Source organism: Periophthalmus magnuspinnatus, chromosome 7 (genome assembly GCF_009829125.3).
Source record: "Periophthalmus magnuspinnatus isolate fPerMag1 chromosome 7, fPerMag1.2.pri, whole genome shotgun sequence".
NCBI lineage: Eukaryota > Metazoa > Chordata > Actinopteri > Gobiiformes > Gobiidae > Periophthalmus > Periophthalmus magnuspinnatus.
Genome location: NC_047132.1, coordinates 8,998,958 through 9,287,315, shown reverse-complemented (window position 1 = coordinate 9,287,315; position 288,358 = coordinate 8,998,958). Strand labels below are relative to the sequence as shown.

The 288,358-nt window shown below is 38.4% G+C and overlaps 12 protein-coding genes across 13 annotated transcripts; 5 read left to right on the top strand and 7 right to left on the bottom strand.

Moving 5' to 3' along the window:
* Positions 1-1,188: 1,188 nt before the first annotated feature.
* Positions 1,189-34,534, bottom strand: c1qtnf12 (C1q and TNF related 12). Its single transcript, XM_033969571.2, has 8 exons — positions 33,646-34,534; positions 9,796-9,900; positions 9,183-9,294; positions 7,878-8,059; positions 5,588-5,696; positions 5,419-5,512; positions 2,972-3,050; positions 1,189-1,876 (listed from the first exon to the last, which is right to left on the bottom strand). The coding sequence occupies exons 1-8, from the start codon at positions 33,817-33,819 to the stop codon at positions 1,778-1,780; spliced, it is 954 nt and encodes a 317-aa protein (XP_033825462.1). The 5' UTR covers positions 33,820-34,534; the 3' UTR covers positions 1,189-1,777.
* Positions 34,535-36,806: 2,272 nt separating this feature from the next.
* sdf4 (stromal cell derived factor 4) lies at positions 36,807-45,911 on the top strand. 2 transcript variants are annotated; one of them, XM_033969569.2, is made up of 7 exons: positions 36,807-36,854; positions 38,562-38,878; positions 39,139-39,275; positions 39,744-39,857; positions 41,770-41,928; positions 43,210-43,385; positions 45,120-45,911. In XM_033969569.2, exons 2-7 carry the CDS (start codon positions 38,568-38,570, stop codon positions 45,294-45,296), a joined length of 1,074 nt encoding a protein of 357 aa, XP_033825460.1. In that variant the 5' UTR covers positions 36,807-36,854; positions 38,562-38,567; the 3' UTR covers positions 45,297-45,911. The 2 variants fall into 2 exon arrangements, with proteins under 2 accessions (XP_033825460.1, XP_055079095.1); XM_055223120.1 differs by having other exon boundaries at positions 36,841-37,033.
* A 3,561-nt stretch (positions 45,912-49,472) lies between these two features.
* LOC117373520 (tubulin alpha-1B chain-like) lies at positions 49,473-53,628 on the bottom strand. Its single transcript, XM_055223119.1, has 4 exons — positions 53,513-53,628; positions 51,424-51,646; positions 51,022-51,170; positions 49,473-50,508 (listed from the first exon to the last, which is right to left on the bottom strand). The coding sequence occupies exons 1-4, from the start codon at positions 53,513-53,515 to the stop codon at positions 49,528-49,530; spliced, it is 1,356 nt and encodes a 451-aa protein (XP_055079094.1). The 5' UTR covers positions 53,516-53,628; the 3' UTR covers positions 49,473-49,527.
* Positions 53,629-59,149: 5,521 nt separating this feature from the next.
* Positions 59,150-74,778, bottom strand: hipk1a (homeodomain interacting protein kinase 1a). Its single transcript, XM_055223122.1, has 16 exons — positions 74,486-74,778; positions 71,591-72,318; positions 69,794-70,167; positions 69,402-69,525; positions 67,992-68,111; positions 67,831-67,917; positions 66,872-67,053; positions 65,249-65,396; positions 64,402-64,606; positions 63,146-63,264; positions 62,526-62,677; positions 62,062-62,181; positions 61,562-61,702; positions 60,880-61,139; positions 60,484-60,620; positions 59,150-60,072 (listed from the first exon to the last, which is right to left on the bottom strand). The coding sequence occupies exons 2-16, from the start codon at positions 72,314-72,316 to the stop codon at positions 59,674-59,676; spliced, it is 3,294 nt and encodes a 1,097-aa protein (XP_055079097.1). The 5' UTR covers positions 72,317-72,318; positions 74,486-74,778; the 3' UTR covers positions 59,150-59,673.
* Positions 74,779-77,101: 2,323 nt separating this feature from the next.
* On the bottom strand, positions 77,102-178,845 carry acap3a (ArfGAP with coiled-coil, ankyrin repeat and PH domains 3a). The gene is made up of 24 exons (XM_055223117.1): positions 178,659-178,845; positions 134,652-134,709; positions 128,469-128,588; positions 127,518-127,571; positions 113,123-113,181; positions 112,218-112,401; positions 110,255-110,299; positions 109,208-109,303; positions 108,389-108,463; positions 96,594-96,706; positions 95,371-95,422; positions 93,874-93,974; positions 92,893-93,004; positions 92,235-92,443; positions 89,986-90,055; positions 89,803-89,897; positions 88,461-88,690; positions 87,758-87,847; positions 87,067-87,159; positions 86,461-86,669; positions 85,307-85,416; positions 84,721-84,831; positions 83,854-83,915; positions 77,102-77,514 (listed from the first exon to the last, which is right to left on the bottom strand). Exons 1-24 carry the CDS (start codon positions 178,703-178,705, stop codon positions 77,408-77,410), a joined length of 2,502 nt encoding a protein of 833 aa, XP_055079092.1. The 5' UTR covers positions 178,706-178,845; the 3' UTR covers positions 77,102-77,407.
* A 7,790-nt stretch (positions 178,846-186,635) lies between these two features.
* On the bottom strand, positions 186,636-190,408 carry LOC117373980 (PHD and RING finger domain-containing protein 1-like). Its single transcript, XM_033970113.2, has 7 exons — positions 190,026-190,408; positions 189,438-189,521; positions 188,796-188,920; positions 188,592-188,683; positions 188,224-188,408; positions 187,638-187,722; positions 186,636-187,426 (listed from the first exon to the last, which is right to left on the bottom strand). The coding sequence occupies exons 1-7, from the start codon at positions 190,173-190,175 to the stop codon at positions 187,401-187,403; spliced, it is 747 nt and encodes a 248-aa protein (XP_033826004.1). The 5' UTR covers positions 190,176-190,408; the 3' UTR covers positions 186,636-187,400.
* A 1,242-nt stretch (positions 190,409-191,650) lies between these two features.
* LOC117373795 (lysophosphatidic acid receptor 6) lies at positions 191,651-193,132 on the top strand. Its single transcript, XM_033969901.1, has one exon. It carries the CDS (start codon positions 191,695-191,697, stop codon positions 192,655-192,657), a length of 963 nt encoding a protein of 320 aa, XP_033825792.1. The 5' UTR covers positions 191,651-191,694; the 3' UTR covers positions 192,658-193,132.
* Positions 193,133-193,456: 324 nt separating this feature from the next.
* Positions 193,457-205,321, bottom strand: ints11 (integrator complex subunit 11). Its single transcript, XM_033969483.2, has 17 exons — positions 205,128-205,321; positions 204,786-204,883; positions 204,580-204,653; positions 203,858-204,086; positions 203,110-203,208; positions 202,558-202,592; positions 202,333-202,471; positions 202,021-202,085; positions 201,308-201,497; positions 201,152-201,235; positions 200,832-200,921; positions 200,390-200,552; positions 199,570-199,680; positions 198,717-198,778; positions 198,078-198,220; positions 196,930-197,059; positions 193,457-193,716 (listed from the first exon to the last, which is right to left on the bottom strand). Exons 1-17 carry the CDS (start codon positions 205,153-205,155, stop codon positions 193,654-193,656), a joined length of 1,803 nt encoding a protein of 600 aa, XP_033825374.1. The 5' UTR covers positions 205,156-205,321; the 3' UTR covers positions 193,457-193,653.
* Positions 205,322-205,550: 229 nt separating this feature from the next.
* On the top strand, positions 205,551-207,702 carry cptp (ceramide-1-phosphate transfer protein). The gene is made up of 3 exons (XM_033969484.2): positions 205,551-205,626; positions 205,731-205,879; positions 206,612-207,702. Exons 2-3 carry the CDS (start codon positions 205,746-205,748, stop codon positions 207,132-207,134), a joined length of 657 nt encoding a protein of 218 aa, XP_033825375.1. The 5' UTR covers positions 205,551-205,626; positions 205,731-205,745; the 3' UTR covers positions 207,135-207,702.
* A 263-nt stretch (positions 207,703-207,965) lies between these two features.
* ubxn10 (UBX domain protein 10) lies at positions 207,966-209,135 on the top strand. The gene is made up of 2 exons (XM_033970112.1): positions 207,966-208,352; positions 208,806-209,135. Exons 1-2 carry the CDS (start codon positions 207,966-207,968, stop codon positions 209,133-209,135), a joined length of 717 nt encoding a protein of 238 aa, XP_033826003.1.
* A 933-nt stretch (positions 209,136-210,068) lies between these two features.
* On the bottom strand, positions 210,069-218,290 carry ddx19a (DEAD-box helicase 19a). The gene is made up of 11 exons (XM_033970110.2): positions 217,841-218,290; positions 217,511-217,568; positions 216,579-216,798; positions 215,912-216,004; positions 215,413-215,515; positions 214,856-214,970; positions 214,034-214,211; positions 212,973-213,210; positions 212,462-212,624; positions 211,707-211,898; positions 210,069-210,281 (listed from the first exon to the last, which is right to left on the bottom strand). Exons 1-11 carry the CDS (start codon positions 217,901-217,903, stop codon positions 210,220-210,222), a joined length of 1,485 nt encoding a protein of 494 aa, XP_033826001.1. The 5' UTR covers positions 217,904-218,290; the 3' UTR covers positions 210,069-210,219.
* Positions 218,291-233,454: 15,164 nt separating this feature from the next.
* Positions 233,455-279,923, top strand: vwa5b1 (von Willebrand factor A domain containing 5B1). The gene is made up of 21 exons (XM_055223116.1): positions 233,455-233,593; positions 234,781-234,942; positions 235,635-235,854; positions 236,345-236,499; positions 237,784-237,915; positions 242,987-243,111; positions 246,045-246,221; positions 251,150-251,260; positions 252,854-253,056; positions 256,135-256,249; positions 257,606-257,791; positions 259,276-259,453; positions 260,145-260,344; positions 263,712-263,928; positions 266,166-266,453; positions 268,431-268,568; positions 269,897-270,031; positions 271,935-272,000; positions 274,246-274,315; positions 275,610-275,733; positions 278,317-279,923. Exons 1-21 carry the CDS (start codon positions 233,455-233,457, stop codon positions 278,887-278,889), a joined length of 3,714 nt encoding a protein of 1,237 aa, XP_055079091.1. The 3' UTR covers positions 278,890-279,923.
* The last annotated feature ends 8,435 nt before the right edge of the window (positions 279,924-288,358 follow it).

Sequence of the window (288,358 nt, the reverse complement as noted above, 5' to 3'; positions counted from 1 at the left end):
CTCCCTGTGTGCATTTACAAACTGTAATCTAGCTTTTTTGTGTTTCTTTTGGAGTAATGGCTTTTTCCTGGCAGAGTGGCCTTTCAGCCCATGTCGGTACAGTCCTCGTTTCACTGTGGATAATGAGATGCTCTTACCAGCTTCAGTCACCATCTTCACAAGGTTTTTTGCTTGCGTTCTTGGGCTGATATGCACATTTTGGACCAAAGCACGTTCATCTCTGGGACACAGAACCCGTCTCTGTCCTGAGCAGTTTGATGGCTGGATATTCCCATGGTATTTATACTTGCGTATTATTGTTTGAACAGATGAACGTAGCACCTTCAGGCATCTGGAAATTGCATCCAAGGATGAACCAGACTTGTGCAAGTCCACAATTTTCTCCCTGATATACTGGTGGATTTCTTTTGACTTTCCCATGAAGTTACACAAAGAAGCAGTGTGTTTCAGGCATGTCTTCAAATACATCCACAGGTGTGTCTCTAATTAACTCAAATGCTGTCAAAAAAACAGAAGCTTCCAAAGACATGACATCATCATCTGAGTTTTATCAAATTGTTTAATGCATAGTAATCCTAATGTATGTAAAGTTCTGAAAAAAAAAAAAATCCTTCTCTCATTCTGACATTTAGCAAATAGGAAGGAAAGAAGTGTGCATTAGAATGCTAGCTGTTGTTACCATGCTAGTTGTTTTTAGCTTTGAAGTGATGGCAAAACTCTTTTCTGGTCTCTGAGAGTAGTGAAAAGTGCTTCTAAACACTCAGTGAATAATCAGGATGCTTAGGATGCATATGGTGAGTGAGAAAAGGCTGGACCACTGCAAAACCTTTACTCCATATAGTTTACTGTGAAAGTAGTTACTTGTTAGCTGTTGTTTACAGTTTCTGTATGTAGGCTCGGTCTATTGGTCTAGGTCACACTAAATGTGCACTGTGCCTGAGACTGTGCACTGTGCCTACTTAGCATAATCATTCAACCTAAATGGGCCCACTGGCCAGCTCTAAGGCCCCCATTTCTGTTCAAGGAAGGATTGTCTTTCCTAACAAAAACTGCTTCTTTAACTCCCCTCTCAAACCATTTCTTTTCTCTGGTTAATATCACTACATGTATCTTCAAAGGAGTGGTTAAAGGCTCTGACACTCTGAGCTACTGGTACAAGTTTTTTTTTTTATAAATTAGACCAAATTAATGACTAAATATATTTTTATTTTGTCTGTGGTTTAAACATTCATAGAGTGTAAATCAACAGGAATTATATATTTTACATCTCAACATAAATACTGAATAACACTTACGATGCAGCTTACATACCTCTCTGTATGTCTGGAAATATACATTCAAATGAACATATAATGGACAATAACACATGGTTTTGTAGAATATGTTTAAGTGTGGGACATTCATCTCCTTAAGACATTGATCGGCCTTTTATGAGCATTTTCATGGTCCAGTGTACTGCAACTATAGCTTCAAACATTCAACACCCAACGCTGTGTTTTTTCAGTCTCGATATTTGCAGAAAACTTCAAAATATGGACATGTGCAGAACTCCCAGGCCTAAAACAGCATTATAATAGTACACCAAAACATATGTACCTCATGTAAGTGTCCAAGAAAATGTCCAAAAGTAATGTCTTTTTCACAATTCAAAAAGTCTTCTCAATGTTCAATGTAACTCAAATGTCCTGCCTTGTTTGTTGAGGATATGGGGATGCTCAGAAGAAGTCCGTTGGCAAATTATTTAAAATCCAGATTGTCCCACGGTTTGGAGCATTGGCTATACCCCGAGCAGCATGCCCATGAAGTCGGAGCCGTTCTGTATCGTAATGGAGGCGCCAGCCGCGTTGTCCACAAATATGGAGGTGTACTGTCCAGCCTGAGGAGAAATAATGCTGTGTAAATGTAGGCAAGGTGCAGGGGGAAGTGTCCTGGCTCAAGGACATAACAACAGTAGGCATCACTGGCAATGGGGATTGAACTGCCAACATTCAGGCTAAATCCTTAAACTTTCTTCTTAAAACAATAGATTAGGAGATGTAATTCATTTTTTGACTTGTATATACTCAGAAGTGCCACCAGTCTGGACAGTGAGTCACATGACAAGTTCAAATGTTGGATTAAAGGGCCCATATTACGCAGTTTTTCTGATCTGTTATAATGTTGTTTTCTCATCACAAACAGACCTGGAGTTGTGTTTTGTTTCATTCACACATGTTTAACACACAAATCCTGCATATTTAGGCTGAGTTCTTCTCTCAAACTGAAAACACTCTGTACCATCTTGTGATGTCATATGCTAATACAGGAAGTGCTCCACTGTGTTTTTAAACTCACTACACGTTCACTAGATTAATTTGGATAATTTCAGCCATGGATTTGAATATCTCTACTAAACAAAGGTAAAAAAAAAAAAAAAAGTAGTGTTAGCATGAAAACTACTGCTTCATGACATCACAAGGTGGAACAGAGCATTTTGAGCTTTAGAGATGTATACAGACTAAAAATTAAGGGTTACTCAAACATGTGTAAATTAAACAAAACACAACTCCAGGTCTGTTTTTGAGGAGGTAACAACATTCTAACATCGCTTAAAGATCACAAGAGTATTTTTGCGTAATATAGGTGACTGAAATCAGAAAGTTGAGGCACAGACATGATCAACTACGATGAAGGACTGGTTCTCCAGTGAGCACCTGGTGACAAGAGGCGTGGTCAGTCTGAGCGACCTGCCATGTCCGTCAGGCTGACCATGCCTACAGGAAGTAACAACATCTAATATACGACACGTCACCACTAAGACCGGTCTGAAGATGGCACCCAGCTAGCATCCGAAACATGTCAACAAGGTAAATATATTTCGTAAGTTATTGTCTTCAAGAAGAACCCAAGTTTCACAACTAAACAGTACTACTCCTTGGATAATGGTCACATGTTCTGTAAAGCTAAATGATATCATGAATTTTGCGCTCACCTGTAGCTCCAGCAGCCCTTGGACACTCACGGTGAATATCTTGCTGTTGCTTTCTAATCCCACGATCATTTCAAGAGAGCTGAAAAAACACAAAGCAGTTAAATAAGTGAAGTTATTCTATTTAACAACCATAATAATTGACAACAGTGCCTTGAGCGATGGCGTTTGTAAGCCACACACAGAGACAGCCCTGGCTCGTGTTAAGTGGAAAATGCTGCTTCTTTACGCCAAATCAATCATGTTTCGCTCTCTCCAAATGTCATCCCAACAAGACGAGTTTCACATTCTCGGCGTGTTCCGGTGTGGGAGGCGGCTGCAGGAGCTTAACGCTGCTCTGGGTTAGCTAAGGATTCATTATGATATTATTTATACGTAGCTTTCCCTGAACTTCTTTGTGGTTTGTGGAGGCTTTAGAGAGCGATTTATTTTAATTCTCATGATGTGATTTAAACAGATTTTTGAGTGAAACCAAAGATGTATGACCTGGCCGGGGTTAGAGGCTTTTAGAAGCAGTGGAAGGGTTTTGGAGCGATAAAAACTAGCACCATTTCATAATAACTGATCAATTCAGAGCACAAGTCCTCAAAATGTCGTCTATAAACAGGAAGCTGAAACCTTTGAATAGTACCTGTTTCCACTGGCTTTATTCTATACACTATCGATTCTGTCTCTGTTTCCAGCCTATTTTCCCAGGAGCAGGTTTAGTAGGCATAGCTGTTCTTCTAACCAGGACAAGAAGGTACTAATCAGTTTCCTTCAATATCAATTTGTTGTGGGCTGTGTCCATGGAGAAAGTACCATATTGGTTCAGTGAGAAGCAATGAGGTGTCCCACTACTGACAGGGCCACAAATTTGATATAAAATAATATGTGAATGGATGAACTCACGATCAAAAAGACAAAGGGTGGGAGGGTACTGTTTATCCAGGGCCCAGTGCATGGAGGGTATCCGGTAGATTCCAGTATCTGTACATTTACTTAAGTAACAAAATGGAGTACTTCTTCCACCACTGACTTAACCATATGTAGAACTTTTATTAGACTGGGTTTAGTTTTACTGCTTATAGGCTTTTATTTTGCTACATTTTTGGATTATGAGATCATGTTGTGGTGAGAATTTGTTTTCCTGTTGTTTTCCTTGTTTTGCTGTAAATAATTAGTGACAAGTGAAATCACATGTTTCTTTTCAGAGTAAGAAAATCTGACATTGTTACGTTCCTAATAAAATTCAAGATTTATAGCTTAAAATATTATACAAAATACTCATTAAAACATATTGGTTTCTATCCAGGCACTTTTCTGGCTCTGCTAAGCTAAATCATTAGCTGTTTCCCACCTCCACAGTGGGGAGGGATTTGACGGTAGCGCTGCCACGGTAACAGGCTTCCTCTGGGGTCAAAGTTCACGCAATAAAGATTAGTTTGGCGACAGGGACCACGGCCCTAAATGAGAGGACATATCCTTTTAAGACCCGCACAGACGTTTACGCAGGAAATGCCAAAGTGGTTCCACACAAACTGTAACAGACAACATTTTAAACGCCTCATAAATCTTAGCTAGCGTTAAGGTTAGCATTTAGCGCTAATACGACACCAGGGAGACGGCTCTGCGCTGTATACTTCCTGAGATCATTTTTACGCAATAGGCGTAAGAGGCCAGTATGTTTATAGAGTTTGCAAATGAAAAGCATATGCACAGAAGCTAGTAAACAATGAGAAGGTCAACGGGGAATTGACCCTGCAATTAGCAATTGGCGATATCGTCCAGTGTAGCCAACAGGAGAAGAACTTTGCAATTAAACACCTAATCTTTTAAATTATAGGTATAATTACAGACATTTAAAAGTTAATTAGTTGGAGTAGGGCACGGATATCCAAACTTTTTTCAACAAAGGCATATTGTTTCACATTTTTATATAGGGTTTTTCCACCTGCCCAAGGACACAACGACAGCATTCATCTGAGGGAGCTGGAATCACATCGCCAACCTGTGCGTCACTGGATCTGACCGCTCAACCAATGTTGTTTACATCGAGTTTACGTCAGTGGTCAAATACACGGTGGCCTCAATGGTGGAATGGAGTTCAAAGCAGTGAATCATTCAAATATGTTCAATTATCAGAGGTTTGACCAAGCTACCACACTTTTATACAGTCAGAATCACAATAAAGATCTGTTTCACATCAAATCTAAGGTTATGGTGGTAGAGGTTTTCGAAGATTGCAGTAAAAAAGTATTGTCAATCTGGGCCAAATCACCTGGAAGGCCATAGTTCGGACATATTGGGTTAAAGATGGTTGATGGGGAAGACAACCACAAACAAACAAGGCTGGCAATCAAACCCAGGACATTCTTGTTATATTTTCAGAAAGTCTTCTCACAGTTTAATAAGTTTGACCATTCTAAAACAATATCATAAGAGTTTGTTGTACATCGCAAAATACTTACGTGTATCTGTGGCAGAGGGAGTCGATGCAGATCAGGACTCGAACATTATCCCGGGCCTTCAACTGACTCTTGCTCCTCTTCACTTCATTATGATCTACAAGAAGAATTATAGCAATGCAACATTAATTCTCTAATATCACTTCTTTATATTAATATGAGTTGTATTCACCAATGTGGACGTTTGCAGAAAACTGGTAGATTCCAGTGATGGGGGCTGTGAATCTCCCTGTAGCTTGGTCCATACCAGATCCTCTCAAGAAGGCTCCTTTGGCTGGTGGCTAAAACACACAAAAATTGCAATATATCATGAAATCATTGAAACGTCTGCATCAGTGTTATTTTATTAAAGGAAATTGTTCAAATATTTACACAGGAAAGCAGTTGTATAGAAATTTGGATGCATTTTATCCCAGACCATATTATTGTAATCATATTAGATCTATTTAAGGGTGGATTATGTAACTTTTCTAGAGGATGAGGAGGGTTCCACATTAAGGCATTAGACTCCGTGGTGACAAGAACATGATGACACTAAGTAAAGTTACAGGTCACATTTGTGGAGTTTCTGAGTCTGCTCACACTAAAAATGCATGGTTTTCTAGGTATTTCTGAGCAATAAATACACAACTGAATAAATACATGATGCGTTAATGCGGAACATGACATGGAAAGATGTACGATCTCCATGGAGACAACTAGAATAGTTACATAGTGCCTGCTTTTGTATATGTATTGGCTGCCATTCCCAAACGTGCATCTTTTTGGCCACATTCTTGCAAGTAATAAAATAACTTCTCAAGAACATCTTTGGTTGACAGTAGCAGAACCACTTTGTGCAATATTCCAAGAGCCAGTTGAGAAACATGTTTCTTCTCTCTTCAACATTTTCATCACGTTCACCAAAATAATTTTCTGTTTAAACTTGGTACATTTACAACATTACAGCAGTTATATTATTGGGAGTGAACTGGTCCCAACATGGCCTAGTTGTTCCACTGCAGCGCGTTTTAAACAGTGTCTATTTCTGTCCTCTCCGCACAATATTCCAGCTCAGACAGAGTGGCTTTTGTATGCTGCCCTCAGAGTGCTGTGTAGAAGTGAATATGTGGCTTTTTCTGACCAAAGTGCCAGTCTGAGAGGAGATGGTCCACCACATCTGAGCTAAACTATGACTGTGCAAAACACGGCCGCGATTAATGGTTTGGAAACAAAGAATAACAGTTCAAGAGGATTCTCCAAAGAGTATTTTTAGGTCTCTGCTGTGAAAAGAGCTATTCTAAACATCTGCGGTGCCACCCACTAATACTGGCACGACCGATTGGTGATGGAGGTAGGTTTGTGTTGAAGTTTTGGAGACTTTTTGAACCCCAAGACCCAACTAGTTCTCCAGCAATGATTCATGGACCAAACCAGGACTAATAATGATAATAATATATTGGAGGTATAAAATGCTTTTCCTGACACCCAAAGCGCTTTACAGTGTATTTTTCATATGCTGTATTTAGTGGTGTTAAACTGCCTTGAGACAGACTGATGGAAGTGAAGCTGCTAATCTGAGCCGTCACCACCACCAACTCGAACATACATCACATTCACACTAGACGACGTGGGTGAAGTGTCTTGTCCAAGGATATACCAACAGTTTGGACTATAGCCACTGCTGCCTCACCGCTGGGGAGAAAACACTAGCCACCACCAAAGCTCTACTGTTGTGACATCCATGTCTTGGCTGACCAGTTAACCTACCCTGCAGAGATGGGACAAGATCTCATACCACAAGACTGTGCAAGAGAAAATTGCCACTAGATTGTGTTCGCATGCGGTGAGTAATGTTTTGAGAAACTATAGCTCGAATAACCGCCGTTCCGCAACGACTGCAAAAATAGAAAATGAAAAAAATATCAAATAAAGGAGCCAAAACTGTTAACTGAACCTCGCAATTTATTTATTATGCACCACTAGAGAAAAGTTTGGACACACTTTTTCATTTATGTTTCTTTATTTCCATGATTATCTCATTAAAGGCATCACTGCGAAAGGACACATATGGAATATACAAAACAAAAAATGAACTTAAAATAACTCAAAATTAGTCTTGTTTTGCCACACTTTGCTTTGAGCTCTGGTTTGCAATTTTTTGACCCTGGCAAGGCACAGCTGTGAGAGTTTGCAGCACTGGCAATAAAGTAAAGAGTGCCTACTTTGAGGATTTGAATATGAAATAGGAAAAAAAAAATACTTAGTTGAGTTAACAGTTTTTTCTTTTCTGTACATAATTCCATAGATGCTTTATGTAGCTGATGTAAACTGTAGTAAACATAATGAAAAACTGACTGATAATGCATGTCAAAATGGTATCTTGTCTTGTTCTTGTAGACTCATCCTTGTATTTGGTCCATCCCTACTAATTACCCCAGTTTGTCATCGATGCCAGTATAAGTAGTACATATTCTACTTACTGTCTGAAAGTTCTGAAGCTCCACCAGTGTCTTCTTATCCACCAGCACAGGCCCTTTGAGTTTGCAGTGGAAGGCCTCCTCTATGCGGCGGTATGACGTCATGGCCTCTAGGGGGAGCAGAGGAACAGGCAGCTGACTGGGACCAGCTCTTTCCAGGGTCAAGGCTCTCCTCTCAGACGCCTCTGTAAAAACAACAACACTCAACTGAGGCGGGAGTGTGAAAACAGGTTAATGCTGATTCAGTGGTGGATTCTGCTAAATCGACTCTTTGGAGCTTTCTACCATGTTATAACGTTGTTCCTTCATCAAAAACATGCATGAAGTGGTTTTATATGTCATCCATGCATGTTTCAGAAATCTAGCGATCTCTCCTGGGTCCTATTCGAACGCTCCTTAAGATTAGCTGTAAGATTCTGTCCAATGCTCAACAGGATAATAGACTTAATTATCATATGATGGGTTCAACATGATAAAAAATACCATTGATACAAGAGAAGTGCTTTGTTTGTCAATTGAGGGACAAGAACACTCATTTTTCGACAATAATTATATGCTATTTAGTAATTAAAGGTGCACTGTGTGACTTTTCAAGTGGAGGGTTTGTTGCTTGTCTCATGGAAATAGTATTGTTTTTGTTCGATAGTTTACCTCATAGACTGTGTAAAGAAGTGGACTAAGTGAGTGTGACCTCACCCATAGAGTTCAGCTTCAGTCAAACGAAACTCATTGAGGTTAGCAGTTATAGGGGTCAATTTGGACTGCTAGTATCATAGCAACCAAACAGCCAATCTAGAGCGAGGCTGTTGAAGGCAACGAACGCCCCAGCAGCACTCAATCAAAACAGTTGTTAACCCATCAGAAGGCGTTTGATTTGTCTAATATTAATGTTCATATCTTGATTTATGGACACAACAGTGAAATGAAAATCCTAGGTTGTTGTAGAGCGGGTTAATACGGACATTTTAAGACCAAAATGATGAGCTTGACAGCAGTTACAGAGAGAGGGGCAACATTTTTTCAAAAAAAAGTGAATTAGTCGATGGAGCTGGAAGTGAGCCCATGCTTTTGGAATATGGTGGGAGGTTAGCTATGTCCATTTATATATACAGTCTATAGTTTACCTTTAAAATAAATACAAATATTGAACTTGACTATTTGCATGGCTGATAAGAAGAAATTCATTTTTATGCATTATTTTTCCAAACACACCAAATATCAGCACATTAACAGCTGTCAATAAGAAGATAGTGATATTTTAGGCCTGTCCATCTCCACCAATCAGAGTGGATCTGTGGATGTTTGTACCTTTAATCATCTCTTTAAACTCCTGCAGTAGCACCTCCTGAGTGACCTCTGCACCTGGAACTCCGGGAGGGCCCTGTGGTCCTGGGGGACCGGGTGGACCAGGGGGACCTGGCTGAACAATCGACACAAACAACAAAGTGAGAACACAATACCAGTTTAAAACCCCAAACATGCACAACAGGTATAATCCTCAAACTAAGGTAGTCCTGACCAAGCCTAGCAACAACATCTGGAGCTGGGTCCCCGAACACAGAACTGAACCGGCACTGGTTTGAATTTTTTAAATATTTGTCATGTTTTCTGTTATCCAGTTGGTTTAAGAGAAATGCAACATATTTCATCATTTGCAATTGAATTTTAGGCACTCTTAGGTCCCTCTGGTGACTTTGGGATCCTGAGCCACTGTTTAGTCCACTTATCGGGTGGGGCTAACCCTGGCTGTATACTGTAAGTGGGACATGGATGTAAATAAAGTCAAAATCCAACCTGAATTACACTTTTTAATCATTAGGGTTTGTTTTAGAAACCCTTTTGGACCATACCGCCTCCTGCAGCCAGCTCCATAGACCAGTGGAGCTCCTTCTCTGGAACCAGGTCTTTTACAAGGACTCACCAGAGGCCTTTTCCTTTTGCGGCATTTTCCAGGAAAGTTTCCGACGGGCCTCTTCACAAAGTCCATCCACGACCCCAGAGGGTCCACTCTCTGCTGCTCAGACACCTGCGCAAACAAGTGCGAACATATAAATAAGTGTAACTATATTTCAAGCACCACCATGTAACTTTTAACCAAAAAATGCACTAAAATATTTTTTTTTTCATGTCGGATTAATTAGATTAATTTTTCGTTTTTATTGCACTGAAAAACATTCATCCTTGAATTTGAACATTCGACCGTGAGCGGGGCTGTATCTCCACAAACCTGACTCTTATTCGGCCTGGAGGAGGGCCTCCTCCCACTTGTTTCCATGGAAATGTTGTTCTTGGCTAATTTTTCAGAGTTATGGCAAAAACATATCTATTTACAGTGTGGTTTTAATTTTCCATGTAATCATGCAGGTGATGTAGTGCTCCAGAAAGTTACATACTGTTTTTTAAAGGTGCACTATGTTTGCTTTTTATTTTCTTCATCTGTAATGTTTCACAGCATGACCTTAAACGTATCTTCTCTCCTCATGGAGACAAGCAGGAGATGCCACCAGGCCAAGTTGTACGACAGATCTTTGAAGAGACAACCCCATTCACAGTAAATGGTAAATAGTGACATTTTTATACAGCGCTTTTCCACCTTCAAGTCACTCAACGCACTTTACATCAAGGAACCACTCACACATTCACACACACATTCATACACCAGTGCACACAGACACTGGGAGTCAGGGGGGTTAAGTGTCATGCCCAAAGACACAACAGCAAGAGCAACATAATCACAGGTAATGGAATACATGCAAGACGGATTTAATGCCATGTTTTAAAGCGATACTGTGGGCAAAGCAACGATGATGCTCCACAGTGAACCTTTTAATTCTATACTTTAATTCACTGTTTTAACCCTTTAATTCACTGTTTTAACCCATCCATCATATATGCCTGCCTGTCAGAGCAGCACTTGATCCTCTAGACCTGTGTAATTATATTTGTTCTACTCTATAGGGACTGCCCATATTTACCTGTTTTATACCTGACACGAAACCCAGACCAAAATGAGAGCTGACTCTGTATTTCAGGTGACACGTCAGGTCTCATTCCTCCAATAAGACTTAAAGGAACACAAATAAACCATGTCAAGTGCTTTTTTGGAGCGGCTGAATGTTTCCATGAGTCGCTCGGTGAAAAATGGCTCTGTCTGTCCACATGCAACTCAAAGATTCAATTAGTCTAGAACAACATGTCAAACCACCAACAGCTCCATGCTCACAAATCCAGAGCTTTACAAAGAAATACAAGAGGCTTTGAACAAGATAATGGTTCACATGTAGATTTGTTTTCTTAAAGTGCCAGTACCTGATTGTTACTTCTTAAAAACATGAAAAAAACAGAGTAGTTAAAACTGTTCGCTGTGGTTCAAAGATATTCCTCACTAATCTAATGCATTCCGAGCATCTTAATTATTCACCGCAATGAGTTTATAAGTGCTTTCCGCAACTTTTAGAGGCCAGAGTGGAGTTTTGCCATCATAACAACAACTAGCATGCTAACACGCACTTATCAAACAATGAACTGCTTAATTCAGTTAGATTTCCTTGAATAACTTTTTTAATTACTTGTACTTTTCCAGGAGCATACTTTTACTCCTATATCATTGAAGTAAAAGTAACAGTAGTAAGCAAGTTGATTACTCTTTCCACTGTGAGTAAATTGTCACATATTTATATAGAGCTTTTCCACCTTCACACTGTGGACGAGATGGGATAGGAGTCTTCCCCAAGGACACAACAACAGCATTCATGTGTGGGAGCTGGAATCGCACCGCCAACCTGTGGGTCAGCGGATCTGAGCGCTCTACGAATGATGTTTGAGTCGATTCAAAATGCCAACCTTTGAATCAGGAGACAAACACTCTACTGACTGAGGTACTTTCTTTATAAATTTACAAGTGACAAAGACTTTATGTCGACAATATTAAATGATTTGGATGTTGTGTTTCTTGCTCCACTCCCTCAGATATGATTACATTTTTCTCATTTTGTGGTTTGTTCTTTGAAAATACCACAATTTGAGGATTACTTGTTGTTTACTGTTGTTTTTCCAAATACGTAAAATTTGAAATCAGATTTACGTCCGAGCTCTTACATTTAGGCTATTCCTGGCTGAGTGATTTCTTGGACCACTTTCTACTTTTACTTGAGTATTATTACTCTTACTTATTTGATTGCATTTGGCTACTCTACCCACCTCTGTCTAGAAGTATTCGATCTCATCTGAAATAACTGGTACTGGTTTATGTATCAGATACTGGTACTATCTGTATGGAGCCAAAACATATATAATAGTAGTAATAGACACAACCTTCTATGGTGCTGAATGGAAACAAATGGGTTTAAGTATTGAATAGGTTATGGCACCACATGCATAACAGCTAACTTGCACTAGACATACTAAGTAGCTCTTTGTTATTAATTAAGCATTTATTAATGTTTATTGTTTTTTTTCCCCAATTATGCTTTTAACTAGGTCATTTGGGCAAGTGTTTGTCCACTGATGTGAAGGTCGGCGGTTCGAATCCCACATCAATAGTTGAGTGGTCAGATCCACTGACCCACAGATTGAATGAGAATAATGAAACAAATGAATGTTGTTGTTGTGTCCTTGGGCAAGACACTTAACCCACCTTGCCCACAGTGTCTGTGTACACTGGTGTATGAATGTGTGTGTGAATAGTTGAGTGGTTCCTTGATATAAAATACTTCGAGCGCGTTAAAGGTGGTAAAAAACACTATATAAAAATGTGACCACTCACTGTTTGAATTATGTAAAATGGATGTTGTTGCACATAAATAGCATTTGCAGATATTTTTTTGTGCAATTTTACATTTTACAGTGTATGATCGTGCATTGTGTTCTGTGTCCTGATTGGCTGAGGGACTGTAGACCATTGTCCATCGGTCTCCTCCGTGCCGTGTCTCCTGTCCAGTACAGAATGTGTTCAGACAAATTCACACAAATGTTGGATCGCAGTGTGACTCTGAAGTGCTGTATGTTTGCAAGTTTTCTCCCCGACAAAACCACAATGTCGATGAAACGTCCTGCACCGACAAAGACGCCTACGAAGTTTAGAACTTTGAGAGTGTTTAAACAAGAGAGAAATGTGAGAAAATGTTAAGACCTGTGTGAGAAACCTGTATAAGGTGTGTGGTGAGGGGTTTTACAGCTGCAAAACAGAATAATTGTAAAAAATAAAGCTGACTACAGTACTTCGCGGATTTCGCCTAACCTCTGCGATAAATGAGGGACCACTATACCACATGTTTGCGATGTGTCACCAAGTTTGCTACAGTAACAATGAATAAGAATATTACGTGAAACAGTATTGTCAGTGTAAGAACCCTGCTACCTGCTGATGCTAATACTGCCCATATTTACTCTGTAACAGGACTCACATACAGAAGTACATTTCTCTTATTCATATAATTCATCGTTGACATTTTTAAGGCACACGGCCCAAACAGTAAGTGACTTGAGGCAGCCTTGGCTCGTGGAGGTGAGCTCTCTGAAAAGGAATTTGTTTAGTTTTGGTGCTAAGACACGGATCACTTATCTGCAAAACCAACACGCTCCTTTCTGCGCTTTTACAAACCTGCTGCAACAAAAACAGCCCATGTTTGTTTTAGTAAATCCTGTTATAAAAGAGACATGTTTTATAGCAGGATCAGGCTCCTCTGCTGTCTGTGGACTCTCTCCCATCTCACTGACATCGCAGACATAATAAACACACTGTAGCTATGTTTTTGTTGTCATTTGGAGGCTTGGGATCAGATAAAAGGTTGAGACTGAAGAATGTACTGCTCAATACAGACACAGTACATATAACACTAAATATAGGACTGGATGTTTCTTTCCATGGTCATAATTATCACTCAATTATCATTAGAACGTTTTCATTTTCATATTTGTTGTCAATGAGCTCTGTGCATAATAGCGCCCGGCAACCTCACTGTTAGCGTCACTACTTCCTGTCCAATTTCATCTCTGTGAGGTTTTTGCTGAGTCACATTAAAATGAATAAATATTTAAAGATGACGCAGAGGACAGGGAGCTGTGTGTGGATGTCACTGACAACATGTTAAACATTACACAAATAAAATGAATACTTCACCGGAGGACAATTCTGTGGTTAGAAAGAGAGATATTTGAGTCTAAATGCTAATGCTAATGCTAATTTTGAGGTAAGAATAAATGTTAAAATAACATCACAGACTGAAGTATATTGCATATAAAAATAATTGTGTAGTATTTATTTGAATTAATTTGGATTTTAATCGTTTTAATAAAAGTGACTATTAGCTTTGAGTCATAGTGAGCTAGCAAGTGTGCTACTGTGCACTGAGCCTGGGATGCATTAATATCAGTATCAAGTACATTTCAACATATTAGACTTTAATTGACTTTTAACATGTATTCAGACATTTCTACTGAACCATCAGTCCAAAAAAAATCCTAATGTTTTGAATTGTTGAGGCTGAATCATTACTGCTTTACACCTTCACTTTAAAATGAAAAATAATCACTATTCATAACTTGTTACCAGTAGGCTCAGTGCACAGCAGCATACTAGCTAACTCACTGTCACTTTTATTAAAATCGTAAAACATAAAAAAAGAATATTAAAATCCAAATTAAGCTCCATATTTGGAATTCCAGCCGCGAGTATCATAGCAACCAAAAAGCCAATCCGGAGCGAGGCTGTTGAAGTTAACGCCCCTTCCTGAATCAAGTAGAGCGGGTTAATACGAACATTTAAGACCAAAATGACGAGTCTGACAGAGAGCGATAGAGTTGATGGAGCCAGAAGCGTGCCCACGATCACTTCCTATTTGCTAACAGGTTAGTTATGTCCATTTATATATACAGTCTATGCTAAGAACATAACAGTTTATTGCCGTGCGGCCCCTCTGTAGCAGGTATTCCCAGCCATCTCTCTTCCAATTACAAACCCGCCCTGCTGGCCCTGCTCTGAGAAAGCTGCTAAATGACTTGCAATTTTTCCTGTGAGAATTGTTCCGTGTTTAAGAGTACGGTACATTTCCACTGGGATTAACTGTAAAACAGTGAATCATTACCACACACTGCCGCTAATCTTAAGGCACCACTTAATAACGAAAGGCGGTAACTTCTCAAATCGACTTCTCCTGATTTATACTTTCCATGTCAAGTGAACGGGTGCAGGTTGGCCCACACATTTATAATTACACATCTTAAGCTAACCCAAACGTAATAATACACATCGCAGCATATCACTGCCAGGAAACGCGCCTCGCAGCTAGCTTGTACACGTCGTAGTAATTAAACTATTAAAACGATGCCCCCGAGGGTTGTTTGAGCTGAGGAAACTGAGCAAAGGTAATTATTAGCCACATTTCTGAGTGTAAAAATAATAGGTAGTACTAGATAAACAAACTGGGTGGGGAGAGTGCTTAAAGGGCTTTCGAAAATGTAAATGACACGAGTAGTAGAAGTAATTAGTGAAAATACGAGTTAAGTACTGGCTTACATAACTGATTTATTGCAGGAATAACAGACCAAACATGCAGGAATCTAAAGCTACTATATTATGGATTTCACAAGCATTTTGGGCACTTAAGTGTTCATTGGTGTTCCATGTTTTACTTAGAATAATTTATTTGGAAAAGTTATTCACTTATTCAGATTTCTGTGCATGCAAAACATCACAGTTGCCAGAAGAGGGCGCACAGACTCACCTTCAGTTAAACAGTTTAGATGAAGTTATAATAATTAAGATAATCATTTAATAGGTCAGCCAGAAATGATCAGGAATGGGTCTGGTAAAGGTCTCCTGGCAAATTCAAAATGATATCTCTCACTTTTCCACCTTCAAAGTGATTTATATCAGGTAATCACCCTAGACACTGCGGGCGAGGTGGGTTAAGTGTCTTGCTCAAGGACCCAATAACAGCATTCATTTGTGAAAGCTGGAATCATCAACGTGGTGTGATTCCAACATTTGGGTCATCATTGGATCTGATGGCTCTACCAACAACGTTTATATCGAGAACGGGATTTCAACCACCAACCTTCGGATCAGTGGACAAACTCTACCAACTGAGCTACTGTTTTTCAGTCCCTTGTGATATTTTTGTCCTTTATTTTTTCCTTGTAAGCAGCCATATTTGTTTTGATACGGACGGACCATGCATTTCTCTGATTGGTTAATCCACTTGTCAATCATGCGCATCTGGTTACCGGTGACCAGACTCACATCTTTTTAAAAGTATTGAAGAAGACCTTATCCATAGTTTGTAGACCGCATGATGACCGCATGCTTTAATTTAGGCCTGATAAAGTTCAGGTTTAGATCTGTTTGCACTTGGAAAGCCAAATAACATGGTGGTACTTGGTGTGAAAAGTTTCAGAATGATTGGTGTAGTATATATTTTTGAACTGTTGACTTAAAGGGCTTGTATTGTGCTATTTTCTGATCTATGTTAAATGTCAATGTTTTGTTTCATTCACACATGTTTAACACACACACCCTACATATTTAGAAGTTCTTCAACAGGAAACACTCTGTTCCACCTTGTGATGTCATGTGGTAATACAGGAAGTGCTCCACTGTGTTTTTAAACTTCCTACCCGTTCACTAGAATAATTTTGATTATTCCAGCCCTGGTGTTGCCAATCTCTACTGAACTAAAGGTAAAATGTAGCAGTTAAATTGAAAACTATCACTTCATGACATCACAAGGTGGAACAGAGCATTTTAAGCTTTGGAGATGTAGACAGACTAATAAACTAGGATTACTCAAACATGTATAAATGAAACAAAACACAACTCCGGGTATGTTTTTAAAGCGGTAACAGGATTATAACATGGTTTAAAACTCACAATAGTCAATTGTGTGTAATATAGGACCTTTAAATGCAAATCAATGTAATTATTCCCATGCAGACAATTTTTCTCTCATCACAGCTTTTTCCCCTTTCAACAGTCGGCCCATGGTGTCACAGACTGATCAAAGCTCTCCTCCCTCTCCATCACGCCTGCTCCGTCAGACGTGCTGCAGACAGAGTCAACTGGTGGATCAAGTATACTCAGAGGAGGGGGAGAAACAGACGTGAGGAGGTGGAGAAAGTGGGAAGAGAAGGAGAGAGAGAGGAGGAGAGGGGGTCCTCCAAAATGGCAATCTCTAAATCCCCCTGCAGCTTCCACAGTCAAGACATCTTCAGTATATGAGGGTATTGTTGAGGCATTTTAATGTGTGTGTGTTTGTATTTATTTGTCTGTAAGAGAAAATATATTTGTTTATACATAATGCCTGTAGAGGGCGATATAGCTGCATCTGTTGGTGCATTTTCTTACTTATAGTTTAAATGCAGCAAAAAATAAAAGAAGTTAATAATGTTAAACGGTGCAAAGGAGGTATTTTTAACACCTGATCTGACCAAGTCTGGAGAAGGTGTATATGTACTTAAAACCTTAAAACGATAGTTAAAATAGTAGTAAAATAGTAATAAAATATAGGGATGTGTTGCTTTTTTCATGGCCCATGCTAACGCTAATTGCTGATTGTTTCAAATCCAGAGAAATTGATGGTTGATAGGCAGTGGTGGAAGGTAACGAAGTACAAGTAGTGAAATACTGTACTTAACCAGAATTTTTAGATATCTTTACTTTATTTAAGTAAATTTGACAGTAGATACGTTTTACTTTTACTTTCCTACATTTGAGAGCAGTATCTGTACTTTCTACACCACTACATTTTTTAACAGGAGAAAGTAAAGTACTTTTTATATGATTTGAGGGGTTATTTTTACCATGTTCGTGGACACATCCTGACTAAAGTTTTCGAGTTCAAGCTTTGGCTTTGAGCAAACAAAAATAAACACACAAAATTCACAAGAAAAATTAAGATTTGATATTGTATTGTTTTGATATTGTTACTGTTGATCAAAATATGTGTCTTTTTAATCGCTACATTTAACCCTTTAACAAATTAACAACACTTGTGTGAAATACTTTTTTTTTTTTATGTTTACTTTTACTTGTGTAACATTTTACCTCTGTCTCTGTACTTTTACTTAAGTAACAACATTGGGTACTTTATGCACTACTGCTGATAAGCTCTGTTGACATTTTTGAGCTGATATGTAGGGCAGATTTTGATTATTTTCCCTTAAAATATCAAATTATAATTTACTACATAATCAACCACAACCTGTTTTTGGATAAGAGAGCACAGTGTGGTCACATTTTGAGCCCTTGAGTTCAAATAGTTTATTCATCTTAGGCATCTGGATCAGCAGGGCCAATAGTAAAAGCATAACAGTACAGGGTTGGATTGTTAGAAAGCAGCACTTGTCTTGTTTAACTCATTCTGAAAAACACTCCATTTCAGCCGCCGCAGTCGCCCTGGGGCAGGCTGATGAAATAGCGCCTGTCAAACTGCTACAGCCCTCTGAATCGAACGTGATCGATGTTGAAGTTACACAGAAGCTGAACACATTTTATTACCCAGAAAGCTGCGATTTGGGTCTGGCTGAATATTGGTTTGACTGCCTTAAGTGTGTTTGTCGAGCAGTTTAGGCAAAATTAAGCAGAATTTATTTGAAGCCATAAAGCGGTGAAATATTTCTCCGGGCCGCACGCCACTGAAAACAAACAGCTCCGTTACAACATGTCTGTGGGCTGCTGCCAATCACACAAATACAGTCTAGACTCTTGGATGGCTGCACCGTGTTCTCAATGTATATAAGTACTGTTCTCATTTACTAGTTAAGTATTTAAGCTTTTGTAATTCGTTATGTGTACACAGTTTTTATTATTTATGGCGGGTATTATAGTTTAGCCACACGTTTAGCCCATTGCCAAATTCTTTTCAAGTGGAAAGACCCTCTACCACCAAACTTTGTGCAATGGACACATGATCTGCTCTACTTTTTAAAACTAGAAAAGATGACTTTTCTACAGGAGATTTTTTAGGAAATATACAAACACAGTACTGGAACCTTTTTCTCCCTAACATAAAAGTAAAAAGTCCTGTTGCCCAAGACATGAAACAGTTGTAAACTCCATTGTTTAGGTGAACTAGCCCTGTTATTATTTGTAGTGTGTGTATGTGTGTGTATATATATATATATGTAGGTCTATGTATGTATGTGTATGTATGTATGTGTGTATATGTGTTTACAGATACCTAGATACTTCCTCCTATTTTAATGTATTTTGTTTGTGTGGTTGTATATTGTCTATCCCTTTGTTATTGGCATTTCTTTCTCATTAATGAAAAAGCAGTGATTATTATTTGCCTTAACAGTAGTAGTAGCAGTTGTAGTACTAGTAGTAATAGTAGTGGTAGAAGAGGTAGAAATAGTAATAGTAGAGGTAGTAGTAGTAGTAGTAGTACAGATCATAGTAGTAGTAGTAGTGGTAGTGACAGTAGAGACCATAGTAATAGCAGCAGTAGTAGTAGTAGTAGTAGTAGAGGTAGTCGTAGTAGTAGAAGTAATAGAGGTAGTGGTAGTAGTAGTGGTAGTAGAGGTCACAATAGTATTAGTGGTAGTGATAGTAGAGGTGGTAGTAATAGCGGTAGTAGTAACAATAGCAGTAGTAGTAGTAGTAGTAGTAGTAGTAGCAGTAGCATTATGAATATATGAAGCAATAGTGACAGTGTTGTAGTAGTAGCAGCAGTAGTAATAATAATAGTAGTAGTAGTGCTAGTAGTAAAAGTAGTAGTACTATGAAAGAAGAAACAGAGGCAGATACTAAAAGTAGTAGCCCTCCTTAGAGAATGGCACTGGAACCAACAAATAAGTACTTGACATCCAAGACTGGAGTCAAATGTATTTAGTATTAAAGCAGTGAAATGTGCAAAACAGAAGTAGTTACCAAAGTCATTCCTCACTTACCTTATACTTTCTGAACATCCTAATTATTCACCTTGATGAGCTTATAAGAGCTTTTCACAACTTTCAGAGGCCAGTGTGGAGTTTTGCCGTGGCGGTAAAGACGACAACAACTAGCATGTTAACCGTGCACTTTCTGATCATCGGACAATAAAATGCTTTCTAATAGACGCAGACAGCACACAACTGATTTTGACCTCCAGAGCTGCTTATTGGTGCTTTTCAGATACTAGAATGCTGATTATGTCATACTTGACTGATTACATTGTAGTTGCCATGAAATATCAAATAGGTAATTACACAAATGTTGAACCTTGTTATTTTTATTAGTGACTAGATCCAACAACTTGCAATATTACAACAAAAGATACATGGGGAAATCAGGTACAGCACCTTTAATATAGTTTATCTGGCAAATAGCATCACTTTTACTTGTAAAGCATGCTATGTAAATAAAAACGGACTGAACTTTGAACTCCGTGTTATCTGTTTGTACAACACAAATCACACTGCACATTTTGGCACCGTTTAAAAAAGTTTCAGTTTTTGGAGCTTTAGTTTGGACAGGATGATGGAGTCTTGTTTAATGTCTTGTTGTTACATGCAGAGCGTCTCTCCCTGTGCACTCATCCACGCATGGGTGACAGGACCATCCCGGCTCCGCCCTGCCCCCGAGCAAGGCATCCCCAAGGCGGAGGATAAACACGGGACTATTATTTTATTAAAGAAAATTGTCAGTGTATTATATTTTGCTGTCAAAATGAAAAGTAATCCGTGATGAGCAGAATTGTACAGTAAATTTCCACTGACAAAATTAAACGTGGTAGTCCAATATAATTATTAAAACACGCATTTAAAGGTGCATTATGTGGCTTTTTGTGGTGGAGAATTCGTCTCCTGCTTGTCTCCATGGAGTATATATTTATTTGTCTGGAATGTTTCATAGGGTAGCATTAAACATCTCCATGACGACCACAAGACAGCAGATCCTCCACTCGACAAGTTACACAATGGACCTTTGCAAATTATCGTTTTTGTTCAACTAGTCGTGTATTAAAAGTTTTGCATTGACTAAATTATATTGTGTTGACTGCATGACCAGCTGTATTTACTCTTGTGAACTGGTTTGGTACAAAGTTTTGTCCTATAGTTTAGACATAATTTTCATTCTGTTGTGTTCCTGGTGTAGTCCTGATCCTGGTCCAGTATTGGTTTAGTTGTGCGTTTAGTCCATAAACTGTGTAAAGAAGTGGACTAAGTGAGTGTGACGTTCCTCGTAGGGTTCAAATGAAGCTCACCGAGGTTAGTTATAGGGACGAATTTGGAGCCACGTTCGCAAGTATCATAGCAACCAAAGAGCCAATCCCGAGCACACCACTGGTTTAGCAGGGAGCGGGCAATTAGCAGCGCTGTCAATCAAACCTGTCGCTAATGCTAGGGGGAGCGACCTCGGGTAAAGAGGGCACTTGATTTGTCTGTTATTAATGTTCACATCTTGATTTACAGACAGAAGAGCGAAATAAAAACAGCAGGATCATGTAGAGGGGGGTCAATACACACATTTTAAGACCAAAATGATGAGTCTGACAGCAACAGCTACAGAGAGACGAGGTGAGAGTTCTTCAATAGAAAGTGAATTGGAGCCAGAGTTGATGGGGCCACATGATCCCTACCTATTTGTAATGCGTCGACTAGCAGCTTAGCTATGTCCATTTGTCCATTTATATATACAGTCTATGGTTTAGTCCCAGTTTAGTTCCAGATTGTATTTGTGTGAAGGCAAAATTACTCTAAAACTCCTGAACACCTAAACCCAAAAGTCTCTCAAAGTTCAAGGACGAAAAGCTAAAACTCGATTAAAGTAGCTGTCACACTGCAGTATAGGAGCTCACTGATGACTCTCCTCTTGTTATTCTTCCCCTGGCAGGCTGCACATACACTCCACTGCACTGGTTCAACAAACATAAGGGGAGGCGTAAATGAAATGTTGCTAATGATTTAGAGCTACGAGGAAGGGGAGAGACGGTTTGAAAATGTTATGTTTACTCCTCAGAAACACTCTCCCCGTGAGTTTAACAGTAATCTGACTGAATCGGACCTGATAACAGCACAACATCTGTTTTGTAGACAAATTGCCGGCTGGCAGTGCAGTAGCTTTTCCTCAGTGGGAGGTAAGATTAAGTATGTGTGAGTGCGTCTCTGAAGGTCTATGACGTGAGGGGAGAGTAATTGTATGGTATTTGTATTTTATATGACACCGTTCATTGCATTTCTTTGGGTATATAGACTTACGTTTACTCAAGCATAGTTTATGAAATTGTAAATGACTTGCTTAAAGGCACATAGTTTTTTTCTGGGGGAGGAATTGCCAGAGAATGTTCCACAGTATGGCATTAACAACGCTAGGCCAAGTTATAGGTCAAATGCATAGACTATATACATAAATGGGCATAGTTTCAAATAGGAATTAAGCATTTCTGCACTTCCGGCTCCATAGAGTCTGGGCCCAATTCGCTTTTTATTGAAAAACGGTCGCTCCTCTCTTCATAACTTCTACTGTTAGACTTGTTGTTTTGGTCTTAAAATGTCCGTATTAACTCGCTCTACGTGATCCTGGTGTTTTTATTTCTCTATTTTGTCTGTAAATCAAGATATGAACATTAATAACAGACTAATTAAGAACCTTCTTCCCTAGAGGTCACTCCCGCTAGTGTTAGCAACAGGTTTGATTGACAGCTTTACTAAACGCCCTGCTAAACCAGAGGTACAGGCAGGAAGGGGCGTTACCTCCAACAACCTCCTCCTGATTGGCTCTTTGGTTGTTATGATACTCGCAGATGTAATTCCAAATATGGAACTTATCTCTAAATTCGTCCCCTATAACTGTTAGCCTCGACGAGCTTCATTTGACTGGAGCTGTACACTATGGGTGACATCACACTCACTTAGTCCACTTCTTTATACAGTCTATGGTCCGATGGTGATACGTAGTACACCTTTGAGGGTAGGAACAATTAACGTTAGAACAGCTGTTGAGGGTAGCTTAATTTCAACTTAAAATAAAAACCTAAAACAGTCAAAAAAAAACAAAAAAACAACTGTTTTAAGGCCTGTTTGAAGCAACAAGTATTCATATTACCATGGCAACACCCTCGCTTCCGTTCCTCCAAAGCCTACTATCTATACTATTTAGTGCTACCCTCTGGACGGTGGATGGTGGTAGTGGCAAACCTGCTCAGAACAACAATCCATGTTTTGTGTGTTTCTGATCAATAAAAATACCTGTAATTGAATAAATAAGAGGGAAAAACATGTAAGGTATTATATGGTGCATTCCTGGAAAAAAACAACATAAATACAGCACTTTATTTTCAGCATTTACTCCTCAACTGGACGTTTTCAGGTTCAAGTCCATGTATCTTTTTCCGTTGCTAGCATAGTGCAACAGTGCATAGTTTTCCCATGCAATTATAATTTACAGTGAAAGTGATTCTGACTTGACCAATATTGAGTGAATCATAATCCATACTGTGTGAGTATTAATAATGTGACCACCGCATGAGGAGAATGAGCTCAGATGAAAGGCTCTGCACAAACCTGCTCTGATATGAAACAACTTCACATGTGAAAGTCAACGCAACCTCTGTTTCACCTCAGAGAGAATGTAGTAGTAGTAGAAGTATTTAAGTACTATTAAATGTAGTGGAAAGAACATGTTGAAGAAAATATGGGAAAATCAGTCAGCTGCCCACACATATGGATATAACGGACTGCTGTAGGAGAAACAAAGCCGGCAGTTTGTATGTTTTTCTGTCGTGTGAGGGGTAGGCTGGCTGTGAGTTACATCATGGACCACAGAATTTGGGTGAGAGAAGGGAGAGTTTGTGTAAACAGGGGGAAATGAATTAAACGACTAACTAGATTTTATATTTTTTGGGCAAGTTTTCATGTACAGTACTTAGGTTTATGATCTGTACCACTCCAACATATCCGTGGGTTACAGAATTATGAGAAACTAGGATTGTTGTCATCAGTGGTGGAAGGTAAAGTAAAAGTAGTTGTAGTAAAAGTATTGTACTTCAGTAGAATTTCTAGGTGACTGTAAGTATTTTTCACATCATTTGAGGGGCTATTTTTTACCATGTTCGTAGCTACATCTTGACTGACGTTTTTGAGTTCAAGCTTCAAACAAAATAATAGTTAATAATAATACACAAAATTGGTTTGTATTGGAACTGTTGACCAGAATCTGTATCACTGTATCAAAATCTGCGTGAAATACTTTTTACTCTTAAAGTACATTTTTTGAACAGGTACCTAAATACTTTTACTTAAGTTGATTTTTTCATGTGAAACTTTTACTTGAGCAATTTTTTACCTCTCTTTCAGTACTTTAAGTAACAAAATTGAATACTTCATCCACCACTGGTTGTCATAGTGATCAACAATTTTACACAAAATATTATATCCTCAAAATATTTCATGTAACAGAAAGCTGAAATCCATGAATCGGTAGTGATACAACTAAAAATATGTTTGCACTTTCTATAAAACTACTGGGAAATAACTCATGATTAATTAAGTATTCAACTATTGTAAGTGGTCACATTAATATAGCTCTTTTCTACCTTCAAGTCACTCAAATCACTTACATCAAGGAGCCATCCATTCACACACAGACGCACACACCCGTATACACAAACACTGGAGGCGAGGTGGATTGAGTGTCTTGCCCAAGGACACAACAACACTATTCATCTGTAAATGGGTCTATAGGTCCTGCCCTGCTCCTACCAGCGACACAAAGAGGATAGATCTTAACCTTAAAACGGCATTACACAATTTTCCAACCGCAAAAGGAGAAAGTAGAGCTCTAGGACTAAACTGTAAAAACAAATTTTTACTCATTTAGAAGAATAATGTTGGGTATACTCTACATCTAGACCGTCTTTGGTCTCAAAATTCAATGCTTGAGGATTTCGAAAGGAGAGGTCTACAGCCAATCCTCCGTAAACGCATGTGGTTTGGAGCAGAGTCCAGACGTTAAGGGAAGAAATTTGATCATTTTTTCTGTGTTAAATGGCGTAAGTTAAAACCCTGTGTTTTTTATATTCATGAAATCAATCCTTAAACCTATTTTCATTTATTTTTGAGCAGATCGATCAATATGAAGAAAAAAAAACATGATATTTTTTCCACATATCACACCATATTCAAAACTGTTCAATATTTTTGCCAATGCGAGTTACAATCAAACGCCTTGGTGAGTTTTGCCTGCTCCACATTCTTCTCGTTCTAATGCGACAGGTCCAGTCTGCAGAGCTCACCTTTTGTGATGACTTTCAAATGGAAAATCTCCGGAGGAATGCCGACTTCAGTGCCAGCCGCCCTCACTGGGGATTGGTCCATCATCACACTCTTTCCACTGGGCACAGGGAAAACCCACAACTGTAAATGTTTAAATGTTTGGTTCTTTGTGAACACCGCTGTCAAGCCAGGACAGCTCTAATGGATCTGTTTTCCCCTGGGCAGTGTGCAGAGCTGTGAGAGGATAGACGGACAACAAGTGCCACAAAATCATTACTAAACTCACTTTTGACTTTTTTAACTCGCAATGTTGTTTTCTAGTCTAAAACTTACTTTGATTTGTTTGCTATTCTTTCAGGTGTGTTTCAAGGTGTACTCTGTGACTTTTTGAATGGAAAGTGACAGATGCTTGTCTCCCTGAAGATGTTGTTGCGCCTGGAATGTTCAATGCCCATGTCTATGTCCATAGTAACAACCATGTGACATCACCAGGCCAAGTTACAGGTCAGATCTGTGGAGAGGCACCTCCGCTCACAGTAAAACATGTCTATAATTGAATACATTTAAGATAGACACATTTAATTCCATGCTGTAGAACATTTTAGACAAAGCAGTAACATATCCAAGGGAACAAGGACGTAGTGGACCCCCCTCAGAAAGATTTAGAAGATCCCTTATCCAACAAATATACTGTAGTCATGTGTCTCCTCAAACTTTGTCCTTCCTCAGTGTTTTTAAAGTCCATATACCAGCTCTAGTGCTTCAATTGCAAAAAAATGTATAACTGCTGCTCTTCAGCTCTTTCAACATGCTGCATTTCCCACTAATGCCAGCAGGGGGAGGAAAACACCTTATCCTACCACTCTAGTATTGTGTCAAGGCACGACTTATACGATGTGCTTAGTTTTTAATATGTCAGTAAAACAAACAATTTTGGTTTTATTTTTCTGTGAATGTGAGTTTTGACTGGGAGGATGGAGATTTTGACTCACTATAACCTTGAATTGTCTCTGCAGCTCCGATTCTCATCAGAGGTATGAGTTTGGCCCAGACACTTCAAACCGAACTGTTTGTCTTGAGGTGATTATGTCATCAATGTGTGACGGTGACTGACGGGGTGAAAAGAATGTTATGTTAGCAGTGGTGGCGGGGGAGCAAATCATAATATACACAGAAGAAATGTATATATTTAAAGGTGTGTGTTAACTTGTTTTGCTCTGAATGTTCAACAGTATGGCATTAAAAGAAGATGACGCCACAGACCAAGTTACAGATGGGATTTTGTGAATGATCTTGAGCTGTATCAAAACAAGAATAAGACACATAGACTAGTATACACCCATGGACCACTATGGAAACTACCTGGATGACTGAGGGATTACACAGATATAAAACACTAGTATTGAGAAAAACTATTTTGTGATCTAATAATTTCTATCTAGTTAACACTAATTCTACTTTAAAACTGAATATTGTGAGAACCTATCCTTTTTTGCAGTGTTGTGAGTCGGGACCCTGTGTGGGGCTTTGTCAGGGGCTCTCACGGCTCACACTGCCCCAGATCTGAGCAGCCCGGCCCCAGATCAAATGTCCCAGACTCAGAGGAGACAGACTGCTCCAAGAGTGACACGATCAATGGGAACAGAGCAGAGAGCCCACCTCAGTCTGCAGGCACCAGTTACATCATGGTCCACAGCTTTCAGTGGAGAGAAGGGGGAGTTTTTATAAGCAGGGTAAGTGAATTAGACTATAACTGGATTTCACTTCTTTGGTCAAGTTCACATGCTCCATACGCAGACATTTCTACTCCATGTAACCCAGAGATAAAAACCCACCACAAGCACTGGCTATGGACTACAAATAAGTAATAATTATTGCCATATTCATCAGCAAACTATAATATATGGCATAGATCATAGACCGTATAAAGAAGTGGACTAAGTAAGTGTGACATCACCCATATCACTCAGCTCCACTCAAAAGAAAGTCATTGAGGCTCGCAGTTATACGTAGAGGCCAAGTTTCATGGCAACCAAAAAGCCAATCCGGAGCAAGGCTTTTGAAGGTAATGCCGCACTGCTAGCTTTAGTAGGGAGCGGGCGCTTAGCAACGCTGTCAATCAAACCAGTTGCTAACGCTAGGGAGAGTGACCTCAGGGAAATGTGTCTGTTATTAATGTTTATATCTTGATTTATGGACACAATAGTGAAATGAAAGCACTAGGATCATGTAGAGTGGGTTAATATGGACATTTTAAATCCAACATGACAAGCCTGACAGCAACAGTTGCAGTCGCGTGTTATGAAATGAAGGGCTGAGTAAAAGAGTGTGTCTAAAGGTTTCAAAGTGGAGGCTGAAGTCTGCATGTAGATTATACCTCCATAATCTAGTAGAGAAATAAAAGTTGCTTGAACAATTTCTTTTCTACAATTCAATGCGAGACACTATTTTTTTTCTATAATAAAATTATCATTTTGATTTTAAGCTGTTACATAAATCCGAGATATGTATTTTAAAGGATACATTTTTTTGAAGATATTTATAGATAGTGATTCTTTCAGTCAATGCACCATTTAGTGTACAAAGATTTGCAATTTGAACATCATGTAATTGTTTGCTAGAAAATATATATATATAATTACTTTTATTTGCATTCAATGATAATTTTTGAATTTAATTCAAATCTGGCCTCAGTAACATCACCTGATCAGCAGAGGGAGCACTTGCATACCAAACAGCCTCATCTGCATATAAATGTATGAGGCATTCTCTTAAATCACTAACCAATCAAATTCATTAATATAGCAAAAAGTAGTGGGCCCAAAATTAGGCCTTGGGGCACTTCTTTTGCTTAAAAACCCATCAGCTGGGTTCTGTTTGAAAGATAATTTTGGAACCAATCACATGTAACATTGTCAAATCAAATATGCTTCAGATGCTTCGAGATGATTTTATGATCTACTTATGATCAAAGGCTTTAGTCAAATTAATAAACAGAGCTACACAATCGTGTTTATCATCAAGGGCTGTGAAAATGTTATTTAAAAGTTTTGTGGTTGCCTTGACAGAACTATGCCCTTCTCTGAAACCAGACTGATAAGACTTCAAGTAACTTGATTTGCAACTAACTTTTTGCACTTAACTTTTGCAAGACAAGGTCATTTAGATACTCGAAATTACTTACATTTTTAGTTGTCCCACCTTTCTGGTAGACCTGCCAGTTGATGAAAATATGTAATAGAGGTTGAAATTAAATATGGGGCAGCTAATAATAGAAGTTTTGGATCAAGTGCATTTAATACCTCCATGTAAGTGAAAGGTCTTAACGAGAAATTCTGGCTGCCAGAGGTTCAGATTCAACATAGTCAAGATCAGAAGGATCATGAATAGATTATTAAAGCCCACAGACAGGTAATCTTTAACATAAATGGCAACTACACCTCCTTTAGATTGCCTGTTGCAACCAAAAACTTTGTCATTTTAAGTATTGCGTTGATCGCATATCAAACAGGTCTGACTCTTTAGGGATACTAGGTTTTTTTAGTTTGTCCAGGATCTGACACCTGGGAATTAGGTTTGTTAGTAATATTGATGTCAACTAAGTTACACGAACTCTGATCATTTCTTTCATGTCTACGAGTGTGAAATTGATTTAATGTGGAATCTAAGCCATTGGGCACTGGTTTTGTTAAGAGTCACATGAGTCTCTGTTTATCTCATGCATAAGGGGTCACTCAGTAGGCCTATTAGGTGCAGACTGCAGCGTTAGGTTGATATTGTCACTCAACATCTTATTTAAATGAATGCCATTGGGGTAAATAGATTATTCCTCTTCCAGAATCCACAAAAATGATCCACAAAAGGAATTCCTAGAGCACTGCAATAAACCCTTCAGCCACGCATGAAGCTGGCGGATCCAAGAATGAACAATGATTTTATTTATAATGAGCAAAGAGTTTATTAAGAACAATTCAGGCTTAGCTACTACACCCCAACCCTATCTCCCAACCCTACATAGAATTGACTCTCGGGAGCTTTAAGCCATGTTATAACATAGATCAAAAAATAGTGTACGGTAACATGGGCCCTTTAAGTTATTTTACTTGTTTTAAAACATCGCTGGTTTAAAGGTGTTTTTCTTATTTCAAGGCAAAATTCTATGTCATTTGGATATCTTTTTTATATCTCAAATGCAGGAAATAAAAGTGTTGTATTTAAAAACAACAAAAAACACTGCATCGATAGCATTGGTTAACAATTGTCAGTTCATGCCCCAATGGCAAATATATTATCTTGAATAATAAGAAGAAGCCATGTATTGGAACTGACTCAGAAAAATCAAATTATAACGTCCTGGATTCAAGTCATTTTAATTATACAAATATTTCTATTTTGCAGTACGAGTCTGCGGCTGTGTTCACACTTGCTCACACATCCAAACACAAAATCGAGACTAAACACAGAACTAAACCAGGACTAAACCAGGACTAGACCAGGACCCAACCAAGTTTACATCAGGACTAAACTGGGCTCAAGCCAGGACCAAAACAGAACAAGTGTAAACGCACCCATAGCAACCAAATATAAACCAATCCAAACAATTAAAATCTATGGAGCTATTCTGACTCATTACAGTTTCACTTTAGACATTAGTTTTTACAGTGTTGTACATATACAGGGCAGTGGCAGCTTTGAGAATGCCAGCTCGATGGGTGGGCTGAAGGCAAAACAAACACCACGTTGGAAAGTTTTACAAATATGCAACAGCAGAAATGTACCAATAAATAACACAGACAGAACACAGGCTTTGGTGAAGACGGGACAGGGCTTATTCACAAACACATTCAAATACACAGCAAGGACAGTGGTTCTCAAACTGTGGGACGCGTATTATAACCATATCAGTTCTGGTTTAGGTTTGGATTAGTTATAGTTTAGTCTTGTTTGGACAGTCCTCATGTAGATTTGTTATTCCTGGTTTAGTCCTGATTTAGTTCTGGTTTGGTTCTGGTTTAGTTTTGAATTAGACCTGGTTTAGATCTAGTTAGTCCATGTTTATTCACTCAGACACATTCAAATACACAGCAAGGCCAGTGGTTCTCAAACTGTGGGACACGTCTCATATTTATATCAGTTCTGGTTTAGGTTTGGATTAGACACAGTTTAGTCTTGTTTGGATTGTCCTTGTATAGTGTGGGACGCGTATCTCATTCATATCAGATTATTTTAGGTTTATTTAGTTTCAAAAAAGTTGCACAGTGCACCTTAATAGGCTTGATGAACGCTAGCCCTTTTTTAAATCATAGTTTAGTGCTGGCTTACTCCTGTTCTTTCTCCTTTTTACGATAAGTCCAGGTTTAGTTCTGGTTCAGTTCTGGTTTAGTTTTGGTTTAGACCTGGTTTAGTCCTGGTTAGTCTGGGGTCCTGCTTAGTAGACTGGTTTAGTTGTAGTTTCGGATTAGTGCTGGTTTTCACCTGGTTTATAGTTTAGTTTCACTTTGGGATTAGACCTGGTTCCTTCCTGGTCTAATCCCGTTTTAGTGTTTCTGTTCTGGTTCAGTCCTGGTTTAGACAGATCTTCCTCAATATTTGTTCCACACTTATCAACTCCTGATTTATATGTGGTTTAGGGTTTATTTTAGTCTGGACCTGGTTTAGTCTTGTTTTAGACCACGTTTAGTCCTTGTGGCACCAGACACCCAAATATTTACTTTGCTGTTTGTGTTGTGGAGCTGTTTTCATAACTTTCTTCAGATCAATAAAACAACATGTCTGGAAGTATCTGATTTTTCTCCTTTGACGTAGTTCATTCCCACAGACCTTCAGACCCTCAAACCCTCAGAACCCCAGACCCTCAGACCCTCAGACCCCCAGCCTCCCCAAATCCTCAGACCCCCAGACCCTCAGAACCCCAGAACCTCAGATCTTCAGACTCTCAGACCCCCAGACCCTCAGATCCCCAGATCCTCAGACTCGCAGACTCTCAGATCTTCACATCCTCAGCCTTTCAGACCCACAGACCCCCTGACCCTCAGACCCTGAGGGTCCACATCCCCAGACTCTTAGACCTCCAGACCCTCTCATCCTCAGATCCCCAGACCTTCAGTCCCTCAGACCTCCAGACCTTCAGACCCCCAGATCCTCAGACTCACAGACTCTCAGATCTTCACATCCTCAGCCTTTCAGACCCACAGACCCTCAGACCCTCAGACCCACAGACCCTCAGACCTCCAGACCCTCCCATCATCAGACCTCCAGATCCCCAGACCCTCAGACCATCAAACCCTCAGCTCTTCACATCCTCAGCCTCTCAGACCCCCCAGACCCCCAGATCCCTAGACCCCTAGACCCTTAGACCCTCAGAACCTCAGACCTCCAGACCCTCAGCTCCCCAGACCACCGGACCCTCAAGCCCCCAGCCTCTCAGACTCCCAGACCTTCACCCCCCTGTGGAGAGCATGAGGACCACTAATTGATGTATTGATCCGGCTGCAGATGTCACATTCTCGGGATTCTTCCTGAACTCATCCATTTGGATTTTCACACTTCAGAGTCCGGATCATGTCTCCGGCCTGACCCAAGGGGCACACCTGTCTGCACTGCAAGACTAGTGAACTTACAAACTCATCTGGTGGAGGTTTAATTCTGAATAATTTAGAGTTTAGATTGGATTTTGACTGGTTTCAAGAAAAGATACCAATGGTAGAGTTAAAGGTGTACTATGTAACTTTTTGTGGGTGGCGGGCTCTCACTTCATCTCCATGGAGCTGTTAGTGCTTCATCTGAAATGTTCCACAATATGATATTAAACTCATCTATCTCTATGTAGACAACTAGGCGACACCATCTGGCCAAGTTACGGGTCAGATCTGAGGGGAGGCGACCCAGTTTATGGTAAAAATGGACGTTTTTAAATCCATGTAATCAAATAAATGAAAGATAGATAAGTTAAATGCTACACTGTGGAACATTTCAGGTCATCTCACTGGACAAATGTATGCATAAGAGGTGAACCCCATAAGTTACATACTTCAATTTTAATTTATTATCGTTTATGTGCAACGTTCTTAATCTACTGCCAAATATTTAACTTGGGAATAAAGTGATATCTTGACTCCATATAGTGATGTTTTTGAAGAAATACAAGCAAAGTAGATAGTTAGAAAGATAAAATATAAAGTTACTGATTGATTCTCTGCAGTGTACACAGTTCAGCTTTGACCACAGTTGGATTCGCTTCATGTATTCCCATTGAAAAAACAGATGACACATGAGGCATACCATCAGCCTGAAGTCAACATCTCAGCTATTCCATACATCACACTCACATGTAAATAATGCATATCAAGTCTGCACACGTCACCCAGGCAACATTCTTCTGATTCTCCAAAAGTACACGACACAAAACACATTTGGCTTAAAGGACCTCTATTACGCAAAACTGACTCTTTTGAGCTTTTAGTCATGTTATAATACAGTTATATCCTCAAAACACACCTGGAGTTGTGTTTTATGTCACCCGCACATGTCTGAGAAAGCTTTTATTATTAGTCTGTCTAAATCAAAGCTCAAAATGCTCTGTTCCACCTTGTGATGTCATAAAGTGGTAATTTGTGGTAGTTTTTTCAGTAGAGACTGGCAATTCGAGGGGTGAAATGATTCTTTCCAGTGAAGGTGCATGGAGTTTAAAAACACAGTGGAGCACTTCCTGTATTACCACATGACATCACAAGGTGGAGTTTTTCAGTTTGAGAGAAGAACTCAGCCTAAATATGCAGGGTTTGTGCGTTAAACATGTGTGAATGAAACAAAACACAACTCCAGGTCTGTTTGTGATGAGGAAACAACATTAGAACAGATCAGAAAATATCGTAATATGGTTTCTTTAAATGACTTGACTTGAAATTCAAAGAGTTCAAAGTGTCTAGATCATTTTAGTTTGGTTTGCGTCAAAATACAGCAGATTGATTTTAAGAAAGACTGAGATTTTTGTTCAAATTTAGTCATTTAATTTGAACATTTTAAAAAACAGACAGATTTATATTGAAACTAGTCAAATAGTGCAGCCTCGGGAATGTATACAAGCTAGTAAAATTTAAGTAATTTCAACATTTGCAGCGTAGAATAATCATGTTTACATCAAAAATACACAGGAGTACTCAGGAACCTACTGAACTGTTGAGAGAACGTAGCAACCGAAATGTAGATTAATCATTTAAACGTGCACTATGTAACTTTTCTGAATGTTCACCCCATGTTCTTGTCTCCATGAAGACGTTCTCACTTTGCCTGAAATGCTCCACAGTATGGCGTTAAACTTATCTACAGTGTTTCCATGGAGACAACCAAGCCAAGCTGCAAGTCCGATCTCACTCACATTAAGAATACATGTTTCCAGTAAATGCCAGGTGTAATGCCATACTGAGGAACACTGAAGTCTAAGCAAAAGCATCTTCCCAGAGACCAGCAAGTGGAAGTGACCCCCCCACCAGAAAAGTTCCATACTGCATCTTTAAATAACCAAACTTGTCGCTATCACATCTGTGTAATAAAGCATATAGTTGGTAGGGTTCAGTACCTTGACAGCTCCTCCGACCTCCTCACTGTTGGACACCGTTGCGTTGAAGTTCTCTGTGTGCTGAGGAGCTCCGTCTTTTAACTTCTTTCTCTCCTTTTTGGCCTCAACTCCATTCAAAATCAAAGTCCAAAACAATGCAGCTGTAATCGCCCAAGGCCCTACTCCACACCGCATATTGTCAATGAAACTAGGACTTGGAAACTTGGAAACAATTAGCAGGATTGGAAGGAGAACAGAAGGTCCAAGAACTTGTATGACAACTTTATCTGCTTGTTTTGGTGAGAAAACCCCAGCTAGAGTTGACCACCACTTCACGACTTACTCAACTATGAAATGAGTCCGGGGGAATGCTCCAATGGACTGGCACATCGGTGAAGATCTGACAGAAAATAAACCCATTAGTGAGATTTTTCACGCTCTCTGCTCTGTGGGGGTGTGGGGTGGGAGCGTAGAGGAGGGGGTCGTCCCAAATCAGGATGGCTACGGTGATAGTACAGACGGATTCTCTTTCACTTTATCTCCTGATGCTAAAAGGTGAAAAATCAAAATACCCCCAAAAAGTTACGTAGTCCTTGAACGCAACTTAACCATCCAGTGAAGTTTTGTTTTGGAAAAGTTTCAAATCAAGTCTGTCGGATTGTCCCTGAAAACATGGATGAGAGCCAGATTGGATCTTTGCCGGGGCTTCTTCACAGTGAGTCCTTGAAGTAAAAGTAAAAGTTGATATAAATTCTCAAGTTGTTTTTTTAGGCAAATTCTTTTTAACTGAATTGGCCCAGAAGAGTGGACTTGATGCTGGTCCTGTGTCCTGTCTCTGAGTGGGTTTACAGGAGGGCTCACAGTGCAGTTTTATTATCAGCCCTCTCTCCTCCTCCCTCCCCTCTTTCTCTCTCTCTCTCTCCCCTCTCTCCTCTGTACCCACTCTCATCTCTCGCTCTAACTTTTGTTTCTCTCCCCTCCTCTCTCTCCTTATCTCCCCTCTTTCTCCATTTCTTTCAGTCTCTTCTCACTCCTCTCATTTTGTCCTCCCCCTCGCTCTTCCCTCTCTCCACTTTTACCCTCCACTTTTATTCCTCTCTTTCTTTCTTTCTTTCTCTCTCATCCCTTGTGCCTTTTGTCCTCTCCTCTATCACCCCTATCCCCTAACTCTCTCTTTCTCTCTCCATTCTATCCCCTTCTCTCATTTTATCCACCTCTTCTGCTTTCCTCATCTCTCTCCTCCCTTCCCCCCTTTTCCCCTGTTTCTCTCCTTCCACCCTCTCTCTCCCTCTCCTCTTCTCTATCTCCTCCCTCTTTTTCTCTTTTTCTTCTCTCCTCTTGTCCACCCCCTTCTCTTTTTCTCTCTTCTCTCTCTCCCTCTTCTCTCTCTCTTTATCTCTCCTCCTCTATGTCTCTTTTGCCTTCTCTTCATCTCTCTGTTTCTCTCTTCTTCTCTCTCCTCCCCCCTCTCTTTCTCTCTTCTCTCCTTTTGTCTACCTTCTTCTCTTTTTCTCCCTTCTCTCTCTCTCTCCCTCACCTTTCTCTCTCTTTTTCTCTCCTCTGTCTCTCTTTCTCTCTCTCTTCTCTGCTCTCCTCCCCTCCACTCATCCCTGTCATCACCTCCCACCCTCCTCTCTCCTCTTTTCTTGGCACAGTGTCCGTTTATTCAGTTCTGTTTTATCTCATTTGAAACTCTGGGGTGAAGAAGTTCATTGGCAGTAGTTACACATATTATTTGAGAGAATGACATTAATAAGCATAAGGCAGCGATAACAGCCTAAATAAATATAACAAAACAAGTGACATAGAGACACCCAGAGATAATCACATACACAGACCCTCTGTTATTAGTCTGTCTACATCTAAATGCTCAGTGCCACCTTGTGATGTCATAATGTGGTAGCTTTCAAGTTAACAGCTTTTTCAGTAGAGATTGGCAACTCCAGGGCTGAAATGATCCATTCCAGTGAAGGTGTGTGGAGTTTAAAAACACAGTGGAGCGCTTCCTGTATTACCACATGACATCACAAGGTAGAACTGGGTGCTTTGTGTTTGAAAAACTTAGACTAAATATGCAGGGTTTGTGTGTTAAACATGTGTGAATGAAACTAAACATAACTCCAGGTCTGTTTGTGATGAGGAAACAACATTATAACACAGATCAGCAAATATCCTAATATGGGCCCTTTACTGTTTTGGTACGTTGACGACTTTCTAGCATTTAAGCAAACTTAGCAGATGTATAACACATAGTCATAGTCACTTACTGTACATAACTAACAAATAACTTTGTAGCCTTATAGTTTTTTACTCCTACTGACGCAATTCAAGCTTCGTTTGCTATAAATTCTACTTACATAATGGAGGGATTGCACAGACATCCCCTTTAAACAATTTTTTAATTCTCCATTTCATTTGATTTATAGGTTAGGGTGATCAGACGTCCCCATTATAGGTCTTTCAATAATTTGGTGAGTACTGGCTTGTATTGGCTTATATTTGAATCCTTATTTATGTTAAGCATATGCTTTATACTTTTTTCTGCTGCTGCCATAGCAACATTGAAATTTACCCATAGCGGGACAAGTAAAGGTTCTCTTATTTTGAATGTCCCTCAGGTCATTAGTAACAATACACAAGTATACATTTATAGCCTGTTATTATTGTGTATGATTATTTATTTCATAGGAAATTTATATATATATATATATATATATATATATATATATATATATATATATATATATATATATATATATATATATATATATGTAATGATATATTTTTTAATGGCCAGATTTTTTTATTTTATTTTTTTCAATTTTAGCAAAGCGCCCTAGAAAATCACTGTGTACAGTGTATCACTTTCCCAAGTCCTGGCCCTGACTCCATATAACTTGTAAGACAGCGCCACTTAGAGGCATTAAAAAATTTCACAACACATTTTTAGATGGGTTTTCCTGATACCCGCTATAATTTCAAAATAAAAGATAGCATGTTACCGTTTGGCAATTTTTGCAGTCCATATTGCATATTACGTGTACTTATAACTCATTTAAACATCAAAAAATTTAAAATTACAATACATTCATAAGATACATTCACAATAATAATACAACGAATAACGTACTGTAATCGTATTTTATTTTGTATATTTATACTGAAAATCCTTACCGGAAATCCGCGCCTGAGTTTTATGAACTTTCAACACACGTCACTGGAAGGAACAGGTAAGCTAGCTCCGAACCACTCATTTTACAGTGAAAACGATTAAATGTGATACCAGGCTAGAGTTTTAGCAGTCTAATGTCTCTTTGCTCGTAGTATAATTTGTATTTTTTTATATTTATTCCGGGATTTTTACGAGATAGCCACGTTTACAGGAAATGACAGCTCTGAATCAACGCAGGTCTGTGTCAAGGAAGTTGAGCTAACATTTGTATAGCCAAGTCAACATTTATCCTTTATACAAAGCCCAGATTTTCACCATTTAACAGTTAGTTTAGAGGGATATGTGATTCACTATATCTTGATTTTATTATGGCTGTTGTATATCACTAATGTTACTACTTGATTCCTGTTATATGTTACAGGTTAGCATTTTACCATGTCCATTATCATATGAATAATTGTCTTGATTGCTGGAAATATGACAGTCATTGTGTATATCTGTCTCTCGTTTGGCTTTAGTTTTTACATTGTAGTTTTCTAATGTCCTTTTCCAGTAAGTAGGCCGAGTAAGTAGATTTCCCAGAATTGTTTTTGAAGTACCTTGTAGTCTGCGTCATTTCTCAGCAGTGAAGAGTTTTAGGTGGGCTGGAGAAGTTCAGAGCAAACTTGTCCAGCCCACAGAATCAGCCCTGGTATTATTAATCAGGACTGAACCGGGAAGAACCAGGACAGGGAAAAAAAAAAAAAAAACCTTGAGAAACATGCATTCTTCTGAGCGGGTGTGCCTCTCCACTGATAATACCTGTTACTTACCCTGTTGCCTCCAGCTGCTTGTCTTGTTGAAGAAAATGGTTATGTTTCATGCCATACCATGGAACAGGAGGCAAAGCATTAACATCTCCTTGAAGACAAGAATGTCTCATCTAAAATGTTGCATAGTACATAGTTTCCTAGTACTTGCTCTTATTCATAGGATGAGTGTAGTTAGAAGTGAACATGTAGTTTAGACATTTTGTGTAAGTGAACTAAACAAAAATTCTATATTTTTATGTGCTTTATTTTATATGCTGAGTTTGGCAGCAGATTTTTCTTTATTTTTCAAATGAACAACTTTACCTTCTTTGTTCATAATAGTCCAGGGTGCCAGGATTTTCAGGAGGGCCCTATGGAGCTAAACAGTGACCAGTCACCCTCTGATTCAGGAAGTACATTTCCTGTCAACTTTTAAAACTGAACTGAAACTTTATAAATCACTAAGTTATTAAAACATTTGGCAGAATCTTGGTTTTAATTGTGTTTCTTCTTCTTTTTGGAGCAGCTTATGGATATTAATTACCACATAGCTGTTTACCCACCAAGATGCCTTTGAACTCTTCATATTTATTTATTTTTTAATTCTATGGGAAAAAATGAATGGAAAATTCAATTCTGGAACCTGAGCAGACTTCAAAGTGGACAGGACTCTTGAGCTCCATTGATCTTATTCCGGCTCACCCAGTTTTCTAAATGCTACTAAACCGCACATTTGTTGTGGTGACATCTGGATAAACTGGAATCCCATTTATTTAAATGGAGAGAAAAAATGACAGCGCTAAAATATTATATAAAGTAGGTTGATTTATGTAAAATGTTTAATGTTCATGTCCACCAACAAGCCAACAAATAACCGATCCACTGGGAGGCTGTAAAAGGGCTTTGTACTTTTGTATAGAACTGTTTAAGTGATCAGTTTAGTCTACATTCTTCATAACATGTTTTTATTTTAGTTAACTATGGCTGTTTGGAGAAAGATGTGGTGCAGAAACCTACTGTCCGTGGCCCTGCTCCTTTTTGTTGTCCTTCACTCTATGGATGTGAATGCTCGACCAGCCAATATGTCTGCTGCCAAAGAGAAGACCCAGGACAACAAGGATGAGAACGAGATCCTGCCCCCCGACCATCTGAATGGGGTCAAGATGGAGATGGACGGGCACCTGAACAAAGACTTCCATCAGGAGGTGTTTCTGGGTAAAGAGATGGAAGAGTTTGAGGAGGATTCAGAGCCACGGCGGAACAGGAAGAAGCTGATAGAAATCTTCACAAAGTAAGAAAGTATTGTCCTGTATAGAGAATATTTTCTCTATAAAGTATGGAAATTACTGATTAATATGAGTAATCACCAATAAGTGATGTATGTAGTATTATAATGTTACAAAATATGTCACATAATATCAAACTATATTTCAGGGCTAAGTTTAGAAAAAAAAACTATATTACATCCTTTATTGTTTGGTTATGAGTGTCCAGAATAGAGCTTTACACGATTAGTGAATTATCATTAATGCCTGCTATTATTGTTCTTAGAGTTGACTTCGACAAAGACAGGAGCATCAGCGCTAAGGAAATGCAGCGTTGGATTATGGAGAAGACGGAGGAGCACTTCCAGGAGGCCACGATGGAAAACAAGAACAGCTTCAGAGCGGTTGACCCGGATGGAGATGGTAAGACACATAAGACACAATTAAATAGACAAATGTATAGCCTAAAATAATTTTGTCATAGTTTTGGTTTCATATTTTTGACACCATAGACATTCAACACAGTGGCAGCAGTAGCCTCTCCACAGATCTGACCTGATGGCATCACCTGTTAAATTTATGTCACGTTACAGGCAATAACACCTCCATGGAGACAAGACTGTGGAGAAACATAGTAGTAGAACATGCCACACCTTTAAAAACAAAACAAGGGCTAAAACCTTTTTCAAAATTCAAGCAAAATAAAAAGGTGCCTGAATTACAAATGTTCTGTTATGTTTGTGATTCTTGGATTATACATTATACTAAGAATGTTCATACTGCAACATCTATAATTCCTTTTAAATCTCAAACTCTACCCTCTGAACTCTACTTCAGATTGGATCCAATTTTTACTTTACTCTTTACAATTTTTTTTGTCTGCACTTTCAGGTCATGTGACTTGGGATGAATACAGAATAAAGTTCCTGGCGAGCAAAGGCTTCAACGAGAAAGAGGTTGCAGAGAAAATAAAGAACGGTGAAGACCTCAAACTGGATGAAGACAGTAAGAATGAAAACCTTTATTGATGCTTTGCAGCTGTATCAACATTCCCTCTGGGTGTGGCGTTAATTAAAGGCTCTGCTCTGTCTGAATCTGTTACTCAAGTTAGACTTTAATCTGAGCTTTGTTTTAAACACAATCTGACCATGAAGAATTGACTTCATTGGAACTACAACAGGTGAGCCCATTTGTGTTAAACAAGCCTCATGCATAAAATTAGTCAAGAACTAGCTAGCAATTTTTCAGACTCAACATTTTTTTTTCCCCCAAACTAAAAACTTAAACCATGAACATCTTAAAATATTTTGGCAGTGTTTGCTTATGTGTGAATAGTGTCACCATGGTAACTACTGAACTTCCACCATAGACATACATGCAGAACCCCCCAGTGATGTTTTAAAGGCCCTGTACCCCCCAAAATTTGCCCCAGTATAGATATGTTGTATAAACAGCTCTTGATGTCAAAATAAATCATCTTCCTCCTACCTCCTGCATATAATTAGAAACTGTTTTATAGTTGCTAAGTGTGCAGTTAGCATGCTAGTTTGTTAGCTTTACCTTCACTGCAAAACTCTTCTCTGGCCTCCTGAGAGTTGTTAAAAAGTGCTCAGAATGCATAAGGTAAGTGAGGAATAACTTTGGATCCCTGCCAACATGCTCTGTTTTTCACATTTCTAAAAAAAAAAAACTTTAAAGCTGCACTACCTACTTTTCAAACCACAAAAGGAGGATATGTATTTAAATCTATATAGGTAGATTTCTGCTCTCACAAACATAATGCAACATCACAAGAATTTCAGGTATGTGCACCTGTCTAGTAATAAAAGTGATCAGGTTTAGTATTTGTGCATGTACGTTTTGGAAATTTCATGGCAAAGTACAACGTCATCAGTAGAGTAAACCCCATCTGGGAGTATGACATCATCACATTTTAGAATCTGAAAACCGCTAATAGCAAAGTGAAACCACTGCGGTAGACCACCTAGACTCACTGAATCCTCACGATGCTTATGGCTCTTATTTAGAGTTAGCAATAGATCAAATACTTTATTATTAGATGCAGACGGTGTGCAGTGGTCTGATTTTACAATACACTCTGTGGGGAAAAACACAAAATGTACTGATTTATGAGAATAAAGTCCAATACCCCAGATTTCAATTTGGGTCATAATCAATAATCCAACGTTTGAATGTTTTAACATTTGTATATTTTCTGTTTCTGTGTTAAATGAAAATAGTATAAAGGAATTACTTATAATGTTGAATCTAACCAGACAATGATATTTGGTACAATCTATGCAGCACTTTAAGGACACTTTAAAAGGCCCATATTATGCTCTTTTCTGATGTATGTTAAAATGTTGTTTCCTGATCACAAACATACCTGAAGTTGTGTTTTGTTTCATTCACAAACCACACAAAAACCCTGCATATTTAGTTTTCTTTTTTCTCTCAGGAAACACTCTGTTCCACCTTGTGATGTCATGTAGTAATACTGGAAGTGCTCCACCATACACCTTCATTAGAATCATTTGGATGATTTCTGCCCTGGAATTTCCAATCTCTACTAAGCTAAGGGTAATGGGTAGCTATTAACTTGAAAACTACTGCTTCATGACATCACAAAGTGGAATAGAGCATTTTGAGCTTTGGAGATGTAGACAAACTAATAACCCAGTATTACTCAGACATGTGAATGAAACAAAACACAACTCCAGATATGTTTTTGAGGAGGTAATAACATTCTACATGGCTTAAAGCTCACAAATTTTCATAATATAGGACCTTTACAAACACAATGTATTTCTGTCGAAATTATGAATAAAGTTGCATAGGCATGTAGTCATCAGAAATGATATGATTAAAATCCACTCTGCCATCTCAGACTGACCTCGCTCTGTGTCTGTGCTCTCAGCTCAGGAGGTGCTGGAGAGTTTGAAGGATCGCTGGTATCAGGCTGATAACCCTCCGGCTGATCAGCTCCTGAACGAGGAGGAGTTTCTGTCCTTTCTGCACCCGGAACACAGCCGCGGCATGCTCAAGTACATGGTCAAAGAGATCGTACGAGACCTGGGTAAGCAAATTACGGTACTACTCTTGTTTTTATTTAGTTATTGTGTTTTGAGTTTTCACACACACATATTCACACACACGCACTGTAAATAGTGATAGATATTTCTTTTTACACAAAACATCACTACCATAGTGTGAGGAGGTCGGGCTTGCCTCCTTCATTCAAAATACTTAAACCAAGAAACGCTTTGACTGATTTCAGTGTTTAAATTCCTTTCACTCCAAATCCAAATGTTAATTCTTGTTTACAAATACCCACGCTGATAATGTGTCGTTCAATCCAAGAGTTCTCTTCGATGTTTAAGAGTCAGCGCCACAAAAGGACATGTTTTCTGTACATGTTTATGAATGTAATATAATAATCCAAGCAATGTGCATTTTCTGCCAGAGTCCCAAAAGCTCTGGGATTTGTTATTCTGGGCACTTTCATAAAGTTTTATATTCAGGAGCAAAACCAAGTCATATTAAACGTCAAACAATTTCAGGCCGTGCATTCATTACACGTACACAATGGGACTAACATGTTTTTGACCCTTTTCCAAATTTCGTTTGTCCTGTATTGCACTCAACTCAAAACAACTAAGATTTTGATTAAGTCTTTGATCATTCTTTAGAGGTGATTGTTGACTCTACCAGGTCACAACAGCAGAGTTTTGGTCATTTCAGGGTTCTCTTAAAGGGTTCTGTCATTTCAAAAGGGCCATATTAGTTTTGTTTAGTTACCAGACTTGAGCCGACTGACCTAGTAAAGCTATTTGCCTCCACATATTAAGCCCTACAGAGAACTACTAACTATGTTTTAGAAAAGACAGGTTTTAGATAAAGCTATTATTATGGTTTAAATCACTGCTCCAAAGAATGGCATGGGGCAATTTACAAAATTTACTTTGTCTGACCCTGACTAAAATCAGGTCACAAGGTCATATATTTTTCTCCAAGTATATGGGAAATGGTCACGTTTTTATGTGGCGCTTTTCCACCTTCAAGGCACTCAAAGCACTTTACATCAAGGAACCACTCACCCATTCACACACACGTTCATATACCAGTGTACGCTGACACTGGGGGCAAGGGGGCAAAGTGTCTCGCCCAAGGACACAACAGCGTTCATCTGTGGGAACTAGAATCATACCACCAATCTGTGGGTCAGGCGACAAACGCTCTACCAACTGAGCTGTTGCCCTATAGAGATCAATATAGATCACAATTTGTCTTTCATCATTTCCTTACAGTTTTGCGCTCACATGTGTCGCTTTACAACAGCCCTGTTTTGTTCATTCAGACCAGGACGGTGATAAGAAGCTGACTCTGTCTGAGTTCATCTCTCTGCCTATGGGGACTGTGGAGAACCAGCAGGCCCAGGACATCGACGACGACTGGGTCCGAGAGAGAAAGAAGGAGTTTGAGGATGTCATCGATGGTAACCACGATGGCATCGTTACTATGGAGGAACTGGAGGTAAAAACTGCTGCAAAAACCTTCTGAACAAAAGGGCTACTGCAGACTGTAACACACACCAAAACAAGAGTAAAACAACAGCAGTCTCACTAGAACCAGTCTCCAAAACAGACCAGTATCCGACGAATCAAACCTTGACCTAACTTGTCAGCATAGCAACAAAGTGTCACATACAAAAGGAATTACACTAACACAGTAACAGATACAAGAACAACAAAGTGTGCCAAATCTGAACTAAACACAAAAAGTCACATCATTACCATATATTGCTAAGTAAAATATAGACAATAAATGAGCATATTAAAAGTACATTATGCCACTGACACAACCGTAAAGCAGAATTATCCCAAAAAACGATACTAAAAGTAAAATATAATTAATAAACATGAGCTACAATAAATACATACCAGAATGAAACACTTTGTATCTGTAGTGAGTCATAGAGGTCATTTATGCAATCCTCTGCAGCTCAAATAGTATCTTACTATGGAAGAATAATGAAATTTTCCTCATTATAGAAAGAAAAAGTACCCACCATAAATATTGTCACCCAAAAATTATTGTTCCATTTATCATTTATTTAACAACCAAAGTCAGTACAGCAGAGGTGTCCAAACAATGGCCCAGGGACCAAATGCTGCCCTCAGACCAATTTTTATTGGCTCTCAAGCTTTCAACTGAACTGGCTCAAATGACTACAAGTACTATTTTTTATTGCAAACAAAAAAATTTCATTCCTGTTAACTGAAATAACAACCATTTTGATATGATACAGGCCCTATTCCTTCCAAACCTCATTAAAAGTGCGGTGGCTCAGTGAAATACATTTAGATTCACTTCCTGTGTCCGTGACCCCTTGCTCCGTTTAAATTTCAATATGTGGCCCTTGGTGAAAAAAGTTTGGGCAGCTGGAGTTGTTTTTAATGTGCTATATAAATAAAGTTGTATTAAATTGAAGTGAATTACCGTATTGCAGTGGTGTCCAAAGTGCTTCACATTAAAGTCAATCATTGTGACAGACCTAAATACAACTTAATAATACCGGGATCAAGTTTCTAATGTTTTTTTTTTATGTGAGGTCTAGAGCTGAAATGACGGTGATATATAAGGCTGTAAATTACTTATTCATAAAAATAGGCACACGTGGCTTGAAATAGACTTCAGTTTTTAGTGTTTGTGATGTGACCGACCTCATCATGAACTTATCGTTTTTAGTCCTCATATATCGCATTGCAGCTTTTTCCACAAACCAAACACAAAATTTAACACACTGGTACTAAATGAATACTCACGATACTGATGGTCGTGGTTTTTTAACACAATGATGGTCACATTGGTCATTAGTATTTTGTTATTGAGCTGTAGAGGGTTGAATAAGTAAATAACTTCTATGACTCATCGTTTGGTTTATTTATTGTAGCTCATGTTCATTAACAAAGCTGTACATTTATAGAATAGTTTTGGGGCATAATTCTGCTTTAAAGGGATTGTGTTAGTGGCATAAGGGCTTTCAATATTATTGTTTATCGTCTATATTTTCTTCAGCAATATATGGTATTTAAAAATGTGTTATCGTGACAGGCCTAGTTGTGTTGTGGTTTCATGGTAAATAAGACAAGGGAGCTACACAGAATCAGAATTACTATACAACTAGCATGACAGTTTAAGTGCAGTTATTATGGTAGTAGTAGGCTTCATTGAAAGTGAGTATTAACCTTTGAATCCTGTCTGTAGGAGTATATGGACCCCATGAACGAACACAACGCCCTGAACGAAGCCAAGCAGATGATCGCCGTGGCAGACGAGAATCAGAACCACAATCTGGAGCTGGATGAGATCCTTAAATACAGCGAGTACTTCACCGGCAGCAAACTCATGGACTACGCTCGGAATGTCCACGAGGAATTCTGACTTCTGGGAATGGGAAACGCTCACAATCTCATGGTATTGCTGTGTGCAGTGACTATTCTGGCTTTTAGTTCTCTTATCAATACTTTTAAGAAGAGATTCCCTTGTGGATTAAGAAAAGTCTAAATATGGAACATAAATTGGTCGACTTAAGTTGTGGCCATTGGTTATGACAGAATAGACACATCCAGAAATTGGAGTGACTAGACGCAATTTAAAGTGCACTATGTAACTTTTCTGGTGGAGGATCCGTCACCTTCATTTTTCCATGGAGACGTTATTGCTGTGCCTGGAATGTTCCACAGTATGGCATAAAACACGTCTATCTCCACCGATAATGTTCTATAGTATTGCTTTTACCTTCTATCTCCATGGAGACGAGCAATGATGCCACCAGGTCAACAAGTAGATTTGACTGCAACAGATATGTTTAACACCAGACTGTGGAACATTTACAGCAAAGAAATAACATCTCTATGGAGACCAGTAGGTGGCCATTCTCCGCCAGTAAAGTTACAAGGTGCAGCTTTAATTAAGAGAGTAGCTCATTCTGTGTCTTTGTTCTCACAGCAAAAAATATACACACTTGAGTATATAATTTAGATTTATTTAGCTACTCATTTGCAGATTTTTGTTCTGTAAGTAAATAAAAACACTCAAGGATAGATTAATATACTAATTTTATTTTATTAAACAAATTCAAATTTCCAAACTCATTAAGGGTACCGTTCGAGTAGCATAGAGAGTTGGTTTGGTTTTAAAGAAGTTGTTTTGTGCAATGCTGTTTAATAGAGCCCATTCTCACGGGGCCTTTTCGTCGATGATCCTCATAAAACGGATCCTCTCAGCTGTTCTGCCTTCTCCGCGACGTTCGACTTACTCAAAAATACATCTCTAGGATTTAAATGACTTGAATTCACAATCTTAACTTTTCTGGAACACGGTCCAAGGCCCGTTTATCTTCAGGGAGATATTATTGCTTTGCCTTTAATGTTCCGCAGTCGACCGCTAAACTTAGAGGTGGTTTTATTGCTCAAAAGTATCTCAAAACATGCATTCTTACTGCGAGCAGGTTTGCCTCTCCCCAGATCTGAGCTGTAAATTTGGCTTGCTGGCGTCACTTGTGTATCTTCATAGAGACACGTTTAATGCCATATTGTGGAACTTTCTAGGCAAAGCGGTAACAGCTCTACGGAGACGAAGTTAAACTCCACCAGTGAAGTTATGTAGTGCATTATTAATTAGTTTTGGTAGTTTATTTATTGACATAACGTAGGTAGTTTTATTTAATATTTCTGAATGGTGTCCACTGTTACTAGGTCCAAAATATTGATTCAGTTGAAGTAAAAAGGGTTTCTGCGTCCTACTTGTATAGATAGTGACCAAAAATCAGAAGAAAGGTCAAAAAACAAGTCAAAAGTATCAAATGGATATTAATTGATACTAAAACCAGCATTGAAACTAGAAATTTTTGCGTCATGACACTTTTCAAATCTGAGTCCAGTCCTCCTTCTTTTCCCTTTGGACTGATAAACTGCACCTTAACCTATCGTGTGTATACGTCTCTAAACTACTGTTGTGATTCTGAATTCAAGTCATTTAACTCATCCAGAAGTTGTTTCATAATCTAGTTTAACCTGTCATATCAGAAGATTACGTAATATCTTATTTGTATATGAAGAATTTTAACCTGTAAAGTTTCTGTTCCCAGTGCACTAAAGCAGGGAGTTCTACGAATGTTGTTTTTCTTTGTTTTTCTTTCTCTTTTTTAATTTTATCTGTAAATCTGTAAATAAAATACATCGTCATTTCAAACACCAGTGAGAAGAAAAGGCTGCTGGGAAAAAATATATATTTAGCTGAGATGTAACAGGACTAAGCTCCGCCTCATAACAAAATGGCGAGCGTTTAGGGCGTCCAGAAGTTAACTTTTAGTCACTTTATTCAGCAGCAGCATGTCACTATAGTCCTCACTGAATGAATGACGTGCCTGTCCTGAGAAGTAAATATTACCGGTACTTCATGGGTTTCAGCTTCCTGTTTATAGATGCCAGATTAAGTACTTTTACCATTCAAAAGATATAATATTTAGTTTTGAGTTGTTAATTGTTGCTGAAACCCATGGATACACTATAGGGCTGCACATAACAACAAAAATGTGATAATATGTTAGTATGTATTAGAGCAAAAACACAGGATAATAATAAATTCAGTACTAAAGCTCTAAAATCTCAATTTAAATGCGCTGTACCTGATTTTTACTGTCTTTAAAATGTGAAAAACAAAACTAGTTAATTTTAAGTTATTGTTGTTCAAGTTATTCCTCACTTAACTTATGCATTCTGGACATCCTAATTATTCACTACAGTAATTTTATAAGCAACTTTAAAAACTCTCAGAGTAGTAACACGCACAACTAGCATGCTAACGTGCACTTCTTGATTATCGGACACTAAAATGCTTTAGAATTTGATGCAGACAGTACACAGCAGACTTATTTTGGCCTCAAGAGCTGCTTATATAATATATTTGTCGTGGGGCAAGACAAATTTTGCTCAAAAACATGGTAAATAACTGGACGCAGGCCCTTTAACTTTGACCTAATTTAAAAGAGCAGTGATTTACTTAAACCTAACTGTAATAGTGCAGCCCTTTTGGAATACATTGCACCATAGTGATTGTAGCACTACTGTTGACTCACAGTTAGGTCAGCCTGCGTGAGACCAGTCCAGGTGACTTCAGTGATAAAGAATATTACCGTACTTTTAATATATTGTGTTAGAAAATGTTTTTATATTAACTGAAGCTTATGGAATTAACGACAACACTACTCCATAGAGACTGGGTTTTTCACTGGTTTATGTTTTATAATTTGATGTTAAAATTACTCAAAAACATCCACACATTTTCAACCTTGAACCTTTTGGTCAAGATTCAAGTCTAACTGTTATAAAGCTATTGAAGCTAATGCATTTTTTATTGCTTTGCCATGGGAACGTAAATTGGGCGCAAAGTTCATTGTCTTGTCATAACATTTATTTAGCGTGGCATTCGTTCACACAAGCACTAAACCTATCGCTATCTGCTCAGTTCCATGGAGATGTTATTGCATTACCTGGAATATTCCACAATTATTTATATGGAGATAAGACAAGTGACATCCTCAAGGTATGTTACAGGTCAAATCTATGGAGAGGCGAGTCTGATCAATCTTAAAATGAATGTTCTCAAAGGTATTTCTGAGCACTAAACCACCTATAACTGAATAAATGGAAGATGTATAGGTTTAATGCCTTACTGTGGAATTTCACAGGAAAAGAAATGTCTCTATGGAATTGAGCAGGTAGTGTATCCCCACCCAAAAATGTTATAGTGCAGATTTGGTTTTTGAATTTGAGAAACCAGTCTTTGATAAATTAGGTTCAACATTTGTGTTTTATGATTGTCCATGTTTAATTTAAAAATATTGTATCACCCATGGAGTTAAAATGGCCAGCCCTTCATTTAAAACTGATGTAAAATTATATTATGTGAAGGCATGGATACATCGATTATCTTTATTTTCAATGACCTGTGGCAATTTTGTTTTTCTGTGTTTATATTGTAAAATAAAAATATCTTTACAGAATGTCATGAAGCTTTATAAATGTATTGCAAGTTTGCTGTTAAAATAAAAACCTTTTTCATAATTGTTCTGGCATTTTGTGGGCTGTTGTAATCCCTGGTTTGGGTGGGGCTTTTCTGTTTCTCCCCACAACAGATGCATCATCCACTGAACTGAGAAACCTGTAAATGAGACCATGGGTGTGTTCACTCTTGGTTTGGGCCCAGTTTAGTCTGGTTGGTCTTGGTTCTGGTTGTAGACAAAATGTGTATCTATGAATGCACCCCAAGACTTCATGCAAAAAAATTGGCAGAGCATTTTTATGTTTTATGTCAGTGACTCTAGACTTTACACCTCTAGTGAAAAACAATATTAAAATTCCACTTTCTTCCATTTACCTAACATTCATAAACAATCAGTGGGTGTTGTGATATTCAACTGTGCTAAAAACAAAAAACCCTGTAACTACCAGTCTCAATGACCTTTATTTGACTGGAGAAAAACACTGGGTGATGTCACAATTTGACTGTATGTATAAAGAAGTGGAGTATGAGCACAAGTAACGAGAAAACATAGACAAGTTGGACAAATGTTTTATTCAATATTGTATGAAAAAGATCCAGTGCATGTTTAATATTCCTCCCCTTCATCCTCCTCATCTCCCCCCACACTGTCCGCCCCCACCTCCTCATAATCCTTCTCCAGAGCAGCCATGTCCTCTCTGGCCTCCGAGAACTCTCCCTCCTCCATGCCCTCCCCCACGTACCAGTGCACAAAGGCTCTCTTGGCGTACATCAGGTCAAACTTGTGGTCGAGTCGTGCCCAGGCCTCTGCTATAGCCGTGGTGTTACTCAGCATGCACACGGCCCTCTGCACCTTGGCCAGGTCTCCTCCAGGGACCACAGTAGGTGGCTGGTAGTTGATGCCCACCTTGAACCCAGTGGGGCACCAATCGACAAACTGGATGGAGCGTTTGGTTTTGATAGTGGCAATGGCGGCGTTCACATCTTTGGGCACAACATCGCCGCGATACAGAAGACAGCAGGCCATGTATTTACCGTGACGAGGGTCACATTTCACCATCTGATTGGCCGGTTCGAAGCAGGCGTTTGTGATCTCAGCCACAGAGAGCTGCTCGTGGTAGGCCTTCTCTGCGGAGATGACCGGGGCGTAGGTGGCCAGAGGGAAGTGGATCCGAGGATAAGGCACCAAGTTGGTCTGGAACTCTGTCAGATCCACATTGAGGGCTCCATCAAAGCGCAGAGAGGCTGTGATGGACGACACGATCTGACTGATGAGCCTGTTGAGGTTGGTGTAGGTGGGGCGTTCGATGTCCAGGTTCCTGCGGCAGATGTCGTAGATGGCCTCATTGTCCACCATGAAGGCACAGTCTGAGTGCTCCAGGGTGGTGTGGGTGGTCAGGATGGAGTTGTAGGGCTCCACCACAGCAGTGGAGACCTGGGGGGCGGGGTAGATGGAGAACTCTAGCTTGGACTTCTTGCCATAGTCGACAGAAAGACGCTCCATGAGCAGAGAGGTGAAGCCAGAGCCAGTGCCTCCTCCAAAGCTGTGGAACACCAAGAAGCCCTGCAGCCCTGTGCATTGGTCAGCCTGTGGAGAGCGTAAAAGGTACAGGTCATATTAAGGCTGTGATGGGATCTTCAATTAACAAGCCAATTGGGTGAACAAAATGTTTAAGTGGAACACTAAAACTTTTATTTTTGCTATTGAACTGTCATGGTGTTTCAACAGCATAGTCTAGTGCCCCTAGTGATTTTTTGGGCAATTTTAGTGCAAACTCGTTCAAGTTGCTTTCTGAACAAAATTGCAGCAGCCAGGACACTAAGTGCTTAGTGACATCATGAAAAGCACCTGGTTGAAGGTGCAGAGTTTGAAATTTAAACCTAACACACTGAAGGGAAAGCAGGGGCGAGGTCTGGAGGTGTAGGGAACACTCTTGAGTCCTCCAGGTACTGCCCAGATGATCCGCTTTACTGGGCAGTACCTGGAGGACTCAACCAACCTGAGAAAAAAATAAAATACTTCAGCATAAACTGTTTCCAAGTCAGTACAGTTTGGGTCTTACACATGTTCAGATCATATAGATCTAAAATGTAGACCCACCAGTTTTCTGATCCTGTCCAGCACGAGGTCAATGATCTCCTTGCCGATGGTGTAGTGGCCGCGGGCGTAGTTGTTGGCAGCGTCCTCTTTCCCTGTGATCAGCTGCTCCGGGTGGAACAGCTGTCTGTATGTGCCTGTGCGTACCTCATCTGTGGAGGGACATTTTTAGGTCAGGGCTGTTCAAATCATCTTTAAAATGTTATGTAGGTCACAGGATAATGCAATCACTTTAAAAAGGCAACAGATATGCAATCTTTAATCTACAGGGTCAAGCCAATTCTAGGGCAGTAAAAACATGTAGTCCTTCATATGCTACAAAACACTTTTCCCTCCAAATTGTTCAGCACTAATGTAGGTGATATAAGACTAAAACCTGTGACATTTCAAACTTTAAAAACATACGAATGACTGCTGGTTCCAGGTCCACAAACACTGCTCTGGGGACATGTTTTCCGGCCCCAGTCTCGCTGAAGAAGGTGTTGAAAGAATCGTCTCCTCCTCCCAGAGTCTTGTCACTGGGCATCTGTCCATCAGGCTGGATCCCATGCTCCAGACAGTACAGCTCCCAGCAGGCGTTCCCAATCTGCACTCCGGCCTGGCCCACGTGGACTGAGATGCACTCACGCTGTGGAAAAATGAAGGCAGATTAGAAAACAGAATAGCCACACATATCCATGAGGGCTGAGAGAATTATCAAAATCTCATCAGCCATGACAAGCAAATCTCATGTAGGGTCTTGATCGATTAATCAGTTGATTGGGTCTCGGTAAACCATTTTATTGAGGGCTAGATTTGGTATTTAACTTTACACACCGCTTCTGTACAAATAGCAGTTTTTGCATGAACTCCTGTGCACTCTGGATCAGATGCATAAAGATGTACAATAGTTATGCCACGCCCCCTTTTTAGTCAGCAAGTTGATTGGCAGTTTAGACGCTACAAACTAGACTTTGGTATTGAAATCTGTATTCAGAAAGTACATGTGATTTTTTTCATTACTTACATGCCCAAATGGGTCTAGTTTTGAATCAAATTTTAGTATCTGTAGCAGGGTTGTCAAATCTATACCCAAACTGGCATTCAGCCTTATTCAAAGTTGTATCTAAAAAAAAGGTTTATACACCACCATCCAATGCACCTTATGTAAAATTCATCAATAAAGTTTAAATATTAATCCCATTTAAGGCCCATCGTTGCAAGGATACACACTGAACTGGAAGAATTACTGAACCCTTGGAGGTCCAGTGTTGAACTAAACAAAAAGATGCTTTAAAACCATAGTCATATGAGAAACTTTGCCTATGGTTAACTCACATGTTAAACGCCCCTGTGCCACATCATAGCACCGGCCTTCAATAGAACTTTGTGTAGAGTTCTCCATGTACGATCACAAGACACCAGTATTTACTCTTTATAATAAACCTTTCAAAACACCAGAGGGACATCTGAGAAAGTGAATGAGCCATTGTAATGTCAGTGAGTCAACAGATTCATAATAAGTCAAAGTTAAGATGACGCCTTTTTGTCTTGACTACGGTACATAAAAAGGTACATTTGAAGTGGCCACATCAATAGATAAAACTAAACAAAAAGATGGGTGGTCACATTTGCTGAAGTCCTGGTATCCTGGAGTCTGCCTTGTGTCAAATAGTTATAATAAAAAAATGATATATTGCTGAAGAAAATATAGGTTTTGAACAAAATTGACAACAGTCCTCTCAAAATATATTCTAAAAAAAGCTGAAATTAATAGCTAGCACCTAGTATAGTAGAAAAATAAAATAAAAAGGTCAGGTCTATTACTCTCCCTTAAGTGAATTAGGTCATTTGGAAGATCTGGTCCAGACTCTTGAGCTGCATTGTTCACACGAACAGACTGACCACAAAAGACAAACACATGTGGTCATTCTGTAGACCAGCCACGCCCGGACACAGCGCTAAACCCCAGGAATGTGCCATGCGCAAAATGTGCGCAATGCAACAGGTGCACTGAACTAAACTGGGTCAATGTGCGCCACCCCACCCAATCAGCAACCAGAAAACAACGATTTTTAGAGGTTTGACTGACTTTTTGGGGTGTTAGAAGAGTAAATCTGCTTTTATATCCTACAAATTCTGAATCAAAGTTAACACTGGAAAAACTTATAATGTAGGAACGTCCCATTGTTTACAAACTAGGGATACTTAGAATTATTTCAGGTTTTAAAAAGGTTTCAGTATTTGAATATGTATTAATATAAAAATGTATATACAAAATATTAATAAGAAAAAACGTAGTACATTTTGAGGCTTTTTTTTTTTAAATAAATATCATCACAAATACACTACACTTATATAACCTTTTATTCCTAAAATCAAAGTCTCGCGAGACAAAACGTTAATAGAATAATATGGATCAAAGCAATGAATGAACCGGCACAGATTGGCTACCACGTGCGGCAACTACAAGCAAATTATTGATTAAACCCTGATAAATACAGTAAATACTCACCATGATTGATTAGTAAAGACGACGTGTTAGATACTGAAGGGAGAAAGAAGGAGGAGAAGAGGCGAACTCTTACAGCAGACGTCAATGTATCCCGGGTAAGAAGTTACTGAAGGGAGAGGCAAGGCGGGGTGTTTTATATTAGTGCGCACGAGGGGCACCGCGAGCGCAGGATCTGATTGGCTGTTGGCTCACGTGCTCGTTATCTCATTGGTCAAACGTTACATTGATGACAGCATACAGGAGAATGAGGTAATGTATAGATGAGTAGAGATGGGAGTTACATTTACTCATCTACGTTTATTTGAGTAACTTTTTCATGAAATTGTAAGTTTTCGTTGCTAAATTGATAATATGAAATTATTGAACACTTGCACGCTTTTTTTTTAGATATTTTATTTCTTATTTATTGATTTATTTTCCAATCCAGTTCCATTCACTTTCATTTATAAATCAGCTACTCTTACAATTACTCATACTTGAATATAATTTAAGGCTAACTGACCTTTGTAGATGTAAAAAAGGTTTGTCTTGGGATCTAATCAAAAAGAGGAAGCACAGTGTCTTCCAGTTATTTTATCAATAATTGTCAACAGATTTTTGTCTCCAGATATTGGTGATTTATTAACTTGGCTGGAGCTTTGTGATTGGCTGGTGTTTTCCTTTCTGTTTCTATGGGTTAAATTGAACAGGGAGCGTCAGTCGTGGTCCAGTCGCTCCATTCTTTTCTATATGAGGCACAAGCAACGTAAGACAATAGAATTTAGAAAAGAGATATAGTTCAATATATGTTGTGACAGTGGAAATTATGATTTGAGATAAAAAAAAAAAAACCAACAACTATTAATAATATCACCTTGAGTCAGATTCCAATTTCGATTTGATCACAATTCATGCACACCTTGTATTTTCCTATTGCACTTAAGAAGTAAATAAGGCCATCTACTTCTTCTGAAATTCCACAGTTCGCCCTGATTGGTTATTCCAGCTGTCACTCAGAGCTTAACAGAGGCTGACCAATAGGAGAAGTGAGAGGAGAAATGCGCCATGTGTTTGAGCAGACAGCTGCATTAAACAGAGCTATAGTGAATCATGATATGAACACCACAGCAGGAATCACAGGGATGAGATCAGGTTTTACTCTCCATGATGCCTCGCCTTATTGGGGAATCTTAAAACATAGTCTAAATATTTTCTACCTTTTGTCTTATATACATTTTACATTATGTATTTTGATAAGGTCACACAAACGTTATGACTATATGAACACTGTGCTTCTCATCTGCACACCGCATTCACGCGTTATGTAATTTTTTTTAGATACTGAGTGTACACCACCTGCTCGTCTCCATGGAGATGTTATACTTTACCAAGGATATTCCACAGTCTGCCATTAAATGTATCTATCTCCGCAAGTTTTAATCTGTAGGTGACCCAGTAAAAACACTTGTAATTGAATAAATGTGAGATAAATAACTTTGATGCCATACTGTGGAGTCAAAGTAACATTATATCCATGGAGAAGAGCAGGTGGCGCTCCCTCCTCCAGAAACATTACACAGTGCAGCTTTAAGACAGTTTAAACTTAAAACTTGACTTAATCAGTGGTGGAAGAAGTTCTCAGTTTTGTTACTTAAGTAAAAGTACAGATACTGAGGTAAAAAGTTACTCAAATAAAAGTATTAAAGTACAGTACCTGTTTAAAAATGTACTTTAAGAGTAAAAATAAATGTTATTAAAGGGTTAAATGTAGTGATGCTGATATAAAAATGATCCAGATTTTGGTCGACATTTTAAATGCAAATCTATTTAATTTTTTTTTTCATAAATTTTGTGTATTTATTTTTGTTTGCTCAAAGCCGAAGCTTGAACTGGAAAACTTTAGTCAAGATGTTTCCACGAACATGGTAGAAATAACCCTTCAAACTTTTTACTTTTCAGTCCAAGTCAAAAATGTAGTAGAGTAGAAAGTACAGATACTGCTCTCAGATTTAGTGAAGTCAAAGTAAAAAGTAAAGTAAAGATACCTACAGAATTCTACTTAAGTACAGCACTTTACTCCTTGTACTTCGTTCCCTTCAACCACAGTATTTTACACAACATCACTCATAATGTCACATCCATGACTCGCACTCTTAAAATATCGCAAGACACCAGTTCATTTTTCCAGTTTTATTGTATTATTTTGGGTTAAGGTTTGTGTGGTCTAAATGCAGCACTTCACAACACCCATCAAACCAATGACTCAGACTTAGGCAGTTAATACTACACATTTATATTTTAAATAATTCTATGTTTTAGGTTAAGTGACTTCAAATGCATTACTGTGAACTGTACCATTAGAATCTACTAGGGATGTAACAATATGGACATTTCACAATAGGAAAACAAAGACGCACTATGTAACGTTTGCGGAAGAGTGTATACAGTACACGCTTCCTGCTTGTCGACATGGAGATATCATTGCTTTGCCTAAAATGCTCCACTGTACAGCATTAAACAAACCCATCTCCACTAAGACAAGCAGGAGACAGTTACATGTTAAATCTGTGGAGAGGCGACTCTGCTCACAGTACGAATATCATACTGCAAAATATTACAAGACAACCAGGTGGTGTACCCAGTAAAGTTACATAGTATATCTTTAAATCCTGTAAGCTTGTCTAACTAAAATGCATTGTTTTATTGCAGTGGTGAAAAAGCAGAGGAAACATTGACCATGATCCTTTGCCAGCATGAAATTACTGTCAGTGAACATCTCTTTTAAAGTAAGAATGAAAGCACTTATAAGGCGTTATTGGAGTACAATTTGAACAATACCACAAGCCTTCAAAATCACATGAAATCATATACATAAGGTTAATACGATTATAACTTTGTACTGTACATTTTGGATATCGGTACATCCCTAGAATCTCTATGTCAAAGCTGTTTACAGAAATGTGATACCAAATTCACAAACACCACAAAACAGGAGCTTGGATATTTTCAAGTAATACTGTGTGTGTAGTACAGAATATAACACCATTCACCATCTTTACCCCTCCTCCAAATGCTACTTCATAGTTTGACACATGCAACCTTAACTTGTATAAAAACTTCACAATTTGGCCCAACACTGCAACAAGTATCTGCGTTAGTGAAAATGACTTGAATCGAACATCTTCATCTTGTTTTGAGTCGTTTTTTTTACTAATTAAGACCTAATTAAGTCCTAGATATAGATTATTAGACTTGTTTCAATGTGTTTCGAGCTGGTTTCAAACATTTTCTGGTCTTATTTCAAGGCAAAATTAAAGGCGACTTCGAAAGCATTGTATTCCACCTGCTTGTTTCCACGGATATGTTATTGCTTTGCCTGGAACGTTCCACAGTATTGCATTTACCCTATCTATTGCCATGGAAACAAGCAAGCCAAAATAATTAATGTGGTTTTCAGGGAGCTTCTGAGTAATGAAAATACCTGTAATTGAATAAATGCTATAGCTTTAATGCCATACTGTGGAATATTCCAGGTAAATTAATAACATTTTCATTGGTACCAACAAATGGCAGACCCTGCCACCAGAAAAGTTACATAGTGCACCTTTAATATATTATATGTGATTAATATTACAGCTGGAGTTGTGTTTTGTTTCATTCACACAAGTTTAACACACAAACCCTGCATATATTAGGTTTAGGTGTTAACTACCACTTCATGACGTCACAAGGTGGAACAGTCCATTTTGAGCTTTGGAGATGTACATAGACTAACAGTAAAGTGTTACTCAAACATGTGTGAATGGAACAAAACACAACTCTCTTTTGAGGAGGTAACAGTATTATAACATGGCTTAAAGCTCATAAAAGTCCATTTTGCGTAATATAGGACGTTTAAATAATACATATATTGAAACCACAAGTTCAAACTAATCAAAACAATATATAGTAATATTCTGAATTCAAGTCATTTTAACTTTAACGGAGATATTAATTGACAGTGAAATTGTACTGCATTATCATCCCACAGCCATTAGTTAAACAGAACAGGACAGACACCACAGTGACGTCAATAACAGCAGTACATAGGCAGGTTTATTCTACATTACACAAACACTCACACAATTACATTCATAAAGAAACACACAAATCTAAAATCTATCAGCGCGTGCAGTTTAAATAGAAGGAGGAGAAATCGGGCTATTTGGGATTTCTAAGGCGAACATTAGTGGATTTGTATAGACTAAACATAATGGATGACCAATACAAATCTCATATACGTTTATCTGCAAATAGTGTCAATTCATAACTCAGTCCATAATAAACAAAACAATTTAGGTTTGACTTTGAGATCATTTTAACTGTTGCATTATATTTGTTACTGTTTAAATGCAAAATATATTATATCAGACCAATTTGAACAGATTTTTAAAGCTGCACTATGTAGCTTTCAAGGTCAAAAGTCTGTTATGTTCTCGTCTCCGTTGAGATGTTATCGCTTTGCCTGAAATTGTCCGCAGTATGGCATTAATCCTTTCTATCTCCATGCAGAACACCAGATAACAGGTAACACAATCAAGTATTTCTTATTAATAAAAACTACATAATTGAATAAATGCAATATATGGATGGGTTTAATGCCATACTGTGGAATATTTTAGACAAAGAGACAACATCGTTTAGGCAAACAGGTGGCAGACACTCCATCAAGTTACACAGTGCAGCTTTAATTTAATACGTTGATCTAGAAACGCTTGAGAAAGATTTAAACGTGTTTGCAGAATTCTAAACTACACATTTTAATTTCAATTATTAGTTATTAGTTATTATAAATATACCTTTGATTTTATTTTGAATTTATATCTGACTCAAAAAGTTTAATTTGTAATTCTAACGAGCAGATCAACAGAGAAACAGATGAGTGACCACACACAAAGGCTACAAGTTTTCATTGATAAAAATGCTTAAATTAGATCAAAACCAGCACTGAACCTAAAGTAAAAGCCGATACCTGATTTTGAATGTGCTGGAGAACAATGACACGTGGAAAGCACAAAATGTCTTCAACCCAATGTTTCAATGTAAGGCCCCAAACCCTGGATACGTCGCCCGTTTGTCTTCATTTAGGCCCCTGTAACTGAAGAAATGCATTGTAAATATATGCATTTATTTGTTTATTGGTTGTTTATTTGTGATTTTAGCCATTTAATATTAGCTAAACAGGATATCTTGGTTGTTTTATTGTTCTTTCCATATGTTTTGTATTATCTGTATATTTGGGAATTTTTTTACTTGTTATGTGAAGCACTTTGAGCAGCTGGAGTGTTTTTAAATGTCCTATACAAATAAAATTTAATGGACCGGATTAACATTTACTTTTAAAATGCTTTGTGACCACTTAAAACTATAGTAAGCTGCAGAGATAAACTCAAGATGTCTAAGCTTTTAAATAAAATAACTGATTAACTTCTGATTTTACAGTTTGAGATCCCTTAGCAGCAGTTTTATTATATTATATCACATTTTTCACAGTAGGCTCACTGTTCTTATACACAAATGTGCACTAATCAATACATATGTAACACTGTTTATTCTCTCCATGTAACTTTTCTGTTGGAGATGTTACCACTTTGCCTGAAATGTTCCACAGTATGGCACTGAAGGTATCTATCTCCATGGAGACAAATAGGAAGCCAAGTTACATGTCAGGTCTGTGGAGAGGCGAGCACGCTCACAGTGAGAATACATAGAGAACAAGAAAACAAAAAACAAAACGTAGAGGACTAAATGCAAAACAGACAGGTTTAGTGCCATACTGTGGAACATTCCAAGCAAAACAACTGCATCTCCATGGAGACAAGAAAGTGCAGTGGATGACGGGGTCACCAGAAAAGTTACCTAGTGCATCTTTAAATGTAGTTTGAATCAAGTATCATTTTAGTCATTTTAACTTATGTTGGGATTACCATGACAAATCTGAGTAATCCTGAAGTACTAAGGGTTTGGACAGCTAAAAGAGGCACAGGTGGTCACTATATACTCGTGACACAGCTGCAGGTGACACATCCAGTGGTTTGGAGCTCAGACAAAGAAAGCTGGATAAATTCAAGTCAAACCCGCTCTTATGAACTTGTGCTCCTCTCTAGTCTCTCTCCCTTTTGGTCTCATACACAGCCCAGTCCTCACAGGTAGGGGTACGGGTTGAGTTTTCTCTGGTAGGGGGCACTGGAGCGGTGGAAAGGCTGCCCAGCAAGGTGGTGTGGGTGGTGGGCATGTGCTTGTTGGTGCTGGGCCTGGTGGTGGTTGTGGGTATGGTGGTACTGGGGGTTCTTCTGGAGCAGAGCCAGAGAGGGGTAGGTGCCGCTCTGCCTCCCCTGCATCTGGTCCACGGCCTGGGACACGGAGGCCAGAGCCGCAGAGGCGGGGTAGGCGTACAGGTTGGGGGCGGAGCTAAAGAGGGCGGTGTTTTCGTGGAGACGGTACGAGGCGTGAGGGGAGACGGCAGGAGGGTACGTGGGTTGGCGTTTGAGTGAAGCACTTCCTGTTTGGTCATGAGTGGAGGACAAGACTGACTGCTGCACCTGCAAGAAAAAACAAAAGACACATACAGACTCTGTGTTAAGGTTGTGTTTTTTATGCCTCTCAGTCCTCTCGGGTCAAGATCAAATTCATTTAATTTGTTGAAAAAATGAAAATTACCACAAATTTCCCACCAATTTTGACCAGTAAAATAAGTTCAAAAAGTTAATGTTAACAGTTCCTATGTTAAAGAAACTGTTTTTTGACTTTGTTGGGCTATGGCAACAGTTCTACTAAACCTTTTGCCAGACTTTTACATATATAATTTCAGGGTGGGGTGTCAGATGTCTTTCCATTCTTCCACTATTACGTAAGTCAGACTACAATACAAAGCAAGGAAAGTTTATTTGTATAGCAGAATTTGTACACAAAGTAATTCAAAGTGCTTTACAGTGCAATACACAGCTCCGTACCTGACTGAGGTTGAGCGGTTGGGATCTACTGGAGGCGTTGCGCTGATGTCTCTCAGAGGAGTCTCCGCTCTGACTGGGCTGAGAGGATTTCTTAGATTTTCCACTTTGGGCTGGTTCTGTAGTTTGAATACAACACACTGTAAACATACGCACACATTAGAGCTGCGGCACCCAAAACCAAAAGCAATTCAAACAAAATCTTTCCCAAAATATCCTAGTAAAGCTGTGCAATTAATCCAATTCCAATCAAATTGTTTAAAATCTACGTTCTACAGTAAAAGAACTAGACAGCCTACTTGGGTATTATCTCTGTTGATATGACTATGGCTATATCTGTTAATGGAGAGAAGTTGAGTTACCCAATTGAAATAAACCAGTACATAAATGTTTCAGTACCCTGGTTGGCCGGTGCTCTGTCCTGTGCTCTGTCCTGGGCTCTGTCCTGGGCTCTGTCCTGGGATCTGTCCTGTGCCCTGTGTGCTGCTGCCCCCTCTGGCGCTCCCTGGCTCCTCACGCTGGGCATGATCACAGCAGTAGATTTAGCCGTCTGTGTGGAGCTCTTTGGGCTCAGGGGGCTGCTCAGGGAGGAGTCCGAGTCATGGGAGTCGTGGACGGTCACACAGCTGATCACATTGGTCCTTTGGCTTGTGCCAGAACTGAAAAGCAAAACAAGCTTCTATCAACAATTTACAGCTTTTTAGAAAAAAATATTTTGGTACTGCTCCATCCAGGGAGCAGATGACACTAGATGACACTAAGCAGAAAGAAATGATTTGGCTTTTGCTGAAATTTTATCCAAAATAAAAATTGTTTTGGACATCTGCCATCTGAGTGTGCAAAGCAGTTATTTCATGTATGTTGTTTGTTTTCGCAAATTTTATAATATTATTGCAACTCTTTTTCATGCTTTATCTAAATGGATAAACTTAATCTTGAATTGATGTCAATAGCCCTGTGCCCTGTAATTTACAACATGAAAGTCCAATGCTAATAAGGCCAAAGACTGGAGTTAAGAATATAGGTTATTCTGTGGCTTTCTGTGCCAACATTTCTTAATACTATATTAAAAAGCTCAGACCAGGCAGGCGGCTGCTTCTTGTCCTCTTCGTCCTCTGAGTCACTGTGGATGGTAATGATGCTGACGGCTGGACTGGGTGTGTCAGAGATCACGATGGGCTGAGACTGGTCCCCCGCTGCAGTACTGTGGACCACCACCGCTCTGAGAGAAGGACATAACAGGATTCATACAGAGAATATAAACGAATGCAACAATCATAGTACCATGTTTATGGTGAACTGCCATCAATAGTTTAGTAAACAGCTAACAATATATAGTATAGTATAAATTATAGTGAACCAAATTATGGTTTAAAGTTGTAGTAGTAAAAAAAGTTTACTGTATTTAAAAATCAATTCATAAAATGTCTCTCCTCCTTGTTCCCTTTAATAATGGCTTGTCTTTTCATTTGCTAGAGGCTGTTTAGTCCTGATAACAATATTATCCATTCAGTGTCATTATTGCTAATTAGCTAATATGGTAAATTTGATTAGCGTTTGATTATTGTGAACATGTTGTACCTGGTTCTGTTCTCATGGCGACCCTTCCCTCTCTTCGGCTGGGACCTGGAGTGGGCAGGGCCAGTGTTGTGGCGACTGGACTCCTGATTGGCTCCATCACACTGGCTGCCGTGACGACCCCTGTAAACAAAAGACACGGTTATTACTCTTTTTATTGGTTCATTTTTCTCCTCGTGACCCAAATGTCTTTAGGTATGCATTAGCCAAAACAACTGGTAAAAACACTTATCACTCTGTACTGTTTTGTGTGAATCTCTAAAATCTTCATTGGTTTAAGATTATTCTGCATAACATAATTATTTAATATTATTTAGTATTATAAGCTAAGATAAGATAAAAATAGACTACCTTTTCTCACTTTTCTTAGATGCAAGGCAAACCTAATCCATATTACTACATTTTGAAATAATTTGCTGATCTCCTGGATGACGTTCAGAGACATTTCAGTATAAAAAAGCACGTACCTCCACCCTGCACTGTGCTGTGTGTCGGACAGTGGAGCACCCATGGGTGAGTCTGGGACCACGGCCTGTCCAGGATTATGGAGGGTCATCCCAGGCATCTGCTGCCACGTGGAGGGGATCAGGATCTGCTGAGCCCCTGTGGGCCACCCCTGCTGTGGGCACAAGTCAAGACAGCCTCAGTCTTCATAAAATGTTTATATAAAAGAGTCTTTCAGAGAGATCGGCCCAGAGAGTCTAGTGACTCTCACATGATGACACTGTGTCGCTAGAGGCACATGGCAGAATTGTCATCGCCCGATTTGGAACCTTACCGTTTTTCCTGGAGCAAGCGCTGAAGTTTCTATAGTAAGCATACTCTGGACAAATCTCATTTTTGAGATTAGTTCGATCAAATCTGCTTTTGGAATATAAACTGATTTACTGATAAATAAAGTGCTCAAAATCTGTGAAAATTATGTATTTAAACTGGTAATAATTGTCTAATCTAAAATTCAGCTGATAAAGAGGACCATTATAGACAAACTGTGAAACAAGAGTGGGAGAACAGATTTGAAAATGATCAAAGAAAACAATTCAGCATAAAACAGCTTCATACCTTGTCAAAAATGGACAAAACCTACCTGTGCTAACATGCCAGGCTGAATGTGCAGAGGCTGAGACGACTGATTCTGAGGAACTAGAGGAACAGAGTTGTCCATTCTCACAGGGTATCCAGAGGGTTTACTGGAGGTTTGAAGGCCTGTGTTAGAAGAGAAGATTGTAGTGATTCATATAAATGCATTTGTTTTTTCCTCTGGGTAAACCATTCAGACAAGCAACTAAAGTCACACTAGCAAGATATTGAGAAAATGTATTCCCATATTTTAATTAGTGGGATTCAGCTAAACAGAAACAATGGGAACCTTTACATTAATTTAATTTTAGTTTCGTGTCGTAATAAATGTGTCCCTGTGTATCATCTTGATTGTTCTAATATCTAATATTTATTTTATAATTTTATTTCATTAACTTAACAGAGACAGTACATATGAATGAACATCTGTTATAACAAATATGACAAGGGTGATCATTTCCATCTGTCATCAATACAGGAAAAAAGGAATCTTACACAGAAAGTCCCACATTTTATTTTTATTTTATTTATCTTTATTTATATAGGGAGACAAAATGATGATGATAATAATAGTAATAATAACACTACTACTACTACTACTACTACTACTACTACTACTACTACTACTACTACTACTACTACTACTACTACTACTACTACTAATAATAATAATAATAATAATAATAATAATATTCATTTAAAACATTAAACCAGGAGCAGGTGTGATTATAAATGTTTATCACCATTAAATTATTAATGGTATTGAAAAGCATTTGTGGCACAAAAGTATCAAATTTTGCTTGTCCTTGAAATATATTCCATTTTTGTGAAGGTCTTTTTTTCACATCTCAGTTCTGGTGCAGCTAGACCTTAGATTTATACAATCATGTGATTTTGTATTAAATGGTCCCTTATCAATGTTCAACAAATAAGTGAGATATCAGGCAGTCTATGAAGTCATCCCTTATAAATACATTTAATACAGTGTTCTCTTTGACAGATAGCCTACTTTTCCATAGAGAAAACAGTGATGGGTTTTAAATTAATCGCCTGTTATGAAATGAAGGGCTGAGTGAAAGAGTGAATCAAAAGATTTCAAAGTCAGAGGCTGAAGTCCACATGTGTATTATTGTATATCTCTATAACCAAGTATAGAAAAAGGTCTTGAACAGAAATAACATGGTCCTGGAACTCGGGACCTTCTGCTTATGAGGTAACCCCTGATTCACCAGATACAAAACTGACCCAGAATAAGCACAGTACCTTGAATGGTGGGAGGGCACACGATGAGTGTCTGCTGGAAGGGCTCTGTCTGGGGGCAGAGCTGGCTGGAGCGTGTCTGCAGTGGGACGCTCTGCTGGGTCAGCCCTGGGATGTTAATCGTGGCCTGTTGGTAAAGTCCAGGCTGATAGTTCAGTAACGGCACATTACTGCTCAGGGACAGGGACTGGCCTCCTGTCGCAGCCATCTGGAACAAGAAAAAAATAAATTAATTAAAAAAAAACAAGCTTAAAGTTCCTATAAGGCTGCGTTCGCTTTCTAGATTTGTTGATGCCTTAGTCTCATGTGGAGGGCAGGGGTCTATACAAGGCTATGGGAGATGCACAGTTTTTGAAAGAAATGAATGAACCACAGGTATGAACCACAAATGTTGATTGGCTCCACTATATTATATTCATTTTATGTATTTCAGTCCTTTCAAATGACAGCAACATGTCTTTGGAGTTGAATAATGGACCACATTCTGAAATTATAATGGTACATCTTAAAGTAATGCAATAATTACATGCTTATAAATGTAGTCCATGGGTTTTGATTTTCATGCAGAACACATGGATTTTTTTTTGGCATTTCTCTGTTCATTATGGCTTATTAGTAGCAGAGCATTGGCAACATGACATTAACAACAGAAACGACTGTTTGAGCTCTCAAGATGCTATTCTTAGCATACAAGGTCATATAACCAAATACTCCATCAGATGTATTTTAGGTGAAAGAACTGCATTATTACATGTCTTTTTCCTGTTATAGGAGCTGTAGATCTCTGGTTGTGCCCTGACCTGGTGGTGCTGGTTGAGATACAGATATCTGAGAGCCAGAGTGTCCTGACCTGGTTGTGTTGGTTGAGCTGGCTGCTGAAGGTCACTGTGAGGTTGGTGGCTGCACTTGGAGTGTTGTTACTGAACATGTTCTTCCCATTTTCAAACGCGCTGCAGCGACGTTTACAGATGTCCATGTTCTGAAAGCACGACTTTACACTGAAGAGGAAAAGAGAGTTCACTTTATGTCAGTTCAGTTCCTCCAAGTCTCCAGACAGAGCTATCTATTTGGACGAGCAACAAAAATCATTTACATATTTAACAATGTCATAGCGCATTTTGCTTTGAAGTAATATCCTTAATTTCCATTCACATTATTTACCAAACCTATACAATGTGAAGAGCTTGATTTACATATTTATTTACATATTTATTACTTTTGGAACAGATTAGATGACAATCAGATACAAAAAATTAAATTACATTATTAATAATAATAACAACAACAATAAATGTAGTTAGATTTATGTAAATTAGTTGTTTAAAACTCATCACACTTGACAGGCTCTATTGTGTTATTAACCCTGATGTTGTGTTCTCCATGAATCTAGTTCTAGTTCCCTTCTAGTATTACAAACCTGGTTCTACTTCTGCAAAAGTCCAAGCTAGTAATCAAGCTGTAAAGAAATCGAAATTACATGAGTTGTTCCTCTGTAAGGAACAAAATACTGTATATTTTTATAGAAACCATTTGGTGGTCTATAGTTTAGACCTCTACAGACATGTTCTGAAATGCAAGGATACTTAAACCCTAATGTCTCCAAACTTTACCCAGTTGCTCCAAGCTCCTCAGCAGAACCCTGAGTCAGTTTGACCTTTAAATACAGATACATCTAGTGCTTTTGGGACCATTATCTTCCCTACTGGATGTTTAATAGTGTTCTCAAACATCTAAATTAGTAGCAATGACATTTCCTCCTTGTCATTTAGCCTCCTACTTGTATTAGTTTATCCGTTCATATTTTAGTCTTAACTCAAATGTTAATGTTCTTGGAGCCGATAATACATACTCGAAACAGTATGGCAAATCTAATCACAATATTTGTTGGAAAAATTACATTTTTTCCCCAAAATTGTGCAGCCTTAGCCCAAGCTGTAATCAGGTCTATTAGAAAAGACCGTCCTTTACTGTAAATAATGTGAATCTAAGAAATCATAAAGGGCCCATATTGTGCTATTCTCTGATCTGTTATAATGTTGTTTCCTCATCACAAACAGACCTGGAGTTCACACATGTTTAACACACAAACCCTGCATATTTAGGCTGAATTCTTCTCTCAAATTGAAAACATTCTGTTCCACCTCGTGATGTCATGTGGTTACACAGGCAGAGCTGTGTTTTTAAAAACCAAACACCTTCACTAGAATCATTTGGATAATTTCTGTCCTGGAAATGCAAATCTCTATTGAACTAAAGAAAACTACCACTTTGTTGCATCACAAGGTGAAACAGAGTATTTTGAGTTTTGGATATGTAGACAGACTAATAAAAGATTACCGAAACATGTGTAAATGAAACAAAACACAACTCCAGGTATGTTTTTGAGGAGATAATAATATTATAACATGGGTTAAAGCTCACAAAAGTCATTTTGTGTAGGACCTTTAAACAGTAGAAATGATGTGTCTCTTACTGTGAGCTGTGCGGAAAGTGCAGCAGGTGGGTCATGGTGACAAAGGGGTGGTTGAGGGTTTTCATGGGGGTGATGCGTTTATCTGCGTCCAGAGTCAACATCTTCTTCAAGAGGTCAATGAACTCTCTGCGATCGGCTTTTTCTGCCAAGATGTCTGTGCCCTCCAAGTTAGTCATGTTTACCTGGAGATAAACACAAAAAATACAGGTTTATAGTCTGAAAATAAGGTTGATGTTAGGAAATTTGTCTTTTATGAGTTTGTGATTATGATTAGATTGTAACTTATGATTTAAAAGTAGCATTAGCAAAGTAATATAAAACAAATGTGCCAAAGCAGAGTAAAAAAGTCAAAGTTGACACTACGAAATATAGGCTTTATACTTTGTACATGACCCTGTAAAATAAATAAGTATCAATATTGAGTAGCTAGTTTTGATATTGGTTTTAGTTTAAATTTGTATCTGATTTTTGATCATTTTGACAACCTTATGCCAAACAATATTAGCTAGACTTGTAACAACAAATACTATATTGATTTGGTACATGACAGATTTTGAGGCTCAACATTTATTATGTGTACATTTTCTCTGTAAAACTGGGAAGACTTGGGATATTTTTGTCATAATAAAATTACATTTGAGCAGTAAAAGGTTGAATACGTTGCTTCTCTGGCTAATTACTGGGTCATTTTGCTATTCATTTTGCAACTCAGATCTTTTAATGAGACTGTCTATTTAAACTATTATCCTGCTTTGTGTCAGTGGTATTTCTCTGTATATATCGTGCTTCAAAATGTGTTATTGTGACAGGCCTAATATTAGAACAATATAGCAATAATTATTATACCAAGAGTTTAAAAATGTAAAAACACTGACCTTAAATTTTTTGTGACATTCTTAAATTAATATTAAAAGCCCAATTCCATAAATACATGTACTTTGTAATCAGTAAATCCTCACCTGCATCATATCATCCAGACAGTTAAAGATGTATTTCCTCGCCTCCTTTGATTTAATCCCCATCTCTGCTTCATGCTCTGACGGCGTCTACACAAAAACACAAATATTTAAGCTTCATTTGAGCAGATTCAGGCGTCTATAGTGTAATGTAGTGTAGTTACCTTGAGTCTCCACAGGGGGTAGCTGGAGTCGGGGCCTCTGTTGAAGAAGCGGCTGGTTTTGGTGCCTGCACTCAGGAGGTACTCTGCAGGAAGACCCTGTGTCTGAGAGATGTACCGGATCTGAAAGAGAAACATCATCATCACTTTAAAGCCACTATCAGTGCAGTGTAATCAGTCAAATTGAATTAAGATCGAGAGTCATTGATTTCTAATCACCAATCAATGATAAGCTTGGGTCTTTTTAATTCACAGGTCCACAGTCAATCCACTGTCAGTAAAAGCATGTGGTTTGGAGCAGAGTTTAGACTTAAGAGGAATACATTTGATTATTTTTTGTTTTAAATGGCACTGATTAAAAGTCTGTATTGTTTATGTTCTGATAATTAAGGTGAGACACTGCAGGTGAATAGGAAAAAAAAATACATTTAGAGATACCAATTTGAAACTTCTCCTATAGTTAAATGTAGTTAAATAAATGTAAGGAAAAAATGTGTTACAAGTTTGAAATCATAATGTTTTCATTATAAAATTAAGGCATTTTATGTGTAAAAAAAAGGTTTACATTTCTTGCTTCTAGATACAAAAAATACACAGAGTGGATTTTGGGTACATTATTTAGTATTTGAGTAAACTATATCTGATAGAAAATCTGCCTAAAAATCTTGAATAAATCAGACTTGGAAATAGAATCCTTCTGTATGTTTTGTCCAAATCTTATTAAGTACAAGACTGGAAAGTCTGGTGTATATATGTGCAACTTTAAGGGGTGAGCCTTCTGTCCCTATGAGGCTAAAATACATTTTTAGAAAGCGCCCTTTGAAGTTACAATGTTCTGTATAATTCTTTAGCTCCAAGTTGAATTAAATATTAAAACATCTTTCAGTGTAGAGTGGATAGTTTTGTTGTTTCCACATGAAAGCTCATATGCTAAGAGACCAAACTGACCAAAATGAAAAAAGGGTTCCCTGCAGTGTCTCCCCTTTATATTAAAAGTCATCACAATAAGAAAAATATATCTATTTTTGTCATATTGGTCAGCCCTAGCTACTGTATCTTAACTAAAGGTCACTTTAGTTAAGATACATGATTTGTTCAACTTATTTAATCAGTTAATTAGTTGCTTTATCGAGTGATAATCAATGAACTTGTCTTAATACTATGAATAATAAAATACAAAATAACACTGGCATATAAAAACAACTGGCCTAGTTACAACTGAACCATAATCCGATTTAGAAGCCAAACATAAATTTAAATTCAACATGTCAATCATAGTCAGGCTAAGACTAAACACAAAGAAAAGTTCATATAGCACTCTATTATTAACTAAACCTGGACTAGACCAGTACTAAATCAGGACTATAACAGGACTAACCAGGTTTAGCCTTAGTGACAGTGTTATCGTCTGACCTGGTCATACTCGGAGGCTCCAGGATACAGAGGCCAGCCCAGAAACAGCTCGGCAATGACACAGCCCAAAGACCACATGTCGATGGCCTCACAGAAGGGAAGGCCCAGGATGATCTCTGGAGCTCTGGAGGAACAAAAACAAATCACAAAACTAACTGACCATGTTCTGAAAGGACTCAGAAAAATGCACATTGTAATTCTTCATCTCTAACACATTATAACAAATTGTGAGGATATTTATAGATAAATTTCAGCTAAATGTGACTTTTTGTGCTAATTATCTAGATGTAAGACCAAATAGTTACATTTTGAAGTGTAACACTGCAAAACCTACATCACAATATTGTAGCACAATATTCCCCTTTAAATTATAATGATTCACCACTGCTGACCTGTAGTACCGCGACTGCAGGTAGGTGGAGCACACAGCCTTGGACACGTGGCTGGCCGATCCAAAGTCGATGACCTTTACCCTGTAGGGCTGCCTCAGAGGGTCCACCAACATGATGTTCTCTGGCTTCAGGTCAGCATGAATCAACCCAAGGCTCTTCAGCTTCATCAGTGCTGTCGCCACCTGCTGGAGGATGGGTCTAATGCACTTGAGCATGAGAGGGCTGAACTTGCTGTGCTTGAGAAAGTCATAGAGATTCTGTTCAAGCATCTCAAACACCAGACACGTGTGGTTCTTGTGCTGGAAACACTCGTAGGAGCGCACAAAGTTGAACTCATCTGCGTTCTCTGTGCTCAGGCGGCTCAGGATGCTCACCTGTAAACAAATGATTACAACATGTTATGATATTACAAGGTATGATAGAACTTCATGCATGTAACACTGGGAAAACTGTGGCAGATCTTATTAAGTAAATTGAACTTGAAACAAAGTAATCTGCAAGTAAACGCTTTACTCAAGACCGTCTCTATAATATCCTTATTGATTGCAGTGGTGGAAGTAAAAGTAGTAAAGTGCTATACTGTATTAATTTGAGGTATCTGTACTTTACTTAAGTGCATTTTACAGTGGGTACTTCTTACTTTTACTTCACTACATTTTTGAACAGGACTGAAAACTAAAAGTATTTTTTTTATTATTGTCTGAGGCCTGCTGAAAAGGCTGAGGGGAGTTATTATTTATCACATTTGTAGTTTGAGCAGACAAAAATATACAAATAAAAACAGCTAGAAAAAAATTGATTAAATTGTTTCTGTTGAACAAAATTCAACACAAATCTTTATCATCATAAATCATTACATTTGAAGCTTTATTAAATCTCAGAATCTGGGCAAAATACATTTACTTTTCACTCTTTAAGTACATTTTTAAATAAGTACTTTAATACTTTTACATATGTACATTTCTTCATGTGATACTTTTACTTTAACAAAATGGAGTACGTCTTTCACCACTGAGTGACTGTATGTGGGAGTATATGTAATTCTGTGTGTTGTGTGTTGTGCCTTTGTGCTGCTGCTGCCTCTAGGCTGGACCACAGATTTTTTTGACCTGATTAAATAAAGATAAAAAAAATAAGAACTAAAGAGACACAATTATGTGGCCAAAAAGATTTCATCAAACAAAAACAAAATTAAAAATATGGGGTCTAGAAATAATGATGTAGTTAATCTAACACAAAAATTGTTTAATAGAATCTATTATCCATGAATGTAATAATTTCAAAATACTCAAAATCAATGTTTTACTTTTGATTAAATTAGAAACATCACAGATTTTATTTTGGCAATTAAAATTTTCAGGATTTTGCCCCAAGACTGTAGAAACATCTTGAAAACTAACTGCGAGATGGACAATCTATATTCACCACTTATCTTTCACCACAACCCGAGGAACTCAGACTCACTGCAGCACTTCAAATCACTACTAAAAACTTACCTGTTCAATGTGGCATTCCCAACATGATTTCCACTGACATCTTCTTCTACTGTTTTCTTATTATTTGTAAAGGTTTTTTGAGTGTTCAAATCAGTGCTATACAAGTCTGATGTATTATTATTATTATTATTATTGTTATTATTATTATTATTATTATTATTATTATTATTATTATTATTATTATTATTATTATTATCATCCTTACTATCGATTCAAGTTGTTGTATAATGTATTTTCTATTGTGTTTTGACTGGCTTAGGACCTTTTATAAACTAACAGAACCTGAACACAATACACTCACCTCTATTTGCCCTTGGCGCGCGTACGACGGATGGTTCTTCAGGATTTTAATGGCCACTATTTCATTGGTCCCTCGTTTCCAGCATTTCGCCACCTGCCCAAATGTCCCCCTGCCCAGAAACTCCAATACCTCATAACTATTGGACATGGAGCACAGGATCTCATGTTGGACCAGCTGATAGTCCCCTTCACTGTGAGATGTGCTACTTTTAGTGGTAGACGTTGAATGTGCTATGGACTGTGCTGTGGTGGTCCCCCCTCCTCCTGCGGTCCGGTTAGAAACGACAGGTGCTGAAAGTTCCTCTAATATTTGTACACTATCACTGCTATCCACCTCCTCGCTCTTTCGTTTAAGACTGTACTGCTTGTGGTAGAGTTGCGAGGTTGATTCCGCATCTTTAACCCGTCGACTCGAAGTTGAGGAAGAGGAGGAGCAAGATGGAGGCCCACGCAAGCTCCCGGTGCTGTCCGCGGCCCGAACAACAGTCTGCTCTGGTTGTCTAGTTGGAGCATTGGAGTTGTAGATGTGGTTAGCATTGAAGGAGGAGCCCGAGGTTGAAGGTGCGATTCCCTGCGCTGGGCTTTGCTGTTGGTAGTAGTTGTTGTTGTCTAGTTGGTTGTTAGACACTGCGTCCCAAGAGGGGTTTTCAACTTTTAGCCTTTTAGAGCGGGAGTAGGCGCTGGAAGAGACAGATGGAGAGGAGAAGACCTGTACTTGGGAGGCCATATCTGTGGAAAAAATGAAAACAATTAGGTTTTAGTGACTATTTTATGAACCGCAAGTAACATTTTGATTTTAAATTAGATAAACGTGACCTAACCGTGTCCAGAGACAGAAGGTAGACATGTTCAAATGTCATGGGCCTGCATTATCTGTCCTCCTGTGCTCTCTCCCCCTCCCCTACCTGTCTGCTTGGAGCTGGGTGGAGTTCCTGACCCCTCGCACCTCCACCTGCTGCCGAGTATATGAGCGCTCGGCAGAAGACACTCGGGGCCAGACCGTCTGTGTCAACGTGAATGCTCCAGCTTAGTTTTGTATTTTTGTTACCTGTCTGCCTGTTACTCATTGGAATTTTGCCACCTTCCAGATTCCTGCTCTCGCTCGTTCCTGCTCCTGCCTCTGTGCTCCAGCTCCGGTACAGTCCACCCCTCTGCCTTGCCTCCTGTCCTGTCTTGGTCTCCGGCTTGCTTCCCGTCTCCTGCCCTGTCTCCCGCTCTCTGGATTACTCCTGCTGGGTCTTCCCTGGCCCTGTCCCTGGTCCCGTCGTGCTCCAGCCCTGGCTGTCTACGTGCCCGCTCTGGACATCCCTGCTTGGCTTTTCCTGGTCTCGTCCTGATCCTGTCCTCGTTCCGGGCCTTGTTTTCCCGTCCCTGCTCTGCACTACTCCCGTCTGGCCTGCCTCCCGCTCCCTGCTCCCCGTGTGTGTTAAACTATTAAAAACTGAATTTCATCATTTTGTAAATAAACACTGTAAATCTGCCCCGAGTCTGCACTCCTTGGTCCGCACCTGCACTAGCCGTTACAACATCAAAACAAATATAGCTTTTACTGATGAATTGAATAATGATTTGAGTCTTCACAATCTAAACCCCAGCAGCTGCAGCCAATCATGAATCAGTGCTAATGCAGCCTCTGCAGCTCAGTTAGTGAATTCTGGAGGTTCTGAGGTTTCACATGAGGCATGTCCATATACTGAGAATGAGAAAAAACGTTTATATGTCCTATATCTGCAGGTTTATGCGTTGGTCACCCAGGTTCAGTGTGACTGTAGAACCCTCTTTAAAACTACACATACAGTTTCTTTAAATGGCCACAATAAGCACATTGCAAAAACTGTGCATGTATAAAACCTCTGGAATAAACTACTATCTTTCTGTGTGTCAATTCAGGAGGAGTCTTGTTATGTAAGTAATGTTTGCTAAGCGTGTTATTTAAAATTCTATAGTTTAGACATTTCCAAACACACTGGAGAGCTGGTTGTCTTTTCACTGTTTGTTTTTCAAGTGTTGCTCATGGATATATTTCAAATGTGCACTGTGAACTAAAAAAAAAAAAAAAAATCTTCATTGCAATTCATAATTTCATATTTGCTTCTCCAAATTATCATTCAGGTTTACAACATACCCATTATGAAATGCTGGTAAATGTATTTGGTTTCAGACGAGGATATATTATACTGAAATTCACAAGCTTTTTAAAATAGCAACTATTATTCACTCTTCACTGGCTGTCATTATTCGTCTTGCCCGAGGACACAACAACATATGCAAAACCAGTGCAGCAGACTTCTCCACCCTTCAGGTTCGTGGGCTGGGCATCTTATTTCCATTCAACCAGGCCTAGAACCGAGACAAACCTGTATAGAGTCTATTCTAATCTCCTCAATACAAATGAAACTATTGTATAAAGGCCAAAGGCAAATAAGTCCAAGAATGCAAAACCACCACTTAAATGCCTGACATAAAACTGGATATACACCTAAGCTATGTAATACCAGTGTAGTAGTGCTGTGTAATAACCATGCAAAACACAATACAGCCTATTTACATAATTACACATTTAATAGGGTAGTAACTAAGCAATAAGAGCAAATTAAAAAACATACAAAACGCTATTTCGCATGTATAGTAGGCTAGATGATTTACACTTTATGCTATGGGACTATAACATGTAGCCTATTAGTGATCCTATGTGAACGAATGACCTTAAAAGGACAAACTACTATGACAAAACCCTATAGTACGAGTGATCAGCTCCTTCCAGCAGCAGGTACGGCTGACAAGACGTAAGCGGGTCGCCGTGTTCTTTGTCCTAGTCCTCGTGCAGGTATAATGCACCACCTGATTTCATGCAAACTATCAAAAATCTTATATTTTTGCAGAATCTGTAGCATACCTGCAGCGGATGTCGTCTTTTCAATTTCAGGGCCTGCTTCTCATCCTGTGTCCGGGCTCCGTGCTTCTCCTACGGGCTGAACAGCTGTGCTCCTCCCCGGTCAAGGCTACACTGTTCGGCCTCTGCTAACAGCTAATACCCGCTACTGCAACAACATCGGCATTTTTCAGCAGCTCTGACGCACTCTCACGCTTCATGCCGCAAATAGCGCAAAGAAAATGCGCACCTTTTTTCCAGAAGCGTCCTTCCGCTGCATAATAGGCTCTGTCATCCAGGCATCATCCCCGCTGATCGGCCAACTTCACACACGGAGCTGAACGTGATGAGGTAATGCGCACGGCAGGACGTAACATGTGCGTAAACGACGTCAGCTGTTGGAATGACAAGTTCAGCTCGTGCGGTTTGTAGCTATTGACTCTTCTATAAAAAGGACAAGAGTTATGCTTTTTTTTTTTTTAAAGAACGTAGGCCATTTTACAATAGTTTAAAGGTCAATTAAGATCGTTTAGGATAATAGTAGTATTATTTTAAACTCCAAATAGGGGACTAACATGTTTTGGCTATTATTACACTGCAATTCACACACAGTTCAATAAATGATTCAGATTTACTAGTATTAATTACCACCTTGGCATTAATTCATATGTGTAAGGTATTTATCACCTCAAAATGTATTCAGAGTGGAATTAGAAGGAGGCAGGCCAAGGTTTTATGAATTATACATGTTTTAAGTGTTTGTGTATATCATTAAAGGTCCTATATTACACAAAATTGACTTGTGAGGTTTTAAGTAATGTGATAATACTGGTATCTTATCAAAAACATACCTGAAGTTGTGTTTTGTTTCATTTACACATGTTTGAGTAACACTTTATTATTAGTCTGTCTACATGTCCAAAGTTCAAAATGCTGTTCCACCTTGTGATGTCATGAGGCGGTAGTTTTCAAGTTAACAGCTACATTTTACCTTTAGTTTAGTGGAGATTCCAGGGCTGTAATCATCCAAATGATTCTAGTGAAGGTGTATGGAGTTTAAAAACACAGTGGAGCACATCCTGTATTACCACATGATGACATCACAAGGTAGAACAGAGTGTTTGAAAGAAGAACTGAGCCTAAATGTGCAGGGTTTGTGCGTTAAACGTGTGAATGAAACAAAACACAACTCCAGGTCTGTTTGGGATGAGGAAACAATATTTTAACATAGATGAGAAAATAGAGGAATACGGGTCCTTTAAATATAAGTATGGTCCTAAATGTATTAAGTATGTATTTGCTCTAAAAAGGTTAATATACATTGTAAAACAGTAGTAATGGTGGATGTGAAATCCCAGAAATGTTCAGCCATCAGCTACAATATACCCTGTTACCACCAGATGGCGCTGACGTACCGCAAAATTTCAATAAGAGAAAAAGTAAGCAAACGTTTATTTCATTGGAACTTTATCAGCATCTCTCTCCACTTACATATATTACATTTGTGCTCCTACAGCATGTAAACAATAAGCACAACATTACATAGTGGTACAGCCAACGACAATAAAACACAATGAGAAAGACTATGCCAGCAAAGTCCATGCAGATGCAAGTCATAGATAGAGATAACACTGTTTTGTTAAGGATATTATACTGGAAATGAGGCATGCATTTTAGTTTTAATGTAACAGAAATTCCTTCCACAGATAAGACATGGTCAAAACCAAGAAACATTCAAGTGCTTTGAGAAATCCTAACAATACAAAAATACAATGTTTTACTATGGCTAAAGGAGGAAGAGACCAGCTGTTCCCCCAAATGAAAGAGCGGAATGAACAGACAGCAACGCGTGTTCAAATGATGTGGTATCATCAATAGGCTCTGTGCACAGCAGCTCACTCACTGTGTCTCAAAGCTAAGACTACACTAAGTTGCTTTTTATATGTAGAATACTTCAGTTTGAGGTGTTGTTTTAATATTTATTAAATGTCTGGTGGCTTCTGGTGAAGTATTCATTTTATTTGTGTAGTGTTTAACATGTTGTCAGTGACATCCACACACAGCTCCCTGTCCACTGTCTGATCATAAAATATTTATTCATTTTAGCGAGACTCGGCAAAAAACTAGACTGGACAGGACGTAGTGATGCTAACAGTGAGGTCGCCGTGTGCTGTTGTGCGCAGAGACAACTGGATTTGCACTTGTCAATGTGTTGAGTTGAGTTTAAGTCACAGACACATTTTTATAGTCAAGTCTATTATTGCATGAGTTTGTCTTTTCTTTCTTGGTACAAGTTTATAAGAAGAACCGTTACAATAACAGTCCAGAAGTTCATCGTTAAAGGTGCGCTATGTAACTTTTCTGTTGGAGTTAGGTCCACCACCACCAGTTTGTCTCCATGGAGATGTTAATGCTCGGCCTGGAATCTCCAACAGTATGACATAAAATCTCATCTATTTTGTTTTTTATTCCTTAAATACTTACTGTCAGCGGGGTCGCCTCTTTACACATATGACCTGCAACTTGGCCTGTTGTCCCCAAGGAGATAGATGAATTTAATGCTGTACTGCAGAGCATTCCAAGCAAAGCAATAACATTTCATTTATTTATTTATTAACATATTTAAACAGGGACAATACACATAATAAATATTTTTTGTAAATGTTCCAGTATCTAGTTTCCAACTGTAGTCCCTGGGCAAGGTGTAGCACGGCAGAAATAATCTCCATGGAGCCAACCAAATGTCGGGCATCCTACCGCAAAAGTTACACTGTGCACCTTTAAATCAAATCATGGAATTATTATATTACTGTACTGGTGACATTGGTGTTATTTGCTAATGTTCCCAGTTGAATGTGATGACAAGTGCAAAACATAACCTCAGAATCCTCCATATTAACCCCAGAGTGTTTCAGCCTACTCCTCTTTGGTCCGGACACTCCTGGACTACCTGAAGGAATGTCGGAAGTGCACACTCCTCCGCTTGAGCTTCTCCGGGTTGTGCGACGCCATGTGGGAAAATTCTTTGAAGATATCGACGTACGTGGCATCTCCTGTGATCAAAACAACAACATGGAAATTAAAAACAACCCTGTATCCAATTTTGTTCCATGTATTTGAGCAAAATCCGTCTTTCCCCAGTACAGATATATTGTAAATCTTATGGTTAAATCTTAAATTATCTTATGGTTTTAAGTCCTTTCAGTCCTGTCTCTGGTGTTGAATAATGTCACCACGTCCTGAAACAGTTTGGCTAAATAATTTCACTTTTGTTTAGATAACAGAAGACGTTGAAGTTTTTGTGCCAGTTTTTGTTTCATGTGGCGAGATATTAACCATAAACCAGGTCAACAGATTTGCAGTTTGACAGTTAAACAGCAATTCCTGCCACAGACTTCTGTAGGATGTATGGGTTCCTGAGTGTTTTGATGTCTGCCGGTCAACACATCTTTTATATAAGTGCAAATAAGCGTCTGATTTTATGAATGGAGCAGGCACAACAACACAGGGTCGCCATGGAGATCTACGTTTTTAAACTTGAAGTCTTTCCTCTCATCGTGTCCATGGCGACGCTTGAATTTAGCCACACTACAAAAGCATTTGAACTCTTTGTGTCCCGTGAGAGTGCTCAGGATAAGGCTAATTAAAAAGCCACGCAGTATTCCAGGATTGTGAGCTAAAAAAAATAAAAAGTATTTATTAACTTGAGTTTAGGATATCGAAGGCGCTGGACCTGATTTTTACTGCTTTAAAAACATGAAAAACAGAACTAGTTCATTTTAAATGGTTTACAGAGGTCCAAACCTATCCCACACTTTCCAAAAGTATTCCTAGCATTGAAATTATTCACCACGATGAGTTTAGACTGCTGTTTTGCCATCACACCTTTGCTAACGACTAGCATGCTAAGAGTGTACCAGTCTTGAAGTAGTTTTAAATGTGCTATATAAATAAACTTTAATTTAATTTCTTATATCAAAATATTTCTGATTTGGCCCCTGGTGCTAAAATTCAGTTTATTAGGACCTTTAATCCAATATAAACTGAAATCACTCACGTCAAGATTCATACTATAAACTATAAAGTTGTGGAGGAAGGACTCAATTTTGTTACTTAAGTAAAAGTACAAATACAGAGGTAAAAGAAAGTAGTAAAAGTATCACATAAAAAAATCTTAAGTAAAAGTATTTAAGTAACCATTTAAAAATGTACTTTAAGAGTAAAATTAAAAGTATTTCACACAAGTGTTAATTTGTGTAAGAGTTAAATGTAGTGATATTGATTAAAAATATGATACATATTTTGGTCAACAGCTGCAATACAAATCAATTTCGTAACTTTTCTCATGAATTTTGTGTGTTTATTTTTGTTTACTCAAAGCCAAAGCTTGAGCTCAAAAATTTTAGTCAGGATGTTACAGCGAACATGGTAAAAATAACCCCTCCAATCATATGAAAAATGCTTTTTACTTTTCAGGCCTGTTCAAAAATGGAGTAGAAAGTACAGACACCTGCTCTTAAGCATAGTGAAGTAAAAGTAAAAAGTATCCACTATAAAATTTACTTAAATAAAATACAGACATCTAAAAATTCTACTACAGTACTTTACTACTTGTACTTCATTACCTTCCTCCACTGACTCTGAGGTACTTTTAATATAGGCTAGATGATATTTTCTGCAGTGTGTCTCTGTCTGATCCTCTTGACTCGCCCAGTCTCTCCAAAACACATTCATATTCAAACACATCATTTATTGTTAAGAGCCTACAATGAATTTATTATCGCGCGCTGCAAAAAACATGTCCTTGTTTTATAGTTAATGCAGGAAGCGGAGACACAGCGACAGATTTTGGAATGATAGAGAAAATAAGACATGAAAAAACAGCACAAGAGAAGTTAGTTTAAAGATACATTGAGTTTATTTTGAGAAAGACACAGAGGAGATATTGAAACACAGCATAGTAAAGGTTAGACAGTTTTACATGAAACTGTACAGATAACAGTCAGACAGGTGGAAATAGGAGAATGCAGGTTAGGAGCGAGCAGATAGATAGTTTAATAGCTTATTTATGTACACAAGTCCATGTTGTCATCCCCTGATCTAACAGCATTGTACATTTGGTCCATGACATCTGTTATAAAGCGTATCTAAAAACACAATATAAGAACACAATGGGTATAAGGAACTACAATGTGCAAATGATCCTTCTTCTTGGCTAAAATATTTTCCAGAACTTACTCACTAGACACTGCGGCTCATGTTTATCAAACTGTTTGTTCACGGTCAATTCAAACTATAACTGAACACTTAAAATGTATATGTTTAAACTATGGTGTTTATTTTTCCATGTTAGTATTCATGTTACTCTTCTTAATCCTATTTTCCTTTGCTCTGATCGATTACATTACTTTTTTTACTTATACAAAACGTAACCTTATCAATAACATATAATCGTTCAAATATATGTGCACACTTCATGGTCAGAGCTGGGTTTATTTTGACAAAAAGAGTGGATTTAATTTGAATCTTTTGACAAAATTTCCAGTTTGAATAGAGCAGTTTAGAACGTTAGTTAATTAAGTAATCTTTGAATGTACGTTGAAGTTCTTCGCAAAATATTTCTGTTAGTTTTAGTAAAAAGCAAGTGAATTAGTAAATAATACAGTCTATAATGAATCCCAGTTTGCTCCTTTTGACCGGTGCTGCTCTGTGTGTATAAATAAAGTTTAGGCTGTACTGTATTGTGAAATCTGCTTTTGATCTTTGGCTTGGACTTATTTCCAACTATCGAGGTTTTCTTTGGACAATGTTTGCTGTTCTTATAATATAGATGTTTTTAAGAGTGCCAAATATTCAGTGGGACTCATCGTTTTCAAACAGTCTTTTATAATTATTCACAGGGTCCAAAGTGACACTAGAGTCTCCATGTTATATATCTACCCGTCATAAAGCTCTTGTCATACAGATGCAGTATTTATACAGCGTTATATTGTGTGTATAATTCATGATGTTCTTTGAGGCAGAGGATGAGCTGCCGTCGACATTGTCATCTCGCTCTCTCCTGATCTATCCTCTGGAAGACTTTACACACTACAGAAATATGGCATCTAAGGAGTTTAAATGACCTGAATTCAGAATAAAAGTAGCAGTAGTACCAATGGTAGCAGTAGCAGCAGTAGTAGTAGTAGTAGCAGTAGCAGTAGCAGTAGTAATGATTTTTTTGTAGAAACTACTTTTATGACTTATATTATTTAACTTCTGGACTAAGTCGTAGTCGTAGTAGTAGTAGTAGTAAATGCAGTACAAGTAGTACTAAGTAAGTAGCAGCAGTGGCAACATTAGTATTTTATTTATTTATTTATTTTGCCTTGTTTTTTTTCTCTTTTTTCTATGAACTATAATATTTAACTTTAAGACTTTTTGACCACTGATGTCTTTTGAACCAATTCATCTTAAATAAATCTGCCAGTGAGGTAGTACTACTAAAAGTAGCAGTAGTAGTAGTTGTGGTGGTGGCAGAAGTAGTAGTAGCAGTAGTAGTCATAGTAGTAGTACTAGCAGCAGCAGTATTAGTAGTATTAGTAGTAGCAGCAGCAGTAGCAGTAGTAGTTGTAGGTGATAGTACTAGCAGTATTAGTAGTAGCAGCAGTAGTAGAAGCAGTAGTAGTTTTAGTAGTAGTACTAGCAGTATTAATAGTAGCAGCAGTAGTACTTGTAACTAGTCGAAATAACATTCTGAATTCAAGTCATTTGAACTTGCATAGATGTCATGTTTTGGCAGTGCAGTTGCTCTAGTTGCATCAGGACACAGTGTAACATGGGCATTACATTATTTATCATCACTAACAGTCAAATATTCACATGGAGGATTCAAAACAAAAGACCCATGCACTTTATACGACAATATAACCCACCTATGCAAGATACATCAGACACCAAAACATGTACCGTTACTATATTTACAATAGTGTGTGTCACAAATAGTGTACTTTATCAAAAAGTCATTTTCTGAATTTTGTGTTTTTCTCTATAAACAAAGTGTGGTTTATTCTCTTATCAAGACTGCTGTTTTTGGATGTAACTGTTGGGTAAAATAAATCCTAACAAAATAGCCTTAAAAAAATACCATCTGCATCCAACATAATACAAAAAAATACAGATCCTCTCCCTGTATTTAAATAATCATTGCACTATTGCTCCGTTTTTTCGGCATTTTTTTCATAAATAAAACAACAAAAACATGTGTAGTTACTGTACAATAAAAGCCAAAATAGGGTTTGAACTACTGCTAGTAAAAGTGCATTCATAGCGTTTCCTGTTAGCATCACTAGCCTCAAGTCCTCCACAGTGGAATTAAAAAACTCCAAACACAGCTTAATTGTAACTTGCATTTGAGTTCAACAGTGGGTGAATTATGGAAGTTTTTCTCCCCCACAGACTTAAACGGCCCATATAAAGCTATTTTCTGATGTTCTTTCCTCACAAACAGACCTGGAGTTGTGTTTTGTTTCATTCACACATGTTTAACACACAAACTCTGCAGATTTAGGCTGAGTTCTCTCACAGAAAACACTCTGTTCCACCTTGTGATGTCATGTGGTAATACAGGAAGTGCTCCGTTGCATTTTTAAACTCTATACACCTTCACTGGAATCATTTGGATGATTTCAGCCTTGGAATTGCCAATCTCTACTCATCAAACGATAAACGGGAGCTGTTAACTTGAAAACTACCACTTCATGACATCACAAGATGGAACGGAGCGTTTTGAGCTTTGGTGATGTTACAGAATAATAATAGTGTTACTCAAACATGTGTGAATGAATCAACTCCAGGTATGTTTTTGATGAGACAACAGTATTATAACATGGCTTAAACCTCAGTCAATTTTGTGTAATATAGGACCTTTAAATGTTCCACTGTATGGCATTAATCTAAATTACCCGGGTCGGAATTGCTCCTAAAATACCTTGTAAAAATATGGTTTCTTTCGGTGACACCTCTCAACAAATCTGACCTATGACCTGTCACGTGGCCTGGTGGGGTCACCTGCTTGTCTCCATGGAGATAGGAAAGTTAATGCCATGCTGTGAAGCAATCTGGGTAGAGCAGACACATCTCCATGGGGACAAGCAGGTGGCAGACACTTTAACAGAAAAGTTCAACTATGATTTGTAACTAATAATAAATCAGAATTAGAATTATTATCATTAAAAACTATATTTGATTTGAACATGTCGACCTCACATCTGGGGACACAGGTCATGTTTATGTCATTTAAAAAATCGTACACATACAGTTCCTTTAATGGGGATTTTACTTCCAGAACAAGTCTCCGCCCACTGTTTAGCTCAATAAATAGATAATGAGATCAGTTCTGGGTGCTGAAAGACTTGAAGAACTGACTGAACTAATCTACTGCGAAATATTCAATGACACATGAATTATGATGAATTAAGCCTCAACTGCAACATTTCTTGGCAGTAATGTTCGAATAGCTTATCAGCATCTTTAGTACCTGTTTCTATTATATATTTTTGCATTGATTCTTGTGACATCAGTCGTTTCGATTGTCCTGAGAGGTTCGCTGACTGTGGACTGGACCTATCCAGACCTATCGCCGGGTTTCAAATGACATCACAACATTGTAAAATATTGAAGAGTTTGATTAAATCGGGGACAAGATGAATGGATATTGTTAATATGATCATTTTGTGATAGGATTGGTTCAGTATTGCAGGATAATGGATCTTTACCACTAAAATAAATGAGCGGTTTGAGTAGATTAGTACATTTTCTTAGATATTGCTCATAAACATACAGGAATACCGAGATTTTTTAAATTAATTGCACTTCCCTAGTTCAACCTAATCATTTCAAGGCCATTGGACAGATTATATTACAACCAAAATTTGCATACTAACCTTTTACTTGCCTAAAATGTTGTGATGTTATTCGAAACACAGCTTTATGCAAGGTCTGAAAAGAATTTACACTGCCAGTCAAAGTTTGGACACATTTTTTTCATCTATATTTTTTCTTTATTTCACGACTTTCATACTTTGAGAATTCAAATAAAAAAAAAAAAACATTTAGTTTGTTTCTTTGCTACATAATTCCATACATCTTGCTTATATTGTATTTGATGTTTTCCATATGTCTCTAAACTGCTGAAAGTAGTAAACATAAAGAAAAAAAAAACAATATTGAATGAGAGGGTGTGTCCAAACTTTTGACTGATACTCTAGGTGTATGAGGCAGTAGTATGTACAGAGCGCCCCCTGCTGTGTGTTGGTGGTAGTGGAGCTAGCACTGGGCTATGTGGATGCAGATAAACTCCTGAATGCACTTCCTGTACTGCTGCTCTGTGGGGCTGGTGACGGGGTATTGACCTGGCTGACCGAGCGGTCCCTCCGCCTCACGCATCTCGTCGTTCATCCTCGACAGACGCAGCCTAGAGGGAGAAGAAAATATGTGTATTTATAAAACAATGGATTAGATATACAGACAGTCTTAAGGATTTAAGGCGGGTGGCTGACTTTATTCTTGTAAATCAGTTGAGATTCAGTTGTGTTCGCTCTGTAAAAGCAGCATTTTGTGTCAAACAGAGGGAATGCAAATAATCAAAATCAGACTTAACTTATTTAAACACCCTGTAATGTTATCTAAATGTCATTATCAGACAGAAATAGACTTCTAAAATAAAATGAATAATACAAAACTATCTACAGTGAATGACTAGGCCTGGTATGATATTGAAATTTGGTGTCACAATTATCATGGACAAAATAACTGCGATTAACGATTATATCACCTAATCACAGTAATTATTAAAGTTGGTGACAGTTTGAAAATGTAATGTATTTGAAAATTGATAATTTTAATATTACAAATAGGTTCCATATTTAAACATTTATAGTCTTGTACTTTGTTATAAGTGAAAACAACAGTGATCTAGAGGAGATCATCAGGGAGAAGTAGTTTTTTTCTGCACATTCTGATGACATAATGGAGATGATCTTTGTTGGCGATTATAACGATTATATAAAATGTCCCACCAACCATTATTGTTGACCCTTTATACCACAATTAACGATATTATTGTTTATTGTCCCATCCATATGAATGTAAAAACTGATTTCACTTATTTTTGTTTTTGATGTCACAGTTGTACATTTTGTTCTGGTCAAAAACACAAAACTAAAACTGGACATCATGACTTTACTAAACCGTGACATTTGCCATAATCAGGTCCTTACAGTGTGACTATATCAGCATTGGCCTGTTGCACGGCGATACTCAGAGGATCCTGTCCGTCATCGTCCTCGTCGTTCTGTGTCGCTCCTCTTTTCAGGAACAAACAGACCTGCCTAAAAACATACAGAAAACAAAATAATGCATTTTAAAAACATATGTGGACTGCATTGTCCTTGTTCTACAGACACTCAAAACAAAGCTTCTGAACAGGTGTTTTTGGTTTAGTGAACAACTGAAGTGGAGCCAAGATGAAAGTGGAAGAATTTGAGGATTTTTGCCTAGATCAGCACCTCCAGCCAAGACGTACGCCTCATTAGATACACAGCTCTTGTGTTGTGCAGTGTGAAAATAACTTTTGTTGCAGTTAACCTTATGAACTAAGTTGATAAAATTGTAAAAGCAAAAAGTCATATCTAGAAAAGTTAAAATTACTTAAATTAAGAATAGTTTATTTGAGCAGAGCTGACCTGACAAGTAAAACAGACGAAATAGAAACAATTCTTCTTAATTCAAGTCATTTTAACTAGGACTTTGAGCCTTTTACATTTAGTATTTGAGCAGCACATCGTCATAAGGATCATAACTCACCCTGTGTGACCCAGATATGTGGCGTGGTGCAGAGGCCCTTTCCCTCTCGAGTCTTTTTGGTTCACGTCAGCAGCGTTTTGTAACAAGAATTCACAGGCGATCAACGAGCCCTGGAACAAAGCAACAGCAAGCAACAGTTAGTCAGGGTTTGGAAGGATTCAGACAACTATGAGTAAACTCCAAAACATGGGACTTTTATTATAGGGTTAAAATGAGAGTGGATTTGAGCATTTTTGACATGTCCAGATGTACTCGTTTATGCTATTTGGCAGGTTTTATGGCATTTCTGACAGAAGAATGAGATCTCCAATCTTCAAAATTAATCTTCAGATTGCTTGAATAAAGAGGACTTATATTGAATCAGTACCTTTTGATAAATTAAGTAAAAATTGGCCACCTGCTCGTCTCCATAGAGCTCATCTCATTCACAGATCTGACATACAACTTGATTGCAGTAGTTTAAAGCTTAGGCCTCTTACAATAACAAATACCATAATAGTAACTTGTTGAAGTAAATATAGACAATAAATGATAATATTGAAACTAATTAATGCCATTGACACAAAAACCCTAAAAAATATTATATCCAAAAATATTCAAAATTTATAATACAGTTAAAAAAAACACAAACTGCAGCAGAATAAAATACTTTAGCAGTTTGTTTCTATAATGAGTCTCTACAACGCAAATATAATAGAACAGAAAAGTAACTCAAAGTTGGCAACTCGTATAAAGAAAAAGTTCCCACAATAAATATCGACCCCCACAAATTATTGTTCAGTCCATCATGCATTGAATGATATCTTGATATAATAATCATCGTGACAGTCCTATTAAAGCCATACTGTGGAACATTTCAAACAAAACAATATCAACTCCATGGAGTCAGGCAGGTGGCAAACCCTTCACCAGAAAAGTAACATAGCACTATCAAGGAGAAGAAAAATGCCAATGGGACAAATCATATTACAGTTAAAATAAGTTGCAAAATAAATGTATATATTTTGAAATAAAACTGCAGTTTAAAGTATTGTTGTTAATTATCTTTCTAGAATAAGTCGAGTCTAATTAGAGAAATATTATGAATTCAAGTCATTTAAACTCATCTAGACATTTCTTCTGTTGTGTATATTGTCTCTCGCTGTGTCCCTCACCCCGATCACAGCTTGTATGAGGGGCGTCTTTCCCTCCTCCTCCTCTAGGGACATGTTCACATCGGCTCCGTGGGCCAGTGCTTCGGCCATGACGGGCAGGTTTCGGGCTCGGGAGGCTTTGTAAAGGAGGGTCCCGGGATGCAGAGACGTCAGCTCCTCTGCGTCTGAGCTCTCTGCCTCCCCACTGGACTCCTCAGACGCCTCACACTCTGAAAACACAGAGACATTATCAACACATCAAGTACAAATTGAGGATGAAGAGTAAGAGGAGACATTCAGTATGTTGCCAGATCCAGGAATTACACTGTAAGCTAATGTGCCACCTCACTATATTTATGGGTTTCAGGTTCCAGTTTATAGGCGCCATTTTGAGCACTTTTCGCCATTTAAAAGTTATATTTTGTTGTTAATTGCCAAACCATTGGTGCTATTTTTTTTATCATTCTGAAATCTATTGATATAGCAAAACATTTCACATTGGATTTTGACTTTTTATTTATTTATTAGTGTAAAGGTATGTCAAACTGACTGTAAGTTTCACAAAATGATGAAAAACAACAAAAATCTGTAATAGAATAAATGCTAAATAAAAACACTGATTCTTACCTTCCTCTGTGACGCTGTCGACCACAGCCCCAAACACCAGGATGTCAGAGCTGCCGTCGGTGCTGCCCCCGAGTCCACTGTCACTGCTGAGACCTGTGGGACCAGGTGGGGCCACAGGGACACGTCACATAACAGTGGACTTAATGATACACACATGATATGTACTGGAGCATTTCAGTGGTGGAACGTGACGAAGTACAAGTATTAGTAGTAAATACTAGTAAAGTATTGTACTTATGTCAATTTTAACGCAAGCACTTTTTACTTTTATTTCACAACATTTGAGAGCAGGTATCTGTACTTTCTACTCCATTACACTTTGAACAGGACTGAAAAGTAAATACATTTTTTATTATTGTTTGAGACCTGCTGAAAAGTCTGAGAGTTAAATTTTAGCATGTTCATAGTTTGAGGAAACAAAAATACATAAGTAAAAACAGGTAGAAAAAAATAATCTGCACAAATCTGAAGTATTTTGCGCATGTTAAGACCTCATAACATGCACAAAATACTTTTAATTTTCCTTACAGTACATTGTTAAATGGGTACTTTAATACCTTTATTTGAGTAGTTTTATTCCTCTGATTCTTCTACTTTTAGCTCCAGTATCTACACTTTTACTTAATTAACAAACTGAGTATTTCTTCCACCACTGGTGCATTTACGTGTATTAAAGTCATATGTTACTTACTTCGAGGCCCTGATCCTGTGTCGAAGTAGGAGAAGAGTGAGTCCAGCTCATCAGGACAAAACAGAGATTCTCTCCTGAACTTTGCTGCTGCTGTGAAAGAAAAACAAAACAATAAATACATTTTAAATTTAGAAAGAATTCCCACAAACCACAGGCAGAGAACAAAACAAACAGAGCACGGACTCAATTTGTGCCATTTATAAAGAGCAACAGTTCTGCTGAATTTGCTGTATTTTAATAGGACTGTGCCATTGCAAAGGCAGCTTTATTAATGTGGTTGTTTGTCATATTTTTTTGTTTTATTTTGTTCATAAAAATGTAATTCTTAAAAAAAAAAACAACATACATCCATCCATCCATTTTCTTCCGCTTATCCGGGGCCGGGTCGCGGGGGCAGCAGCAAAAAAAAAACTTTACTGACAAAAAAAAAAATATATATATAATCTATTTTACTTTAGTTTATATAGTAACCATTTGACAGTAATCCAAAAAAGGCTTTTCATGATCTAACCACCTGTCCCCAAACTTATATTGTCAATTTAATCAACTGTTGTGATTCTAGCCCTTGAACTTTGACCCAGGCTGCATTCATTAGCTTTAGCCCAAGACGCTCCAGCCAAATTTAGCTTGCTCTTTGTAAAATCCATACATCCACACATACATACGACAGATACAGTTGTTCCGCCTCTGTGTACCGTCCTACCTGCAGACAGTATGGACGGGGACGTGCTGCCGGGCTCCTGCAGGTACCTCCTTCGGCCTTTGGGGACAGTGGTGGCGCTGTGGTGTCGTCTGCATTTCTTAACGCTCCACCTCCTCTCTGACGGCTCCGCTCTCCTGTCCCCGTTCATCAGGACCAGGTCTGAGGAGCCCAACCGCTTCAGGAACCTCTTCTCCACGTACTTCGCCTTGATCCAAACCTCCTTCTCCTGCCTGGGCACAAAACATTCTCTTTAATACACTGCACAAAACAAACTTGATAGAATCTGGAGTAGTTTTCAATACATGTTCTCAAAGGGGAGCTAGTTAGTTTAAATGTCATTGCATAATTTTAAATTTCGAGTAACTTTAATCAACTTTAGTAATTAGCAATTTTGAACTTTTAATGCAAGATCTCATGATTGTCTAAGTCTAAGAACATGCTAAAAACTTTTGGTTATTTTGCCCAGAAATGAAATATATTTTAAGGACATGCAAAACAGGGTACTTTGGTGCCACAAACAAACATTTCTAAACACATCTGCTCCTGTTTTTAATGATTTAAACTGACTTAAACTTATTTGTTTTGTTCATTTTTGTGTTTGTATTTTTCTGTATTTTAAACTGTGTGTCCATCTGAGTTGTCTCATTGGGTTCTCCCTGTATAAATAAATATGAATGAAAAATAAATGAACTAATTAAAAGCAATTACTAAGAATGTATTTTAAAATCCAAGGTAGAAGTTACAGCTGTTTTGAGGAATTTTCTGGTTCTACTTAGAGGTGGGGACAATATTGACAAAAATATTATATTGTAATTATGTGATATTTTGTGTTTAGTTCAGAATTGAAACCTTTTGTTGTTCTTGTATCTGTTTATGTGTTGTTAATGTAACTGCTTTTTTATGTAACACTTGGTTGCTATGCCGATAAGTTGATGTGAAGGTTCGATTGGTCGGATACTGGTCTTGTTTTTGGAGACTGGCTCTAGTGAGTTGAGACTGCTGTTGTTTTGCTCTTGTTTTGGCGTGGGTTATGGCCTACTGTAGCCCTTCTGTTAAAAAAATAAACAACCAGACACAATCCGGCATGTTTTCTTACACCAGAATGTTACGATATAATAATAATTTAATCTTGATATACTTTCAGAGTATCCAGATAATGAAATTCAGGCAGTGTTATGTGAAACCAACAGAAAAGCTCATATTCTCATATTAACAGTGTGGAAAATACCATCTCACTGATTTATATTGCCCTATTTTGACTTTATCAGGTTTCAGACAGTGAACACAACCTATTCACTTCAGTACACACAGTATATTTACAATGATTTATTTATAGGTTTACCTTGAGCTGGTGGGCGTTGGTTTCTTGAGCCCCTTCTCTTGGTACGAGCCTTCATAAATGTGGTTGATGACGCTGTTCCCGAGTTCACACATGAGCTGAGAAACGTAACATGAGATTAGTGGACCTTACACAGACAGAGCGTAGAGATAAAACACGTGAAATACAGTTAAGAAGTCAGTGTACCTTTAATAATTCTGGTTCCCAGGAGTCTAACGTGAGAGAGCGCACCTTAGAACAGTGGACTCCTAAACTCCTGCAAGACACAGAGGTATTTAAAGATGATTATTTGAGCATTTATATTATTTAAATTTGTGAACTGGTTTATATAGAGAAGAAGAACGCACAATCTGAATTGCCTTTAAAGTGCATATGACATTAGACAACACCCTAAACATTAACCTGCTTATATTTAAGATTTTACTAATAATCTAACCTAATTTTCTCCATTTTGACAGTTTATAATTCACATCCTAGTTTTATGACACATTTTTCATTTCATGTTTTCTTAAATGCATGTACAGAAATATGTGTTTCTTGTATTTAAATTGGAAGGATTCATTATTAGAACTCAGCACTATTTACTTTTTCAACTAATTTTCAACTTTTTGTTCCACTATTTGTCCAAAAACTGCCACTTCACTGGAGTAAAACTACGATAAAAATGAACAAAGGTACCAGCGCGGTATAACTTCATATTTTAGTGATGGAGGCTTTTCTTTTCTAAACACCAAACTGGAGGAGTGGCTACAGCAGATCCCAGTAAAACATGAGACATCTCAGTCCAGAAAAGTGCAGTACTAGGAACAATAAAGATACTGTGCATAATCCTTAAGCTCTCAGGCCTCTGGTAAACAGAAATAACCTTGTTCTACCTGTAGTCACTGGATTCTTGTATTACTTTATCAGTTCATATTTCTGTTCTCCGTCAGATCATGTAGTTGTAGTGAACATAATCCTACTTTTTAAACATATATCGCAAATCTAATCGTAGTTGCAATCCATTTTTTTTTTTTTTTCAGAATAGTGCAGCCCTTATATCATCTCAATATGAAGTTTATGTAAGCAGGAGGGTGCAGAGGATGTCAAAAGATGAGAGGGATCCTATGAAAGAAATGGGGAAAAAAGGGATAAGAAGAGGAGGAAGAGGAGGAGGGAGATGCCAAGCCTAAAGTCATGCAAATCACTACATTCCACATTTGTACGGTCTTGTATCCAACAGCAACCGTGTCTAATTAGCCCAAAACTGATACTGTGTGCGTCTCACTCCTCCAGCCTTTATTTTAACCGATGTCTAAAGATTCTACACGACAGCAAACCATGAATATTCAGGACCTAAACTCTTCGGTGTTACATAAGCAGCGATAATTACAACTTGTAAACAAAAACGCACCTCATGAGAACTTTTCCCACCGCGAGCCAGAAACTAACCTCAATGATGTAATCGGCGTGATGTAATCAGAGGACAGGCGAAAGACGCTTCTAATCCGAATAATAACCTGGATTTTAGTAGTAGGGATGGTCCAATGTGGAATTTTTTCAGCCGATACTGATATACGATTTTAGAATCCATAACAAGGCCCACAAATGTATTCTAAAAGGACAAACTGGCTGACAACTGGCTCATCTTAAAAGAAAATATCAGTACCAATTATAAGTGACATTTTCAGTGCCAATATCTGCGTAAACCTGTTTGTTGTAGATATTTTTGCAGTGCTGTTGTTCCTGCCCTGTCCAACCTGCATTGAAAAGCATTACATCACACATTTCATTGGCGTTCTGCAGTGGCCGCTCTGATATTGCGCGTCCCCATTTTCTCTCTCTCTTTTCAAATGAACTCTCAATCAAACAGTCTGATCCAGTGAGGAGCTCTTTGACTTTAATCCCTTTAACGCAGCATGTGGCTAAACTCCACCATTCAAGCCAAGAACCAACAGCTGTCAACCACTTCCTGCGAGAGGCCAACGGACACTTCACATATGTCACTCTATTAATACGGCACAGACATGGGTTTAAAGGTTAGATATAAGAGGCAAATACTGGAGCTAACTTAACTTAATGAACTATATTAGATAAGTATTAATAGTATTTGTATTTAGTTGTAAGGATAACGACGGTTAATAGGCACTGAACTCAACTCAGCAAGATGCCAATGGAGAACAAATTTAAGGCTATTTAATTTAATAATAAAAATACGCATTAGTCTTATATAGCGCTGTTCCGGACACCATCTGCCCCTCTGACCACCAGCAACACTCACGGACACTTCACATTCATACTAGACAAGGTGGTGGGAGAAGTTGTGTGGCACCTGGTATTCCTAGTGGTCTCCCATCCAAGTACTAACCAGGCCCTGCTTTGCTTGACGAGATCAGGCTTTGACAAGGACGTTCGGTCACACTGAGTTTATGTGTAGATGAGACAGCAGTACAGACCTGTGTATCCCAGAGCACTCGATGCAGAGCAGGATGCCCAGGTTGATGGAGGCCCAGCGCGGCTCGGCCTGTCCACAGTCACAGCACAACTCGTTCCCCGGGAGTCCCAGGATCCTCTGGAGGATCGACTCCCCCCGAATACTGCGCTCTCTGGGCTCAGACGCAGAGTCGATGCTGCTGGTGGAGGGCGAGGCCGTTCTGTCTAAATGCTGAGGAAAAACAACAAAAGGAGTTACTGGAGTCAAGTATAGTGGAAATGATGGGATGTGAAGTCAAACTGCAAAGTAGGGCTGTCAAAAGTATTGAAAATCAGATACTAATCAATACTAAAAACTAGAAAATAGACAGGGTGGAATTGGAGCTTTCCTGAATAGTTTTAAAATTATCTTAATCTTTATCAGAACTAGTATGAGGCCACGTGGTAACATTGAGAAAGTAAGACGGACAACAGTGAGACTAGTTGACAGAAATGGACAATGTTAATGGTGACATTTTGTGGGGACTTTATACCATTTATTAAGTTAATATTTTGTTTTAAATTGTTGGCATCTAAATAATTAAACTATGGTATCAAAATAAGACTTCCATTTTGTTACGGTCAATAATATATTAAACATAACAGTAATAGCTTAATTGTGTACATTTCCAAATGTCTTACCTCTATGTAATACGTGTCAGGACTCTCTCTATAGGCTGAGGCGATGCTGGCTTGGACGGCCTGGATCCAAGCCTGTCTGTGCTTCTCTGATTCAGCCTGAAGCATACAGCTCCTGTGAGAAAAAAATAGACAAACTTTTACCAAAATTGTATCTATATAATCTAATATACATGGTTTTAGTTGCAGCAGCATGGAAAAATACTACATAGACCATGATCCTTTGCTTTTTATCAGTGTAGCCAATGTGAACAATGTGAAAAATGTGAAAAATGTATACTGTCTTCTTAACTTCTATAAACATGACATTGAGCTGAAAATACATACTTTTTTACTGTGCAGAAACTTTGCCAAAATATAAATACATATATAATACAAAATCCTTACAATTATGTAGTGTCACAGTGTCATATATGTGAACATATACAAAAAAAATGCCATATAAAACAAAATGCATTCAATAATAACATTTTGCAACAGCAGCATGGTACAAACAACTACATAGACCATGATCCTTTGCTCTATTTCAGTGTGGCCAACTTGAATACTATGTTATATGGAAGTCTGCGTAATCCCTCAGCTGTCCAGATATGACCCATAGTAAAAGAAGAAATCATCTCCATCTCAAAGCCACAAACTCCTTTGAAGATAGAGAGGTGCATGTCTTGGCTAAAGAAAAGAAGCAGTTTGAGAGGGGAGTTAAAGAGGCAAATCCATCTTTGAACAGGAATGGGGGGCTTAGACATCATTTACCTCCATCCTCCTAAATGTTCTTCACTCCTAAAAGTAAAGATAACTGTGCATATAGCTCACATTGATCTACATGTATGTTTTTTCTTTTGTTCCATTGTAAATTGCTTCTATAGATTGTGTATCATTTTACAATACAATACAAATGTTACAATGCAAATACTGGTTATACTGTACTTACTAAATACATGTTATTATAGAATCTAGAGCCTAATTTTAAAAAGTGAGTCTTACTTGAAAGGAGAGACGACCTCGAAGCAGAACCTCCTCTCGATGTCCTCACAGGGTTTGACTGAACAGAGCCGCAGGTCCTCCACCACCACGGTCAGGGAGTCCTAAAAACATCACAATATGACATGAAGTTAAATTCGGAACAGCAGACAAAAAGACAATCAGATAAGATTTTACAGATGGCAAGACTGCAGTGGGATATGGCAACGAAGAGACAGTACACCACAAGCGACAGTAGCTCAGTTTTGACATAAACATCATTGGTCAAGCAGTCAAATCCACTGATTTACAGGTTGGCGGTGTGATTCCAGATCTCAAGACACTTAACTCACTTCACCCCCAGTGTCTGCGTACATTGCATATGAATGTGTGTGTGAATGAGTGACTGGTTCCTTGATGTAAAATTCTTTAAGTGCCTTGAAGGTGAAAAAGCACTGTATAAAATGTGACCATTTCACCATTTATCAAGCTAAAATTTGAATCAGCTGTTACCTGCCTAGAATAAAATGACTTGCTTGGGGACTATAGTATTCAAAAGATCAGAGTACTGAGCTTCTAGTTTCAATGCAAGTCTAAAACATGTTATTATTTATGAAATGTGGTGCAGTAGTTCAGATGAATGCTTTTAATGCACAGCAGGCTGGCAATAAATGACTATCGCTAATTGCTAATTTCCAGCAGCTTCACCCTGATCCTCGGTGCAAACAGACACACATGAGGAACTACTCTCACCTTTTTACTTTTAAAGAACACCTCAATCTGCCTCATAGCGCTGTTTTGTGGACTGGGTGTTATTACTTGCTGAGGACACATTCTAATGAATAATATAGATGAGAAAGCTGCAGTTTAACAACTTTAAGAGAGGTGAGCAATGAAGTCGTCTTTCAGTTATTTTGGCTGTTTCCTGAGTTTGTATCTTGCGCCTCTGTGTCTGTCACTCCGTCTGCCCCTGATGTTCATTTTATTGGCTGTTGCTGTGGCGATGTTTTGTGGTTACAAATTTACGATACAACGGAGCAGGTCAGAGTTGCTCAGACAAAACATTTTATTCGATTTTCATCTGTAATATTCCACAGTATAACATTTACCTAATTGTTCAGTTAAAGGTGTTTTTATTGCTCAAAAACCACATGATATCATAAAGTGGAACAGAGTGTTTTCTATTTGAGACAACATCTCGTGACAACTTGTGTGTTAAACGTGTGAATGAAACAAAACACGACTCCAGGTCTGTTTGTGATGAGGAAACAATATAACATAGACCAGAACATAGAGTAATATGGGCCTTTAAAAGAAAAACACTGCAAAACAACCTCTCTTCTCTTTACATTGCCCCTGGTGACATACCCTTATACTGTCCATTAGTCAGATTGTGTCCTCAGGTACTTCTGTGTCTAAAACCACCCAGCATAGCCATCTACCTTTGCACTTAACCTTTTTAAACCCACTCTGCCTCCGGAAATGCTGATATGTCAAAGATATATACATTTGTTCACTTACCTTGAGCTTCTTCTGATAGACCAGCTGGCTGTTTTGAATGGAGAACCAACGCCTAAAAGGGACAAAGGTGGCGGAATTAATAAAACATGATTCAAATGGATAAACTTCACTACAGATCTGGGGTCACTGAGCAAAGGTGAAGGCAGTGGAGTGGACACAACAGGTACATTTATTTCAGTTCCTGTGTTATGGAAAAAGAAGCTAGCAGGCATCTTTGGTTTACTTAAGAGTGTGTTTAAGTGCTGCTAAGATGTTTTTTTTTTATATCTCAGACATTTTGTATTTTGTAAATGTGATGTTTTTAATATGAGAATGTTAATGTAGGTGGCACTTTTGAAGAACAAATGCTGGACAGGTCAAATTATTGAAAATTACACACTTGATTTGAGTGATTTTATTTATTTATTTTAATTTCTGGTTAAGTACAGATGCATAACAAGCCAGATTTCCACCGGATGTACCAAATTAAGTATCCAAAACACCAGTATACAGGCATTGGTGGATGAAGTGTCTTGCTCAAGGACATTACAACTGCATGCATTGATCAGAGCTGGAATCAAACCACCAGCCTTCACCCTAATGGACAAACAGCTTTTCAATGAGCCACTTCTACATATTTACTTAATTAAATTAGACCTAGATTATTTGACCTGTTTCAATAAACAATTTTCATACATAACAGCAGTATAGAGGTGGAGCGTCACTTTTGTGATTCCACGGAAACAGAAAGTTTAAACCAGACTCTGAAACATTGTACATGGAGATAGATAAGTTTTACTCCATACTGTATACTATCACAAAAGGAAAATTTCCCTCCTTCAGGTCAAATAAGAGTCAGCTTTGTGCAGATGCCTGCCGCTCACAATAAGGACGCATGTTTTTCAGTGCAATAAACAGACCCAAAAAGAAAAAGAAAAAAAAACACTCTTTTATTTTAGTGTATTTCTTGACAAAAACGTTACATACTGGGGCTTTATGGCACAATTGTCTGCCTCTTGGGTGAGAAAATTGCTCTGGCCACTGGTAAATAATTTAGCATAGTTTTTCATTCATTTTGCTACTAATAAAAAGATCCTTCTGAGTGATATCTTCAAAATGGAAAGTTATGCAATGCAGTTTATGTAACACCACATGTTCCCAAATCAACAGTATAAATAAATATATTTTAAAACAAGAATATATTTTGGTCAATCCAAATGCCAGCATGTCTTCATAGATCGTACCTGTTCCATGTTTTGAAGGCGTTGCTGGCTCTTTTGAACAGATATCCCTCCATCACCACTCCATTGGGTGCGTCCACGTTAAACTCCACTTTTGAGTCTTCATATGAAAAATCCTATAGAACAAAATGTACAGATCTTCAGTCATATTCAATCACCAAAAACATGTACGGAAAACCAATACATTTCCATTTCAGCTCCGGCTGCTGCTCCCACGCTAAGCCCATAAAACAAATGCCACCGGAGAGAGTATTGTACACACAGAGCATAAAGCATCAAATCAAATCAACTGTGCGATCATGTAGAAATATCACGTGTACAAGCCTGTATGTTAGCTGTATGTTAGCTGTATGTTACTTATATGCCACTATCTACACTGCAAAAAATAAATATCTATAGTTAAAGGTACAGTATGTAATGTTTTGCAGATGGCATGTCACCTGCTGAGTCCATGGAAAAAGAACGTGAAAGATAGATAATATATAGGTCAGTTTTATGCCATACTGTGAAACATTACAGCCAAAGGAGTCAGGTTTGTGGAGATACATGCAAGTTTTTTTTAGTGGAATAAACACAACAACAAAAAATGAAATTATAATGACTAAAAAAAGTTACATACTATGGCTTTGAACTGACTTGAATTCAGAATCTGATGGAAGCGAGGCTGCCAACCTGCACCATCATCCATCTCACCATCAATCACTTATTCACACACCACAGTCATATATTTTAGCATAAATGTATTAAATTCAACTGGGATTGATCCAAGCATGTATGATTTTTCACTTTTTTTATGCAAAGATTGTGTTGCTTATGTAACATTAGCTCCAAAACACGTAAATAGCCATCCTTAGATTATCTACTTTTTCCCTCGAAATGCATCCAAATACAAAAACTCACATAGTTTGTAGTGTGTTTCATTTAAATTTTGTGTGTGTGTGTGGGCAAAGACCATGGCAGTCACCCTCCACAGTATATCCACACACCTGTCTCCCCATTTGACCCAATTATTTGACCTATATTTCCCTTTAGACCCACTCTCTTCCCCTATAAACAAAAGTATGTCAAATTACTGAAATAACTTAATACTTTAGACTGTAAATAATACTCCCTACTAAAATTAGAAATCATATTTTTATAATTGTTTTTAAAAATAAGTAAAATATGAAATTACTGTAAATAAAATGACAGTTTAAATGAGTTAAATAGATAAGATAATGTTATTTCTCCATTGTAGGACTAATACATAAGTTCTTATCTTTAGTATCCGTATAAGTAAAGTGAATCTCAAAAACAGCTCAAAGTCAGACTCATTTTATTTTCATTTTTACTTTATTTTCTCCTACTCTTTTGCAGTGTACTGTGACCAGACACATGACGAAGATGATTACGTAAACAGAGCGTTTCAGATGAAATTAGCCTGCCAGCGCTTCATGACTTAAACAGCAGTGTACATCTGATTTACCACAGGACCATGCTAACATAGGGCCAACAGCAGATCACAAGTTTAAAAACAACCTGTTTTTGGTCCATCCCGAGACCTACAGCGCACTGGCTTTTGTGCATAATGTAATATTTAGTGGGGACACAAAATGAAGTTACATCAAATTGAGTTTCGGAGACGCATGAAACCAGCCGTGAGAGAGTACAGGCTGCATGTTAAGGCTGTGTTTATTTATAATATTTTGAATTGCATCTTCCTCCTCCCTTTTAATGTAAATAAAATATGTGTTGGCAGATGAAAAAATGAAAAGTAGAGCATCTTAGGCCTGTCATAAAGTTTGTCTAGTCTAAAGTTTGATTGTTTTGATCCAAATTAATATATCAACAAGACACCCACAAACTCAAAAATGCAACCTAATATTACAAACTACAGTAACCTTTAGAGATTACCATAGTACTACTAGAGCGCATGAACTTGAATAACAGTGAGTGTTTGTCCACTGATCTGAAGGTTGGCAGTTTAAATCCCAGTCTCTACATAAAAACATCATTGGGATTAAAATGTTCTGTTCTGCTGTTGTTGTGTCCTCAAGCAAGACACTTAACCCAACTCGCCCCCATTGTCTGTGTACACTGGTGTATGAATATGTGAGTAGTTCCTTTATGTAAAGCACTTTGAAGATACCATTTACCAAAACCCAAAACAAACAGCATCAATATCAAACATATAACAAATATAAACTGTAATAGCCACATTTTAGTAAGAACAGCATTAGTTCATCAGGGTTGTCAAAAAATAGTCAATACCCAATTTCGAGTCAGTACTAAAAAAATGAAAGAAGAATAGAAGATAACAAATTTAAATAAGTATTACTGAAATACATTTTTAGTATCGTAACAACAAAAGCAGCGTGTATTTCTGTGGTAAAAGCAGTAGTGAGGAAACTTCTCACTATTGAATACATTCTCTCACCTAAGAAACAACTCTGATAAGCACCTTTAAAGAGTCAAACAGTTGAATACTTTAGACCCTGTCACATGTAAGAACAGTCAATACAAACAGTTACATTCTGCTGGAACATTATTTGCAATTTTTGATTTGATTTTGCTAACTTTTTTCAAGCCATTTTAAACAGGTATGTTTAGAGCTCATTATATTCACTTATTCTACATGCAACTACTATTAGATCCATATACAGATTTGAGAATCAGTTTGCAAATTCCACCACTTTATAAAGTAAAATGAGCGACAAACTACATATTATATACACAGGAACCCACATATGAGTAAACGTCAGAACTGAATGTATTATCCCACCCAAGAAACAACTTTTAAAATATATTTTGCAAACTTTTTTCAAGCAATACTGTTTTATATCTTCACACACATTTGACAAACAGCAAATTCTACTAGACCCAAAACAAAATAAACTACATATAAATCCACATATGAGTAAATTTTACAAGTGAATGCATGATTTCACCAAAGAAACAACTGTGTCAAGCACTTTTAAAGCGTAAACAATACAAAGTAATAATTAGCTTTTTTAAAATGTATTTTGCAAACTTTTTTTTCAAGCAATACTATTTTTTAAACTAATATTTTTTCCACTGATTATATATGCAACCACTATGCAAAACAACTCGTATTATATCCACATAAAGATTTGACAAACACTACAAAGTTCTAGCAGACAGCAAAACTACACAAACTACATATTATCTACACATAAACTCACAAAAGAGTGATCCCAGTGGCAACAGATCTTCATTTTCAAACGCTTGGTCCGCTCCAACAACATTCCCGTGCCAGAAAAGTTATCCAAAAACTCCGAAAACCACTACTAAATCCTGGCATATAGTTCCTCTCACATCCAAGGGCAGAGCATTGTACCACGTAATTCCAATACAGCAGTGTGTGTCCTGCTATGCCACCTGTCTGAATGCGCTGGATTAAAACTAATTAGCATACAGCTGCCAAAGTATCCGCGGGACAGAGGAGTGGAAGAATGGAGAGGCTAAAATGAACTGTAAGGGGTTTTGACACTTCAGTAACTATACCGCAAGTGTTGAACCAAGTGGGATAGACATAGACACGCCCCCTTCTGCAGAGGAGGGCCGTCCACTGCAGCGTGAGAAAACAGGCACACAGCCAACTGCCAGGTTTAAATAAATACAACCGCATTCATCACTGGGATTTCAGTATTGTATTTTTAACTAAAGCTGTAATAAAACTGTTGAGAGGATGTTGTTGTGAAGGTCTAAAAAATGACAGTAGGTTCTACACAAGCACACGAGACGAAAATCTTTATTTAACCAGCCTATTTTACATGTTTTTAGACAAGAGAAGAGCATGAAAACTCCAAACAGAACGGCCCCACACATTTCAGACTCGACCTTGATCACGATAATTAGTATATATATATTTTGGAGACTCAATATTTACATTTTCTTTGCAAAACTGGGGAGATATGGGGCCTTTTTTGTTGCAATATGACACAATTTGAGCTGTGTGAGCTGTGGAGGGGTGAATTTGTCTCTTTTATGTCGCGGCTTTTGTCTTTTAATGAAACTGTCTGTTCAAAAATGGTTTAGTGAGATTATGTTGCATTATCTAAATCTTAATTAGTGGCATAAAGTAGATGCAATATCATCGTTTTTCGCAATATTTCTCTCTAGCAATAGGTCATGCTTCAGAATTTGATATTGCGCTATTTCAAACATAGCTTTTTTTCTATATGGATGCCATTTTGAGGACTTAAAAACTTTCAACCACCGTGTATGGGTCATAAAACCTAATAATTCCTATGTCAAATACAGTCAACTACAAAACACATTGGTCGTTTATTAGAAAAGGATGATGTCATACTCTCAGATGGGGGTAAAAGCTACATTTCCCATTTGATTACATTGTACTTTGCTACGAAATATCCAAATGTTTGATCTTTTAGTGGCTACGCCCAACGATACTGAAAATAAACTCAGCATTTTAACAGTATGACTTTAACTGCCCCCATGTGTATTGCGTATTATTGGACAATAGACTGTTGTGATGTCGTCTGAACCCCAGGAATAGCAGTGATAGTAGTAAGTCAATGGGATGACTCCACTTGGCTCAGCTTGAATGAAGACATCAGCTCATTATTGGCTCACGCTCCTGCACACACCTGCTGCTCTTAAGTCCTGTGTCCTACAGCCGCAGCAGTGACAGTGGGACATGTACTGGGGCAGATTACACAGTACAACAGTGACGCACACATCTTTGGCAGTCAACAACCTGTCATATGTTTTCTTCTTTACGCCTTATGGACACACAGCAGGTCACTGGAGTATAACGGGCTCAATCTGATACTCTGACAAAAGATTAGTCTAAATTTGAATCGCTGTTGCATTATCACTTTAACTGGTTCAAGTTCAAGTTTATTGCTGTAAATTTTTTATCGTTTTCATTAAGATACACTCATGTTTTGAACTGGTTGTCCGTTCAGAAAGCAGAACGAGCTCCTCACTTTAGGTTGCCAGATTCTGCAATAAACACCTTTTTGCTCTCACTTGGCCTCCATTTTGCCTCAAATGTTTAAAAAAAAATGGCAAGAAACTGATTTATCTCTATGGAGAATGTGTTAACTCCATACAGGTACATAAGTAAAGTAATTGCCCCCATTTACTATTTTTTTAGTATATGTATTTGTATATATTTTGTGCATTGTTACTGTGTGTCTGTATCAATAATTGAACTTGTATAATAACAGAAAAATAAGTTATGTAATGTGTAGTTTGACATTATCTGGATTACCAGTTTAGGAATCATTAAAAACCCAGTACCATGCCATATAAAATGTAGCTGAAATAACAGTGTGAACAGATTATGCAAAAGTTTTATTTGTTTTTTGTTGTTGTTGTTGTTTTTTTTAAAGAATGCAAAAGTTGAGGTAGAGGAACAATAAATAAAGTTTTCCTCCTCATACATTCTGGCCCTTCTGATTCTGGTCTTCGGTCCTGGTGACTATCTGCAGCTTTGTATCCTGAACTTGTGGAGGCTGGTTAAGTCCATAGACAGTCTTGTTTTTAATGAGGGAAAAAACATAACATGGTAAAAAGCTCCAAAAGTCAGTTGTACATAATGCCCCCTCTTTAAGTCATGATCATTATTCTGGTATGATCCCTCAAGTCTCCATAAATACAGTCTACAAACGCAGCACCTTGTATAATTGATCAAAGATCCATGACAGAGGAGAAATGCGCTGATGCCGTGCGTTAAAACTGACTCAATGTTCTTCCATAGACAAGCATGTAAAGCCATATTTCATAACCACCTCTATCAGCTGCAGGCAAAACACATAACAAAACGCATGAGAAAGTGTTGGGAAAAAAAAATAACAGTACGAAATTTAATACTGATTTGAAAGAACTTGAATTAAATGAATATTAGTGGAAATTAAAGTACAGTTGATTGTCCCCAGTGAAAAATTTGTCCTCTGCGTTTGACCCATCTTTCAGTGTAGCTGGAGCAACCTGTGGTAAATCTCCAAAAGGTAAAAGGTCATATTTTTATACAGCGCTTTTCCACCTTCGAGATGGGTTAGGCTCTTACCAAAGGACACAACAACATCTGTGGGAGTTGGAATCGCACTTTCAACCTGTGGGTCAGTGGATCTAACTGCTCTACCAATAATGTTTATGTCGAGAGCGGGATTCGAACTGCCAACCTTCAGATTAGTGGACAAACGCTCTGCTAACTGAGCTACTGCTGCGAATCAAACAGGACTACCATGGATGGTGGACTGTTGTGCGTGTATTTTGGGATAGTTTTGTTTTCTGACAAGGTTAGAATGTAAATTATGAATCGTTTGGATATAGATAATGTGACTTACTTCTAGATAGTTTTGTTACGGGTTAAGCCTTAGAGTGTAGTCCTGGTTTAGACTCAAATTAGTCCAATAGATGTGTCCAGAGTTCATACCGGTCACTGCTGTTCTTGACAAAATGTATTTTATTGTAAAAGGTGGTACTTAAAAGAATCATCACTTGAAATAAAAAGTCAGTTGATTCGCAGTTTTGAAAATTTGTCACTTTTTTCTTGTTAACACCATCTACACATTTTAATACCAGTATAGTTGAAGGAAAGAACTGAATAATATTGCAAGAAAATTGATTTTTGAAAACAACTGCTACATAAATTAAACTGTAAGCCTTCGACATCATTACTGTTTCTTGCAAATTAAATCAGTTTGAGGCCATGTAGATCCCATTTTGCATAGCTGAGGTGGTGAGTTCCAGTCGTCTCATTGGCCAAACTCTCCATTACATTTGCCGTAAAAACAAATGGTCGTGGCATTTACAGACGCTGCTATGGCGACGGGGGAGCACTCCTGGAGCATTCAGACTCCCCTTCTGTCCCTGTACAACCATTGTCCTGTGTAAGTTTACTCAAGGGTCATTATTCTGGTGTAGGACAAGGAAAAGAACAAGAAAATCTCATTTCTACTGGAGAAAGTTTAAAGAAATAAAATGATAACGCTGAGGTAACTTGCTACATTTGACTGTGCCTGTTTGAACTACAATACACACATTACTCTAGTCTTGTAATATTGAATTGAGATGGAGGAGCATTATAAGTAGTTCAAAACCCGCTCTCAACATAAATATCATTGGTAGAGTGGTCAGATGGTGGTGTGATTCCAGCTCCTACAGATGAATATTTGGACATTTCAAACTTTTCACTCCAAGTACCACCAAAAAAAAAAAAAAAAAAGTTGCCTTTCTGTGTACAAAAAGATCTAAATCAAGTACATAACGGGGATTTCCAGGTCTGATTTAGGTCTAAACCAGGTCTAAAAGTGGATTACATCATTCCACTGTAGTTCTAAACAACAAAAAAGGTAAAAAAGTGGATCAAATGAACTCTAAATTAGGCAAACCCACAAACTAAAGAGCTCCATGTACCACCTGAAGGAGCTCACGTAGCACAGTTTGAATAACACTGCTGTAGTGTATATTGAAATCGCAAATATTTCTGAAAACGACTGCTCTAAATCAAATTAACATGGAACTTTCCAAGCCAACAAGTGGTAAAATAGAAAGACATAAGCAAACAAATTATAACAAAAGCAAAAAATCTAGTACCAAATACAGTTCTGATAAACCCATAATTCACTTAAACATCCACCTTGATCCTATTTACCTTCCAGGAAACTTAGCTCACTCCACAATATCATAATACCTTTTCCCATGTAAAAATATAGGTCAGTGTACTTTCTCACTCACCATGATACACCCACCTCTGTCTATATCACCCATTTAAATCCTGTATACATTATTCAGAGAGCACCCCAGTTTGGCCCAAGGCTTTACAAGTCAGAAAATATACTACTTCAAAGGAGACTGCTTTGGGTATGTGTTGTATGTGTTTTCTGGTTGTACTGTCGTAAATAGGCACAAAAATTCAAATGTACGTACCTGTAAGAGAGTCTGTGAGGCAGGAGCGGCAACAGAAAAAAGAAAACAGAAAAAAGTTTTAGTGATCAAACTTTATAAAATTCATAAAACATGTTGAGTTGCATTAAAGTAGGACATTATTCATTCACTTCATACTTAATGGTGTTAAACTGTGTTAGCTAAGTTTACATTTTGCAGACTTTCTCCCATTCAAAAGTAATAATATTTGGTTTTAAAAGGTTAATCATTCATTTCTCGTCATTCAAACCCTGGATGGCCATAGCTGCCTAGAGACTAACTAATGGAAACATGGCTGCCAATCAAACCACCAACAATTACTTACTCACATCACATTGACACAAACAAGTGGAGAGGAGGTGGAGATGGCATTGTTTTGTCTAGAATATTCCACCGTGGGGCATTAAAAGTATCTATCTCTATGGAGACAAGCAAAGCATCACCATAGAGATAGACACAAAGTTGCAGGTTAGATCTATGGGGATGCAAGCCTGCTCCTAATATGATGCGGAACATTTAAAAGAAAATAATATAATATCCAAAATTAGCCAACATTTTACAAAACAGGTAAAATTACATAACAGCAATTTTTAAGAATCAACTTTAAGAATCAATATTTTTGCTTAAAGGTCTGGTGTGAGCTTTTAGCCACGTTAAAATGCTGTTACGTCCTCAAAAACACAGAGGGAGCTGTGTTTAGTTTAATTCACACATGTTTGAGTAATCCTGTATTAGGCTGTCTGCATCCTCAACACTCAAAACGCTCCTTGTGATCTCATTTAGTGGTAGTTTTTAAGTGAACAACTATTTATAACTTAAATTTAACTTTCCAATACTCTAGAATAACCTTAATTTGTTGCTTTTATACTTGAATATTTACCTTTTGAACAGTTGAGATTGAGAAAGTCTCTAATATCTGCTGGTGCACCGAGGAGTAAAGCAGTTTCAGTGAGGCTAAAACAACAGCTGTAACGTCAAAGTTTGGCAAACTCAGGGCTGTAGTGACCAAAATTATTCTAGTGAAGGTGTATGGAGATTAAAAATACAGTGGAGCACTTCCTGTATTATTATTTGATGATGTCACAAGGTGGAACAGAGTGTTTTCTGTTTGAGAGAAGAACTAAGTCTAAATATGCAGGGTTTGTGTGTTAAACTCAATTTATGTTTGTGATGAAGAAACAACATTATAACAGACATAAAATAGTCCAATACAGGCCCTTTAAGCATCAGTCATTGTTGATACCTCAGTCAGTCATGATATATTGGTATTTGGCATCAATCCGCATCACTACTTTTAAGTGGCCCATAGGGAGCTTGTTAGCTGTCTCCGTGTGGTTAGACGTAGACTCTCAAAGATCCAGGGAAACAGATCAATATTGTCCTTTCTGTGTTTATGAGCAGTGAAGAGGCTAAGTGTTTCTGTCTGACAGCTGCAGGTCACTAGACACAAAAGAACCCAGACGATGAACACTGAATTATTAAAGAGGAGGTGCCAGACATGTGAGGCTCGTTTTGAACTGAGTGTAACCGCATTAATATTGACCATGTGTGGAAAAAGGCCGCATTATATGAAAAGTATATCAATTCTGAAAACTACACTACCAGTCAAACGTTCGGACACATCATCTCATTCAGTGTCTTTATTTTTATTACTTTCTACATTTTATACACATGCAAAATACATAAAATATATGACTTAAGATATATGGAATCATGTAGCAAAAAGGTAAATAACTTACTATTCACTTACTTATATTCAAATCCTCAAAGTAGCCAGCCTTTGCTTTGTCAAAAATATTTAATAGAGCTTTAACTTTTTTTCTTCTACTGCATAATTCAATATATCTTGCTTCATATATTTGATGTCTAAAATAAAAAAAAATTAAAAAAAAACATTGAAGGGGAATGTGTGCAAACTTTTGACTAGTATTGTATGTTGATTACTGAAAAAAATCCCCTCTCTCTGCAGAAATCAGCAAAAGTGGATGCACAATTAAATCACGATTTCACAATATTTCAAATGTCATACTGTTCCCAAAGTAAATGACCACAATATGACCCCAGCCCAGCCCTATACTTTATACAGGACACCTCTAGATGTTAGCAGAGCAAATTCAGAGCATTTTAGACGGGATTAAGGCAACTGAAATACACAGCACTGTTTTAATGCTTCACAAAGTACAATATAAACAAGTGCTACTACATTTATGGACGAGATTAGCTTCTGTTTTCAAACATTACATTCATTTTAATTAAAACACGAGCGTATGCCTGTTTATTTTCAAAAAGGAAATCAGTAAAAAAGTCTATTCAAATATGTTTACCTTGCAAAAAATGTACAACTGCGCCAATATATTTAGTCTATAATCATATTAACAGTGATTTACCTGGTGTCCTGATATCCATAATTGTGTGTGCATCACTTGGTTCAGAAGAAACATATGTCCAGTTGTTGCTCCTTATTGTACCAGATTTGGACAAGTCAAACAATGGTAAGACTTAGTTATATATAGTTGATGTCAGCATTAATAGAAGCCCCTCTGCAGGATCTGTTAAACCTGGAAAATCCACTGCAGCAGACAACAACAGGCTTAGGATCAGTTGAGACACCTCTTTAAGCCTGGTTTACTGTTTTAATCACTGAACGGGCCTCTCCATAGAGATTAATTAAACACTTCCACACAGAGAGACGGTCTAATCTGCACGCACCGCCACAACACAAAGGGGTGACTGAGGTCTTAGTGCAGTGGAAGAAAAAAGAAAAAATGAAAAACAAAAAAAAAACTAATATCGTTGAGGCCAGAGTAAAATAAATAACAAAATAGTGTAAAATGACAAACAAAATGTAGTGTAGTAATAGAAGAAGTACAAATATTAGCACTACTATTATTGAAAGATTGTGGATTTTTATAGTAAATGAAATAGGTTTAGAAAGATGTGTCATTTTTCAAACCTAGCCACCCTATAATATTGTGAACACTTAAGCTAAATTCTAAATGGTTATGAATCTGGGCTTAAAACATTATTGTTAGCTTCAGCATTTACATGAAATTATAAGAGGTTGTATTTTTTTATTTTTTTTATTTATACATTTTTTATATTTATTTTATTTTATTTATTTTTTTATTGTATTGTATTATTTTTTTATACATTTTTATATTTATTGATTTATTATGTATTTTTTATATTTATTTAGTATTTAATTTTTGTATTATTTATTTTTTCTCTTGTCCTCATTGTTCATGTATGTATGTGTTCTTTGTGAAGCGCTTTGGGTTACGGACTGGACTACGCTTTATAAATACATTTGCCTTGCCTGGTGTGACATGCATTGATGTTAACTGACTAATCTTCAGCAACTAAATAACCACAAAAAGTACTGTACTAAGTTACTTTTCTACTGCAGATCCACCACCTGCTGGACTGCATGGAGATGTTATTGCTTTGCCTGTAATCTTCCACAGCATGACATTAAACGTATCCATCTCCATAGAGACAAGCAGATGGCGCCACTAAGCCAATTTACAAGCCAGATCTGTGGAAAGGGGTCTGCTCATAGTATTTGTTTTAATGTTGTTTTAGCCAAACTTCTATAACTGAATTAATGAAAGATATTGTCGTTGTAACCAGAGCCATCTTTTGTTATCATTTTCTACGAATTAATGCAAGATAAGCAGGTTTAAAGTCATAGCGTGGAACATTTCAGGTACAGCAATGGCAACCCCATACAGGTAGCAGACGTTCCACCAAAAAGTTGCATGTGTTGCTTTAACTGTATCGGATTAACGCAAATAACTTGTTCTCATATGATGCTGCCTTAGAAAACACCTTATAATTTCCAAGTTTTAAAACATTCCCAATAGTTTTGCAGTCACTGAAAAACTACTGGAGTCACTCACCCTCTGCTGAATAGTGGCGTGTTTATGCTCCATTTCCCTCTTCTCCATGGCCGAATCAATCACCAGCTGATCCAACTAAAAGTCAGACCACAAATCCAGAAGAAACACTCTGAATACAACTGAATACATGCTCAGACATATTTCACGTCAGCCTTTCGCTCTCGCAAAGCCAACACATGTAGCTCAACGGCGGGTCGGGGTTAGGTAATGCTGCATTGATTCTTCCCTCTCTGTGTAGCCAAGCGTGCAGGGTTCAAAACATTTACATAACTGCAGCTATTGGGCTTTTAATCACACGGAAAGTGGCAAAGTGCTGACTGGGGTTGCTAAAATCAGATACTAATCGTTATTAAAACTTGTATCGAAACTTTTGTGCAGGTATCGATACTAAAAAAGTCACATTCACAGGGCAGAAATGAAGGGATGAGGGATTAGATAATATTGGTGTGGTAATATAAAAAAGTACAATCATTTAATGTAGAAAATCACACTCGATGGTCTATATGAAGCGTGTTTTTTTTATTATCGTTATTTTCTAGGGATGCACCAATACCGATACTGATATATATGGATGGGCCTTATATCTGATGTAATAAAACTGTGAGACATCCTAAGCCTACTTCAGCCCATAAATAATTAGCTGTTCTAGTAGTTGCATACTTACACTGGTATCGGTTAATATATTGAGTATCGACAGTGACTTAAAGCTTAACTATCGATATCAGTATCAGAGCAGAAAAAGCTGGATCGGTGCACCTTGTCTATTCCTTAGTATCAAAATCGAGTTAATATTTTTAGTATGGTGACATTAGTACTGACCTCTGCAGCCAGTTTCTTCATGTACGGGTCGATCTCGTCCAGCAGGTTGTAGCCTTGTTGGAAGAGTGAGTATTGTGCGTTCATAAATGACAACATCTGTAAAGAAAAAATGTAAGAATTAATTAGTTTAGTTTTATTTTTTATGCTTTTATATATATTTACCCTATTACGCTCAAACTGATCAATGGAAATTTGTGAATATCAAAACAGATCAAGGAGTTATACATATACATTTAAAGGGCTATGGGAATAAATGTCTGTATTAGGCTGTTAATGTCAACCCATCATAGTTGTAGTCACTTATTGATGATCAGTGGTGGAACGTGACAAAGAAAAAGCTGTAAAGTACTGCACTTTATGTATCTGTATTATCTTTAAAATCTACTTAAGTAAACCACAGATACATAAAGTGAGTACTTTTTACTTCACTACATTTGAGAGAAGTATCTGTACTTTCTACTCCACTACATTTTTTAACAGAACTGAGAAGTAAAAGCATTTTGATTATTGTTTGAGACCTGCAGAAAAGGCTGAGGGGTTTATTTTTAACATATTTGTAGTCTGAGCAAACATGAATATACAAATAAAAACAGATAGAAAAAAAAAGATACTATGATGATTCAATTGTTTCTGTTGAACAAAATTCAGCACAAATCTTTATAAAAAAAATCACTACAATCGAAGCTTTATTAAATCTGCGCAAAATACTTTTACTTTTTACTCTTTAAGTACATTTTTAAACAGGTATTTACTTTTACATAAGTACATTTTTTCATGATCCTTTCACTGTTACTTCTATCTGTACTTTTACTTAAGTAACATAATTGAGTACTTCTTCAGCACACTTGATGATGGAGAATCAACTACTAAACTCTGCCTGTCACTGCCTCTCATTTTACATGTAAAATACTTTAACATAGGCTTTACTGTGAGATTAAAAGCAAAAAGACAATAATCACATTCTTATAATACAGCCTCAATGGTATTTTTGGTAAACATTTTTCTTATAACTGATGAAATATATAAAGTTAAGTCATTAGTACTCACTGCATCTAGGATTTCAAATTTCTTCTTTGCCTGGAGCACGTTTATCTGTAAAGAAAAAAAAGGTACAGTCGTTACACACAATATACAGTAATGCAGTGGCGGCTCCCTCTAGTGGAGCTGAGAAGAACAGTGCATTTTGACGTAAACAGTGTCAGACAAATATAAACCATATAGTATTTCCTCGTACATGTAGTGCAGAGTTTCTTAAGAGATTGCATAAGTGACACTGAATGACCTTTTGATAATACTAGACAGGAAATATACATATGAATGAGAGTAGTCCGTCCCGTTTTATTTTCCCATTACAGAACAGACATGATCTCTGTGGGGTTTCATAGTTAAGAGCTTTGAATTGTAAATATGAACTGATGTTAACTTAAATGACATTTTGTGGTGCGTTTAAGAGGTCGCTGCAGCATCAGGAAGTTGAACCAGACAAGATTTGACCTACTGCGGCGCAAGGCAATTTAAATTAAGATTTTAAATGTCCCAGAGGAGAAAGCGGAGGAGAAAAACAGGGAATGAGAGAAAAAGAGGGAGAAAGAGGTGCAAAAAGGGAGGCGGAGAGAAGTAGAGTGAGGAAGGATGAAGGAGAGGAGAAAGCAGAGAGCAAAAAAAAAGGAGAAGAGATAAATAAGAAGAGAGACAGGGAGAAGAGGAGGCTAGGAGAGAGAAAGGAGAGTGAAAGAAGGAGAGAAATAGAAGAAGAGAGGGGGGGCATGAAGGAGAGGTATAAATGATAGAAGACAGAGTTGACAGAGCGAGAAAGCGGTGAGAGGGAAGAGGAGACAGAGAAAGATGGAGAGGGAAGAAGAAGAAGGAGAAGAGAGGGAGGGAGAAAGGGGAGAATGAGAGATATGATAAGAGGAGATAAGAAAAGAGATGGAAAGAGATGCAAAAGGGGAGTGAAAGGGAGAGGGGGTGAAGGGGTGGTGAAGGAGAGAGCAGAAAGGGGAAGAGAGAGAGTAGAGAGAGAGAAGAGGAGACTGGGAGACAGAAAAAGGAGAGGGGGAGAAAGAGAAAAGAGAGGGAAAAGTAGAAATGATAAAAGAGAGACTTGACAGAAAGAGGGGAAGAGGAGATAGAGAGAGAGAAAAAAAGGAGAGAGGTAGGGAGATACATATGGAGTAGAGGGAGAGAGAGAGAGAGAGAGAGAGAGAGAGAGAGAGAGAGAGAGAGAGAGAGCGAAGGAGACACAGAAGGGTAGAGAGGCTACAGAGTCACGCAAGGGACACTTTTCACTCCTGTCCAAATATTTAAATCTTTGTCATGTAAAAAAATGTCAGCTTTAAACATTGAAGAAGAGGTGAACTTTGAGAGAGGTCAAAAGGAAGTAGAGTGCGACACTACTACTGCCCTGCAACTTTTTTATTCTTTTTTTTTACAGAGGGTTATTTTAATTCAAGGGCTGCAGTGATTAAACTGAACATTGAGATTAACTGATTATTTAAATATATGCTGATTCTTCTAATAATTGTTATCTGGATTATACATACTTATAAAAACAAAGCCAAAAGACCCTGTATCACAAACACAGTGGGATTATTACATTCAAATGTCAAAAAAGAATAAACAATTTCTGATTTTCAACAATAATTCACAAACATTTAGTAGAACATATGACCTCATCTGGTTAAAGGTGCCCTATGTAACTTTTCTAGTGAGAGTCCACCACCTTCTTGCCTTCATGGAGACTTTGTTGCTTTGCTTGAATAACCCTCAGTGTTACATTGCATCCGTCTTGCATTCACTTAATTACTGGAATTTTATGGTTCAAAAATACCTTGAAAAAGTTGAATTTTAACAGTTTTTGCCTCTCCAAAGATATGACCTATACATCTCCATAGAGACAAGCAGATGACGTACCTCATACCAAAAAGTGAAATTTAAAAATCTGACTGTACAGTAGACATTTTAAACAGAATTTCAGTGCATTATGTTCTCTGCAGTGTTAGTCTCTGACCTGCAGCACGTAGTCCAGAGCGAGGTGTCTGTAGTACTTGCGACTGAGGCAGAGGGCGCTGGTGGCCTCCTCCACCTCGTGAGGTTTGGTCCTGGGAGCCTGGGCGTTCTTCACCTGAGCGATCTCCATGTCCTCTCTCACTCTGTCAAAATGTTTCTTTGTCTCCTTGAATTTACGCACATCACTGCAAAACACAACAAAACAGCAAAGGATCAGTTCTATTGTGTGTAATTGTAGGCTACTTTGGTGCCATGGCTGCCCGGGGCTGACTGACAGAGAAGTGGCTGCCGCTCACATACACACGTTCACTCAAGCAAGACAGAAGTGGTGTTTTGCCCAAAGACATCCAAAAGATCAACCCATCAACCTGCTGGTTAAAGGGTAAGAGGTCATTTCAGTTCTGTTACCCAGCAACTATAATGTAAAAAAGGGCCAAAACGGGAATAAATTATACAAAAGTTATGACTATACAAATAAAAATAAATTACATTATTTTGTTAAATCGGTGTTTAAACTGACAGAAAACTTGACTTGTTCTTGGAATCTTCTGTGTTGATGATGTATGTAGATGAAGAATACAGCTCTACTTCCTGCATTTTTGTATTTTTTTCCCACAAACTGCCACTTAACTGATGTAAAACTATGATAAATATTTAGCAAAAGTACTACCCCACGCACTTCATGTAAGCCTCTATTACACTACCATAGATTCTTATTGTACCAGGTGTCAACTGAGGTTAGCCACAGCCATTTAGATCTGTGCCAGGAGGATTGCACCGTCCTGAATATTTCAGAGCCCCAAACACGTCTGTGGAGGTAGAGTCTGTTTCATGCTTCCTTCCACCTGCTGTAAATATTTAACATGTTTCGAGTTTTAGTGGGAAACCTCCTTCTCAAATACTCACTCTTTTATGAAGTTGTGTAGCTGCTGTTTGATGGAGCGCTGGGCCTGGTCAAACAGAATCTGAAAACACACAAAGAGAAAAGACGACGTTAAAACCAACTGGATATGATACAGGTATGAATGTCCTCGCTCAATATCAGTGTACTGTTATTCAAAGTGTTTCACAGATGGAGAGAGTTGGAGTCAGAGGATGAGTAATATGGAGATAAACATGAAATTATTCTCTTGACCCTGTCACGATCTGCTGTTTTGGTGAACTTTCATTATTCATGATTCAGTTCTTCTCTAATGCAGCTCTGTGCTCAAACTAGATACACATATTTGTACTTTTAGGTGTATCAGCTATTGGCTTTTTGATCTCTTGCACAAGCTGATATTTAGTTTTGACCGACCAGCTGCCTGAAGAATACACACAAGGGTTTATATTAAAACTTTAATAAAACAGAAATATTTGCACAAAACATGGCTACACGGCTCCCTTCAAGGTTTGTGGTGAGCGTGTAGTAAATTTAAGTTATATTATTAGGGGAAAATAATCAATATCGGCCCAGAAAATATCGGCAGAGTTTATCGGCGTTTGGTTTCTTAAGAATCTAAACCAGGGGTGCCCAAACTCTTTTCACCGAGGGCCAGTGGACAATACAGTCAATAATTTAGATGGTGCATTTAGTTTTGACTTCATACTTTAAATAAGGCTTGAAATATTAATATTAGGTCTGTATGACAATGCAATGTGATGTTATTTTGTTATATTTAAGTTATATTGCCATAAAAGTACTGATTATGATCAACTGGGCCAGTAAAAATTGGTCTGAGGGCTACATGTACGCAAACATAATCAAATCAAGATCTGTCTCAAAACGTAGATTATAGTCAAAGTTCTCCAGCTAAGACGTCCGGACCAAGACCAGCTCAAGATCTGGAGATGGGTCCTGACAGGGTGTCCCAGCAGCACTTGGTTGAAGAATGGGTCAAACGCAGAGAATTAATAAATTTAAGTGTCCCTTATCCTTAACTAAAATGTTTTTGTTTTTGTTTTTTTTAAATAACGCCCACCCTTGCATCTTTTTTTTCCATTAATAAAATATAAAAAGCCATCAGTTAAACATACAAGAAATGAATGAAAAAGACCAGAAAGTAATAATCTTGCGTTATCCGCCCCTTTTCCAGACAATACTTTTCATTTCATTTACACCACAAACATTAATCCACTGCAAACAGATCGTGGTCCTTAGAATACAGGGTTTATATGGTACTGACTGGAAGAATATTCAAACGTTTGTGCATCTTTGTGTGAACGCTTTTGACCAACAGATGGCACTGAAACATCGTATTTTGACTTTAAATTCTAGACTGACATAAATGCTTTTTTTGTACTGGTTTTATTTAAATGGAAACGACAAAGATTTGGGCCCAACTGCTGTTTCTACCACTGTGGTTTCATATGGATATTACACTGAGCGCTCTTTAGCTTTCACAGCACATCTCCTCACTGCTGCTCATAAATAGGTCACTGGAGCGAGGGAGGAGGAGGAGGAGAGAGCAAGAGGGAGAGGGAGAGCAGGAGAGAAGAGGGGGACAGAGACGAGGGGGAGGGGAAAGAGGAGAGGAGAAGGAGAGAGAGGAAGAGAGAGGGGGAGAGGGAGAAGAGGAGGCAAACAGAGGCAAAGATGAGGAGGAGATGACACGGGAGAGAGGAAGGAGAGAAAGAAAGAGGAGAGATGATGAGGAAAGGAGGAAAAGGAGGAGAGAAATAGAAACAGAAAAGGGGAGAGAAAGGGGAGAGGGGAGAGGTAGAGAGGAGAGGGGGACTGAGAGGACAGGGCAAGAGGAGACAGAGAGGAGAAAGAAAGAAAGGAAGAGAGAGAATAGGAGGGTAAAACGAATAGGAAGAGAGAGGGGGAGTCAGGAGAAGGAGAGGAAGAGAGAAGGAAGAGAGAGAAGAGGAGGAGGAGGTGGCACAGAAGAGGAGGAGAGGAAGAAGAGAAAGTAAGAGAGGAAAATGAGGAGATAAGAAAGGGAGGAGGAGGAGAGAAAGATAGAAAGCGAGAAAGAGAGAGAATGGAGAGAGGATGGAGGAAAGGGAGATAGAGGAAGGAGAGAAAGAAAGAGGAGAGACGATGAGAAAAGGAGGAGAAGGAGGAGAGAAATAGAAACAGAAAAAGGGAGAGAAAGGGGAGAGGAAGAGAGGAGAGGGGGACCGAGAGGACAGGGCAAGAGGAGACAGGGAGGAGAAAGAAAGAAAGGAAGAGAGAGAATAGGAGGGGAAAACAAATAGGAAGAGAGAGGGGGAGTCAGGAGGAGAGGAAGAGAGAAGGAAGAGAGAGAAGAGGAGGAGGAGGTGGCACAGAAGAGGAGGAGAGGAAGAAGAGAAAGTAAGAGAGGAAAATGAGGAGATAAGAAAGGGAGGAGGAGAGAAAGATAGAAAGCGGGAAAGAGAGAGAGGATGGAGAGAGGATGGAGGAAAGGGAGATAGAGGAGGGAGAGAAAGAAGAGAGAAGAGCAAAGACGGGCGGGAAGAGGGGGAAGGAGAGAGAGCGGGGAGAGGAGGAGAAGAGGATGGGAACACAGAAGGGAATGGAGATGGGGAGAAGGAGGGAGAAGAGGGGTGAGAAAGGGAGGAGAGGCAGCAGAGAGAATCAGGAGAAGAGAAGACAGACTAGACAGCCAGATAGCGTGGGAATGGGAAAGAGAGAGAAAGGGAGAGAGAAATAGGAAGGAAGAAAGGAAGAGAGATAAAAGGGGGATGGAGAGGAGTGAGAAGGGATGAGAAGAGAGATAAGTGAGAGAGAGAGAGAAAGTAGTGATAAAAAATAGGAACGAGGAAGAGAAGGAGGAGGGGAGAAAAAGAGGTGTGGAGAATTTTGGGTTTCCTACAAAATGACACCACAGAGTCTCTAAACGTAATGGTAGCCCAAGCGTAAATGTCAAAGCTAAAAGTGGAGTTAGATACGTCACAGGTCTCTGAAAATCAAGACACAAAAATAAATGACTTTATTTAAACATCTGTTTGTTTGAGAATAGTGTGAAGAATTTGTCAAATACTCACAATTTGAATAATATGTAATAATATGTCAAATGTTATGAAGTCCATGGGGTTCTTGTATTGGTTGAACATTCAGTATTTCAGTTTTGTGCCAAATGTTGATGCTCTCAGATGAGTTTAAAATCAAAATCATAATTTGTTGGAAGAAGTGTTGGAATAAGAACTACTTTTTGTTACTTAAGTAAAAGTACAGATACCGGACCTACAAAATACTCAAGTAAAATTAAAAGTATCACATGAAAAATATCTGCTTAAGTCAAAATATTAAACTACCTGTTTGAAAATGTACTTAAAGAGTAAAGTACAAGTATTTCGTGCAGAGTTTAAGATTTAATAAAGCTTCAAATGTATTGATTTTGATACAGATTTGTGCTGAATTTTGTTCAACAGAGACAACTGAATCAAACTTTTTATTCTCTCCTTTTTATTTATATATTTTTGTTTCCTCAAACTCTGACTTGAATAAAAAATAAACCCTCCTGTTCAAAATGTAGTGGAGTAGAAAGTACAGATACCTGCTTCAAAATCTACACAAGTAAAGTACAGATACCCATTGTTTTGTTTTGGGTTTTTTTACTTGAGTACAGTATTTTACTACTTTTACGCTGTTACATTCCACTACTGCAGGTTATATTAATGCTCCTGCACTTAGTAAATGAACTGACTCTTACTATTTAAACATAAACCACAAATCTAATCCCAGATGCAAAACTTTTGAAATCAACATAAGACTGTTGCATTCAGTCAGTTGAAATCTCTGTAAGAAATAAGATTAATATGACAAGTTTGTGAAGATAATTCCAAACCAATAATGGTGAGGTTCAACATAACTGTGGGAGATTCGCTGTTTTTACTGAAATATGCAAAGAAAATGTGTTGTTTAAATACCTTTATGTTTTTTTTCTTGAGTTTTCAGATTTAAAACGTTTTTGGTAGTATTTGAGAGGAGAAGGAGGAGATGAGAAACGGAGGAGGAGGAGAGAAACATAGAAAGATTGAGAAAAAAGAGGAGGAGAGGAGAAAAGGAAGAGAGAAGGGGAGAGAGGGGAAGAGAGAGGGAAAAGATGAGGAGGAAATGACAGGAGAGGAGGAGAGGAAGCAGAGAAAGAAAGAGAGGGTGAAGATGAGATAGGGAGGAGAAGGAGGAGAGAAATAGAAATCGAGAAAGAGGAGAGTGGAGAGGAAGAGAGGAAGAGAGGAGAGGGGGACAGAGAGGACAGGGCAAGAGGAGGAGGAGAGAGAGGAGAATTGGAAGAGAGAAGGAGAGAAGACGAGAGAGAAGAGGAGGGGAAGACGAATAAGGAAGAGAGAGAAGGAAGAGCGAGAAGAGGAGAGGAAGAGAGGTAAAGAGGAGGAGGAGGTGACACAGGACAGGAGGAGAGAAAGGAGAAGGAGGAGATGAGAAAGGGAAGAAGCGAGAAAGACAGAGAGAGGATGGAGGAAAGGGAGATAGGGGAGAAAGAGAAAGACAAGAGAAGAGCAAAGGGCACAGTGTACTCTTTCTTTAGTCAATAGAATGTGATTTTCAACATTAAATGGTAGTACTTTCTTTTCTATTCTCATGTGTCTTATATCTGTGTAATCCCTCAGTGTCCAGTAGGTTCATAGTGGTCCATGGGTGTAAACTAGTCTGTGTGTCTTATACTTGTGAAAGATACAGCTCAAGATCATTCAGGAGAGCTTAATTTTTGTCCCGTAAATGTGACTTTTTCGCTTTCAATACCTGCTCAAATGAGTATCTAGTTTCAATACTAGTTTTAGTATCAATTAAGATCCAATTTTTGATACTTTTGACAACCCTAGTTCAGGATTTCGCCCGTTTCCTGGTCGCTTGTGCTGAATTACCTATTTGTTTTCTATGGGGCGTTGAACCTGCATTTTACGGCCCTATAAACTTAATGGGACTTAAACATGTGCTTAGTGTGAAAGTGGAGCCACACAGAGCGCTCTTGTGTTTACCGCATCGGGTCTGTACCATCCACCAACAACGACAAGCCAGTGCATTCAAACGCTTCACAGCCAATTAAAGGAAATCTATGAGGGACGTCTTGTACTGACTGAATGCAGCTCCAGGCTCTGCTGATAGAGAGACGCCATTATGAGACAAACAGAAACAAAATGAGCTTGTTTCCAACGCGCAGTGTATCTGAATCAATGGATAGACTTAGAGACTATAGACCCTTCCACAAGTGTTTAAAACTGTTGCGCACACAGCCTGGTACCAATATAAATGTTCTATACGTTTTTCAAGGTCTTAAAATGTGACAGAGCTAGTAAACAGTTTGCAGTGGTCCAAAGTTATTCCTCACTTCGCTTATATATTCTGAGCTAAGCGTGTCACAGTAACAAATCTTGAACTTTGATATATCGCTGAAGTAATTATAGAAGATACTGCAACTAATGTCACTGACGCAAAAACCCAAGAGCAGATTTAAACCACAAAAACTGTTCTAAATCTACCATATGTTTCAAAAAATCATGAGCTGCAATGCATAAACAGATGAATGAAACACTTTAGTACATATGTGTCAAACTCAAGGCCCAGGGGCCAAATGCGGCCCGCCACGTCGTTTTATGTGGCCCGCGACAAGGTAAATTAAAACGTATGGCTGTCTTAAAATGTCAGTTTATCAGGAAATACGCAGTTACAGAGTCATATTTTTTACAACCATTTTGCTGATGTTGCCCCTTGGTGAAATTGAGTTTGACACCCCTGCTTTAGTACTTAGTTTGCATCTGTAATGAGTCATGGAAGTTATAAATTCAACCTTTTACAGCTTAAATCTTATCATATAGCCAAAACATAACCAGAAATCTTTCAGTAGTGCAAAGAAAATGTGGACACGATAAATACTGACCCCCCAAAAATACTGTTCCATCTAACATATATTGAACGATAAGTCGATATGGCAATTAAGCATGCTAACCAAGTACCAAGATTCTCAGAAAATAAAACTCTTTCTAATTAGATGCAGGCAGACAGCACACCGCGGACGTATTTTGACCTCAAGAGCTGCTCATGCAATATAGCTGTAATCGGGCAAGACAAAATTTGCTCAAATACATGGGGGAAAAAATCGGGTGCAGGAACTTTAATGAAGCGGCAAAATATAAACATGATTTTTGACGTTTACAGGCAGAACACACATGTTTATCACATTTAGTAACAAGTAATATGAGTCATCTTCCAGTTCAAGTTAAAATAGGATTTGCGGTGCTTGATGAAATAAAACTAAATATGGTGAAACTCTTGTGGCTCAATAAATTGTTGGTGTAATTTGTCCAGTATGAAGTTAAACTCGAGAAATGTGTCACGGTCTGTAACTGGAGCTCAGAGCTGTTCAGTAAGTGAGTAATTTATAAATATGAAACTTTGAGCGAGTGCGGAACATTCTAGGCAAAGTAATAACATCTCTATGGACACAAGGAAGTGGCGTGTCCTAAACTAGAAAAGTTACACAGTTCTCTTTAATGGTATGAACTGGTCTCATAACATTTTTTATATAGATCCATTTTGTATACCATTTTAAATTTAGAAAAGGTCCAGTATATAGGACAACTATATACTTTTTTCAGTATCAGTACTTCACAGTCAGTTGGTCGACCCTTAATGAGACCACACTTATATTATGATTGATCTAAAATGCTTTTAAAATTATGTTTAAAAAGTAATAACTGGTATTTTTTGTAGTATTTTACATGCATACTTTTAACTTTTACTTATTTTGGTACTTATAACTGAGTACATTCTAGTCATATAACTGTACTTTTACTTGAGTACAAATTTCTGTACTTTTTCCAGCTCTGCCTATTTAGTCCAGTTGTTCAAATGTTTCAATACAAGTTTCAATCAATATGTGAGTATCTTATTCTGATTTGCCCATCGTATAGTGTGTGTGGGCCGTCACATGTCCGGTCTGAACACTCCCAGCAGGAGAGCCGTAAACATGGGGCGTAACCTACGGCTGCGGCTCAGACCACCGCACGCCTCCGCCGTGTTGTTTTTCTGTTTGGGAGAGAGAGCTGTGTAAAAATGAAAATCCTGCTGACACGTTTCCTTAGTGTGGGATGATGGGAGCAGAGCGGAGCATTCTTTAGCTGCTTTGTGGCACCCTGGCACTAGGCTTTGGTCAGAGGTGGTAGGCAAGCTGAAAATATACTCAAGTAAGAGTAACGGTACTTCAAAATAATACTACTCAAGTTGAAGTACAAAGAAAAAAACAAATCATATCCAAAGGAGCGTTGCAAAAAACACAAATGTTATAATATTGTCAACATAAAGCTTCTGTCACTTTTAGACTTACTCACAGTGGGAAGAGTAAAGTCAAAAAATGTACATAAGAGTATGAGTAACATCGCTTCAAAATAAAACTGGCTTTAAATAGTATTTGGGGAAACTACTAATCAACTAAGACTAATTGTAGAGTACGTACCATCTGATATATAATTTGAAGTTGATTTAAGTGTAAAGACATAACATTAAAAATTGCCTAGAATTCAGGATACACACTTCTCCAAACCTTACAAAAAGATGTGAGTCAATGGTGAATCTCCCCGAGTTCAGATGGGCATAATTGACAGGTGGATTAGCCAATCAGGGACACACATGGTCCACCCTTATCAAACAAATACAGCTGCTTACATGGAAAAAAGAAAGTAAAAATATATATAGAAAAGCACACTAAACTCTGTTAATCTGAGGCATGACAAATTTCTTTTTGTTCAAAATGCTGGGTGACCAATGAGCTCCTTCATTTCAAATGTGTCACTGGAATAAACAAATGATTGGACGGTTCTGTCTAAATTTGGCTCAAAGTTCAATGGAAGGTGTGAGGACCGGACTGATGTCTCTGTCGCTATCGCTTTGTATTTTTACACAAACTATTTTCTGAAGATTAGTTTATTAAGATAAATGTCAAAGTGGCCATTATAATCACACTGATTAGAGCTGCGACTGACCACCTCAACTAATTGAAAAATCCCATACACTTCCGAACATGTTTGTAGAACTCTAAACTACATGGTGACTCTATGGACACAGGGACATTTTCAACATCCAAAACATTCACTACTGCCTTGGGCAGAAACATGAGTAAAACAGGGCCACACTTCTATAGAGTCCATGTTTTAATTCAAGCGTAAAACGCCATATGAACACGACATGTATTATTGACGATATGTTTGACTCTCGGAGCATCTATTAGAAATGAGGGGAGAGGGACAAAGAGCTGAACGCTGCATTAAAAAGTCTGCTCAGATAAAGGATCATATGGGGAGACTCTGGGGTTTTGAATGTATTAAATGTGTACAGTGTACCAAAACCCAGAAACTGTACTTATTGTGAGTCTCTAGATAAGATAGATAGATTTTTGCTGTCCAGAAATGGGCTAAAACATGTCTATAAACACTATGGTTGCGGAATGTTCATCAACCCATTTTGAGAATCGTCCACACTTAACACTCTAACTTTGCATACCTTAAACACAACAACTTTGATATTACCTTGGTATATCTCTTTTTTCTCACTTGCCCACCCTAATTGTAAAATAACTTCACAATTTGAGAGAAGAACTTGGCCTAAATACACAGGGTTTGTGTGTTAAACATGTGTGAATGAAACAAAACACAACTCCAGTTCTGTTTGTGATGAGGAAACAACATTAGAACAAAGATCAGAAAATAGTGCAAGATTATTCCTTTATGCAATATTTATGGTGAAAGGTCCACTATCTGCTTGGCTGTTGGATATTACTGTTTGGTATGGAATGTCCCACAGTATGGCATTAAACATATTTATCTCCATGGACCTGTAAAAAGACGTGTAATTTAGTAAATGCAAGATAGATGTAGGTTTAATGCCATACTGTGGGTATTCTAAGCGAAGCAATAATGCCTCCATGGAAACGAGTAGGAAGTGGATCCTCCAGCAGAAGTTCCTTATTAACAGAGGTGTTAAATGTTGCATTTTAAGCTGATATTATGTTGCCCTGTACATTACACCATTAGTTGCATATATTTGAATGTTTCTCTCCCGTAATAATGCATGCACAGCGGGGGGCAGTCTAGTGCGCTCCTGTTTGGGTGCCAGTGCAGAGTCTGTGGTTAAATATGGAAAGTGCAAAACAAAACAGCACACAGCGGGAGGCTCGTGGGTCTGTCTGAAGCTCCTCTCGTTCACTCCACACAGACGCCATTGTCCCAGAGTAAAAATACATCGCTGATCTTCAAAGGGAGATGGTAGAAAGTGATACTATATATATATTATGGAACAAAAGAAGAGTCTGGCGGCCATTTTGACTGGTTTAAAACAATCGTGTTTTGTGTAGTTGAAAGTGCGCTATGTAACTTTTCTGATAGGAGGTCAGCCACATTGCTCCATTGTCCATTGCTTTGCCTGGAATATTCCACAGTGTGCCTTTAAACGTACCATATGAATGAATCTAATCTATTATTCTGGTGTTTTTATTGCTGAAAAAACTCTTCAAAGGCATGCATTTTTACTGTGAGTGGGGTGGCCTCTCCAAAGACCAGATCAAAGCAAGAACATCTCCTTGGACACAGCAAGTTACATATTAAACCTTTAATGGAGAATGAGAAAATTCTGAACACAGGTCCTATATTAGCTATACAAGCACTTCCTGTATCACCACATGACATCACAAGGTGGAACAGACAATTTTCTGTTTGAGAGATGGACTCCACCTGAATATGCAGGGTTTGTGTTAAACGTGTGAATGAAACAAAACACAACTCCAGCTCCGTTTGTGACGAGGAAACAACATTATAACATAGATCACATATCTACAGGTGAGCAGCTCATCTATGTGTTTGGGGTCGTCCACTATAAATCTGTCATTATCTTAACTATCCCACATGAGCCAGAGTTTATCCGCATTTGCAGACACAGCGGTGCTTTTGTGCTGCAGCCTGTCCCTCATTCCTCTAGCCTGATATCAAGATGTGGACGATTATAGTGACAGATACGACTTAGCCACTTCCCTCATTTTAACAAGGTGGCTTTGTGTGGCTGCATTCCTTTCCCATTCTATAGCCATGGGACGGGACAGTACGGGGAGAGGTAGTTCTATTTTCAATCACAACACGTCATACAAGTAGCTGGAAGGTAACTAACTGATGCTATCTGTCAATTGTTTATCGCAGAAGCCCTGGCAACATCACTGTATACTGTATGAATCATAGGGATGGATCTGAGAGTGAATATTTTACTATAGCAAAGGCCAACTCATTGCCAGGTCTAAAGAGCATTATTATCCTGTTACTGTCCTTTGCTCTGTATTTGTGCAGTCAATTTTCGTGCCGTAAAAAAAAAATTGACTTGCCCCAGTACAGCTACATTGAAAAAAAGCAGCTCATAGGGTCAAAATGTGTGTGTGGTGTCTGGGTCTATTTATAAAGCGTTTGGATTGGCCACGAACCAGGAAATAATAATAGTGTGCTGTTAGCTAGGTTAGTTGGTGTTAGCGAACTCTGCTGCGGTGAAAAGTGCTTATAAACTCATTGCTGTGAATAATAACTTTGGACCGTTTGAAATGAACTGGTCCGGGTTTTCATAGTTTAAATGTCTTGAAGTCGCAATCTTGCAAAATAATGCACCAGAGGCTTGTTAGGCTTTTTTTTTTTCTTTTTGTCTTTCAACTGGTTGCATTTTCAACTACTACTTTTGCATTTTCATATGTTATGTATCTAGTAACGATGCACCAATCCAGCTTTTTCAGTTCCAATACCAATTCTGATACTACAGCTTTTATATATCTGCCAATACTCAATATCAACAGAGACTGAAAACAGTATTTATTTCCTTTAAACAAAAATAAAATACGACAAAACCAATCCAAATGTGTTATGAAGCTCATATTTACCTCTGAAGCAATGAAAAGATAGCTTTGTAATAAAAAAAAAAAAAAGAGTAACATTAGAGTAACAAGAGACTTTCTGTTGCCAACTATGCCCCACACAAAGTTAGTCATAGTTACATCATAGTCAAGTATAGTCATATCACATCATTGTAAAAGCCCAACCACGATATCAGACGAACGAATATTTGGAAGTCGATATCTGATCCAGCAAATTTTTGAGTATAGATGCCAGAGATCAACCAATGTGTTTTTTTCATGACCGAAGCCGATACGATTGTTTAGAATGTAGAGCAACCGATGGCCGATAAGCTCTGTCGGTATTTTTGGACCAATATGTAGGGCCGATTTTGATTCTTTTCCTTAAATTATGTCATTTAAATTTACTACAAACTCCCCTGAAGCCATTTCTTGCCACAGACCTTTAAGAGAGCTGTGTATTCCATTTACTGCAGTTGTCTCTTCACATTTAAGTGTTAATAAAAGGCTGTGTGTGTTTGTTTTAGGCAGAAAATCAACCAAAAAAAAAATCTAAAATCTTTCCATCTCTAACTGACGCTGACATTCGACATCGGTATCAGATCGGTACATCCCTAATATCTAGTGATAACCGTGCTGTCACAGTCCAGTTCAGATCAAAACTGGGATTTTGAAGGTTCAGTGTTGTGCTGAGTTTTGAAAAAGGTGATGATCCCTCCCTCATTGTCAGTCTTATTCTCTACGCTTCGTTCTAACAGCGGTGTTTTGGATATTTACAAATTCGACCTGGATAATATATATAAGATATACAAATAGCAAAGCCAAGGTGTTAAACTTTAAACTGCCTGAATAATGCATACACAACCTTTAAGTACGATGAGATAAACCTTGCTCTATACGTCCACTATGCAACTGCTCAATATTAATCAGACCAGAGAGTTGAGCCTATTTTTATATATGACACGTGGTTTCCTGGATGTGATGGAGCAGTGGGTCAGGGCATCTGGCTTAGAGTGGTCCCATTTATACAGTGTTACATTTAGTATTCTACCCACAGGCTTTGAGGCAGCTGCAGTTACGCATAGTGACACTGGGGGCAGCAGCAAATAGAAATGTCAACATCTCTTATTCATGCCAACAGCAGGAGGCGTTTTAATGCGACAGAAAAAGAGTCGTCAGTGGATAATGACGCTTTAGACTTTGTAATATTAACCGATATGTTTCTTTTTCCATTATACAAGAAATATTCCATTATATGTGTGGTCAGTTCTTGATCTCATTTTGCCCGGGATCCAGAATACACACTTCTTCAATAGTTTATGAAGAAGTGAGTCTGGTCACCCCGAGTTCAGATGGGTGTGATTGACAGGTGGATTAGCCAATCAGGGATATGCATGGCCCGTCTGTATATTCACATGTGGGACAATTCAATGTAAATTAATATGAACTGTCCCATATTTCATAGCATAAACATCTCGGAAGCTAAACAGGGCTGGACCTGGTAAATACTTAGATGGGAGAACGTTGGGAATACCACGGTGGATGTAATGCATACTGCCATTGTGTCCTTAGGCAAGACACTTCACCCACATCGCCTAGTATGAATGTGGTAAGTGATTGGTGGGTCTCAGAAGGGACAATAGTGCAGATAGACAGGGCAGCTGTGGCAAGAGGAGCTGGTACATGGGACAATTATAGATAGAATGGTACTGTTTTTACTGTATTGAAATGTTGGTTTGCCGGAGTAAAGAATGAGGTAAATGTAAAGGAATTTCTATTTTTTCTCTGTAGTGCATAAAATATTTTACAGGCGTTGGCTTGTAAACAGTTGTACCCTGAGTGACCCGTACACCTCCACATTCATTTCACTCTAATGCATTTCATCGACAGCAGCAGTGGGCCATAATTATTGATGGTCACGCACATACTGCACATAAGCAACCCGCGGTAACCCTGCAGTCATTCAGCTTTGACACATCAAGGTTACCGCAGCTGCTAACGTACAGGCGCTAACGCTAATCCGTGTTAAACAACCTGCTTCATTAAACCTATAGACAGGGACTGGTAATGATGATGTGTTTTGTTTTAGGCTGGAATGTAAAGCCACGCACATGGACAAGAGTGGATTTACAGCAGGCACGCACAGGGTTCATCTGACGGACTTCAAAGGGCAAAGGCGGGATGAGGAGGGGGTGAGAAAGGGATCAAAGGTCAGGGGACTATAGACTAGGAGGGAGGAGTAATGACTACAGCACATACAGACAGAGATGAGTAAAATGGAAAATGGCCACTGGTTTAGGCCAGTCACGGTAATCACTATATCTTATTGTTCGGTATAAGAAAGTTGGAACAATATATTTTTGGGGTCAGTATTTATCATGTGTACATTTTCTTTGCAGTACTGGGAAATTTTTGGTTGTGTTTTGGTTAGATGATAAGATTTAAGCCATAAAAGGTTGAATTAATAACTTTTCTGACTCATTACAGATGCAAAATAACGACTGAAGTGTTTCATTGTGCCGTTTATGTATTGCAACTCATGTTTTTTTTTAATAATATTGCACATTTAGAATAGTTTTTGTGGTTTAACCTTATAACCTCAAAGCAGAGACATGGGGCTCTTTAAATATTTTACTGTCATTACGGTAATGTGCCTTCGTTGTCCCTCGAAGGTGATCAATCAGAGTGCGGGTGCCGCAGAGATTTTCCCAGTCACTTATTCAATGCGTCAAAGAAAAATACGGATGGATATGTAAAATAGAGGTAGTTGTGTGAAAAAATGCAGTACATTCTGATACTTCCTTTAACATGATTTTTATGGCTAAAAAAATAATAAAAGTCTAGGCGAGCTATAGTGGTCTATAGTGTACTCAGTCCTTAAATGGTTAAATCTCCTCTTGGTCATAAATAAAGTATCAGAAGTTTGAAATTTTAGTATTGTGACACTAGTCATAATCACGACTATACCGACTTATCATTCCATATATGAAAGTAGGCACAAAATTTTTGGGGGGTCAGTATTTATCGTGTGTGCATATTCTTTGCACAACTGGGACATTTTTGGTTATTTTTTGGCTTGTTGATAAGATTTAGATAAGATTTTTCTATGACTCATTACAGACCCTAACTATGTACTAAAGTGTTTCATTCTGCCGTTTTTTTATTGCAAATCATGAGCGGTATATCAAACTTCAGAATTTGTGATTGTGTCAGGCCTACACTAGTGGCTCTATACATTCACTTGGGGGCAGTCTAACCTTTACAGAACCCTTATAAATAAGTACACCATAAAAACCAAAGTACAAAAACCTTATGACACATGAATAACCCATCGACACTATGCACATCGGACACATTGAAGCCTGACCCTGTGCTACTCTACTAAGGGGAAATAAAACGGACACAAATGAGATCTCCACGCTTGTAAACGTCAGAGTTATATGAAGGGATGATATCATTATGGCTTATATGGAGCAAATGAGGACACTTCTTCTTACCATGTGGTAGTTGATGATTTCTTGGAGGCTCTCCCCGCACTTTTCCAGACACTCCTGCAAAAACAAACCACAATAGTTGGAGCTCTGAGACTTGCTTCACGGGATAACGGCCTTATGTTTGTTTTCTTTCAACTTAAAACAATAACGCATGCACAGATCTGACTTGGGAATTCTCAAAGGCGATATTGTTGCAGTGTGTGAGAGAAATGGGAGGATAATTGGGGGAATTGGAAAACGGCTTCTCTGTTTTAAACAATGGAAACACATGCGCAGCTAAAATGCCCTGAATTAGTCACAGAATGAAGCCAAAACTATCTTTTTATAGAAAGTAATGAAACTATTCCAGACGCTGCAGTCGCCAGACCGATTTTCCAGGCCTGGCCAATGCACTGACTAATCCAGCACTGATCACATTTAGCTGCTGTGTAAAGCAATTTTTATGCGCAGAGGGGAACAGGTAGAGTAACTTAAAATCTGACTCAAGTACAACTATTTTCTTGGAGCTAAAACAAATTTGTATTTAATCCCAATGTAAACTTTGTAAATGTAAGATAGGCCCTTTAAAGACATGGTATGTTATTATTATATGTTATTTCCTCATTCCAAAACAGACCTGGAGTTGTGTTTTGTTTCATTCACACATGTTCAACACACAAACCCTGCAAATCTAAGTTCTTCTCTCAGACAGAAAAGATTCTATTCCACCTTCTGATGTCGTGTGGTAATACAGGAAGTCTCGGTATTACTCATGTGTGAATTAAACAAAAACACAACTTCATGTTAATATGCTGTTACTTCATTAAAAATATACCCGATCTAAAGCTCACACGAGAAAATTTTGTGTAATATGGGACCTTTAAAGTATGTCCTTTAATCATGTGGTTAGGCCAAACAAATTCTGTGCAAATATTGGCCTGATCATATCTCTAATGCAGAGTGTGTATTCCTGACCGAGATCATGGGCTCCTTGTGGCACTGCTGGGACAGGTCTCTGATGCCGGACACGAAGAGTTTGTTGGCGCTGACGTAGGCCTTCCCCGCCTCGATCATCCCACTGCACAGTTTCACCAGCTGCACAAACACACAAAAAGGAGGGTTTTAAGTACAGCAAGATGGAATATATGAGTGTCTGGGATATCAATAGGGTTTTTCTATAACGTACAAGTGCAAAACGTTTTCATGTTATTCACTGTTTATCTTTTGGTTCATTCTTTCTTATGTCCAAATGTGTTTTGAACTGACTTTATTCCTTTTTCCAATTCGTTTGCACTGCGTTGGAAAACATAACATTTTAAGGGTTTCATAGTAGCTGGTTATTATAATAGACTGTATAAAAAGTAGACTAAGAGAGTGTGACATCAGCCATGGCGTTCAGCTCCAGTCAAACGAAGCTCATCAATTCTAGCGGTTATAGCAAATTTGGAGTAGAGTTTCACATTTGGATATCGACAGTGTGTATCATAGCAAACAAAGAGCCAATCCGGAGTGAAGCTGTTGAAGGTAAAGCCCCTTCATGCCACACTGCTGGTTTAGGACTGAGTGGGAGCTTAGCAACGCTGTCAACCAAACCTGTTGCTAACACTAGCAGGACCAACCTCCGGGAAAGAAGGCGCCTGATTTGTCTGTTATTAATGTTCATATTTTGAATCAAGGACAAAATAGCTAAATAAAAACACCAGAATCACGTAGAGCACACATTTTTAGACCAAAATTACAAAACTTACAGCAGCAGTTATAAAGAGAATGGTGACAATTTTTCAATGTAAAATGAATTGGAGCCAGAGTCAATGGAGCTGGAAGCATTTATTTCACAAGTCGAATGTCTATAAGTTACAAGTTAAACATCTAAATCTTAACATTTTATCCTCTTTTGTATATTTGTACTAAAGCCCCATAGATGTACCAACTGGCTGATATAAAGGTTAGTTAGTGTATTAAAAAGAGATGCAAAATACCATTAGACCTACCTTCTGTCTTTAGGGTTAACAGAGCCTAGAACCTAAGCGTTATAATAAGTTTAGGATTTATAGTACATTTTTAAATCACTAAATATACCAGCTGTTATATCGGCGATCAGTGTCCCCAAAGCCCCTTGTATCGGTATCAGTCTAATTTGTAGTATTGCACCACTGCGACTCAACCCTTTTTCCAAATTGAACTCAGCTTAAGAATTCCAGCTGTTTGATCAACCCAAAAACAGTTCTCCCGGTTTTCCAGAATGTGCTTCAGGCTGACAGTTCATGCGTGTTGGTTTGCTCTGTGGCTGTTGGCTCATTTTTCTATTTACATTTTTGCTTTGAAAGTCAACAATGTGTTTAATATCAGACAGATTGTGATGTTTTGGGAAAGTTGCTTTTTGTTGTGTTCTTTGGTGTTTTCTATCACGCTGCATGTTAAATTAAACCGGGGAGCGGGGGCCGATATCACTCTATGGGAGATTCACTGGTTTTCAAAGGAATTTCCGCAGATAACACTTGCGTTCTTGATTGGATCTACAAACTTGACATATTAATCTTGCAGCAACAGAAAAGACGTTGAACTTTGACCCAGTTTTTGTTTCATGTGGATAGATCCAGTAATTACAGAGATATAAACCATAAACCAGGTCAACACATCTGTAATTTCACAGTTAAACAGCAAATCTAACCAAGGAATTCTGTCTTCCAGCTCGGTTTAAACTATGGGAATTCTTCAATGTTGTAATGTCCCGTGAACATATATTGTATTACATAACACATTACATAGACTGGACCGGGTTTGAGTGGAGCTGCAGAAGCCTTGGTCTGATCCAGGCCTCCCGCTGACACATTGTAAATCACTGTAAGAGCGCAGACATGTGACGTGGTATGTGTGAGGGGAGGCGTGTGTGTGTATGGGGGGGGGGGTATTACGGGCCACATCTGGGCTCCTCATCAACGCCTCACTCTCAAAACTAACGCGACTATCTACACTGCAAAACATAAACATCCAGTGCAAGAGTTAGAATGACAAGTTGTGTGTTTTTTTGTTTTTTTTTGAAGGAGCACTTTTGGTGAAGATCTGCTTTCTGCTTTCCTCACGGAGATGTTATTGCTTAGGCTGGGATGTTCCACTGTATGCCATTAAAGACATCTATCTAGCATTTAGTCAATTAAATGCTTTATAGATGTGTTTCGAATGCTCAGAAATGCCTTGAAAAATGTGCATTCTTATTTTCCAGGCAAAGCAATCGCATCTCCACGGAAACGAGCAGGTAGGGGACCTTCAACCAGAAAAGTTACATAGTGCAAGTTTAAATTAAGGCATGATTTGGAATTTTCTTATTCATTTATAAAGGCAACCGAAAGTGCATTTAGTTCCAAAGCATTTAATGTGATGTTTTCCAACTCAATTTGTAGATAATTACTTTGAAATAAGACACACATATTGAACCACTTTAAAATATATCAAATCTATTATAAGTCTAAACTTGTCGAAATCACTGCAATGACAATTAGTACACAGTAATCATTTAAACCAGAATTTTTTATTTTTTTTTACAGTGTAGTTTTTCTCTCCGATGCTCTGTCACGTTTGAGCGAACCTCAGCTGAACTGTTCCGGAGGCGACATTATTACGCTAGTCCTTCAGCAGTCTGCCGATACAAGTCAAGGCTAGCAGCTAACGGCTAAAAGCTAACGGATTGTGCAAAGAGCCATGTGGATTACAGAGGCTAAGTAATGCTGCAAGTGAACAGCTGAGTGAAAAGGGCAAGTCCAGCTTATGGTATTCGCCTTCATTACAAACTCGGAGGAAACAGCACTTTGAGCATCTTTATGACTTAGAGATTTTTTCACTTGAGGAATTAATCCTCATTTTACTTTCATGTGTTTATTTGATTGTCCCCTTTTTATCAGGGGTCATGACCATAGACTGTATAAATGCACTGCCTGGCCAAAAAAAAAGTTGCCATCAAAAAAAAAAAAAAAAAAGGTCACACACTCTAATATTTCGTTGTTCCGCCTTTAGCTTTGATTATGTCACACATTCGCTGTGGCGTTGTTTCCATTTCGCTTTTGCAATGTCACAAGATTTATTTCCATCCAGTGTTGCATTAATGTTTCACCAAGATGTTACTTTGATGACGGCAGAGTCTGACCGCTGCACAAAGCTTCTCCAGTCCATCCCAAAGATTCTCAAAGGGGTTAATGTCATTTTCACACATGGATTGTCCACCACAGAGTCCAGACGGCTCTCATGCTCCTAATCCTCTCTTTCACAATTTGAGCCCGATGAATCCTGGCATTGTCATCTTGGAATATGCTCGTGCCATCAGGGAAGAACAAATCCATTGATGGAATAACCTGGTCATTCAGTATATTCAGGTGTCAGCTGACCTCATTCATTGAGCACAGACTGTTGCTGAACCTAGACCTGATCAACTGCAGCAATGAAAACCTATCTGCTTAGTTAAATCCATGTGGTGATTTTTTTTTTTTTTTGGCCAGGCATTGTAAATAAACATAGCTAACCTGCTAGCCGCTGTGTTCCAAATAGGAAGTGACCATAGGTGCGTTTCCGGCTCTGTCGACTCTGGCCCCAGTTAACTTTCTATTGAAAAAGTGTGTCCCCTCTCTCGAAAACTGCTGCTGTCAGGCTCGCCATTTTGGTTTCAAAATGTTCATATTAACCTGCTCTACATGATCCTGGTATTTTTATTTCACTACTGTGTCCGTAAATCAAGATATGAACATTAATAACAGACAAACCAGGCGTCTTCATTCTCTGAGGTCACGCCCCCTAGCGTTAGCAACAGGTTTGATTGATAGGGTTTCTAAGTGTCTCCTCTGGATGGGAAAGGGCGATACCTTCAACAGCCTCACTCTGGATTGGCTCTTTGGTTGCTATGATACTCGCGGTCGTAATTCCAAATATAGAACTCAACTCCAAATTGGCCGCTATAACTGCTCCAGCCTCAATGAACTTCATTTGACTCGAGCCGAATGCTACAGGTGACGTCACACTCACTTAGTCCACTTCTTTATACAGTTTATTGTCCTAACAGAGACAATTTACTCACCCATGTAATAGCAGTAAATAGTAAACGTCCCCAGTGTTTCCCATTAGCACAGGAGACTATGGTGCCCCTCTTTGTCTAAAATTGCTCCCCAAAGTCTAAAAACAACCTGGACTATATATTGGCATAACAAAACTAAGCATGGGTCCTCATTGTATTATCATAAACTTAAAAAGAGACGACTCTGGTCAAAATTGTCTGGTTAAAGATGAAATTTAGGCATTAAGTCATGTCTATACCCCATAAATTGAATAAGATTAAATCATTAAAATAATAATAAATAATTTCTTCCACTATAATCTTCACAAAACCTATGTGAAACCCTGCGCCTCTCTGCTCCCCCATACTGTACAGAGTGGCAGATGGCTCTCTCATAAACTGGTCCTTCTCTGTTTTTCCAACCCTCAGCGGCCAACTCAAGTCCAGAGGGATTAGTTGGATTTGGGTCTACAATAGTTGACCTCACACAATATAAAACGCCTTGAGTTCCTTTCAGAGTGATTGGTGAGAGATAATAAAACCGCATTGTGTGTAGGTTCAATCATTACAATGGACCTCTGTTAAGTTTAATGCTTTCTGCTTAGATTTAGATGTTTGATACCTCACATCTGAAGAAAAAAGCCTTTACCATTTGTCCACTTGGAATTGAAAGGTCCCATCTGCTTCCTGTGCACTTCTGAGATATTTAAGTTTAAAGTTTGACCGCTTGTATTGAGATGATATGATTAAAAGAATGGCGCTAAAACATGCCTTTAAATGTGGTAAGATAAAGTGTAAAATTACGCACAAAATTGCAGAATTATCAGTTTAAACCCTTTTTAAGCAGCTCTTTTTGTGGCTGTTTACAGTGACAAAAATCAGCCAAATAAAAACAAAACTGTAACTCAGTGGTGGAAAGTAACTAAGTAAAAGAAGAAAAAGTACTCTACTCAAACACAAATTTTAGGTATCTATATTTTACTAAAGTAGATTTTAAAGTGGTTACTTTTTACTTTTACTTCACTACATTTGAGAGCAGTATCTGTACTCTCTATTTCACATTTTTAAACTGGACTAAAAAGTATAAGTATTTTTCACTCTTGTTTGAGACCTAAGGTTGAGGGGTTTATTTTTAACACATTAATAATTTAATACAGACAAATAAAACCAGCTAGAATAAAACTGTTGATTCTATTGTTTCTGTTGAACAAAATTCAGCACAAACCTTTATCAAAATCAATACACTTGAAGCCCTACAAAACCTTAAAATCAGCGCAAAATACTTTACTCTTTAAGTACATTTTCAAATGAGTACTTAAATACTTATACTTATGTCGATTTTTTCCAATGTTGTACTTTGACTTATACTTTTTATGGTGCAACATTAGATTGAGAGAAACAGTAAACTGGGAAGAGCAAACAGTTCAAAATGATCCTTCTTCCCCGCTCACAGTTCAGGTGCAGGGCCTTTAAGAGTCAAAAGTTCACAGGTGGCAGACACAGATGGATATGTAAACACAGCCAACCACAATCTGAGAATTTCCCTACTCATTGAACCAAGTTAATACGGATTTGTTTACTTCAGTTTGGAGTTTGGAGGAGAACGTCTTTTGTTCTATTGCTGGGGTTTAAATGAAATTACACCATTCATAGGCCAATAATATTTAATACAAATGGGGTAGCAGTGTTAAAATGCTCATTTTTGTTATGATATAGACAGTTCGAGGGTCCAGTCATTAATAGAAAAATGAACAGCTTCAACATTTGTTATTATGCTTATATATTTTCAATTCCGATGTATTCTATAGGGAAATCAGGCTTATTCCCCCATTGAGACATTATCACTGTCTAGAATCAGAAAAACACCAATACGAGCATTTTTTTTACTTATTGTGTAATTATATAAATATTTAACTTTTATTTTGTCCTTGATTATCAATTTTTACATTTTTTTCTGTATTGGGATCATATTTTCTTATGTAAAAACAATGTTGGCAGATGTTGGCTTTAAGAACATGCTAATCTATGTTACAAGAAGACATTTTGAAATTCACTAATGGAGCAAAAAGCATTTGTACAGAACATTTCAGTACATTGATTTTGAGTATTAGTTGAATTACCTTATCGAGCTTGGCCTCGATCTCCACCACCTCCGTCTCCACTTCATCGATATTGGCCCTGAGAAGAAACAGACAAGACCTTTAATGCATTTGACAGTGATGTTTTTATCCTCAGCAGGCACCAGAAGCAGCAGCACACTATATAAATCACATTATATAAATCATACGCAACATCGCACAGCCAAACCAAGACATCTTTTAGTAGCTGCGTATTTTCAATGTATTTTTTTTAGAGAGAGCAAAAGTGAAAGAGGGACTATCCTGGGAGCGGTTCACGTCTATCAAACGGTTTGACAGACCAGGGCTCCTCTGTGGTGACGGGGTCAGGAGGGGGAGGAGCTGAGAGGTCAAACAAAAAAACCACAAGCTTTGACAATACTTTATATAGACGTGTGGGTCTAGAGCTGTATCCTGTGTCGACAACTGACAGACAGGCGGATTAACCTATCAGAGAAACGCACGGTCTGCTTGTGTCAAAACAAAGGGAAAAAATGTGTGCAGAATCAACAAGTGAAATTCTCATCTCAAGAAAAACTAGTTGTATATTTTGGTGAGAAGTATATGAGAATTTTCTATTGCATTGGATTTATATAACACCTTTCAAGACACTCAAAGCACTTTACTTTGCATTATTTATTCACTTCAAACTTGATGATGGTAAGCTACTATTATGGCCACAGCTGCCATACTAGGGAATGTGGGAAAAGTGTCTTGCCTAAGGACACGACAACAGTTTTGCCACTGCTGCCCCACTCTGGCAGGATTTATTCTTCGATTCCCGACGTTTATGCATTCAAACAGAATATGGACGAGCGGCTGGTCAGGCAATGGTAGGAGGAGGGTGAGTGGGTGAGTGGGTGAGGACGGGTGAGAGGGGGTTGTCATCTGTTTGCAGTATAAGAGCAGTCCCTCCACACCCAAAAGCATCTGGAGCGGAGCATTAGGCCCAGAGGCAGAGCGAGACGACATCACTCTAAAAGGACCCCTCCCCAAATGATGTCAGGAGGTTAAATAGCTAAACATGCAACTATAATGAGATTTCTCAAGGTTAGAGGTTGGGAATTTAACCGATAATTGGGGTTTTAAGTGTTGACTCAATGCTACAACAAATTTGAAGGCCATTTTACCACTGACAGTCAGTCAGATAAAGGGGGAACTTTAAGTAACATTGTTGAAAGGGCCACATCTTTATATTCTGCAAATCTACTACTACTGCAACTGCTACTGCTACTGCTACTGCTACTACTACTACTACTAATGCACATTAGAAATATATAACCAAAACAACTGATGATATACGTCACAACATTTTTATAATAACAGTGATATTCAGAAGTCTCTATAACTGATAACTACAGTGGTCAGATAATGATCATATTTTTGGAGTGTCTTCCATGCTTTTACTCATTGTTGAGTGAAGAATACAGGAGTATATTCATACCACACTCCATGCAACTTTACAACAACTCACGCTTATAGTAAAAGAAAAATTGCACAAAAAGTGAAGACATTTTGCTGCTCTTCATACCTGGACAACTGTGGGATTCCACAAACTCACCCTTATGTAATACATAACCCTGACAGGTCAAATCACCATTTTCACCTTTGCATTGTTTTTCTTTGCCCCAACACCGCATGTGCATAGCCTAGATTCATTTTATATGTAAATGGGAAATGGTCATGTTTTTATATAGCTCTTCTCTACCTTCAAGGCACTCAAAGCACTTTACATCAAGGAACCACTCACCCATTCACACACACATTCATACACCAGTGTACACAGACACTGGGATCGAGAAGGGTTAAGTGTCTTGCCCAAGGACACAGCCATATTCTCCTACGGGAGCTGTAATTGCTCTGCTACCCTGTGGGTCTGTGGATCTTCCCGCTCTACCAACGATGTTTATGTTGAGAGCGGGATTCGAACCACCAACCTTCAGATCAATGGACAAACACTCAACCAGCTGAGATACTGTTTGAATTTTATTATATTTAGTTATATTTTAATGGGTGATCCACTGTGTCCAAGTCATTTCTACATTATATCACTATTTAGTACAATTCTTAAACATGGCTTCACTCTCTGTATATATATGTATATAAGGGAGCCTCATGGTTTCGCTGTATCTTGTATATAATCCCCCATCTCCTCCACATTTTAAGCCTTAATCCACACTTCTGGCACGTTTTCAGTTTGATATCAGTAAAGGAAACTATACCACTCATTCTACCTCTGTGATGAGAGCCGTTTATGGCACACGAGGCTGGCAGAGCTCGCGGTTATAAAATATGTATCTGGTCTTTTCCATTTTTGCCTGTGGAGGATTAGCTCGACCGCGATGGAGAGGGGAGAGAGAGGATGGCACGTGTACGGATCACGCCCACCCCCACACGCTGCCAACTGCTCTTAATATGGAACCAAGGCAAATCATGTACAAAGTGTGTAGGAAGAAACATAGAAAATCTGTACTTTTGTAACTCGTCAAGTGTTGAAATTAGGGCTGTGCAGTTAATCAAATTTTAATGAAAATGAGACCAGTTTCAAATTTTCAGGATGTAGTTCAGTGCAGAGTTCAGTTTGATGGCACTACTACGACTACTACCACCATGCTACCACTACTAATACCACTACCACTACCTTTTCAACATACGCACTTCCTCACTGTTGCTCAAATCCATGTATTCAAAGTTAGTTAAATGCAAGTGCAGCAAAATCTGTCTACACTGCATTATTTTAATTTAAGCAATGTAAAATGCAACAGCAAATAGTGTCCAATCGTTACGAAAACGTGTAATACGGGACCTCTAAGTATATTTCTTAAGTGGTGGTATGAGGTTACATCCCACCTGTTCTCTTAACACCATTAGAAGCCTGCATTACCTACCTAATATAAACCACGCTATCCCCATGTGCTGTGTGGGTGTGGTGGTCCATGGATCAGTTCCCAAAACACAGACCATCTGGCCCAGAGCAGAGTTGTTTTCACTCATGATGTCATTATGAATCTGACCTTTAATGTGATAAACTCAGGCATAGAGAAGTCTGGCTTTTCTGGAGGCTTGTCTCATCTAGGATCATCGTATAGGCCAGGTGAAGATACTGAGAAATTATTAATACAAAGGAGAATGGTATTAAACAAGTGCTTGTAAAATGAATAAATACAAAACGGAAATTTGAATATAGTTCTTAAACTGCACAACTATGACCAGCCATTCCTTACTTTATGGAAACAAACTTCAAAACAACAACAATATATAATTTACTGCAGATGCATAAGAGTTTAATGCTTTGCTTGTTGATTCTGGTTGATTTGCAAATCCTGAATAATCTCTCTGTATTTTTTTTTTTATACCGATTGATATCAGTCTGGCCCCCACATCCTCTGTTGCATTTCAAGCCCGGTCAAACGTGATTGGTCATTTATTATTTACAAATACAATCAGACTTATCTCACCTCAGATTAACAGTTTAGTGCTTCGCTCATTGATTTAGCAGAATTCCGCAACGTTTTTCAGCTCCCTGTGATATTTTTTCCCTTTATTATTTCCGATATGGGCAGACTATGCCTGTCCCCGATTGGCTAATCCACCTGTCAATCACTTCCATTTGAAAACGGGGACACCAGACTCACATCTTTGCAAAGTGTGAGTGTGTATTCTGGATCTCAGGCAATAATTCTGCAAAAATCTGTCCCGTTTCTCGTCATCTGCATTATTATTTTTTTCCCCAAGACCATGTGTTTCTATGACTGGTCACTACACCTGCCAGTCACGCTAATCAAAAATTGTCCAGATCCAGACCCACGCGTCTTTCTCAAGTTTTGCAGCGTGTGGTTTTGGGTTGCCAGGTAACAGGGATGCAGTAACTATACTACTACGCAAGTCGGTGTAAATGTTCTTGCTTGTATGGATTGGCTTTGACGTGGAAAGCTGGATCTTTACTCTGCTCTCTCAACTGTTAACGGCCTAATATAAAAAGAACATTACAAACCTGCCTTGCTTGTTCTTTGGCACATCCTGATCACTCTAAACAAACGGGGCACTTGTCTGGTAGAATGAGTAATATAAAGCCACAGTGACGTGAGCAGACTTGGACCACTGTGATCACAGCCCATCAGGGACGAGGAGGAGGCCAACAGAGACCTGCGTCACTCTAAGCTTACCCAGAGTTTGGATTTTACATTTAATGTTTTGTTTAGTCTTTGGTCATTTACAAAAATCAAGGAAAATTCCCACATTCAAATCTACTAAAACGTGTTTCTTGTAGCGTATATAGCAGCTTGGGGGTTTATTCCACTTACAGATCACAGTATCACTTGCCTGACTGGCCAAGAATCCACGCTTCTCCAATACTTTACAACGACAGTCAAGATCATGGGTTTCAGAATGATGATACATTTCTCTCCTCAAGTTCAGATGGGCATGATTGACAGGTGGATTACCCAATAAGGACCACGCATGGTTCATCCGTATCAAAAGAAATATGGCTGCTTAAAATGAAGAGGAAACGTAAAATATAGCAGATTAAAAAACATCTGCAGTATCAATGAGTGAAGCACAAAACTGTTTGACTTGTCTGAGTTGAGAGAAGTTTGATTTTGTTCAAAGTGAAAGTCGACCAATGAGCTCCTTCGTTTCACGTGTCACTGAAACAAACAAATCTGACTGAACGGCTCTGTCTGAGCTCGGCCTGAGACGCAAATAATGAAGTGGTGACCAGAATAAGAGATCTGCATACTATATATATTCATGTGCTTCAGTTTCTTATTATGGGTGACATTTTGAGGACTTTTTCCCGATTCAAAAAATGTCATATTTTGTTTGAAACTGTTCATCGCTACGGTAACAGTTCCAATTCTTCAACATGCTGAAATCCACAGACAGAGAGAAGTATTCTGGATCGCAGTCTACAACAGGATTAACAAAGAATGCACTTTGACCAGCTGTTTGTGGTTTATGTGGTCGCTTATACCGCGTTACAGATGTATTTAAACAGATACAGAGCCCGACTGTTCCTCAAATGCGGCAGAAACATCATGAGATCGAAACATGTCTGAACAGAATCTGGAGTAGTTCATCTGACGAGGAGCTGTTGTTATGGAAGCTGTGAAAACATAACAGAGGATCGTGCTGAGAAAGAATGCTGCCGTTTAAATGTTGTGCTGACAGTGCATTTAAAATATGTTAATTGGCTTTATATAATTTAAGAATGTCATTGTGTCTTCATCAAAATATAGGCGTATCTAGCTGCAGTTGTGTTATGTTTCAGTTGTGTTTTGAGTCGTCCTGTAAATTTAGCACATCTTTCTACACTGATATGTGTCATCATGTGGTATCTGATGAAGCTCCTCCTTGTTTTTAAAGTTAATACGTCTTTACAAAACTATTTCTAATCATTTTGGCATTTAAATTGGCCTTCTAATAAAAGATTTTACATATTTTACGTGCATACAGTATACAGCACATGAACTTTAATCTGTGGGTTTCAGATTGACGGTTCGAATCACGTTCTCGGCATAAACATCGCTGGTAGAGCCGAGGGCTGGCGGTGCAATTCCCGCTCCCACAAATGAATGATGTTGCTGTGTCCTTGGGCAAGACACCTAACCCACCTCGCCCCAAGTGTTTGTGTGCACTGGTATATGAATGTGTGTGAATGGGTTCCTTGGTGTAAAGCACTTTGGGATAAAATCTTCAAACTTCATTTTTACTCATTCAAAAATACAATATATAGTTTTAGATTGTTTATTACTATGGCAACAGTTGTAATTTTTCATGACTCTGAAACTCACAGATAGGGCTACATGCATCAGTTGGGCTTTTAAAGTTTAAAGCTCAAAGTCTAAAGCTAAAAATACAAAAACAAACATTTAGATTAAATGTAATGTAATAATCTAAGTAATTTTCCCATGACCCTGCAACTACTAAATACATTTTCAAAGTACACCAGTTTGTAATGACACTGCTATAGTGCCTGGCAGTAGTGTTCTAATCCTGAATTTTGACCTAAATGGTGGAGCGATCAGGGAGCAGACAGGTGGTGAATGAGGCAGCAGCCAACTGGAGGTCCAGGTACTGACCCGAAAACGCGTTACAGTTCCCCGAGCCAAGAGTGAGGCAGCTGGGACACACCGGCTGCAGGAGGCCCTGGGGAGAGGGAGATCCAGGAGTAGGCGGCTCTGTCAGTGAGCCAGTGTGCACACAAGGGCAACTGTGGAAATCCTGCTATCGAATGAATACAGAGTACATGAATGGCTTTGTAATCAATCTGTATTACTGATTACTACACAGTGTTAAATATAATGTTGCAATAGTGATATGCAGCTGTTAAGGAGGCAAGTTTAGACCTATAAACATGTGCGCAATCAAAAAGTATAAAGATAATTTACAAAGATTACTACTTAATTATTTTAAACTCGAAATTTTAGTAATAAAACAAAGCAATAAATGTCTGTTGGGGGTTTATGACGTAGGAGAAGAGAGAGGGAAGTTGAGGTTGGTAAAGTCAGCGCTGCATCCTGTGATATACTTAAACCATTTTACATTGAGCACTGATTGCTTTAGTGCCCTAATTGTGCCTGATTGTAGAGTGGATTGTGGGTCTAGATGGTTGAGGGGTTGGGGGTTGGATCCCCGGGAGCAGGGTTATTCTTAGCTCCTCTCACCCTCTGCTCTCTCTCCTCTCTTTCTCATTCTCTCTCTCTCGCTCTCATTTTTTCTCTCTCACACTCTCATTTCTCTCTCTCTCTCCTTCCTCTTCTCTCCCTCGCTCACTGTTTTTTTTCCTTCTCTCCTTTCCCTCTGTCGCCTCTCCCTCCCTTTCTCCCAATCTCACTCTCCCACACTCTCTCTCTGCCCACCTCCCTCTCTTTTTGCTATCTTTCTCACACTCTCTTTCACTGTATCTCTCTCCCTCACGCTCTCCTTCTCTTCCCATCACCCTCTCTCTCTGTTTCTCTCCTTCTCTCCTCTCCCTCCCTCATCCTCTTTTTCTCCTCTCCCTCTCTCTCTCTCCTCTGTGTTCTCACTCTACTCTCTCACCCTGCCTCTTCTCTACCTCTCTCTGTTTCTCCTTCTCTCATCTCTCTCCCTCATCCTCTTTTTCTATGCCTCTCCCTGTCTCTCCTTCTCTAATCTCCCTCATCCTCTTTTTCTCCTCTCCCTCTCTCTTCTCTCTGAACCTTTCTTCTATCTCTCTCCTCTGCTTTCTGTCTCTACTCTCACCCTTTCTCTTCTCTACCTCTCTCTCTGTCTCTCTCCTTCTCTCATCTCCCTCTCTCATCCTCTTTTTCTCCTCACCCTCTCTCTCCTCTGTGTTCTCGCTCTACTCTCTCACCCCGCCTCTTCTCTACCTCTCTCTCCGTTTCTCTCCTTCTCTCATCCTCTTTTTCTCCTCTCCCTCTCTCTCTCCCTCCCTCTCTCTTCTCTCTCTCTCCCTCCCTCTTCTCTCTCCTCTCTCCCTCCGTCTCTCTTCCACATCACTACAGGCTAATAGAGGCTGAAGGGGCACTCCTGACTCTGCAGTGTGGAGCACTTCACAAACAGTCCGACGGCGTGGGGTTTTACAGCAGCAACAAAGAGTTAAAAATATACCTCCATCTCCACTGAATGTAAACAGACCAGTCAGAGGAAGGAATAGTGAAGTAGAAGAAATACAGACTTTTTTTTTTTTTAAATATTGCAATTGTTGTTTTGGAGGATAGATCAGTCAAATCGAAAACACAATCTGAATGGTCCAATTAACTGATCGCAAAGGCTGCAGTTTTTGAAGTACCATTTATTCCTACGCAATCAAAATCTCTTGTCTTATTCTGCATCAAAATGACAAACCCTGAAGCTTACATCTGTACAAACCTGTTCTGAAGTGTGTATTTTGTAATGGTTTTTATTCAAGGCAGGCAGCATTGTAATTTGATCTGCAGTTTGTGTATTAATCCCTTATCTTTTTCACATTTTAAACATGCAGAAGCACTGAGATTAAAATGATTAGAAGAGCAACACAGAAACATGTTTATAGGGGTGTAGACTACAGGATTAGCAGGTTTTATACACTTTTTGTTTTTTTCATAATGTGACTTTGGCTCTGTGCACAAGACCGATCGGCAACCTCACTGTTAGCGTCACTACTTCCTGTCCAATTTTATCTCTATAAGGTTTTTGCAGAGTCACGTTAAAATGAATAAATATTTAAAGATCAGGCAGTGGACAAAATAAAATGAAATGTCTGCGTTTAGAAAAAGAGATGTTTGTGTTTCAATGCTAACGCTAATGCAAATTTTCAGGCATAATGCTTATTAAAACAACACCACAGACTGAAGTATTCTATATATACAAATAACTGCACTGAGCCTATTGCAGTTTTTTGTGATTTGCTCATTTTGATTCAATTATGAGCCATGTTGCAGCACTACTTCATGCATGATGTCAAAAATTACATACAAAATTAATGTTTCTTTTACCAAAATTTGATGATGATGTCTCTTTTGGCATTACTAGATAGATCCATTACTCATTTATAGCTCAAATACGCTGCACATCACATCAAACCCAGTACTGAGAGCAGAGTGTATATTTGATTTATAGACTCCACCCTCCCCCCACACTGCTACTCCACCCCTGCTGTGTACATACTTGTGAGGGCAAACAACTGAGGGGCAACCATTCATGTCAGGAATAATTATGATAGCACCAGTGTATTACTCTAGAGGCAGCACGGTTTAAAGAAGATGTATTGTGCTTTTGTCTGTTATAATATATGACACCAGGGATCATTATGTTATATTTTGGACAGTTTAAATCGTAATATTGATCTAAAAAAAGAAATATTGTTTCCTATGGCTAGTAAAAAGTAGTAAAAAGCTGTTTTAAATAGCACATTTAAAACAACTTCATCTGACCAAAGTGCTTCACAAATATACAAATAACACGATACACAGGAAAAGAATGACAAAACACCAAGAGATCCTGTCTAGCTACTATTAAATGCCAGGGAGAAGAGGTGGGTTTTCAGCCTTGTCTTAAACTGTGTTAAAAACTGAGAGAATCTGACAGGCAGAGGGCGCTGTTCCATAGTCTGGGTACGCACGTAAAGAGGACCCATAGACTGTTCAAAATGTACTTGGGGTTTTTTTTTTATATATCTGCAGACTTAATTCTGGCATGGACTCCAATAAAATATGTGCTTTATGTTTAAATAGAACACTATTCTAGTTTCACAAATGTCCAGGAGCATCAATATTTACCAGAAGACTGAAGTATGAACTGCTAAACTAATTCAAGAATTGCAACACAAGGATATTTTTTGCTACTTATAAAGCAGGTTATATTAACTCATATTGAGAATTTAAAGAAACACTATGTAACTTTTCTGGGGAAGGGTCTCCATGAGGATCTTAGTGTTTAGCCTAGCAAGTTCCACAATATAACATTAAGCTTATCTATCTCCATGGAGTCAAGCAGGCGACATCATTTGGTCAAGTTTTTTGAGCAATATAAACATGTATAATTGAATAAATGCAAAATAGATAAGTTTAATGCCACACTATGTAACATTTCAGACAAGCACTAACATCACAGTCATCAGAAAAGTCACACAGTGCAGCTTTAAGCCATTTCGTTATTTGTTGTGAACTCCTTCACCCTCCCCCATCTCTACTGCTGATGATGCCCTACTGTGCCAAATACTTGAGTGAAGTTGAACAGCTGAGTGCTCTGTTTCTATGGTAACGGACACTACCTCAGCCCACCCACTCATTCACAAAACTCAATACGGGACGGGACCACCAACGCCTCCTCCGTACAGGGTTTAGGCTGAGTGATGGGTCTGGCTCCAGTGTGACAGGGGAGCACGAGAACCACTGAACTCCTGGTTATATGATACAGTTCCCATTAAAAGGCCACGTGAGGATGGGTAAGTTTGGATTTAGGGGGTCAGAAAGTCTCCAAAACATCAACACATTTTTGCAATTCTCCAGTGATGACTGTTAAAGGGCCTGTATGATGCTATTTTCTGATCTACGTTATAATATTGTTTCCTCATCACAAACAGACATGGAGTTGTGTTTTGTTTCATTCACACGTTTAACACATAAACCCTGCAGATTTAGGCTGAGCTCTTCTCTCAAATGGAAAACACTCTGTTCCACCTTGTGATGTCATTCCATACACTCCATACTCCACACACCTTCACTAGAATCATTTGGATAATTTCAGATCTTGAATTGCCAATCTCTACTGAACTAAAGGTGAAATGTAGCTGTTAACTTGAAAACTACCACTTCATGACATCACAAGGTGGAACAGAGCATGTTGAGCTTTGGAGATGTAGACAGACCAATATTGCGCAAACGTAACACAACTCCAGGTATGTTTTTGAAGAGGCAACAGCATTATAACATGACTTAAAGCTCACAAGAGTAAAATTTGTGTAATATGGAACGTTTAAGTCAAATCGGTGAAAAACAAAAGAAACTGGCTCACTGACTAATCGTGGCTAGTTGAATATAAAAAAGGATGGTAGTTGTACTTTGACAATCATAATCCTTATCTCAACTACATTTCCTTAAAAGGTACAAACGCTTCAGGGCATTCAGCTGATTAATAATAGATAATGGCCAATTAAAGCCGGGGCCTGTGGTTTTACAGACTTGACAAAGACGTATAGCAAGTAGCCTCTTTATAACATATTAATTAAATCTACTCAATTGTCAGTAGCAATTTTCAAGCATTTTGAAAACTTTTGTGACAGCAGTGAGCACCAGGACTCCTTCAGGGGCCCCACGTAAAACTGTAAACTGACAGGAGTGACCTCTGGCACCTGACACACTGTTTGTGAAGAGCCCAAAAGAAACCAGATCTATTTTGGCACAAGGAGCTCAGCCTGTGCACAATGAAGCTCCATAAATCACATTCACAGCAGACGGGCCAACAGTGAACACAGAGTGGTCATTACAGCAGCGTTGAGTCTAACTGAGTCGGATTACTTCTATTAAGCTACTGGATGGAAAACATTAGACGGGTTCTCAAAGTATTCACATCAAAAACAATTGCATGTATACATTTTTTGAGCATTCTTACTGCTACAGCTGGTCCCAGACTCTGGTACAATCTTCCTCTGAGTATTAGAACAGCCCAGTCTTTAAATATTTTTAAATCTTTGTTGAAAACTCATTTGTTTGCACTGGCTTTTAACACAAGCTGAGCGAGACATTTGTATTCTATTGTATTTGTATTGATCTATCGTGTTTTTGCATGTTTTAAGATTGCACTTTATATTGCCTGTGTACAGCACTTTGTTCAGCTGTGATTGTTTTTAAATGTGCTTTATAAATAAATTTGACTTTACTTGAGTAGGATCACCTCTCCACATATATAACCTGTAAATTTGCCTGTAAAGTTTCCAGCTTGACTACAGTGATGGATACGTTCAATGCCAAGTAACATAATTTACTCTGCACACAGCAAACTATCCTGTCTTATCATGTATAAAACCAGTTAACCCTGTAGTTTAAACCTCTACAAACATGTTCTGAAATACATGGGATTATTGTATTTATTCAGTCAGTCCTCTCTTAATGTTAATGCAGCTGGACGTGTGTATTATGTGGACTCAGGACACAATATTTCATGCACCGATACCATTTTTTCCTTAAAGCAGACCTATTGTGCTTGTGTCTGCTCTATAGTTATAAACTATGACACCTGTGGATCATTATGTTATAATTTGGACATTTTAAATCCCAATATTCACCTAAAATATCATATCGCACATTTAAAATAGCCAAAGCTTACCAAAGTGCTGAACAATAAGCGAAGCAGTAGTAAAACTCATTCAATTCAGAGGATAGTCATAATATAGCCTATTTTTTTCATTTTCGAATACTTCAATGAGGCTGTTTTAAGTTTCTAACAAAATAACTATAAAACTGCAGCCCACTTTTCATATTATTTTAAGTGTAACAGCCTTTGATGCTTGTAAAAAAAAAAAAAAATGTTGAGCAAATCCCCATGAACCCCAAGTATAAATGCACAAGACAAACACAATAGACATTTACAGTTCTGTTGAAGTGCTCGTCAATTCCACAAGGACGTGGAAGGAATGACATCATGGTAATGCAAGTGCAGCCATGACCGGCATCCCACCTTGTTCAGGAATTTGGCTCAGATTTTCCCTGTAGTATTCCGTGAGGGCGGTTTCATTTGACCCGAACACAACAGCATGGGTCTAATGGTCCGAAAACATGCCAGTGTTACGAGGACGGGGGGGTCACCTAAAGGAATTCACAGGCTTTAAAACTTGCAGAGGATGTGGACGTGGGTGGACGTTTATCAAAATAATAGTCGTTAAAAGAATAGAAACTTGCCCTGTAATTGTTCAAATTAGAGCCTTGAGGAAGCATGGGATGGTATTAACTAAAGTGTTATAAACTTAACAATTTTACGATGATGATTCACTAAACAGTAGTAAAATAAAATCCAACAGCTTACTTGCTCTATACGTGATCAGCTTTATGAAATCAAACTTACTGAATGATTAAGTAAATGTATTTTGTGATAAGTCCTGGTACCATTTTTCTATACCAGTACTTTAGCGATACCTGCTTTTCGATACTGGCTCCTCAACGGTTCTTTTTTCCGTGCCTGTATTTTTGTAAGTGTAAAATAATGCCTGATATTATGTTAATTCATATTTTAAAACAGTAGGCTACTATACAATGTTCAGTTATAACTCAGAACAAATGTGCATGCAAATGAACCAGTGCATACAGCTGATCCTCATGTGGACGCACACGGGCTTAAGTTTCAGCTTTGTTTTCTTTGTATACAGTACTTTCGATCAGAGGCAGAGCTGTGGAGCGCATTCTTTTTTTTATGCCTTTACTACATGGTCACCTGAGTAGAGGAGAAGGATTATGGCGAACTTTACACGGACTCTCTTGGATACATCTTTATGCAGACAGCTTTACGTGGACACTGCAGACTGTGACTGGATGTGGATTTATTATTACACATTTTAACTTTGAGACACTGTAAAGGTCCTGCTTCGAGTGCACATTTTGCAACTCTGCACACTGTTTCTTGAGCTCTTCAGTTTTACAGAAAGATGATACATTGTGCTTTGTTTGGACACATGTTAAAACATGAGTGCTGTTTGTGCCTTTCGTTCGTTCACCTGTACTGCTGATAAATAAATCAGCGCTGTGTATTTATTGGCTAATTGAAGCTGGCATTAAAACCCAACGAACTGAAACTTGGCACCGAATGAACTGTGGTTTTTTCGGTACTTACAGAACCTTTTCGATTGGTTCCAAGTTGGAGCCATGTTTTTGTGCCCAGCCAGATTTATGACTATCGTGACCTGTATAATCACAGTTATTGTTTAGTTATTTGTTCTAAGGGATAATGACATAAATGAATATCTCTATATGTTTGTATTTTCACAATGATGGTATTAAAAGGAGGTCAGAAATGTGCTCAAATGTGCCTGTAAATGACTTGGTTCATTTTAAAGTCCTGTTTTTTATGTTAACAAACAGTGATTAAACCATTTATTGTGCAACTTTTTTAATCATCTGCGTAATTCCTCAGTTGTCCAGGTCTGATCCATAGCAACTTCGTCTTTTGCAACCTTTTAAATTGATCTTTCAAGACGATACATTCAAGGACACACTTTGCATATCTCAAAAACAACAACAACATGGTTTTAACGCTCAGAAAACATCCCAGTCTTATGGGGGGGCTACACTAACGGAATTCCCAGGCATTCCCAGGCTTTAAAACTGGGATAGGATGTCAACGCATTATAACTTATGTACAACTCAGCTGAGAAAATGTGCACAGTATTTCACAGGCCGAAGCTGGAACCAATGATAAAATATGGTGGGAAGAAGAAGAAGGGAGTCGAAACAGTCTATGTAACAACACTTATCTGACTTGTGTTTTATCCAGGCTGCGCACACGTTTTCCAAAATCAACACTTCCTGGTATGCTACGGGAGGTAGGTACAGTGAGTCTGGAGTGTGGGAGCGTGTATGAATTGAATAAAACAATCAATTATTATCAGTGTAACAGGTAAAAATTGAAGTAGTCAGTGACTCATGTACATATATATTAAACTAAGCCTAATTTATTAAATGAAATCAGCTCCCCCACACTTTAAGATTCATGCTGCAATGTTGGTAGGACTGGGGACCGCTAGATTTTTTTCAATACCGGTTCCTGAATGGTTCTTTTTCAGTGCCTGTATTTTTGTGAAGAAGTGTAAATGAATGGCCAATATTATTAAGAAATATATATATATATTTTTTTGAATTTTTGACGTTCTAAAAATGTTCATTCACGTTTTAAAACAGTACTAGACTATACGATGTCCAGTTATAACTCAAAACAAACGCACCTGCAAATGAATGAGAGCGTCACCTGAGCGGAGGAGGACGATTATGGCATTTAAAGCCAAGGAACCGAAAGTTCGCACTGAAAGAACTGTGCTTTTTTTGGTACTAGTACTTACAGAACCTTTTCGTTCCGTTCCTACTTGGATCAGAGTTTTCATGCCCAGTCCTAAATGTTCATATCATCATATTGCAATAGTGTAATAAATGTATGGAATTTTAAAACAGTATTATAATATGGCTATACAGAACTACATAGACCATGATGCTTTGCTCTGTAGCTATGGTTGTTATTAGATTAGATTTACTGTCACTGTACAAAATACAACGACATGTCAATTGAGCAAAACTCCAGCAGTAAAAATGAATGAATACAAACACATTACTCACATCTAGATCAACGCAAACACATGAATTAAATAAATGTTCGTGCGTGTGATGGGAGTTTGAAGTTTTCCAGAGGGGAAAGTGCAGAGAAGAGTTCCCAGGGTCTGTCCGCACACCGAGAAACTTAAAACGTGGGACCCTCTCCACCTCCTCTCCACTGATGCACATAAATGATACTAAACTTCGAATAATACCGATTACTCTATGTTGTTTTATCAATTCTACAAAAGCACAATTCATATTTTGGAAAAGAAAATACTAGGGATGGTATATTAGGATTTTTTTAGATACCAAATACCCGATTTTGGTGCTAGTATTGGATCTGGGACAACTCTTCGATATCACCGACACCAGCCCTTATAGGTTAAATAGGTTACTGCATCTGTTAAAATATTTTGACAGAATAAGTTAGAATAAGGAAGAAAGAGAGGAGTGAAAAGAGGGACTTGAGTCTGACAATATGGCTGATTAATTGTTTGTCATATCGCCCTGCTCTATCTGACAGTACACTTCCCAAAATCCCATGGTCTCCTGCTATATGAGAAGAGATCCTGAACTTTTGCCTGTCTGCTCTCTCTGTCACTGCTCCATGTTTCTGCCAAATCCCTGCTCTCCTTTAGACACTGGCTCTGCGCTAACACCACGTAGCATAAATCATAAGCCGGAATAACTGGAAATGGGAGTCTGTGACATAATATTGTGCATGGAGGAGATCCAAAATGGCTGTCTGTCTCAGCTTGTTCAACTGCTATATTTCTTTTAGTCACTTTGAACTGCTTATCCTGTTAACAGTGACCATACCGAAGCCTCTTGGGACATATTGACAAATTGAAAGTATTTTTAGAAGCAAATAATACAGTAGCTCAGTACGTGGAGCGTTTGTCCAAAGGTTGGCGGTTTGAATCCCGCTTTGGACATAAAACATCATTGGTAGAGTGGTCAGATCTGACAGGTTGGTGGTGGGTTTCCAGCTCTCACAGATGAATGCTGTCATTGTGTCATTGGGCAAGACACTTAACCCACCTCGCCCCCTGGTGTATAAATGTGTGTGTGAATGGGTGAGTAAACCATTTATTTACCAGTGTTTTAATCAGGTTCCTGTTTCTGCAACAATGAGGACTTTTTCCAATTCAAAAGATATAATATTTTGTTTTAAATTACTATACGGATTTATTGTTCAATAAACGAAAGCTAGAACAATATATTTGGGGGTTTAATATTTATTGTAAGTGTTTTGTTTTGGTTTTTTGTGGTATTTTTCTTTACCATGCTTTATTTAAATCTTCATCAGTGGTATAAAGTAGTTTCAGTATTATCGTTCGTATAGTATCACATTATTTCTCTGTATCAATATATCGTGCTTCAAATTGTGCTATCGTGACAGGCCTAGTTAATCACTATGGCAACAGTACTCATTTTTCATCATTCTGAAATCCATGGATAGCTAAACTGAACTCATGATATCAACAATCAAAAACATAAAATCATAAAAAAAACTTTCTTGAACTCTTGATACTGCGTGGCAAAAGCATCACTGTACTTACCCATTTAAAGCCGCACTATGTAAATTTTCTGGTGGAGCGTCACTGGAGATATTATTGCTCTCCCTGGAATGTTCCAAAGTATGGCATTACCCACCTTAATCTTACATTTATTCCATTACCTCTATTTTATTGAGTGTGTTACCTGTTACCTGATAAATAAGTTGAATGCCATACTGTGGAACCTTCCAGACAAAGAAAAACTATTTCTATGGAGACAAGCAGACTGGATTCCACACACTAGAAAAATTACATAGAATTACATAGTGCATCTTTAAATCCAAAGATGCATTTATTAAACAGCTAATTTTATATTTATGTATGTATTTATTTATTTATATTTATGTCTTTGTGAACTGCCAAGTAGTATTACACATAATCAGAGGGGCTTATGTAGATTTGAGGGATTTCGATGACATCAGGTCTGGATAGTGGACTGAAAAATCGAACTTTTATGAATGGGAGGCCGCAGCTTCTGCAACATCTGTTTTTCCCACCGCGTTATCTGACAGTGAACGTCTCCTGGACCTTGAGAAACATGTGTGCATATTTCTGACCCTCCCTCGCCAAAAGATATTAGTCACGCCTCACTCCAAATCGGTTCCCAGGCAGAGAAGCAGGACTGATGCATAGCGTGGACCAATCCATTTTACAGCCCGTTTATATAGATTACCACGTGGGGTCTGTCTGGACACAACTTCAAATAATATGAGTAATAATTACAAAAATATTGGGAAAAGTTTTTGACTGTTTTATTGTTTTAGTGAGTGGGGCTATGGTCAGTGCAATTCATGTATGCAGAAATCTACCTAAGATTATGTAACTTTTCTGGTGGGCAATCCGCTACCATGGAGATGTTCTGCCTGGAATGTTCCACAATGTAGCATTACACTTGTCTATCTGGCATCTCTTCCTCTATGGAGATAGATAAAGCAATAACGCTTTGGAGACAAGCAGGTGGCAGACTCTTCTCCACAAAAGTTACAAAGTGCGCCTTTAACGTTGAAATTTAGATTTGGAAATTGACACTGAATCCATAATTGACAGAAATTGGGTTTAAAAAATGCAGAGGAGCTTCATCCTTCTTTTCTCACATGCAGGAAACAGCAGCAGTTTGAACTTTTGGCTCTGCGCTGACCTCTGACCCCACAGACTCTGCAGCTGCTGCGGACACTCGCCCGATCAGAGGCCTGGCTCCTTATCACTGAGAGAGGGCAGGAGAAAGAAAGACAGCGAGGAGGAGAGGGAGAGAGGAGAGAGGGGGGCAGAGAGGGAGGGTACAGGAGAGAGAGAAAGAGAGACAGAGGAGGAGAGGGAGAGAGGGGGCAGAGAGAGGCGGTAGAGGAGAAAGAGAGAGAAAGAGAGACAGCGAGGAGGAGAGGGAAAGAGAGAGAGGGGGGCAGAGAGGGGGGATACAGTAGAGAGAGAAAGAGACAGAGGAGAAGAGGGAAGGAGAAGAGGGGGGGCAGAGGTACGGGAGAGAGAGAGAGACAGAGCGGAGGAGCGGGAAAGAGGAGAGGGGGGTACAGGAGAGAAAGTGAAAGAGAGACAGAGAGGAGGAGAAGTAAAGTGGGGAGTGGGGCAGGGAGGGGAGGGGGTACAGGAGAGAGAGAGAGAGAGAGAGAGGAGAAGAGAGACAGAGGAGAGAGGCAGGCAGAAAGAGAGGTAGGAGAAGATAGGACTGAGGGGTAACTGAGGTAAAGAGAAAGCGAAGGGTGAGAGACAGAGAGAGAGGGTATAAGGGAGAGAAAAGAGAGAAGAGAGAGGGAAAAGAAGAAAGAGAGAGAGGGAGACAGAAAGAAAAAAGAAGAGAGGGAGAGAACAGAGAGAGGCTGGAGCCAGTAGTGAGACGCAGCAGGACTCCTTGACTTCTTTACAGCCAAACGACACACTGTAACCAACGGCAACAGCTGCACACACGATTCCCGCTCTTTTTTGGCAACTGACGTGAATGAGCTTCCTAACTTTATTTCAAAGGCTCAGACACTTCACAGAGCTGGGCGAGTACGGGGAGTATAGTCTACATGAGATACTGGGGTGTTAGAACTCCTCTCTCTGTCTTTCACCAAGTTCATTCACTCTCCCATGTCCTCAGTGTCTTCAAAGAGAAAAACACGAGCAAATAAAATAAAATGTCTCTCTCTTCCTTCCTTCTCTCTCAATCATCCTTTCCATCTTTTTCTCCCCACGTTGCTCGCTACCTCTTTTCTCTCTCTTGCCCTTACCCACCCTCTCTCGCTCCTTCCTCTCTCTTTCCCTCACTCCATCTCTCGCTTTTACATCTCCCCTCTCTCTTTTTACCACTCTCTCTTCCTCCCCTCCTTCTCTCTTTCCATTTTGTATCTCCCTCCCTCTCTACATATCCCCCCTTCCTCCCTCCATCTTTCCCCTCTCTTTCCCCTTTCCTGTATCCGTGTCTCTCTTTTTTCTCCCTCCCATTCTTTCTCCCCCTCTTTCTCTCTCCATGTGTCCCACTCTCTTTCTCCCCTCCTCTCCTTTTTAACCCTCTCTCTTTCTCTCTCCCCATCTTCTCCCTCCCTCTCCCTGTTTCCCATCCCTCTTTCTCCATGTCGCTCTCCCTTTCCTACCTCCTCTTCTCAAATCTCTCCAAGATTTCCATCTTCTCCTTCCCTCTCTCCATCCCCCTCTCTCTTTACCCATCCCTCTTTTTCCCCGTCTCTCTCTGTTTCCCCACTGTCTCTCTCTCTTTCCCCATCCCTATTTCTCCCTTCTCTCTTCCATCCCTCTTTCCTCATTCTCTCTTCTCTTTCTCCATCCCTTTCTCCCCATCTCTCTCTCTCTTTCCCCATCTCTCTTTCTCCCTGTCTCTTTTCTTTCCCCAACCCTCTTTCTCCCTGTCTCTCTCTCTCTCTTTCCCCAACTCTCTTTCTCCCTGTCTCTTTCTCTCTTTCCCCATCCCTCTTTCTCCCTGTCTCTTTCTCTCTTTCCCCATCCCTCTTTCTCCCTGTCTCTTTCTCTCTTTCCCCATCCCTCTTTCTCCCTGTCTCTTTCTCTCTTTCCCCATCCCTCTTTCTCCCTGTCTCTTTCTCTCTTTCCCCATCCCTCTTTCTCCCTGTCTCTTTCTCTCTTTCCCCATCCCTCTTTCTCCCTGTCTCTTTCTCTCTTTCCCCATCCCTCTTTCTCCCTGTCTCTTTCTCTTTCCCCATCCCTCTTTCTCCCTGTCTCTTTCTCTCTTTCCCCATCCCTCTTTCTCCCTGTCTCTCTCTTCCCCATCCCTCTTTCTCCCTGTCTCTCTCTTCCCCATCCCTCTTTCTCCCTGTCTCTCTCTTCCCCATCCCTCTTTCTCCCTGTCTCTCTCTTCCCCATCCCTCTTTCTCCCCGTCTCTCTCTTTCCCCATCCCTCTTTCTCCCTGTCTCCTTCTCTCTCTCCCCATCCCTTTCGCCCCCTCTCTTCTCTTTCTCCCTGTCTTTCTCTTTCCCCATCCCTCTTCCTCCTTGTCTGTCTCTGTCTCTTTCCCCATCCCTCTCTCCTCTCCCTCCTCCGTCTCTAATCTCTCTTTCATTTCTTTGAACCATAATGAAACACAGTGCTTGTTTTTATCTCTGTTCTGATGTCTGCAGATGTGAAGAGGAGCTGTGGATTATTTTAGTCTCAGTCAATGACCTTCAAACACGGTGGACTGGAAAAAGCAGTTGCGTAACGACAGAAATGTTAAAATAAATGATAGGATGAGCAAAAGGTTCATATAAAAAGCAACTGAGATAGTGTCATAAGAGTTTTGGGGGGTTTTCAGAGTCGACTTTTGAGACAATCTGTCGTTTTAGTGACACTGTTTGTGACTCAGTGCAGCTTAAACACACTCTGGGTCTGTTTTCCATATTCTTCATGCTGAAATGTTATTGTAATTACTGTATTTTCCAGACCATAAGTTGCACTTTTTTCATAGTTTGGCCGGGGGTGCGACTTATATGTGAAATTATTAAAATATATAATTGTTAATATCTTGCGTTAACATACCAGACACGGATTCAGTTCACTGTCTACGCTTCATGTAGCTGAATAAATATAAATGTGTTATGTTATCGTGCTGTACTGATATTCACCCTGTTGTTCTCTATTTTATTGTTACATAACTTGCCTTTAAAGATCAAATGTCTATTCTTGGTCTAAATTTACCCCAAAATGTTTTTCTCTTCATTATTATGCATTTTTAGGCTGGTGCGACTTATGCTCTGGAGCGACTTTTAGACCCGAAAATAAATCTGTTGAAATAAGTAAATCTTTATTGTTAATGTATGTATATAATGTATGTATGCATTTTTGAATGGGTTGCTTCATGGTGGGGATCTTGGGAGTGTGACGGGGCGGACAGGAAGTGACTGTATGTAATCTGTCGTCTATAGTTTATTGTCGTTTATTCTTGTTACAGGACCCCCTCGAAAAAGAGATGGGGCAATGGGCAATTCTTAAACACACACACTAATAACAGAGAAGTGAGAATTCTCAAAAAAGGACAGTTGTTGTTGCTATAGAAAATTGTGATATACATTTTTGTTATGTATTTTTGTTTCAATCCTACTGTTACAATGAAATGTGCTTGATGGTCGACAGTAAACAAAAAAAAAACAGTGGCTTAGTGGTTAGAACACTAAAGTGTCATTGGGTTCTTAGGCAAAACATGTCCTGCCTATGAATGTGGTGTGTGAGTGTGTGAGTGTGTGAGTGTGTGAGTGTGTGCGTGCTGATGGTGGACAAAGGGGCCAATGGTGCAGATTGGCAGCCTCGCTTCTGTCAGTCCGCCCCAGGGCAGCTGTGGCTACAATAGGTCAAGAATTTCCCGTGGCGCCTCGAGAAGCTTTAACCTCTAAAGGAAATCGCAACGCTTCCATCCAAATTTCGAACAAAAGCCTCATCGATAGAAAATGAACCCAACGTATCGACACGCTAGCCCCAGATGTGGCTATATAAACGCTCAACTCGCGTCAGCATAAACTCGACATTCTTGGCGTTTGGGAGAAGTCATGTGGCGGCTTCCTGTTGACCTCAGAACTCATGGAAAGACACAACTGAATAACGGATACAAAGAGCGGGAAAGAGTCCAGGGATTCAGGGTTTGGAGAAGGATAAATATTCTGGAAATTCCAACAAAAACAAATCCTCATTTTAGTCAGTTGTGTGGAAAAATTCAAAATCTAAACTGACTTATTTTGGAGTGAAACCAGAGCAGAATGGAGGACAAATTATGATGCAACGTGGAAGTATTTATTCATTCATTTATGCAAACTGCTTTCAAAAGTTCCTTGGCAATGTAAGGTTCTCACAGACTGACTGGCCTTTAGAAGAAATTGTTGCAGGAGATTTTTTTTCTGAGGAATGTAGAGAATGACAGCTCAAAATTAAGATTAATACAGCCTCTTCTGTCCTGATTTTTAGATCCATACTTTGGTTTGTCAGTCAATATAGAATCAAACTTACACCTGCACAGACGCTTTCCTTAAACAAATATGGTTCAAATACCATTTTCATCAACAGTACAGTCTTTAATACATTACAGTGGTGAAAGAATTACTCAATTTTGTTTCTTGAGTATTTTTTTGCTCTGATGTCTGTGCATTTACTTCAGTACATTTAAAGTATCATATGTCCGTTTAAAAATGTACTTAAAGAGTAGAAAGTAAAAGTATTTCGCACAGATATTCAGATCTCACAAAGCCTCAAACATATTGATTTTGATATAGATTTGTGGTGAATTTGGTTCAACAGAACTACAAACGTGTTAAAAATAAACCCCTCAGCCTTTTCAACAGGTCTCAAGCTATCATAAAAAATACTTTCATTTTTCAGTCCAGTTCAAATTGTAGTGAAGTAGAAAGTACAGATAAGCAGGTAGCAAACCATTTCTGTAATTTTCTTAGCAATATGTGTAAGAAACATAACAATATCTGAGTGTCAGATGACATCACAACACGGACATAGAATGATGTGTCGGGTTGTCACAATACTGAAAGTCCTAGTTCTGATACTGATACTGTAGTTCAAGACATTTCTAGAACTATTCAAGTAAGACGCAGTTAAAATCTGTCAACTGCACAAATCGCTGTTTAACTTCGTCTTTTGCTATGGATCAGACCTGGATGACTGAGGGTTTACACAGATATTCAGGAAAGGTCCAAATTAGTCCAACAGAATATTTTTTTCTGCCCTCATTTGATAGAAGGACATCAGCTCACTCTACAGCAGAAATTACATTGGCCAAGTTCCAATTAGACTATTTGCCAAACCAGCTGTGTGTAGTGGCCGTACATAATGCAAGGCCCCGTCCACCCCCATCACAACTGCAGAACTGGACGCACAATTAGGCCACACTGCCCAAGGGGGAACGGCACTTCAGGCTGGGGTCAAAACACAGAGGCTCGTGGAGGAAATGTGTCACTGGACAGGCCTGAAGTGTGGACCACAATGGACTTTTACACCCTTCGATACACAAGAGCTAAGTACAAGAGCCAGAGGAGGGCGGAGTCTAAGGAGTCCGGGATGTAAGGGTTTCTATAGGCGGTGTTTGGGATGGGGGAGATTCATGTTATAGTAGTTCACAAGAGTCAATTTTGCGTAACATAGGACCTTTAAATAGCAAATTCTACCATAAAATCCAGTCCTGTCCAGATCAATTTTAAACAACTGAACACAAACCTAACTATTTGATATGCACAGATTATGTTACTATGACGATTCTCTTCTACTTTATCTGCGTAAACTCTTTCCTTTTTGTGTCTTATGTGTCAAACAGCCCCCGCTTTAATACAAAACCTTTTTATTAGCAGTTTTAACATCAGAACGTGTTTATTATTCCGACGGGACAGAGGATGCTGCAGTTAGTGTTAAGAGTACACAGTGAGGAGAGGCCACAGACGGGTCAGAATATGAGAGGGTCCGGCTGGAGGAGCGGGTTTACATTAACTCGGGGTGGTCCTTGTGACTCGAACACACAAATATGTCAAAGGAGATATCAGAGACAAGAGGACGCACGCAGACAGAAAGCCGGAGAGGAGTGTGCTGAAGGAAGACAAGAGACAGGGACAAGTACTGTGTTTATATGAAGGACTATGTTAAACTGTGGCTGTAGGATGGTGCCAACAGAGACTGGGAATGAAAATTAGCATCAGTATTGCTCTCATTATAAACAATTCCAGAAATGTAAATGGTCCTATACACGATTTACTCCCAGATTTGAAAATATTGAAAATGTGCATCTAATTAGAAAGCATTAAGCGTGCAATTAGCATGCTAGTTGTTTACAGCTTTATCATGATGGTAATGCTCCGCTTTGGTCTCATTGTGGTGGATAATTAGGATGCTCAGAATATCGGGACAATATTTGGACTTTTTAGCGTCAATTTGCTGCGTAGAACATACACATAAAGGTTTATATTCACACTTTAATACAAAGAGACAACAGCACTAACTGTGATACAAAAATTTGTGGTAAAATGGGCTGTGGGTCAGTTTGTAGTCAATTTAAACAGGGGAAAATAATCAAAATCGGCCATATATATATTAGTCCAGAAATGTCGGCAGAGCTTAACGGCCATCGGTTGCTCTGTATTCTAAACAATCGGTATCGAAAAAAACGCATATCGGTCCATCTCTACTCAGAATGCATAAAATAAGTAAAGAATAACTAGGAAGGTCTGTTTTTTATGTTTTAAAGATTGTGAAATTCATGTACAGCGCCTTCAACATTTGATACAAGACTGAAATATGAATGGATTTCAGAACATGTTTGTCTAGGTCTAAACTACTATTAGATACAACATCCTTCTGGTTCATGGGCGAATGCATAACTCACTATGTAATAAATAAATATGTATAGAAAACATATATTATTAATAAGACCAAAATATGATTCAATTTAAAAACTCAAAAACAGATGATTACTATATCTATCAAGCATCTCGTTAGGCTCTTTACACAATACTTCAGTCCAGGCTATTTCCTCTATTGTAACACTTTGAGCACATACTTTTATTCCCGGAGTACAAATATCTTAAAAACACAGGCGCGATGTGTCCGGTTGTGAAGGACTGAGAGGAGCTGTGAGCCCTATTTTTTTGCATTTTTGTGGGTTCAACTTTGAGCTTGGCCTCTGCTAAAAGACATACCAGACATGTGAAGCATTCGGGCCTTTCCTGACCAAATAACACTTGTAACAACAACTGCTTACCAAAAAAAATGAATCACCAACTTTAGCTTCTCTTGTATTGGAACCGTTTTATCAAAGAAGTATAGGGATTTATTGAGGGGAATTCAAAGGGTGGGTTCAGTCTGACTCAAAATGTGTCACTAATATACTGAGCTCGAAAATCTCATTATTGTAGCCAAGTAAGCTTAAAATGTATTTGATATCATATTGTTGGGTTTCAGATGATATCCCAACATTATAGGTCAATAATATTTAATACAGATGGGGGCAGTTAAAATTAATATTGTTATAATGCAGATTTTTGTTGTAATATAGCGAGTTCATAGGTGTAGTGAGAGGAGCCCAGTCACAGGAGGAGCTCGGAGTAGCTGAGGTGGCTCGGGCATCTGTTCCTCCCTCCCGGACGCCTCCCTAAAAGATGTGACCAGGAAGAGGCCCCGGGGAAGACCCAGGACACACTGGAGGGACTATGTCTCTCGGCTGGCCTGGGAACGCCTTGGTATACCCGTGGAAGAAAATGAACTGGCAGAAATACTGAAATCAATCATATGAAACTTGCATTAGGATCTGGGCCATCTTATTTATAAATGCTCAGTAAAACCAATCTGTTTCCAAAAAATGACACGATGACATAAAAGGTTAGCACTTCTCGCTTCCTCAGTTTTCATATCTAAACTGTATGATCTTATGTGCTGAGTTTGTATGTTCTCCCTATGTCTGGGTGCATTTCTTTGGGTACTCTACTTCACTACATCACTATAAATAACTAATCCCCCAGCTGTAGGTACTCCTGACCAAGATTTCTAATTAAGATCTAGAAAAAGGTCAAATTAGGTTTATGCAAATACAATTTTTATCAAGATAGAGATTAAGTCACTGGGTATTTTGAACTGAGACGTCTGTAGCCAATCCTCTGTCAGTAAACGCAAGTGGTTTGGAGCAGATGTTAGATTTTGGAGAAAGACATTTGACAGTTTTTATTAAATAGCACTGATTAAAAGTCTGTATTGTTTAAGTTCAGGAAATTTATATTTAGCATTTTAAGTGACAAAAATTCGTGATACATTTGTTGCATCGCCAAGTCCAAAGTCAAATACAGATGACACATTTCTCTATGGGTTTAACAGAGTGACTTTATGCTACGCTCAGTCCATTCATTTACACTGTCATGTCATTTCCAGTAGAGAGACCGGTCATTATCCGGTTCATTTGTTGGTCTACGGTTCCGCAGACCACGACATGACACAGGAAGTACTGCTCCTCGCACTTCCTGTTTCCCAGCTGCTTCCTCGGACACTGACGTCAAAATCTGGCTCTGCTCCATGACCTTTAACCCCGTTCGTAATGTTAATGTGACCGTGTGTGAGACTGCAGGGGACATGACAAAAACAGGAGGATAAGTTTAGATAAGTTTGATGCCATACTTTGGAACATTCCAGGCATCGCAATAACATCTCCATGGAAACAAGGATCTGTGTAATCGCTCAGTGGTCCAGGTAGGCTCCATAGTGGTCCATGGGTGTGTACTAGTCTATGTGTCTTATACTTGTTCTGATACAGCTCAAGATCATTTTAAAGCTGTTGAAGAAAGGTTAATTTCTGTCTTGTGAATGTGACTTTTTGAGTATCGATACTTGCTCAAATGAGTATCTTGTTTCAATACTAGTTTTAGTATTGACTAATATCTGATTTTCAATCCTTTTGACATCCCTAAATGTGAAAAAGCGATTTGGAAATGCAGCGTCACACGTGTTTGACCATGTGTTTTTCATTTGTTCCATCTTCCTCCTCTCTCTCTCTCTCTCTCTTCCTCCTCTTCATCGGTTCTGTGTGAGCTGTCAGCATGTGCGGGGGCAGTTCTGGCTTTTTGGACCGGGGCTGAGTCAAGGGACGCCTCAGGAAATGCGTCAGGAAAAAGTCAAAAGTTTGGAGTATTAAAAACAGATTGAGGTCTGGTGAGTGAGGAGGATGCTATAACTGCCCTGTTATGAAATACAGCACTGAGACACGTTGAGATGTTTTGTGTCTTTTGCTAATGGAATTGTCATAATATGATCTATGGTGATGAAGGCTATTTATTTCTACATGAAAACATTATATGATGAAAAACATTGATACATTCAGCCTATGTAAGTAATGTATAGATAGGCCTGTCATGATAATGTGTTGTTTTTTTTTGCTCTAATGGGGAATTTGGTCATTTTTTGTAGTACTATAGGAATTACAATGCAGAGGGTCAAAATGTAGTACTATGACTCCTACTAAAATGCTTTTCTATTTATTTAGTGCAGGTTTTGTACATTTAGAAAAGAGTTTATTGGGATTATCAAGCTCTAGGATCATTATATGAGAATTAAGTAGTGTCAATATCGTGATATTTTTCTGTCTGACAGGCCTAACTACAGATGAAGTTTCAAATCGATATCTCTACATTTAAAGGTTCCCTATGTAACTTTCTGAAAGTGGCACGTCCAGTAGGGTCCATAGTGGTCCATGGGCGTATACTAGTGTACGGTATGTGGTTTTATACTCGTTTTGATACAGCTGAAGTAAAGGTTCATTTCTGCCCTGTTAATGTGACCTTTTTAGTATCAATACTTGCTCAAATGAGTATCAAGTTTCGATACTAGTTTTAGTTTTGATTAGCATCTGATTTTCCATACTTCTGACAACCCTAAATGTGAGAAAATACACAATGCAGTTATAATTGTTCAAGGTAATACACACCTTTTGAGCACAATATGGCATTGTCTGTTTATACATTATTCACTGATGACTCTCTCTTACTACAAACAGCTCAAATAAACAAAATGAAACTAACTAATACATGTTGCAATCATAGGATTTTTTCTTTCAAATACTTTTCCAAACATTCATGTGATGAGTTCATGTCTATGGCGCAGGAAAAATAAAGTATATCTAAAGTCCATTACACACAGGTTTGACACGTGACACAGTGAGGACAGTTTGTCATGGGACAGATTCAGCCGAAAGGAACGCTCTGTGAAACACCAGAATCAGACGAGGACAGAGGCGGACGTTATGAGATGAATAGAAATACTGACAATGAATTATTACAGCAACTTACCAGCTGCTTCTAATACAATTTAAAGGAACATTATAGAACTTTTTTCATGGGCGTCCACGAGCTGCTTGTCTCCATGACGATGTTATTACTTTATTGCTAAAAATAAATAAATAATTAAACTAAACTATGAATTAAGTGTATAATTAACAACAAATCCTCTCATCCATTTTTCAGTACATCTCCCAGGCCTATCTGAGTGGGCTTGCCTCTTTATAGATCTGACTTGTAACTTGTTCCAAAATCTTCTTTTCTCCATGGAGATGTTATTGCTAAGCCTATATTTCACAGAATGTAAAAAAATTTAGCAATCCCCAAGGAAACAATCAGGTAACTTTATCAAATCAAGTATTTTTTTGGTCAATAAAACACTTGGTATTAGATAAGGGTCTTAGATAAGTGTTAGGTCTATTAATAATCCATCTTGGTTTATAATGTATTAAGTATTAATTAGACAATGTGAATAAAATACATTTGAGGATTTTGATGTATTCTCACAATAACTGCACTTGTATCACTCAAATTTGCAACTATTCAGGATTAATACTTTTTTTTTCCAGTACCAAAGTAAAAAAAAAAAATGTATATTTTTTAATAATTCAGTTGTTATGTAGAACTCGATTTTGATACTAAGAAATAGACTCAATATGATTAAAATACCACAATGATAATAGAAAACACTTTTAGACAATAGAATTTTCAACATTAAATGGTAGTACTTTCTTTAATATTACCATGTGGCCTTGTGTGTGTGTAATCCCTCTGTCATCCAGGTAGGTTCAAAAATCTGATATAAAATGATACTAAAACTAATAAAATCACATAAACTGGATCAAATTTGACCTTTCTTGAATAGTTGCATCTTGAGTTTGATCAGAAATAGTGTAAGGCCACATGGTACAATAAACAAATACTATTATTTTGTATTAAAAATGACGATATTCTCTTAAAAACAGCTTTAAAAACGATCATTTGAGTATCGAGTCTATGCTTTTTCAAAATTGAGTTAGAAATTTTAGGGTCCGTGACACTAGTCTACATGTAACCCAAACTGTCCAAGTATAATGTGAAACACTAACTGTTCTTTTCCTATGTATCGTGTAATCTGTATATTTGTTATTTGTTTATATGTGAAGCACTTTGGTCGGCTGAAGTTGTTGCTTTAAATCTGCTGTATAAATAAACTTGAATTGAACTGAACTAACCAACCATACTGCCTTCCCACCTCTGTGCATCTGACAGTCCCACAGTAATCCCTTAGTCACTCTATATATATCTATATTTATCTATGTACAAACCCAGAACTACTGCATTTATAGGCCAGGAGTCACGTTGCATGGGGCTTAACTCTCACGTCCCCAGGTCAAAAGGTGCAAAAACTAATCCAAATATGATTTCTACCGGTTGCTTTACCTACATACTGTGTCCTCTTCTCTACTGACCTAAATGAGACAGTGAGCACATAGAAATGGCCCCATTTGTTATGTGAAATTCAAATCTTTTATAAAAATATATCTAGATCTATAATAAAACAAATTTTTAAAATCCATAAACAGGAAATATTCCAACCAGCACTGTGTAATATGAGAGGAACAAATATTTTTCATACATTTTAGTAAACTGGATGTCTCTTGAATCAACCTAGAAAATGGAAGCACTGATAGACCTGGTTTAGATCTCATGTAGCTCTGGTTTAGTCCTGGTCCAGACCTGCTTCAGACCATAGTTCAGACCCAGTTTAGTCCTGCTTTAGTCCTGCTTTAGTCCTGCTTTAGTCCTGCTTTAGTCCTGCTTTAGTCCTGCTTTAGTCCTGCTTTAGTCCTGCTTTAGTCCTGCTTTAGTCCTGCTTTAGTCCTGCTTTAGATCTGCTTTAGTCCTGCTTTAGATAATAGTTTTGTACTGGTTGAGGCCTGGTTTAAACGTGGCTTAGACGTGGTTTAGTCCTGGTTGACATCTGGTTTAGACCTGATATAGCTCAGATTTATTCCTGGTTTAGACTCGCTTTAGACTTAGTAGTCCTGGTTCAGACCTGGTTTAGACAATAGTTTAGACCTGATACAGTTCTGGTTTAGTCCTGGCTTAGATCTTATTCACTGATCTTATTCAGACCCACACTTTGATTTATAGCGGCCACATTAAACTATCTCTTGAAGCGTCCCAAGGCAAAACTCATGATCCGAGCTTAAACAGGGACCTCAAGTTTATCGAGTAGAAAAGTGAATTTTCTGTTTCTGGTTTGTTATTTTCCGCTGTGCAGAATTAAAATCAGATGTTTGGTCCGTGTTACCATAATCTAATCTGCTATTGCACAGGTCCTAAAACTGGTGTCAGAGCCAGGCCATACCCCGGCTTTACCAGGACTAAACCAGGTTTAGACTCGGACTAAAGTCCCAGTTCGCTCCGTGTTGGATTTGTTAGGTTCTTTCATCTTACATTTAGTTTAGTCCTGGTTCAGCACTATTTAAGTTTTTGATTTGAAATTACCGGTTTAGCCCTGTACAGTCCTGGTTTAGACCTCGGTTAGTCCTAGTTTAGTCTCATTTTGGAGTATATTTAGTTTAATAGGTCTAGTTGGTCCTGATTTCGACCTAACCCTAGACCTTGGTTATATTACTTTCTGGTTTATTTTTAGTTTGTACTGGGTTTAATTCTCATTCAGACTTGGTTTAGTCCTGGTTTGGACCTGGTTTAGACCTATACTGAGTTAGTTTCAGTCCCATTTTCCAGTTTGCCTTGCTTTAGCCCTTATTCAGTCCTGGTTTAGTCCTGGTTTAGTCCTGGTTTAGTCCTGGTTTAGTCCTGGTTTAGTCCTGGTTTAGTCCTGGTTTAGTCCTGGTTTAGTCCTGGTTTAGTACTGGTTTAGTACTGGTTTAGTACTGGTTTAGTCCTGGTTTAGTCCTGGTTTAGTCCTATAGATCTGCAGTCCTGGTTAGTAATTCAGGAAATTAAAATGGAAAAACATTTTATCTAAGTCAAAACAAAACTGCACTGAATATTTAGGAATAGGATTATTTCTGGTCTAAATGCCCCGCCCTGCGTTAGTCCACTTTTAGACCTGGTTTAGTCCTGATCAAAAAGCAGAATATTGACTTGCTGTGGCCAGTGCTTTCACATCCTGCCTGGACAGTCCGCCTCTTGTTTACTCACTGGTCTGAATGCATTAGTGGTTCTTTTCTCCGCAGGCTGTGATGGGAATACTAATGCCATTTTTGCAGCACTAATTCATCATTGGGGGCTTAGGATGTTGCCATGACGCTGGATCTACGTCTGTAACTCTCCATGTAACCTGTGGCAACACCGGCCAACCGCTGTGAACCAGGAAATGTGATAAGCCACTCACACAAAAGCAGCTAATGTGTCAGTTTGGATTGGTCTATGCTTCAGCACATCTCTGAACGACTGACAATTACGCCATTTTCTGTTCTATGTTATAAGGACGTTTCCACATCACAAACATTTTGAGCTTTGGAGATGTAGTCAGACTAATAATAAAGTGTTACTCGAACATGTGTGAATGAAACAAAACACTACTCCAGGTCTGTTTTTGATGAGGTAACAGCATAATAACATGACTTAAAGCTTAGGACCTTTGCGATTCGGTATAATCAAAAATCAACATTATAATTTTGGTCAATATCGTCATGGGCTGGGTAATAATCACATTTTAATCCAATAATTTAGACAGTAAACAGCTAATATATCACAATTTGGACATATGGAAGATTTGGGTAATTTGTGTAATCCTTATTTATAATATTGTGATAAGATTTTCAATGTTATTTACAGGCAAGCATCAATTTGCAAAGCGCTATTTTAACGCATCAGTAATTATCAGTTGGAAGAAGGCAGGTTTAATTATTTTTAGGACAAAAGAAAGACAAAAAGAACAAATAAGTCACACAATCTCAACAATTCTTAAAAGCACTGAATTTGATTTTTTACAAGTCTTAAAACCATGAAAAACAGAACTAGTTCATTTTAAACAGTTATTCCTCACTTACCTTATGCATTCTGAGCATCCTAATTATTCACCACGATGAGTTTATAAGCACTTTTCACAACTTTAAGAGACCAGTGCGAAGTGCCATGACAGTAAAGCTAACAACAACTACCATGCTAATCGTGCAATTCCTGCTTCTCACACAATAAAACACTTTAGACGCAGACAGTACACAGTGGACTCATTCTGACCTCAAGAGCTGCTTATCTGTACTAGGCAAGACCAATTTTACTCAAACACATGGAAAAAAAATCTGAAGTGTTGAAAAATGACACATTTTTAATCATGTGTAATTAATTAATCCTGACATCCTCACAGGACGTCCTATTGAAGTGAATAATAGTCTTCAGTCTGTGCTCAGTCTGTGAATCAGCTTTGCTCTTTTCTACAATAGAGTCAAAGGAGCGGCCAGCACCCAAACAGGGGACCCCACCCATACCCCTCCACCCAAACCCCCACCCATCCCCTCTCCTCCAGACACAAGGCACTCTGGGATGACATCATCACTAAATCCATAACCCTGATGGACAAGCGAAAGAAGGAGAGGGCTGGGTGAAATTATTTGGCATGGCGGTGATGTCATGGGTGACTCCACGCTCTCAGATGATTTAAAATGGCAGTTTGTTCCATTTAAGTTAAAACATTTAACATTGTAGGCACATTACCGGGGATATCTTCTCAAAAGTACAGAAGGATTTTGGTTTGGTTGCAAAATTTGACAGACATATTTGCATTTTGGCTTCATAAACAACAGTGGTTTTAGTCTATTTGATTGTAGATCTTGATTTGTGAAGAATATCCATTACCACAGATGCAAAGCACTAAGGGAAATTTATTCTAATGTTATGTTGTTTGTGAAAATAGGCCGGTAGTGGCATAGTAGTTAAGCGTTCCTTCACGAACACAAAGGTCAGCGGTTTGATCCCAGCTCCAACCAGCGCATACTGTTGTTGTGTCGTTAGGCAAGACACTTCACCCAATCTATTTATGAACACAGTGAGTGAGGGGTGATTTGGTGGTGGTGGGAGGGGTCAATGGCAGCTGTGAATCATTAAGTTAGGAGAAAGAATGATTAAGATTTACACTTACAACTAGTAAAGTGCCTTATTATAAAGTACAGGAGATAATCTACTTCAGCATGATTCATAACTGCTGTCCTTCTATTTTTAGTTTCACTTTTTTAAGCTGCACATGAATCGAAATTTGAGTTGGCAGGATTATCAAGCTGCAAAGGCTGCGTTTATGGTAATATAACTTCCTTGGCAAAAAAAACGAAAAATCTTGCTGTACCTGTAGTTTAGACCTCTACACACCTTCTGATATGCATGGGATTCTTGGATTAGTCAATCATATTTCGGTCTTTTCTCAAACGGTAAAGGTTCGATTTTATGTAAACTTAACTCTTGTGAGCTTTAAGCAATGTTATAATACTGCTACTTCCTCAAAAACATACCTGGAGTTGTGTTTTGTTTCATTCACACATGTTTCTTTCAATATCATGCAACTCTTTTTAATCTCGCTGCCCTATATATAACCCCATAGTTTCTATAGCGTCTGAAGACTTCAACACATTCAAAGGCCTTCTGATCATGTATATTCTTTCACTGCTCTCATGCTGGTATACTTGGGAGTCCTGGGGAGCCCTGAATCATACGCACTTTGATCATTTCATTTTAAAAATGGATGAACCCAACCAATGGCACTGCAGCTTCATATGGGGGTCATCACGGTCATCACAGTGTGTGTACACTGGTGTATGAATGTGTGTGTGTGAATAGATGAGTGGGTCTTTGACGTAAAAATTTTCCATTTCAAATTTACCATTGATATATGAACAATTATATCCCTATAATCCTAATTATAACTCTATTAAAAGGTTTCACAAGAACAGTTGGTTAAAATTGGAAAAAAATAGATACACTTGCTGTGTAATTATTCCAAACAAGGGTATACAGTGTTATTTGTTATTTGTGCAATTCACTGGTTCATTTGAGAGTCCCTTCAGGTTTTGTGTAATATTTAATCCACAGTAAAGACATATAAAGCCATGTTTTAGTACATTTCTGACGAATTGCCAAAATACTGTTTGAATATTGGCCTTGAGTTTTGGGATAATCAAAAATAAAATAATTTCCCAATATCATCCTGTGCTGTGCAGTAATCACATTTTATTACAGTAATTTTAAATCTTCAGTGATCATCTTGGGTCTTGTTCTACAGCTAATCATTTGTCATGAATAATTTGAAATTCTTTTGTTCTAAAGAGCACCAAAAAAGACACATTAAAAGAAGACATACTGTGCTTGTGTCTGCTCTATAGTTATAATCTATGACACCGTGGATCATAAATGTTACAATTTGAACATTTTAAATAGCAATATTCATCTAAAACAACTCGACATCCATGGGAGCTGACGTCAAGGTAAACACCATCACCACAAAGAGCCGTACAGCTGCTGGCTCCTCATATGGAGAGCTGCACATCACACTAGCGAGCAGAAGATTTTTTTTCATTTGTACCAAAATGACTACGCGACACTGCCAAATCCTACGAGCATCACTGATTAAGAAAATAAAATTGAAGAATAAAAAAATAAGTACAGAGGAGTGGGCGTATGCCTGTGGCAGTGAAAACGAGGATTGATCAGCAAAATGGCGTTTTGAAATAAGCGATTAAAGACTGCGCAAACATGCATGAATCACTCCAAATACAACTTTGAGAAGATAAATGAAAAGGGAAACAACTATAACATAGTTAAAAGCTCTGAAAAGTCTGGTTAAAGATTTTCAAAAACCAAAAATATTAAAATTGTAATCTATCAATACAAGAATACAGTCATTCTTCTGCCAGTCGCCAGTCCTTTGATTCCCATAATATCGCCTGTTTAATCCAAAACAGAAACAGATATTCATTTTTGTCAATATCGCCCACCAGTCCTATTGGATTATCTTACAGTGTTTAGCAGAGTTACACAGCGGAGACAGGTGACACCTTTTTATTGGGGCTGAGGAGAAAAGTGGGCTAATCCCTGATCAGAGCTTTATAAACCAGACACTCTCACCTGCAGCGCTCGGCTCATCTGACACAAAACATTAAAACACACGCAATCAAAAGCAGGACGAAGCTGAAACAAAGGAACTCGTTTTTGGATTAGAGGGATGATACAAGCATGGTTTTAATCTCTAATGCAGGTACTATGGACTGGGCCTGTTCTATATGTGGGAGTAAAATGTGACAGTTGGTGCTTGAATGTTGCAATAACGTTAACTTGCAATAACATTTCTCTGATTTTCCCCATGGAGATGTCGTTGCATTACCTGGAATGTTCCTTCATTATAGCTATCTATCCATGGAAACACATGGGTGACACTACTAGCTAAGTTACTGGTCAGATCTGTGGAAAGGTAAACCCGCTCATAGTAAGAATGCATGTTTTTCAAGTATGTCTTATTTTTTTTAGCAATAACATTAGATTATCTTTTTCAAAATCGAGCAGCCCAATTGTTCTGCATTATCACTTTTGCTCTAGCACTGGTTTTCATACATTTAAATCCCATCCAATCCCATTGTGACTGTCATCCAACCAAAAGCAGCCTTGTACATGTACATGAACTACATTAAATTAACTTGTTGTCTTGTGGGTTGGAAAGATGCCAGTGGAGCAGGTTTTAATCTGCGCTATGCAAAAGGTCATAAATCTACACAAACAACATGCAGTCTTAATGAAGCCTTTTAGGTCAAGCATGAACTGAACAAACACAGAGGTACAGTGGGACGGTGAACTTTAGCTCTGATGGAAATATATGGGGCAAACGATGATACGGAGAGGCGCCTCGTATTAACATTAGCATATTAGCAAGTGGGGTTTTAATCACAGTATTGGCCCCACCCCCTGCTGTGTATGTGATACATGGAAAAGCCATATATAGTAGTGCTGTAGTATGTAGTATTATATGTATATTTACATTTTCTTTACACGAAAAAGATAACAAACAATTGCACGTAAAGACGGGAGAGGATCTTTTTTCCATTTTTATTTTTATTTTATTATTTATTTATTTTATTTATTTCAATTGTCATGAGACCCTCGGAGTTCCAGCACAGTTCAGACTTTGGACATAGAAACTGGGCTATGTTTTTGGATTAAATTGTATTAAGGTAAAGTTTATGGCTTGATTGATATTCATATTTATTTATTTTGTATAATAGAATTGAATCGGAAATTGTGACTGTCAACAGAAGGCAAAAAGCTTGGATCTTCTTTCTTTCTATAATGTAAAAACCTGAATAATGGTCATCCTGGAACAGCTCCTCACAGTCCCCATACACACAGCTGGAGACAGATGATCCACAGAGACTGAGGCTACAGAAAACCAGATCTGACATGAAGAGTCTCAACATGAGGACAGTTAATGCTGTAAAACGCTCCCCACAGAGAACAAACTGCTGACTTTAAACATTCAAATGTGCGCGAAACGGGGGAAAAACAACTATGGTACTTTCCACTTCACCAGACTACATGCTGCAGTGCATTCACAATAATACTCAGTTCCACTGCTTTGCATTTGAGACGCACGCTACGAATAAATGCATCTGTGACTGGACTGTATCAAACCTAGAGAAATAATAAGTTGTGTGAGGTACCAGAGACTCATATATTCAAACCATAGACTGTATATACAAATGGACATAGCTAATCTGCTAACCGCTGCATTCCAAATATAGAGTGAGCATGGGCACACTTCCAGCTCTATTGACTCCAGTTAACTTTCTATTGAAAAACTGTTGCCCCTCTCTCCATAAATGCTGTCGTCAGGCTCCTCGTTTTGGTCTTAAAATGTTCGTATTAACCCGCTCTACAATTGTGTCCTGAACTCAAGATATGAACATTAATAACACACAAATCAGGCGCCGTTGTTCCCCAAGGTTGCTCCTGTCACGTTACCAACAGGTTTGATTGACAGCATTGCTAAACAGCCGCTCCCTACTAAACCAGCACTGTGGGCGGAAGGGGTGCTACCTTCAACAACCTCACTACGGATTGGCTCTTTGGTTGCTATGATACTTGCGGATACTCAAAAGAAACGTGCACATCCAACAAAATCCAAAATCCAACTTTCATATACTGAACGATAAATTGATATAGGAATTATTGCGACAGGCCTACTTGAGAGACTGGGATTTGTAAATATTTCTAGATTGAATTGGACCATTATCAGATCAGCGGCTCCCTGCAACAGATAACACTGAGATGAAGTTGGACCATTTTGTGAAAAGACACTTTGTTTGAGCTCTTTTCCAGAGTGACTCATCAGATCAGATGCTTTAGATTCCTGCATCCGTCCCCCGTCAGCGTGTCACATGACCAAGTACTGCAATACGAGAAATATTTAGTTCATGACCATTTTGCGTCAATAACTTCTGTTGACTTTATATCTATGTAGACCTGTCACTATAATAATCACTATATCAACTTATCATTCACTATATGAGAGATGAAACAATAGATTTTTGGGTTCAGTATTTACTCTGTGTACATTTTCTTTGCAATAAAGGGGAGATTTTTGTTATTTTTGCACTTTGAATTACTTGTGTGTACGAATTGTGCTGTACAAATACATTTCTATGGCTAAATATTGCTTAATTCTGCGATTAAAGTATTGCAGCTCATGCCACTTAATGATGTGATAGTGCATATTTAAAAACGCTTTACTAGGATTAACCTGCTTTATTGTTACTGTGTCAGAGGCATAAAGTAGTTTCAATATTATGGTTTATCGTTTTATTTCTCTGTAGCGATATATCGTGCTTCAAAATGTGTTATCGTGACAGGCCTATCAAACGTTTTTGTCATCACATTCTTCTAAACAGGCCAACATTGTAAATACAAATGTGTTCTTAATGTTTTGGCTGGTAAATAAATGGTATACGAGTGATTTCTTATTGTTAATGATCAGTTTGGGTTATATAGGGTTGTCCCGATACTGATACTGGCATCAAATCACCGACCCGATACCGCTCTATATCTTCGAGAGTGAGGACCCATAGATGCGAGCACTGCTGCTGTTACATGCAGACTGTGGAGCCTCTGCAGACACTTAAAACATGCTAATAATAACAGAAAAGACATTTGTGTTACCTCTTTGATACCTTCATTTAGCCTTTGGAGTGGACGATAAACTTGGTAAACTTAGTCTACTTCTTCACAATATGCGGTATCGAAGTGGTATGGGTATCGACAAGTACAATGAGGCCAAGTATCAGAGTTCATTAGGCTGTTTTCTGTATAGTGGGCACTGATAGAAGTATGTCTAGTTTTGTTTTTTTTAAAGAGATCAATCCAATATGAGAAAAATCATGATTCATTTAACTGTGAATCACCCAGCGTTAGTCTAAATTTTAAAAAAAGTAACAAATCAAAGTACTGTATCTCAGACCATTCAAACTCGATGACGCCAGCTCTGCTCTATAATTCACTGTGAGTCAATGACCGACGACCTCTCCTCTCTCCCTTCTCCCTCCTACCTAAAATAAAAATGAATTCAAAATCAATATTGATATAATATAAGGAACAATAAAAAGTCTAACAATGATGAACAAATGACTCTCCCAGACCATTCAAATTCGATGACGCCGGCTCTGCTATCCTTCACTGTGAGTCAAAGAACAGCTCAAAACAGCTCATGGGTCTCTCTCCTGTTTCCTCTCTCCTCCTCTCTTCCTCCCTCCTCTCACCCTCTTCTCCCTCCCCCTCCCTTCTTCCCTTCCCAGGACGGAGACACTAAAAACAGTCAGAGCAGCAGCGGAAGCACCAGCCTCTTGGACAATGGAGGTATTCTGAAGGAGGTTGAGAGGACAGAGAGGACATCGAGGACATCGAGGACATCGGAACCAGAGTGCAAAGATGCAGAGAATCCCAGCAAACTAAAAACATCATTAGTTTCTATGGACTGATCAGTAAAGGCAGGCTTTGTTTTGGGTTGCATAATATGTTTCAAAAATCAATATCACACAATAGCACATAGTATAGTCTAAGTCTATTGCACATGTGGCAAACTCAAGGCCCAGGGGCCAAATGTGGCCCTCCACATCATTTTATGTGGCCCTCGACATGATAAATTAAAAGGTATGATGGTCTTAACATGTCATTTTATGATATGAATGTTGTTACAGACATTTTTACATCTATGCAAATGAATATGCAATATTTGAAACTTGAATAAGTAATAAATACACAAACAGTTAATTAACAAGTTAAAAAAGTAGTTACATCTATTTTACATCTGGCCCTTTGAGGGCAGCCATTTTGCTGATGTGGCCCTCGGTGAAGATGTGTTTGACACCTCTGGTCTATTGCAACGACAAAGTTTTCCAGCTGATTTTTTGTCAATATTAAAGAAAGTACAGTTTTAAACTTGTTGGTTGGTCATTAATATACAATTCTCATTCTGATTCTGTTGAACACTGGCACATACTTAAAGCCAAAGTATCTGTATTAGAACTGAAATGATCTAGATTGTACTTATCAATAGCTGTTCTCAGTCTCATCTCTGAACAGTGTGTGAGTGCGACCACAAATTCTCATTAGCACGTGGATGTTAGCATTCAGCTGTGGAGAGAGTGGAGGCCGTCTGTATTGTGCTGAGACAAACATCAACAAACGTGTGGCTCTGAAAACACATGGCGCTGCACTGTCATCAAACTCCTCACACCGACCGCCAACTCAGACAATATTTGGATAAGGACTGACACAGGGCTCGAACAGAACTGAACCAAGATCTTAAAAGCAGGACTCAACCAGGACTCAACCGAGATCTTAAAAGCAGGATTAAAGCAGGACTAAAGCAGAACTCAACCAGGACTAAAGCAGGACTCAACCAGGACTCAACCAGGACTCAACCAGGACTCAACCAGGACTCAACCAGGACTCAACCAGGACTCAACCAATTTCTAAAACGCAGGACTCGAGCAGGACTCGAGCAGGACTCGAGCAGGACTCGAGCAGGACTCGAGCAGGACTCGAGCAGGACTCGAGCAGGACTCGAGCAGGACTCGACCAGGACTCGACCAGGACTCGACCAGGACTCGACCAGGACTCGACCAGGACTCGACCAAGGTCTAAAAAGCAGGACTAAACCAGGAATCAACCTGGACTGAAACAGGACTAAACCAGCAGTAAACCAGGAGTAAGCCAGGACTAAATCAGGCCTGGAACAGAACTGAACCACGTCGTCAGTCTGACTCAGTCCTGGTTTAGTGCTGATTTAGTCCCGATTTAGCCCTGATTTATCTCTATTCCAATCCAAACGGTGGGAGGAGTTCATCATCTCTATCTTTGCAATGATCCACCTCCAGGTTCGTTATGTAACTTTCTGTTTTTAGCTTCACAAAAGAAAATTTTTTCAATGCTTTCAAAACTGTTTAATACAGGCTCCACCGGCTGCGAGACCACAAGTTTTCTCTCTCTCTCAGCTTGGATTCTGCTCGTTCAAACAAAATGGTCAGGACATAAAAACTCCAAAAGAAAAGTGCGGATTGCTTAAAATAACATTGTAAAGATAAAGGGATTTGAACTGTTGTCACGTCACTTCAGTGAATGCAAATTAAGCTATAAAAGGCTACACAAGGCTAAAACAATATATATCAGAATGCATTACGTGGCAGTTCTTGGTATGGCTGAAGAAATTGAAAAAAAAAAAAAAAAAAAATCTCATATTTTTCAGGCCAATTACTTAGAGGTCTATTTTTCCAGATTTGGGTTAGGGCTCAATTGCAGTTGCTGTTAGATTTGCTTTCTGCTCACAGTAAAAGTTGTACATGTTATTGCTAAAAAATACCTTACAATCATGCATTCTTATTGTGAGCGGGCGTCACCTCTCCACTTGTGTGTCACCATGGAGATAGAGACGTTTAGTGTCAGACTGTTACATTCTAGATATAACATCTTCAAGGAGAAAACAAGATGGTAGGCTCTTCACTAGAAAAGTTACATAGTGCAGCTTTAACATTCCAGAAAAGAAACTACGGGACACAGGTTTCACATCTAAATCACTGCAGTCCTTGTCATTAGTCTACTACACCCATTCAGATTGTGATTTTGAATAAACTCTGAAAACTTGTACCTCATTGAACGCGCTTGATGCCTATAACCCAGGTCCCAGATATCATGATTTTTTTTTGCATATTAAGAGAGTAGTGTAGTCATGACAACGATAAGTCGATATAGTCATTATCGTGAAGGGCCTAGTTGGAGAGGTTTCCGTCTGACCCACAGGGCTCTGGTTAAGCTGCTGCTGCTGAGCTCAGACCTGGAAGTCTTTGATTTGAAAGAAGATCCTATCTACAAACACAAGCTTCACACAGACGTGGAGAGAGGGAGGAGTCAGAGGTGGGAAAAGCATCATAAAAGTACTATTACTGCAAAAACAAGTATGTTCCATTTCGGTGCTGTATCTAGGACACTTACTGCCAGCTTAGTCCTCGTTATCTTGGCGTGTGTCATCAGAGGTATAATACTCCCTACAGTGGAAGCATAGCTAGGCTGGACTGCACTCGACTGGAATGTACAATACTATCATGATGCGGTGAGGGTTCACATCTCCGGATGCTGGGTCCTGTACTGATGGTAAATACATTTCTTCTGTGTTATAACTCCAGCGTCTTCTCTTCAACTCTCGGGCTACTACCATTTATTCTACAAAATTTGAATTATTTAGATGTCATTAATGAAATTTTAAATGGTTTTGCCTTTGAAATATGCAAATTTCAAAAGATGCCAGCAATTATTTATGGACATGACATATGCAAACAACTGAATTATTTTAATGTACTAAACTTGGAAAAAAAAAAAATTCCAAGTAGTCGTACTGTAACTTCGAAATACAATTACTCAAGTACAAGAAAGTGAAACTACACTATATGTAAAAGTTTGTAAAGTAACTCAAGTAAATGTAACTGCTCCCTCTTGCCCTCCCCTGCTGGTTCCTGAGTGTGAGAGGAGGGGGAGGTTTTGGACGGAGGTGGAGGCTGAAATTCCTGTCTTATTTATGTAACCTCAGGAGCAGCCATCACATGCATTTGGGGTTGGTCTTTGCGTGTGTGTGAGGGTGTGTGTGTGTGTTTTACGCGTGTGTGTGAAGGACTCCTCTGATGGTGAGTGGTGACATCGCTTCAATAACGTACGACATCCTCAGGGAGCGACTAAAGTAAAGTCATGTGGAGGTTACAGGAAGAACTCAGCTGCAATTACATTTATTTGAGTAACCGTTTGAAATTCCACTTATATTTAGATCTGGAAGATTAATCGCGTTGTAATCTGAATGGACACAGTTAGCTAATCTCTGCAATGATTTCCTCCACAAACAACAAAATATCCTCTTATTCTGCATAAAAACTGCTAACCCTGTAGTTTAGATCTGAACAAACCTGCTCTGAAATGGGAGTTTTGTATTAGTTTGTCATATTTCAGTCTTTTTCTCAATTCTTCTGGACATGTTTAAATGAACTTTGAACAGATGCTTCCTATTAAAAAATAAATCGTAAATCTAATCACAATCGCAATACTTTACTTTGATTTCAACACTTTTTTTCCTTCTACTTCGGTAATATTACTTTTGATTCATAATGATTCATTGGTACTGGGGCACAGACAATATTTCTTTCTTACTAGTGACTCTTAGTGGCTTCATCAACCTAATTACGTAATGTCATTACTCCAATCAATCAAATGGTTTTAAAGTTCTTGCCCCATGCAATCAACTGTAATAATATACTTTATAACCTATACACCTATAATTAGACACTAAATTTGGCTATGAGGCAATTCATCCTCACATGAACCTAATGAAGCATCTTGCCCAAGGAACCAACGGCAGTATGTATTGCAACAGTCAACCTTCTGAGCCACATGCCAACCCATGACTCAATATTTCTAAGTTGTTCCCATGTAAACAAGAGAAATACAAAGGGAAGTTATCACAGTATCTGGACATGTTTGTTACTAAATAGGCTATTTGTGAATTAGATTGGAATAAAGTGGTAATAAAAGTCATAAGTAATAGTCATTCAAAAGCTAAGTTAAGGTATAGGCCCACATGTGAAAATTGAACAGCAAATCTTCTCTTAAGGGGGCAAACCAAACCAACCAATTGGGCCATCTGCCAAACAATGCGCCACTTAAAAAGGAGGTTTCACTGCTCATCCAAGCCGCTTCTTCAGTTCTGCTCAGATTACTGGTGGACACTGCCTTATATCTATCTGAAGAGAGGAGCTAATTACACTGAAACTAACACACCTGTTTGTTTACAGGTTCTGTTTGAAGGCTAGGTCTAATGAGCTACACCTGGGCCTGAGTCATAGTTTGCATAATTGTTCAGGCCCCTAATGTGTGCCCTCATACCCATTAGCGTGCTGGCTATATATTATAACTCCATCTTCAGACCTAAATAAAAGGAAAATAATAGTGGTAATCAGTATGATAACACATATAAGGCAGTGTCCACCAGTAATCTGACCAGAACTGAAGAAGCGGCTTGGATAAGCACTGAAACGTAATCACTCAAAAAACATTTTTCCCAGTTGACAGAATTGAATTGACAAGATCCAAGCCAACATGTGAAAATTGAACAGCAAACATTCTGGTAAGCAGGCAAACCAAACCAACCAGCTAATCCATCTGCCAGATAATGTCTCAACAAGTGTCTGAAAAACGCATCAATTTCCTCATGCTTCCTCCATTTTTAACCAACAGAAATGATACCGTTATATAAAAACAGATCTGTTATAAAATGATCATCAGACTCAACAAAGGAGAGAATCAGCCAAGATATGGGCACATGTGTGAGGGAAAAAAACGGATTTCACTACACTGGAAGTCCACTAATCTGGTCACCATATAACGGTTATGCACATGGCTAACATATGCACGTGACAAGAACGAATCTCAATAGCCTACATTTGGAGATGGGCCTAAACTGCAATCTGGTCAGCATATAACGAGGAGGTTACATTGGTTTAATAGCCTCTGCCTGGAGATGGATAAAAGCGCGCATGGCTGATTCATACTAGTCCACATGACTTTGATGTGGAGCAGAGAATCCATGTGACAGACACTAGTAATCAAATGCGTGTCTCATCCTTCTGCCAACATACTCACAAATACTAACAAATGACAGCTTTGCCGCCAATGAAAAAAAAAAAAAAACACTCGAAAGCCGTTCAAATCTGATGTGACAAAACGTGATCCTAATCTATGGACACTATTCACTGGATCAAGACGATAATCCCAAAGAGATTGAAGCGCAACACGTAGCAATTAAGCCAACATTGGACACTGGACGAGTTAGAAGCGACGTCTCCCATGTTAGAGGCGCGTAGCCGTTGGATCAACAGTTTTACGCACAGCCGCTCCAAACGTGATAGTAGCAGCGTGCTTTCTCTTACCGAAAACGGGGTGAATCCTTGATGCAGTCTTCAAAATCCACCGTCATCTTGCAAAGGTGTATAGTCTCAAACACGTTTTAAAATGTTGTGTTCATGTCAAAAGTAGAAAATGGTAAATTATGGCGCTGGAAGAATTATCCGGTAAAACGCGAACGCCGATGTCCTCCGCCTGTGCCGCGCGCTCCTCTCTCCCGCACTCCAAGCACTGGTCTGATGAGACGAGCCCCTTTCTGCAGGATAGACTCTGCGGGACGTTCAAGAGCCACACACAAACTCGGAAATGACAGCAACCCTCTCAGTGTACCATGAAGTAGCGCGTAAAAGTAACAAGTAGCGCGTAAAAGTAACACGAATTCATATTTTCAAGGTAAATTCGCAAACTAAACCATGTTGTGCACCCCCATGATATAGCCCTGTGACACTGTATTATAAATAGGTTAACGTACTCATTTGCTCAACTAATCCTACGTGTAATTACTACTATTATTTTCCCTGTGTCTCTCCCATAAAGTAGCGCGTAAAAGGACAATTTTCACGAATAAAATCACGTTGAGCATCTAAACATGTTATAGCCCTGTGATATCGTATCATAAAATGGGTTGATCTATTAATTTGCTATCTAAATCCAACGATAAATCTGGATAATTGTTATTTCCAACGTAAAGTGAACGCAACTTGTATTCTGTATTCTGCACGAGGGACAACTGACGTCAGATTACCGCTTATTTGAATGTCTGGAAGAAGAGCGCCTTTCCTGCACAAAACTGGCTCATTCCTTTGAAAATAGAGCACGGGTTTCTCACACTGGGGTGCAAGTACCAGCAGAGGAATTTTCTGTTGTAGCACCGTCCACCCTGTCCTGGTTTAGTCACAACTTTGTCTACTCTGCGTTCACATAAATCATATTTTAACTTAAAGCCTTATTTTTGATCTAATGATAAAGGATAATCAGGTCCACATAAAAAAGGCAAGTGAACTGAGTGTGTATGGAGATTTTAGTCACTACAATGTGATAAATACACAACCTCACGTTGAGATTTGGACTAAAGTAAAGAACTATACTTCGAACTGGTCCTGGTTTAATCCTCTCTGTATCATTCTGTGGTTTAAAGGGATTTTTGATCTATGTTATATTGTTGTATCCTAATTAAAACATACCTGGAGTTGTATTATGTCAATTTCACCCATGTTTAACACACACATTTAGTTTTTTTCTCTGAAACTGAAAACAGTCTGTTCCACCTTGTGATGTCATGTGGTAATACAGGAAGTGCTGGACAATGTATTTAAACTCCATACACCTTCACTAGAATCATTTGGATGATTGCAGCCCTGGAATATCCGATCTCTGTTGAACAAAACGTCAAATGTTGTTGTTAACTTGAAAACTACCACTTCATGACATCACAAAGTGGAACAGAGCATTTTGAGCTTTGCAGATGTAACAGACTAATGATGAAGTGTTACTCAAACATGTGTGAATGAACCAAAATGCAACTCCAGGTGTGTTTTTGAGGAGGTAACAGCATTATAACTATTCTAAGTTCCCTGCAAAATATGAAATATAGAAGATATGACAAGACTAAAACACTAGGCAAACTCGCTCCAAATTGAATGAAGATCTTGGCTCCATTTTGATATTCCCACAAGGATACATTCTGCAGAGGACACAAACTGCTATCTTCCAAAACAATGCATTAGTTACACCGTAGCCCCACGTGCACAAGCGCTTGGCATAGTCACAGAATATAAATGAGTCTATCTTAAGCTCTGCACTTCCCACCAAAGTCTATTATTAATTCACCGGATATGGGAAAGCAGGATGAGGAGGGCTGGGATTTCACTGCGGGTTTTCGTAGAACGCCATTGTTCCTTTGTGCAAGTTTAGAAGACTGGACTATGAATGGAAATGATCTCACCCATATTGTGACGGGCTGCTCTATTATACTGCCCTCCACTAGTACTGGCACCTGTAATGTAATATCATAGGAAGTAATAATAAAAGTAAAACAATGGAGTTACTGTATAGGACTTTTTAGAAACTTGAAGACACTTAAAGTTGCACTATGTGACTTTTCTGGTGGGGGTCCATTTAATGAAATAAAACTAAGACTATGTGGTAATAAAGGAAGCGCTCCACTGTGTTTTTAAACTCCATACACTTTCATTAGAATCATTTGGGTGATTTCAGCCTTGGAGTTGCAAATCTCTACTAAACAAAAGGTAAAATAGTAGGTATTAAGCTGAAAACTAACACTTCATGACATCACAAGGTGGATCAGAGCGTTTTGAGCTTTGGAGATGTAGACAGACTAATAATAAAGTGTTACTCAAACATGTCTGAATGAAACAAAACACAACTTTTTGAGGAGGTAACAACATTATAACATGGCTTAAAACTCACGATTCTGTGCAATAAAAGGACAGTATTCCAGTTCATGCACTACAAATCACATGTATATATAAGTTAAATATTTTTCTAGTACTACTCGTTGGTAAATGTAAACATATTAACAGCAACCATTTGTCTGCGTTATCTACAAACGTCATAATTAACATATATTCTTGCTGTGAGCGGGGTCACCTGTCCACAGATCTGACCTGTAACTTGGTCTAGTTGCGTTATCTGCTTTGAGAGATAATTTTAATGCTGTACTGTGTAACATTTCAGGCAAAGCAATGCCATTTCAGTTGTAGATTTGGGGATACTTTATCTGCTTGTCCCTTATGTACAGTTTAACTTATTTATTTAGCTTTTTCTATTACTAGCACTTTTATGCGTTCTTACTGGTGCCTCTACACAGACCTGACCTGTAACTCTGCTCAACTCCATGGATATAGGTAGACTTAATGCCATACAGTGGGACATTCCAGGCAAAGCAATAACATCTACATGGACACAAAGAGTTATGTAATGTACCTTTAATATATGTCTTTGCTCATGTTTCCAAAATGATAGTTGCTCTAGTGTAGTCACGATACTAAAATGTCCAACTCAAATACTCGATACTAAGGAATAGACTTGATACTTGATACTGATTCCGGTACCACAATGATCATAAAAAACACTCCTTATTTAGACAATAGAATGTGATTTTCAGCATTAAATCATAGTACTTTCTTTTCTATTCCCATGTGTCTTATATATAAGTTTTAGTATCAATTAGTATCTAATTTGCGATACTTTTGACAACCCTCCTCTGCACCCGAGTTCATATTATCTAGAACATTCGGTTGTTAACAATGTTTTATCACATTTTTAGCCTCAGTCCCGCTCCCTTCTCCTCTTCCTCGCAGCTCTGATGTGAGATCAAAGCCTCCTCTACTTTAGGAAGGAGCCGACTCAGCACTCACAGATTTCAAAGAGCAGTCTGGAGGATAAACTTCCACAAACTTATAAAAGGCATTTTATACAAAGAAGCTCACACTAGTTAACACTATCAAGTTTGTCATTTTATTTTGCACACAGCACGGCATAGTTGCATAGCGCGCTCAACTCACAACATAAAGGTTCCAGGTTCAGTTCCCGAATGCATGAAGTCAGTGAGTGTGGTCCCTATCAACTTAGCAAATTTCCCATTCATTTTTCCCATAGACTTTCCAAAAAAATGTATATTAGAAGTTTGAAAGCTTGCTCAGGGCTAATCAGCTACGTGGTAACTAATGACCACAAGACCTATCATTTTATTTAAAGCCTTTTTCTGAAACTTTATAAACCGCTAGATTATTAAAGCATTTCGTCGAATCTTAAAACAATCCCGTTATGGATATTAGTGACCACAGAGACAGTTAGCCTCCACGATGTCTTTGAACTCTTAATATTTTTTGAAATGTCTATGGGAAAAATGAATGGAAAATTGGCTTTCAGAACCAGATCCGACTTGGAAGTGGGCGGGACTGTTCCATAGTATTCGTTTTTGGGTTTTTTTTCAGTTATTAGCATTTTTATTGCTCAGAAATCCCTTGAAAAACATGCATTCTACTGGCGCCTCTCCACAAATCTGACCTGTAACTCTGCTCGTCTCCATGGATATAGGTAGATTTAATGCCATACAGTGGGAAATTCCAAGTGAAGTGATAACATCGATGGACATAAAAAGTTATGTAACTGTCCAGAATGACAGTTGACTAGTATCATGATTCAATACTAAGGAATAGACTCGATACCAATTCCGATACCATGGGGATCATAAAAAAGACTTGATTTTCAACATTAAATGGTTGTACTTTCTTTTATATTACCATGTGGCCTTATATCTGTGTAATCCCTCAGTCGTCTTTGAACTCTTAACATTGTTCAAAACGTCGAAAATTATTGGAAAATTGACGTTCAGAACCAAACTGACTTGGAAGTGGGCGGGGCTGTTGAGCGCCATTAAAATACACTTTATCGTGAGGTTTTGTGCACATGTCCAAAACATCTCAGTCTGAAAAGGCAAAATTATAGTTTTATTGTTCCATATGTAGAATTTTAACCTTGACATTTTACCCATCTTTCAGTGTCTCTGTAGGCAATTCAGGGTGTACAGTTTGTGTTATCTTTTAACTGCTTAAAACTGTTCCATCCATCCATCCATTTTCTTCCGCTTTATCCGGGGCCGGGTCACGGAGGCAGCAGTTTCAGCAGGGAAGCCCAGACATCCCTCTCCACACACACTTCCTCCAGCTCTTCCGGGAGAATCTCGAGGCGTTCCCAGGCCAGCCGAGAGACATAGTCCCTCCAGCGTGTTCTGGGTCTTCCCCGGGGCCTCCTCCAGGTGGGACATGCCCAGAACACCTCCCTAGGGAGGTGGTCCGGGCCTCAACTGGCTCCTCTCGACGTGGAGGAGCAGTGGCTCTACTCCGGGCTCCTCCCATGTGACTGTGCTCCTCACCCTATCCCTAAGGGTGCGTCCAGCCACCCTGAGGAGGAAACCCATTTCAGCCGCTTGTATCCACGACCTTGTCCTTTCGGTCATTACCCAGAGCTCATGACCATAGGTGAGGGTAGGAACGTAGATTGACCGGTAAATCGAGAGCTTTGCCTTTGGGCTCAGCTCCTTCTTTACCACAACGGACCGATACAGCGACCGCATCACTGCAGACGCTGCACCGATCCGCCTGTCAATCTCCCGCTCCATCCATGAACAAGACCCCGAGATACTTGAACTCCTCCACTTGAGGCAGAGACTCACCACCCACCCGGAGAGAGCCAACCACCTTTTTCCGGTCGAGAACCATGGTTTCGGATTTGGAGGAGCTGATTTTCATCCCAGCCGCTTCACACTCGGCTGCAAACTGCCCCAGTGCCTGCTGCAGGTCCTGGCTCGATGAAGCCATCAGGACAACATCATTAAGGGTGATAGACAATATGCAAAAAGTGGAAATATCAGTTTAATGAGTGCAAATATAAAAGTTGAAATATGGTGACTGAAGGCTTTTAAATAGTGTATTATTAAATCAGAAAATGTTTATTCTTTTTGTCCATTTTGGCGCATCTGTCTGTGTTATAAAAGGTCTTTTCGTGCGTGTTTTAGTCTCAGCACTGCGCAGATAACGATGATGATGATCAAAACACGACTATGGTTATTTTTGTCCAGCCCGCTCTCCATCAGATCAGCCTCCTCGACCTCCGTGCCGTCGTAGCCTCGTGGCATGTGCAGTTTTAGCTCCGCCTGTGCTCTGTGAGGGGAGCTGTCCACTTGGATTTCGACTCACCCACTACACAGACACATGCGTCGCTGCAGCATGGAATCGGGGGTAAAGAGGAGAGAGGAGAGGGCTGGGTTTCGGGGAGGATGACCTACTTTCGCTCCATGCTCCCCTCTTTAGGATGATGGGGAGCGGAGAAAAGACTGCAGTGTTGGATCAGAGCTGGAGCATGAAAACAGGTGCTTGGGTTCATAAGACACTGATACAGACGATGGATGATTCTGCAATAACTCTGAAATCTTAATATAGAAATAGTATATTAAATTGCAATTCACTATAACTAAATACCGCACATCTAAAGGAGCACTATGTAACATTTGTGGTGGGAGATCTGCCATAGTCTTGTCTCCATGGAGATGTTATTACTTTGTCTGGATTGTTCCACAGTACTGTATAGCATTAAATAGGTGTTTTTATTACTCAAACAATACCCCGTAAAAACATACATTCTTACTATGAGCAGGCTCGCCTCTCCACTGATCTGATGTGTATCTTGGCTTGGTGCTGTCTCCTTGTCTACGTGAAGAACTTAAAATGTCACGCTGCGGAAAAGAGAGTAGAAGAGTAGATTAATTCTTACATATATTGTATAAAAAAATATGCTGTTGTTTTATGTAATCAGTGGTGGAATGTAACAAAGTAAAAGTAGTAAAGTACTTCACTTGAGTAAAGATTTTAGGTACATGTACTTTACTTAAGTCAGTTTTACAGTGGATACTTTTTACTTCACTACATTTGAGAGCAGTATCAGTACTTTCTACTTTCTACTCTACACCTCATTTTTGAACAAGACTGAAAAGTAAAAGTATTTTTTACTGTTGACTGTTGAAAAGCCCGGGGGATTTTTTTTAGCACGATCGTAGGTTGAGCAAACAAAAATATACCAATAAAAATAGCTAAAAATAATGATGGAACAAAACTCAGCACACATATTTATCAAAATCAATACATTTAAAGATTTATTAGATCTCAAAATCTGCGCAAAAAACTTTTACATAGGTAGATTATTTCATGTGATTCTTTTACTTTTAGTATTTTTTTACTCTGATCTCTGTACTTTTACTTAAGTAACAAAATTGAGTACTTCTTCCATCACTGCATGTAACATAACAGTTACTAAACCCGCCCTTTGGGACCACAGTGTCATTGAGATTCATATGCCCTCTGTGTTAGATCTTATACTCCATAAACACTTTGAAGTCGTGAGTGTAGTCGCTGTGACCTCTATATTCTCTCTGTTGTGTGATAATCGTGTTAGCTTAAGTCTAATTATCCGAGGAGTCCGTAACTTTACATTCAGTCCCCTTGTGTATTCAAAGCTCTTTATCCACACTTACTGACAGTAGTGAGTGAAGCAGGAGCAGTGACACATCCAACCCGGAGCAGAGGAGGTGAATCTGGGGTCAGGGCCAAACTTTGGAACAGAAAGAGAAACACAACCAGGAAATTGGATCATCTTTGTCAGCGAATCTCCTATCAACACATTAAAAAAAACTTTAAATCATTCATAATATGTGGGATTACTGGAGAGTGGTCAAAGAAGGGGAATGGGAAAATGAAGTACCGGTAGTTTTAAAGATGAGTTATGTAACTTTTCTGGTCACTGTGCATGGTATTGTTATGCATGGAAAGTTCCCCAGTGTGGCATTTAACCCCCCACACCAGAAAAGTTACATAGTGCACCTTTAAACAGTGTCAGTAGCAATGTGACAGAATCCAAATCTCACTGTATTATCATCACAGTATTCACCTATGATCACTGTTATTTTCTGAAACATTAATTTAAGGCAGTGATGAAAAAACAGTGTAACAGGTGCAATGATGGATGTGTGGTTTCTGTAGCTCGCAGACTCAAGATCATTTGCACCATTCTGGCTCTGCACATGTCTGCTGTGCTCAGTGAAGGTGAATGTTCGTATTTCTGTGCATTGTTTTAGGAAAAGTAGGACAAGACAAGCTGCAGGCTCTTTCCAACACCCGCCCACCGAATCTCAATATGCAACACGCACAAGTAAGTGGAGTCTATATAGAGACGCCAGAATACAATGAAGGGACTATATTCAGTTGTTACCACTGGTGCTATACACCAGGGCTTAGACTTCTGTAACTTCTCTGAAAGAGGCTGTCATCTGCTTGTTTCCATGGTGATGTTGTTGCTTTGCCTGAAATGTTCCAAAATAAGGCATTAAATGCGTCCATCACCATGGAGACAAGAAGGAGCCACCAGGCCAAGTGTTTGTTTGTTTTTTTAAGCAATATCAACACCTGTAATTGGATACACATTTACTCATCACATTAAATTAGTTTAATGACATTATTCAGGCAAAGCTATAACATTGTCAAGGAGAAAAGCAGGTGGCGGACTCCTCATCAAGAAGAGTTAAAGTGCAACTTTAATGAATTCTATTCACAAGTGCTGTCTAATTAGGACTTAAATTGTGTAATAGTTATCATTAGGTAATAATTTGCCATTAATACAGAAGGTAGGCTACATTTTGAGGATTTTCTACCTCGCAAAAGATATATTTTGTTTAATTGCTATGACAACAGTATTAATTTTTCCATCATTCGGAAACCCATGGATTTTTATATTAATTTACATTATCATTATGAGTAAGAAAATGTTGAACCAACACTTATGGTGACATAAAACAGAAGAAACAGCAGTAGGATTGGTTGTGGAGATTTTTTGTTAAAATCTACAACCACAAGTTACAACCTCAGAGTAAAATAGAACAAAGGCAAAAATAATACAAACCAGATCACATCAAATTATCGAGCACAAATTAAAACCACTGTATCACTGCCATTACTGAATGTAACTCTGGCTCGTTTTTATGGAAATAAATAAAAATTCGTATAACATGAAATGATAAAAAGTAAAATATTTTAAATACAAAATGTAAACAATCTTTTCATTACAATTCTGCTAAACCAGGTGCAAAAAACTAAAATATTAGCAGCAAAAGTCATTCAAATAAAGACGCGCAATACATTTTTGTAGAGAAATAACTCCATCTAGTGGTCAATAAACGCAAGGACTGTGTGGCGTCATGTCCTCCTTCTCTTTCTTGGCTCTGAAAAAAAAAATAAAAAAAATTGAAAACACAGTCAAAATAAATAAATAAAGTAGGGCTCAGCAACATTAACACCAAAAATAACTTATCGTAATTCATTATTTATTTATTTATTTTTTATATTCACTGCGTTGCTCTAAAATAACATAAAATACTGTTAAAAACTTAAGTAAAGTAAAATCATGAAACAATTATGAATGTATTGTCTTACCATCTGTGGCACTTGTACTGGCAGTAGGAATAGTATCTGTTGTTGTATTGGAACTTGACACCTGTAACAAATATTTAGGCACCCGCTGAAAGACAAAAAAAAGTACCGTAATATAAATAAGTCGACCAAAGTTCAATAATATTTGTACCTCTTAATTTTTATTTTAACTGTAACCGATGATCAAACTTAGACATTTTTTTTTCATATTTTTCTACTTATTACTTCATTTGGTGGGGTAGTAGCTGTAATAAGTATTCATTATAGATTTTCACAAGTCAACTGTCACTTTGTAAAGAAAAATAAACAAAAATACATAATTAGAAGTTGTTCCAAGTTCTAAAAAGGAAATAATTTATGCACAAGGAATTATAAACACCAAAATTGTCAAACTAGGGACATCTAGGCATTTCTTTGAGTTAAATCTGAAATGTAATCATGTCAACTTTCTTTTAGTGAAATTAGTAGTCTAACCTGGCATATGCAATTTAAATTTATAAGATCAAAATTAGTCACAAAAAATGTTGTGTTATAAACTTAAATGAATCATAATATAGTAATATAATATATAAAATAAAATGCTGTTTACCGTTATAGACAGAGGAGCAGTGGGGTCTCTGTTAGACCTGGTCTGGACCCTCTCACTGTGTCGTGTTGATCCTGAGCCGCTGTTGTTTAAAGTGGAGGGGCGGAGTCTGCTGCTTGTCTCATCGGCCTCAGACAAAATGTCCTCCAGCTCTCCATCACTGATGCCCTCCTCTGCAGCAAAACCATCTACAGGAAGAGAGAGAGATCATCATCTAGCAAACTACATGTTGTTTATGTTTACATTTTGTGTTTCAGTTGCCATTGCACATTTGAACATGACTGTTTTCCTAAACCCATTTTTCTATAAACCCAAAGTGCTCTCTATGGTATGATGTTACATGTGGATTCTAAATGAATAATGTTTCTTACCAGGCTGGTTCAGAGTGACTTCACATTCAGGACAGACCCAGGAGCCCTGTGGTCGTTCACTCACTGCAGGTCTTAGGCAGTTCATATGAAACCTGTGGGAAAAGGTTCAACATAATATTTACATTTCCATGGCTTTATATGAGACATGCCTCTTGTGCAGTGAGTCTCTGTACTGTCTTACTCATACACAGTCTATGATCTTACCCAGAGTCACAGTGGGAGCAAAGCAGCATCCTGGTCCTTCGGTCGCTGCGGCCACAGTTTTCACAGATCACGGCTAAACGCTCCTCCTCCAGCTCCTCAATGCATTTAGGTGGAGTGACTTTAATCTGAAGAAGAAAAAAAAACATTTTAGTTTTGCTATTTAAAAAACCCCAAACAGTGTTATTTCTATTCTCAGAGAAGAAGTTGTAATGTGCTTTAAAGTATGTAACTTTCCAGCGGTGGCATGTCACCTGCCCGATTCAGGTTTGTGGAGATGCAAGCCCGCTCACAGTAACCATCCATGATTGTCTCTTTTTTTTTTTTTTTTTTCACAACAAAAAAAAAATATATATTTTTTTTAAAGTCTATGTTTTGGCTAAAAGGTTACACATGGTGGCTTTAAATTGGAAGTGTGATGCACATATCAAGAGTAAAGTAATAAAAATATAATAAAATCAAATGCATTTGAGTATCAGTAAAACATTCAGTTCATATTGACTGTAGAAAAAATGATAAACTGTGATAAAATATTACGGCTGCATAGTAAGATAAAGGACAAATTATGGACTTAATTCAGGTGCAATTTATCAACTGTGCAAATAAAATCTTAATATTGTTAAAGTGAACACAATGGACAGTTACCTTCTTTTGAATGGTTCCTCTGGCCTGTCTTCTCTGGTGGATGATGGTAAACGTGGTTCGGTCCACAGGGCAAGTGTTGGCAGTCTGTTCAACCACACATAAATGGATCTATTATTTACGACTGCAGAAATGTTATCCCCACAGAAAAAAAATAAAATAAAAAATAAATAAAAAATAAATCAACTGAATTTCATAAAGCTGGTCAAATATTGGGGGAACACTTTACAACACTTTTTGGTCAAGGTGTTGATGTTACTTCTCACAGTGTCATTATGCAAGCCAAACCAAGGCGTTATGAATATGCATAAGTGCCTTGCTCAACAACACAACTAAGACCCCGTGTTTTGAGGCAGAGAGAACACTTGAATTAGCACTAGAATGAGTTTCTGTAGCTCTCTTCTGCTAACTAAAAAAGGTGAGACTAAATCAAACTTTTGAATGTTTTGGAGGTGTAAAGCAACATTTAAAAGTCGGTTTATCAATGAAAACGACCTTTACAAACACCCTAGACTAAGACCCACTGATATAATTGTCTGAGTAGTTAAAATGTACTGTACCTAAGGCTGATGACACAGTATGCTAGCTTACCTTGGACCACTGAACGATACATTCAAGACAAAATTCGTGCTGACAATTTTCAAGAGATCCCACGGCTTGTTCTTCAAATGGACCTAGGCAAATATAACACTTTTCACTCGAGACTTCAGTGTCTTCTTCAGCTGTTTGTGGCTGCTCCATATCTGATTTAGCGAGGGTTATTTGTCGTGCACATCAAGCTATTTGCAACCACAAATACTCGCTATTGTGAAAGTTTCTTTCTTTGCAGACCGCAAGAACTCACACTTTTAGGTCACTGAGGTTTGGTTAACCTATTCTGCGTTACTGTCGCACTTCCAAAAAGTAGAAAAAAAAAAAAAATAGTCTAGCCGCTTTTGTGACAGAGCCAAACAAATAAACATGGACATCTGCACGATATGTCCGAATGGTTAGCCACACTTCCGCCAGCTGGGAACCTACTTCCGCTTGATGTTTTCCAAAATAAAGGCACTTTTTTTTTTTTTTTAAACTTTTTTTTTAATTATAAATGTACCGACTTTTTGATGATTTAGATCTTGAATTAATTATTTTAACTACTCTAACTACAATGACAGAACAGATTAGATTAGACCTACAATAGTCCTCTTATAGACATGGTTTAGATTTGGTGGCACTCGGAAAGCCAAATATTTTCTTTGATGGTTCTTCCTGTGAAACGTTTGAGAGCCACTGATTTATTACATCATTGACAAGATTTTATTACGTTATTGGCTCAACATTATTATTCCATTATCAACTTATTACACTTAAACTTGGCCAGAATTATTACATTATTGGCTGTTATTATGCTACATGCACTTTTAAGGTTAGCACAATTAATTTGAAAGTAAATTGTATACCAATAAAAAAAACAAAAAAAAAAAACCCCAAACCCTGACCTTTATTTGGCGCCCTTTTGTCTTCATAGCCACAGAGACACATACCTAATCTTCCTATCAAAACCTACTTCTGAATGGAACAGGAAATTATACACCCCGCAGGTCTGCAGTTTCGTACAGATAAACATAGCACGTGCACAGAGACACTCCACCTCTGCAAATGCAACAAGTGAATCTGCTTTTGCTCAGCCCCGGCTGTGGGTTCAGTGTGGCTTTGTCATTCTTCACAGGCACTTTCTTTCCACAACGTGAGACGGTAAGTTAGACAATTTATCATAAGTTATTACATTTGTAGAATTAGGTTTTATATTTTGGAGACACTATAACAATATAATCCTTTATTTCAACAGTGTGAAAGAGTAAGCATAGTTCACATATTATTTAATTATTTTTATTATCTAAAATATTCTTTTGAGAAGTTTTGATGTCTCGTTGGAGAACATGACAGAAAGTTAGGTCGTTTTCCCAGACACAAATGTTTTTTTTTTTTTCCTTCAAAAAATGTATTTAATTAATGTATGTAGTTTATGACCATTGTAGTTTTGTTTTTGTCATTCTTTATAATGAATAAAATCACTATAGTCCATGAAAAAGTAAAGTTGAGGTACCAAAAATGGTACCCAGCTCTACTCAAAAAGTTAGGTAAATCTAAAAATAGTATATAACCTGTCAAAATAAGCACATTTTTGAAATCCATGTTTGTCTAATATTTTTCCAGAAACACACCAAGAACACATCTTCAAGTTCATTTTCAAACAACACTTGGATAAGTTACAATAAACATGACTAGTGCCAACTGCAGCGTCCCGTCTCCAGATGACCAAAACTATGAGTACTACATGTTTCCTACTGTTTCCATCATCGCATTGATCTTGGGTTTACCTGGAAATTTAGCTGCACTGTATTACTTCACTTTCAAGATAACATCACGCTCAGCTTTTAGCATTTATATCACCAACTTAGCTTTGGCGGACATTATGATCTTGTGCACTTTGCCATTTCGAATCCAATACCATCTGAACCAAAACAACTGGGTTTTTGACGACATCGTTTGCAGAATTACTGGGACATTATTTCATGCTGGGATGTACATGAGCATCTGTTTCATGACTTGTATATGTGTGGATCGCTACATGGCTACGGTCCATCCACATGTCTATTTAAAATTCCGTAAGGTTTGGTGCGCCATTGTGGTTAGTATTGTGCTTTGGTGCGTAGTTGGAGTCGCCATGCTTGTATTTGTGCTCATGGGTGAATTGAAAACTAAACCTCGAGGATCAGGACGCTATAGCTGTTTTGAAAATTTTGACCAAAAAGAATGGAAATCACGTTTAAAAGCTTTTAGCGTATTTTGTTTGATTTTTGGATCTCTGGTGCCCTCGGTAATTATCCTAGTTTGTTACCCAGTGGCGGCAAGACGGATTTCAAGGATAGGAACCAAAATAGCGCAAAAAGCAGTTGGAGTAATCTATGCGATACTGGCCATTACAGCCCTATCCCTTCTGCCTTATCATTTGGTTTATCTACTACATGTTTTAGGACACATTGAAGTCATTCAAAGTTGTTCTATGATAAACAGCATTCACGTTGCAAGGCGGGTAACCATTGCTCTAGCCATCTGTAACACCTTTCTGGACCCTGTGCTTTACTACATCACCACTGGACACTGCGAATGGATACACACTAAATTGTTCAACAAGAAGATTACGAGGAAGAGAGGAGTTTATGTAATATCCATGACATAATGTTTTGTACAGTAATAATCTTGGAGTATTCATGCCATGGGTTTCTGTTTCCTATTGTAGGCAACATTTTGAAGATTTTTCACTGCTGAAATGAGAATTGTTAAGTGTAATGTCATTTCCGGTCCCAGCTGACTGAAAACCTGATTTATATGAATGCAAACATGAAAACAATGGGTTTTTTTTAGCAAACAGCACATCTCGTGGTAAAAAACTGCTTGCAGATGTTTAACGTCAACAATGATATGATTATTACATCATGTAATTAAACACACATTTTTGAAAGGTAATTGTCTCTTGTTTGATGAATAAGGAACGCAGCACTGTGGCATTTTGTCAAACAACAAACCTAGAAATCTGCGCTGAAGTTGCCAGTTGGACCTGGAAGTGATATCATCATTTAACTAACAATCTCAGTATTTTGCTTGGAATTGTTAATCACTACAGCAAGAGTCCCAATTTTTCATCTCTTTGAAACCGTGGCTATAATTATAATGTTATTTTGGGATATGGGCATTTACTGCTTCTGTTTAATACAGCATTATACTCAAACTAAGACTTTGACCCATCCACTGCTCCTACTGGTCAGCCTCTGTCGTCCTCTGTGTGAGTGACAGGTGAAATTAACCAATCACAGTGAAATGTGAACCATCAGGAGTTGAAAATGATTCAGTTACCTCTGAAGGCACGAATAGTGAGAAAATCTTCAGAAAAAGTGAAAAAGTTGTGAGACGTTTAATATTGCAAATAATGTTACATATGTAAATAATGTTTTTTTTATCTAGAAAAAGTGTTTATTGGAGTTGACTTTGTACATCAAAATAGTATCTTTCATAACGGTTCAACGTGTTTTTTTTCCCTATCCAGAACATGTACCAGATAAATGCAACCTCTACAATAAAAAGGAAAAATATCAGTCATTATCAAAAGCACTAACAGTTTTTGGGATGAAGGAGTATGTGAATAAAATCTTTGTAAAGTTATTTTATTTGCCTTTCTTTAGCACACCGACGGAAGTCCTTTCTTAAGCAAGCTTGAAAGGTAGCTGCCGAGATCCTCGTCCTGAAAGAGAAATAGAAAAACAAAACAATAAACAGAACTTCGTGAAATCTGGGCCCAGCTTCAGGCTGAATAATGTAATATAATACCACTTTATAAAAAAAACTTTATATATGTGGTTTCCTCTCCACAGATCCGACCTGTAACTTATCCTACTGGCATCTCCTGCTTGTTCACGCTAAACAGGCAATCTGCTCCACATAGGCACAGGAGAAATGCAGGTTTAAAAGAGAACTTTGACACCTAAATATTATAGGCCAATGGATGAACAATCAAATTTATATAATTCAATAATTTATACAAATTAAATTATTTAAGAATGGTTAATTATTAAAAAAAAAGTTAATTGTGCTCAATTAAAAACAATGGCTTCCACCTGGTGTACATGGCCCTTTATGTGTTCAAAGGTCCAAAGCAGCCTCCATGCTACAGATCAACATCAAAATACAAGAACAAACCTTCCTCGTGCATCTGTTCTTTGGAGAACAAATGGAATCAGCAAATGACACACGGGCATAACTTTGGCCAAGGCCAACTTTTTTTAAATCACTTTCATATTTTGCAGTGTATGCACAAACTTGTTCGCAGCATTTTACAGATTAACAGTTTTTTTTTTTGTTTATTCGATATTTGATATTCAGTGTAAAATAGAGGGAGTCCTCTTACACAAAAGACTATTCTGTAAAAGCATGTTCCATGCACACTAGGCTGAGTGCTGCGCTGGTGTGTGTGGCAAGGCAAGTTTATTTGTACAGCACAATGTCACTCAAAGTGCTTTACACAAAGACATTCAAATCACAATAAAACTAATCAAAACATACATAATCAAAAATAATCATCATAAAATTAATATTAGAGGAGAAAAGTGCAGAATAAAACCCTTTCAGTCATATGCACAGCTAAACAGAACTATTTTGAGCCTGGATTTAAACATTATCAAAGTAGAGGCCTGTCTCACATCTTCAGGAAGACTTCTCTAGGTTTTAGCTGCATAAAACTGAAATGCTGATTCCCCATGTTTAGTCCTGACTCTGGGCACCAGCAGGAGACCGGTCCCTGAAGTCCTCAGAGTGTGACATGGTTCAGATGGCACTAACATGTCAGAGTAGTGTAGTGCAGAATTATATGACCAAAGACAAATGTATTAAATATAGATTTTGTTATTCTATTGCTTTGTGGTTGTAGTGGCATAGTGGGTTAAGCTGTCACCCACTGACCTGTTCAAATCTTGTCCAAGCATACTATAGTTGTGTGGATGTTGTTGCATCTCCGAACAAGACACCTCACCCAAGTTGTCCCATTACAGTCACTGTATGTGGTTGTTGGTGACAGACTGGGTGTTACCAAAGAGGTTGTCACAATGAACCGTTCACAGAAACCATAAAAGGCAACAATGGCAAGTAGTTTAGATTTTCACGGAAATTATGCAGCGGAAGAAATTATGATGAAAGATTTTATGGTGGTTTGCCAGTGTATGGCCTCCCCCACCTAACTACATTCAAAGACCCTGCTAAACTTTGCACACCCACATATGCAGCTGGAAAGATCACTGAAGAGTTGTACAATGTAAAAGCAAAGTTACATGACTAATAATGCACACAATTACAACTACAAGTACTGCTGCCAAAATTGTATTTAAGTAAAATCTAAAAGTACACATTGTTATGGCTTTACTTACCCTAAATTTTTACGTGCATTGCTATGGATCTCTTTCACCTAACCTTCGTAATACCATCTGTTGTTATGCACGGGTGTATCTCGCTCGTGGGCCTCTACAGGTATGACTGTTTTGATGGTATAAATACACTGTAAGTATTTTCATTTTTTAGCTGAGGGTGAGACGACACTATTAGAGAGAACAGCTCTTTGACAACTGTGCGCACAATTGATTCAATAAACCAGACTTTTTGATTCAAAACAGCTTCTGTTATTTTTATATTTTTGAGGTTTTACAATTAAAAATTCCACACCAACGTGAAAAATACTCCTCAAAGTAGTAGGTACTTTTAATGCAATTTTAGAAGCATTATAGACCAGACCTTTAAAAACCTTTAGTCATTTTTAAACAACAATCTGAATATTCTCTGAGCTCTTTTATATCAGAACTACGGTAGTCTAAAGTATCCAAAATCAGATACTAATCAAAACTAAAACTAGTATCAAAACTAGATACTCATTAGAGCAGGTATTGATACTGAAATAGGACAGAAATGAAACTTTCCTGAATATCTTTAGAATGATCTTGAGCTGTAGCATGAAAAGCGTAAGACCACATAAACTAGTATACACCCTTGGACTGCTATGGGACCTGTTAGGAGCTCTTTAGCTTCCACCCGGTGTTCATAGCCCTTTGTGTGTCACTGAAAAAGAAAGAATGTGATTGAACGATCACGTTTGACTGGGCTTGAGACGCAACGGAGGATGTAGGGACCACACTGATGTAAATCTGTATAAAAAAATACAGAAAAATATCATTCTGAATTTGCCAGGTAACTGTATTCAGTAACTTCTGTGAATTAAAATGGAACAAATTACAATTATATGCTAGAATTCTACACTATTGTAAGTACATGTTTAAAAATGTGTTAAAAAGTCCAAATATCTACTTAATTAGAGTTAAGTAAAGTAATGTGAGTATTTGTATCTAGTTACTTTCTGTCCCAGTTCTTTTGTTCCTAGTGGCTGATCGGGTCTGTGGGGACTTAAAGCGCATACATACTATACTTTCAAATGTGGTTGGACTGTTTCACTTTCAAATCACACTTCGTGCTTTGGAAAATAACATGTGAGTCTCTATTGAGGTCATGTACAGTAAGTGGCATTATATACTACAGTCTAAAAGAGATGGAGACAGATAAGCAGTGCATGGTTGTGAACTAGTGTTAGTTGTAATAACATTTTAACAGAGAAATAATGAAGTCTTTTTCCATGGAGATGTTTTACGGTTTTTGACTGAAATGTTCCACGAAATGGTCTAAAACTTAGCCATTTCCATGGAGAGAAAAAGGTGACACCACCAAACCAAGTATTTGACAATAAAATTGTCTATAATTGAATAAATGCAAGCTATATCAGTTCATACACCGTCCTGTTGAACAATGCCTGTAGTGAAATGCTTCTTCTCAACAATCGCATCTCAGCTAACGTTCATGGTGTGTATTTCTTTGTTGAAACAAATAAATATATAATACATAAATAAATTAAGTAATGAAATACCTGGTAACTCCATGAGAGCAGAAGGACCTTGGAGCTGGAGTCTTCTGCTGAGGAGGAGACTTTGATGACTATAGACTCCACCATTACTGTGCCGTCAGGGAGGTGCTGGATGGTGTAGCCTTTTAACACACTGAAAAACACAAAAATACAAAAATGTATAGAGAATGTCATTCTGTTAAAGACGATATAATAGAAAAACAGATCTGGTTAATTATAAACAAACACATTTCTTACTTTTACTACACATTCCTAGAATCCTAATAATTCACTGCAATAAGTTTACAAGCCTGCTTTACAACTTTCACAGGCCAGAGCGGAGTTTTGTCATCACGATAATGTTAACAACAACTAGCAAGCACACAGCATTACTTCCTGGTTCCTGGGCGATAAAAACATTCCTTAATTAGATGCAGACACAGTGCATACACAGTGTTACGGCCCCAGGCCTTATGCTCTATCCCGTTTTAGTATCTGAGCCCTGGCTGGTGATTGGAGGAGTGTTTTCCCACTTGGCCCATCCTGTGGCTCACCTGCAGCCGCCTTCCCCATTTAAGTAGATTTAATACATCTACTCGGGGCTGCTGGCCTTTGTAGCCAGTCTGCCCTTTTGTCTGTGTCTCATGTAGTGCGTTAGTCCTGCATTTGTCTGTCTTAACTTGTGTGTGTGAGACACTAGTTTTGTTATTTTTGTCACTCGATTCTGTTTGTAGGTTTATGTGACGTGTTTATTTTGGGATACGTGTGGTTTGGTTTTGTGTTACATGTCCTTTATTTTCTCACCAGTTTTGCGATAGGCCTACATGAACAATTTTTAGAGACATGAAACTTGTTATCGGTTAAACCTGTTATTTTTGGTTTCTTAATTTAAGTTATTTTGTTTATACGTTTGCTTGAATATTTTAGACCATTAGATTAGTTTAACAATTTTTCCATGTGTTTTTTGTTACCTCTATGACCCTAGACAAGCTGGGTCATAACAACAGCGTACTCACTTTGACCCCATGAGCAGCTTTTACAATATCTGTCATTTTAATGTTTCATGTAACTATGTGTTTAAAATTATGTTAAAAAAAAAATGAGTACAGACACTTTAAGTAGAAAGACTGTGTTTGATTGAACGTTCCAAATAAATTCTGTCTGTGTCAAACCTCTTGATGTGGGAGTAGACCCGGTGTAGCGTGTCTGCTTCACTGTGGGGGTCCTGGAGCTGGACTCTGCAGGTGAAGCGTAACTGATGTTCATTCAGACCGAGCTCCTTTAGGGCCTGCTCTGAGGACACCAGTTTCAAACTCTGAAAACAACAAGAGTGTTACCGTTGACCAATTTTAATTAAGTTTTTAGATTTAGTAAAATAACAAAAACTCATATTTTAGTGAAGCTTTGGTCTATGAAGTAAATTTGTCAATGATGGTAAACTTAATTACACTAGACAATTGGAGACAAATTTGGGTTATGAGGCTCACAAACCTTTAATACAATAATTCTTTAAAGCCACACCATAACGCTTTATTACCCAAAAAAACAGACTAAAATAAAAGCATGTTTTTATATTGAAAAAAATACAGGTGCTATTACTCTGAGCAGGCTCTGATTTCACAAACCTGCCTCTTATTTGGCCTCGAGGAGGGCCAAATACATTCTTTGGCTATAATACTCCACAGTATGGCATAAAACGTATCTATCTCCGTGGAAAATGTTCCAAAGAATGGTTTCAAATCATGCTTTAGCTGCCGTATTGTTAACCTGACGACATAGTAAAAATGTAATAAATATTCATGATAACTTACGTTTTCTTTCATGATCAGGGTTCCATGCATTGTGCGAGGTTTTTTCAGGTCAGGCAGTGGGCCTTAAAACCAGAAATAGGATTTAAAAAGATAATATGGAAATGAAGTCAATGTAGGCTACAGTAAATGTCAACATAGCACCTCGTTTGCATAAGTCACACCAGCCATTGCATGGCATTTAAGAGTGGTACAGTTAAATGTAATGTGTTGAATGTCAGACCATTGGGAGATTACCACAGACTGTACTACATCACGAATCACCAATCACACTGTACTAGGGTTTTACAATGCTTTGTGCCGTAACCGTTAACCTTTCTCAAATCAGGAGGACATAATTTCATCTAAAAACAAAATATATATTCAATATATTTAAATATCTACTATAAATATTAAATATCTACATATAAATACCAATACAACTTCAACCTTATTTCCCACTCAATGACTGTATGAGAATCTTTTGCCTGAGTCTTGCACAGTTTAAGATGTGACATGGAGCATCCTGATATCATTATGTTATCACTGGTAAATACAAAAAAAAAAAAATGAAAGAAATTGAAGGTGTCACTGAGATATTAGAGCAAATAGGATTTTTAGTGTTTGGCAATTTTTCAAGCACTAAATAATCAATATTTAATCAATAATTCTCATGTTAAAATTTAATTCTGAATTGAAACAGGAACAACAGAATCAATTCCTGACAGTTAAAATGTTTCACATCCGCTTTCAAGATAGTTTTGTACATACCACAAAAAGTTTAATTTTGATACCTGTTCATGTAACTTTCTAACAGCCCCAGAACATAGTATAATGTGTGATTTTGTCTGTATTAAAATATCCAGACCAGTTGTACCTCCCAGAGTCATCTCCCTCTTCAGCAGGTTTAGAGAGATGTCCACAGGAACACTGGGGTTTGTCGTCACTGTGGTCGTCTCTCCGTTCGCCGGCATGTAACAGTTTATACCTGAAATTTAAAAAAAGAATATCATTATCAGAATATCTGTAAAAAACACATTATGATTGACACAACACCAATCCACAGTGTCATTTATATTGAAGGCGCACTATGCAGCTTTTATGGTGGTGGGTCTGTCACCTGCTTGTCTCCATAAAGATATTATACAAGATAAGAGGGGGAATTCCAGAATGATCCACAGTATGGCATTAATCTCATCCATTTAGCATTTTACTGATAATACACACATAAAATGCATTGGCCTGTTGGTGTCATCTGCTTGTCTCATGATTTTATATGATACAGTGGATCAATCAAGGAAAAGCAGTAGCATCCCTACGGAGACGGACTATCCATAGAAAAGTTACATACTGTGCCCTTAAAGCTTTTTTGATGCAGGTAACTTTGTGAAGTTTTGTAGAATTTCTCATCCAAATACCTAACTAACTGGTGCAGATGTTTTATTTTATAACTATTTTTATATTGTAATGTGTCAGCTACTGTGTCCAAGTCTATAATTGGTGAACAGAAAGTATCCTCCTGACAGCGCACTTCCCTGGGCCCAGCAGCCCAACCCTTACATGGAATCTTTTAACAAATGTATTTATTCATTCATGTGGTGCTAGTTTTGATCCAGAACCAAGTTAATGCTTTTGAAATGTCTACTATATCAGTATTAGTGGAGTACAGGAAATTGTAAGCTCAAACATGCACTTACTAAATTCCTGTTCGATTTTGCCTTTGAGAAACTCCATCTTGGCGGCCTCTCCATGCACCAGCAGCATGTTCCGTGGCTCAGCCATCCTGATGAGCTGCATGATTCCTTTAGCGTCGGCATGAGCGCTGAACGACATGTACTCCACCTGTAACTTCACATCCAACTGTACAGAGCAAAGACAAAAACATGAGCTGTGATTATTATAATGAGACCAAACAGATGACAATCAGAAGTACTTTCTGTCTGAGAATAGAAGCAGATAATGACATTTACCAGGAAATAAAAGGGGCAATAGACATAGGCTATTATCTATGATCTATAATTGAATCAGCACATTTAAACATTGTTAAACAATGTTATATTTTATTGTATCATTTTTTTATGCAGTAACTTCAAAGAGAAACAAAAAAACAAAATGTACTGTACTTAATACAAAACTCACCGTAGCTCTCCCCTCCATCTCCAGCTTCCTTTGACCATTCAAAATTTTGTGACCAATTGTTCCTTGTACACAGTATCCAGGCATAATAACCTACAAAACATTCAGTGTTACAGCATATACGGCAATAATGAATATTTACACAAGTTAAATTTATTTTAATTCAGAATAATCATTTCTGAAAGGTTTCACTTCTATCTATACTTTGAAATAAGAAGCAGAGAATATTGTAAGCAATACATTTACACAATTCAAGTGACATGTGTCGATGTGTAAGTTTTAGGTGTTTTTAGGGATATTGTGAAAAAAAAAATGAGACAGACCATATTTTTCTCATTGCCTGCCCATTTCTTGAAGATTTGCAGGGACTGTCCAGCGTGTAGCATACCAGGCGTAGCAAACACAACCTACAACAGTCATATTTGCATTTATATTTATATTTCTTCCATTTAAAGTAAAAAGGCCTGTAGGATTCTTACCATGGGCCCAGGGTTATCAGCGTAGGACCGATCAAATGCTTTTATATGTTTAAACTCAAACATATTTCTCTGTACAAAGGTTTTTCTGATTTTCTGGTTGGTCCATGTGATAAAAAGTTTGTAGTAGTGGTTAGCCTTCTCTGTCAGCCCAGTGGAAAAGTAGATGGGGGCTTTTAGGTTCATTCTCTCCCTGTGAATCCAATACAAAACAAGATATTACATTACAGTGAACAAGCAAGTAGGTAAAAGTTATTTATATAAGGTTTTTCACAAACTACAACCATGTTCACAAAATACAAGGATAGGTTGTATCAGTACAGGAGTATAAGTATTAACAATGTAATAAATTATGTTTTTTTAAAATACATTTTTGAAAGTTCAATAAGAAAATATTCCAAATTTTTAATAATCTATGAAAAAAAATACATAGAGAATTCAATATTCAGTGGATACATTTGCTTTAAACAATCATAGCACATAATTCCTTTCAGTATTGTATTATGCATTGTCCCTAAATAAAATTATTATCACTTCCTGTAAAAATGTTATGGACTACCAAGTGTCTCTGTACCACTAGTTGGGAAACACTGCTCTAATTGACAAGTGAAAATGTATAATCCAAATATGCAGGCTATAATTTTATAAATGTCTTTCAAAAATATATTTAGTTTCTGCTCTACTTCATTTTGTATAATATTGAAAGGGAATATTACCAAAATGTCTCCAAGAGGATGCAGAGTTCCTGGGCTCTCCCAAGTGCAAAAACTGGAATCAGGACCTGGAAAACAAGTCAATGGATGGACATAACTAAATCAGAGCTACAACTGTCATAAGAGAGAGTTCTTCATGGGATGTACATTGAAAGTTATCCATGGGTTTCAGAATGATGAAAAATTAGTATGGTTGTCATACCGATTACAGATTTAAGACAAAATGTATATCTTTTGAACCCGTCCTTAATGGATATACCCAGAAGCCCATGAATAGAATACATTTGTGTACATTTCATTAATTATAAACTTCACCTTTCCTCCTCTTTCTATCGATTCGTGAACTTTCTTCAAAAAGTCCCTCTCCCTGCACCTTTTGGAGTCTCTGATGGTCGTGGCGTAGGTTGACTCTGAGATTAGAATATCTGGACGGCATTTATCAATCCATGCAGCCCTAGATTAGGAAATTATATATAAAACAATATGCATGGATTCATTTGAGTATTAGAATAAAAACTCAGGATTAAAAATTGTACTTACCCTAAATGTCTGTCAGGTGTCATGTTATAATCCCCCTAACAAAGAATAAATGAGGGGTACAATGTTAATTTTGTAAATACTTGGTGAATGATAAAGATTAGTTTGCACAAGTGGTGGAAGAAGTACTCAAATCTGTTGCTTAAATATAGATGACGGAGAAAAAAAAAGTAAAAAAAGGGTAAAAAGTAAAAGTATTTCACGCAAATTATGAGATTTAATAAAGCATCAAAAGTAGTGACAGAAACCACTGAATCAGTTTATTTGTATATTTTTGTACTATGAATTAAATTATAAATGTGTTAAAACTAAACCCCTCAGCCTTTTTAGGAGGTTTGAAATACTGTAATAATAAAAAACACTTTAAATTTTCAGTCCAGTTAAAAAATGTAGTGGAGTAGAAAGAACAGATACCTTCTCTCAAATGTAGTGAAGTAAAAGTAAAAACTATCCACTTTAAAATGTACTTAAGTAAAAAACGTAGGTATCTGTACTTTACTTAAGTACAGTACTTTACTACTTTTACTTTATTACGTTCTTCCACTTTGCACTCACCGTATAGACCACAGACTCAGATCCCACTTTGATGTGGACCATTGCTGCTCCCAGAACATGTCCAGCGTAGTACGCTTTAATCTCCAGTTCATCATCCACCTGCCACAAACAAACAGATGCAGGTGTATATCTATTCATCAAACACCTACATAGGTTTAAGTATCATCAAACATGTGCACAGCTGTTGGAGAGGTTCTGAGAAAAAAGTGAAGAAATACATCAACAGCAACAGATTTCATTATTTGGACAGTATTATTTATTTACCAGTAATTGCTTAACCATTTAAGATTTTAATTTTATGTAACTGTTTGTTACTGCCTGTTACAAAAACTCATAGCTGAGGTTTTATGATGTAGGTTCTGAGGTTCACGGGTTGTTGTAATGGCAAAAGATCTTGTTGAATGTTAAAGGGATAGCAGGTTAAAATTTGCAAATTTGTTTGACCAAAATCACTGTGATCATGGAGCAAAAAACTGGCATAAAACGTCACGCCCTCCATGACATAACAGAACCTTTTCACTAAGAAAATTCTATTTGACTTCTTAGTTGTCTCTTTGCAAGATTTTTAAACACAAAACCAGATTAATTTGTTTTTCTTTTTCTTTTACACTTTTGTGCATTCTCTTTTATTATTTTATTTTTATTGTAAGAAATTTGTGCCCATTGAGTAATATTTACCCCTGCCCTCCAGCTGTAACCTTCAAATTCTAAAATGTGAAATTATTGTTAATTATCACCCGTTCCTCACCTGTACAGTCTGATGAAGATTCAGAGGCACCACTTTTTTCATACAGTCCTTGATCATCTGTGAAGTGAAGAAGTTTGTCTCGCCCTTTTTGTCGACTGTGATTTTGCGGAAGTCTTCGAGCAGAATGGGGCAAATGGCTTTGGTAGGATGGGTCATATAGATGGGACCATCATAGCCTACCATCTCGCTCATGTAAGGCAGAGCACCGCAGTGGTCCAGGTGGAAATGGCTGAAAAATATACGGTCTCCTTAATGCTACATAAATTGTCATAGGACTCTTGAGAGCACATAGTAAGCTTACAAATTTTAGCTGGAGGCAAGGTAAGAATTATATGGTGAACTGATCTAAGATGTCATACTGCATCAGATCTGGTTTATAATTACTAAGAATTCAACTAATGGTCTACTTGAATCAAAATTTGTCATAAGTGTACTACTTATTTTAGCACAAACGAAAAATAAATATTTTTGTTTTGTTTTTTTCATTCACAAATTCAAGGACTCAAGTTATAAAAATATGTTCTTCAAATATTTGGTAGGTCACAAAATAAATGCCCATCACCTCACATTCTTCGTTATTTTTGTGCCATTATATATAAAATTTCTAAAGCTCTTGTTACATGCTTATCTCAAATGCACCACAAATTATAGAAATGAAGGCGTATATAGAAATCGGGTTAATCTGTACATGATTTTATTAGTAAGAAGGAATGATATGTTACCTGATGATGACACAGTCCAAAAAGTCAGTCAAACGTCCATTTTGTGTTATATATGAAAAGTCGGGAAAACGTCTCTGAAAATTAAACAAGAAAATAAACATACAGTACATCATTATGCCATACTAGATGTGTAATTATGTGTTTTAAGAAGAGCTGTACATATATTCTGATGGGTAATAGACATTGTTTGCATTATTATTACTCACATCATCGTTGTACCCCATGTGCATGCCACAGTCCAGCATAATGTTTTTGCCCCCAATGGACACAAGTATGCAGCTTCGCCCGACATCCTGCCCAGCACCTTCATTGAGATATTGTCAAAAGACAACAAAATTTATCATGCAAATTGCATCAACTTTAGCATGCAAAACCCCCTATAATTACAGACAGAGCATATTCAAAGCCATAATTAAAATATAAGAGCATTAATGTTATACCAAATAAACGTTTTACAAAGCATTCAACTATTATAATCAATACAGAATTCAAAACAATATGGTAGTGTTGACAGAAGTAGCTGCTTGTTCGCTAGCTGCTTTACTTACCCAATGGTGTTACTTTTATTTCAGGCATGCTGGCTTCAAATAGCAGCTCGTTTTATGGGAGGTTAAACTGAGATTCCTGTGGACACTATGACCACTTTTTAATAACAACAATATCACTTTTATTTATTGAAATACGTGTTGTTTTACTTGTACACATGTGAGCGGTGTATCAGGAGTAGTTTGAGCAAACCAGATCCGGACATTGCTTTCAGAATAAAAATCAACATAGTCTATATGCGTGCTTTAGGTCCAAATTGTATCCTATTTAAAGAAAGATTGAATTGAATTGAATTGAATTTATAATTGAATTGATACGTAAACATTATAATTACTTTATTTGATCATATCTTCAGAAATACCAAAGTAATCTATTTTATTTTGAAAGGAATATTCTGTTTCCGTTGTGTCACGATTGGAGTCTGCGCAGTGGAAATGGATTAAAGACCACACGGACGCTCCATGGGACCGACGCTTTTCCTTTCATCCCTTCATTTTACAGGTAAATCTTATAGTTATAGACACTGTATATGCAAATTGGCTCATTTTAAATGTGTTATGACCATTGTCCGTACTTGTTCTTTTTCGTTTTTGTTTCCGTTTCAGTTTGAATAAAAGACCATGGCAGATTCAGTGACATCAGATGATCAGAAATTCTGCTTGAAGGAGGTGCTCGACACTTTCAGGTTATGCCTGTCTGAAAACAAAGAGGTGTATCTGGAACATTACGTGGCTGGTTGGCGAGGTTTGGTCAGGTACGTTGTAGATCATGTATAATTAATATTAATACGCAAGTAATTTCATTAAATTTCTTATCAAATGATACTTTGAAATTTGACCTATTTTCATTACTAGGTTACTTACTTACCCATTTGTCATTGATTAGTTTCCTCTATCACTTGATTATTGGTTATTTGACTTGGAGCACAACTAGGTCTTTAATTTTATTAAAATAAAAAAAAAAAAAATAATAATAACTTGACATACTGCTGTCTCTTTTATACATGGAAAAACTTAAGATGAAGATTTTCAGTATTAATAATTTTATGACTAAATTGTTATTAAAACCATACTGACTAAATGCAATATTAATAGAAGTATGACATTAGTAAACACGAGAACAGGCAAAATGACTATTATTGATCTGAAAAGTTTGTGTAGGCTATATGGTATGATTAAACTCATTGATTATATGTCATACATATCATTCATCTTTTTGAACTGTTTGTAAAAGAAAGTCAAATATCAGTTGCAAACAAACAGAAATACAAATACCAGAAAATGAGTTAATCAAGGTGGTCACTTGTTGGTATTGTAGACCCAGGCCATGCAGGCACTATCATATTGTGGTGGTTCAATTGTAACTTTGCATGTGTCAGTATTTATGTATAATAAGTCATATAAATTGTATAAAAGATGTTTTTGCTTGCCATAATCAAAACAGAAATTGTAAGAGTTGAAAACAACCAATATCTTTACTTCGACAGGTTCCTAAACACATTGGGAAGTGTGTTTGGCTTCATTTCCAAAGATGCCGTCAGCAAGATTCAAATCCTGGTCAGCCTCCTCAAAGGTGAAGACGGCTCTCACTATAGTACCATCCAGTCTATGGTAAAATATGAGTTGGAGAACCAACTAGTGGACCTCACCAAAAGTGGTGCCCACCCAACTTCAGGCTGTCGCACTCTGCTGAGACTCCACCGTGCCTTGAGATGGCTAGAGCTATTTCTGGACAGTTTACGCACCAGCACCGAGGACAGTAAGACTTCTGTGTTGTGCGCGGTTGCCTATAACGAATCCCTGGCTAAATTTCATCCCTGGGTGGTGCGTAAAGCTGCGGGAATGGCGTTCTGTCTTCTTCCCGGGCGACAAGATTTCTTTGATATCATGAATGTAGGGACTCCGGAGCAGGTTGTTGCCATGTTGGGAGAAGCAGTTCCTCTCATCAGTGAGGTGTACCAGATCACAGAGGACCTATATGCTCAACACAACATACTAGATTTACCTTAGGGTGAAAGAAGACTTACACTGATACGGTCTGTGTTAAAGGAGAGAGGATTTTATGAACTGTGGTGGGAACAAATATCTTTAAATATATTACTTGAAGACTAATACTACTACTATTCATAGGGTTTTACAACATAACTGTTATGTGGTATGTATATTACTTATTGACCTAATTCTTCACTATGATAATCACTTTTAAGAAATTACTGTAAATACAGTATCAATCAAACTTGCACTCAAAAAACTGCATTTTTTTTAAACTAATTGTAACTGTATTGGGGTCTAGTCTGACATTCCATCAAATTATCTACTGAAATACTTGGTCTTTTATGTCACATAAAAAAGTGCCAAAGAAAATGGCACTTTACAATAAAGCTACTGATCGTTTGTCCTGTTACAACACAGGATGCTGGATATTTTTTATTTCATGGCCAGTTCTGATGGTTTGTAATCTTAAGATAAATCAGTTTTTTGTTTAGTGTTTAAAATAATGTACAGTACAAATAAATGGTTACCAAATATTTTGATTCTAATGCACTATGAATGTAACTCAATAAAGTATTTCAATTCCAGTGGTGTGTATTGCATTCAACAACATTGCATAGAACAGATATATATATATATATATATATATATATATATAAATTTGTGTTCATGACGGCTGTTGTCATGGTAACGCCCCTACGCCAAACGGAGTACTTCCTGCATCCGTGTTTTCATTTTGCACTTGGATAACTTGTTTTTTACATTTATTAATAGGAAAACAGGCAAACTTTTAGCGTCTACTGGCAGTTTTGTTGCGTTAAGCACTTTATTGTGGTGTAAGTGTGCCACATGGCAGTGCATTTGACCAGACCCAAGTCCTCGAAAGGACGACGCAGGTCAACGAAAACGCTCACCTTTTTCCAAAACAACAGTGAAAGTAATCCACAACAAAGCGCTACCGGATCACTTGTTTCGGCCGAGTTTGGCGTGGGAGGACCGGATAACCAGCCCCGTTCACAGTCAAGACCTGAGATGCGGCATTCTGGATATCTGAGCCAAAATCAGATTCAACAAAACGAGCTGCCGGACGGGTCTGCGGCTGGACAGTCCCTCAACAAGTACAAGGTTCTCCCGTCCATAGAGAAAGAGAAAGGAAGGTCCAAACTCAGTCACAGCGAGAATAAAGTAGTGCACAGTCTAATACTCACCGGCAAGCAGATTTTAAAGTCTGCAGAGGTGGGTACACACACAGAGATTTTTAAAAAAGCATTTTAAAAAGCTCCTCTGTGATACCATTTGGCTACTCCTTATTAATAATTACCAACTTTGTCACAGTGGTGGAAGAAGTATTCAATTTTCTTACTTAAGTAAAAAGTACAGATACTGGAGCAAAAAGTACTCAAGTTAAAGTATCACATGAAAATCTACTTTAAAATGTACTTAAAGATTAAAAAGTAAAAGTATTTCGTTATATGGTTTCAAATGTAATAATTTTGATAAAGATTTATGCTGAAATATTTGTATATTTTTGTTCCCTAAAACTATGAATGTGTTAAAAATAAACCCCTCAGTGGTAACAAACAATGATAATAATAATAAAAAAAAATCTATTAACAAACATTTATTTACTAATGTAGGCCTAGTCTTTAAAATATGTCCTTAAATTCAACTCTAAACCTCCGTTTACAGGCATGTGGTGATGGAGGCCACACAAAAGGACAACTACTTGGCACCTGCAGCTCAAAGAATGACAGAATGGTGGCGCTATCACCAGACACAATGCTGCTGGCTATCAAAGACCCAGGAGGAAGGAGGTTTGAGCAGTGTTTTCACTCATCAGACACTTTGCTCAGCGTGAGGGCGAGTGCAGAGGTGACATATGGGGTGAAGTTTGGAGGAAACACAACAATAGAGACCATGGAGGTGCCTCGAAGGAGCTTTAATGACATGAGCCTGACTCTGGCCCAATGCGGGATCAGCAATAAGTCTGTGCTCTGCATCTTTCAACAGGATGAGTGAAGCCAAAACTGCAATAATGCTGCATACAGTTTGGGCACATTTTTTCTTTTTTCTTTATTTTCTTGACTCATTCTCACTGAACGCATCAAAACTATGAAGGAACACAGAATGTTGAATGTAGTCAACAATTTACTCAACTTGTTTTAGATTTTAAATTGTATTTTAATAACAACTGTTTGCTCTGATCGCTGCTTTAGCCAAATTTCACATTTCTTGACCCAAGCATGTGTCTGTGAAGTGAAAACCATAAAGATAATGGTTTGCAGCTCTGTCACCAAAGCAAACGGTGGCCACTTTGAAGAATTCAATATAACATAACGCAATATTTAGTTATTTAGAGTCATTTCACTTTTTTGCTACTTAATTCCGTATATCTTGCATCATATAAAAAAAAAGGAAAAAATAAAATTAAAAAAACATTCAATAGTAGTAGATCCAAACTTTAATTTTTTTACCTGTAAAACTGCAACAATAATTTTATAATCGACTGATGTAGCGGCTATTCCTTTTCCAATTAATCACTTAATTATATAGATTGAGAAAGGCCAGTGGATGAGATTTTGACTTGGATTCTGACCAGGTTAAGGGCATCTTGATTTTTTTGTGATGCAATTCCTGTTCAGTCACAGAACATGTTCTGGTGTCTGTGTAGACCAGACAACAATTAAACTGTTTCAAAATCAACAATCAATCTAAAACTAATATATTCACTAGAGGTGGGATGAGACACAATTTCCGCAAGACAAGAAGAGATATGAGATTGGGTCCACGAGACTTAATTTTTTTGCTGTCATTGTAGAACTGCTTTTTGGATCTACAGCTTGTAACATCTCCTAACGCTTTTTTGTCCCATCCAAATATAAATACCTTGGAAATAAATCTCTCTGTGCCATATCATTTTTTTGTAGTATTGTCAATAAATCAATCTTCATTAAGACAACACAGTGTACTCTTTATTTGAACAAAAAGAGTACAGAAAATACAGGATTTTTTAAAAGTTTAACTCAATCATATTCACACAGAAAATCAAACAACAATTTAAACAAAAGGAAGGCTCGCGTTTGCCGCTTCAGAGGCAAACCCCTCACTGAAACAGCTTCTCCATTTCCTCCAGATTTTCAGTGTCGAGTTTTGTAATTTTGCGGTCTGCGGGGAAAAAAATAGAACAGGTTAGTCACTGCATAATAAATTACTGTCTGCTCCAGCTAAACATATGTTTTTTGTGCATTCTGGGTCGTTTTACCAGTGCAAGTCAGCAAAGGACACACAAGGGTAGAAAATTAGCCATGCGCCAATTAAACAGACACGAGGACTGGTACATGACTTGTTTTTTTTTTTTTTTTTAATTCTGTCAAAAATATCCTCATCGTTTCATCCCTAGACAAAAGCAAGACTGCAAATTCTATTCATTATCCATGTGTCAGCTTGGTGAATGTTTTTTTTTTCCCTTTAAGTTAGGTTTCATGCTGTGACGTCAGCTTGACCTCTCTAAAAAAAACAACCCAGGATAAGTGTTGAAGGCCTCGTGATGTGAGGAATGTGGTGCCTACTGGACACTTGCATAGAGAACATTCACATGATAAAACGGCCCATAGTTTTGTCATGCAGCCCATGCTTTGACCTGGTAAATGATAATTTCTCAGTAACTAGACCTACCCACACAAACAAGAAAATGGGATAAAGTGTGACGTTTTCTCTATCAGCAGTCTCATTTAGTCTTATTTCAGACCTGGCTTAGTCTCATTGTTTAGCCCTAATTTAGACCTGATAAAGTCCAGGTTTAGATGTGGTGGTGCTCGTAGCCGAGTATCTTGGTTGGTGTTAGTTGATGTTAAGTTTGAGAACCACTTAACCAAGATCAAATAATTTTCTCACAAGAGCAGTTACAAAGGTGAGATTGTTAGTTTAAAAGGACTTCAAGCCCTTATGTTAACTCTGAAAGAAAAATCCACAAATGTTGAACCTTTTTATTTTGAACAATCCAAAAACAGAATATGGCCTCCATCTGCAAGCATTGCATTTTAAAATACTGTGATCATGACAAACTTCTCTGTTTAGGAGTTAAGCAATTAATCTACTATGTATTTCTGAATTGATACTTTGCAGCTGATCTCATCAACATTCGCTGAGGGTGTGATTCTAACTGGAGGCACTGCTCTGTCTGAAGCTCTGTTACTTTCATCTGAACTTTGTTTTAACACAATCTGACCATAAAGAGACTTAGTTGGAGATACAACAGATGAGCTGATTGGTGGTGTTAAACAAGTCCCTCTCAAATATAATTATAGTCACAAGCTCGCTAGCATTAGCCAACTGTTCCAGTTGGTAACTCACAGCTTTTTGTTGAAACCAATTCCTAAACAGGGCCATGAATGCAATGCTTGTTTTGATCAACATGTGTTATTTAAATCCATTTTGTATTTTGAGTGAGTTTTGAAATCTCTCGTTTTAAAATATTTTGACAGTGTTTGTGTGCATTGATCATTCTGACAGATATACATGCAGAACACCCCGCGCATGAAGTGACTGCAAAATATTAATAATCCAACTGTAAATCTGAGTGTAACATACTGAAGTGTATCTCTATCTGGTGCAGCAGGTCCATGCTGTGTTGACTGTCCACCATGTTCACAGCGAAGCCCCTTTTGCCAAAGCGTCCCGTGCGGCCAATCCGGTGAAGATACGTCTCGTTATCTGCGTTTCCGTCCAGGTCCATCGGGAGGTCAAAGTTCACCACAATGGACACCTGCTCCACATCGATACCTGCAAACAATCTTTGATCAATAGCTGTTAACCTGAACCCCCTCACAAACAGAGTACAGTGGCATGACATGACAGCTGATACTGGATAACTATGTTGAATAATGCAATGGTATATGGACTTCTTTTTTTTTGCATAAGTACTAGTTAAACAAAAAGGATATCAAGTAAAAAAAACCTGTCAAAATCAAAGCTTAACTGAACCATTGGCTAAAGTATCACTAAAATTTAGCCTGCACAGAAACTCACAAGAATCCTTCTTATCCTACTTCCATTTTTGTATTGGGCCCAACCCACCAGTGGACCAGAGATTGGACTTACAGCACAGCATTGTGATTTAGGCAGAGTTGCAAGTATTCATCTGAACCTTTATTCTGATCACTTTTTGACTTTATGAAAACTTAAATGTAAAAAGATATTTTCATTTTAGGCTCTACAAAGAATAAAAACTATACACTTCTGCTGAGCTCTTGTGTAACCTCTGTGTGATTGCAATAATTAGAAAATTAGTTTTATGCTGATTTTCTACCATTATAGTGTGTATAGATAAACATGTGTTCCTTTACCTCTGGAGCACACATTGGTCGTGACAAGGACTTTCTCGATGCCATTCCTGAATCTCTGGATGACAGCAGCTCTTTGGTCCACTGTCATTTCACCACTCAGCAGCGCCACCTTGTGACCCTCCTCAATCAACTGTTTTGTCAACCAAGCAGCCATCCTACGGGTCTGAAGAAATCAAACATCCACATTTAAAATGACATACTGCAAGTATTCGGGCTTTAGAGTGTGCATGCCATACTGTGGAACATTCCAGGCAAAGCAACAACATCTCTATGAGACAGGTGACCCACTCTCCACCAGAAAAGTGCACCTTTCATTTTGTGACATTATTGATCATAGCAGGACGAGAGAACTTGTAACAAATACAACATATATAATAAACATACTTGTGTAGTTTAATTTCCCAGATTTCTTATGAAAATAGCACATACAATTGATACAAAAATACTAGCTCCTGCTCAATCGGAGAAAAACATATCTGACCATCTGAAAAGCCCATTCTGTCAGACTTACATGGCAAAAGATCATGGCCTGTGCAATGGTGAGGCAGGCGTACAGGTTACACAGGGCGGTGAACTTGTCCTCCTTCTCGGTGCAAATCACATAGAACTGTTTGATTGTATCCAACGTCTCCTCCTCGCGCTTCAGTCGGATGATGTTGGGTTCAGGGACCACGCGCTCTGCAAACCTCCATACAGAGTCTTCAAAGGTGGCAGAAAATAGAAGCATTTGACAGCCATGTGGTAGGAGTCTGGCGAATAAAAACAGGAATTCAGATTTCACCTTTTTATATTCTGTTTCTGAGTGACAAAAAATTTGAATATTTTGTTTTAAATTGTTGAATGGTGCCATAATTTGGATGGTTAAATGAACGGGAAGCTGAAACTCATGAATAGGTGACATTTTGAGGACTTCTGACTATCCAAGAGATAAAAATTAACAATTGAAAACAAAATATTTTATCTCAACAGTGCAATTTTTTTTTATCATTCTGAAACCCATGGATGCAAATCTCAGGTCTGTGTAGACAGAATTTTGATGTCAGACTGAAAAGCAAAGTAACTAACCTTAGATTAGTGACACATTAATTAACAGACATTTAAAATCTGTTTTTACCTGGACTATAAACCAACATTATTTAATAAAAAGGCACAAGAATAATGGAAAATATTCTTATTTGGAAGTATTAGCTATCAACACCTTTTAAGTCATCATTCCTTTTTTTTTTTTTTACCTTAAATCAATAGAAATTATGTTTTTCACCTGCTCATTCTGCCACAAAATGTCAAAATCAAAGGAGACTAATTAAGTTCACCCCAAATTATATGGTTCTATCAGATAGGAGAGGTCTTCCATATTTGAATGGCTGCAGTAAACAGCTGTGACTGATGGAACTAATCATCAAGAATAATTCAAACCTCTAAAGGAGCAGCACTAGACAGTTTTCAGAGTGCACAATGTTAAATCCAGGCTGTGCTGTTGTGATACTTGTGCATGCATACAATTCAAATCTATGGGGAAATCCCAAACATCCTTTTCATATATTTAGATTTAGAAATGCAGTGTTATGTGACCGGTGTAGGCGTATGCTCTGGTCCTGGTGGCCCTGTGTGGCGATCATCACGTCAGCCTCGTCCAGCACAAACACAGAAACCTTCATTGGGTCGATCATTCTGTATTTGGTGCACCAATCGAGCAGTGTGCCCGGGGTCCCAATCACTATCTGCTCCTGCAGCGCCACACGCCGAGCCACTTAGGACATAACACACATAAGAAATGACACATGAAATGAAATAAATAACTCAAACATCACATGACAAAAGCAACTGTCCGGTTAACATCTTGAGTTCTAATTAAAGGTGCACTATGTAACTCTTCTGATGAGGGGTTCACCACTGCTTGGTTGCATGGAAATGGTGTGACTTTGCATAGAATTTTCCATAGTATGGAACTAAAGTCTTATTTCTAAAAGTACACCGGTTTTTATTGCACTTTGAAAAACATACTCCTGTGATCTGGGTCGCCTCTACACAGATCAGACCAGTACCTTGGCCTGGCGCAGTCACCTGCTTGTCTCTGTGGACAAATAGTTTACTGCCATAAAATCTCCATGGAGACAAAAAGGTGTCAGACACTCCATCAGAAAAGTTGCAAAGTACATCTTTCTGGATGCCAGTTTTCAATTAAACATGATTATAAATGTCTAAATGTCTTTTTTGATTTCAATTAGAATTTCCGATTACTAAAACCACATCTTTCCTATAGTGTGTAATGTAGTTTGACAATACCTATTAAAGCAAGGATGCGTACTGACCAATTTGTAGTTTTTGCAACACTAAAATTCAACATTGTGACATGACCACTGCGCTGGTCTGGTTTCCCTCATGTTTTCTTACTTCGGTTGCCTCTAACAGCATACGCCAGTTTGACCTCAGGATAAAACTTCCCCATCTGCTCAATCACTTGACCGATCTGAAGAGCCAGCTCATATGTGGGAGCGAGGCACAGGCACTGAAAACAACAACAACAGTCTCAACAAACTCAAAAGAAAAGCTGGACAAAGTATAGTTTATATTTAAATGCGAAGGTTTATATAAAACTGTATGGATGGGAAACATCCAGGAACTGGTCACAAATGTTTAAAACCACCCACAAATATAGAGCAATGTTATGATAAATGCAACCAGCAAATATGTTACCTCATAAATAAAACTAGGAAACAAGTAATATTTTTCATTTTAAACTTATTTAATTTTCAAAAGTAAAGGTTACCTGTGTTGCTCAAATAATATTTAGAACATTTTTCATGGAAACCCATATTGATAGATAATATTTTCACTACCCATTAGGAATTTGCAAAAAATGTATAAGTATATAATGCAAAAATATATACATAATTAAACACTACTTATATGCATCAGTATTGTTCCACTCCATCGACATTAAACTGTACCTGTGTCCACTTGTTGGCTGGGTTGATGTGGCTGAGCATTGCCAGGGAAAAGGCTGCAGTTTTTCCTGTTCCAGACTGTGATTGAGCAATTAGATTCTGTGGACTAAACAAAACATTTACAAATAAAAACAGAGGTGAGTAGTACTCTGTTACATTTACTCTGTTACATTTACTTGAGTAACTTTTACTTTCAGAGTATTTTTCTAGCAGCATACTCTTACTTAGGAGTACCGTCACTTCAATAAAAATATTCCTCGAGTGTAATTTTTGGCTAATCTGCCTCTGCAAACAAGTAAACAGCTGCTCACATAATTGCAATTTATGTACCTGCGTTTCACATTTGCAGTCACAAACAAAGTTTATCTATACTGACAGAACAATTTAACAGCTTGCAACTTCAGACAACTAATTATTTTAATGACATGTTTTGACAATGCAGCCGACCATTTCAGCAAATAAACTCTCTGGATGAGGATATTTTAGATGAATAAAAACTCACGGTTGTGCCAGCATCATGGGCAGAGCGTTCTCTTGGATTCGAGATGGTCGGTTGAAGCCCATGTTGTAGATCCCCTTAAGAAGTTCAGGTTTTCTAAGGGTTAAATAGTGAAATTATTAGCAGGATACTTTTAATGTTGAGTTGTTAGAACTATGGAATATTAATCTCAGGACTATTTGATTATTATCATCACTCAACATTTTTTCATCTTAAATCACTTTCCCCAAATAGTGTCAAAATTATGTAGCCAAGATTTAATATTAAAACTACTTGTTCAGTAGCTTTAATATTTGAATATTGCATACATCCCCGCAGATCTGACCAGTAACTTGGCCTGGTGGTGTCTTGTTTCCATGGCGATAGATACATTTAATGCCATACATTGGAACATTCCAGGCATAGCAATAATATTTCCATGGAGACAAGCAACAGGCAGACTCTGTAGCAAAAAATTGAAATAGTAAGTAGTAATAATAGTAATAATAACCCAGGTCAGATATCTGCATTCTGATTATTTGATTAGGAGAGGACTTGCCAACAAATGTAATGTTTTGTTTTAAATGGTTAATTGCTATGACAACAGTCATAATTTTGTATCATTCTGAAACCCATGGATAGACATTCTAAAACCTATTCAAGAACAAGAACAGAACTGGTACAAACTCACAGTCGGAGCTCCTCAAACGTCTTCACAGAGAACAGTGGGGAGTTGGGGTCCCTCTGCAGCACCTCCACCTGGTTCCTGTTCCTCACCAAACTGGTTCTGATCATTTTATTCAACAAACTCCGCTCAGCCAAATCGGCCTTATTTTCCGCCGCCTCCACATCTCCACTGCTCCTACGTTTGACATCTTCTGTGCCTGAAGACCTGCACGTGATGAGGTTTCCTTTGGTAAGACAAAAGAATAATTAGACATTGTCAAGTAAAAAACTAAATACATAAATAATGTAATTCTTTTGGTGGTTCATGGAGATTATATTGCTTTGCCCAAAATGTTCCAGAGTATGACATAAAATGCAGCTATTTTGCATTCAACTGAATGGAACTGATGAAACGTCTTGGATGAGCATCTTTTGCCATTTTGGATTCCTTTAATTAGAGGTGTTTATTTTTGTCAAAATCGTGAATTCTTACTGTAAGTAACCTCTAACTTGGTCTGGCGTTCTGCTCGTCTCCATGGAGATAGATCAGTTAAATGCCCTATTGTGGGACTTTTCAGGAAATGCATTTCACATCTCCCTGGAGACCAGCAATAAAAACTTACACAGTGCACATTTAAAAACGTTTTAGGTTCCGGAACATTTACACCACATTGTGCATCTTGGTCAAGTTTATATTTGGCTTCTACTCAAACTAAAATAAAAAGGCTGTCTACTAGTGGAGTAGTCACCTGCTTGTCTCCATGGAGGTAGAGGTTTAATACTATACTGTGAAACATCAAGGCAAAGCAATAACATCTCTATGAAGACAAGCAAGAAAAGTTACATAGTGCACCTTTAATGAGTTATTCTAAATTCATTAAAGTTACATAGTGCACCTTTAATGAATTTAGAATAACTATGGCCGTTGGTTCTTCAGCTCTGCAGTAATTTTCTTACCATTTAGATCAGGTCTCAGAGTGGGTGAGTGACTACGTCGGTTGCCTTTCTCGGCAAACTGATAAAAACAAACAAAAACAAACACACAGTTAACATTTAACGTAAAATATTGCGATGAGCGATTTATAAACTTATGTTAAACTTTAATTAGTTCAGCAGTTAATTCTCCTCTCATATGTCCACGTGCTGTCTTTAATTTGAATTATGCAAATCAAATAAAATGCTAAATTTGTCAGAAAAAACACGCATTTCCCCCAAAATATGTTTGGCAGTTGAGCTACGCAGGTGAGCGCGCGATAACTTGACATTTTTACACCAAAATTAACTCACCTTTATCGGTTCAGTTGTGGATTCTTGGACATCCACTGCAAGCGCCCACGACTCTCCCGACATTTTCAAGCAATTGAGATGTTTTTTGTGTACTTTTTAAGCTACGAGTTGATGAGAAAGTGGAATAAATTGCCAAGATGATTAGCCTGATTACACTGCACAGACTATGCGCCGCAACTACTGAGGCAAGGCCACCCGTCCAATCAAATACACTAGAGTAGTCCGAGCAACCATTGCTATGACGGCTGCCATCTTAAAACAGTCAACGAATTATTTATGGCGAATTTCACTGCATTAAAGTCATAGTCTGAGCTACAGTGATACATTTGAGGAACTTAACAAAAATGGTTTATTGCCAACCCAGTATATGTACAAATCAAACAGTATATGATAAATAATAATCAACTTTTTACATTAGGCTAATTAGCAAACCTGTTTTTTTCCCTTTTGCTAGTCTTCCAACCACGTGACCATCGCCCGCCTACACATAGCAATTAGTTAAAAAACACCACAGAAATATAAATGAAGATGTGTTATGTGCGTATGTAAGTTATTATTAGGCTGACTGATATAATATGATATCATTTGTGTTCAAACATTTATTTTGATAAGGGTCACGTGACAAGCACACAGCATAGCAACCATGGGGAAAAAAGCCACGTGCCACCCATCCATGCCACTGCAAGGTAAAGTCTGACAAAACCATTTAAAATGAAATACTTTGTCATAGCCAAACTGACTTGAATGCGATTAATGAAGAAGTAGAAATAGAATCATTAGCAATAACTACCTGGATAAGAATGTGATATCTTACATCTTTCTTATAGCTTTGTGGTTTACAAGTGGTAATTTCTATTTAGTTTGACTCAGATGAAGCAACTAGTATCAGATTTGATTGGTGAGCTATAGGCTACACACTATTCTATTGTACTACTAATAATACAAGTTGTCTCCTTTTATTTTAATTTATCCTGTATGCTCTGTCTAGGTAGTAAAATGATATTCTCTCAAAGCATGTATAGATGATGGCTTTCAACCTGTGCTATGCAAGCTGAATGTTGTCCTATGTTGTACTTATTTAGAACTAGACCAGGGGTGGGCAAACTACTTCCCGGGAGCCATACATGGCCCTTTGGGCTTATTAATCCGGCCCACCGAATGTGACCAAATTATATTAAAATAGGTAAGGGTAAACCTCATTCAATTTACCTTGATCTGTTGTTGATGTTTTGACACTTGGTAAGCAGAGTTTTTCTGCTGTGTTCATTTAACTGAAATTTAATAAATTAATTGTTAATTGAATTAGTGCATTTGGAAAACAATTTGTACAATGAGCCTTGCATATTCATGCTTTGCTACATGTTACAGGCCAAATCTCTAATGTAATATATACATATATATCCTGGCCTCGCCCCTCTGTCAAATGTTAGAACCCATTGTGGCCCTTGTGTCAGAAAGTTTGCCCACCCCTGAACTAGGCACTGTGGATTTGACTTATTTGTGGAGACTGCATGAACTAATAAAAAAACGTTTTTGTCCTTGTTTTGACCAATCACCATTTTCAGCTGGATTAGTGTTTTTCTAATTAAATTTAATAAAAATGCTCTCTTAAATTTCTGAACAAGACAGACTTGCGATTTCACACAAAAATAGTCCAATCTTCAGAGTCTGAACTCCAACCCACACACTTTTACTAACAAAAGATTGGCTGCAAAGTAGGGCTGAATTAAACAGACTCAAGCTGATCATTGACAATTTGCAACAACTGGTTCTCAATTAAAAATCCATTAATAGCACAGCCCTCGTGGGAAGGCAGTGTTTTTCTTAAATAACATTTGTAATACAAAGACCTGTCAACTGAGTTACTCAATGATTTGTTGCTGTCCAGCTCTCTGTGTGTCATCACTGAAAACATACCGGTTGATAGAGAACATAATACTGTGTGGTGGGGATGCTCTGACAGACTAGTTTTATTGGCTGGAGGTTAATTCAATTTGTAGGCGGATGTGGAGTTTTTCAGCCTTCCCTCCCACAGCCTGTCACATAATAACAACAGGGAAAGGCAGCGCATTCTCAGGACTACAAAACCATTTTATAAATACTTATCAATTGTCATGGTAACCTCCTCACTGCGGAAAACAGATAGATCGAACCTGGTGTTTGTTCTACTCTGTTGCTGCTGCAGACTTGCGCAATGCCATTTCTAAACTATTAAGGGCTCAAAGAAAAAAGATATTGACTAAAAACGGAAGAGGGTGATCACATCAGGTTGTGCGATAGGGGTTAGCATAGTAATAGCAGTTGCCTGGGAATACACACTTCTTCAGTACTTTACAAAGAAGTGAGTCTAGTGGATCTACCTGGCTTCAGATGGGCGTGATTGACAGGTGGATTAGCCAATTAGGGACATGCATAATTGTCCGTATCAAAATAAATATGGACAAACAAATGCAAAAAAAAAAAAAAAAATCTCTGAACAAAGCACTAAACTCTGTTAATCTGAGATGAGATAAACTTGATTTTGTTTGTAAATGGTGGGTGACCAATGGGCTCATTTCACATGCGTCACTGAAAAAAAACAAGTCCGACTGCACGAGCACGTTCTGGCTCGAGGCACGACAGAGGGAATAGGGAAAAATACAGAGAGATTATTTGCATTATTATTTACATGCAACAGGTCTGAAATGCGTCAGACAAATGAAGAGACAAACATAATAACAGCAGGATTGATAATTTTTTGGGTTTAGAATTTGAGATTGGATGTAAAAAAAACTTTACGGCCAGTTGTGAAAAACATACATAGAGATATATTAGGAAAAACAATATAAAAAGTAAATAAAGAAGCCTTAGAACAACTGGATGAGCTGCTGGGTTTTACCACTGGTAAATGGATACTTGACGTTTGGGGGTATAACATCTTTTTTCTGTCCTGCGGTGTGACATGCCTTTGTAACGAAATACAGAAACAAAATCTAATCAGTTTTACAACAATTCTTAGGACGCCTTTTCACCAACATTACATAATTATTAGTGTAACTCTTTTCATTTGAGATGTTTAACCTGCCCTGCGGTATGTCCTCTCCTGTCACCTCACTGGACATTCACTACAAATTTACCATGTCAGAATGTTCTATCAAATGACTTAATGTGTCTACAGTGCTTGTTTAATAATTATGTAACTGTCCCATCTTAAAGAACATATGTTTAACAATTAGAACTTTATTTTTCTTAGCAAATACAGCTGTCACGCTACAGGGCATCTAGCTGGTGCATGTCCAAAATTTTTCAAGAAAGTTGAATTTTACAAAAATAAGAATGTGATCATTATTTCTTTTGACTTATAGCTTAAAGTCTTAACCCCAGATTCCCCCCGTTGCAAAAATGCCAGATGAGCTCCGTCTGTTTTTTGTGTAAATGTCTTTTTAAATATGTGATTTTTTATGCCACACTGCAAGACGCTCTTTGGGTTACAGCATGAAACTGTATTATTAAACAGTCTGTTTCTTTTTTTTAGATTTAATGTAGAGTAGTTAATAGCTACTAGTAGTTAGTAGCTATTAATTAATGTATATATGCTTCCCTTTATGCCAACACCTTTATTAACTTTGACACAAGAGACTCATTCTAGATGTGAGTTAGGACATTTTACTGTTTTTGAAATGAGAAATGAAACATGGCTTCATTCTAAAACTATATGTACTTAATGGAATACACATTTGTGCACAGTTGAGTTGAATTCTATAGCAAGAAAAACATTATTTAGAACGTAATTTAAAGTGTTAACGCCAAAAATGGGAGTCACATCAAATACTCAAATACATTTATTACACTATATTGTCATCAGCCTCTTGAAATCTCCATTGGTTCAACATTAGGCTAATTGAATATTGTCACATCCAAAGTGATCATGAGAAGATGGAGAGGGGGTTGATTCAGGGCCACAGACTGGTGGTCAAAACAGTGAATCATCAAATTGGAGCAGTTTAGACGGTACCGAGCCACTAGACCTATTTTCAAGCTTAGAGCCTCAATTGAACAAACCACTGCAGAATGTTTGATACTGAATTTATAAAGGTAGATTTTTTAAAACTTGCAGTACAAATCATATATCTATATCAAATTCTGCATATCTTCAAAACTATATTCACAAAATTATAATGTTGCCACGATACTAAAATTTCACACTCAATTTTGATACTAAGGAATAGACTTGATACTCAACACTGAATACCGATGCCGAAAACTCTCTTTATTTAAACAATAGAATGTGATTTTCAACATTAAATCATTGTACTTCCTCTTATATTTCCATGTGGTCATAGTGGTCCATGGGTGTGTACTAGTCTATGTGCCTTATACTTGTTCTGATCATTCTAAAGATATTCAGAAAAGGTTCATATCTGCCCTGTGAATGTGACTTTTTTTAGTATTGTTACCTTTTCAAATGAGTTTCAGTACTAGATTTAGTATCAGATTTCCAAAACTTTTGACAACCCTACAACATTGTGAATAATTTAATATATTACTAGTTTTTTGAGATAGCAATATACAATGCAATGGGCTTAGTATAATGAGTAATTGTAATCTGCCTCTGGGACTAACATTTGTTTTTTCAAGACTGTCTAATCAAAAGAGCATTTTTGCTTCATTTCCATGCAGCCAACTTGAAGAAATTACTGTTATTAAACACCTTGTTAAGATCAGTCTTTTATAACACAGAATTGCACAAAAGTTTCCTTCAGAACATTTTTACAGAATATTAGCATTTATACAAAACTGATTCTTCACAGTTTTGTAATAAATCTGTACCAAAAGGAAGAACTTGCAGATATGTTATTTGAGTTAATGTTCACTCTGTAACTTTTCTGCTGCAGTTTCAGCCACCTTCTTGTCTTGAGGAAGATGTTATTACTTTTCCTGGAATGTTACACACTATGGCATTAAACGTATGTAAAAAGAGGGCATGAAGTGATATGTTTCATTGTGTTTACTGATTTCAGAGATACTAAAATCAAAATGTTGCCACTGTTTATCCATAGACTGTATGTATAAATGATCATAGCTAACCTGCTAACCATCACGATCCAAACAGGAAGTGATCATGGGCGCGCTTCCGGCTCCATTGACTCTGGCTCCAATTCACTTTACATTGAAAAATCATCACCGCTCTCTCTGTAAGTGCTCCAAACGGTCTTGTCACTTTGATGTTAAAATGCTCATATTAACTCGCTTTTATTCTATTATTTTTCATTTGTCCGTAAATCAAGACATGGACATTAATAACAGACTTATCAGGTGCCTTTTTTCCCTGAGGTCGCTCCCGCTAGTGCTAACAAAAGGTTTGATGGACAACGTTGCTAAGCGCTGGCTCCCTGCTGACATTACGTTCACTTAGTCCACTTCTTTATACAGTCTGTGGTTATGTTTCATAACTCTGAAAACCATCAGTAGTCAGCTAATAGTCAAAATAATCCCTGAAATACCCCTTAGTTGCAGCTCTAAAGATCAAATTATCGTTATCGAGAAGTAAACAAAAATTGGCTGTAAATTTTGCCATTATTGCCCATATGAGGTTAATAGCTTAGTCTTCCTTCTGCTATGACCAGCTGTTCAGTGTTCTCTGCTCCCTGGTCTCCCATAAAAAGGACGTAACGTGAATGGTTTCCTCTGGCATCAGCTTCAGGAGAGGAGGGGTGAGTGGGAGGGGGGAGAAGCTTGAATGCGTAGGTAGAGAATGAAAAAGGGGCTGTTTATTGGTAAACCCTATATCGTGTCAGTCAGTCTGTCAGCTGCATCAGTCCTATATAAAGAAGATGATTTGGGGTTTAATTTAACCTGTGCCACAGTTGCTCCATTGTAGAACGAAGCTTGTTTATATTTCACAACCAATCTAATAGGTATTCTGTGTGTACTTTGAATAGCATTAAAGTATCTTACCTGCGTAGTCTGGTTTGACCTGGTTTAGTCTTGGTTTAGACTTGGTTTGGACCTAGTTAAATGCAGTTTTTTTGTTCTGGTTTAGTCCTGTCTTAGACCCATTTTGCTTAAGACCTGTTTGAAATCCAGGCCTACAAATATCCATAATTTAAACAGCAAATGTGCTTACTGTTAGTCAAATATATTTAAATTTGTTTATTAATATTGCATTGTATTTATCAATGGATGATGCCATTACATATGTCAGCCACCAGAGGGCGCGTATCATCCCTACATGCTTACATTGTTTTCTCCCCCAAACTCACCAATGCATCTATCTCTCCTTAGAAATACTACACGCCAGGTTAACTCCATCAACCAGAAACAGGGAGGGAGGAGGTGAGCTTAATTAAACAAAAAAAAATTAATGATATCTGTGATTACATGTTCCCTTGCCAACTACCTTCTCTTTCTTTTTGCATTGTACAGTGCAGCCACCTGTAGCAGCCGCCTCCTCTCTCTCCAACACCACAGAGAGAGACAGAGAGAGAGGGAGGGAGAGAGATGGAGAGAGGGAGCAAATAGGGGTTTGGACGAGAGGAGAAGGAGGAGGAGGAGGATATCTTTTCATCACAAGTGGACTTCTGACTGACAAGAGCTACACGCTGTTCACCCAAATGATAGGTAAGCATGTCCAAATCTATACTTAGATCTGCTGCCATCCTTTATGTGTAGTCCCTGTTTGCACTTATTGCTACTCATTATGCATTAAGGTACATCCGTGTCCAAATGGTTAGTTGGATTGAGATTAAAAACTAAAGAAGGGGGTGTGTGTGCGTGCGGCGGGCTTTCAACAGGTGGTTTGAACGCCGGAGCTTGGGTGCTAATGAGGCAAGAGGAGTGACGTGAAAGCTGTGAGAAAAATGCCGACGAGTTGGTGGTCGATTGGTCTTTTTGCAAAGCTCAGGGGGAGGTAAAGGGATGATTCATTTGATGGAGGGAAAAACAGAAAGAGATGGAGAGACAACCAGGGAATGCCACTTGTAAGATTGACTACTGACATACTCAAGTAGTGAAATTTAAAAGCAAAAAGGTTGTTTTTTTGTGAGAAAAATTTGAGTGAAATTGTTAAAAATTTGGTTAAGGGTAGTGGCAGTATTATTCAATGAGGGAGGTACCGTTTTTTATTTAAATACCGAAACTGAAAATGTACAAATGTCGATATAGATTTGTTTATAAGAATTGAGACAAGAAATTCACATAGTACTTTGAAATACTTTGTGTACAAATCGTGCTATGCTGATTCGTGTCTACAGTCATGTTTGTTTAACTGAAAAATATCACTACAAATACAATTTTATTTTTCGTTTTTATTCATTTCTACTGACAGAGAAGACTTTTAATTTTCTGTCAGTCTTTGTTTCAAGTGAATAGAGCCAGTGGTTACAGAGATATTAACCATAAACCGAGTCAAAACATCTGTTTATTTCAATTTTAAACTGCAGACGCTCAATCTCCACTAGACATCACTTTATAACACAACCTATAAATAAAAGTACCTGGAATTGGAGCTTTTGTCGACTTGTAGTTTACAGAAATTTGTCTTTTCAAACAGGATTCAACAGGTGTGCAAAGAGGTTGTTAAGTGTCTTTGTTGTTATATTGTCATTTCTTTCCCGCTTCTTCCTTCCCTCCTGCTGTCGCTTTCATTCTTTCTCTCTATTCTTCTGTCTCTCTCTTTCCTTCTCTCTCTCTCTCTCTCTCTCTCTCTTTTCATCTATCTGGCCCTCTCTCTCTCACTCTCTCTCTCTCTCTATCTATTGCTCTTTTCTTTCTCTCTCTCTCTCCCTCTCCATCTATCTGGCAGTCTCTCTCACTTGCTCTCTCTATCTATGGCTCTTTTCTCTCTCTCTTGCTCTAGCTCTCCCTCTTCTCTCTCTCTGTCTCTCTCTCTATCTGTCCCCCCTCTATTTATTGCTCTTTCTTCTCTGTCTCTCACCATCTATCTACCTCTCTCTCTCTGTCTCTCTCTCTTCTCTCTCTCTCCTTGTTGCCCCTTTATCTCCCTATCCCTCTCTCTCTTCCCCACTCTCTTCTCTTTCCCCTCCCCCTATTCTCACTTCCTCTCTCCCTCCCGCTTTCTCTGTCTTCCTTCCCCCTCTATTCCCAAAAAACAAAATCCACATATGGCACATTTTATAAACATGTTTTTGTAAAATCCTGCACAGTAGTTGATATGTAAATGAATAATCCTCCATAGAGCTCCTCCTCCAGTTGTTTTTGAGATAGTAACAATATCGCAAAAAACATGAGCGGAAATAAACAAAACAGAATGAATACTTTAGTAATGATGAGTCATAGAAGTTACTTATTCAACTCACTACAGCCTCGACCCCCCCACCCCCCACTGGTACAAAGAAAAACTACACGCAGTCGTTATACAGTAATTATCGTGACAGACCTTAAAAGAGAACCATGAAAAAGCAGTAAAATAGGCCTGTGCAATTAATTGAATTTTAATTGTTTATAAAATTCAATCATTTTTAATGGCAGATGTGCAGCTCAGGTCTTTTTAATGGAGGTCTGCAGCCTCTGTCAGTAAAAGCATGCACTTTGGAGCAGAGTTCAGATCTTATTTATCTTTAGGAAGTTAAAATTGGAAGCCTTTTTATGTGTTAATTAAAATGAAAAATTAATTAGAACAATCAATATAAAGAGAAAAACGATCATGATTCACATTTTGTCATATCGCCCAGCCCTACTTATTAAGCAGTCATTTGTCTGTCTCTCTTCTTGCTCTCTCTCCACCTGCCTACTCCCTCATGCTCTCTCACTCTTTTTTCTCTTTTCTCTCTCTCCATCTGTCTTCCCCCCTCTCCCTCACTCTCTCTCTCTCTTTCTTCTCTCTCGCCATCTATCTACAGTCTCCTATCTTTCCATCTATCTACCCCTCTCACTTTCTCTTTCTCTCTCTTTCTTCTCTCTCGCCATCTATCTAGTCTCCTCTCTTTCCATCTATCTACCCCTCTCACTTTCTCTGTCTCTCTCTTTCTTCTCTCTCTCTCTCATCTAGCTACCCCCTCTCTCTCACTCTCTCTCTCTATCTAGCTCCCTCTTTCTACTCTTCCTTTCTATTTTCTCTCTCTCCATCTAGCTAGCCTCTCTCTCTTCTTTCTCCATCTGTCTACCCTTCTCTCTCTCACTGTCTGTCTCTCTATCTAGCTCCCTCTTTCTTCTCTTCCTTTCTCTTTTCTCTCTCTCCATCTATCTACCCTCTCTCTCTTCTTTCTCCGTCTGTCTACCCCCCCTCCGTCTCTCTCTCTCTCTATCTAGCTCCCTCTTTCTTCTCTTCCTTTCTCTTGTCTCTCTCTCTCCATCTACCCTCTCTCTCTCTTCTTTCTCATCTGTCTAACCCCCCCTCTCTCTCTCACTCTGTCTCTCTCTATATCTAGCTCTCTCCTTATTCTCTCTTTTTGTCCTTCTAGCTAACACACACTCTCTCTCTCTCTGTCACTATTTCTCTCCATCTATCTAACCCTCTCTCTCTCCCTCTGTCTCTTTCTCCCTACCTCTCACCCCTCCCCTCCATCCCTCCATCCCTGTGTGAGCAGAGAATGGCGCAGGCGACGTCTCCAGCTGTGCCTGTCTCAGCACTTGGGGGCACTGTTGAGGCGTGGCTAACCTGCCTAATTGTATCAGGCTGACCTTTTCCTGATAATTAATAAACACAGACACCTAAAACCCTGCAAAGACCAACCCAGTGTAACATTTACCTAATGTCACTCGTATGAAGAGCTGAAATTCTAGAGTAAAGTCTAGTGCCGGGATTTATTTTCTGAGTTTAACACTTAAACTGCAAAAAATAATTAGCTACTGTTGCTACAGCGCTGCATTCTTTCAGTGGGTTTCACAGTGAGGAAGAATTAGCACGTTGCCATATGCCGTAACACAGCAATTAGGGATGGGAGATATCTTGGTTCCTGTATCGGTATAAGTCGAGATCACAAAAAAAAACAAAAAAAAAAACTACGTATTGGCTCATCCTTAAAAATTATCGATTCAGAACTAAATATTTGGTCTTTGGAATGGTGGAGAGTCCTCAAAATGGCGCATATAAACAGGAGATGCTAATAATAATTAATACAGATGGGGAACAGCTAAAATTTATTCTGTTAAAATCCTGATTCTTTAGTGATATAGTGAGTTTTATGGCCTAGTCACTAACAGAAATGATCAGGTAAGATATTACTATGACAATTATACTTTGTAATCAATATAGAAAACTGGCTCTTGGCTCTAACATATAGTTCAAGTGTTCACATGAAACTAAAACTGACACAAACTTTACCGTCTTCATTACATCAGTGTTTTATTAGTGTCATTTTTCACACTGTAGATGTCTGACAGAGTAGGAAGTCCCACAGGCCTCACCATTTGTGTCATAATAGCCCCTGCCTTCAATCAAACTTCAAACATTTCCAGTGAAGTGTCCCCTCCTGCTTGTCTCCATGGTTATTTCTTTTCCCTGACGTATTCCACAGTACAGCATTTTACATATCTCTTGAAGTGCAATAAAACATTTGTAAGTAAATAAATGCAAGATAGGTTAGTTTAAAAAGTTTAAAGCGGTAACATCTCCATGGAGACAAGAATGCAGTTAACCCCCCACCTCCACTTAAAAGTTACATAATGCACCTTTAAAAATTTTCACATTATCAGCCCGTGTTTATGTTTGAGGCTTTTACTAAGCTGCACTTATCCTCCTGTAAACAGCTCCCCAATGATCTCATCTGTGCTTTGCAGCCTGCATCTTCACTTGTTTTCATTACCATTTAATATTATGGTAATGATAAAAGACGGAAGCAACTGTTACATGTGATGGTTATGGTTATGTGATGAGGGAGGAGAGAGAGAGAGAGAGGAGAGAGAGGAGAGACTGCAGTTTTATCGTCTATCAATCACTGTGTTATTAAGGCACAGTGTGGAGTCAGGCTGAATGATTTTAGAAGGAACATCTAAATACAGGGTTGCCAGGTTTTGTATGTAATAAAATGGAGATAGGACATTTAGTTGCTTACAGAGGACATTCTACTCCCAAAATGGTTGTGATTATTTGCTCATTGTGACTATTCAGTGATAATATTACAACTTACTGCTTTTTTGTACATTTACATAAAGAGAGGTAGGAATTAAGGGAAAAGTACTAGTTTTAAAGGCCCTATATTACACAAAATTGACTCTTGTGAGCGTTAAGCTATGTTATAATATTGTTACCTCCTCAAAAACAAACCTGGTTTGTGTTTTGTTCCATTCACATATGCCTAAATATACAGGGTTTGTGTGTTAAACATGTGCGAATGAAACAAAACACAACTCCAGGTCTGTTTGTGAGGAAACAACATTATAACATAAATCAGAGAAAAGTGTAATATGGGATGTTTTAAGGGTGCCGGTTGGTCTGAACAACTAAGTTAGTGGGTTTTGTACACATAAGATGCCAAAGACATGGGGATTTATTTGTTTGCAGTGGATAGTGATCATTCAGATTTGAATTCTATTGGGTTTTGCAATCCTAGTTTTAGTGGCTTCTGGTTGGTCAGTTTAAACTACAGGGTTAGCACTGGGTCTTTATATGTACACAGTATAGACCAGAACCCATGGAGAACAGAAAGTTATTTTTTACAGTGAACTATATTATATGAAGTACATTTTTGCAGCTTTTGCTAATTGTGACCTTTTAGATTTCAGCTCATTTGTGTTTAATTTTAACAACCTACAAAAGTTTGGAGGATACAGTACTAATACTACACTAAAGATTTTGTACATCATAAGACCACATCAGATAGTTATTTGTTTTTATTGGATATTATATTAAAGGAACTATATGTTGCATACCTACCTTATAAAAAGGGTTTAGTGTTACAACTGAGCCTGGGTTGCCAGTGCTGCAGCAGATACAGGATGTATACAGTTTTTTTCTCAATATATAAACAGGTTATGCCTTATGTGAAAGCTCAGAAACTTCAAAATTCACTCACTAGCACTCATTCATGATTGGCTGCAGGTGCTGGGGCTTAGGTAGTGAGGATTCAGATCAGAGAGAGGCATTTTAGGTTTAAATCAGCTGGATTTCAGCATTAAAACTGGCAACACAAATGGGAGACTCATGTGGGGCCAGTTTTCTGCTTTCTGATTGGATAATTGTCTAGAGAACCAAAACACCAAATTCCAGAATAAATAAATGGGACATCATGCCCAAAAGCACTTAGCATAAATAAATGGGACATCATGCCAAGACTAAGAATAAACCAGCATTAGAATTGTTATTAAATAATTATTGGAGCTATATTTGATTTTAACATTATAACAGGTCAAGTCTGAAAAAATGTAAATATAAAGTTTACATACAGACCCCGTGGAGACAGGAGTGTTACTTGCTTTACTGTTGACGTTATGTAAACCAAGTTATTGCTGCTTTTTTGATCATTAAAATCTTGCAGAGGTGGATTGAGTCTGGTTGGTCAATATATGCAGGAGCAGAGAAGCGGAGTGGTCTCTATGGAAATGGCTTCCGTCATATCGTTCTCCATCAGCGGCTCTGGGCATGTTTCAGACACAGACCCTTGACAGCAGCACATAAGATTGGCCCTTCATGAGATTGCCTGCTTTCACAATCTGCCGCACATTGAACCAACACACTGTTTTATCATAGTATCCATTTCACGAGAGCTTTTTAAGCTTTTATGTCATCTTATGATTCTTCACAGTCAATATAAAGGTGGTGCTTTGATGTTGTTTGTTAATATCTAGAGTTGCATCTGCAGATGTTTTAGACTTGATCAATGCAAACCAATGATAATTTTAAGGTATTATACTTTATTTATTTTCCCATGGAGAAATTATTTTTTATTTGACCCATCCCCATCCTTTGTGTAGTGGGCGAATGGCTATGAAGATTTTGAAAACTCACACTGTATGCAAAATTTTGATTTTAAATTCCATAAACATCGATCTGTGTCCCCAAGATAAAAATGTTCCAAAAATGATTTCTTTTTCTAATAACTTGTAAATTGTAATGCATATTTGTTCTTGATTGCCATAATGACCAAGTTGTTATTTTGGTGTTTTGGTTCTCAAGATGATTATCCAATCAGAAAGTCTCCCATTTGGGTGGCCAGTTTCAGTGCTGAATTCCAGTTGGTTTAAACCTAAAAGGTCTGTCCGATCTGAATTGTCACTACTTAAACCCCAGCACCTGCGGCCAATCATTAGTCAGTGTGAGTGCAGCGTCTAAACAGGGCCTGTCCATATATTGAGAATGAGAAAAAAACTCAATCCCAATCTCTATATTCATCCACTGGCAAGTTGTGGTTGTAGTTCTTTTTTTAAATAGTTCCTTTAAAATTAGGTATAGTTCATTGACTGTATATATAAATGGACATAGCTAATCCGCTAGCCGCCACGTTCCACATAGGAAGCGAGCATGGAGCGGGCCTCCGGCTCCATCAATTCCAGTTCCCTTTACATTAGAAAAAATGTCACCCCTGTCTTCGTAGCTGCTGCTGTCAGGCTTGTCATTTCAGTCTTAAAATGTCCGTACTGACCTGCTCTACATGATCCTGGTATTTTTATTTTGCTTTTGTGTCCGTAACTTCCCCTTGGTCTCTCCCGCTAGCGGTGGCAAATGTTTTGATTGACGGCGTTGCTTCCAAACCAGCGGTGCGGGCAGGAAGGGGCATTGCCTTCAACAGCTTCGATCCAGATTGGCTCTTTGGTTGCTATGATACAGGTGGTCGGATTTCTTAATACGGATTTTGGCTCCAAATTTGCTCCTATAACCGCTAGCCTCGATGAGCTTCTTTTGACTAGAGCCGAACGCTATGGGTAATGTCACACTCCCTTAGTCCACTTCTTTATGCAGTCTATGGTATAGTCTGATCGGAACTAAAATATCTGTGTCTAAACCGATAAAGTCAGATCTGTGCATAGCATCTTGATTTATCTCATAATTCTTACATCCTACTGTTTTCAATGTCACTTCTTACACCTCCCACTGTTTCTTAATCATGTTCCCACCTGTTGCTTCCTGTGTCGCCTTCACACACTGTTTTATTACCTGAACCTCCCTGCTCCTACGCACTGAGGCTCCTGCACTCTGCCCAGACACTGCTCAGAACTGGATCAAATATGCATGAGAAGTCATTTGTTTTCTGGTCAGTGGCTCACTGAAAAATGCACTGCAAAAAATTATTTTTGGAAAAAAAAATCAAATTGCAATATGGTGGTATGAATGTGCAACATAATTTTTAAAAGTTAGATTCTGTTCAGAGTGCACATTGTAAACAACTTCAGGAGCATTAACCTTTGAGGAAAGAATGAAATATGAAATGATAAACTAATACTAGATTCTCAAGAATTTCAGAACATATTTGTAGAGGTATAAACTACAGGCACAACAATTTTTCTATAGTAAGATGATATTTTGTTTTTCTGTGATTGGATTATTGAGATTTGGATTCAACTGTGAATTTCAACTGAGATTAGTTAAAACGACCTGAATTCCAATTATTATGCAAATTATATTATGCAAAATCATCTCTTGTGAGCTTTAAGCCATGTTTTAATGTTGTTACATCATCAAAAACAGACCTGGAGTTGTGTTTTTCATTCACACATGTTTGAGTAACCCTTTATTGTAAGTCTGAGTATATCTTCAAAGCTTAAAATGCTCTGTTCCACCTTGTGATGTCATAAAACAGCAGTTTTCATGCTTTCAGCTACCTTTTGCCTTTTCATTTAGTAGAGTCAAATCTAGGGCTGAAATTATCCAAATAACTTGAGTGAAGGTGTTTGAAGTTTAAAAAAATAGTGGAGCACTTCCTGTATTACCTCATGACATCACAAGGTGGAACAGAGTGTTTTCAGTTTGAGAGAAGAACTCAGCCTAAATATGCTGTGCAATATGCATTTATTTTTTCTTGTTTTTTTGTAGTTTGTTATTTGATAACATTTGAGCTGTAGTTGGTCAAATAATTAACTTTACAGATCCTAGAACTAACTACTAAAATGTTTAATTGTTCTGTTTATGTTTTGCTGGCCACAATATTTTACAATATAGTTCACTTCAAAAAATAGTTTACTGTGATAATGCTGCTTTAGGAGTGTTGTGTCAGTGGCATAAAGTAGCTTCAATATTAATGTTTATCGTCTATAGTTACTTCAACAATGTATCGCACTTCAGAATATGTTATCGTGACAGGCGGAATGTTCCACAATATGACGTTGAATTATATCTGTTTGGAGACAAGCGGGTAAGTCAACTAGGCCAAGTTACAAGTTAGATCTGTGGAAAGAAGACTCCACTCACTGTAACAAAGCATGGGGGTACTCAGAGTTTTAGACAAATCTTAACCACTCAGTCATATTTAAAATGGTTGTTTATCTCTGTGGTTGAGTGGTTGTCATTAAACAGCTCTGTTAAAGCTGTCTCGCCCCTTGTAAACACACTAGAGCCTATGTATGGAATGGTACCAGTGCAGGCATTTTGTTTGCAAACAGTGTAAAGGTAAAAAAAAAAAATCTGGTTTCATGTCTTTTTAAGCCAGTATATGAACCTTTATTACAGTGTCCTCATATGTGCTTCTTTTTCCTGGAGTTTCCTTTCTTTCTCTCCTCAGAGTCATAACAAAAGGAGCAGCATGCCCGGCCTCATAAACAAGGAGAGCAGGAGCGCTCTGCCCCTCAGTGTGTCTGACATCACGAGCTGTGTGCGCGGCTACACACTCGCCATGACCGCCTCCATGACCTACGAGAACATCGAAGATCACACTATAGAAGGCATGTGGGCCTCTGTCTCTCTCTGACCTCCCTCTGTCTGTCTATCTGTCTGTTCATCTATCTGTCTATGTATCTATCCATCTCTCCTTCTCTCTCTCCCTCCCTTTAGAGACCATTTGAGGTTCTTGCCATAGAAGGCCAGAGTGCTTCCTCTGTCTTTCTCTGATCTCCCCCATTTATCTGTCTATATATCTATCTATCTGTTGATCTGTCTATCTATTGATCTATCTATCGATCTATCTATTGATCAATCTATCGTCTGTCTCTGATCACCATCCCATATATTCCCATATATCTATTCCTACTTCTGTTCATCTCCCTCTCTTTACAATAGAGAAACTTTGCCATAAAAGGTCAGTTCTCTCTCTCTCTTTCTCTCTCTTATTTTCCCAATTTTCCTTCCCTCTGTCACTCTATCACTGTATCTATCTATTTATATATTGATCTATCTATCTCCTTTCACCCCCTTGCCCCATCTCTCGTCATCCCTCCTTTTAGACAACACTGAGGACCATGCCATGGAATGCTTGCTATTTCAGATTGTCCTCCTTCTTTCTCTCTCCTCCTCTCTCTCCCTCTCTCTCCCCCTGCTTACGTCTTTAGAGCACATAGAAGGCCAATATGCTTGCTGAGGCATACTCCATTGCTCCCTTTCTCTCTCTTCTCTCTCTCTCTCTCTCTCCCACTCTCCCACTCTCCCTGAATCTGTTATCCGCTCTATATATCGCTCCCCTTTTCTATTACTCTTTTGCTTTCGCTCACATCCTCCATCTCTCTCTTTGTTCTCCTCTTCCTCTATTTCATCACACTATAGAGCATATAAAAGAGCAATTTGCCTGCATATTGCATATTGTCTGCTCTTTCTCCCTCTCTCTCTCTCTCTCTCTTTTTCTCTCTTTGTCTCTCTATCTCTCTCTTTCTCTGGTTCTGATTGTGCTCTATCCATCTACCGCTCCTTCTACTTAAAGTTTAACTTGTGTAAGAGAGCTTCAGCCAGAGCAATGCCTTCAGTTACCTTCACCCTCCAGGGAATGTTGATGATATTAGCTGAAATGTATCAATGGACAGTTTGGTTGAATTTATGAATTTTCTGGAGAAATTCTGCCTCCTGCCCTCATCTGAGAAACGTTGAGGGCATCAGCACATATTGAATCTCATACAATAGTGTGTGTCCCTGTGCCCTGCAGGTATCTTCATCTACCCTCTGGAGGAGAATGCCATTGTGGTGGGCTTTGAGGCCATGATCTCCACTCAGATCATCACTCTGCAGATTAAGGACAAGGCAAAGATAGAGGACTGTCACCCGGACAGCTGCAGCACACAGAACGGAGCTCTCCAGAGCTGTGGAGGTAAAGCACATTCTGTTTATCCTTAGACTTTTATTTTTCATTTAAAAATATGACTTTAATCATTGTTGAGTCTGATTTCCAACTCCTGTCACAATGTTACAGTGGTTCCTAACCTGGGGAGTGGGGTCCTCATGAACTGTTCAGAGGGTCAGGTTAACAATTATAGGATGTGTATATCCTACACATTACAATTGCATGTGATGCATTTATGGGGGGCACAGTTTTGGATTACAAGCAGGATAGATCCGCTAATATTTAGAAACTAATTTTCTGGTACCGGCGGGGGCACGACTGTTGGTTTTGTTATGCAGCCATGGGATTTAAAGAGGGGCTATTACACAAAATTGACTTTTTGGAGCATTCTACCATGAAACAATGAAAAAATAACAAAAAAACAATGAAAAAATAACATTTAATATGTTGTTTTCATCGAATAAAACTTTTTTTTCAAAACGATAACAGGTAAGACAGTCATCTGAAATATATTGTGTTAGTATAATAGAAGTAATTAAATATTTATATTAGATTATATTAGATTATATAGACATTACTATATATTTTTAATTTAATTATATTTCTGTTTTGCTTGTTTTTCTTCCCCATAAAAGTAGTAATGTACTGTATTGTGTAGCTTGTGCAATATTTGATTTGTGTCATAATTGTAATCCATTACCTCTGCCCCCTGTCTGCAGGACACATAGTTCTGGATGAGGATTTGGAGCGGACTGTGTTGGTGGTGAACCTTGGCTCTATTCCTCCAATGGAAACGGTGCACGTTCTGGTGAGCACCTCCTCGGAACTCTGCACTCTTCCCAGTGGAGGTATCCGAGTCTGCTCTCCCCCAGTCTGCACCCCCCGAGTCCAGAGGACCATCAACGAGGAGCAGGGCCTGTCTCCAAACTTCTCCAGGATGTAAGTCACATGGTTCAAAGGCTGGCTAGTGTTGGATTAGAGGTGATTACTATCCATGGGGTTGAACAATATGGCAAATAAATAAATACATTTTTTTTATATGCAACAACCGCAGATCTGATTTTATTTGAACAAAATAAAATGGCTTTCAATACTGATTTCATGAACATACACTTTATAGACTTTTAATCAGTGCATTTTAACAGAAATTTATTTAGAAAATTAATACAAAGACCCAGTTTCTTCCTTCAAAGTATGAACTCCAAACCACATGCTTCTTCAGAGGATTGGCTGTAGACCTCTCCATTAAAAAAGAGCTAGTATCATTTTGAAGAATGATGCAATTTTTTCATTACTTGACACCCTGTTGAGTCAATCATTTTTTGGTTTATTCGAAAAATTATGTCCAATATTAAAATTAAGACAGTTACTGCTTTATGCACAATTACTGCTTAAATGTGAGCTAAAAACTAGACTTTTGCTTACACAGACGGGACCGACAGACCAGTGCATCGAGCCCTCATGACCCCATGCCCAGCTGTCCTCCTCAGAGCCTGGCTGCGCTGCTCGAGGAGGAGACCATCAACTCCATGGACTATGAGTTCAACTTCCAACTGGAGATCAGGGCCCCCTACCTCCTCGCAGGTCAGACTATTCAGTAATCAGACAGAGCTGTCCACTAAAATATACACCAAACACAAATATGAACAAGAAAGGAAGATTAAAACAGGTTCTTAATCTTAATAAAAGAGAAGTTGGGGAGGGATTTATGGCTCTGCAGGTACAATAATAGTAGAACTGTGGTCTTTGGAGAGGTTAATTATTGTATTTCAAATAGTAAAAATTATTGTTTGACTAAAATTAAAAAAATTAATTCCAAGGCGCTCCAATGGATGGAAGCTGGTTCAGCCCCGGTTTTAGTCCTTGTTTAGTCCTGGTTTAGTCCTTGTTTAGTCCCTGTTTCTCCTCGTTCTAGAGTATGTTTGAGAGTATGAGAGATACATGCAGGTTTTAGTCCTTTTTCCTTTTAGTTTTCTGGACATGGTTCAGTTCTCCTTTAGACCCTGTTTAGTCATGTTTTAAACCTAGTAGCCAAATATTTTCTTAGTTGAACTTGGAGTGCAAAATGTGCGTACCACCCGGTCATAGTATTATAGAGTACACTGTAAAAATTGCCCTGCTCCTCTTTGGTTTCTGATTCCAAAGTACCAGAGATTTTGGACTATAGCGCGCACCTAAATATAAGCCACACCAGCTAAATTTGAAAAGAAATTAAATTTTGTACAGATATAAGCCACACCTGAATATAATCCACAGGTTTTCATGTTGTAACATGAGACATTTACACAGAAAGCTGGTACATGGAAGTTTTTTTATTTTTTTTATTTAAGACACGCTTTTTTTTAGACTGTGCCTGAAAATCAGCAGTATGGCACTAACACGCCATCAACACGGGATGAACATACCTGCATGTTTAGAAAATAAAACAGCACCAACACTGGCCATCTGCTTTTATTTCCTCTGAAAGCTTTTGTCATCTTTTTACATTGACTAAGTTCTTCCCGCTGCTGCTTCCAACGTCGCACCATCGGTTCATTGATACCAAGCTTACATATGGTGGCTCTATTTCCTTCTTTGATGGACAGATCCATTGCCTTTATCTTAAAAGCGGCATCATTTGTATTTCTTCGGGTTTTCTATGATGATGGTGTGTGCATGATGCACAAAATGACAGTTCAAAAACAAAACTAGTGTATTCTTCAGCACATAATCTTTGCACACGTCCGTCATTTTTTTTGCGTTTACTGCTCGAAGGAGCCACCTGGTGGCCGTTAGCCTCACCGTTCAAAGCGTGGGAAAAAGTAGCGGCTTATAGTTTGGAATTTACGGTATATTTCTCCTGATTGTGTTCTTTGTTTCCTGGTTCAGGTGTGGAGAGCCCGTCTCATGCCATTCGCGCTGACGCTGATCCTTTGGCACGTTCTGCCACCAGTGTGGTCATCACTCTGGCCGATAAGTACACCTACGACTGCCCGGTCACTATCCTCATCTATCCCAGTGGTGAGTCTGACCATTGCAAATCAGCTCAAATAGTCTCTGCTAGGACTGCACAATTTTGGAAAAAAAACTTTGAACTTTGAATTGCGATTAGATTTACAATATGGGTTTTATTAGTAGCAACAACAAAAGTCCAAAAGACATCTGAAATTTTACCTCAAACTAATGCAAGAATCCCATTCTTTTGGTACATGTTTGTTGGTCTAAACTACAGAGGACCATCTATTGTCTAAATAATTGCAGCCTTTACCATTTTGCAATTGTACCAACTCAAATTGCAATTTCCATTTAATTGTGATGTATTGTGCAACCAAAGTACCTCTCACAGATATTTTTAGAGATTTTTTTTTTTTTACTATTTCAAGGTGGACTAACTTTTCTGGTGTGGGGCCCATCACCTGTTCAATCTGATAATTAGAAGCTCTGTTCAATTAAAAGTATTTTTATTGCTCAAAAACATGCGTTCTTGTGGTGAGCGAGCGCGCTTCTCCACAGATCTGACCTGTAATTTGATTGTCTCCATAGAAGTTGATATGTTTCATGCCATCCTGTGGAAGATTACAGACAAAGCACTAAAATCTCCATAGAGACAAGCAGGTGGTGGTTACTTAGTGCAGGAACAACTGCTGTATTCTCCTGTGTAATAACCATGGAAGCAACTGTCAGATGTGGCCTGAGATAACTTTCCTAACTCATTTCTAAGAGCTATTTTGTGTGCATTACTTCTATATGTTTCATAACTGTCAGACGGCTTTGTGCTCCAAAGCTGTCAAAACAAGCAAAAGCGAAAAACAACAAGCTGCTTTGTGCTGCATAACATCTATGGATATTTTGGGAATTCATGATATTGATATAATTTTCAACATTTTAAATCTTTCTTCACAAACTGCCACTTAACTGAAGTAAAACTATGATAAATATTTACCACAGGTACTATCCCACCAAAACAAATTAACAATTAGAGAAACATAAAAAGCTGTCACATGCACTTCTCTCAGCCTTGTCGACTTGAGTCTCTGCTATTATCAAATGGCAAAGGCTGCAATTATTTAAAGAATAGAATGTCCTCTTCAAAGAACAAAATGGGTAACCTGTGTGTGTCCACCGATCTGAGGGGTGGCAGTTTGAATCCTGCTCTCCACATAAATATCATTGGTTGTCGTGGGTCAGATTCATTGACACAGGTTGGCGATGTTATTCCAGCTCCCACAGATGGATGCTGTCATCGTGTCCTTGGGCAAGACACATAACCCACCGCACCCCCCAGTGTTTGCGTACACTGCTGTATGAATGTGTCAATGAGTGAGTGGTTTCTTGATGTAAAGAGCTTTGGGTGACTTGAAGGTGGAAAAGCGCTGTATAAAAATGTGACCTTTAGTTTAGACCTCTGCAAACATGTTCTGAAATGGGTGGGATTCTTGGATTATTTTACTTTATATTTCTTTTAAGTTAAGTTTACAATGTGCACTCTAAACTAGTCAATATCAATACCGAGCCCAATACCACAATGGGATTAGTAAACACTCTTTATTTAGACTTTAATGTGATTTTCAACATTAAATGGAAGTACTTTCTTTTGCATTATCATGTGACCTTATATGTCTGTGGTCCATGGGCGTATACTAGTCTATGTGGTCTTATACTTATTCTGATACAGCACAAAATCATTTAAAAACTATTCAGGAAAGGTTAGTTTCTGCCCTGTGAATGTGACTTTTTTAGTATTGATGCCTGCTCAAGTATCTAATTTTAATACGAGTCTTGGTATCTGGATTGTATCTGATTTTTGATACTTTTCACAACTCTACTCTGAACAGAATCCTGCTAACACATTCCAATCATATTTTTCTTCAAAATAATGCCATTCTACCAGTAACCCTCCTATGTTTATTTTTGCTGAAGGTGCCAGTGGTCATAAGAGTGTGGGCGGTCCAGTCGTTTTCCCTGTCCATTCTCCTCTGGTTTAAGCTGCTCTCTGCTGTTTTAACCTTGGATTGTTAGCCTGTATTTTCCCACAGGCAGTCCAGACCCAAGTGCTGCTGACACAATAGGTTTAATATTGAGGCTTTTCTCACCAGACCCAAGGCTAGACTCCACTGTACAATTTGGTTTGGTCTCCAGCCGCTGTAGCTTTAGTCACAGGATTAACTCTTCGCATTGGTACAAAAGGGAACCTACTGAGACGCAGTAATATAGGAGAAAGAGTGGACTGTTTCAGTTGCTATTATCCATATCAGTAATGTAATTAAAGAGTTAACCAGGGGACGGCAATATGTAGGAGAGTCTCCCAACTGCTTGTCTGCATGGAGATGTTCCTGCTTTGCCTGAAATTTTCCACAGTCTGACATTAAAAGTATCTGTCTTGCTTTTTATTTAATTAACCGTGATCATCTCCACTGATCTGACCTGTAAATTGGCATGGGGCTTCACTGCAATACATAAAGCAAAAACATCTTCATAGTGACAAGCAGATAGTGGTCCATCTGGTAAAAAGATTCCGCGTTTCACTTTTTTTTTTCACTTAGAGATGTATGGAATTAATGTGTATTTTTTCTCAAACATTCAAAATATTAAAAAATTCTACTAGTCTTTGCCTGATCCTGGTATAGTCCTTTTTTGGGATTTGATAAATATTGTCTAATAAATAAACCATTTCACTTTTTTATAGGGGCTTACGGTGTCAAATGGTGTATCTTAAGAGAATATGTGATAACTGATACATCAACATTCCCTGATGCTCACTGGAGGCACTGCTCTGTCTGAAGCTCTAGTATTCAAGTTATCTCAGCTTTATTTTAACACAATCTAAAAGACCTGACTGACTTGGAGCTACAACAGGTGAGCTGATTTGTGCTGACAAATAACAACGAAGTTAAATCTGTCAATTGGACAAATCTTGTAGGAGTGAAGACGTTTCGCTGCTCATCTAATCCGCTTCTTCAGAACTAACTCGGAAGTCACCAAAACGAAAGTGCGGGTTTGCAGCTTTTAGAGGCTAAAGTGGGTGGGTGGAATAAGGTCAATAGTGCAGCCAACCGAAGAAATTACTGCAACTAAACTGGTAAATAGGCTCTGCACGCCAGCTAGCTCACTGTTTCTCAGAGCTAACAGTCATTTTTATTAAAATTAGAATTGCATAAAATAAACAACTCTACAACAAATCTAATATGCAGAATACTTCAGTTTGTGATGTTCTTTTAATATTTATTATGCCTCAAAAAGCGTCCTCCAGTGAAATATTCATTTTATTTGTGTAGTTTTTAACATGTTGTCAGTGACATCCACCCGCAGCTCCCTGTCCCCCGCCCGATCTTTAAATATTTATAGATTTTAGCGTGACTTGGCAAAAACCTCATGAAATTAAACAGGAAGTAGTGACATTAAGGTTGCCGGTCGCTGTTCTACAGAGAGCCTATTGTAGCTTTAGTTAGTATTAGTGATAATACCATGATATAATGAGGTAACAAGCAAAATAATACAAGCTGTATGTTCCTTTAGCCATGCTCATTCAAAACAACTGTCTGTCTATGTCATGTTTGTTACAGTGAAGTTAAATATAATTAAGTGCCCAAATCCCCGCGTGTCCTTCATGTCTCTGAGCTCATTTTGTTTTGTGGATGCTCAGCTGTGAAAAGATTAATTTACACTTCAAAACAAGACCCCTTTTGTTAGAAATGCCTCTTTTTCTTCCTGTCTATCCATCTGTTTCTCTCTCTCTCTCTGCCAATCTCTCTTTTCTCCCTCTCCCTCCTCCCTCTCACTCCCGTCTCTTTTTCCTTCTGTCTCTGGCTGTATGTCTCTTCCTCCTCTCTTGAACATCTTCCTCTCTCTCTTTTCCCCCTCTCTTGTTCTCTCCCTCACAATCTCCCTCTCACACTATATCCCTCTCTCTCTCTTTCTCTCTCTTTCTCTCTCTTTCTCTGTCTCTCTCTGTTTCCTTCTCCTCTCTCTTTCTCTGGTCTGCCTCTACCTGCCAATCTCCCTCTTTTTCCTTCTTGCCGTGTCTCCCCCTCCCTCTCTTTTTCTCTCCACCTCCCCTCACACTGTCTCCATCTCTCTCTCCTCTTTGCCTCTCCCTTCTCTCTTCTCTCTCCCTCTCTAATCTTTCTCATTCTCCCCTCCCTGCCGATCTATCTCTTTCTTTCAGTCTCCCACTTGTTGGATCTCCCCCTCCCTTTGTCCTCTAATATCTTTCTCTTCTCTCTCTCTTCCTGTGTCACCCCTTCTCATTCTCCCTCATTCTCTTCTTTTCTCTCACTTGCATCACTCTTTCTCCCTCTTCATGTATCTCTTTCTCCCTCTACACCCCTCCTCTCTCTGTCTTTCTTCCTTTCTTCACTCTCTCGCTCTCCCTCTCTTCTCCCTCTTTATCTGTCTTTCTCTCTTCTCCATCTCTATCTCTTTTCCATTTCCTGCTCATTTGTGCGAGGGATTATCCGTCTTCTTTTCAAGGCCCATCGTGTTTAGCCTAATGTCGGTGTCACTTCAGGGATAAAGACGTTACAATGACAAATATTTGACTTTGTGAGAAGAAACTTTGAATGTCCCTTGCCAAATCCATAATTCTCTTTCATTCACCTCGTCTTAATAAATCATTATTACTGTAGTGTTAATTAAAGTACAATCATTGAGGGGGCAGTAGCAGCAATTCATTTGAAACCGTTTGCTATGGTCCAACGATATTCCTCACTTTCCTCATGCAGTTTTTCCGACGCAGTAAAGCTAAAACAACTAGTATGCTAACAATGCACTTGTTGGTTCTCGGATAATGAAAAGGTTTATAATTGGATGCAGACAGCACACATCGGTAAGCCTGTCACAAAAAATTACAATTTATCGTTCAGTAAATGGCAAAAGTTTCGAGCTGCAGAGGGTTGAATAAATCACTCCGATGACTCATTATAGATATAAACTAACTTCTGCTTTCCCAATATGGCAAACCAAATGTTGCTCAACTGTGAAAAAAAATGGCATTCAGTCACTTTTTATTTACTGATCTGTCTTAACAATAACCCTGCTCCTTTTACAGTATTTTAATAGGGCTGTATGTTTATGTTTAATGCTGCTGTCTCAGAGCCTCACCAGCCTCACGTGCTGTTGGAGAGTGGAGACATGACCCAGGAGGAGTACGATGAGTTTCTGCACGGACGCAACGACTTCATCAAAGCCACAAAGAAGGACTCCAGCAACGAGAGGAAAGTGAGTGACAGCATCTCCTGTCAAACCTGCACCTCTCTGTGTAAAACCTGCACCTCTCTGTGTAAAACCTGCACCTATCTGTATCTCTGCGTCAAATCTGCACCTGTCAAACATGCGTCTGTCCATGTCAAATCTGCGTCTATCAGCCATCTCTGTGTCAAATCTGCACCTGTCAAACCGGCACCTATTTCTGTTAAAGCTGCACCTGTCTGTGTCAAAAATGCACCTGTTTCTGTCAAAACTGCACCTGTTTGTGTCAAAGCTGCACTTGTTTGTGTCAAAGCTGCACCTGTTTGTGTCAAAGCTGCACCTTTTTGTGTTTAAAACTGCACCCGTTTGTGGCAAGGCTTCACCTGTCAGACCTACACCTTTCTGCCATCTCTGTGTCAAACCTGCACCGGTCAGACCTGAGACTGTATAACACAACAGTAAACAGACATAAACAAAGAAGAGAGACGGGAGGTGAACTGCAGAAAGGAATGCTTAAAATCTGTAACTTCAAATAAAAATTACTTGATTTGAAGGTACAATTTTCTAGCATAGGGTCCAACACCTGCTTATTTCCATGGAGATGTTATTTCTTTGCGGAGAATGTTCCTTAGCAGACAAGCTGGTTGAACTAACAGGCCAAGTTACAGGTCAAATCTGGAGAAACAAACCTATTCACAGTAAGAATGCGTGTTTTTTTCATTCTAGCTACATGAGATAAAAAACAAAACAAAATTTGATTGTATTCTGTTCATGATGATGATAGAAGTTTCAGATGGAGGTGAATCTGTTGTGTGGAGAGGCAAGCTGCAGAAAGGTTGGAGGGAGTCATCCTAGGTTCATTTAACTTCATAACAACATGATCTTTGTGATTCTGTTGGACCTAATTCATTGTCTGTTTGAACTAGTGCTTGATACTTGATACTAAGGTAAAGGGCTTGATTATGGCTGCAGTGATTAATGTGAATAACTGTAGATTATCATTTGCTGACACTCTTCTTTGGACATTTTATTGTTGTATTATCTATTTTATTATCTATTTATGTATTATGTAGTTATTCTTTTAGTATCTGTAGTTTTTCTGAAGAGTACTGGAGTATTAAGTTTCACTAGTAGTTTAATATTGTTACATATCTGGGTATTGGATTTTTTGACTCTTCTCCAGATGCTGAACCAGGATGTCTATGGAGCTCAACAGTGACCACAAACCCACAAACCCCCCACTTCCGAAAGTAAATTTCTCATTCATTTTTCCCATAGACATTCTGGAAAAAATAGAGTATATTAAAAGTTTGAATGCTTTCTCAGGCATATCCAGCTCCATGGTAACCAATGACCAAAAGACCTATTTTATTTAAATTCTGCTTCTGAAACTTTATAAATCACAAAGTTATTAAGACATTTTGCTGAATCTTAAACAACTGTGTTATGGATATTAGTTGCCATGTAGCTGGTTAGCCTCCATGATGCTTTTGAACTCTTTATATTTAAATTTTGCAAGAAGTCCATTGGGAAAGTGAATGAAAAATTTACTTCCAGAACCGGAGCGGAGTTCGAAGTGGGTGGGACTGTTGAGCTCCATTGGCAGTGAGTTAGGTTGTTGTGCTTGGGTTTTTTGTCGTCTTGATTCAACCTGGTCTTGTCTCACTCATTCCTGGGCAGTGGCTGTTGTTGTGATTACTGACCACTGACCCGACAGTGGAAACAGAGCTCTTACCCATAAAATCTGTTGCTATGGCAACACTCCTGTGGCTCCACGTCCAGCTGAAGTCCTTTGACATTCAACCAGGAGAGGCACAGACAAATGAGTGAGATGCAGCTAACAGTGGAATTAATGAATCGAGAGTAGCACATAGACACAGGTTTGGGTTTCCCTGTGGAACTGGGAAAAATTTACTTGGATGTTCTAATTGATGGATGGGTCAAATGCAGAGGAAAGCAGGGCCAGTAGGGCAGGGGCCAGTAAAGTGCTCTTAACCTCTGCATTAAAGGGCTCGTATTTCACTATTTTATGATCTATGATATAATGATATTTCTTCATTCACACATGTGTAACACACAAAAGCTGCATATTTAGGCTTCTTTCAAAGAGAAGACACTCTGTTCCACCTTGTGATGTCATGTGGTAATACAGGAAGTGCTCCACTGTGTTTTTAAACTCCGTACACCTTCACTAGAATTATTTGCCAATCTCTACTGAACTAATGGTAAATATAGCTGTGAACTTGAAAACGACCACTTCATGACATCACAAGGTGGAACAGAGGATTTTGAGCTTTGTAGATATAGACAGGCTAATAATAGAGTTACTCAAACCTGTGTAAATGAAACAAAACACAACTCCAGGTATGTTTTTGAGTATAACATGGCTTAAAGCTTACAAGAGTCAATTTTGCGTAAAATAGGACATTTAAATGTGCTGGGGCAACTTGTCAGGAGCAGTGTGCGCACAGGTCAGGACCGTTTTAGCTGCAGGATTATTGTGCATGTTGTAGGCTGATGGGGGAAACCGGTGTGCCTGTAGCTACCTCACCAAGACATGGGGAAAACATGCCAACTTTACATGGAAAGGCCAGGGACTTCACATATTTTTTCTCATTTAAGCTTGAAAAGGAGTGAGAAGAAGAAAACTTATTAAATTCCACCCCCTTCGTGGCCACTAGCCTTGACCACAACGATTTAGAGTTATTGTGTCAGTGGCAGATTTTCAGTATGATCATTTATCACCTATATTTTCTTCAGCATTATATTGCACTTTAAAATTAGTGGGCCAATGCACAAGGGAAATACAGTCTTCCTAGTTGTATTTTCAATGATCAATGTTCACTGTTCACAAATGGGTTTCTTGTTTTTGTTTTTGTGTCTGAAAGCTTTTACATAATTAATTTTCCTCCTGTTTGCTTCCTCTCAGATCTAATTATGAAACATTATCTGTCTGTTCATAGGTGGAGGTCATTCGCAAACGTCTCCACAAAGATATCCTGCACAATCCGGTGGTGATGCTGAACTTCTGCCCTGACCTGAAGTCCGTTTGTGCCGATCTGAGAAAAGTCCATGGAGAGTTTGTTTTCCTCATCGACCGCAGCGGCAGCATGAGCGGAGTCAACATCAACAGAGTTAAGGTATTTTGAGCCTGTGTTTAGTAATCTGGAATCAGATTAGTGCTCTTTGTAATATTCAGTTATCTCTCAGTCTTGTCACCATCTCCTCATCTGTGCCTCCAATGAGAGCCTTCGTCACCGTACATGTCATCACAACAAACATGTGCCTGACCATGCTCTGCTGTCAGATCGTGCTAGTGAGCAGCTGACTTTTTTCATTTGTGTCCATATGGCTACAAGACAGTGCTAAATCCTACATTAAGAAAATAAAATTGGAAAATGAAGCACTGTATTTTCCAGACTATAAGTTGCACCAGCAAAAAAATGCCTAATAATGAAGAAAAAAACATATATACGTTGCACTGGACTGTAAGTCCAATTTTTGGGGAAATTTATTTTACAAAATCTAAGACAAGGAACAGACATTTTATTTTTAAATGCAAGTTATAATAACAACAATAAAATAGAGAACAACAGGCTGAATAGCAGCTAAAGTAACACATAGACAACAATAGATATTAACAGATATGCTACGCTGGCTGCCGGCGTGTCCACAAACACGAGAGACACGAAAGTTCTTTTCACTGATGTTTAATGTGGTCTTACGTCTTCATCACAGTTCACACTGTAGAACTAGCAAACACATCAAATATAACATCAGCTCTGGCTCATATTACATATACATATAAATGTATAAAAGAAAACGATTACATACACACATACGAGTACATACATACATACATACATACTTACATTTTCTTACAGGTATTACAAATACAACAGCACCATCTAGTGGTCAAACAAGTGAACTGTAACATGTATAATCAACTGTTACATAACACATATGTAAAGTACATGAAGCATAGACAACAAACTGAATACGTCTTTGGTATGTTAATGTAAGATTTGAACAGTTAATCAGATAACTAAAGCATAAAAGATAAGCTAACAAGTTTACTCTGGATCTCACTCCAAATCACGAAATCCATTGAATTCTTCATCCTTGGTATCACTACTGAACAACTCCGCCTGCTCCGGAAGTATATGGCTGTCACACTGATAAACAAGCCTAGAGTGTCCTTGTGCAGTTGTCAGGGTGACAGTAACGAAGATGTGAAATTATATATTGTAATAATTTCACATATAAGTCGCATCTGAGTATAAGTCGCAGCCCCGAACAAACTATGAAAAAAACTGCGACTTATAGTCCGGAAAATACAGTAGTACGTTATAGTGGACTTGTACCGGTGGTGGTAAAAACGGGGGATGATCGGAGCAATGACGTCTGGAATACAGGGGAATAAAGATTACCCAAACATCCATGAACCACGCTAAATACAACATCGAGTGTAAAATGAGAAGGAGAAATGTCTATAACATGGTTAAACGCTAAATAGTCGATTTTACATAATAGGTCTCCTAAATTATAATTATCAACTAATTCAGTATCAAATAATCGTTATCTGGACCATACCTGATTCCAAATCGTGCCATGTGCTGAGAAATTAATGCTTTTCAAGGTTTATTTTAGCAATAAAAAACATCATTCAATAAATGCAAGAAATTTAATGCCATACTGTGGAACATTCCAGGCAAAGTGATAATATCTCCTGGAGACAAGAAGCTGGTGTACCCTCTACCTGAAAAGTTACATCTAAAGTTGCACCTATAGACACCAGACTTTTCAACGTAGTACTTAACAATATTTTGACAGATGATACTGAAGTATTTGTTGATATCTAACTCTAAACCTGATTTAAGTTTTAACTCCAAAAAATGAGCCGAAATGTGAATTCATACACCAATTTTCAGTTACATCTAGTTTACAAAAATACTAAATAAGGTAACCAAAACCATCCATCCATTTTCTTCCGCTTATCCGGGGCCGGGTCGCGGTGGCAGCAGTCTAAGCAGGGACTCCCAAACTTCCCTCACCCCAGACACGTCCTCCAGCTCCTCCGGTGGGATCCCAAGGCGTTCCCAGGCCAGCCGAGAGACATAGTCCCTCCAGCGTGTCCTGGGTCTTCCCCGGAGCCTCCTCCCGGTGGGACATGCCCAGAACACCTCCCTCTCTGTAATTTATTTTGTAATTAATGTCAACAACAAAAAAAAGAAGAAATATAACTGGGATTTGTATCCCATGCCTCAAATATGTGAACCACAGCTTCTTCCCTTTTTGTCTAATCCAAAAGTGAAGCACAATCTTGATAATTTTGTGTCATGAGATCTTGTGACACGACACCTTAACCTATCCCTAAAAACTAGTCATATGTTTGTTCAGGAAAGTAAACTACAAATTGATTATTCTAAATGTATGTTTTTTCCCTATTTCCCAGTGTCTCGCTGTAATAGTGTCTTGTGTGTATTCAAAGCTGTCTTGTGTTTGTTCCTTTACTGCTATGGTTAGTGGATATTATTGACCACTGAACCAACAGCTGCCTCACAAAGACGCTCATTCACTGCTTGACCTCCTGTAGTTGTTGCTAGGCACTAGATCGTCCATACACAGGTAACTAGTGTAACAGAGCACTCCAAGGATCCTTCACTCAAGGAGCACTTTTGTACCACCTGGGGATACTTCATTGACTTCACTGTAAGAAGGAGTTTGTGTATTGGATTCAGAATTATGACACTATAGTTTTTATTAACACATTAAGTAGGGCTGGGGTGATATGGAGCCGTTTTCCTCATATTGTCTTATCGTAATTCACATTTTTTATTTAATGCTCCTGTCTGCTCAAACACAGATACTTTTTTCCCACTCACTTGTTCATTTGTTCAGTCTTTGTAAGGCTCTGAGTGAGTGAACTTTCAGAGGAAGAACCTGACTTTTCCTTTAAAAACCAATAGAAAAATCCATGTACACTTCGTAAATTGAAATCGTGGTCTGGCTCCAAGAAAATAGTGAGATTTTTAACCACACTGCTCACCTCTAACATTATGTCAGTGCTCTTTCTTTCCAGCTAGACATTGTTTTAGTCCTGGATTAGTCCTGGTTTGAGCCCTGGTTTAGTCCTAGTACAGACTTGGTTTGATGTTGTTTTAGTCCTGTTTTTGTCCTGATGTAGTCTAAGTTAGATCCAGATAGAGATAGACCAATATATGGCTGATGTATTGGGCCGATATTTGCATTTTTTAGCGTATCGACCTTAAATATCCAACAGAGGCCAATATTTTGTTTCGACAACCTATCCGCCTTAAGAATACGCATAAAGCTTTTTTTGAACAGATGTCCCTGCATAAAATGTGACTGCACTGCTCTTTTGTAGTTTGTAGTAAAACAAGGCTGTGAATGAGAAGATACTGAATTCAAATTAGATAATCGACCCTACATATCATCCAAACAATATCGGCAAACCTTAACAGCCATCGCTTTCTCTAAGTTTAAAACAATATCAGTATCTACATCTGTCAATCTCTAGTTCCAGGTTTCGTTTCAACTAAACTTTTAGACTTGTTATAGTTGTTTCTCCTTCATTTTACTCTCTCTTTGTATTTAGAGGGATTCATGCATGTTTATTCTCGTGCATTCAAGATGTCATTGCCCCCGTTTTCACTGCCACTGATATACACCCAATGCTCTTTACTGCTCCAATTTTATTTTCATAGCCATTTCAGTTCAAATGAAAAATAAATCTGCTACTCACTGGTGTTCTCTATAGGAGCGGCCGACAACTTTACTGCCTTTGTTGTGATGATGTTTACAGTGACGTCAGCTCCCATTGGGCACCATATATTTTCAACGCCAAAGTCAGCGGAATTGTTTCTTTTATTAACTCGTTTTAGATCACAGGTGTCATAGATAGGAACTATTTCGCAGACAAACGCACAATATGTCTTCTTTAAGCCCTACCTTAGTCCTGCTTTAGTCCCGCGGTTTTATTCCTTGTTTATTCCTGGTTTAGTTCTGCTTTAATCCCATTAAAATACAGCGTGTGTTTTTTCTGCCTGTGTCTGGGCTCAGAGCCAGAGATCATTTGGACAGAGATGCAGAGGTGTCTAATCGCTGATCTTTCAGGAAATCCTTCTGTAAATATCAACTCCGCATTAAATATTGGATTTGCTCTTTTTGTTAACACAAATTGGCTCTTTCCTTGATAAAGAAAGGCATATTTTTAAAAGGTCTCTTTCTGGGTTCTGTCCATTTCTTTCTCACACTTTTATCCCCCACTCTTTTAGCTTTTGGACAAAGTACATTAGCCGTATAGGACATTTAATACCTCATTAACAAAAGCCTATTTTTAAGCAGAGGATTTTTGCCCGTTACTAATATTCAGGAATAGTTTTGTGACTGGCAGGGAAATTATTATCTAAGGGAAAGTATGTCTGTACAAAGAGGCCTCTGTTTTTCAAATTGTAGGGTGGACTTGTGGAACAGGGAGGGAGGATCGATGAATGTGTCAATCTAAACCAATTGTATAAAAAGTTCAAAAGAATGAGTAATGTGATTTGCTAGAATGAAATAAATTAAAGGGTCTGTTTCTGTAAAAGGTGCACAATATAACTTTTCTATTTCTGCCTAGATATTTTTGATTTGCCTGGAATGCTCCACATCATGGCATTAAACTGGTCGATCTGGCAGCTATTCAATTAAAGCAGCTTAAAAACAACCTTGAAAAACATGCCTCTGTCCAAATCTCAGGCGACCTCGCTCACAGTCAAAATGTATATGTGGTATTTCCTGCTTGTCCCCATGGAGTTAGATACATTTAAATCCATACTGTGGAATATCTCAGTTTCATAGTGCACCTTTAAGTCAAATTGTCTCGTTTTGTCTTATCTCATTATTGAAAACATTAGTAGGATTTATACAAGTTTTGCTTCGACTTGATCCTTTTCTAACGATTTATTCTCATCTCAACACATCTCTTAAAAAAAGATTAATGCATTACTATGTATATTTTTCCTGCCTCTCTGTTAATTTAATGTGCTCTTTGTTTCTCCCTCAGGACGCCATGGTGGTGATTCTGAAGAGCCTGGTGCCTGGGTGTATGTTTAATATCGTGGGATTCGGTTCTACGTTCAAGTCCCTCTTCAGCACCAGCCAAAACTACGAGGAGGTAAAGCTGATCCACTCACTTCAAAAGCCGATTTCTTCAATAGAAATGTGTTGCTTTGATGTGGTACTTTGATATAGTATGTATATCAAAATACATATAGTATATATGGTATAGGACCTATATATATAAAATATGTCAGTTTTTTGTTTTATGTTCAAAGGGAGTAGAATTAAGTGGAAATGTGTATGTAACAAGCATAGATTAGAGTTTTGCTATTATCTGGGCATGATAAGCCTTCTCAACCCTTAAACTGAGATTTACATGGAAAGATGTAATGGCAAATTTCTAGATAGGAGAGAAAGAAATCCATCCATCCATCCATTTTCTTCCGCTTATCCGGGGCCGGGTCGCGGGGGCAGCAGTCTAAGCAGGGACTCCCAGACTTCCCTCACCCCGGACACGTCCTCCAGCTCCTCCGGTGGGACCCCAAGGCGTTCCCAGGCCAGCCGAGAGACATAGTCCCTCCAGCGTGTCCTGGGTCTTCCCCGGGGCCTCCTCCCGGTGGGACATGCCCAGAACACCTCCCTAGGGAGGCGTCCAGGAGGCATCCTGAGCAGATGCCCGAGCCACCTCAGCTGGTTCCTCTCAACGTGTAGGAGCAGCGGCTCTACTCCGAGCTCCTCCCGTGTGACCGAGCTCCTCACCCTATCCCTAAGGGTGCGCCCGGCCACTCTGCGGAGGAAGCCCATTTCAGCCGCTTGTATCCGCGATCTTGTCCTTTCGGTCATTACCCAAAGCTCATGACCATAGGTGAGGGTAGGAACGTAGATTGACCGGTAAATCGAGAGCTTCGCCTTCCGGCTCAGCTCCTTCTTTACCACAACGGACCGATACAGCGACCGCATCACTGCAGACGCTGCACCGATCCGCCTGTCAATCTCACGCTCCATCCTTCCCTCACTCGTGAACAAGACCCCGAGATACTTGAACTCCTCCACTTGGGGCAGAGACTCACCACCCACCCGGAGGGAGCAAACCATATCCAGAAAGAAATATCCACAAATTTTACCTTCCCACATCTACACTAAATATTAGCCTGTAGATTGTTGCGATATTTACCATCCTGTAATACAGAAAATTAGGGTGCGTGTTCACTGTTGAGCTGTTATAATAACTCAAAACATGCACAAAATGTAAAATCCTGACCAAGACTAGGATGGTGGGTCCATTGCTGCTCCTGACAGGTTGCACCTGAGACATTTAAGAATGGGTCAGTTAAATTAAATACAATTAAAATGTATTAATATAGCACATTTAAATACAACTTCAGCTGACCAAAGTGCTTCACATAAACAACCAACAAAAAACAAATATAAGACAATAATGTGGTGATTTTGATAAGAATTTTTGAACTGATATGATAAACAATACAAATTAACTTATTTTCTTTCAATCTTTTCAAAAAGACAAATCTGTTGGACTGAGGATGAGTTGGGAATGACACATTAACACACAGACTAGGGCAATGCAGAAAATATACTGGTGCCAAATATCGGCAAAATTTTCTATCTCGGACCGATACAAATACCTCAGGAAATCCTCTGATATCACTGATTACCGATATGCCATGCCTACTTTTCGATTATATTTCAGGACACGGTTGCCTTGGCGTGTGAGTACATCCGAAAGATCCGTGCGGACATGGGGGGCACTAACATCCTGGCCCCCCTCGCCTGGATCCTGAGGCAGCCCATGTTCAGCAGTCACCCGCGCCTCCTCTTCCTCCTCACAGACGGAGCGGTCAGAAACACTGGCAAAGTCGTAGAGCTGGTCCGGAGCCACGCCAGATATGTCAGGCAAGAGCTCAAATCTACCATGTTATAGTTTTCCCTCATCAAAAACATGCCTAAAGAGGCTTTGGATGTAATGCATGCATGTTTCAGTAATTTAGCGATCAGATTGGATTTGGATTTTGACCACCACCAACACTCACAGACACACACATTCATACTAGATGATGTTTGTGAAGTGTCTTGGCCAAGGACACATGACAGTTCCCACTAGGGCCACTGCTGCCCCACTGTGGTACCTGGTATTCCCAGCAGCCCCCCATTCAAGAACTAGCAACGACAAGCACATATGGCCAAATTCTGTCTGTAGGAGGCAAGGTTAAACTAAATGTGGAAACTGAAAAATTGGTATTTCAAGCTTAAAAAATTTTAATTACTGAACCTAATTCAGCCCTAATGTCTGTGTTCACAAAATGCCATTGTTACCACTAGAGGGCTCAAGGGCCAAAGTGAAGTCTTAAATAAGGTTAAACCCAATAGCTGTCTAACTTTTCTAATGGTGGATACAACATCTGCTTGCCTCCAAGTATCTTAGATGGCATACTGTGGAATATTCTAGGTGAGGCAAAGCAGACCCCTCACCAGAAAAGTGTGCCTTTAAGTTCTGAAATAGTCGTCTCTTACATTTTAACACAAAGGTCATTTTCTGCCTTGTTTACATGTTACCGTGACTAAAATCAGCTGTCTCTTTAGGTTCAACAGATTTGCTCATTTTACACTTGTCTCGGCGTTATTTCACATCATGTTATTATCCAGATGGAGTTTGAGAGGTGTTTAGTGATTGCACAACTCATCCATGTACAGGTTACACACAGGGCTTTATATTCTCCCCATACTGGAGCTGATGAGTGTGACATCTTAAATAGACGAGATCGATTCAAACTAAATTGTTATGGATATTGTCATTGTCTGCAGTGAAGCGGTTACAACCTTGTAGCCGCTAACAAAGACATGTTAGACTGAATTCTATTAGTGTCTATTATGTTAGCAGCAGCACGCATTTTGATTCAATATATTTATGAGAAACTAGATGGTTGGTGGTACAATTGACACCTTTGCCATAGTTTTATTGTGCAAGACACTTCTCTCGACATGTCTCTGTTGTGGATGAAATCTGAAGTGTGAACCCTGCCATGCTCGTCTGTATGGAAATATTATTGCGGCCTGGCGTTAAACTCATGTATCCTGCATTTATTACAATCGTTTTTACTGCTCAAAAACACCTTGATAAATAATTCTTTTCACCTCTCCACAGATCTGACCTGTAACCTGGTTGCTGCCACCTACTTGTCACCATGTAGATTGATATTTTTCCAGGCATTCCAAACAAAGCAATAATAGCTCCATCAGAAAAGCAAAACAGTGCATCTTTAAAGAGCCTATATCAACCTTTTTTCTGATCTATGTTGTAACGTTTCCACATCGAAAACATAGCTGGAGTTTTGTTTTATTCCCATACGTTTAACACATAAACCCTGCATATTTAGGCTGAGTTCTTCTTTTGAATCATTTTAGTGTTTTCAACCATAGAAATTTCCAGTCTTTTCTGAAAAAAAAGGTAAAAAGTACCGGTAGCTGATAACTTGGAAACATCATAAGGTGGAATCACAGAGCATCTTATAATAAATAAAGGGTTACTCAAATGTGTGAATAAAACAAAATAGAACTCCAGGTATGTTTTTGATGAGGTAATGAGCTCATAAGAATCAAGTTTGTGTGTATAGGACCTTAAAGTATTGATCTTTCACACCATGACATTGACACCAAGACAGTGCTATCCATTCTTAATATTTCTTTCCTATGGCATAATCCCTACAGAGAACCCTGTTATTATAGTATTCTTTTTACATGAGCGCAGCCTGCTAAGGACAATGTAACAAAAGGCTGTTAAAAAGCATCAGGTTTAACTCTGCAAAAAGGTGACATTTCCATTTTTATCTCGCCCTCTTGCCTCTTATTATACGAGGGGACTCAGTATGAGCGGTGAAATTAGCTTGCTCCTCCCGCCCGCCTGTCAAACATAATGAATTCAGCTTCAAACTTTATTTTCCCTAAAAAACCGACTCAGAAAGCGGCAGGCATGTCTCAAGTTAAAATGTGTTCCCTTTGAGCTCAAATTGGAGTGTTTATATGCACCGCACGCCATTGTTAAGGCTGTTTCTGCATCGCATCTGTTTCTAACCTTTCCTCAACTTGACTTTATAGATCTGTAAGAGGGATTTGTTGGGCTTGTAGCTAAGTTTTACAATAAACTAGACCTGAAAACAAGTAATAAACCAAAATAAACAGAGTAACAATACAGCATAAAATCCACCTTTATGGTCATACCGCTTTGAGAATTCTTGATCTTCTTTGATTTTATAAGATGGTTAGTGCTCGGATGGGAGACCACTGGGAATACCAAGTGCTGCAGTGGGGCAGTGGTGGCTTCAGTGCAAATTGTTGTTGTGACCTTAGGGAAGACACTTAACCCTCTGTGCCTAGTATGAATATGGTGTAGAGAGTGAATAATGCAGTGTTAAGTATCTATAAATCTGATTATTGTTAGTAGTAGCTGTAGTGTTATTATTGTTATTATTATTATTATTATTATTATTATTATTATTATTATTATTAGTTCCAAGGTCGTGGTTTCATCTCTCGACACTTATTCCACCTTGCTTCTGTCTGTAAATGTGTGATTAGCCTTATCGCTGTAGGCTCACAAGGGAAAGAAGGAATAATGGCCTTGTATTTCCAAGAGTTGCGTCAATCCTCTGATGTACAATTGAAAAATAACAGGTATTAAATGGGAGTGATTTGAACAGTGGATCAATTGAGTGCCTTACTAGAAATATTACACAGAACAAGAGACAGGATTTTCCTCAGGGATTTGATCATCTGCGGGACAAAGAGTAAACAGCAAAATGATAGGGTTTTTGCTAAGGTTTTCCCTGGATGGACATAAAGTGGCTGGTGCCTTTGAGATATGACACTGTAATTGGCAAGAATGTAACAATGTTCATGTATTTCAGATTCCTGATATATTTTGGACATTTTGGAGCAGTAACTTGAACATGCTGTCTTGGTTTTCTTTCTGTGCAGGTGTTTCACGTTTGGCATTGGTCAGAACGCATGCAGGCGGCTGGTGCAGGGCGTGGCCACAGTGTCCAGAGGAGCAGCTGAGTTCCTGTCAGATGGAGAAAGGCTGCAGCCCAAGGTTCAAATCTATCTCTATAACCACACGCACTGCATCTGTTTTTATGCATCTTAAAGCTGTCATGGTAACCACAATGTTGAAAGGAAAAGGGAGCCTTAGTCCCCTTCAGATGTGTTGGTGCTAAAGTTAATCCCTACCACTTCTCTTCAGGGGACAGTTAACAGTTTAATAACATTAAAGGTCATATATTACACAACATTTATTCTTGTGAGCTTTAAGTTATATTATAATGTTATTACATCATCAAAAACATACCATACCTTGTGTTTTGTTTCATTCACACATTCACATCTGCATTATTAGTCTGTCCACATCTCCAAAGCTCCAAACACAATGGAGCACTTCCTGTATTGCCTCATGACATCACAAGGTGAATGTTATGATATGTTTTTGATGAGGAAACAGCATAACATAGATTAAAAAAATACCATAATATAGAAGTGGCTTTTTGTGACACATGCACACACACACATTTGTCAGTTATAGCTTCAAACACAATCTGAAATGTAGATGTATTATTATGGGCCTGTGGACTATAATGAATTATATAGCATACTGCAGTGTTGAGACATATTAAGTTGCTGCAAGGGAAATTCATCATGACAGCCCTATAGTCAATGTACAGAGCCTGTGCCGCTACTGACAATGAGCACTGTCACAATATCCCACTAATCTGACAGTTATCACTAATCACAATGCAACCTCAGTATATATTATTTATTGTGAGAAAGTGGTGAAGCTTGTATTGAAATTATTCTATTCATTTACATAGCGTTTTCTCTTTTATATTCCAATCAGGCACATTGTTACAAAGACTCAAGGGAAACCAACTGCCCAACATTATCCCAAACACTTGATTCTCTGTCATGGTGCATTTAGTCAAAAAAGCAAATAGCAGACATTGGAGAACTGTAAGGATATAACTACATAACTCTAACTCAGACAATTGTTTCTGTGTCGTGGTGCAATGTCACAGGCAGAAAGGACAAAGGCGGGGCTAAAAGTTCAAACTAAAACATGTTCCTGACTGATTGGTTTGAAATCAGGAACAGGCCCTTAAATGTATCTAGATTTTATTTTTTGGATTACAGGATAATTGATAGTTCAATAAAACAGCATTGCCTGTTCAATCTGTCACCGTTGCCATAGCAATTAACAATTCAGAACAAATTATTCTATTTTTTGATGAACGGGCAAAATTCCTCAAAATATCACCTAGAAACAGGAAGCTGAAACACATGAATATTTTTACATCCTTACTAATTACAGTGTCATATCTCAAAGGCACCAGCCACTTTAAGTCCATCCAGGGAAAATGTTTCACTATAATTTAGTTTTTTACTCTTTGCTTCACAGATGATCAAATCCCTGAAGAAAACCATGTCTCCTGTTCTGAGTGATATTTCCATCGAATGGCTTTTTCCCGAGACCAAGGAAGTGCTGCTGTCTCCAGTGGGCAGTACGTTCCTCTTCCCCGGCGACAGTCTGATTGGATACTGTGTGGTTTGTGATACCACCCGCTACCACGCTAACCCCAAATCTGTGAGTATACAAACATGAAAATACAAGCAGCTGCTGCTCAGGTGAAAGGGTTGAGCGAAAAAGGCATTTAACAGAGGAACAAAATGATGTGGCCCTGTGGCTACGGAGGCTTTTATATGCAATTTGTATTCAGTAGGACTGAAACTAGTCATTAATCTGAGCATTTTATACAGTGAGAGAGAAGGCTGTTAAAATCATTACTATATAAACAATAGAGATCAAAAATAGAGCGTGTCACCACCTAATTACCTTAATGTTAAAGCAGATAGTATGTTTCCATGGAAATAAAAAGCTAAAACCATACTTCGGAACATTCTCCACGGAGATAGATGAGTTTTATGCCATACTGTGGAACATTTTAGCAAGACAGTGCAATAAAAACATGAAAAAAAAAACAATAACATGCTTTTATTTTAATATAATTATTGGCTAAAAAGGTAACACTGTATAACATTTCAGGTGGAGGGTCTTTGTCTGGAAAGTTCCACAGTACACCTTTAAACGTATCTATCTCTATGGAGACAAGCAAGTGCCATCACCAGGTGTAGTTACAAGTCATATCTGTGCAGAGATAAGCTCAGTAATAGATAACTGGTTTTACATTGCTGAATTGAGGATGTTAACTTGAAATTTCAAAGTAGCATCTTGGATGTTTGGTCGTGCGGTTTTACTTTTCCCAAAACATTACCGTTATATTATATAGGTTGATAATGATTTTACATTATGTCAGCTGTAAACTGCAAAAAGTGATAGAAAATGCCTTCACTTAATTATAGAAATGGGTCGACTAACTTCCTGTTTTAACATTTTAAATATACCTATTCAACATTTATTAACATGTATGAAATGGAGTTAAAAGTAAGTACAGAGCTGTAGGTGGGACAGGGGTAGGTCCAAACTGACATTTTCTGAGCACTTAAGCCTCAAATGTAGGACAATACAGGATTACTGAGCCACACATGAATAAATTTAAAAAGACCCTTGGGTAAACTAAGTTGTAGGGAACCCGTTATAAAAGTTAAAGGCTCATAAAAGGGAATTTTACATAATATGTTCACTTTAAAGGTGCAATATGTAGCTTTTCTGGTTGAGAGTGAATCATTTGCTTGTGTCCATGGAAATGCTATTGTTTTTGCTTATATCCCTGTAACATTCTACTATATGGTGCTAAACTTGTCTATCTCTATGGAGACAAGCAGGTGACACCACTTGGCTAAGCTACTAAGTCATATCTGTGGAGAGGCAAATCCACTCACTGTAAGAATACATGTTTTCCAAGTACTTTTTGCACAATAAAAGCACCTAATTCATGAAATAAAAGCTGGTTTAATGCCATTCAGTGGAACATTTCAGGCAAAGCAATAACATCTTTATTGAGACAAGCAAGAAAGAGGTGGATCCCAAAGACAAGTTATACTTTGAAACAGTGGAGCGTGTTTCAAAATAAAAGCCTTTGCTCTTTGTGTTTGATTTGTGAAAACCAGGACAAAAGGAGGCGATACAGTATGATGCGTTCTACGGAGTCCGCCAGCTCAGTTTTCTACCACTCACAAGAAGAAGATCTGACCAAAACCAGCACAGACAGCTCCCATAAAGAGACGCCCTCCAACCAAGACCCAGGGACAGAGTACAGCCCCATCACCGCTGACCCAGACTGCACAGGTAATCAGGGCAGAAAAATAGTTTATCAGCTGAACTAAATTTAAAAACAGGGTACAACATAATTCGATGGTGAATAATAGGGACTTAGGTCGACTCATTACTAAGAGAGAGGCCATGAATTCAGTGCAGTGTTTTCATGCAGCACTTGTACATACTATACTTATATTCATATGTCCAAGAACCGGAGAACCCATGACAGAGCCTTGAACATTCATAATAAACTTCCTGGATTGACCACTGCACTGTCTCCAGATTTAAACTTGAAAACTACATAAATAAAGAGCATCAGGTTTAACAGGTTTTAGTTTCATAGAACAAAATCACAATCAATCAATGGTTGTCTTAATAGTGGTCGAAGGGTTCGGTGGCACAGATTGGAAACTCCACTTCCATCTGTTTGCCCCAGGGCAGCTGTGGCCACAATAGTCTCTTACCACTACTGAGCGTGGACTAAAGAAGCTCTGTAAAATACTTTTGACATTTATTGGCATATAAGCATACAGTTTTGGAACTATTGTCTTGAGTTATAATAGATATTTGAGGTAGACAACTTTGATGGTGACATGTATTTATTTTGACATGTTTCGGCTGCCGGCTGTGAGTCCTCTTCAGAAGTGTCAACACAGTCTTGGAGTTTAGTGTGTTCTGACAGTCTGGCACTACGGGTTCATAACACACTCTACATTCACAGGGATGGATGGTAAGATGTCCCCACGGAGACGAGCTTACAGCACAAACCAGATTGTGGATTTTAACCCAGCAAAACGGGTTTATACCCCAAGTGACCCGAGCTCAGTGAGCGCGAAGAACCCGCTGAGGAGGGCCAAAGTGCAGGAGCTGGTGGGACACATGAGCCTGGAGCACGAGACACAGTGGAAGAGCGACTACCAGGTGATGTACACAGCAAGAGATTCATGGGCTTCTACTTGCTGTTATATGTGACATTTTGAGTACTTTTTAACATTCAAAAGATAGCAAATATAGTGTCAAAGCTGTGGTTCCTGAAGTTTTTTGCAGTTAATGTTTGTGTAACTTTGAGTATACTATAAAAGGTCTGTTGCCAATAAAGTATCTTTATTTGCCATCTGAAAATAGCTGTTTTAAAGCCATACGTGTGCCTGAAAATGTGCTTAGGAGTTTGTGAGAGCTACGGACGACTTAGACAGATTTAAATATAACCTCAGCTTTAAATTAGCAATCACTATGGCAACGTTTTTTTCATCATTATAAAACCCATAGAGATCAGGACTGGGTTGTCACATGGAGCTGTCAGTTAGCCTAATGTTAAAACTAATGGAGATTTGCTAATGCTAAATACTAAACTCAGCATTCATTCACATGTTCTTCACTATAGTTTGATAAATGTATTTACTATTAATAGCGCTGCAGATCTATGCATTTGAAATGAAACTGCAATTGGATTTGGTCCAGTTATCAAATCCCAGAGAATGTAGTTTGTTAGGTTATAGAGCGCCCTCTGGTCTTTTAGGGTAAAAATCTATCTGAAATGCAGGGGATCCTTGTATTAGATTAACAGTTCATATTTCAGTTTTATCTCAGATGTTATAGCATACGTATGAAATGTATAAAATGTGCAAAACTGTTGATTTGCATCGCCCAACTGCCATTTATCAATTGGCCTTTAATGTTGTTTCAATGATCAAGACTCACTGTTGTGTAGTATTTTGATTATGGTTGCAAGATTTATCACAATTGAATCAAATTTTCTTATCTTGTATAGCCTTTTTCAGTTTTAGACTTTTTTCAGTTTTTTTCCTATTGCAAAAAGGGGGGAAACAAGTTCAGCCTTCTATTGTCCTCTTGTTGCAAAATGGACCAACACATTTTCAAACACCAAAATGTCCAGCCGGCAATTTGTGTGTCCCCAATTCTCTGCCTTCACTGCAGTCCAGTATTATTCACTTAAGCCCAGCCAGACACAGCCAAATACATTATAATGGAGGAGACAGCAGGATCATTTGTTTTTTGATATCTTGTAATTGTTACATTGTCTTATAATTGAAAGCATGTATCTGAGAGCACATTCGGTTTGGCAAATTAGTGCTGGGTTAGTGCTATAGTCTGCTCAGGAGCCACGGAAGTGATGACTTAACCCTGTTACTAAACCTCAAGAGGGACTGTTACGCAAAATCAACTTTTAAGAGCTTTTAGGCATGTTATAATTGCTTTGCCTTTTCGTTTCCCCGCTCAAAGTTGTATATAGAGTGATTCATGGATGTTTGAGTAATCTTTATTTGTCCTGTTTTCACTGACCCTCCCTTACATGACGCTGTTTTCTTCAATTATTTTTCCTTTTACTGGTTGGTGATACAAGTAGGATTCAAGTGTATAAAGTACATTTTCTAAATGCAGACATTACATGGTAAGTTTCATTTTAAGAAAATGTGAAATACTAATCCCAACGTGACCAAGAGCCATGACAGTAAAAGGCAGTAAAAATCAGGTACAGCACCCCTGTTTCTGAAGTTTAATTGTAACGTTATTTCTAAACTCCATTGATTGAAATGACCAATTACAGCTGTCCCTCTGGAGCATACTATATCTAGCACTGACCTCAATGCTGTCCGACCTTTGTCTCAAACACAGCGTTGCAATAACAGCTTTTGAATATTGCTATGGGAGCACGGCGGAAACCCAAACCACAACGCTGCAAAGAAACAAGCATTCATCCCAGCGTCTAATTGACCTGTGGAATTAATGTGTGGTGAATCTAATTAATGAGGATCACTGGGCTCATAATAAACAAAACCAAAATATTAATAAGGAAACACAGAATAGACAGGAAGGACACCTCGCACAGTTAATATTCATTAGTCATTAGTATTCGTCAAGTGGTTTTGAAAAGAAATAGGGCCTTAGCTGTTTGAATAAGTGGATTCATCAGATCTGCACTAATTATGTTATGAATTGTGTTGAATTAAATAGAAACAAACAGTTATTCATTGTATTTGGTCCAAGTTAAAGGTGCTATACTTGATTTTAACAGTCTTAGTTCAATTTAAATGTTTGCAGTGGTAATGGATAAATGCAGTGGATAAACTAAGTTATTTTTCATTTATCTTATGCATTCCTAGCATCCTCATTATTCACCACGATGAGTTTATAATTACTTTTCACAAGAGAAGTAATCAGAGATCAGAGTTTGTCACAACAGTAATGCTGACAAATAGCATGCTAAACATGCACTTCCTGATTATCGGACAATGAAATGCTTTATAATTGGCTGCAGACAGTGTGCAGCTGACTGATTTTGACTAAGAGCTTATACAATAAATCTGTACAAATCTTGCTCAGATACACTGAAAAAAAAAATCTTTATTTTACATTTTGTTCATTGTAAACTGCAAACCTTAATCATAGAAATGTAACAGTCGACTGCACCTCTTCATAGTGCTATTTCACTGTTGTCAGCGTTTAATTTTCATGCATGTGTACTTATTTTTGAAAAAATGGCTACGTGACATTGTTTAACCCAACATTTATGACTCGGAGTCTGAATTTTTTTAATAAGTAAGTGCAGGGGAGTGAGTGGAGACACGGAGTAGGTGAAACCAGAAATTAACACTCAAGCCTCAAATGCAGGACAACACAGTATTACTCAAACAAACATGAATCAATACAAATACTACTTACAACCGTAACCTTACAACAAGGAAACTTTGTAACAACTTGTTACAAAAGTTGTTTTTAAATAATATGTTCCCTTTAACCCCTTATGCTGAAGTGTAATTTTTTGTAAAATGCCAGATTAAAAAACTGAATCTGTTTCTGAACCATTTCGAGTAAAAACAAATGTTTGAACTCTCTGCGAAGCTGAGGCTCTGTTTTCATCTTTGCTGTTTGATCTACGCTCATTATACGTGGGAACACGCTATGAGCAGAAGACATCAGATTTCAAATCCCGCCTAGATTGTTTTGTGGTGAATATAAGGAGGTAAAGCTGCTGTCTGGAAGGATAGTCTGATAGACAATTCCATTTTCAAAGCTTAAGGCTGAAGCCCAAATCACTAAAAATGAGATTTTGGGATTTGTTATCATGTAAAATAGCCTTGTGGTTTTGGAGTAGAAACCGACCCTGATTCACTCCAGGGCGGTCGATTTGGCTGAAAACAAGAGAAGCATAGTGCTCCCTTTATGTTTCACACGCCCACGAGATTCAGTTAACCAAATTAATACATTAAGGAAAAATCCTCAGTTTTAACCAAATTATAAAAATCCTTTTATTTTCCTCGTTCAGCCGCAGTTGGCGAGCCTGTGTGCGTCGTCTTCCAGAGGGCACACGGCCAGCTGTCACATGCCCAGCGCTCATCAGGGGCCTGAGGCGGACGGCAGCCCCACCGAGGAACCTCCAGACCCAGCCAGCAGCGCTCAGGCTCCCCCCTGTACCTCTGGAGCCGAGGAGGGGTCCCGATCATCCACTGACAGCCCATCTGTCGGCAGCGTGGGCGAAACAGGTCTGAAAACACCAGTATTTAGAGCAGTAACAAACAACACTGCAAAAAACATCTGCATAAGGGCAAGATCAGTCATAGTTGAATTAAAATGAATTGAATGGTCACATTGAGCAAATTGAAAAGGCTCCAAGGCTATTTACAATGTCATCTGTCTGAAACAACACAGTCCTGAGTCTATGAGGGTATTACTTTGTGTCAGACCTGTTAACCAATCTGTTTAAATGTGCACTGTGTAACTTTACAAGAGGATGGTCTGCCACCAGCTTGTGTCCATGGAGATGTTGTTGTGTTGCCTGGAATGTTCCACAGTATAGCCTTAAATGTATTTGTCGCGGATGACACCACCAAGTTCTAGTTCATATCTGTAGAGAGCTTTTCAAGGTATTTTTGAGCAATAAAAACATGTGCAGTTTAATAAATGCAGGAAATTCCAGGAAAAGCAGGATTCGTTCTGCACTTGTCTGCGTACAGGGATGTGATTTATTGCAGTATTGTGGGAAGCCTAATGTTGTAGAAATGCTTCTTTTTCTCTAAAATGACCTGACAAGCCTTTAGTGCTGTCATTACTGTCACATTAAAAAGCATTAAGATTTAAAAGGGTTGAATCACAGTAATTTTTGTGTAGACTGCACTAAAAAGGAGCAAAGGACCATGGTCTATAGGTGGCTCTCCGCTTTCAAAAAATGCACACATGACTTGAACTTTTATGCTTGCAATCTCATATATAGTCTTTCCTTCCAACTGTGTAAGTTAAATTAGCAGTACAAAACTTTTCTGGAGGAGGATTTGTCATCTGCTTGCTTCCCTGGATATACATTTGATTCTTTGCTTGGAATGTTCCAAAGTATGGCATTAACGTCTTTATTTTATTGCAAAACAAAAAACAAAAAAACGGCAAAACATCCGCCTGTAACTTGATCAGATTGTGTCGTGTTCGTCTCCATGACAATAAAAATAGGTTTAAGCCATACTGTGGAACGTTCTAGGCGAAACAGCAACATCTCCATGGAGGCAAGGAGCTGGCAAACCCTCCACTAGAAAAGTTACATAGTGCTGCTTTAAACATGACTTTAATTCAGTTTATTCCAGTAGTTTTACTTGGTTTGGATTTATTTAGTTATTAGCCTCAACTGGAAAAAAAAAACATGAGCAGATTTTCATTCTGAGCAAGAATAAAAAACAAGATGCTGTGCGGTTGAACCATATTGGACAGATTTGATTAGAGTGTTTATTTTTCACTGGATAAGTCAACACCTCGTGCAGATTTGTGGTTGTGTACACCTCAGAGTACCAGACGCCTGCGAATTATGAAAGCAGTTATTTCTGTTTGTGTAGCCAACAGGTGCAGTGACAGATGATAAGATTCTGAATAAAAACATCAAAATCACATGTTTTTATATGGCCAAAGAACAAGGGCATCTGGAAGGGCATCTGTTGTAAAACAATGCTGATTTATATATGGTTTGGTGTGGAAGCTTCTGATCAAAAAGGCAAGACATGACAAAAATAAAAACACAATGTAACGTTTCAGGTGTCTATGTGTATATAAGTATATGTGTGCCGCACCGTGTCTGCAAAATAAAGATACAGCATGTACATTAATTGTGCTGAAATCATAATCTGGCTCTAAGAAAATTGCAATAAGATATAGATAGAGAAGTAGTTCTTGATATGGGCTGATATGGATTTTTTTGAGCCCATACTGATATCTGATATTTGACCTGCTGTTGTGCCCAATAACCAATATTTACCACAAATAAGTTATTTTGAGATTGTTACTCTAACGTTTCATTTTTGTAAAAATAACAAAGTGTATTTATGTCGAATATGAAATAATTACATGCTTGTATAAACACACAGTCATATAATGTTCTTCTATTTCCATCTGACTCATAGGTACAGACAGATAGGTATGAGTCAGACACAGAGAATGGGGCAGTGCCAAAAATATTTGTATCAAGTATCAGTATTGGCCGATACCAACAGTGAAAGATATATCACCCATACCTAGAGCTGTCTGGATCAAAATATAAAGTATTTTTATTAACTGTGAAATAGGAAGTAATGCTGGTAATGTTGTTAGCATGCTAGTTGTTACTGTGACAGATAAATTCCACTCTTGGAACTGAAAGTTGTGAAAAGTACTTATGAACTGATAATGGTGAATAATTATGATGCTAGCACTTTAAAATGTGTTTTTCCCATCTTTAAGAATACTGTCCTCCATGTTTTTCCAGATGTCTACAGTCACCAGCTCTGCCAGGCTGAGACCCCCCAGGAGGTCCCTCCTTTGGCCCTGTCCCCGCGCCCCAAAGCGGACTGTAAAGCGGTGGTCTCTGGGCTTCTGTGTGGGACCCCGATGAAGTGGGAGGTGGAGTTTGACATTGAGCCTTATCTGAACGGACGCGAGCGAGAGGAGAAGGTCCATGAGGAGCTGTGGAATGAGAACTTCCACTATCTCGCAGGACGCTCCATCATCAACGACTTTGAGCACATGGCTGATAAAGAGTGTGAGATTGAGCATGGTAAGAATGTTTTTATTGTTTGATTTTTTTGTACAGATATGCAGATTATGGATTTACTTTATTTGATTCATTGTAAATAGTAATATTAATCTAAAACTATTGATAACTGAATAGGTCCACTGACTTCTTGTGCAAAACTGCAGAACTGGCTTTTTGCTGTTGGTCCCTCCTCTTCATAGCGGCATAGTTGATTTTCATTTATGATGTTAGAGCTCAGCTGATTCAGTGGTTTATTGATTCAACTGTCTGATTTTTTAGTCAATATTTTCAATTAGTAGGTCTAACTGGCCCAGTTCAGCCACAAACACATATTTGCGAACTTAAGCTCCGCCAATATGGACATACCACATCTCATCTCATTTTACCCCTCTTAAATTCAATTTGTTTTACAATCCAAACATTGACTTTGATCGCTGTATAAATTTAGCATTAGCATCTTAGCATCTTATTGACTTCAGCATCAACTCCAAAAAAGTTATCGGTCAGGCCCTACTTTTTATCTTTAGAAAATGGCTACTCACTATTTAAAACATTTGCATATGACCTGCAGTCTAAATGTTTCAAAGAATGGCATGTAAAGAGCTGTAGGTTGGGCAAGGGGTTTACAGTATTACTCAAACTGCAAGAATTCCACAACTTATTGTGCTTATTCTGAGACAAATGTGCATTCATAAAATGTCTCCTTTTACATGTAATAACAGTAGACTTACATTTACAGTGCACTTTACAACACAAGCCTCTCGGAGCTCTACAAGAGCCCATTATAATTCTCTGCAGGTGCTGGTGGTTAATCTCCATATCTGTAGTAAACGAATAATTCAATTATTTTAGTATGGATCATACGTGGACAACTGAGGGATTGTCTATTGTGTAATTTCAGGTTCCCTCCTCATTAAACCACTTCATGCACATATCATTTACAGCAATATAAAAAATGTGGTTCAACTTAAGATTTTTGTTCACGCAACATCATAACAGTTTAGATTCCCCATAGTTTAAAGCTGGAGACAAGTCACAACTCTATGGTGGAATTTGATGATTAACTGTCAGATTGTGGTTAACGTGGTTTATGATTTTTGGTTATGGTCAACATCTTCTCGGTCAGCATAGATGAACAAAAGTGAAGTCATTTTCCCACAGTATCCTTATTCAACATTGTGAGTCGAAAAAACTCTAATCCATGAGATTAATATTGCAGGCTTGAACACCCAGTCCCAAATAATGTTAATGTTTGTAGATTTCTATTATGAATGTCTTTGAACAGCAGTAAATCTTCCATAGAGTTATCTAGGCGCAGCTGTCATCCATCTGTAATTATGCCATCATCAAATCAATGAACATGAACGCAGCCTTTTCCAAAACATTGTTCAAAATTGCATTGTGTTATCCAACCACAGCACAAATCTACTTACACTTACCTTCTGTACTTACACCTGTCATTTTACCTGCCCCCATTCACACTACACACATACACGTTGATGTCATTTGAAACCCAGCGTACTTCATTGTTCCTTATTAGAGAACACACAATCTAATTATAGCAGCAGGGATGTAGATTATGCGTGCTATATGATTCAATGCAGACATAATGAAAACCTTATTTATTTACATACATCACAAAGGTTGCAGTTATTTAGGTAATATAATGTCTTCCACCAAAACCAAAAATGTCTAGTTTGTATAGGGTCTTATTACTTATAAAACATGTGAACACTCTAGCTTAGACCTTTACAAACATCTGAAACGCATGTGATTCTTGTATTACTTTAGCAGTTCATATTCAGTCTTTAATGCTCTTGAATGTGTTTAAAGATACAATATGTAACTTGTGATTGGGGTATTTGCACCTGCTTGTCTCAAAAAATGATGTGAACTGAATTGTAGTATCTAAACTCATCACAATTGCAATATTTATCAGAAAAAATGGGTCTTTTTGCCCTACAGTGTATGCATATGTTTGTTCATTATATTTTGCAGGTTCTGGGAGGAGGTACCAGTCCTACGCAGTCCACTCCAGTAAATCCTGTAATATTCTGAGTAAATTCACTGCATTTGTTCCCATCGATCTGGACACTAATGAGTATTTGCCGACATGTATTGAACACATCAGCCATGGTAAGTCCCATGGATCCATGTGACAAAGTCCTTAACCAGAGCAGTCATCTCCATATGCCCTTTTAGTTTAAGCTTGTGGACTGAATGCAAACCTCAGTGATGTAAGTCAAAGTCAATAAACAGAAGAGCCCATAGTTTAAAATTCAGATGGAGGCTGAGGCTGACCATAGGCTTCAGAATAATGAAAAATTACGACCGTTACTGTAGTGATTAATAATTTAAACATAAATATTACATCATTTGAAAGGGAAAAAGTCCTAAAAATGTTGCATATATCAGGAAGCTGAAACTCATGAATAGTAGAGTTTTATCTGACAAAAAAATATTAATTAGTTAAGTAATGCACTTAACTAGTGCACCATGTAACTTTTCTGATGGAGGGCATGCCACCTGATCTGCATGGAGATGTTATTGCTTTGCCAGGAATGTTCCACCTTATGGTTTAAATGTAATTTAATATATACAAAACAGATATGAAGTATTTATATTGCAAAAAACTATTGAAAAACATGAATTCTTACTGTGATCAGGGTCACCTCTTCACAGTTCTGACTTGTAAGTTGGTTTGGTGGCATTACCAGTGATTTGATGCCACACTGTTGAACATTTCAGTCAAAGCAATAACATCTCCATGGAGACAAGCAGATCAAACCGAGTGTGACACAACTATGACCCAGGGCTACCAGGAACATCCCAGGACTAAGCCAGGATTTAAGAAGACCAAACTCAGACTAAACTAAACCAAGAATTAACCAAGACTGAACCAGAACAAAACCAAGACTAAATCAGACCTCTACGAGGACTAAACCAGGACTGTTTTTGTGTGTACAGCAGTGGTTCTTAACCTGGGTTCGATCGAACCCTAGGGGTTCGGCGGAGGTCAAGACACACACCCGACTCATATGATTAGCGGACTGCGAGCGTCTTCAGACGTTGGCCCAATTCAACAAATGTACCCTTTGATGTGTCTGTCGAAGTACCTGCCCAAGTTAAATGAGCCGTTTCAATGGCATAAAAACATAAAACGACATAAAAACGAAGAAAAGGAACAGACTTTGGTGGCACTTGCCAAAATGAAGCCACGTGTTTCTGAACTGGTCTCTCAAAAGGCAGCAGCAGAAGTCACACTGATTTGCAGTAAATATTCATTATTATTCTAGCCTGATGGAAATTAGGTGAGGGGTGTGTGCTAAAATGTTAAAAATAATAAATAGCATAAATACAATAAGTTCATTATTGAAACACATAAGATTAAAAATTATTATTACTTCATAAATCTGTGTATGACCCTTAAAGCAGATGGTTTATATCAGATCCTACATTTCCAGGTGAAGTCCTAAAGAGAAGTTCCAGGTCCAGTTCTCGTTCTGGGAGCAGGAAGAACCGGGCGTACTCCATCGGACTGGGGCGCTCTCAGTCTGGAGGCATGTCCGAGGACGCAGAGGACGGACCACAGTTCAACGGTAATCCAGGTTTGATTGAGATTCAAGCTAAATTAATCCTATCTATTATATTGGTTTTGCTGCTACTTCTACTCTGAGGGCGGGCTACTATAATAAAAAATAATCACATTTTTCCCCATAATGATTGATCACAAATTTGGATTAAATTGTATTTTATTGAAACAAATAACAAATTCTTGGATATGAACAACACAGATTTAATCACTGCTATTTAACACACACAGAAAAAACCCTCACATTTGTTCATCCAAGTCCGAACCCCAAACCACATGATTTTTGATCTCAGTTCCAATGGGCCAGATATACAGCCAGACTAACCAACCGGAGAAAAACATGGGCTGTCTGTATAAAAACACACACAGACACAGCCAACAAAAAAAAGAAAGGGGGGTAGCAAAGAGCATCCTGATATAGCACAGATATATATTCTGTTAGATTTAATGTCTTTTGTAAAGTATCTTTTAAACTTTGCGTTACAATACGGCTGTCCACACCTCTTCATACTGGCCTTTCATTATAGCAAGCAGAGTATTTTCATTTACCTGTTTTTATTTAGAAATGTTTAAGCCTACGTGAATGATTAGGAGTCTGATTTTTAAAATAATCATAAGTATAGGACTGTGGGTGGAGATAGGGGCTCTGAGCACTCAAGTAAGCTATTGATGAGGAAACACCATTAAAACATGGCTAAAACCTCATAATTAGTGATTGTTTATTAGATTATTAGATAGATGGATATTTGCACTTTTTAGCGTATCGGTCTCAAAAGTCCAGCAGAGGCTAATATTTAGTTTGCCGATAATTCTGCATGAAGCCTTATATAAACACTTTAGTACAAAGACTTTACTGTGCAAAATGTGGCTATATAGCTCTCCAATACAGTTTGTAGTAGAGGGTTGTGGAAGAGTTTGTAATAAATCAAAATTTCAATATTTTTGGGAAATTATCAAAATCGAGCCTACAAATCGGCATAAAAATATCAACAGATCTTGCTCTGGACTCTAAATAATCGGTATGGGCATCAGCCATGAAAAAACTCATATCGGTCGACCTCTACTCATAATACTGGTAGTCAAATTTTAGAAAATCCCGTTTAATCAGTACACAAATACTGCACTGCAAAAATGATCCTATCTACCATTCGTTTTTTTCTCTGCCATAATCTCTTCCCTTACAATGTGCATGCAGTTGATGTCATACATTATGTAAGAGAAAATATTAAAGAAAAACATGGAGGATTAAATTAGGAGAAAGTCATTGTCTGTGGATATTGGATCTATTTATATCCATCTATCATCCAATTTCCAATAGTTTTATGTAAGTTTCCATTGGTGGCATAGCAACAGCAGCGGCTTATATCTCTACTTCATTTTAACTGTATGATATCTCCAGGGAGAGGCAGTTAAGTTAATAACAGAAATATTATATATATAAGGTTTAATTCTGTGCATTATTCATTGAAATGGCTGCTATCTGATTTGAGTGTTTGTCATTACTGGTCCAAAAACCAGACCTAAAACCAGGGCTAAACCAGGACTAGCCCAGGCCCAAACAAGACTTTAAACTATAGTGTTTAACCAGGGCTACTCTAGGACTGAACCAGGACTAAACCAAGACTAGCCCAGGGCAAAGCCAAGGCTAAGCCAGATCTAAACAAGGAGTAAACCAGGGCTAAACAAGGACTAAACCAAGACTAAAACTGGTCTAATGTATCTTGACTGAAGCAGGACTTCTCCAAGATTAAACCAGAACTAAACCAAGACTAACCCAGGCCTAAACTAGGGCTAAAGAAGATTAAATTGGTACTAAACCATGACTAACCCCATAGCTAAGTAAATAATAGAAATGTGGAGTGTAGTTAAGTGTGTTCTTCATTAGATTGTGTTCTGTTGTGTGTTAGCAGGAGAAGATGGGGCCTCTCCATGCAGCACACCCTCCTCCAGCTGGGAGAGATGCAGCTTTGCAGAAGGTAAAGGACAAGAGCTAAACCAGGGCTAAATCATTTCTAAACCAGGACTAAGCCTAGACTAAACCAAGACTAAATCAGGACAAAACCAGGACAAAACCAGGACTAAACCAGGACTAAACCAGGACTAAACGAAGACTAAACCAGGACTAAACCAGGACTAAATGAAGACTAAACCAAGACAAAATCAGCACAAAACCAGGGCTAAACCAGGGCTAAACCAGGGCTAAACCAGGGCTAAACCAGGACTAAACGAAGACTAACCCAAGATTAAACCAAGACTAAATCAGGACAAAACCAGGACTAAACCAGGGCTAAATCATGGCTAAACCAGGACTAAACCAAGACTAAACCAAGACTAAATCAGGACTAAACCAGGGCTAAACCAGGGCTAAACCATTTCTAAACCAAGACTAAGCCAAGACTAAATCAGGGCTAAACCAGGGCTAAATCAGGGCTAAACCAGGGCTAAACCAAGACTAAACCAAGGCAAAACCAGGGCTAAATCTTTTCTAAACCAGGACTAAGCCAAGACTAAATCAGGACTAAACCAGGACTAAACCCGGGCTAAACTAGGACTAGACCAGGGCTAAATAATTTCTAAACCAAGACTAAGCCAAGACTAAATCAGGACTAAACCAAGACTAAATCAAGGCAAAACCAGGGCTAAATCGTTTCTAAACCAGGACAAAGCCAAGACTAAATCAGGAATAAACCAGGACTAAACCAGGGCAAATCATTTCTAAACCAAGACTAAACCAGGAATAAACCCGGACTAAACTTGAATTTAACCCGGACTAAACCAAGACTAAACCTGGACTAAATCAGGACTAAACCAGGACTAAAACAGGATTAAACCAAGACCCATGCAGAAGGTAAAAGAGCTGATTTCAGACTATGCTGGACTAAACCAGGACTAAACCAGGACTAAACCAGGACTAAACCAGGACTAAACCAGGACTAAAACAGGACTAAACCAGGACTAAACCAGGACTAAAACAGGTTTAAACTAGGTCTAAAGCAGGACTATACCAGGACCTCTGCAGAACATGGAAAAGCTGATGTCAGATTACACTGGACTAAACCAGGACTAAAACAGGTCTAAACCAAACCAAGACTAAACCAGGACCAAACCAGGATTAAATCAGGACTAAACTAAGACTAAATCAAGACTTAACCTTTGAAGAAGGTAAGGAGCAGACTGCACTCAGGCTTTTTGTTCTTGCAGTATCGACTCTTAAAAGCATTGACTACATGTTCCCTGGTTTTACATAGAAACACCGTCTGCAGCTCACAAAACTAAATGGAGCTTACATGTACAAAGAATCTGTTCATGCTGCCTCCTCTTCTGAGAACTCCACTGTTTAGTGTCCTACAAACATTTTTTTTTTGAAGATTTAACAAGATTCAAATCCAATTATCACATTTTTTGAACTGGGAAACCTAACATTTTTTCTTTTAAATTTGCAAATACTTATTTTCCCCCGTAGGACATATGAAAAGCAGCACAACAAAATCAGGCCGCTACCTGCTGTAATTGATTAAAAAAAAAAGATTATTCACAAAACACAAACATTTTGGTGTGAGAGTTTTGGTTGTCTGATGACGATCCGCTCTGTTTCACTTCACCTCCTGAAAAAGCTGTTATTAAGCTGTATACACCCAAACATTTATAAATGTGAATAGTAATTATGTGCCAAAGGGTTTGTGAGGACTAGGAGCCAGTTAGATACATTTTACATTTTACTACTCCCTTATGTAGGTACGAGTTCTCTGATATTATCTATACTGGATCTTCAGACTAGATATTAAGCACATATACTCTAATGCCTGTTTTATTAAAGCTGGGGACCTGATTTCATCCAAACGTTGAAATATTAAGTATATAAGTCTATGTAGCTTGTCCTTAGCTCTCACAAACCTGTTTTCACATCACTGGTATTCATAAGCAATAATTATTTGGCCACTAGCACAACTTTGGAACAGCTTTTTTAGACAGAGATGTTGGGTAGACCAGTCTAACACAGCCAGTCAGTGCTTATCCCAAAGTGTTATATTCATTTTTTATTCAGTTCAAGATCACAAACACAATATTTGCAGATATTTGTACACATTTGTTCAGCCCTAATGGCAAAGCTCTTGCTGTCCCATCATTTCCTCCTGCTGCAGTCCTGTGGGCAGTTTGTTTAAAGAAAAGTCTAACCTCTTTATTGTTCTCGTTTCCTGCTCAATGCGTGATTCTCGTCAGTCTCCCAGCGGAGTCCGTCTGTGACCTCCGACCAGTCGCAGAAATCAGTGGAAAGCCTTTTCTCAGCCAGGTAAGTCTGCTCGGGTTTAACTCAGTAAAAATGTGTATCGGTGCAGCACATCCTGCTGACTTCAGGGAGCAAAAACAAACAAATATTGTACAAAAGCAGAAATGGGAGAAATACCAATTTTCTTAGTCTTGTTCACAGTTTCACAATTGATGTATACTTACCTTACCTATTCCCTGAGTCTTTAGCAGTAAAACACATCTGTAAGTAATAGTTTAATTTTAAGTTTAATGCCATACTGTTGAACATTCCTGGCAAAGCATTTCCACGGGGTCAAGCAGGTGGCGGATGGCTCACCAGAAAAGTACATAGTGCATCTTTAAATTTGACACTTCACTGTTAAATCCAATTGACACTCGGACCTGACTGAGGCTGACCAATAGGAGAAGAGAGTCAGGGTAACAACAACTCACAATGTATCAATCAATCAATTGAGTAACAATCACACTGTGCTTTTACATGGACCCAGCCTCAGAGGGGAGCGTTTAGGGATGCAAATACTCAACAGAATATATACACATATGTGACTCAAAACACATATGTGCTTTAATCGTGCAATACATTCACTGAGGAAGATAGCAGCTCCATAAACACCTGACTCTGTTGTATTTAGAGAATGCATTGTATAAAAGAATATAAATGTTGTTTATTGCCATAAAAGAGGAAACATGTGGTTTTGTTCTTGAGGCCTTGAACATATTGAAATTGCATATGAACTGTGAGAAAAATGTATTGTTGCATTACTACCAGTGATGTGACATTCAGTCGGCTCTTTTGAACGGTTCGCTAACTTGAATGCTTGGAATCAGATCTCATTTTTTAAAAGAACTGAATCATTTTCACTCTAATTATATGCATTTTTACTCTGATTTATGTTGAACCAACCCAAAAATCAGCACAGAAGCAGAGTAGCCAACACAAGTGAGAGCTTTTGGCCCAAAAACATATTTGGCATCATAATAATAGTCTATTTTGTATTGTAGCACCATGTTTTATTTAAATTATGCATAATTTTAAAGGGTAGACACACTCCCACTCTCAGTTTGAACCATTTTAAACAAGCCTGAGCCTTGGTGGTTTTTCTACGATTACTTTGTAGATAAAATGAGTTCTCAAACTGCTTCTGCCATATCAGTCAGTCCTTTGAATGATTCTTTGAAATGAACAGATCCAAAAGTCCCATCACTAATTCCTAGTATCTTTACGTCACAGAGTAATATAGATGGGACCTGTTCACACAGACAGTAATGGCTTAAATGGAGTGTTTTCACATTGCCCTTCTTTGTGCTGTGCTCAGACTGGCCCTGAGCCGGACACGCCTCCTGACCCGAGCTGCTAAAGGATTCATGTGTCGATCTCACAGCAAATCCGGAGATTCTATTGGAGACGGAGACAACGAGAACAAGGACTACATCCCTCTGGTGTGTACCAAGGACGAATGAAGGACTAAAAGACCTGTAGCAGACAAACATGACTCATTATAATGTACCAGAAATGCACTTAGAGGCTTGTTTTGTTTCATTTGTGCATTTTTAATAAGTAATTCTGCACATACATTATTATTCAGTTATACAGAAGGAAATATCATGTTCAAAGTACAAAAAATATATAGTTTAATGTTGATCAAGCAGTATTTTTATTAGATTTTTTGTCCTATTAAAACCAAATAAAATATTAATCAGTGCCATTTTACACTGAGCATAGTCAAATTTCTTCCTCCAAACTCCAAACCACATGCTTTTACTGGCTATAGAAATCGTGATATAAAAGACTCACATTGATCATTGACCATTTCACCTCCCGCCTCCCACCAAATTCCTCAATAGACTCCAGTAGATTCAGAACTCTGCTGCCCGCCTCCTCACTCAACACCTCCTCCTGTGAACACACCACCTCTTCCCTCAGAGATCTGCACTGGCTCCACATGCCCCAGCACATCCAATTCAAGCTCCTCACCATTGTGTACAAGTCCCTTCATAACCTGGCCCCCACCCACCTCTCTGAGCTCCTCCACCGCCACACACCCACCCGTGCTCCCCGATCAGCTAATGCCAACCTCCTGTCTCTCTCCATCAGGACTGAACATAAGACCTGGGGGGATAGGGCCTTCTCTGCTGCTGCCCCCACCCTCTGAAACCCCCAGCCCAAACACATCAGAGACTCAACCACACTCACCATCTTCAAAACAGCTCTCAAAACTCACCTCAACATCGCCTTCAAATAACTGCTTTTCCTTTTTTATCCGTTTCTTTCATTTGTGGTTTGTCTGTCTTGAAGTGTGTGAAGTGTCTTTGAGTGTCATGAAAAGCTGTGCTCAAGTGTGATATTTTAAGTGTGATATTATGATGATGATGATTATTATTAAATGACTGGATCAAATTCAGTCTAGTCAATTAAAAGTTGTTTAGTTACTTTAGTTGCAGTTGTAGTACAAGGCAAGTAGGAAAAATGCATAATACAGGCCTTTTTAGGAAATATAATTCCATTTACACAGAACAAAACAATTAGCATTATGTAACCTGCTAACCATGTACTTCTGACCTCTGCAAACATCTTAAATACATGCGAGTCTTGTATTAGTTTAGCAGTTCATATCTCAGTTTCTGTCCAATGCGAGTCCAAAATGTTCACAGTAGTCTCAGTCCCATTTTAAATGTCACAAATCTAAAGCCAGCTGCTATATTTGTCCAAGATCAATGTTTTTGTGCAATTTTGTTGAGCTGTGTAGCAGATCTCCTGCTGTGCTTGTGCAAAGCTTTGTCAAACTGTCAGCGTGCAGGTGTTTTTATTCAGCCAATATATATATATATATATATATATATATATATATATATATATATATATATATATATATATATATATATATATATATATATATATATATATATATATATATATGTGTATTTTTATATATATTTAAAATTGCGAGTTCAGTTGATTCAGTTAACACTAAACAGTCAAATTTCTGAACTCTGCTCCAAACCACATGTTTTTTACTGTCAGAGGACTGGCTGTGGACCTCTCTATTAAAAAGACCCAAGCTGATCATTGACAGTTTGAAATTACTGAATCCCAATCTTTATTAAATTTGTATTAATTGCACTTTCCTAGTAAATAGAAAGTAGGGAAAAAATAGTAGAGAACTAACTGTATTACAACCAAAATCTTGCATTTTAATAATAATAACTGTTAGTTAGTTAGTCTTTATTTGAAGGGACACTATACAGATACATTATGCTCATAAAACAGAGATGTACTGCACCAGATTAGAGCTAAACAGCTAGTTTCCATCTGCAGTCCCTGAGGAACAAAGATAAATAATACAATGGAATTCACACATTCAACAATATAAAAAACACACATTAGCATATATTCATCAGCTCACACTCAACATTCACATTACAAAAGTTAAAACATATTACATATTTTAAAAACATATCACACCGGGAACAAAGAGTGGGTGCTTCAGTGCTGGCAGGTCTGACCAGTCCATAGCCATTTAGTTCTGTACTGTAGCTCGCCCACATCTGTATTAAATATTATTGGCCTATAGAATGTTGTAATGTCATCTGCAACCCGGTAATATGACATTTGACCGTGTTAACCTGGTGAGGTGAATGTGCTGTGTTTCTTTCCTTGGATGTGATCAGCTGCTGTTCACGCTCACACTAATACCGTATGTCTGAACAGGCTCAGGTGTGGTGTGTGCGAACCATGTGGGAGCCTTGAACAAATGCCAGCGTGCTGCTCTATTTGTCAAAGAGAATTAAGTCTCGCGCTGAAAGGGATGAAATGAAGAAATGTACTAAGTAAAGAGGAACTCATATTAAACCCAGGGCAATGGTTTTATATTTCAGTCATAAGATTACTTTGACAAAGCCGGTAAAATGTGTGTTTTTTATATTGGCTTTAACAGAAGACTTATCCTGGAAATGAATAGAACTTGTTGTAAATATTGATAGATGAATGTTTTGATGGACTGACCCTTGTGTTTGTGTCATCAGGTGTCTCTGCAGTTAGCCTCCGGAGCGTTCCCTCTGGACCCCTCCCTGTGTGAGGCGGTCAGCGTTCCCATGGAGAAGCTCAAGTGGACGTCCCCGTTCTCGTGTCACCGCAGCAGCCTGAGCCGCCGCGCCGAGAGCCTGGAGGAGGAGCGCCGCGCTGAGCTGGATTCATGTGTGCAGCCCACAGACCGCTCTGTGCAGAGCCCCTCCAGCGCCCCCTTCAGTCTGACCGAGGTCAGCTGCTCTTTAGGCAGCCCCTCCGCCCCCGCAGAGCTGCCCCTGTCCCCTGTGTCCCAGGGCGACCGCGCACAGAAGGAGGGTCAGGAGGTGGAGAGCATGGTGTGGGCCACCGCGGTGGCACTGGCCTGGCTGGAGCACAGCTCAGCCAGTTTCTTCATCGAGTGGGAGCTAGTGGCGGCCAAAGCCAGTCTGTGGTTAGAGGCCCAAGACGTCCCCGAGGGCAAAGACCTCGCCGCAGTGAAGGCCGCAGCCAATCAGCTCTTCATCATCCTCAGGCACTGGGACGAGAACCTGCACTTCAACATGCTCTGCTACCACCCTGACAGTGTCTAAATACTACCCTGACTGAGTCTAAGCCTCTGTTACCACCTTAACAGTGTCTATCTACTACCCCAACGGAGTCTAACTACCATCCTGACAGCATATAATTACCACCCCAACAGTGTCTAACTTCCAGCCAACAGAGTCTAATTATCAGCGGACAGTGTCTACCACCCGACAGCATCTAACTGCCACCCTGACAGAGTCTAACTGCCACTCCAACACGACGACCACCCCGACAGCGTCTAACTACCAACTCGAAAAACATCTAACTGCCACCCCAACAGTTTTAAACTTCTGCTAATCTAACTCCCGCCTGACAGAGTCTAAACCTGTGATACCACCCTGACAGTATCTAACTGCCACCCCAACAGTGTCGGACACTCTGCTACCAGCATGATACTGGGGACACTGACATGGCCAGGAAAAATGTGTAATCAAATAACCCAATGAGGATCAATTTGTGGTGTGTGTCCAACAGAAATCTGATCATCCAAAACACCTGGTGACATGATGCAGTTCATTAGTGGAGTTTTAGAGCAACTGTTGTATATAACAGTTGGTGTAAGACAAACTACATTTGATTTTTAAAATATTTCAGCTCTTTTTGGATAATTTTTTGTGAACAATTAGAAAGAAATCAGATTACTCATACCAGAAATTAAAGTCTATTTTTATTCAATCTTTTTTATTTATCTCATCGTAGTGTATATTGTACTGTTATTTATCATTGTTTTATCTTCACAAAACAAGTTCCTAGTTTGTTAATTTTATTCACTGACAATTGCAATACAACTTTATGCTTCAGAGATAATGGTCAGATTTCTGTTGTGCATGTAAACAATGCCAGTCTGAACTCTACTACCACCCTGACAGTGTAGTACTTTGATAAAGACCCTGCCCTCCTCTGTCTCTTGTGTCCTGTGTAAAACTCAAACATATCATTGTCAGAGGCATCTGTACAGACTCTCTTGACTGGTGCCAAACTGTAGCAAAGACCAAACGGAGGATTTTAAAGAGCGTCTTGAATTAGTAGCATGCTGGACCGCTCACCTATTGTCATCATATTGATGTTCTGAGGAGAATGCTGCAAGTGTATTGTTCTAATAATGTACTTTTACATCTTCGAAACTGAAAAAAAACAAAAAAAAAACAAACAAAAACAACTGAAAGCATCACTCTTTTATAAGGCTTCTTACCATGACTGTATTATTCATATTTTCCATTTTAGCAGAATAATTAAAATATGCAAAGGCACATATTGGGATAAACTGGGATTTTGTGCATGGCATTCCTGTCCTTTTAAATGATGGTCCACTCTGTGTTTGCTCCCTGCGCTCTCTCTGTGCTTAAAGTGCATATGACAGGTTTTCATATTTTTCTATTACTTGTTTGTTGGAATAGCACCTGTGGTAAATATTCATCATGGCTTTACATCAGTTAAGCGGCAATTTGTGTATTGAAGTTGAAAACAGAATACAGCACCTCTACATATGTCATCAACGTGAAAACTTCCATCCAACTTATGACCAGTTACCGTACACATTTTGCTGATATTTTAAACATTAACTGAGCCAAATAGAAGTGTTTTCATCTATTCTTATGATGCTATTCATAAATACTGTGTAAACTGTGTAGGTTTTTGCCTTTGTTAACATTATGGTTGCTAGGAAACAGGTATGAAATTACTACTTTTGTCATATCTGCTGCCAATGACCAACCAAGAAGTAAAATTATAAACTTCACCAAAAAGCAATTAATTAATCAAAGTGTAAGAAAGCTCTTTAGTCAAATATAATGATGTTAACTGTAACTGCTGTTAGTGAAATGAATAGTCTAAGTGTAAGATGTCATATGCACTTTAAACAAGAGACACAGAGACACGGCTCATTTACCCAAGTGCCTCCAGGTGGCGTGTGCATGAGATGTAGCTGTGCGTCCCATGTGATCAGTGCACAGAACAGGAGCTGATGACCCTTTGTTTAACTGCATCTGATGTGACCACTTATTTAGACTGTTGTATTGATTCCCCTCATCATGGTTTGATTTTAGTGTTGCTTTTCTCAGGTAGCCGTCTTTTGATTCTCTCTCAGGCTTCAGTTTAATTGGTTCTTGATATATTTTTTTTATAAACATTATGTATTTTATCATTCAGGGATGTCACAATGTAAAATTTTACAATTATTGTGAGAAATGAACAAACCAAAAAGGGTGTATCATTCTTATATTATGTGACCAGCTGTATGGCAAATCTACAATTTAAATGTTCACAATTAGCATTATGAAGAGCAAAATACCCGGTATAGGCTACTTCTTGGGACATTATTATGAATATAAAACATCAACACTGTATAGAAATGTATTTAGTTGAGACATTGCACAAAAACCATGAATCTATAAATGAATCAATGTTGCTCTCTTTACCCGTACGGTCCTTTGAACAATAATTCAAAAGACTTAAATTATAATTGAGAATAAAATATACAAATTGCAATAGATTTAATTCAAATGAGAAAAAAAAATATATTTCTTTACAATTCAAATGACTATTCTCAATAATTGTAAAACAGTGCTGACGTCCCTCCTCTCAGGCTGCGTTGTTCCTTATATTTTGTGCATGGGCATGTTTTTCTGTTGCCGTGTCAGAACAGCAGTGTTATGTAGTAGTATTATAATGTGGAGTGTATTAGCTGTAGTGAGGTCAGTGTGACGTGGTCTTTAATGTAAATGGGTCGGTTGTATAGTGCAGTAACTTGCATCGTGTGCCTTGATCTCTGGGTGTTGACTGTTTGGGGCTGTGCAAAGCTTCTGTAGTGTTTTTAACTGTCTAATGGGCGGATCTACAGGTGCATGAAATAAATAAAATCATGTTTACTATTTTGTGTTTTGGTTCTCGAGCCATTTATCCGGTCAGAAGCAGAAGCAGCTCGTCGTGAAGGGCTGACAGATCGTGTGACCGAAAACCAGTATGCAATAAATCTAAAAATGTTCTCTCAGAATATGATAAGTAATGGAAAATAGCAGTATGTGTCACAGCGTTTTCAATTTTTATAAGCTCTTACTCAAGAAATACCAGAGTTTTGGTGCTAGCGTTGCGTCATGTCTCATCAGTTTTATACATAGCCTGTATAAAGATGTGGACTAACTGGGTGTGATGTCGCCCATAGCGTTCGGCCCCAGTCAAATGAAGCTTGTCGAGGCTAGCAGGCAAGTTTCGAGGCAAATTTCGAGACGAGTTCCGTATTTGGAATTCCGACTGAGAGTATCATAGCAACCAAAGAGCCAATCTGGAGCGAGGCTGTTGAAGGTAATGCCCCTTCTCACACTGTTAGCAACACTGTCAGTCAAACCTGTTGCTAACGTTAGTGGGAGTGACCTCGGGGAAAGAAGACGCCTCATTGGTCTGTTATTAATGTTCATATCTTGATTTACGGACACAATAGTGAAATAAAAACACCAGGATCATGTAAAGCGAGTTAAAATGAACCAAAATGATGAGAGAGAGGCAAAGAATTGATGCCGGAAGTGCGTCCATGCTCACTTCCTGTGTGGAATGCGGTGGCTAGCAGGTTAGCTATGTCCATTTATATAAACAGTCTATGGTCATATATCAATGCACCAATATTTATGTGGGGATGAATACAACATTTTAAATTGTACGGGCAATATTTAGTCTCAGTGTTGCACAAATAGCTGCTTTTTACAATATAATGGGGAAAAAGATGTTTCCCTGAAGAAGCAAATTTATTTGTATTGCACAATTCGTACACAAAGTAATTCAAAGTGCTTTAGTGAATAAGAAGGACATTAAAATCACAATACAACAAATCAAAATATAAATAATCATCATAAAGTTAACAATAGAAAAGAAGAGGGCAGAATAAAACACTTTGTCTAGTGAGCAGTAATAGGTATATAATAGTTATTTTGATTCAATACCAAGTAAAAGCAAGTATAATGATATTAGAATAATTTTACCTGAACTGATCTAATTTAATTTATGTGCAGAAAAAAAAAAAGTATTAAAATGTCATAATATTTCCTCATCACAAACAGACCTGTAGTTGTGTTTTGTTTCATTCACACATGTTTAACCCCCAAACGCTTCATCTCTCAAACAGAAAACACTCTGTTCTACCTTGTGATGTCATGAGGTAATACAGGAAGTGCTTCACTGTGTATTTAAACTCCACACACCTTCACTTGAATCATCTGGATGATTTCAGACCTGGAATTGCCAATCTCTGCTGAACTAAGGTAAAAAAAAAGGAGCTGGTAACTTGAAAACTACCACTTCATGACATCACAAGGTGGAACAGAGCATTTTGTGCTTTGGAGATGTAGACAAACTAATAATAAAGTGTCACTCAAACATGTGTAAATGAAACAAAACACAACTCCAGGTCTGTTTTTCATGAGGTAACAGTATTATAACATGGCCTAAAGCTCACGGGAGTCAGTTTTGTGTAATATAGTGCCTTTAATAACACATATAAGTACTGATATTTTGCAGGAGCAGTGTGTTTGGATATTGTGTCAGTATTCATATATATTCCATTCACACTCTAATGTCATTATGTTTGATTGAATCTACTGTCGTATAAATTGTGGGTAATCTCGCCCGATCCTATGGACTCTATATGAAGCGGGCTGGGGTCCACTCATACACATGCATCAGGAGGTATTGTATATTCTCATTCAGTTCAACAGTCTTCAAGTGTCTCCCTTTGTGAAAGGTGCAGTATTCCTGTGTCCCTGTGATGTCAAGGCGACACGGGGCTGCCATCATGCTGTGTTTTCTTCCCCTGGGAAACCGCAGCACGCCTCATTTACAACAAAAGCTGCCATATTACTCTCCCCCTTCAAATCAAAGAGCAGATAATCATTAGGATGACAGCAACCACGTCAGCTCTAAAAACGGAAAATTCATTCCATTATATCACCCGGACAACATGAGACGTGGAGATTTTAAAGATGCACTATGGAACTTTTTTGTTTTCGGGTCTGGCATTTTCTTGTTATTGCTGTGCTTGGAATGTTCCGCAGTGTGGTATCTTGTATTTATTTCATCTTTGTGTACTGCTAAAAAGAAACATACATTGAAAAACGTGCACTGTTACTGAGAGTGGGCTTGCCTTTCCACAGATCTGACCTCTAACTTGCCCTGGTGGCGTCATAGAGACAAAGAACTCGTGGACCCTTCATTAGAAAAGTCACTTAGTGCATCTTTAACTTGGAAAATAGAAGAAATGCTATTTAATTTGAATAAGCTCTATTGTCAAATTAATTCAAGACATTTTGACAGTGTTACTGCAACAAAGATTTGGCAGTATTTTATGTCAGATGCCCAACCACTTATTAGAGTGAGTGGAGGTGAATGTGCGTTTTGCTAAAGGACACAACATCAGCACAACAGCATTCAAATCTCATTTAGACAAACCAAACCTGAAGAATTGCTCTTTGAGGTTTACAATTCTATTAAAATAAATACATAATTCAAAAGTCTATGAGAAATACACTTTACTTCAATTCCTGCTTTTAATGACTGGCACTATTAACTGGAACAAGAGTAGTATCGAAACTGCATACTCATTTGAGCAGGTATTGGTATTAAAAAAGTCACTTTCACGGGGCAAACATGAGCCTTTCCTGAATAGCACAGATATAAGACCACAGAGTAATCATTAATGTTCTATTTGATTATCACTGTGGTATCGGATCGGTATCGAGTATGAAGAACGAGTATCTTGACAACATTAACTGGGACTACTTTCCTCTACATCTTGCATTTGCAGTAGTTAATTAAATAGAATACATCTTCGTCCACTGCTGCCCAGTCGTGCTATATTTATGAGAAGAGACAAGTCAACATCTGGCCGTTGATCTTAACTGTCTCAAATTTGTTGTTGGTGATTTGAGTGTGATTAGAGGTCGCCATAGCAACTGTGTTACCTCTGTGTTTGGTGCCAGAGAGATTATTACAACAGCATGTGCATACAGAGGGCACATTTGTGGTGTATTCGCCTAATAGGAACATGAGGAGAACAGCGAATTAAGCATGCACCCAGCAACCACAGGGTCACAGGTTCAAATATAAGCAAACTGCCTATAGAATTAAGAGTCATTATTGTTTTTTATTACCCCATTTCACACGTTACTTCAAACGAAATGACTTCACACTGAGTTGGATGGTAAACTCTGATGCACTTTTGGTAGAGGAGATGCTATTGCTTACCTGGAATGTTCCCCAGTATGGCATTAAAGTATCTTCTTTGCATTGATTAAACTGTACATGTTTTTTATTGCTGAAACATACCTAGAAAAACATGCATTAATTTGTCTTTCCACAGATCTGCCCTGTAACATGCCATGTAGTGGTGTCACCTGCTTGCCTCCATGGAGAAGGATAAAGTTACATAGTGCTTCTTTAACTTACTTGAGCAGCATTTTGATGATTTCATAATCTATTGTTTCTATATTAGTTCTTATGTTGCTTTAAAGTTATTATAGGCACAAAAATGGAGAGATAGGAGAGTTTGGGCCAATCTAACTTCTCAGAGTAATCTATAAATTAACCTGTTAGGGATTAAAATGTCCCTAAAGCTGCATTATGTAACTTTCTTGGAGAAGGTATGCCGTCGTCTTGTCTCCGTGAAGATGTTTTGTTCCACATTATTCAATTAAATTCAAGTGTATTTATATATCACATTTAAAACAACTTCAGCTGACCTAAGTGCTTCATATAAAAGTCAACAAAAAACAGTATGTCAGATCTGTGGAGAGACAAGGCTGTTCATAGTAAGAGTGTATGTTTTTAAAGTTATTTTTTTTTACTGATAAAAACATCTGTAGTTGAACAAATGCAACACTGATAAGTTCAGTGTGTCAGACCCTAACAGAAAAACTATATTGTACCGTTAACTAACACAACAGGGAGCACTTTAAGGAGACAAGACATATGGAGGTTGCTATGAGACAAGGACAAAGCTCTTATGAGAAGGAGGTCTCTCTGAACGCTGAAAAACAACACAGTAGGAGGAAAAATAATGAATGCATTCTTCGGTACGGCTTATAACTGCAGTAAAGTCCACTGTTTATCGATAAGAAGCTGCTATACAGGTGTTTGTTAGGTGTGACTGCGAGGGGGGCGAGGTCAGCTCAGTTTTGACTTACGTAACATTGCCACGAACCTAAATTACAAGACGTCTCAGTGGCGCTCTCTGGAAAAGTGTAAAAAATATAATAAGATAGAAGGGGGTGGAGACTATTATGTCATCATGGTCACATAAAACTAAGTAGGTACATAGAGCGTCTGGGGATAGAGAAAAAAAATCACGGTGTCGGCCAAATTGGTTCAAACTTGAGTTGTCCAAAGTCTAGTTCTTGCACTTTGACAAACTTGTCCTAGGGTTTTTATGCAATGGACTCCAAACTGAGGCAGCATCATCAGGACATCAGGGATCAAAAGTTGTTAAAAGAATTTACGTAAGTCTCATGGTTTGGTCACGACGAGCTCTTAATGAAGTAGCCATTTTGAAAATATAAAAATCTGATTGGGTCCGTCCTAACATTGTAACATTTGTGTATTATGATGGACATAAGCTCTTTAGGTGGACATAATGATATCTGAATACTGAAACTTCTGTCTTTCAAAATGGCTCTCTAGCGCCCCCTGCAAAGTTAAAATGGGATGGAAAAATGTAGTTTGTTGTAGATTAATGAAATTTAGTACACACACCCTTTATATATGATTCTGAACAAAAAGGTGAATGAACACCACGACCCTGTCTACATCCTGTTGTACATCATGTTTATGTGACCCTGAGCAAAAAAGTCAATATTAACCCCACCCTATCTTAAATGTGAAGGCAACCATTTTGAAATCCTTTTAACATCATCAGATTTGAACAGACTTAATGTAGCGTGTATGTGTTTTAGAAATGGCTCTCCGGTGCCCGCTGCAAACATACAATGGGATGGAAACACTTATTTGCAGAGTGACAGTGGCCATTTTGAATCAAATGTCAAACCAGGGTCGATAGGCAGCTCTTTCACTGAAGTGAGCCCTTCCGCGATCTCAAGGGTTACGAGGGCCCTTTATCACTGCTTGCAGTTTTAATACCTGAAACTGGTGCTGTCTTGACTCTTGTCTTTAATTACACATGTCGGTGTTCTATCTAGCTTACATTCACAATTTACACATATACCTTGAAAAACCTTACTGCGAACATGCTCGCCTTTCCACAGATCTGCCATGTAAGTTGACTTAAAATGAGCTGGTGGCATCAGCTGCTTGTCTGGCATATACCCCCAACAGAGAAGACAAGCACGTATCCACCAAACGAGATCTATGGAGAGGCAATTTCACTCACAATTTCACAGTAAGAATGTTAGAATGATTGAATAAATGCAAGCTATATTTGTTTAATGACATACTGCGGAACATTCAAGGCAAAGGAACATCATGAGGCTGACCCCCCACCAGAAAAATTGTGTCTACCTTTAGATGTGTCAAGGATGTCAATAGTAATGGACAGAGTGATTGACAAATTGTATTTTTTCTTTTATATATATCTGAACAGAAAAGGCATTTTTGTAGCACTTAAGTACAACAGCGTTTGACAGTAGAATCACACATCAAAGACACACACACTTGTTGCACATTATGGAAGCACTTGAACGCACCGTGCCGTGGACATAAAAGCCCAGGCGCCATGGAAACCCTCTGTTCCCGTGGAGCTGTGACAGAACGCTGACAGAGAGTGAACCTTAGAGACATCCTTAAGTTGTAACACACTTTACGGATGCTTTACATGGATTGCGTTGGGCGAGTGAATTGCAGACGATGTTTTAGTTTTGTGGGGGCTCAAAATGTTTCCTTGGCGTCCATTTTGTTTGTGTTTTGTCAGATGGAGAGCAGGGACCTATGTAACTCTATGGGCAATTCATTGTTTTGGAAAGAACCGTTGAACCTTATCATTTTGGGATTAAGTCCACGCATTTGCCATAATAATCTTGCTTGTCTCCATGGTGATGTTAGAGCTTTGCCTGTAATGCTCCACAGTATGGCATGAAGCTTATCTAGAGCTGGCACCAAGCTTGTTACTGGTCAGATCTGTAGAGCGGCGACCTGTATTGTGCTCACCTGACATATGTGATGAATAGAAGTGTAATACAATTAGCATAAAAAGTGCCAAAAGTTACACAGTACACCTTAAATAGTACTTGGAAAGTGCTTTTAGGGGAAAAGTCATGTGCTAATTGTTAAATGTGCATGAGACCGAAGCAAAAATAAAAGATTTTGAGCAACATCAATATTACTTTGGACCCTTACTGAGCGCTTGTGTTTGAAATCATTGAGACGATTTCTTAACACGCCATGGAATATAACTCCAATTGGCTCATTTATTTTCTTCCTTTGATCAGACAAATTGGTTTTGGCTGGGAGAGACAGGGATTGGTTTTTGATTCAATTAGGGTT

What these genes read in the sequence shown, in the direction of transcription:
- c1qtnf12 (XM_033969571.2), bottom strand. Translation starts at nt 33,819, where the DNA reads ATGCGGTGTGGAGTAGGGCCTTGGGCGATTACAGCTGCATTGTTTTGG. An exon ending in GTTTAAAGAGATGATTAAAG is followed by an intron (nt 8,060 to 9,182) that starts GTACAAACATCC and finishes TTGTTTTTACAG; the next exon opens with AGGCGTCTGAGAGGAGAGCC. An exon ending in AGCTTCAGAACTTTCAGACA is followed by an intron (nt 5,697 to 7,877) that starts GTAAGTAGAATA and finishes TGTGTGTTTTAG; the next exon opens with CCACCAGCCAAAGGAGCCTT.
- sdf4 (XM_033969569.2), top strand. Translation starts at nt 38,568, where the DNA reads ATGGCTGTTTGGAGAAAGATGTGGTGCAGAAACCTACTGTCCGTGGCC. An exon ending in CTGATAGAAATCTTCACAAA is followed by an intron (nt 38,879 to 39,138) that starts GTAAGAAAGTAT and finishes TATTGTTCTTAG; the next exon opens with AGTTGACTTCGACAAAGACA. An exon ending in AGAGATCGTACGAGACCTGG is followed by an intron (nt 41,929 to 43,209) that starts GTAAGCAAATTA and finishes TTGTTCATTCAG; the next exon opens with ACCAGGACGGTGATAAGAAG.
- LOC117373520 (XM_055223119.1), bottom strand. An exon ending in CCTGGAACCAGCAGTCATTC is followed by an intron (nt 51,171 to 51,423) that starts GTATGTTTTTAA and finishes GTCCCTCCACAG; the next exon opens with ATGAGGTACGCACAGGCACA. An exon ending in TGGACAGGATCAGAAAACTG is followed by an intron (nt 50,509 to 51,021) that starts GTGGGTCTACAT and finishes CGCTCTCCACAG; the next exon opens with GCTGACCAATGCACAGGGCT.
- hipk1a (XM_055223122.1), bottom strand. Translation starts at nt 72,316, where the DNA reads ATGGCCTCCCAAGTACAGGTCTTCTCCTCTCCATCTGTCTCTTCCAGC. An exon ending in ACCCCCTGTGGAGACTCAAG is followed by an intron (nt 67,918 to 67,991) that starts GTAACTACACTA and finishes GTTTTTGTGTAG; the next exon opens with ACGCCGTCAGAGCATGAAGC. An exon ending in AGCCTGGCATGTTAGCACAG is followed by an intron (nt 62,678 to 63,145) that starts GTAGGTTTTGTC and finishes TTGTGCCCACAG; the next exon opens with CAGGGGTGGCCCACAGGGGC.
- acap3a (XM_055223117.1), bottom strand. Translation starts at nt 178,705, where the DNA reads ATGACGGTGGATTTTGAAGACTGCATCAAGGATTCACCCCGTTTTCG. An exon ending in TCTATCAGAAGAAGCTCAAG is followed by an intron (nt 93,975 to 95,370) that starts GTAAGTGAACAA and finishes TGATGTTTTTAG; the next exon opens with GACTCCCTGACCGTGGTGGT. An exon ending in AATGCTGATATAGTCACACT is followed by an intron (nt 83,916 to 84,720) that starts GTAAGGACCTGA and finishes TTCTCCCTCTAG; the next exon opens with GCTGCGTCTGTCGAGGATGA.
- LOC117373980 (XM_033970113.2), bottom strand. Translation starts at nt 190,175, where the DNA reads ATGGAGCAGCCACAAACAGCTGAAGAAGACACTGAAGTCTCGAGTGAA. An exon ending in GAGGAACCATTCAAAAGAAG is followed by an intron (nt 188,921 to 189,437) that starts GTAACTGTCCAT and finishes TTTCTTCTTCAG; the next exon opens with ATTAAAGTCACTCCACCTAA. An exon ending in AGTCACTCTGAACCAGCCTG is followed by an intron (nt 188,409 to 188,591) that starts GTAAGAAACATT and finishes CTCTTCCTGTAG; the next exon opens with ATGGTTTTGCTGCAGAGGAG.
- LOC117373795 (XM_033969901.1), top strand. Translation starts at nt 191,695, where the DNA reads ATGACTAGTGCCAACTGCAGCGTCCCGTCTCCAGATGACCAAAACTAT.
- ints11 (XM_033969483.2), bottom strand. Translation starts at nt 205,155, where the DNA reads ATGCCTGAAATAAAAGTAACACCATTGG. An exon ending in CTGATAACCCTGGGCCCATG is followed by an intron (nt 201,236 to 201,307) that starts GTAAGAATCCTA and finishes TGACTGTTGTAG; the next exon opens with GTTGTGTTTGCTACGCCTGG. An exon ending in TGCTCTCATGGAGTTACCAG is followed by an intron (nt 193,717 to 196,929) that starts GTATTTCATTAC and finishes TTTCTCTTTCAG; the next exon opens with GACGAGGATCTCGGCAGCTA.
- cptp (XM_033969484.2), top strand. Translation starts at nt 205,746, where the DNA reads ATGGCAGATTCAGTGACATCAGATGATCAGAAATTCTGCTTGAAGGAG. An exon ending in GGTTGGCGAGGTTTGGTCAG is followed by an intron (nt 205,880 to 206,611) that starts GTACGTTGTAGA and finishes TTACTTCGACAG; the next exon opens with GTTCCTAAACACATTGGGAA.
- ubxn10 (XM_033970112.1), top strand. Translation starts at nt 207,966, where the DNA reads ATGGCAGTGCATTTGACCAGACCCAAGTCCTCGAAAGGACGACGCAGG. An exon ending in AGATTTTAAAGTCTGCAGAG is followed by an intron (nt 208,353 to 208,805) that starts GTGGGTACACAC and finishes CTCCGTTTACAG; the next exon opens with GCATGTGGTGATGGAGGCCA.
- ddx19a (XM_033970110.2), bottom strand. Translation starts at nt 217,903, where the DNA reads ATGTCGGGAGAGTCGTGGGCGCTTGCAGTGGATGTCCAAGAATCCACA. An exon ending in TGCTGTTAGAGGCAACCGAA is followed by an intron (nt 214,212 to 214,855) that starts GTAAGAAAACAT and finishes TTATGTCCTAAG; the next exon opens with TGGCTCGGCGTGTGGCGCTG. An exon ending in CAGAGCATACGCCTACACCG is followed by an intron (nt 213,211 to 214,033) that starts GTCACATAACAC and finishes TTTATTCGCCAG; the next exon opens with ACTCCTACCACATGGCTGTC.
- vwa5b1 (XM_055223116.1), top strand. Translation starts at nt 233,455, where the DNA reads ATGCCCGGCCTCATAAACAAGGAGAGCAGGAGCGCTCTGCCCCTCAGT. An exon ending in CGAAGATCACACTATAGAAG is followed by an intron (nt 233,594 to 234,780) that starts GCATGTGGGCCT and finishes TGTGCCCTGCAG; the next exon opens with GTATCTTCATCTACCCTCTG. An exon ending in ACTCCAGCAACGAGAGGAAA is followed by an intron (nt 243,112 to 246,044) that starts GTGAGTGACAGC and finishes GTCTGTTCATAG; the next exon opens with GTGGAGGTCATTCGCAAACG.